General features: G+C 40.1%; 2 protein-coding genes, 1 long non-coding RNA gene and 1 pseudogene across 3 annotated transcripts; 2 read left to right on the top strand and 2 right to left on the bottom strand.

Annotated features, from left to right (window-relative positions):
• The window catches only part of LOC140463264 (actin-like), a 15,291-nt pseudogene extending 8,200 nt beyond the window's left edge, over positions 1 to 7,091 (top strand).
• A 36,140-nt stretch (positions 7,092 to 43,231) lies between these two features.
• Positions 43,232 to 70,891, bottom strand: LOC140463711 (uncharacterized). The gene is made up of 3 exons (XR_011954749.1): positions 70,655 to 70,891; positions 47,676 to 47,737; positions 43,232 to 44,092 (listed from the first exon to the last, which is right to left on the bottom strand). It is a non-coding gene; the product is annotated as an uncharacterized lncRNA (long non-coding RNA).
• A 64,459-nt stretch (positions 70,892 to 135,350) lies between these two features.
• On the bottom strand, positions 135,351 to 227,214 carry rab11fip2 (RAB11 family interacting protein 2 (class I)). Its single transcript, XM_072557332.1, has 5 exons — positions 226,680 to 227,214; positions 169,566 to 170,002; positions 163,886 to 164,378; positions 147,071 to 147,206; positions 135,351 to 136,006 (listed from the first exon to the last, which is right to left on the bottom strand). The coding sequence occupies exons 1-5, from the start codon at positions 227,027 to 227,029 to the stop codon at positions 135,782 to 135,784; spliced, it is 1,641 nt and encodes a 546-aa protein (XP_072413433.1). The 5' UTR covers positions 227,030 to 227,214; the 3' UTR covers positions 135,351 to 135,781.
• LOC140463424 (uncharacterized) lies at positions 227,215 to 278,223 on the top strand. The gene is made up of 9 exons (XM_072557333.1): positions 227,215 to 227,357; positions 244,084 to 244,219; positions 246,722 to 246,844; positions 254,589 to 254,750; positions 256,816 to 256,927; positions 267,824 to 267,874; positions 273,377 to 273,511; positions 274,892 to 275,049; positions 276,979 to 278,223. Exons 3-9 carry the CDS (start codon positions 246,772 to 246,774, stop codon positions 276,984 to 276,986), a joined length of 699 nt encoding a protein of 232 aa, XP_072413434.1. The 5' UTR covers positions 227,215 to 227,357; positions 244,084 to 244,219; positions 246,722 to 246,771; the 3' UTR covers positions 276,987 to 278,223.
• The last annotated feature ends 10,135 nt before the right edge of the window (positions 278,224 to 288,358 follow it).

The raw sequence follows: 288,358 nt of genomic DNA, 5'->3' as shown, positions 1-288,358 counted from the left end.
AATAAGTACATTTGTTTCATCCATGGTGATATTTTAAATTACTTGCCAGGCACAATGATTGCTATTCAGTATAAAAGTTATACCATAACCAAATTCAAGAACAATAAACGTACATCTCACTTCTTGGTAATAGTTTTGACTTATTAGAGAGAGAACTTTTTTGTACTAATCTAAAATAGAAAGTAATTTGTTCATGGCTAGTTGATAAATAGAATTCTCCAAATTTATTAGTTGCATATTACAACAAGTGTATTTCCACAAAAGCAATTCTTTTGGACCATGCATACTTCACGTGACGTTTAAACCCATTGGCAGTCAAGAAAACTCGGTTAAATTTGTAGATTTGCAGGTATATCAAAGTAGACCTGCTTTATGGAGAGAAAGTTTAATTTTATTGCAATTGCTGTAACATTCAATTCAACAGATTTTAGAATGTACTTTAAAATGTTATAAATAAAATATATTTTGGAAAAAATGTTAAATTCATCACTGATATTAAATGAGGGATATAGAGTCAAAAAAGGAAGCCAAAGTATTGTAGAATAAGCTAAAGGAAAGGTACAAGTAGACCAAGCATTGGTAGATGTGATTGAATGTAGACAAGTCCATAGAATCACATTCATTAAATAACAACAGGCAACATATATACATGTATAATGTTCAAATAGCTAAAGATGAAGTTGAAAGACTTCTCAGAGTCTTAGAACAAATACCCACTATTTCAATTAACAAAGTGAATACAATGCTACATTACTCAATCAAAACAACAGAATATAAATATATATTACTTGGAAAGGACACATATCTATTAGATACAAGAATTGAAAATGTCACACCAGCTTAATAGCAATGCCGTACAAAGGTTAGAGGGAAGCAGATGCAAAAATAACCTTCAAAAGGGAATTAATAAATACTTGAAGAGAGGAGATTTAAGCCTTTTGCTTTGGAGAAAGAGCAGGTGATTGAAACTAATTTGATGGTTTAGTAAGGTCAGGTCTACACTTGTTTGAGTAAATATTGAGATGCTTTAAAAATGGAACTATACATTAGGGATGGTAAGTGAGGATATCTTCAGGAACCCATCAGGCTCTAGTTTCTTGGGATCTGATGTCATTACAATGTGGCTCTTTATTATGCCGGCTCAATAACTATTCCTACAGTAAGAGTATAATTCACATTTTACTTCACAGATAGGCCTTTCAAAGAATGGCAATGCCTACTTCTATTGATATTCAATGACTTGACCAGATGAAAAGGTACATATTTGAAATTGGTTAGAGGTCAAAGAGAAATATTGTCTTGCTCTTGAAACCATTTCTATCCTGAGTACACAAATTTCATTTGGAAGTCCACCACAAACATCAATTCCTCAACAAGCACAAAGAACTAAAGTTGGATATTAATAGTTGTGGCAGACTGTTGGGTGTGGGGGGTGCCTGATGGGATTAAATTCTGATCCAGCAGCTACCCACTGTTGGGCTTCCCAGCTCCTGTGAAGTGAATTACTTACATGAAACCTTATTCCAGGGTGGATAATCCATCCCTCATGTGTAAGGAGAGAATATTGACCCTTGTGTATCTTAAAAAAAAACTTCTATGAATTTTCCATCACATTGGAAGGGAGAGATCAATGATTATTGAAGACATAGCAAAGCAATGTCATCTTTTTGAAGAAATTGATTCAACACTATCAAGCTAGAGATGAACATGCAGGGCAAAACAACCACCAATTAAAATGATGAGAGCACACCGAAGGACCCATCCTATCTGTGCAGGCTCCCTACAAGGGTAACTCTACTTGTCCTATTAACTTACTCTATTCTGGGGTAACTCTGAAATAGTTTTCTCTTCAGATGCTTTTCTTAAATCCCTTTTGAAAATCACAATTGAATTGTCCTCTGCTACTTTCTTGAGAAACACATTTTATCACCTCACTACTTGATGTGTTAAGAATGCTTTTTCTTTGGCTGTTTTTACATTTTTCATGTATTAGCTTAAATCGACGTCCTCGAGTTCTCAACCCTTTCATCAAAAAGAACAGTTTCTCACCATATTCTCTATCTAGCCACTCATGATTTTGGACACATTAGGAGAGGGTATCATCTACATTCTCAAACTTACATAGGCATCAATCTTCTGAAGCTACTGGGAATAATTCTGATCGTGATGTTTTCATCTTCATAATGCCGATGAAGCTCATTCAGTGGAAGTTATCAACTTTAGAAGTTGAAACATCTCGTGGATGATTTAGATAGTCATGTACAAAGTTACGGGTTAGGTGAAGCACCAATGAATTAGAGCAATGGGACGTGGTGAATGATGATCTGAAAACCTCATATTAGAGAGTGAGAGTTTTCCTTCCCCTACAGCACATAGTACATAACAACATAAGAACTAGGAGCAGAAGTAGGCCGTCCGGCCCTTTGAGCCTGCTCCACCACCCAATAAGATTATAGCCAATCTTTTCATGGACTCAGCTCCATTTACCTACATTTTCACCATATCCCTTAATTCCTCTATTTTTCAAAAAAGTATCTACCTTACCTTTAAAACGGTGCTGATGTACCGTTAACTACTTCACTGGGCAAGGAATTCCATAGATTAACAACCCTCTGTGTGAAGAAGTTCCTTCTCAGTTTAGTTCTAAACCTGCTTCCTCTAATCTTGAGGCCATGCCCTCTTGTCCTAGTTTCACTTGCTAGTGGGAACATCCTATCTATTTCTATTTTATCAATTCCCCTCAAAATTTTATGTTTCTGTAAGATCCTCCCTCATTCTTCTGAATTCAATGAATATAATCCCAAGCTACTCAGCCTCTCCTCATAAGCCAACCTTCTCAATTCTGGAATTAACCGAGTGAACCTCCTCTTCACCCCCTCCAGTGCCAGTACATCCTTTCTTAAATAAGGAGATCAAATCTGCACTCAATACTCCAGGTGTGACCTCACTAGCACCTTGTAAAGCTGTAACATTACCTCTCTGTTTTTAAACTCAATCCCTTTAGCAATGGAAGGACAAAATTCCATTTGCCTTCCTAATTACCTGTTGTACCTGCAGACCAAAATTCCAAAATTCATGCACAAGGTCACCCAGGCCCTTCTGCAAATCAGCATACTGCAACTTTTTACCATTCAAGTAATAATCTGTTTTGCTGTTACTCCTACCAAAATGTATGACTTCACATTTTTTAACATTGTATTCCATCTGCCAGACCTTTGCCTACTCACTCAATGTGTCTATGTTCCTCTGCAAAGTTTTACAGTCCTCTGCACACTTTGCTCTGCCACTCATTTTAGTGTCATTGGCAAATTTTGACGCAGTACATGTGGTCCCCAACTCCAAATCATCTATATAAATTCTAAATAATTGAGGCATACCACTAGTCCCTGATTACCAGCCAGAATAGCACTCATTTATCCCCATTCTTTGCTTCCTGTCAGTCAACCAATCTTCTATCCACATTAATACTCTACCCCAACACAATGCATCCTTATCTTATGCAGCAGCCTCATGTCCAGCACCTTGTCAAAAGACTTTTGGAAATCTAGGAACATCACATCCACTGGGTCCCCATTATCCACCTTGCTTGAAATGTCTTCATAGAATTCCAAAAGATTTATGAATCATGACCTGCCCTTCATGAACCCATGCTGCATCTGTAGAATGGGACAATTTATTTTGAGATGCCCTGTTATTTCTTCCCTGCTAATAGACTCAAGCATCTTCCCCACTACAGAGGTTAAGCTAACGGGTCTATAATTCCCCATTTTTTGTCTACTTCTCTTTTTAAACAGTGGCGTCACATTTGCTATTTTCCAATCTGCTGTGACTGCCCCAGAGTCCAGTGAATTTTGGAAAATTACCATAAGTTCACCTGCTCTTTCTCCCACCATCTCTTTTAGTACAATGGGATACATTCCAATAGGACCCATAGACATGGCAATGCAGACCCAGATCTGAAGGGTGCTTGATCCAATGGAGAAAACCCCTGAGCACCAGAAATTGCTGCACATCTGAGACAACTAATCTCGACAAAATGACTATATGATAATGCCTGCAGCACACTGACAGGTCTCGATAGTGAATAATGGTGGTTCCTGACTCATCATAGTGTTTTTGAGAAACTACCAAGCAACATGGGTCACTGTGGATGTGCTGCACTTAGATTTCCAGAAGGCACTTAACCCATTAAAGATTACTGCACCAAATAATTGGCTCATAGTGGGTGAATAACATATTGACATAGATAGAAGGTTGACTCACTAACAGAAAACAACAAGTGTAAATGTGTCATTTTCAGGTTGGTGAGATGCAATGAGTGGAGTGCCACAAGGATTAGTGCTGGAAACTCCATCATTTACAATCTATATCAATGACTGGAGAATGTGTGGATGCTAAATTTGCTGATGATACTAAGATAACAAGTAAGTTGTGAAGAGGTTATAAGCAGTCTGCAAAGGGGATATAGGTGAAGTGAGTGGGTAATAACTGGCAGATGGAGTCTCGTCTGGAAAAAAAATTGCCCACTTTTGCATGAAGACTAGAACAGAAGCATGTTTTTTTTTAAGTGGAAAGTGATTGCAGAAATCCGAGACAGATCTGAGAAATCCGGGTATCCTGTTAGATAAATTACAAAACTTCGGTATGCTGGTATAGCAAATGATTAGGAATGCAAATGGAATTATGGCTCTTCTTACGAGGGGAATGGAATATGAAAGTAAAGATTTTTTTTAAAAAGCACAAATTACTGGATAAAATCAGCAGGTCTGGGTGTATCCATGGAGACAGAAACGGAATTAATGTTTCAAGTTCGGTATGACTTTTCTTCAGAGCCATAGAAATAAGAATGGCTTGCTAATGTTATAGGACATTGGTGAGATTAAACCTTGAGTGCTGTATACAGCTCTGATCTCCTTATTTCAGCAAACACATAATTGCATTAGAAGGAGTTCAGAGAGTCATGGGATGAGGGGTTATTTTATGAGAAAGGTTGAACAGTTTAGGCCAATATCCATCTGAGTTTAAAAAAATGAGAGGTAATCTTATTGAAAGGCATAAAATCCTAAATGGATATTAAAAGAATGTTTCCCAGTTCCTGTGAGAGATTAAAACTAGGATACCCATTGTAAGAACAAGAGGCCTCTCTATTAAGACAGAAATTAGGAAATTTTGTTTCTTTTGGGAAGTTGTGAGTCTGTGGAATTTTCTTCCCGAGAGAGTAGTAAAGGCGACTTCATTGAATTCTTTTAATTCAGAGGGAGATAGATTTTTGACTAACAAGGGGTTCAAAAATTATCAGTGATAGACAGGGAGTTGGAGTTGAGGCCACAGTGAGGTCAGCCATGATCTGGTTGAATGATGGAATAGATTCAAAGGGCAAAATGACTTACTCCTGTTCCTAATTCATACGTTTATGTGTTTGAGTTCAATAGCATGCACTGACTCATCTTATTCACTGCTTGATGCATGTGCAGTCCATATTACAGCACCAATGTTCCTAAATGATTGTGTCAATTTCCTTGTATTAATAAAAACAATAAAATATTTAATTCTGCTATGACTTGTATTTCACTTCACTTTTTCAAATTTTCTTTTTGTCCTGAAAATGCTTGAACATGGCAGAGAGTCCAAGGACAACTACAATCCTCTAGTTTCCCATCCAAGAAGCAGTTCTTAGCTTGGATGCCAGAGGGCTGTTTGAACACTGAGATGTTAAAACTAATTGAAATGGCCCAACTGAGAATAGTCAACTCAGCACAGATCAAGAACTGGATGTGAGACATTTCTCACTTGTATGATCTGATTTTATATTGACCAGGGGAAGCATGGTGGCTCAGTGGTTAGGACTGTTACCTCAGTGCCAGGGACCTGGGTTCCACTCCACCCTTGGGCGAGTGCCTGTGTGGAGTTTGCGCATTCTCCCCATGTCTGCCAGGGTTTCCTCCAGGTGCTCCAGTTTCCTCCCACAGTCCGAAGATGTGCAGGTTGGGTGCATTGGCCATGCTAAATTGCTTGATATGTCCAGGGATGTGCAGACTAGATGGATTAGCCATGCAGGGATAGCATAGGGATGTAGGTCTGGGTGGGATGCTTTCAAAGGGTTGGTGTGGACTTGATGGGTGCTGAAAGATACCCTACCCTTGTGCCATTTCCCTGGTTTCATCCCACCCCTGGGTCAAAGGTCATAGGGTAAACCTAACACACACGCTGGTTGTCTATTGGGAAGGTTAAAGCTAATTAGTGGGATTGATCAGTTTGCCCTCAAGTTGCTGTCGGTGGTGGGAGGTGGGTCTAACTGCTTGGAGAGAGCTTTCTATTGGCAGACTGGGTCAATGGGGGAGGTAAAGGACTGTAGACCCTGCCTGGGTGCTGCAGTCATCATAGACCACTCTACAGAGCAATTCAGCAGAACAGTGGCTATCCTTATCCTTAAAATAGATTGGCAGAGTATTATTTTACTGCTGCTATATTGGAAAGGTTGATACACAAAAGGACCAGTCATTAAAACACCAGTCATTAAAAGCGAGCATGCAAATACAGAACATGGCTAGGAAGGCTCATGGCATGGTGGCCTTCCTTGCAAGAGAGTTGGAGTGCAAGTGCAAAGACGTCTTATTTCAGGGCCTTTGTGAGACCATATCTGGAGTACTGTGTGCAGTTTTGGTCTCTTAACCTACAAAAAGATATCCTTGCCACGGAGGGATTGCAGGGAATTTTCACCAGAGCGATTCCTGGGATGACAGCTTTGTCATATGAGAAAAGATCGGGTCAACCAGACCAGAGATTCACTGGAGTTTGGAAAAGTGAGAAGGAGTCTCTATGAAACATTGAACTCTGATAAGGCTGGACAGACTGGAAGCAGGAATGATGCTTTTCCTGGTCAGAGGGTCCAGATAAAAAGAGGGAACAGTTCCAGAACTGTTGTGCTGTTTCAGACTGAGATGAGAAGTTTCTTCACTCAGAAAGTGGTGAAGCCATCAAATTGTCTGCCACAGAAAGCCGTGAAGACCCAGTCACCAAATATTTTTGAGAAATTTCTAGACGATAAAGGTACCAATGGATATGCGAAAGGAGTGGGAATAGGGGATTAATCATGATCATGTTGAAGGACAGCATGAGTTCAATGGGCCAAATGGCCTACTCTTGCTATTTTCTGTGGATGATGTGGGTTATGGTGGGAGTTGTGTCATAGAGGGCAAGTAGGGTGATGGTGTCAGGGGTTGGCGTGAGTAAGTGGGGAAGAAAATGGGAGCATGGCTTTGAGACTGGCAGAGCATGAGTCTTGGTGGGAGATGGGTGCAGTAACAGAGACAGGGAGAGTGTGAGGCGTGACAGAGAAGATGGTGATCTTCTTTCTCTCTTGCTGTGCCTTCCTCCCTGTGCTCAGACCATATTGACCCAGGTGATAACATGGCATCAGGTTGGCATAGTCTGGTGTTGTTGCCTCCTCTGCTGGTCCTGGGGGAGAGGTGGCACCTTTGCACTACCCCCTCCACCAGGACCTTCAGGTCCCTGCCCAGCAAGATGCAAAATTTACCTTTGGTTGGGGAAAATCTTTGAATTATTAGAATTTTGGTTGCAACTTTGATCCCTCTGCTATATGAAGAGTGTTGTGAAACTTGAAATCAGAAAAGATTTACAAAAATGTTGCTGGGGTTGGAAGGTTTGAGCTATCGGGAGAGGCTGACTGGGCTGGGGCTGTTTTCCCATGCAGTGTCAGAGGCTGAGACCTTATAGAGGTTTATAAAATCATGAGGGGCATGGATAGGATAAATAGAGGTCTTTTTCCCAGGGTGAAGGAGTCCACACCTAGAGGGCATAGGTTTAAGGTGAGAGGGGAAAGATACAAAAGAGACCTAAGGGTAATGTTTTCACGCAGACGGTGGTGTGTGTATGGAATGAGCTGTCAGAGGAAGTAGTGGAGGCTGGTACAATTACAACATTTAAAAGGCATCTGGATGGGTATATGAATGGGAAGGCTTTAGAAGGATATGGGTCAATGCTGGCAAATATGATGAGATTTGTTTAAGATATCTGGTCGACATGGACAAATTGGATCAAAAGGTTTATTTCCATGGTGTATATCTCTATGACTCTATGACTGATGGTGTTTATCTGGAATGAGAAGGGGCCTTTAAAGATGATGCCAGTACCAAGGATCTCAATAGGTCCTGGATTTTCCCAACAGTGCTGAATAGTGCTAGGAATGGTGCGTGGGAAGACAGGGATACAATGGAATGAGTGAGACTCCTTGGGGGCAGGGTAGTTAGTTAATGAGGTGAAATTAAGAATAAAAAACTGTGGATGCTGGGAATCTGAAACAAAAAGAGAAACTCAGCATCTGTGAAGAGAGAAAAAAATCAATTAATGTTTCGAGTCTTGCATCCCTTCGCTAGAAGTAAGAATAGCCAACAAAGCATGATATTTATACTGAGAATGGGGTGTAGGGTGTGGATATGATGAGATAAGTTTCTTTAGATAAGCCAAAAAAAAACCTCACAAGGCCTCAAACTGAGAAACCCTCCAGAAAAATCAAAGCAAATTGGCATTTAGCCAAAAAAAGTAAGCGTCATCCCTATGTTTTGATATTACCATCAGAGTATATCACATTTCATTGATTCATGTATTCTGGCCTGTACAGTAGAGATCAGGTTGTGGACTGGTTTAAATAAATCTCTCAAATAGCCCTACTGTCACAACTCTTAGGGAATGATTTAACCTTCTCTTGATTTGAATTGAATACAGGTTGTGTATATTCAACAAGCCAATGGCCGTAATTTGTAGCAGATAACATTTTCAGGAAAGGCGAAGAATCTGTATCCATTGTGGAAAAAGAAATGCAACTAGGAATTGGATAAAAAAGGAAAAGACAGAAACTCTGTTAGTTTAAAAAAAAAAGCATTTTATAAACATCTAAAGACAGTGTGATATTTCGGATGCAGACTATTCATCTTTATTCTTAGACATGAACCTTTTCTCCTTCAGATGTTAAGTAGCTGCTTTTCTTGCGTTATCAGACAGTTTAATATATGGCACTATGTAGCTCTTCATGACTGTGGGATTATTCTGTAAGTGGTTTGCTTCATTCACCAGTTTAAAAGACAGTCAGCTGAAAGAAACAGTTAGTACCTTCACATAAAATTAAATAGGCTGAGTGACCTAACCCACTGCTCTTCACTTATGGCTCCACCAAGCTGTTTGCACAAGCCTGACTCTTGAGTTAATTTTTCTGTGGGCTCAAATCATCTAAGAGGTGGAGTTTCTCCCTTTTTGTTAACCCCACTTCCCATTAGGTTTGTAGCGGCCAACGTCACAATGTTTACATGACCATAACTAATTCAGTGCAGTCGACTGATTAGAATGAGCCCAAATTAGTTGCTGCCATGTAAATGGGGTAAAAAGTGGTTTTAAATTGGAATCAGGAGGTAGGAGTTGTTCCTGCAGACTTCACATCAGAGCAGGTTAATTTACGCTGTTTAGTTAGTGTGTATTAATTCAGAACAGCTGTAGATTTAAAGCAAATCTAAATTTATGGTTGCAGTGTAAACACAGCTTCAGATTACAGATAATGTTATCCACAGAATAATGCAAATAGTACCATGCATCCCACAAACTACTTGAGCTGCAGGAAATTATGTCATTAGCATAGATGTTTTCATTTTATGATGATTATATTGTATTGTCAGGGTCTTGATCTTGATGAAACACAGATGATCAGAGGCATTTTAGTATACAGTCCAAGCTGAAGAAATAATGGAAAAACAAAATACTGCGGACGCTTGGAATCTGAAATAAAAACAGAAAATGCTGGGGAGACTCACCAGACAGCAATGTGGAGAGAGAAACAGAATTTGCATTTGAACTCCCATATGACTCCTCTTCAGAACGTGTAAGTCAGAAGAAGATTTCTGGAGCAGAGTCAAATTGAAACATTAACTCTGTTTCTCCACAGCTTCTGCCACTGAATGAGTTTCTCTGGCATTTTATACTTCCAAGGACCAAATGTCTGAATATTACAGTAGTAATGAGGCTGTTGGCGTGCACTGTTGCCAAGGAGTAAATCGAACAGCAACTTCTATTATTTGCATATGTGTAGTTAAAACAGTGACATCAGAGGGTTGCTACCACATTGTTCAATTTTTCCACAGGCTCTCACTGGGAATCTCAGAATTCAGGAATATACTACAATATAAATATCCTTGATATTTATTAAACATGCATGTCCATTCACAGGTAAGTAAGTTTTTAACAACATGATAAGTTTTAATTATGAACAAACAACATCTCTGCCACTGACATTTTACTTCATTTATTTTAAAACTCTCATTGCTTCTGATTTTAGTGGGCCCTGAGTTCAGGAATTTTCTTCTAAACCTCTGTGATTGGCTATTTCTTTTGCCTTACTTAACACATTCTTGAAATCTACATCTTTGACTAAGTTTTAAATGAAGGATTTACCCTAAAATATCTTAGTGTCATATTTTGTTTGACAATAGTTCTGTGAAATGCTTTGGAACATTAAAGATACTTTATATAAATACATCTTGTTACTGTTGAAAATTGTAAAATCAAAATACTTTTGCCACTTCATTTGGTCTGTTTCTTTTCTCCTGTAATCTGAGCTTTCTTTTCTGTATTTTGTATTTTATAAATGATTTTAAATTGAATTAAATTTTATAATTTAAACTTCTTGGTTTAGACGCTGCAAATGTAATGTCAGCTCTCAGAATCAGGTGAAAGATTAAAAAATTAATGAGACAGGAACTGAGCCCACTCTAAACAGAGGAAGGCCAAGACCATCATCCAACAGTCAGGCTTCTTGGAGTCACTTGGGAAACCATCTTGAAGGTCGGAGGAGTCACTAATGGTACTTGGATGTTGCTGCCTGTTGCATGTGAGCATCTGACTCCCTCTGTGGATAGGGTGGAGCTGCCATGGAGAGCCTGGTCTAGCACCCTCACTGTCTGATGGATACGTACGAAGACTCACAGACAGTGATCCTGGAGAAAACACAATCCCAGAGAATGATCCCTGCGAAAATAAAATCCTAGAGAGTGATGTCAGAGAGAACACAATCCTGGGGAGAGCACAATCCCAGGCAGTGATCCAGGTGGGAACACAATCATAGACAGTGATCCTAGAGAGAACACCATGTCAGAGAGTGATTCCAGACAGAACATGATCCCAGACAATGATCTGAGAGAATACATGTGATGTGCTCCATTTTGGTAAGGCAAAGGGCAGGACTTACACAGTTAATGGTAGGGCCCTGGGGAGTGTTGCCAAACAAGGAGACCTATGGGTGCAAGTGCATAGTTCTTTGCAATTGAAGTTGCAGGTAGACAAAGTGGCAAAGTGTTTGCCTTCAATGGTCAGAACATTGAGTATAGGAGTATGGGACTGGAGGAGTTGAACTATCGGGAGTGGCTGGACAGTTGGGGGCTTTCCTCCCTGGAGTGTCAGAGGCTGAAGGGTGACCTATAGAGGTTTATAAAATCATGAAGGGGAAAGGATAGTGTAAATAAACATGGTCTTTCCCCTAGGGTGTGGGGAGTCCAAAATTGGAGAGTATAGATTTGAGGTGAGAGGAGAAAGATTTAAAAGAGGAGCAACATTTTCACTCTGAGGGTGGTGATTATATGGAATGAGTTCAATTGTATGAAAGTGGGTTCAAATCAGCATTTAAAAGGCATTAGATGGATATGTGTAAAGGAAGGGTTTATGAGGATATGGGCCAAATGCTGACAAATGGGACTGGGTCAAATTGAGATGTCTGGTCAGCATGGATGATTTGGACCCTGAAGGGTCTGTTTCTATGCTGTCTGTCTCTATGACTCTATGACATGCACCACATTCCTCCACCGATTGGGACTGAACACCAATGAAAGGCAACAGGGGGATGCAGAAACTTGACACAACTCCCTCTCAAGGATAGGCCAGTGCTGGTACACACCCAACTGGAGGAGGAACCACATAGATTCATACAGCATGGAAACAGATCCTTTGGTACAACCAGTCCACACCAACCATGTTCCCAAACTAAACTGGCCCCACTTGCCTGTGTTTGACCCATATCCCTTAAAAACATTATTATTCATGAACATATCTACATGTCTTTTAAATGTTGTAACTGTATCTGCATTCACCACGTTCTTTGGCAGTTCATTCCACACATGAACCATTCTCTGTGTAAAACCATTGCCCCTCATGCCCTTTATAATCTTTCTCCTCTTATCTAAAAATTATGCCCTCTCGTTTTGAACTCCCCCACCCTACGGAAATCAAGCCTTTTCATTCGCCTTATCTATGCCCTTCATGATTTTATAAACCTCAATAAGGTCACCCCTTGATCTCCTACTCTCCAGGGAAAACAGTCCCAGCCTCTCCTTATAACTCAGACCTCCATTCCCAGCAATGTCTTGGTAAATCTTTTCTGAACCCACTCCAGTTTAACTTAATATCCTTCCTACAACAGGGTGACCAGAACTAGAGATAATACGCCAGAAAAGGCCTCACCAACTTCCTACACAACCTCAACGTGACATCCCAGCTCCTATACTTAAAGCCTGATCAATGAAGGCAAGCATGCTAAATGCCTTCTGAATAGGAGGGAAAGAATGGAAAATCTTACAAGGCACAAGGATGGCACCAGTGACACCTTATTATAAATATGCTGTTGCAATTGTAAATGTGTTCACTTTTCATCATCAGCTGCATGAATGACTGTTGTTAAAGCTACAACTACAAGAATTAAGATAGATAGGCCAGCAATCTTTAGCACCACACGAGATTCTAATCCTGTCAGGACAACAGGAATCCTGTCCATTATGCTTCGACTAATATGAAACGTTGTGCTGATTGAATAAGCATCAGATGTTGCGAAAGCTTCCATCCATTTCCAACCTTAACTTTTATTAAACAGCATGAACTACTTTGAAAGATCAAATTGTTAAGCTGCATTTGCAATTGGAATTATTCAGGGGAGACTGGCTTCAGCTGCATTAAAAGTTTACAGTCAGTGGAAGGTGATGCCATGCACCACAGTTCCATTGAACAGCACTCACAAAGCATCCTTACTGCACTGTGTTGGTCACCACTGCTGTGCTGTAGGATGCTGAAGGTGCTGATCCATCTGAGGAATGTCCTCATGTTCTTACTCAGTAAAATGCTGCACCTCTCATGAATCATCATCATCCAACATAGAGCCTTGGTGTGTCCTCCAGATGTGTGGAGCAGAAATTCCAAAGATTATTGTTGTCCTTGGTCTGTTGGGTACAAGGAGAACCTCTCAGATAGGATGGAAACCTGATGTGAGGGACCATCCTATATCCCTTATAGGCCCCAGTGGAAGAAGGTGGACAATTGCAGGTTGCATTATGACATAGCATTCTGACCATCTCCTCTGGACAGACCATGATGCTACTGCCCCTCTCTCATCCACATGGAGAAAGTCAGGGCGGCAGATGCTAGAGATCGGATTGATGCTGGAAAAGTACAGCCGGTCAGGCAGCATCTGAGGATCAGGAGAATCAATGTTTCAGGCAGAAGCCCTTCATCAGGAATGAGGCTTGTGGGCTGGGGGGGAGTGGGGGGGGCGGGGGGGGGGTGAGGCTGGGTGGAAGGTAGCTGAGAATGCAATAGGTAGCTGAAGGTGGGGGTGATAGGTCAGAGAGGAGAGTGGTATAGATAGATGGGGAGGAAGATGGACAGGTAGGACAGGTCAAGAGGGCAGTGCTGAGTTGGAAGGTTGGATCTGGGATAAGGTGAGGGGCCCATCATCCCCTGGCTGAACACTTTAACTCCCCCTCCCACTCCTCCATCACCAGAACCTTATCACACACCTCCTGGAGGAAGAATGCCTCATCTTCTACCTTGGGATTCTCCAACCACATGGGATCAATGTGGATTTCACCAGTTTCCTCATTTCCTCTCCCCCATCTTATCCACCTATTGCACTCTCAGCTACCTTCTCCCTAGTCCCACCCCATCCCATTTATCTCTCAGCCCTCTTGGCCCACAAATCTCATTCCTGATGAAGAGCTTATGCCCAAAAGATCGATTCTTCTGCCCCTCAGATACTGCATGACTGGCTGACCTTTTCCAGCCCCACACTCTCGACTCTCATCCACCTGACATCCCATGGAAGATTTGTGACTGTGGTCCTCATGCATCTCGCCAAATAATTAGTGCACCTAGGGCTCCACAGGAAAACGTCGATGGACATCCACTGGTGGTTGATGCTACTCCTAAGCTTCCAGATGCATGCTTTCCTCATCCATTCATTAAACATCTCTTAGTGCAACAGCCACAGAGAGGACCATAGCTCCTGTGCCTAGATCCAGTTGGGGAGGTTCCAATCAGCATTTGTGAGCAAACAAAGCAGCTCCTCTGTAATGTTATTATTCAGCAGTCACTGCATACACAATGGTCTTTGACTCACATGCTGCAAACATTGGGAATTGGAAGCCTCCTACAAGGAGGCAGTGGGACACCTCTAAATTGCACATTGTATACTGTTGTCCTGATTAAATATTTGTTGCTTAGGCTTTTGGTGCACATACTGCAGGAGACAGTACACCTGTCAGCAATAATGAAAACCTCTGTACCCACTCCAAACCTCACATTTTTCAAGAAAGGCAACATTACATAGAGGATAACGGAGTAAACAATTCATAGCCTAAGGTGTGATGTGAGTAGCTCCTATACCTTGTGCAGACTGTAGAACTTTGGAAGGTGGCAGTAACTTTAACAAGTAATGTGGATCTTTATAGCCTCTGTGGCATTATGTTTCCCTACAGCCAATAATAGGATTAATTTGTAATGCTGAATTATATGGTCAAGGTTACTTGTAGTCAGGATTTTTAGTCAAAACAACAGGTCAATGCATGAGGTCCATATACAGCGTTATGTAATGACAGAAGTTTTTCACCTGTATTGTGTAAGTGTATATTCAATTCCATTGCCCCTTAATGGGCCTGTCATCGCACAAAAGTCGAGCTTCCTTCCTCAGAGAAAATCAAAACAATTAATCTCTCCACTCTGGATAGGATGGTAGCCATACTCTATTTCAATTCCTCACTTGTGGTTTAGATGAGGATAGAAAGCAACATGGGACATACTTCACGGATTCTCCTGCTCCTCAGATGCTGCCTGACCTGCTGTGCTTTTCCAGCGGTACACTTTTCGACATGCTTCACAGAGTGAGTCACAGGCTCAGCCTCTCAGTCGAGGGGTGCCCCACCCTGAAACCCTAATGTTCCTTTCTGCCTCTCCCAACTTTGATCTTCCTCATGATCCCACCCAATCTGCTATTTAACTGATTCACCTCTCCACTTTAGCAACAATGTCCAGGCTACAGATTAATTACACCAAACGTAATTATGCACAGACCCCAGCAAGCCAGGATGGTGGTGAACTGTCCCTTCCACAGTACCTCATGCTCTCCATGACTCTAAACCTGATATATTCAGTTGCCTCCTTTACAATCATTCTTCACTCTGCTTGCAATCTCAACAGATAAGATTAGAGTGGTGCTGGAAAAGCACAGCAGGTCAGGCAGCATCCAAGGAGCAGGTAAACCGACATTTCGGGCAGGGTGATCATACCTGACCTGCTGTGTTTTTCCAGCACCACTCTAATCTTGACTCTGATCTCCAGCATCTGCAGTCCTCACTTTCACCTTGCAATCTCAACAACTGGTTTTTTCCAGGGTTCCTACTATTACAGTGAGCTCCGATAAACCCTTTCACCTTCAGTGGATAGGCTTTATGCCTGAACCAGGGCCACACCCCTGACCAATTTGAAAAGAGAGGATATGTCTAATTTTTCTCGACTGTGTGGGAGAATAGGAAATTGCATATAAATGACACAAGAGATGGAAATGCATGTAGATTGAGCTCTTGCTACTTCCGAGGGAGATTCTCATCTCGCCTTTCAAACCTTAGGTGGAAAATTGGAATTATTTCTCAATGTCAAGAATATAAATTTTCTGATCTTGTCATGTTTTTGTAACTAACTTCTCATTGTCCATGCCATTTTAGAGGCTGGGAAAATTCGATCCTGTGTGTCTCCTTTTTAAGAGTGTTCCTATATTTAACTACAGACAACTGTGGTTCCGAGGAATGCAAGCAGGTAGAGGCAGCAAGGAGGTCTGGATTCTTAAGATAAGTGTCTTTACAGCATTGCTTTGAGCCAGAAGGAGCAGCAGTGTTTACAGTGATGACTCAGTGGTTAGCACTGCTGCCTCACAGTGCCAGAGACCCAAATTCTAATCCATCCTTGGGTGACTGTGTAGAGTTTGCACATTCTCCCTGTGTCTGTGTGGGTTTCCTCCAGGTGCTCAAGTTTCCTCCCACAGTCCAAAGATGTGCAGGTTAGGTGAATTGGCCATGCTAAATTGCCCATAATGTCCAGGAATATGTAGGTTAGGTGTATTAGTCAGGGGTAAATATAGGGTAGGGGAATCATTCTGAGTGGGCTACTCTTTGGAGGGTCGGTGTGGACTGTTGGGCTGAAGGGCCTGTTTCCACACTGTAGGGATTCTCTAAAAAAAGCCCAACTGGCTTACATTTTAAACTCTGTCGTAACTTCCCCCACACTACCCCACCACAGATTGGATTCCCCCCCAATCACCATCTCCATTCATATACTCCCTTTCCTTCAGTTCACAAGATCTCTCCCACCAGGAACCTCCATCAACACTACCACGAGAAACCCAACAGCAATCTTTCACTGCAAGCACAGGATTTCCAACCAGGAGGCAATTGGCCTATCAGTCAAATTGGAAAACATGGAGAAATAATGTGGACGTTTTCAACATCTGCAGAACATTGCAGAATCCTGTACATCTGAAATTCATGTCCATAACCAACCCCATCCCATTCCAATACATACAAACGCATCAAACCCATCGTTGAGACAAGATTTGGGGCATGCATGTTGTAGGAAGTATTTTTAAATCTGATTGAATGATGAGCAAGATTGTTCCCAGATCCACCATAGGGGATGACATGCTGTTTTGATTCATTTCTTAAATTTCAAAATGTACTTTATTCATAAAAATCTTTATGTACATACACAGTCACTAAAGCAGTTTGATTCAAAAACAGTGCAGTTTTAGCATATTGAGAATAAACAAACATTGGAGTTTGACTCTTCCAACAGTTCCAAAAAGCCCAAGGTGTATCTTACTTATGCAAGATACTATTTACATACATTTGAGGCACTGGAAGGGCTAACAGCACCATTGCGCTTTGGCCAAAATGCCTTAGATGGTAGTCTTTCCCCACCGTGCCTTGGCAGCAGCTGCCCCAAGATTTAGTGCATCCCTCAGCATGTAGTCCTGGACCTTGGAGTGTGCCAGTTTGCAACATTCGATTGAGGTCAATGCCATGCTGTTTTGACTTACCAGTTACTATAAATCACAGTGGGCTAGCCTCCTGCAAGTTATACATGTGAGGAACGATGAGTACCATCCATATGCTGCCGACAGCAAAACATGGCCGTTAATGTAAGTGGGGCTACTAGATGTACAGGGACAGCCAGACTGGAAGTCGATGAAACTAAGCAGACAAGATGCCATATTATTGTGAGATTTTCTCTTATGAATAATATAACCAATCACATTCAATGTTTACATTATTATTGAGTAAAAAGCAAACTGTTAAATCTTAAAATAAAAAAAGACATGTGTTACTAAATAAGGCTGCATTATGAAAAAGTTGAAATAGATTAATGCACTACTGGCTTTTACACACTTATTCAGGCTTAATTGAAAGCTGGAATTGTCAAATTTTATTGTATTGCTTTCACCAAGATAGATATTTGGATGTGTATGCTGCTTTCTGAAAGTTGAGAATAATGTGCAGGTTAATGGTTGATTCCAGCACTGAGCGAGTGCCGATAAATTGTACTTGGAATGAGAAATTAAATCAAGGCCTCCGTCCCTGTTGTAGTCAATCTCGTGGATGCCAGTGATACTACTTGAAGGGGAGTTTGTCTGTGATTTGTTAGAGCTGAATCCTCAACAACATTTATCTTACTGCTGTGCTTTGTTCACAATGCTGACTGTTTGTCTACACAGAACTAATTGCATTGCAGAGTAGTGAGTGGAAAGAAAGGTGTTAAGATTTCTAAACAAAAGCTTTAACTTAGCTACCTTAAACACTTAACATTTAACTGCCTCTACTTAGTCATTTTTATTTGTAGCTTTTAACTTTGCTTTCTTCATTTTGATGATTATTTCAGGGGGTAAAGAGAAAACTTTAAAGTGACAGCATAATAAGGATCAAGTTAGAGATTTGTGATTTTTAACAAGTCCAGCTTTGATCAGTTAAGCTCAAATCTTAGGCCTCCCTCCACACTCCTAGTCTGTGATTTGTTGAGGCTGTATCCTCAGCAATAAGTAGCAACATTTCCACTCCTTATCTCTTCACTTTCTTCTCCAGATCTCTCTCCCTTTAATCCTTGGAGTCTGCTGCTGGTTAACAAGGAAATCCTGTGTCAATTATCACCAACAACTTCCCACTGAGAAGCTGCAGGGAATCAAAGTTATAAGAGCCTTTTCACACCAGAAAGTAGAACTGGTCCTAATTAAATGGCCCTCATATCCTGCCTAGTGGTGGTCAAAAGATGGATAGTGAGTGAAAAAAGAAAATAACTTGTCAAAATTGTTTTATTTTAGTGTCACTGCAATTTTCCAGTGTTGTGAAATGTGATTCAGAATTCGTGCAGGCAAAATAAAGGTGAAAATGTCACACTTCAAAAACAGTTTAAGGTTAGATTAACACTTTACATACAAGCAGTAGGTATATTAACATACTATGAAAATCATTCCCTTTCTATTTTTCAAAATAACTGTGATAAATCATTTCTTTAACAAATACTGTAAAATGTAAACTAAAAGAACAATGTTTCTTAGAAATCAAATTTGGACATGATGATGTCTAAGCTAGGGTGAACCAACTTCCTAATTTTTATTTTCCTTTTTCTCTCTAATCATTCCTCTATATCTTTCTCCTGTTGCCATTTATCTTACACTTTCTTACTTTCTTCATTCACTCTCTAAATAAATATAAGCAATGTATTTATCAATTTTATTGCAATGTCTGTCTTTGTTTCTTTCCATCTTTCTGTTTTCTTTTTTTAACATTGTTCTTTCTCTCTTCCCCTCCTACCTTTCATTCATTTCTTCCATGTAATTTTCAATGTCCTTTGGTCAGTCTTTTTGTTTTCTCTGTTTATCTCCTGCCTTCCCAATTTCTGGCTTTCATTTTGTCATGCTTTTTCCTTCTGCTCTTACCATCATTTATTTTTCATTCTATATTGTTTGAATTTAGATCGTTTTTGTTGTTCCTGTTTAGTTTTTTTGCTGTGACTTTTATTTTCGGCTTATTGTTGCTTTTTAAATCTGTGCCTGTGATTACTTTTCTCTTTCACCAGCACAGCAGTCTCTGTACTCTACCCTCAAATTGGTTGGCTTTCAATCAGGTCACCAACACAGGTAGACAGATCATTGTCGCTACAGCAGCTTCACAAGAACAGCAAGGCCTGTTGCTCCAGCTGCTGCTGTTATATTGTTTCATATGACATAGAATTTTAGATTCTTACAGCACACGAGGAGATCATTTGGCCCATCATGACTGTGCCAGTTCTTTCAAAGGACTGTTCAATTAGTCCAACTCCCTTGCTGTTTCTCCACAGACTCTCATGACATCCAATTTGTGCTCAAGGACCTGGGTACAGCAATTACATAAATGACCAAGTAATGTTTCATAATATAATAACATGAATGCTAAAGTATCAGTGGCTGAGGACCACATAATTCTTTGTGACACTGAGGGGTATTTTCAAAACTATGTTTAATGTGTATCTTATTTAATATTGTTAGTCAGCAGTCTAAGTGTAGAATTAAAACTAAAGGGAATGTAACTTCCACAATTAAAGATGCTATTTCGATCTGTAAGACATGGAATATTTGAATCAACAAATGAAATTAGTGGTTATCCTTCTGATGCTTCCATATTATTGATTTGAGTAAAGTTAAATCAAAACACACTCACAAGGAGGCGATTGTTTATTGCACTGAGCTGCATCAAACCATGCTTGATTACCCCCCACCATCGAGCCACCACCCCACATGGCCTGATTTGCCTCCAATTCTGATTCAATTTGATCATCATGTGTGACTTACCTCACTCACCTACCACCTGCCACCTCACCCACCCAACTCACTACTGCACATGCCTCAACCACCTACCCACTTTATCATCCATCCATTCACTCATTCATCCACTCACCAATTTACCCATTCACTAACATTCACAATGGACATATGACACAGCAGCTATTGCCAAAAAAAAATTGATGTTGTGTCCTGTCTTTTGCTCAATTGTAGAGTCCTGTTATAGAATTCTTCAAGTAATTTGATTTCATTTATTACTGTCATGTTTACCGAGTTAGAGTGAAAAGTGTTGTGTTACATGCTTTACAGTCAGATCATGCTATACAAGTGCATCAGGATAACAGAACTATGCAGGATACAGTATTATAGCTGCCGAGAATGTGCAGAGAAAGATCAACATTTCTTACATTCGTGGAATAGCTGAATTCAAAAGACTTGGCTAGAATTGAGGAGCAAAGTTGAGGTGAGGATTTATTATAGTGAAAAGGAAATCTGATAATGATGAGTGCTGTTTGGAAGATCTGGCCCAGTGACCTATTTGCTGATTACAGCTTGCTCCTCTTCATTGTCTGGCTGCACTGGAGAGAAAATGCAAGATATAGCCTTCATCCAATTAACCTTCCACAAAGCTTCAGCATTGTTTATGATAAAAACTTGTAATATATTAATATCAATTGGTCACTTTTTGATTCTAATGCAGAGGAAAATAGATTTTAGTGGTCTTCTGCAGAAGTTCTGTGTTACGTTAAGATTTTATATAGAGAGAGGCCTTCTTTTCTTTTGTTAAAAGAACATTGGCAGCCTCTAATAAATATGATCATGACTGACCATTACTGACCACCACATTGCAAACATAAAACCTACTCTATCTATCTATCAATTGAGCTACATTTATTTTGAGATCTGATTTGCCCAGTATTACCATCAGCTGAAACATCCAACATTAGATCCTTGTGTTCATACAGTAAAAAAAGTGAGCTGGGCTCCTGAGCTGCCCAATGGAAGGCCACTGCTAAAATGAAGGGAATGGTTTGATGAAAGGGACTTGGTGATTTTAATTCCACTCCCATCCCATTTCAGCCAAGAAAAAAACCCAGGTTAAAATCAGTCTTAATGTCCCTGAACATTAAGCAGAATGCATTACAAATGGTTATTGTGAGAAATAAGTGTGTACTTGAGTGATGTTGGTAGGTGCCAGGTATCTATGATCATGTAAATAAGACAGGAGGAGATAGTTCCAGCCTTCCACCTCATTCCCTTTGTTAATTGTGTTTGGGGAAAAACTCTTTATCAGTATGCTCCCTTTTCTGGCATTTGGAAGAATCAAAAGTGAATTTTTGAAACATATATAACTGTAAGCAGTCTTCTCAGCAGATGCTGAGAAGCTATTTCATCTGGTTGGACATTCTATAACTAAAATCCATGATCTCAGGATAAATAAACAGCCATTTGAGAGTGAGATGAGAAGTGTCTTCACCATGAGGGTTGTGAATTGTTGGAGTTGTCTGTCCTGGAGGGGTGTAAATGTACCATGATTGACCATGTTCAAGATGGATATCCCTAGGCTTTTGAAAAGAATGGGAATCAAAGAAAATGGAGACTAGAAACAAAACAAGTTGGAAATACTCGGCTGTGCTGAGGGAAAACCAGAGTTAGTATTTCAGATCAATAACCCTTCATGTGAATATAAACTCTGTTCCTCTGGTCCACAACTGCTTCCTGATCTAATGAGCATTTTACGTATTCCCTGTGTTTAGTTCAGGTTTCCAGCAATTGCAATAATTTGCTTTTGAAGATGCGGAATAATACAGGAAAGTAGTGTTGAGGTTGGAGATCTGTTATTGGGGCTGTCTTGAAGAGCCCACACCTGCTCTTATTTCTTATGTTCTAATGTTCCACTAACTACCACCGAGAAGTCTTAATCTGTCAGTGCTGACATGCAGTTGCAGGTTTGGGCCAACAGTTGCCATTATTTTCCTTTAATGTTCTTCTGGGGTTTTCTGGGTGAGAGGGGAGTCTCCGGTGAGAGTGGCCATAAACCATGTTAGTGCCCACAACAGAAAATCCAAGTGATCACAGAGATAGAAAGAAGCAACAATCATGCATTGTTCCTGTCTATTCCTGGGAGAGTAATACATGTAAATTTACTTTGTTTGCTGCACACTCACTCACCTGGGACACAGATTCCCTGTGCAAAAAAGAGAAATGTTGTTCTCTACCTACTCACTTGCAACTCTTAATTGGAAGAATTGAAATACATCTTTCCATTCTAAAAATAAGATAATTTTTTTCCAGTGACAGTGAGTTGACAAAATAATTAACAGAACATAGAACATAGAAAGGTACAGCACAGAACAGGGCCTTTGGCTCACAATGTTGTGCTGAGGATTAATCCTAATCGAAAATGAAATAACCTAACCTATGCACCCCTCAATTCACTGCTGTTCATGAGCATGTCCAGCAGTCGCTTTCATGTCCCTAATGACTCTGCTTCCAAAACCACCACTGGCAATGCTTTCCATACACTCACAACTCTCTACGTAAAGAACCTACATCTGACATCTCTATACCTTCCTCCTAACACGTTAAAACTATTACCACTCGTGACAATCGATCCTGCCCTGGGCAAAAAGGTCTCTGGCTATTGACTCTACCCATGCCTCTCATTACTTTGTACACCTCAATCAGGTCACCTCTCTTCCTCCTTCCATCCAGAGAGAAAAGTTCGAGCTTAGTCAACCTCTCTTCATAAGACAAGCCCTCCAGTCCAGGCAGCAATCTGGTAAACCTTCTTTGCACCCTCTCCATAGCCTCCACATCTTTCCTATAATAGGGCGACCAGAACTGGATACAATATTCCAGGGTTTTGAAGAGCTGCAGCAAAACCTCGCGGCTCTTAAACTCGATCCCCCTGTTAATGAAAACCAAAACACCATAGGCTTTCTTAACAACCCTATCCACAACTTTGAGGGATCTATGCACATGAACACCAAGATCCCTCTGTTCCTCCACACTGCCAAGAATCTGTCTTTAATCCTATATTCAGCATTCAAGTTTGACATTCCAAAATGCATCACTTTGCATTAATCCAGATTGAACTCATCCGCCATTTCTCAGCCCAATTCTGCATCCTGTCCATGTCACACTGTAGCCTGCAACAGCCCTCGATGCTATCGATGGCACCTGCGACCTTTGTGTCATCAGCAAATTTACTAACCCACCCCTCAATCTCCTCATCCAAGTCAGTTATAAAAACTACAAAGAGCAGAGGCCTAAGAAGAGAGCCTTGCGGGACACCACTCACCACTGACCTCCAGGCAGAATACTTTCCATGTACAACCACACTCTGCCATCTGCCAGCCAACCAATTCTGAATTCAGATAGCCAAATCTCCCTGTATCCCATACCTGCTGACTTTAGGAATAAGCCTACCATGGGGTACCTTATCAAATGTCTTGCTGAAGTCCATATACACCACTGCCTGACCTTTGTCAACCTGTCTCGTCAACTCCTCAAAGAGCTCAATAAGATTAGTGAGGCGTGACCTGCCCCTCACAAAGTCATGCTGACTGCTTTTGGTTACACTATGCTTTTCCAAATATTCATAAATCCTATCCCTCAGAATTCACTCCAAAACCTTGCTGACTACAGACATAAGACTGACTGGTCTGTAATTGCCAGGGATTTCCCTATTACCCTTCTTGAAAAGAGGAACAACATTCGCCTCCCTCCAATCCTCCGGTATGACTCCCGTGGAGAGTAAGGAAGCAAAGATCTTCAACAGCAGCTTAGCCAACCTTCTTTCTCACTTCCCAGAGCAACCTAGGATAAATCTGGTCTGGCTCTGGGGACTTATCAGTCTTAATGTTTGCCAAAATTTCCAGCACATCAAATTTCTCAATCTCAATCTATTCAAGCCTGTTTGCCAGCTTCTCAAAGTCTCTTTCCTTAGTGAAAACTGAAGCAAAAACTCATTTAGGGCTTCCCCTATCTGCTCAGACTCTACGCACAAGTTCCCAATGCTATCACTAATTATTCTCTTAGTCTTCAAGTATGAGTAAAATGCCTTTGGGTTCTTCCTAATCCTTCCCACCAAGCCTTTCTCGTGCCACTCCCCCTAGGTCTCTTCAGTCCATTTCTGAACTCCTTTCTCGTAAGCCTGTATTCCTCTAAAGCTGTGCTAGATCCTTGCATCCTCCACCTTACGTAAGCTGCCTTCTTCCTTTTGATAGGAAGCTCCTCTGTTCTCATCATCCAAGGCTCCTTAATCTTACCTCTTCTTGCCTGTCTCAGAGGAACAAATTTATGCATCTCTTGCAAAAACTACTCCTTAAGCAGTCTCCACATGTCAGTTGTGCCCTTTCTGTGGACCAATTGCTCCCAACCTGTACTTGCCAACTCCAGTCTGATAGCGTCATTATTTCCTTTTCCCCAATTAAATATCTTTCCATAGTAACTGCTTTGTTCCCCCTCCATGGCTATGATAAATGTGAGGCAAATGTGCTGACTGTCACCAAAGTGTTCTCCCACCATGAGATCTAACACCTGTCCTGCTCATTGCCGAGCACCAAATCCAAAATGGCCTCTTCCCTTGTCGGCCTGTCTACATACTGAGTAAGGAAACCTTCCTGAACACACCTGAGAAAAATGTTGGGAAAGTTGAAGTCACCCATAACAACAACCCTGCTACATCTGCATTTTTCCAATATCTGCCAGCCTATGAGTTATTCAATCTCTCTACTGCTTTAGGGGGTCTGTAGAAAACCCCCAATGAGATGGCTCCTCCCACTACACCCCCTCCCCTTCCCCCCCACCCCCCTGGCTTCTTTTTAAATTTTTAACCCCAGGAACGTCTAGCAACCATTCCTGCCCCTGTGAAACCCACGTCTCCGTTATGGCCACAACATCATAGTCCCAAGTACTGATACATGCTCTAAGTTCATCACTCTTTTTCTGACACTCCTTGCCTTAAAGCAGACACACTTTAACCAATCCCTTTGTTTCATCGCATAAAAAACCTCCCTGATAGATTCACTACATCCTGTCATTGCCCCATCTACAGTTCACTCGCTCTCAGAAATGTAGCTCTGATTCCTATCCCCTTCCAAACTAGTTTAAACCCTCCCAAACTACATGAGCAAATCTCCCACCCAGCACATGTGTACCCTTTCAGTTCAGGTGCCATCTTAACAGTAGGGCCTTGAACAAAGAGATCTAGGGCTGCAGGTACGTAGTTCCATGAAAGTGGCATCATAAATAGACAAGGTGGTGAAGAAGGCATTTGGTAAACCTGTCTTCTTTGGTCAGATCAATGAGTATAGAAGTTGGGACGTCATGTTGTAGCTGTACAGGACATTGGTGAGGCCACGTTTGGAGTACTGTGTACAGTTCTGGTTACCATGCTCTAGGAAGGAAATGATTAACTTCAAAAGAGTGCAGAAAAAAATTACAAGGATATTACTGGGACTATAGGGTTTGAGGTATAAAGAGAGGCTGGATAGGCTTTTTTTTCCTCCCTGGAGCTTAGGGGGTTGAGGGATGGCCTTACAGAGGTTTACAAAATCATGACAAGCATAGAGTGAATAGCAAGGGTCTTTTCCTTACAGTGCTGGAGTTCCAAACTAGTGGGCATAGGTTTAAGGTGAGAGAAGATAAATTTGAAAGGAACATGAGGGGTAACTTTTTCACACAGAGGGTGGCGCATGTATGGAATGAACTGCAAGAGAAAGTAATCGAGGTGATTACAATCACAGCATCTAAAAGACATTTGGACAGGTACATGAATAGGAAGGATTGAGAGAGGAATGGGCCAAATGCAGGTAAATGGAACTAGTTCACTTTAGGAAACCTGATTGGCATGGACTGTTTCTATGCAGTATGAATCTAAAACTCAGTCAACCTGGAGGCAACTTCATGACATGTTTTCTTCAAAGTCTTCAATATTTTATTCTTGGAAGGATAAACATTTTAGTCTTTTATCAAACTAATTATTATCTCTAACAAACTATACAGCCTGATTCTAAATGTCTACATTTATATTTTCCAGCTATTCGACGTTCAAGGATAAATGCCAATGAGAACATCCACTCAGCCTGCCCAGGCATCCTTCCAGAGTAAGTTATAATCCCATAGATCTCATAAATGATGTTAGAGGATTTAAACTCCATTACCCAACCTGGGTAACCAACCCAACTAGTCTTCATATTTTGAATTTGATAATCTAGGAGCAATTTTTAATCCAGTGGTGTCATTGATCAATAAATCTCAAACAAGAGGACACTTAATAGCAGCTACATAAATTAATGTGAACAGGCGGCTCAATGTAATGCCTGGCCCTGAGGTTTCTTGATATGTGATCTACAATGACAAAAGTCTTGGGGACTTAACACAAGATTAACCTGGAATGGAGCTATGTTGGCCATTGAAGAAAACTGAGAAAGCTCAAATTGCCTTTATTTTTACTCAATGCAATCTCATGGGACTGTGACTAGGTTGAAGTTGGAACCCACTGGAGTTGTCAGGTATCAAAGTTACTCAAAACTTCAGACCAGATGTGCTTTATATCTTTCAATCAATACCAATAGTTGTCTGTTTTTTTGCCAGATGCATTAACAGAAACAATTTCATTCTTCAGTGAAGAATCAATATCTGACACTGGACAGTTTTAAACATTCTTACAGTGTGATCGTTTTGTAAAAAATTAGAACAATTTAAGAAGTTATTGTGCTTTTACATAGGTATATATATTGCAGCAATCCTGGGAACATCCACATTCCCAATTAATACCCAGTTAATGAATTAAACCTCACCATACATAGGATTGTCAGGAAAAATTAAATCATTGACAGCTGCCAGGAAATACAATACTGAGAATATGTACTTAATGCTCAGAATAACACTTAGCGAGATAACATTCAGACACAATATATTAGAAAATGCCAGAAATATTACCAAGACTCTTGTGTTTGTGAAATTGAGTTTGATCTTCAAATACCAATGCAAAAGTAGATGTTGAAATCTTCCATTACTGCTGCCAGGATTTCCCATCTAGCTTTTTACCTTGCATAAGTATTGGTTATGGGGCAGGGTCCATATGGTTTCAATAATCTATGGACACTGATATTTCTTATTGACTGAAATTCCTAGAAAATGATGGACAGTATCTAATGAATTCCATTTTTTGATTAAACCAACCTGGCTGTATTTAACTGTGTCAGACAGTACGGTTTCCAGTCCAGTGTCTATCATTACTGTGTGCAATCATAAACCAAAAGTCAATTTCGCCTGTATGGTGCTGTATTTTATTTCATGGATTTGAAATGAAATTATATTATTACTGCAGTTATAATTGAGCAATCGTATTCACTTCATTAAACATGGTCAGCGAAAATACAAGTAGCATCCATTACAGTGTTAAAACATTAACCTAAAGAACCATATTACTTGGATTCTTTGGTTATTGTCAATGAAACACCGGCCTTCCTAGTTTTATATGTTAAGGAATTTGCTGTATTTTACAGAAGGTTTAGGTATTAAATCTTGAGAAGAGAACTGGCCACAATATTCAGAATCACAAACTGAAAGCTTTAGCTATAGAGAAAGTTCCAAAATCTATCAATGTTTGTGAAAAGTTGAAAACAAATGAATCCTGCCTCTTGACAGCTCATTTTTAAGTAAAAGACTGAATGAAAAAAGTGAGCAGCCGTAATAGAACATCCACCCTGACAGTGGTAGTCAAAGATGAAACTCGATTGCATAAATTGTAATGGAGTTGAATGTACTTTTTATGGAATTTTTCAACAAGTCCATGAGTAATATTCAATGTGACTTTTAAATATTTGTCCAATATGTGACAGATAGTATAAGCACACATTGAAAACACTTTTTCCTGTTTTATTTCCTAGCTATATCATTCACTTTTCCAACTCTGACCTTCAGTGTTCTTGCTCAGCTCCAGACTTAGTGGTAGAGTCTTCAACTATCACAACTAAATGCTTTAGAATGCTCCTGATTAGACCACCCCTCCAGCATTTCTTTCCATCTTTAGTTGTCTCCTCAAATCTAAAGTCTGATCATGCTTTTGACTCAATTCCAGAAACTCTATTCAGTATCTGTATACTCTCTTTTCGTTGTGGGGTGTTTTGCTTTTTTAAAAAGTTGGTCTAAAAGCACAGCTTTATTTGATGAAAATATTTAGTTACCAATAGAAATGGCAAAACTAAGTGGTGGAAATTTTTTTTAACCGCTTCTGATGCGTGCCAGAGAGTTATGTGAAATACTATCATTTCATTGCTCTTTTTCTCTGCTGCTCTTGGCTTTTTCACTATTTTCGTTATTCTGCTTTAATTTAAGTTACTATGCTCTTTTGTTAGACATTTTTTAGTTATACTCATATTATTGAATTGAGATCATTAAACTTTGAAATGTAAATACTTGGCCATTCTGGCTGACTAAGAATGGACAAGGCAGGAACACAGGAAGAAAGGAAAAACAAATCTGAGAAAAAGTGGAAAGAAGTCTGGAGAAGGTGGTGCATAAAAGGTTGGATAAGTGAGAAAAAGAGCAAGGCAGGAATGAAAGAAGCGACGGATGAAATTAAACACCAGAACAGGATAGAGGAGAACCCAAGATGGAGCAAAGAGAGAGAAAAAAATGAAAAGCTGTAACGAAACAATAGGGATAAGAAGTGAAGTGAAGAGCCAAGACAGGTCGGAGGAATATCCGAAGAAAGCAAAGCCAAATGCAGAGGTGAAATGGAGAGGTAGAACAAGGAACAGCAGGGTTGTGAGATAAGGTGGAGAGGCAGGAGATTATGTGGGGAATTAGGATAAGGCAGAGTTAAGCTCAGAGATGAAAAAGGAAGCCAGGGCAGGGATTATCATGTCAGATCCTTTTCCATTTTAATGCATGATCAGTTTAGGAAGAGTACAAGTGTTGATAAAGATGATTCTGCCTCAGCATAAAAATCAGACCAATACATGAGAATTTTTATTATAAATAAGCATATAAAAAATGTATTCATTTGGTACTGTGACAAAATCTTATTATTGGCTTTGATACAAAATTGGGTAAAAGTACTTTTTTTCATATTGCATTGCATCTGAATTGCCTTGGTAACAGACTCTTTACAAGCTCCAGGGTACGAAACATTCAAGGCCATATTATATTTAGTCAAAGCCCACTGGGGAACCAGTGCTGTCCTGACTGCTCCTCAGTGAGTGAAGTTTAGAACTTGTTCCCCTCCCCGACTGGTCATGAGAAATATTAAATTTAATCAGTTTGATGAGCCAGCTAATTATATAGATTTAAAACTGTTTGGTTTAGTATTAGATACAATTTAGCCAGTTTCATCCGTAAGTAATAATCAGTTAACTGCAAATTAAACATACTCAAATGTGCAAAAAGTATTCACAAGAAATAATGTTTGAACTTTTCAAAAGGCAGACATTACTTTCATCCTAACATTCGTAACTCAATATGAAGTAAATACCAGTAGCAGAGATCGAGCTCTGCACAGAACACATCAAACAGCAAATGCAATCAAAATAGTTCCTATGGTTTTTTTCAGTATTGCACCCCACCCTTTTCCCTCCAACACCTTCCCCCCCACCCCCGATATTTGACAGATTGTGGGTCATCACATTTCATTTCAACGTTACTAGGGATTGCGGCTTTTCAATTTCAATGATCTACAATTTAAACTTCCTGAAAAACCAGTCTGACATGGACTTCTCAATGACTGCTCCTATTCTGGTAATTCTTTTCCATGAATTACACAATCCTGGAATCTAAGAAACTGCACTCCAACTTTTCACAAACAGGGAGTTTCACAGAGCCAGTATTGCTCTTTGTTTCCTGAGATCTAACCTGATTCGGTTGCACCAAGAAATTATTACATGTGGGCTTTCAACCCTCACTCTTTGCTGCATTTGTGACACGTGGCCTCTTCTGAGTCACTAGAACTCCAAAGACTTTCTGCAGCCCTGACTCGCAATACTTAGCTGCCCAGAGCCAACGACTTCTACCTGAGTTCTAACAGCACAGAATATCCAGATGTTCTTGACTTCTCACAAGACATACCCAATGTAGTTTACCTGCCTTTTTAACACTCCAACTTATCTTCTGCATGGACCTTGGTTCTCTCTCACACATACATACATTACCTCTAGTCTCTCTGCCTGTCACTTTTGAACTCCTTTTCAGTGACATCCAAACTGTCCTGAATGACCTATTGAAACCTTTGCAATAGACCCCACCCCTATTGCTATAGAGAATTAAGTGTAGTTAATGGGTTTGAACAGTCAAATGTGGCATCCTTAGATCTGTCTATACCTCTGAATGCTTCAATATTTACTGAATGCTGATTCCTGCAGCACAAATTGATACAATAATAATGGACTTCATCACTAACTATACAATAGGAATTTGGCATAACCCCAGTGCTAAACACAGAATTGAGTGGCTGCATGGCGTAGCACAGAACCCATATTCTTACAAGAACAGTATCACTTTAAAATAGTCTATACCAACCTAAATTCTGGATTAGTGGTGCTGGAAGAGCACAGCAGGTCAGGCAGTATCCAAGTAGCTTCGAAATCGACGTTTCGGGCAAAAGCCCTTCATCAGGAATAAAGGCAGTGAGCCTGATGCGTGGAGAGATAAGCTAGAGGAGGGTGGGGGTGGGGAGAAAGTAGCATAGAGTACAATGGGTGAGTGGGGGAGGGGATGAAGGTGATAGGTCAGGGAGGACAGGGTGGAGTGGATAGGTGGAAAAGAAGATAGGCAGGTAGGACAAGTCCAGACAAGTCATGGGGACAGTTACTCAGCTGGAAGTTTAGAACTAGGGTGAGATGGGGGAAGGGGAAATGAGGAAACTGTTGAAGTCCACATTGATGCCCTGGGGTTGAAGTGTTCCGAGGCGGAAGATGAGGCGTTCTTCCTCCAGGCATCTGGTGGTGAGGGAGCGGCGGTGAAGGAGACCCAGGACCTCCATGTCCTCGGCAGAGTGGGAGGGGGAGTTGAAATGTTGGGCCACGGGGCGGTTTGGTTGATTGGTGCAGATGTCCCGGAAATGTTCCCTAAAGCGCTCTGCTAGGAGGTGCCCAGTCTCCCCAATGTAGAGGAGACCGCATCGGGAGCAACGGATACAATAAATGATATTAGTGGATGTGCAAGTAAAACTTTGATGGATGTGGAAGGCTCCTTTAGGGCCTTGGATAGAGGTGAGGGAGGAGGTGTGGGCGCAGGTTTTACAGTTCCTGCGGTGGCAGGGGAAAGTGCCAGGATTGGAGGGTGGGTTGTTTGGGGGCGTGGACCTGACCAGGTAGTCGCAGAGCGAACGGTCTTTGCGGAAGGCGGAAAGGGGTGGGGAGGGAAATATATCCCTGGTAGTGGGGTCTGTTTGGAGGTGGCGGAAATGTTGCCGGATGATTTGGTTTATGCGAAGGTTTGTAGGGTGGAAGGTGAGCACCAGGGGCGTTCTGTCCTTGTTACGGTTGGAGGGGTGGGGTCTGAGGGCGGAGGTGCGGGATGTTGACGAGATGCACTGGAGGGCATCTTGAACCACTTGGGAAGGGAAATTGCGGTCTCTAAGGAAGGAGGCCATCTGGTGTGTTCTGTGGTGGAACTGGTCCTCCTGGGAGCAGATCCGGCGGAGGCGGAGGAATTGGGAATACGGGATGGCATTTTTGCAAGAGGTAGGGTGGGAAGAGGTGTAATCCAGGTAGCTGTGGGAATCAGTGGGTTTGTAAAAAATGTCAGTGTCAAGTCGGTCGTCATTAATGGAGATGGAGAGGTCCAGGAAGGGGAGGGAGGTGTCAGAGATGGTCCAGGTAAATTTAAGGTCAGGGTGGAATGTGTTGGTGAAGTTGATGAATTGCTCAACCTCCTCGTAGGAACACAAGGTGACACCAATGCAGTCATCAATGTAGCGGAGGAAGAGGTGGGGAGTGTGCCGGTGTAATTATGGAAGATCAACTGCTCAACATAGCCAACAAAGAGACAGGCATAGCTGGGGCCCATACATGTGCCCATGGCTACCCCTTTGGTCTGGAGGAAGTGGGAGGATTCAAAGGAGAAATTGTTAAGGGTGAGGACCAATTCGGCCAAACGAATGAGAGTGTCGGTGGAAGGGTACTGTTGGGGACGTCTGGAGAGGAAAAAATGGAGGACTTGGAGGCCCTGGTCATGGTGGATGGAGGTGTAGAGGGATTGGATATCCATGGTGAAGATGAGGCGTTGGGGGCCAGGGAAACGGAAGTCTTGGAGGAGGTGGAGGGCGTGGGTGGTGACTCGAACGTATGTGGGGAGTTCCTGGACTAGGGGGGATAGGACAGTGTCAAGGTAGGTAGAGATGAGTTCAGTGGGGCAGGAGCATGCTGAGACAATGGGGCGGCCAGGGTGGTCAGACTTGTGGATCTTGGGAAGGAGGTAGAACCGGGCAGTACGGGGTTCCCGGACTATGAGGTTGGAAGCTGTGGGTGGGAGATCTCCAGAGGTGATGAGGTTCTGTATGGTCTGGGAGATGATGGTTTGGTGATGGGGGGTGGGGTCATGGTCGAGGGGACAGTAGGAAGAGGTGTCCTCGAGTTGACATTTGGCTTCAGCGGTGTAGAGGTCAGTGCGCCAGACTACCACTGCGCCCCCTTAATCCGCTGGCTTGATGGTGAGGTTGGGATTGGAGCAGAGGGATTGGAGGGCTGCGCGTTGTGAGGGTGAGAGGTTGGAGTGGGAGAGGGAGGTAGACAGGTTGAGGCAGTTAATGTCCCGGCGGCAGTTGGAAATGAAGAGGTCGAGGGCAGGTAATAGGCCAGCGCGGGGTGTCCAGGTGGATGCCGTGTGTTGGAGGTGGGCGAAGGGGTCCTCGGAAGGTGGGCGGGAGTCCTGATTGTGAAAGTAAGCTCGGAGGCGGAGGCGACGGAAGAATACCCTTCCACCGACACTCTCATTCGTTTGGCCGAACTGGTCCTCACCCTTAACAATTTCTCCTTTGAATCCTCCCACTTCCCCCAGACCAAAGGGGTAGCCATGGGCACACGTATGGGCCCCAGCTATGCCTGTCTCTTTGTTGGCTACGTAGAGCAGTTGGTCTTCCGTAATTACACCGGCACCACTCCCCACCTCTTCCTCCGCTACATTGATGACTGCATTGGCGTCACCTCGTGCTCCCGCGAGGAGGTTGAGCAATTCATCAACTTCACCAACACATTCCACCCTGACTTTAAATTTACCTAGACCATCTCTGATACCTAGCTCCCCTTCCTGGACCTCTCCATCTCCATTAATGACGACCGACTTGACACTGACATTTTTTACAAACCCACCGACTCCCACAGCTACCTGGATTACACCTCTTCCCACCCTACCTCTTGCAAAAATGCCATCCCGTATTCCCAATTCCTCCGCCTCCGCCGGATCTGCTCCCAGGAGGACCAGTTCCACCACAGAACACACCAGATGGTCTCCTTCTTTAGAGACGGCAATTTCCCTTCCCACGTGGTTAAAGATGCCCTCCAATGCATCTCGTCAACATCCCGCACCTCCGCCCTCAGACCCCACCCCTCCAACTGTAACAAGGACAGAACGCCCCTGGTGCTCACCTTCCACCCTACAAACCTTCGCATAAACCAAATCATCCGCCGACATTTCCGAACAGACCCCACCATCAGGGATATATTTCCCTCCCCACCCCTTTCCACCTTCCGCAAGGACCGTTCCCTCCGCGACTACCTGGTCAGGTCCATGCCCCCAAACAACCCACCCTCCCATCCTGGCACTTTCCCCTGCCACCGCAGGAACTGTAAAACCTGCGCCCACACCTCCTCCCTCACCTCTATCCAAGGCCCTAAAGGAGCCTTCCACATCCATCAAAGTTTTACTTGCACATCCACTAATATCATTTATTGTATCCGTTGCTCCCGATGCGGTCTCCGCTACATTGGGGAGACTGGGCGCCTTCTAGCAGAGCGCTTTAGGGAACATCTCCAAGACACCCGCACCAATCAACCAAACCGCCCCGTGGCCCAACATTTCAACTCCCCCTCCCACTCTGCCGAGGACATGGAGGTCCTGGGTCTCCTTCACCGCCGCTCCATCACCACCAGATGCCTGGAGGAAGAACGCCTCATCTTCCGCCTCGGAACACTTCAACCCCAGGGCATCAATGTGGACTTCAACAGTTTCCTCATTTCCCCTTCCCCCACCTCACCCTGTTTCTAAACTTCCAGCTGAGTAACTGTCCCCATGACTTGTCTGGACTTGTCCTACCTGCCTATCTTCTTTTCCACCTATCCACTCCACCCTGTCCTCCCTGACCTATCACCTTCATCCCCTCCCCCACTCACCCATTGTACTCTATGCTACTTTCTCCCCACCCCCACCCTCCTCTAGCTTATCTCTCCACGCATCAGGCTCACTGCCTTTATTCCTGATGAAGGGCTTTTGCCCGAAACGTCGATTTCGAAGCTACTTGGATACTGCCTGAACTGCTGTGCTCTTCTAGCACCACTAATCCAGAATCTGGTTTCCAGCATCTGCAGTCATTGTTTTTACCTCACCTATACCAACCTAAAGTTAGTCGCTTAAATGGGAGGGCCATTATAGCTGTAGCAGATACCAGAAGTCATTGTACAAGAGTACCTGATCTACATCAAGAGAGAAATGTATACAAAATAGTGGAGAACAGCTCCCAGACTTTATGGTCCAACATCGGAAGCATCAGAAGGAGGTAAACCTTTCCCTTGGTTGTCACTTGGGATCAATTGACTTCCTTCAATTCTAGTTCAATGGCATCTGAGATGACTGACAAGTTCTGTGTGTTATTCTGCAGGATCTGTTGCTTATGGTGTAGGTAAAGCTTGATGGGTCATGCAGGTGGGTTGTTTGCAAGCCTTGACTTCACCTTTGTAGTTTTGGTGACTTCCTGAATGAACCTTCAGCATTTTGACCTGTCACAAACCAAAGTCTCCCATAAGTCAACAGGAATGTTTGATCTGATCCAATCCTAATCCTAAGGTATTTCTGTTGATCTCCTTGAAGTCTCCTGCCATGACTGAGTTCTGAGTAGAATAGTTGCTAGGTAGCTGGAGGAGCAAATGTTCTGTATGTATAAGGGCTCTGGAACCTCTTCAGTTCAGACTTAGAAAGGAAAGAGAGAGGCTACTCTGTACAGTGTCACTTTGGAGACTGGATGGAGTGCCACTTGTGGTTTAATGCCCACACACACATGGTCTTCCATACCTTTATGAATGAATCATTAGCCTGAGGTACTGTTTTCTCTCCATATTCACATCATCCATCTACTAACCTTCTCCAATTAGTGTTGTCATTCCTCACATTTATAATTTCACCTCACCTATGTCCATATAACACTACTGCAAGCTCACACCCACATCTCAAGGCTTCAGCACGCTGCCAACTATTCAACCATGACAACCACATCATTCCAAATCATTGTATTAGCCTTACTGATACACTTCCCTCTCTCTTGAATGACCATGTGGCTCAGGTAGTGATATTGCTAATTATTTATAGGGTAGCCTAGAAGAGGGACATGCATGAGGTCAATCACCAGGCATGAGCTGCCTGTGGCCAGGGTAGGGTGAATAGGATTGTGTGGTTGTCAGTTCCCTGAATGGCTAGGGCATGTATGAATGCTATTGCACATGGCAGAGATGAGGACTTTGATGGTACATAACAGAAAAAAAATCCTGAGAGATAACTGGAATATTGTGCATTGCCAGACCTGCCAGAAATACCTGCTGTCACAGCCAAGCAACATGGAGGTGTCTAGCAGCAACATGGCATTTCACAGTTCTTGTCATCCACCCTTACCAACATAAAAATGGAAGCCAACTCCATGAGTGCTCTTGCGTACCTGACCACGGTGCAGCATCTGATATCTCAGTTTCCATTGCAGCACAGCCTGAACACACAGAATATCTCAATGTGGTGGTGGAAGCTCAGGCTGAACACATAAGATCCATACTTGATACTATGCAAGTTGAAATTGCTGTCATAATGGCTGTAGATTACAGTATCCAAAGGGACTTATAGCATTTCGCAGAGTCCATACTGATGATTGGGATGCTGGCCCAGAGAGTGTCTTCATGCAGTATGAACCTGCTGTCCTCTATCATTTGATCGCATTTATCTCTCACCACCATTCTTGTTATTAGCTCTCAGTCAGCCATCTCATGATGTGAAGGTAGAGTCTAAAATCAAGTCTTAAATGTGCACAGAGCTGCCTCAAAGCATCTTGCAAGGTCATCTGCAGCCTCTCCCAGTGACAGTGAGCAGCCTTCCACCAGATCTGCTGTCCTAACTAGGGTAATTCTGCACTGAAGCACAAGGCCTGATAAAGACATCAGTAAGACAGGCCCTTAAGGAATGCACAAAGATAATTAGTTGAGTATTAATTTTTTTTGGATAAATTGGTCATTAGAATGGTTGTTTCTGGTATTTTGTATTTTTGTTGCAGTCTTAAGACATTCTCTAATACACCATTTGGAAAGTGTAGGAATGTTGGAGAACTGTGAAATAAATCTGTATAACAAATGTAATCATTATTCAGGAATTTGTTTTTTTATATATAGAGACAGAGGGATTTCGGATTTAATTCTGTGAAGGTAAAAAAGAGATCAGGAAGAAATTTGGAACAGTCACCTCAATACATAATAATGCTATTCATTTAAATGACCAGCAAGATATCTGTGGTATTAATTGATGAAATGTTTATACTGTTGAGCTTAAGACAGACAGAGAGCAAAAGAAAACAGAAACTGCTTTACTTTTGACTTCAGCTGATGAAGGCCTTTTGCCCAAAATGTGGATTTTCCTGCTCCTCAGATGCTGCCTGACCTGCTGTGCTTTTCCAGCACCTTAATCTTGACAGAAGAATCAAGAGTCAGGATTAGGAGATCATTCACCCCAGCAGAATGGTTCTAGTTTTGAAGTTTCCAAGCTGACAGTTTGTATCAACATTTTCAAGTTGTCAGGACTGAAAAGAGATTTAGGCCATCAATACTGGAAAGAATTTGTAAAACTATTGCTGCAATCCAAGAAGGGGAACTGGAAAGAGTTAACTAAGTAAGAAATTTAAGAGTTGAGATATGATATTTCTCTGGGATTGAATAACTGCAAATGATATTGTTGGGTACACGATTGTAACTGTGTTTTCTGTTTCTGTAAATATATTTGTAAATGTCTTATACACATAAAATGTCATTTAGTTTTATTTTTTGTAATAGATTTGTGTTCTTCTGTTAACAATTTCTGGTAGCCTTGAATGAACATGTTCAGTGACTAACTGCTTAAATTAAACAGAGGGTCTATTAAGGAAGGCTTCACTCAGGGGTCTGACTTGTCCAGTATTAATATCAGCTGGAATCATTACAATTGTGCACACAGCAATCAGAATCCAATGAGGGAATTGAGGTCAGACAAGCCAAAAGGTGAATGTGCATGATGCCTCCTCATTTCCACCCTCCTCTTCTTGCCCTCTTCCTACTCTTTCTTTTCTTCCTGGAGATGCTCATCATTTGTCTGGTGGCAAGGGTGTATCCTTATGGTGATCAAAGTATTGAGGTTTCCCAAATGAGTGAGTAGACAGCACAGAGGAAATGCTGGGTTAATAATGAGGGAAGATGTTGATTGCACTAATGGGAGCAGTACAGCATGACCCATGGGGGGAGATGATGGAAGTAACAGGGATAGAGTAGGTGAAGGGCAGCAGAGATGAGATTGTGCTACTTATGCTTGTAAGTGGAGAAGGTCATTGACTATTGTGCGAGATTACTGTGCATTCCTCTGCAATGCGGAGGCTGCACTGACCCTGGTAGTGACTTCAGCCTAGGCTGGTAAGGTCAGATGGTGTGGCCTCCTCTCTCAATCCTGGAGGAAGAGGACATTCCTCCTCTGCACTGCCCCATACACCAGGACTTCAAAAGGTGCCTGATCGCAAAGTGGGGCACAATTTTCCTTTGTCTGATATGTCTGGGGAAAAGGTGACAAACTGTGCAATGCAGCTTCAAAATGCCAGTGTTCATCCAGATGACCAATGTTGTTTTAAAGATGGCAGTGCAGAATATCTGGTGAATGGAGAGCTTTTCTGGCTGTTGAGCAATGGCAGAATCAGGCCGCCATTGGATAAAAGGAGACTCAAGAGGTCCGATAGGTACATCATGAGGTGAGTTTGGGATGATTTAGTGGGACTCAATGGAAATGGACATTTAGCTAAAATATCACAACTTTTAGTCCCAGGAGTTAATGAAATAATAGCAACAATTTGCAAGTTACTGATGATTCTGTAACAGATACTGGTGTTAGTTTTGAGGGGTAATTTTTTTTTTGCTACTCAATGCTTTATCATTTGTGCAATTTAAGAGACTTGTATTTTTGCTGACCCATGTCATGACCTGTCATTCCTTATGCTGCTAACTCCCTCACTGAAATGGAATTCAGCATAGTTTGCATTACGCAGTGCAAATTCCATTGTAGCACCAAAACAGTATTCATTGTATTGTAACTGCAGGTGCTACTGAGTCTAATTCTACATAACTAAGTGAGTTTGTGGATGACTCAAAGATTGGCCACATGGTCGACAGTGAGGAAAAAGGTCTTCAATTACAGGAAGATATAGTCATACAGTCACAGAGTCACAGAGGTGTACAGCATCTTCGCTCCAACCAGTCCATGCCGACTTGATATCCCAACCCAATCTAGTCCCACCTGCCAGCACTCTGCCCATATCCCTCCAAAAACTTCAAACCCTTCCTTTTAAATGTTGTAATTGTACCAGCCTCCACCACTTCTTCTGGCAGCTCATTCCATACACATACCACGCTCTGCGTGAAAAAGTTGCCCCTTAGGTCTCTTTTATATCTTTCCCCTGTCACCCTAAACCTATGCCTCTAGTTCTGGACTCCCTCACCCCAGGGAAAAGGCTTTGCCTAATAATCCTATCCATGCCCGTCATAGTTTTGTAACCCTCTATAAGGTCACCCCTCAGCCTCCAACACTCCAGGGAAAACAGCCCCAGCCTGTTCAGCCTCTCCCTATAGCTCAAATCCTCCAATCCTGGCAACATCCTTATAAATCTTTTCTGAACCCTTTCAAGTTTCACAACTTCTTTCCGATATGAATTGGTCAGATGGCATGATCAATGACAGATGGAATTTAGCTCTGAAACGTGAGAGGTGAAGGGCTTTGAAAGACGTAACAAGACAAAGGAGTACTCAATGAGTGGCAGGACATTGGGAAACTCAAAGCAACAGAGGGATCTTCTAGGGTGCCATCCACAGATCTTTGAAGGCAGCAGGACAAGTTATTACAGGGTTAAGAAGACACATGGCCAATTGCCTTTATCAGTTGTGGCAAAGATTATAAGAGAAAGGAGATTATGTTAGAGTTGTATAAAAGCTACAGCTGGAATGCAGTGTGCACGGCTGCTGCAGCACTATAGGAAGGATGTGGTCGTGCTGGAAGGGATGCAAAGGAGATTCACCAGAATATTGTCTGGGGTGGAGCAGTTTAGTTATGAAGAGAGGCTGGATAAGCTCAGGTTATTTTCTTTGGAGCAGAGAAGACTGAAGGGGGACCTGATGGAAGTGTATAAGATTATGAGAGGCATGGACAGCATAGAAAGTCATTGTTCCTTTTAGTTGAAAGGTCAATAACAAGAGGGCATAATTTTAAGATGAACGGCAGGAGATTTAGAGGGCATTTGAGGAAACAAATTTTAACCCAGAAGGGTGGTGGGAATCTGGATTGCACTGCTGGGAGGTGAGTAGGGGAAGGAAACCTCATAGCCTTTAAAAACAAACGTGTGGATGGGGACTTGAAATGTCATAACATTCAAAGGTATGGGCCTAGTACTGGAAAATGGGAACAGATTCAGTGGGCTGAAGAGTCTGTTCTGTGCTGTAGAACTGCATGACACGAACCTTGGCGATGTTTAAAAAAAATCTATAAATGTTTATAATTAAAATGTCTGACCTCGAAAGTAAGCTTTCCACATTTTCCATTAAGTTGCCAGTTATTGTCTCTTCATTCATTTCAGTCTAGACATTTTGAACCAATGTGTTCAACATGTTGTGACACACCTCTGGGGCAGGTGGGACTTGAACTTGGACCTTTTGACCCAGAGGTTGGGACACTACCATGGCATCACAAGAACCCTTCCTTATTCATTATAGGGAAATGGATTATACAGAAAAGTGAATTATTTTTGTTAGTTTCTCAATGATTCTCAACTTATTACTGAGTTGAATGATCAATTATAAGGAACTTGGGGTGCAAGGTGAGATGCTTGTGGTGGTGCAGAATAACAGATTCCTTAATATTTCTTAACATATTCCATTGAATCTACATTTGGGAAAGTTTATTTCAACTGCAGAAATGTGAGACTAGTGTATTTGCAACTGTGTATTCAGTTTATTGGAAAATGCTGCAGACCCTTTAGCATGTTAAAAGTAATGTTTTAAATGAAGAATAATGCTTAAAGGTATTATCCCACTTACAAACATTTTAAAAACATTACAAATTATTTATGTTTTGTCCTAGTTAATGAAACAACTGATCTATTTTATAGTTGAGCAATCAACAGTGCATAACTGTACCATTATAATAAATTGCGAAACACTTAGACAAATGAAACATAGGAATAATCGCCAAACCTCTTCCGACAGAAGCAAAGCCTCATCATGCCTCAAACAGGAAAAACATTTTTTTCAAGACGCACAGACAATAATGATTTAAAGACTGCCTTCGGGAAATGTATTCTCAAAAGAGTTATTTTGTCTTTGTGGCCAGACAGACAATACATAAAACTATCCAAAAACTGTAATTAGTTTTCAGGGGGAAGCTGCCAGGAATTGGTAGTGCCACTACTGATATTTGGAATCTGATCAAGTCAAGGCTATTTGGACACTATTGTTTTCGAAATATCAATGTCTCCAACCTATAGATTCATATCAGACATTTGAAATACTTTCTGTTGTTGCAATGTGACCAGAGAAAACAATTCAACAATGAAGAGACTACTGTTCATTACCTTACCCACTTTTATTTATTCACTTATGGAATATAGGCACTGCTGGCACACATTTATTGACCATCCCTAGTTGCCCCTTGAGGGGGTGGGCGGGAGCTGCCTTTTTCAACTTTTGCAGTCCATGTGCTGTCAGTAGACCCTCCCCAATGTCATTTGGGAGGGACTCCAGGATTTTGACCCAACTATATGATTGGAACAGTGATACTTTCTTAAGTCAGGATGGTGAGTGACTTGGAGTGATTTTGCATGTGATGGTGTTCTCATGTATCTAGTGGCCTTGTCTTCCTAGATCAGAGTGGTCATGTGTTTTGAAAGTGCTGCCTAAGAAGCCTTGGTGAATTTCTGCAGTGCATCTTGTAGGAAGAATACACTGCTGCTACTGAGCGTTCAATGGTGGAGAGAGTGAATGTTTGTGGATGTGGTGTCAATGAAAGGGGCCGCTTTGGCCTGAATCATGTCAAGCTTTTAGAATTTTGTTTCAGCTGCCGTCATCCAGATTTGGGTAATTCATCACACTCCTAACTTATTCTTGTAAATGGTGGACAGACTTTGGGTCATCAAGAGATGAGTTAGCTGTTGCAGGATTCCTAGCCTCTGACCTGCTCTTATAGCCACAGCGTTTACATGGCCAGTTCAGTTCAGCTTCTAGCAAATAGTAACTCCCAAGATGAGTTAAGCTTTTCATTCAAAGCTCAAAAACCATTCAGGTTCTTTACACAGAGAGTGGTGGGTGCATGAAATGCATTGCCAGCAATGGTAGTAGAGTGAGATATGTTAGGGACATTTAAGTGACTCTTGGATAGGCACATGGAAGATAGTACAATGAAGGATATGTAGGTTAGTCTGATCTTAGAGAGTAGGATAAAAGGCCAGCACATCGAAGGCCAAAGGGCTTGTACTGTACTGTACTGTTCTATGTTCAAAGGCGTTGCTGGAACTGGAGGGTTTGAGTTACAGGGAGAGGCTGAACAGGCTGGAGTTTTTGTCCCCTGGAGCATTGGAAGCTGAGAAGTAAGCGTACTGAAGTTTATAAATGGATATGGTGAATAGCCAAGGTCTTTTTTCCTGGGGTGGTGTAGTCCAAACCAGAGGGCATAGGTTTTACCTGAGATGGAAAAGATTTAAAAATGTCCTGACAGGTAACTTTTTCATGCAGAGGGTGGAATGAGCTGCTAGAGGAAGTGGGGGAGGCTGGTACAATTACAACATTTAAAAGTCATCTGGATTGGTGTATGAACAGGAAGGGTTTAGAGGGATATGGGTCACTTGTTGGCAAATGGAACTAGGTCAGATTGGGATGTCTGGTCAGCATAGATGAGTTGGATGGAAGGGTTTGTTTCCATGCTGTATGACTCTATGATTCTATAACTCTATGATAGTGGAGAATTCAGTGATGGTAACACCACTGAATGTTAAGAGGAAGTGGTTATTTTGTCTCTTGTTGGAGATGGTCAGGCATTTGTGTGGCAACTTGACAGTTGGGAATCTAATATTCTAATTCACTGACTATTTATGAGGATGTATAAAGAACTATCCAGAAAAGTTCCTTTGTTATTTATGCCCTTTCAATAAAACATGAATTTATATTGTACCATCAATATAAATGATTTTGTTTCCCAGCAAAATAGAACATCTCAGAGTTCTTCACAAAACATGATTAGCTTGCTTTTTTTTGCCCTGGCATGAAAAGACTAAAATTCTAATATTTCTAACATGTGAGTTCACAAAGTCGGGGCAGGCTAGATCATTCAGCCCCTTTAACCTGCTCCACCATTTGACAAGGTCAGAGGTTGATCTAATTGCGGCCTCAACTCCACTTTCTTGCCTACCCCTACACAGTATACACAAGGCGCGGCTACGACATGAACTTGCCAAAAAATTACTAGGTAATGAAACATTGAGCGCGTCTGGGGAAATCTCTCTTGTTAGACATTATGAAATTCTTGACAAAATCCTTACAAAAATGCTTACAGTTCCACCATAAACAATGACTAAAAATAATTTATTTCTATATTTGTGGAAAGAGGATAAAAAGGAAAGTACTGAAAAGATAGAAATTACTGGACTTTTCACTCACTTTTCATCTTTACACCATTTCTTCTAGCTTCCTGCAATCCTTCCCTTCCTCATTTCCCATGTCATTTGAATAGATATCACCAATTACAGTGATGGTCCTTGGATCAGTTCCAATATGCTGGCAGAAAGCATTGTGACAGATTACAGAGAAGAATAAATAAATGTGCAGAAGGGGTCATTTCATTATCAGAACTAACATAGAGAACTACAGTCACTTCACTGATTTGTTGAAGCATTTGTTGTCATTGTTAACAGCAGAGACTGCAGAATATAATGGTTTACGCAACTTTCCCTGGTAAGAAAGCACAGACTGATAATCCAAATCTCATGAAGTGCACGCTCTTATAATTCTGTTGCTAATAATGTGATTGAATAGAAGTCATTTGGAAACAAATAATGAGAGGCTGCATTGCCCTTTTGCGTAATTAATGTTTTGTCCTCATCCTTTGTTTTACCACATGCCAATTATCCCCATTCATTGTCACAGGGACGCTCTCTCTTTCTGATTGAATTATGATGGTGCAAATAGTATTACAAACTCCTTTTGGTGGACCATCTTTTCTAAGATACAATTAAATCTGTTGAATGTGGTCCATATTTATCTTGTTGCATTTCCACTCTTCCATTCACTCTTCATCATCATCTTTTTAGCATCTTTGACATATAGTCAAGGCACATGATGTCCTGGCCTTAGCATGTTGTGAGTTCTTGTTGTATCAGCACACCAGTAGCTGGGAGTGTGAAAGGGCTGCTTTATCTCTTGCAACTCTCAGCTGGGACCGAACCTTAATTGGATTGAAGAGAAAACACTAAGAATGCACAATGAATGCAATGAAACAGTCAAATAAATATTATGTGGATAACAAACTAAGGAGCGCCATTGAGCTATAATATTATTCCCTTCTGGAATAATACATTTTACTGATAGTTACACAAAGCAAAACATATCTTTTACTGGTGAAGGAAAAAGAGATCACAGCAGGACTACTGGTGATTAAACAGGTCAAATTCTACTTCTAATATATGAAAGTTTTAACTTGTGGTTTGGAGTTTGTAGTCTGGTTGAATTCAGCTCATTGATAAATGAACATCAAATCAATTTTCATCTAGTAGGGTTTTAAGGATTTCATTACATGCTCTAAAATGCTATCTACTAATTCTGTGAAAACTGCTAAACCTAGGCATTGCTCATAATCAATAAAGTCATGAACGATTTACAGTTACCCCAATAATTATTTTATGCAAAGGGATATAATATTAAGTATTACTTCCTGCATTATTCATTAGTTTTGCAATATATTTTGCTGGTATTAAACCTGCATCAGTGAATACTAACCAAATATTACTTTTACTGTAGTCTGATCTAGGTATTTTGGACTAGTCAATCCTTCAATAATTAGATAATGCAGAAAACAATTTTATTGGATCAATTATTATAGTTGCCCTGGCAAGTTGAGTTAAAATGATCACCTCTGCAACTGCAATTCTTCTTCCATTGTATTTGGATTAAAACACTCTGTTTTGGCACCTGCCATGTAATTGTTCATAGTTCAGAGAATACGCAGTGCATCTCATGAACATTGTTGTATTGTGGTTATGTTACTGGGCAAATTCTCTGAACAGATCGCACTTTGGATTTTTGGGAATTTAAATTCAGTTTTGAAGAAAATATGTAATTTAAAGCTGATGTCAGTAAAAGTTACCCTGAATCTACTGTAAAAAGGTCCAGTGGATTATTTTGCAAATGAATCCTGTTGTCAATAGCTAATTTGATGTCTATGTGACTGCAGTCCCACAGTAGTATCGTTAACTTGTAACAATGCTTTGAAATGGTTTAGCAAGCCAGTTAATTATACAATACTGCTATATTCAATGGTTCATGAAAAAAAAAGCATCACCACATTTTTACATAAACAAAGGTTGGGCGATAAATGCCAGTCTTGCCAACAATGCCCAATCTGAAGAAGAAGATACAAAAAGAAAAATTTGAAACAGAAGTGAAAAACGAGGTGACACTATCGAAAACCCATTGTTGAGTCTTTCATTTTTCAAAGGCAAAGAATTAAGTTAAAGCTACCCCAACAGTTTGTCACACTTTTTAAGTCAATCAATTTGCTTTTCACCTTCACAATGAACTTTAAACAGCATCAAATATAATTCTTTAATATTATGCAAACCATTTTCCTTTCTCAGCGCTTATCACTGGTCAGTGTTGAGTAGTCTCCAGAAAGTACCAATGGCTTCAGGCAGATGAACACTAAGAGGATGGTAATGGCAGCCTTGATGAGTAAATGCCATCAAAAGACAAATGACTAAGCCTTGACTTAGCCGGCAGCATCTATAATCTTCGACCATGACACAGCTGCAGCCTATAACAAGTCAACGAAAGAGCAAAGACCTATAATGACTGTTCATTGTTGGGGATTTTTTTATTAACCTTAAACTTGCTGAAATCCTTGAAATCAATTTAAGAACAGTTGGAATCCATGACTACTAGTTGAAAGATTAAACCTGAAAAGGACCCAGTTGTTAAGAGGAATGTGTCAGATTAACTCAGCACTGAAAGAGTTAAAGTTTACAATAGCAATATGCTCCCAGTTCTGCAGGTATTTTGTACAGAAAGCAGTTAAATGCATCATAAATTTTCTTTATAATTTGTTTAATACAAAATAATTATGTTTATTTGAGCATTCCCTTAATTTTTGGTTTGCTACGTTGAAAGCGTCTGCATATATTGATAGTATGTTAAAAATATATAGGATGAACTAAAATGCGAAGGCACTGATGGATTCCAACATTTGCTGTAATTACCAAAAAAGGCTTTAATAATAACAACATTTTGGTTTGACTTCCTGAGCATCTTAAATGTGAAAAAGGATTAAAATGTATTTGTATATTTTACCTGCTTTTAAATCCTTCAGATTTATTTGAAAATGAATTTGAGGTCAATTTAGAGTTTTGGAGTGATAATGTGTGCAGATGCAGAAAACATAAAAAATAGTAATGGCTGGGCTTTGTGGGCATTAGTATCTGAAATATGACAGACGAAAGGTTTTCTGCCAGGATTATTTACATATTGCCCTTATATCCTTAAGACTTATTTTAAAATTCTGCACCTTGTCCATCTTCACATTTTCCGAGGAAAAATAGAAGGAAAACCAATTTACTAACGGCAAGTCATCAACTGTTTGCTCGTTTATCTCTTACAGACCACCCCTCAGTCCAATGTTGACAGTACATGATATTCCATTAATCTGCCTAATGAAAATTTAACCAGTATTATAAACAAATAATTGACTATTATCCTCTCAAAGAAGCATGAACATCCCAAATAAATTACTTCTGCTTATTTCATCATTCAAAAGTGGTCACTGATTGATGTCAAAATATGTGCTTGCCGTTCTTTCACTGGAAGTGTGTCTCAGCTAAGCCAGTGATTGATTTAATGAGAGTCTTTGGGGTGAGTAAATGTTCCAAATTGCTCAATCATTAGCTTTTGCTTGTCTGTTTAAAGATATGATGAGTCTGCATTGCCGACAAGTTTTGTTGTGTAATTTTACATCCAGTTTCATTTAATTCATCGCTCTGAAGTCAGATGGGCTAAATTCCTTTCATTACAGAGGTCTTATTTTTCTTTCAACCTAAGTGATGTGAAATGCCTCTTCATTTAGTATAATTAACATTAAAATGAGTGAGCTGTAATGGAGTATCATTCAAATTATTTAGTAAATACCATAATCTTTCTCACTGACACCAAGGTTACACTGGCGCACTACAAGGAAAATTAGACACAATATACCAACCATTTGAAAAATATTTTCTCTTTTGTCTTTTTCAATATTTCAGAGGTTCAATAATCATTTTGAGTACATCATATTGGCCTGTTTATATGTGTTAATGTCAAACTACAAAACACCTTAAGCACTGTTACAATTCAAGTAGTAGTGCTGGATGTCCTTTGTAGATTTTTTAAAAATGTTTTTAAACCAAAGAACCTACTGCATTCTCTATATTATCAATTAGGTTTAGAGAAATAATTACAGTCATAGATCAGCCACACAATATTCATAATTCGAATTAAATTGCTTTTGTTTTATAAATTATTTTTGTACAATCCAATTTCTTATTCATGAAACTACTTAGAGCTGTTTACCACATCAGAATTAGGTCAAGTGACGGGAAAGGGTTTTCATATTCTTCCCTGCATTGTTAAAAAAAACTATAAAGCCCCTTACAATGACTCTGCTTACACATTATGAAGACATAGGTACATGCCAATTAAATAATTGCATATTTCCTGCATTCTTCATTACTTTAATAGCCCCTGATAGAGGCAGCATATATTAACGAAAAATAAATATATATTACCTGTTGGTGAATTTCCACAATGTGAAGCAGGCTGGAATTATTCATATTGAGGCAGCAAATAACTAAAGTATAAAACAAATGCCTTATCAGTGTTTTCTGTTACTTAGAAAATAAGCTATGCCTGAACATTGCTTCATTCAGATCATAAGTATAAAGCCAGCCTTATGTACATTCTGTACCATTTCTAAATCTTAAGTACTCATTGGTTTTACACATATTAAATTCTTGAAGATTGTATGTTTATGGTAGTGATGAATAATAGTTAAATTGAATGCTTTGTTATTTTAAATTTATGTACAGGATAAAATTGTGTAATACAAATAATTATTGGTGTTACTGTCAGGTGCTGTAGAACTCCTAACTTCTGTGATCACAGATGTAACACACGTGGCAGCCTTTAGAAGACATTGACAAAGCATATTTATAGACATTAGTAGTCGGTCTCCATGGTTGCAATGCAATCCGAATCTTGGTAACCATGCAAAAGCAGAAAGATGTCTTGTCCACTATATATTACAAAGAATAACAGTTGCATTCAAATGAGTAACACAGTGTGAGGTTGAAAATGGCATTCAGAAGCTAAATGCATTGCACTCTAACAGTTTATATCACTGGCTGAACTCCTTCATCAGGTTACAGCCTTATAAAACAGTCTAATCAAATAGTTATTTGATGTGTATCATAAAATGTTATGCTATGCAACCAAACCTAACATAGCAGCTGAGTTATAGCACTGAAACAAACAGAATACAATGCTATTAACAAAGAACCTATTGTTCACTTTGAGTTTACATGAAAGGACCTTCGTGTCTCATAGTGTACAAGTTTGCGAAAGAAAGGCAAATTGGCTATTACATATTTTCCACTTGACATCTCCTGTTTACACTTTACCCTATTCTTTGTTCCATGTAAATCTATCTAAAAATCATTAGCATTTTATCGAGCTCACTGAAGTTTTGCAGCTACTAATCATGTTCAGTCAAGCCAAAGGGGGAATGGAAATATTAACAGCAAAATTATAACTCAAAGTATTAATCAGGGCATTCGTAAGCTTTGTGTTTAGAATTTCATTTCCCTTTAGATTTTATGTTCCTATTCAAGTGATCTGCATCTGAAGGAAATGGTTTAAACGTAGATGTCTCCCTTTAATATGTTTTCAGAGAGCACAAAGAAATACTCACGTTCAGTCAGAAATCAGAACTGCTGTTTAAATGTAGCATTGCCGCATACAATACCCATTACACAAATAGAACAGATGGTAAGAGACTGTAGCTTGGCTATGTTTTTATCAGATTAAAATACTGAAGGATTATTTATATTGTTCAATTACTTAACATAAATATACATTCACTATGAAGCATCACAAATTCAGAACTGCATGTTTTTCTGAGAACTATACAATAAGCAAACTGAGGAGAATACTTGAACCTTATTTTGAATTTGCAAGTGGATAGAATATACATCATTCTTAAATTTCATTCCAGTTATTTTGCTCCTTTTGTTAAATTAAACAAGTGTAGATATTGGTCAAATTAAAAGCTGTACAATATAAAATATACTCAATCTTCAAACTGAAATGCAGACATGTTACGTCAAATGTATTAAATTAGTTGACAATTCAATCCCCTCACAGTTTATTCTTTTTTTTAAAACCAATTGTACCTTAATTTAAATGCTTATAAATCAGAAGAGGAAGTATTTTAAAGATTGATTTAGGTTTTAAAAAAGTAAGATAATTAACTGACAGCAAAGGATTATTGTGATTAAATAATTCTTGTGTCTCTGATTTATGAAGAGAAATATTCATGTCCTGTGTTTTGGCTGGACCACTGACAAACACAGTGCTAACATGGGCTATAGTGTTCCCCGTAACCTAATCTTGAAGCAATCTTGAAGCAATTAACTCCTTCAAATCTTTAACTAACAGAGCCCACCATGCAAGAGGTCCCATGGGACTACCACTCTAATAGACCTCAGCAAGCACTCTCCATCTTCTGCTGTGATATCCCACATTCAAGAGCTTACTGTAGTGGTCAGAGTGCAATGGTTCATCTGAAACAACACAGATGAATCATCCCAGGATCATAAGCTCTTCATTAACTCCTGATTCCTCTGCTAATTAACAGCAAGCAAAGCAAAAATGCCTGGCAGGCCTGATGGACCCATGGCTCTGTGGTTAATATGATGCAAATGACATAGGATGAAAGTCCTCAGCTGGAGCCTCCGCTGCTGCCAAATAATCTATTTGTGGTGAGGACATAATGCTTTCTCTAAAGCAATTTACCAGTAAACACCAAAAGCAAAAATGTGAATTAGGTTTAAAAATTATTATTGTTCACAATGTTTCTACGTGTGATTTCTTTTTGTTTAAAAAGCATGCACATTAACGAGATATGATTTATAGAGAGTAATCCACTGGGGGAGTGAATAATTTCAACCCACCCTAATCAGTGGGTACAAGTGAGCTGCACAATTACATTGTTCCAATAACTTTTTGCAATCATTCCCCCACATTAATCCAAACTTTATTTTAAGGTGATGAAGTTGTCTGCATGACTCAGGCACAAATGTTGTTAATGCAGATAAATAAATGCCTTTCGGCTCTGATGTCATGTGGGCCCTGATGACATTTTACCTGCCAATTTGTCAATAAATTCTCTCCCACTCCCACCCTCCACCACCCATCAGTGAAACCCAGAGCAGTGTTTTTCCCACAAGTTTAGGACTCTGCCATTAGACCCAAATAGGGGTCAGAAGACTGTACCACATAGGACCAGCCACTCAGCTGTGGTTATTCCTGAAGTGGCCAGAGGGTGGACTCACCATCCAATTAAAGATGGCAGGAGTACTCTGGAGACTGGCAATATCACCCCCAGTACTAAAGAAGCAGAAGGTGGCCTTATAGAAATGGCATGGTAGCTCAGTGGTAGCAATGTTGCCTCAGAAAACCAGGGACCCAGATTCAATTCCACAGGGGACTGTCTGGGTGGAGTTTGCACATTCTCCCTGTGTCTACATGGGTTTCCTCCGGATGCTCTGGTTTCCTCCTACAGTCCAAAGATGTGCAGGTTGGGTGAATTGATCATGCTTAATTGCTTTCTCCTCTGTCTTGGCAGAAAGCACTGAATCTCTTTCAGGAGCGAAGAAAACCTAGATTCCTTTTTTTGATTTACATCTTTCTGGAAGTTTCGCGTAATGGAATAAAAATCATCTGCAGATTACACAGGTGAGAAATCAACAATACCAGACATGGGAATATACAACTGAACAGAAGTTCAGGCAGCTTTTGGGCACAGCAGAACAGAAAATTAAATGGATTTGAAAAGGACTGAAAGGCTCCCTCTCTCCTCATTTTCTTCTTAAAGTCTTAAAACATAGTGCCAATAATAAAACAATTCAGAGAAAAATTCTTTCACAGAGAACCCAAAAATTATACAAATTCTGTACTGCACTGAAGATATGAAACACCAACCAAACAGATGGGATCTCAGGTTCAACCATAATAACTCATGAATATTTTTAGTTGACCATTCTTGATCTTCTGTTTTATGCTCCACTCTCCTATTCTTATGGGGTGGGGAGAGGTAGGGGCTGGGCAGGGGCACAGTGTATGTGTGAGTGTGATGTTCATTTTATTTTTTTCTGGAGATTAGTGGGTGATAATATTTATTTTTTCACCCAAGAAAACCTTATAATTGGATCCTTAATTTTGATTTGTACTACTGCGTTTCTATTGAATTGTGATATAATTTCTTACTAACACAGAATTAAAAATATTTGGCGCAAATAACTAAGGGGGTGAAAAAGAGGAGAGCCAATTTGCTCCTGCTAACGTGATTGTAACAGGGTAGAATGTAGGACTTTCTAGAGTGTAAGGTTCACTTCTGTTTCTTTCCTTCTCTGTCACTGCTCTGCCTCATCATTTACATTCTGTGACTTAAGTCAAGATTGGAACACAGGATGCCAGAGCAAGAGTATGCCATTTGGCTTGTTAAGCCCACTCCACTATTCAATAAAATTATCATTGATCTGATTGTGATGGAGAGTTTCTCACGTGAATTCTCTCACATAATTCTCCGCTCCTCACCTTATTATGTATGCACCACCTCCCTATAGTGCAATGTTCATGCTACCTTGTGCACTCAGCAATGGTGAAATGCTCACCAGTGCCAGGACTTTCTGCCGTTTAAGTCCCAGGCTCTATATTTAATCCCAGGTGCACATTATGTCAAACAGTGCCAGCCTGGTCTGAAGTAGCCACCTGGACTAGTGCATGCCGATGGTCTGGAAGAATGTGCATGTTAATGACCTTCTGCACTCCATGAGGGTAAAGGGCCCCCATTATCTGTTTGCTCCCTCTCACTCACTAATTCTTTCAATGCACCTACTTCCCCACCTGGTTTAAGGTCTACCATTCTCAACACTGCATGCAGCATGCCGGACCAATGGCTTTTACCCACCCTATCGCCCCAAACTACTAACCCTTGCTGCCATCGACACTTCCTACTCTCACACTTGGTACTCCTCACCAACTTTTCCAACTGATGGAGGACCAGCTCCCTGACTGACATTAGCTACTTGGCCATTCATTGCTGTCAAACCTGTTAAGCTGAAAAATGTGTTGCTGGAAAAGCGCAGCAGGTCAGGCAGCATCAAAGGAGAATCGACGTTTCGGGCATAAGCCCTTCTTCAGGAATGAGGAGGGTGTGCCAAGCAGGCTAAGATAAAGGTAGGGAGGAGGGACTTGGGGGAGGGGCGTTGGGAATGCGATAGGTGGAAGGAGGTTAAGGTGAGGGTGATGGTCTTTCCCTCCCCACCCCTATCAGCGTTCCGGAAAGACCACTCCCTCCGCAATTCCCTCATCAGATCCACACCCCCTACCAACCCAACCTTCACTCCCAGCACCTTCCCCGGCAACCGCAAGAAATGCAAAACTTGCTCCCACACCTCCCCCCTCACTCAGCACCACCTTCTTGACCTGCAATCTTCTTCGTGACCTCTCCGCCCCCACTCCCCTCTCCGGCCTATCACCCTCACCTTAACCTCCTTCCACCTATCGCATTCCCAACGCCCCTCCCCCAAGTCCCTCCTCCCTACCTTTTATCTTAGCCTGCTTGGCACACCCTCCTCATTCCTGAAGAAGGGCCTATGCCCGAAACATCGATTCTCCTGCTCCTTTGATGCTGCCTGACCTGCTGCACTTTTCCAGCAACACATTTTTAAGTTCTGATACTCCAGCATCTGCAGTCCTCACTTAAACCTGTTAAGCTGTCTGGCTATCTGTCTGTAACAAAGGACAAGGCAGAGATGCTTCAAGCACGCAAGTAGGCTCAGAATGCGTGATTGTGCACTAAGAAACCAAGCTAATAGCACTGTAATGCACCCTGTTTGATGCAGGAGTGCCAGTCCCTGTGTGCTAAGCAGACTGACAGCAGCACTGCAAGGTAAGGTGGCGGTGAACTTTAAAATTAGGTATTGCATTGCCAAACTGACTCCCAAATGTGCCATGGCAAGGTTGGTGCTTCACTGATGCCAATCCCTATGGACAGAGGGCAAAGGAGGCCATTCCCCATGGAGTGTGAGTTGTGGTGTCGGGGAATTATGGCCACATGGTAACCTGGATGGAGTAAGCAATGAATTGGAATGGTAAAAACAATGACTGCAGATGCTGGAATCCAGATTCTGGATTAGTGGTGCTGGAAGAGCACAGCAGTTCAGGCAGTATCCAAGGAGCAGCAAAAGCCCATCATCTTCCAGCACCACTAATCCAGAATGAATTGGAATAGCCAGATACCCACTTGAACTGCATGTTCAGAATCATCGTTATCTACTTTCTCGCCACCGCCTGGAAAAATAATAAATTGGATATAAACAAGGGGAAATAGAGGAATAGTGAGATGTAAACAGCCCTCTCAGCAACCACGAACAAGATTCTTGACTCACTCTTCAAACCTTGAATGTAAATTTGGACATTTCTTTCCTTTGGCATTGGCAACTTCATAGTTCCATCCTCGTGTTTTCCAAATGACTTTCCATTGTTTATGTTGCTCAGGATATGGGAAGATTCCACACTTAGTTCTAGTTTCCCTAACGAGAGCTGACATCCTCCCAGTCCTTCTCAAGTCCCCTCTGGATCTTATAGCTTCCAATTAGTTCACCTTGCATTATTCTAAACTCCAATGGGCGAAGGCCCGCCCTATTCTTAAGAACATCTCAAGAATCAATCAATTGAATCTTTTCTGAATTACCTAATAAATTATGTATTGTTTCAAATAAGGAGACCACAACTGTGCACAGTATTCCAGATGTGTCCTTACCAAGGTTCTATACAATTGCATTCAAACTTCCCTACTTTTATCTTTCATTCCTATGCAATAATCACCAGTATCGCAATTGCCTTCCTGCTTTCTGCACCTACATACAAGAATGCAGTTGATCTTTGATGTGAATTGCCACTGTCAGTTAGGTTCTTAAGATAATAGGGACTATCATCGTACCTTGATTTCCTCAACTGCACAACGTAGGCATTCAGAAAAACCTCTGTCAGAACTTTCTCTATCGCAGACAAGCGTGAAGCACCTTGATAGTTTTCACAGAATGGTTTCATTCACTTCTTGAAGATAGTGGTAATGTCACATTCTTGAAATTGGGATGGGGTGGGGAGGAGGGGTAAGGAGTTATGTTTCTTCCAAATCTGCAGGAAATGAATAGTGTCTTGATGTGAGCAAAAGTCCTTCAGCTTTGAAAGGTCAACTGGAAAACCATTGGGACTGCTCATTGGTTTGATGACTCTTTGCAGCTCTCCCATCGATGGTGATTAACCCATGTATTCTACCATAGAATACTGGGAGACAGCCTGGAGACTGTGAGCTGCCATTGTGAGTTCATGATTGAGAGCTGTTTGATGGATGAGATTCTCATCTTTTGGGAAAAAAGCACCAACCTGTGAGTGAAAAGAATTTTGACAAGTTGACTACACTTAGAATCCCTACACGCCCTTTGGTCCAACAAGTCCACACAACCCTCTGAAGAGTAATCCATGCAGATTCATTCCCTTACTCTACTACCCTATATTTACCCCTGACTAATGCACTTAACCTACACATCCCTGAACACTATAGGCAATTTAGCATGGTCAATTCGCCTAATCTGCACATCTTTGGATTGTGGGAGGAAACCGGTGCAGATAGAAGAGTGTAGATTATCTTGAGGGCTTCCAAAAATTCCATGATGTCAGCATATAGTTACGTATCTCAGGCTTACTCTTCATAACTCATGTCTTATACGCTCCAGATTTGTCTTTGAACATTGGCTTTAAGCTGTTGAAATGCTCCCTTCTTGATTTTCCAACCTGGGTTATTCTGCCAGGTCATTAAAGATACTCATTGTAATTGTAGGAGGCCACATATATCAGCATAACTTTTATTGAACCAGTCCTGGTGATAATAATGCTCAAATCCAGTGGTCAGGAGTCAGGAGTCTAGTGCAGTTAGCTTTACTGGATCCTATGATTCAGAAATGGAGTTCAGAATGGACCCGAAACATTAACCCTGATTTCTCTCCACTGATGCTGTCGGACCTGCTGAGTTACTCAGGCAATTTCTGTCTTTGTTTCTGTAATGAGAGAACGAGGCTGTTGAAGAACCTTCTTGATACTGGGGTTAATGGATTCTGGAAGATCACCATATGTGTGGAGGTAAGTGCAAAGGAGACTAGTTTGTGTGACTATTGTTAAATTTTTATTTTATCTGTTGATATATTAAAAAGCAGTGTATCTGGTGCATGCTGAGGTCACACTGCATCTGTTACATGTCATTAACAATACAGAATAATCTCGGAATGCTGAATGTCACTGTGTTCCATCTGAAACTATCCAGTATAGCCCTGCAAAACAATTAAACTTCAATGACCCAAAGTCTGTGTTTGATGAGCAGCAATTAAACTTTGTATTTTAAAGGGACATAGATCCACATTATCAGGCTGTGCTTGCACTGATGCATTTAGCACTTTAATGCACCTGACTTTAGGCAAACATTGCTTCTTCCAAATATATGTTGAGGAAGGCGACAGGAGATCCACCAATATGACATATCATCTGCTTTTTTTGTAAGTCCTTTCACTTTTTTGGTGTCTCTAGCTGGTCACACAGGATATCTGCCCTTAAGGTACTTTTCTTGAACCTGCTATTTTCCCTCCTTGCCTTAGTCAAGAAAGGCTTGCCCTGCTGTCTCTTAAGACACAAACACACTGTAAAGAAACATTTCTTAGATGTAATAATCAAAAAGAATGGATTTGCAAGTAACATTTTAAGGAAATCTTCCTGAGTGGGGAACTGCAGGTACAAACCCATGTCATCCATAGTCAAAGCCAATAAAGAGAGACACATGTCAAAAAGGAAAGAGGTGAGAAGCGAGAGAGAAGCATGTATGTAAGAGAGGCTGAAAGAAACAGTTTCTTCATTTAATACTATTTCAGTTCTACAAAATGTTGAAATTGAAGCCTCATAGTTACCTCCATTGGAAAAGGTCATGAGGTCAGTGCCAATAAATAGTGCTGAAACAAAATTCTAATACTAAACACCTGTGGAACAAAAAAAGAGGATGAAACCAGGGAGAAAGACATGCAAGTAATTTTCTTCCTTGTTCTAACTTGATTTTAAAAGAATAAAAATTAAACCTAGAATACAAATAAGGTGTTTCTGTCTTATCTGACAGAAGCTGAGCAGGAGCAGGCAAAAAAACCTGAAACCAATGAGGGGTTGGATTTACTGGGTCCTCACCCACCCACCCATCCTAGGCAAGCAGAATTGGGGAATGTAAATATAGGGATACAAATACGGCACAGTTCCTCCGTCCCCCAGCGTTTGGTGTACTACCCTCCATCCATAAAGGAGATAAAAACATAAAAAGCAAAGGTCAGAGAAAGAAATACAAATAAAATTTAAGAACACGAGCAGCAAATAAAAGGATACAAAGGAGAAGAGACAGGATGAGAAGAAACAAAAATAAGATGTTGATGGGAGTAAGGAATACACCATATTTCCAATGTAACACATCCAAAGCCATGTCCTTACAAACAGAAAATACTCAACAGGCAAGGCAACATCTGTGGAAAGAAAATCAGATTAATCAGTCCAGATCTATGACCTTTCAACAGAACTGAAAAGTTAGTAATGTTGTACTATAGGGGATGGCATTGTGTTAACATGACAGCATCAGTACACCAGAACCTCCGGTCAATGCTCTGTGGATATCAGATTGAATCCTGACATGGCATATGATGAAATTTGAATTCAATAAAATCTGGAAGTAAAACCTAGCCTCATGATAGTCAAATAACTAATGTTAACTCTTGAGAAAATCCATATGTTTCATTTAGGGGAGGGCATCTACCATCTTTGACTGGTCTGCCATACATGTGACTCAAGACTGGCAGAAATATGACTTTTAACTATGCTCTGAAATGGCGGAGAAAGCTAAGCAGTTCAAGGGCAACAAGGAATGGGCAATACATGTTGACCCTGCTAATATCTAGTGTAATAAAAGATCTCTGGCATGTGAAAGGGGGTTGGAATGGGAATAAGAATAGAAGGGAAGGTGTAAATGGATTAAGTATCAAAGGTTTATATGGTAAAATACAGTGATCTGAAGTTGTCAAACTCAATGTTCAGTCCACGTGGCTGTAGATTGTGAAATGCCCAGCTGAAACATGCAGGGCTGTTCTTGCAGCTTAAATGGAACAGTGCAGCAGGCCAATGACATTAAGATCACAGTGGAAGCAAGGTGAAGAATTACAATGACATGGTACTGAGAGATCTGGCTCACAGAAGAGTCTCAGCCTGCACTAGATGTCCCAGTGTGGTGGAGGCCAAAATGTGTACACTGAATTCTGTATACTAAATTGAAATAAATATAAATGAACTGTAGTTTGGTGTACTCTAGTCTAAATTATGCTATAATCTACTGAGCATCTATCAAACTTGTTAGGCCTTCCAGCTGGTTTCATGGTAAATGCATGGCACTGAATTCTATAGATTAAGGAGGCCTTGGGTTCTTTCCTTGTTCTGCATGCAGTTCAATCTCAGCAGGAGTGGAAATGAATTTCCAAAAAATGTATCAATGTTGCTCACTAGAATGAGAAAATTCAGTTAGAGCTCCCACTTCTGATTACGCCTTATGCAAAATGTCTGTACTTGATGTCACAAAATCAGATTTCAGCCCTTTCCTGCCCCTCACATCCCCACCGTCAAACGTTCAAATAATTTGCTGCAAGTCATGTTCTGAATAAACAAACGGGGAAGCTATTGAATGGCAGCTTGCATTTATAGAGCTGCACAAGAATATAAATCACTACCTTTGGGAAACATAGGGCAAAAATAAGGGGAAGAACCCCAAACTTGCTAATGTGCGTGTTCAAACTGAAATCAGTAAGAAGCAATCTAGAAATCTAGGGCCGACGACAAATGCAAACCAATCTGAGTACAATGGCAGCAAGTTAAAGAGACAGTGCTGTTTACAAAGAAAAGATGATCCTCTTTATAATGCAGACAATCTAAAATTAAAACAAAATCCATCTGGTTTATGGATGTGATATGCATACTAATGACATTCTGTAAGTCAGCTCATTATATGTTTGCACACTTAAAATTAAACAAAAACAGGTGCTTGAAAATAGAAAATTACAAAGGATATATTCTTGGGCCTTGTCTGAACTTTACTTTGAGTTATTTACTTTGTACTGTTAATGTTATTAGTACAAAGGTAGCAGAAGTTCAGAAAGTTTCTTTAGCTTGTAGTTCTTCTACTACACCCACTTCCTTTAATTTATTTCTTCATAGTTACTATTCTAGTGCATTTCTTTATGACTCAAAAACTCACTTGTTTCACTCACTGCTAATTATCCTGTTTGTAATTAACAGCTTGTTTCCTTAATTAAATGGTAAATTTGATTTAATTTCATGAACTTCTGTTCGAGATAGTGATCCCTAAACTAACTTGCCACTTTATGATAAATGCATTTAACAAAATGGGAAGCAGTTGTTACTCTGAAATTATGATGAAGGTTTTCAATTTCTTTTAGTAGCAATTTGTTAATTTAACTGAATCTGTGTGTCTCTGGCTGCTCTAAAAATGCTAGTTTGCTGTAAACAAAGGCCAAATTTATGTAATATTTTAGTGTCACTTTGAAATACTTTCCTTTTTGCTCTAATGCCACAGATAAAAAGAGGACCCTACATTTATATAGCCTGGAGGTTGCACCAAAGCATTTTAAAATTGAATGAGGTACACTTTCAAAATAATTATTGTTTTAATGCAGAGGGAATGATCAAATAAGGCAAAGGGAAGGTATAGTCATCTATTCCTGATGAAGGGCTTTTGCCCGAAACGGATTTTCCTGCTCCTCGGATGCTGTGCTTTTCCAGCACCACTCTAGTCTAAACTCTGGTTTCTAGCATCTCCAGTCCTCACTTTTGCATAGTCATCTAGTCTAACCAGTTCATAGGGCTATTCTCTCAGAGAGATGACTGGTGCTGGTGTAATCTAAGGGTCAGCAGACCTTAGGCAAGGGGAATGAGTCCTTCATGGTAATCTGAGCAGGTGTGGTAATTGAATCCACACTACTGACATCATTCTGCAACACAAGACAGCTGTCCAGCCAACTGAGCTAACCAATCCATATAGACTTATAGTCATACAGCATTGAAACAGATCCTTCGGTCCAACCAGTCCATGTCGAACATAATCCCAAAGTACCTCCAAACAAGTGAGTAAATGAACAGATCATTTGTTTTGGTATTGTTATTTGAGGATAAATGTTGGCCAAGGAATGAGAGGAACTCTTTACTCCTCTTTGAGTAAAAGATTTTTTAAAAATGAGATCTTTGATGTCCATCTGAAAAGGGAAGTGGACTTGGGCTTGACATTCCATTCAAAAAATATGGCACACCCAACAGTTTGCTCCGTTTCCAATCCTTCTATACATCTCCACACCACATTTGTTAAGAATGTTTGGAGGTGAATTTGAAGTGTCAGAGGACATACACAAATATTCATGCACATGCACTCAGTCTATCAAGGACCATTTGCTCTACCTGTAGCAGAGACTGAAATCATACATTGGCTCATTGGCTGAGAAGTCCAGAATTGAAACAAGTCATTTTTGATCTAAAGACAGTGCCTAAGAGGAAGACAATGGGTCGGTGTTCAGTAATTAGATAATACAGGACTATGACAGGCTATTTATATGATTGTATATTCAGATAATCCTTATAGATTCAATAAATGACATTGCTCAAAACAAAACAGCATATTTTTCTAGTGCGATTTGAACGTTAGACAAAACTTCAGAGTGTTTTATGGCGATTTGGAAGCCCAACAAGTTTGTGACAGAACTATTATAGTGTATTTCAATATGGCCATTATATTTCTTGATGATATGACCATTTTTGCTGTAGGTGACATAATCATTACATTCTTGGCAGTATAACTAACTTAGCGCTTTGTGACATGATTATTGCAGTTTTTTGAAAACATGGTTTTGTAACATGGTTGCTATTGTTCTATGGAACTATTGTTTTGTTCATAAAGTTTTGTATGGTCATGGAATCACTGAAACGTACAGCGCAGAAGGAAACCATCTGGTCCATCATGCATGTGCCACCTCTTGGAAAAAAAGTGATCCATTAGTTCAACACCCATTCTCTCATTCACCTTTCCTAGAGTCATGTAAAATTAATCCCTTTGTGTATTTATTCAATTCCCTTTTGACTGTTATCATCCTTCCAACTCATAACAACCTCACTCAATGTAAAAGGTCCTCATTTTGCCAGTAGTTCTTTTGCAAAATTATTTTAAATGTACTTGCTTCTTACCAACACTGACACTGGAAAGAGTTTTTCTTTATTTACTCAAACAAGTAAATATTTCACTAACCTACTCTACTCTAATCCGATCTCTCCACATTACTGAAGTCGTGCATTACAGAGTACCATACTAGTAAATCTCCACCACACTTAAGGCCTTGACATCTTCCCTTATGTGTGGTGCACAGAACTGGGCACAATATTCCAACTGGGACACATAAGTGACTTATAATCATTCAGCATAACTTCCTTACTTTTGTTCTCTACACCTCTGTTTATAAAGCCATCTCACGTCTAAATAGCTGACCCCTTATCCTGCTGCTATGACCCTATTTCTAGACTCTCCAGCAAGGGGAAGCAGCCTCTTCACAGCTACTCTCTCACGGTTACTGAAGAATTTTATGCATTTCAATGAGATCACATCTCTCATTCTTCTGAACTTCAGAGGATTTAGGCCCACTCTACTTGATCTCTCCTTGTAGGCAACCTTCTCATCCCAAGAGGGTTGTGTTATGTTTTATGGTAAACTAGGGATTTTGAATCACTGGAAGTATTTGACTATGGGTCTTGTCAGCATTCAACATGTTGGAATGCCCATTATAACTCCAGGAAGGCTCTCGTAGAGGCAGTTTATTTGGCAGTTGATAAATGGGAAATATATATGGATCATCAGTTTTTTTTTCCAGATATTTCATGAGGCTTCAAAGCATCTGAGAGACTACATTAGGACAAAATAATCACTGTTTTTCCAGTTTCTGCTATTTATTAAGAATTTGTAATTATTCTGCATACTGCTCACAAATACTGACCAGAGAGCATAACTATTGAATGATCTGTCACATTGGGTCAATGAACTGTTCATTTGCGTCTTTCTGTTTTCCACAAATGTAGCGTCAGCAAGAAAATTGGGCTCCGAATGAAGCATGCAGTCAAAGAAGATATGAAATCTCTCCACATTAATTGTGACGGGTGAGGAACGCTACAAGTCATTTGATTGAACAGTGCCATGACTGATATCATGAGTATGCAAAGCTTGGGAGGCCAGCCAAACTTCTGTAGTACAGTATTCAGGAGTGGCTCCTCCTGCTCATGGTATCGAATTCTGTTGAGATCAATGGATACAGAGTCCTATTTGCTACTCTCTGCACTTCTTTCATGATTAGGAATATTAATCGATATCGTAATCAGATTATCACCTTTGCAGACAGATATTATTGTAATTTCAATGGTCGTCTTTTACACTGCTTTGAGATTACCTTTACATAACACAAGATGCTTTCATAAAGTAGGCTTTCTTTACACACTCTTCATTTTGCTCCTAGACTTCAGGCAAAACATGAAACAAAAATTCCACAGTAGTTCGGTGGTTAGCACAGCTGCCTCACCAGCACCAGTGTCGTGGGTTCTATTCCATCTCTGGATGAATATCTGTGTGGCGTTTGCACGTTCACCCCGTGTCTGTGTGGGTTTCCTTCGCAAGCTGTGGTATCCTCCCACAATCCAAAGAAGTGCAGTTTGGTGGATTGGCCTTGCTAAATTTCCCAAAGGTGTCCAGGGATGTGCAGTCTGGGTGGAAATGCAGAGTTATAGCGATAAGTTGGGGGGGGGGGGGTGGGGGGAGGTTGCTCTGGGTGGTATAGTCTTTGAAAGGTCAGTGTGGACTCAATGGGCTGAATGGCTTGCTTCTACACTATAGGTATTCTACTCATATTGCACGCTTAATATAATAAAATGTCCCAAAAACATTCACAGGAGCATTAATAAAAAGTCTTGTAAGGAAATAGTAAGGCCTTAGACCAAAATTCTACTCAATGCAGTCGTACTTAAAGAGGTCAAAAATAATCAAACGACACCTTCAAATGAATCTGTTGGACTATAACCTAGTGTTGTTTGATTTTTGACCTTGTCCACCTCATTCCAACTCCAGCACCTCTACATTACATTTAAAGAGTGTTTTAAAGAAGGATAGTGAGGGGTTAGAGGTTGCGTGGGGTTAGGAAGAGGCTTAGGGAGGATATTCCAGAGCTTGGGACCGTGATAACTGCTGGTGGTGGAAGATTTTTTAAAACTAATTCATGGAATATGGATTTTGCTGGCTAGGTCAGCATTTATTGCCCATCTCAAATTGTCCAGAGGTCAGTTAAGAGTCAATCACATTGGGTCTGGAGTCACATAAAGGCCAGGCTCAGTAAAGATTGCAGTTTCCTTCCTGAAAGAACATTAGCAAACCAGATGTCTTTTTGCCTCTGATAATCTACACAGTTGCATTGTTACCATTAAACTCTTAATTACAGATTTTTATTGAATTCAGATTTCACCACCAACCAGTCCTCAGAACATTACCTGGGTCTCTGGATTAATAGTTCAAGAGTGTGGTGCTGGAAAAGCACAGCAGGTCTAGCAGCATCCGAGGAGCAGGAGAATCAACGTTTTGGGCAAAAGCTCTTCATCATGAATGAGAGAGGCTCCCAGCCTCATTCCTGATGAAGGGCTTTTGCCCAAAATGCCAATTTTCCTGCTCCTCGGATGCTACCTGACCTGCTGTGCTTTTCCAGCACCACACTCTCGACCCTAACCTCCAGCATCTGCAGTACTAACTTTCACCTCTCTGGATTAATAGTCTAGTGATAATACCATAAGGCCATCGCCTCCTTTATTATCTGGCATATTCACAGGGCCAAAATTGGAGAAGTTTGGAGATTTTGCAGCATTATGTGCTGCTGAAATTTATGCAAATAAAGAGGAATGGAGTTGAAAACAAGGAAAAGACTTTCTAAATTGCCATGATGTTTCACTGAGAACTAAGATGATCAGCAAGCATGGGGGTGAACATGATTTGGTGAAAAGTCACAGTAAGCAAATGTCTTGATGACATTCAAGCGTATGATGGGTAAAAAGGGCCAGTTAATCAGCAGTACATTGAAATAGTCTAGTCTAAAAGATACAAAAATCAAAGATAGTGTTTCAGCCGCAGAGGAGCAGAGTGAAGTCAGGTGTACTCTTGTTTAACCCATATTAGGGAATTGAAAAGGACTGACTCAGTGGAAGAATTTCACTTCTGAGACTATCCTTAAATCAGGAAACAATCAATATACGTTGATGTCATTAAAAGAATAAATAGAGACAACTACTTTTATGAAATCTGCAGAAAGATACAAAAATATCATAACTTTTCTTAAGCAGCAGCAGCAGTTATTCAACATAGAAGAATCCAAGCTATCAAAGGAGCTATCTATGTGCCAATTTGGATCAGAAACTATAAACATCAAAAGAAAACACTGAACAGTGTGACAATAACTTGAATTTGTTGATGACATTATTGTGGAGACGTGTCAATGGTGATTCCACAGTGATGCAAATATAAAAGTGGATGCCAAATATAAAGGTGATATAAGGAAGGCTGATCAGAAAGGTAGTTTTTCTGGAGGGTCTGGGAGAAAGAGGGGAAGTGATGGGAATGCCAGAGTTGGGGTTTTGACTGCAAATACTGGGCACAGGGTATGGACAGGAGTCATTGATCTTTGTTGGTTCAGAACAGATTGTTGGACTGGAAGAAGTTGAGGTGAGGGATATGACCATGAAAAGTTTTCAAATACCAGAATGGCAATTTTTAATTATAACAGAAGGAAACCAATCGCCTTGGAGCAACATAATCCCTGAGGGCTTTCTTTTAAACATCCTTCTTTCCCGCTCATTAAATAATCTAAAGTAGATTGTTTCCCAAGTGGGTTGTTGCTTTGCTCCAATGAACTAGATGGTTTACTGTTTCAATTGCTGGTCACGCCATTTCCCACCTATGTATGTTTAACACAAACCAACAACTTGCAATGACTGATGCAAACACCAAATTGTTGGAGAGGGAGGGATGACTCCCCTATCAGTGAAAATGCAGTCATGCATTCCAGGGAATGGAGTTCTGGAGACACTTTCTGCATTGAATAATTATTGTTCACAAAGAAAAGCAGAAATGGCTGGAAAATCTCAGCAGGTCTGGCAACATTTGTGGAGAGAGATCAGAGTTAATGTTTTGAGTCCAATGGCCCCTCTTCAGAACTAATGGTAGCTAGAGAAAAGTTGTTTTTTATACAGAAGATAGGGTGGGGGAGGGGGTAAAGAGTTAGGTGGAGTTACAGCTCAAAGAGAGAGGATAGTTGGACAGACAAAGGAGTCAGCACAGGAGAGTGCATGGCTGTTAATGGGAACTGTTAGCAACTAACAATGGGTAGCCAACCATACAATAACAAGGCCTGATGTGTGTGGGGGTTGGGTAACAACATGGCAGAAGATGTCTAAAGCCCTAAAATAGTTGAACCTGATATTGAGTCCAGAAGGCTGTAGAGTGCCCAAACAGAAAATGAGGTGCTGTTCTTCCAGATTGCAATGAGCTTCACTGGAACACTGCAGCTAGCCTGAGATAGATGTTCGCCAGGAAACAGGGTGGTGATTGAAATGGCAGGCAACTGGAAGCTCAGGGTAATTTTCACAGATGGAACATAGGTGTTCTGCGAAGCAGTCTCCTCTATACTGAGGGAAACAAAGCAGAACCCTAACTTGAATTTGTTGATGACGTTATTGTGGAAACATGTCAATGGAGATTCCACAGTGATGCAAATATAAAAGTGGATGCCAAATATAAAGGTGATATAAGGAAGGCTGATCAGAAAGGTAGTTTTTCTGGAGGGTCTGGGAGAAAGAGGGGAAGTGATGGGAATACCAGAGTTGGGGTTTTGACTGCAAATACTGGGCACAGGGAATGGACAGGAGTCATTGATCTTTGTTGGTTCAGAACAGATTGTTGGACTGGAAGAAGTTGAGGTGAGGGATATGACCATGAAAAGTTTTCAAATACCAGAATGGCATTCTGTCCACAAGAAAAGACCCTGAGCTTCCAGTTGCCTGCCATTTCAATCACCACCCTGTTTCCTGGCCAACATCTGACTCAGGCTGGCTACAGTGTTGCAGTGAAGCTCAGTGCAAGCTGGAAGAACAGCACCTCATTTTCTGCTTGGGCACTCTACAGTCTTCTGGACTCAATATCAGGTTCAATTATTTTAGGCCTTTAGGCACCTTCTCCCATTATTTAACAAACCCCCAGACACCAGGTCTTCTGCCTCATTATTGCATGATCTGCTATCCATTGTTAGTTGCTAACAGTCCCCATTAGCAGCCATTGATTCTCCTAGGCTCACTCCCTTGTCTCTCCAATTGTTCACTTTCTTTGGGCTCCATCTTCATCTACTGTTTACTCCATCCACGCACCCCGCCCCCCTCCCCCAATCTTCTGCATAAAAAAACATTTTTTTCCTAGCTCCCATCAGTTCTGAAGAAAGGCCATTGGACTCAAAACGTTAACTCTGATTTCTCTCCACAGATGCTGCCAGACCTGCTGAGATTTTCCAGCAATTTTTGCTTTTGGGTCTGATCTTCAGCATTCACAGTCCTTTCGGTTTGAATAATTAGGTTAGACTAGATTAGATTCCCTACAGTGTGGAAGTAAGCCATTCGGCCCAACCAGTCCACACTGACCCTCCAAAGAGTAACCCACCCAGACCCGTTCCCGCTGACTAATGCACATAACACTATGGGCAATTTAGCATGGCCAAGTCACCTGACTTGCACATCTTTGGACTGTGGGAGGAAACCGGAGCACCCGGAAGAAACCCACGCAGACACAGGGAGAATGTGCAAACTCCACACAGTCAGTTGCCCAAGGCTGGAATCGAACCTGTGACTCAGCCTCTGACATCACTTCTTTTTTACTTGCCATCGGCGTAGTTTACAATGACCAGCTTGTTCAAGTTTGTGGCTTTTTACCCTGCTGTAACAGGTAATTGGAAAAGGAAATGATTCCACACAACAGGGTCGCTCTCTCACAAAGTCCATTCATCACAAACTGGACAACAGTGCTGAAGTTCCCGATGAACATCTGGTCTCTCCTACCCTGGTACTTAGTGACTTTAACCACATCACCTTCCAATAAGCAAATCAAACAGGAGGACGAGGCAGTCGTAGTTTTATAGAATCCCATAAAGTTACCAGCAAATTAAATGAAAGCACTACCAAATAAATATGATTTCTCACATAGTCAAAAAGTGCCGTGCTGGAAAAGGACAGCAGGTCAGGCAGCATCTGAGGAGCAAGAGAGTTGACATTTTGGGCATAAGGCCTTCATCAGGAATGAGGCTTGTGGACCAAGGGGCTGAGAGATAAATGGGAAGGGGGCGTTGGTAGGGGGTGTGGTTGGTGGGGAGGCAGCTGGGAATGCAATAGGTAGATGAAGATGGGGGTGTGATGGTAATAGGTTAGAGAGGAGGGTGGAGCAGATAGGTGGGAAAGAAGGTAGATAGGTAGGACCTTTCAAGAGGGCGGTGCCAAGTTGTAAAGTTGGGACTGGGATAAACTGGGGGGAGGGGAAATAAGGAAACTGGTGAAATCCACATTGCTCCCATGTGGTTGGAGGGTCGCAAGGCAGAAGATGAGGCGTTCTTCCTCCAGGTGTAGTGTGGGCAGGGTTTGGGGATGGAGGAGGCCCAGGACCTGTATGTCTATGGTGGAGTGGGGGGAGGAGTTAAAGTGTTCAGCCACAGGACAGTGGGGTTGGTTGGTGCAGGTAACCCAGAGATGTTCTCGGAAATGATCTGCAAGTTGGCATCCTCTCTCCCCAATGCAGAGGAGACCACATCAGGTGCAACGGATACAGTAGATGACGTGTGTGGAAATACAGGTAAATTTCTGTCAGATTAATCCTTTGGGGCCTTTAACAGAGGTGAGGGGGGAGGCACGGGCAGAGGTTGTGCACTTCTTGCATTGGCAGGGGAAGGTGTTGGGAGGGGAGGATAGGCTATTGGGGGAGGTTATGTACCTGACAAGGGAGGTGAGAGGGAATGGTCTCTCCAAAATACAAATGGGGTGGGGAGGGAAATATATCTCTAGTGGTGGAGTCCGTTTGTAGGTGGCGGACACGGTGGAGGATGATGCGATTAGTGAGATGGGAGCTGAGGACCAGGGCCTCTGTCCTTTATGCAGTTGGAGGGGTGGGGTTCAAGGGCAGAGGTGCGGGAAGTGGGTGAGATGCACTGGAGGGCATCGTCAACCATGTGGGAGGGGAAATTGTAGTCTTTGAAGAAGGAGGAGGCTATCTGAGATGTCCTGTGGTGAAATTGGTCCTCCTGGGAGCAGATGCAGCAGAGGTGGAGGAATTGGGAATAAGGGATAGCATTTTTACAGGAGGCATGTGGGAGGAGATGTAGTCCAGGAAGCTGTGGAGTTGGTGGGTTTGTAGTGGATGTCCATGTTGAGCCCCCCACCAACCCACCCTCCCCTCCCAGCACCTTCCCCTGCCACTGCAATAAGTACCAAATCTACACTCACACCTTCCCCCCCACCTCTGTCCAAGGCCCCAAAGGATCCTTCCACATCTGACAGAGATTTACCTGCACTTCCATACACGTCATCTACTGTATCCAATGCATCCAATGTGGTCTGCTCTACATCAGGGAGACAGGACGCCAAAGTGCAGGTTGTTTCAGAGAATATCTCTGGGATTCCCGCACCAACCAACCCCAATGCCCCATGGCTGAACACTAACTCCCCTTCCCACTCCACCAAGGACATGCAGGTCCTGGGCCTTGGCCATTGCCAAACCTGAACCATACGACACCCGAAGGAAGAACACCTCATCTTCTGCCTTGGGATCCTCCAACCACATGTGGATTTCATCTGTTTCTCCAGTTCCACCTCCCCCCCCCCCCCCCAAGCTTATCCCAGTCCCAACCTTCCAACTTCACACCACCCTCTTGAACTGTCCTACCTGTCTGTCTTCCTTCCCACCTATCTACTTTATCTTCCTCTCCAACCTTTCACGTTCACCCCCACCTTCATCTACCTTTTGCCATCCCCCCAGCCTCAGATCCCCCCTCCCCTTTATCTCTCAGCCACCCCCCAACAAGCCTCATTCCTGATGGAGGCTTGTTCCCAAAACATCGATTTTCCTGCTCCTCGGATGCTGCCTGACCTGCTGTACTTTTCTAGCACCACACTTTTTGACTCTGATCTCCAGCATCTGCAGTGCCTACTTTCACCTGATTTCTCACATAGCCTGAATACAGATTTGTTCCTGTGTGTCACGTTTTAGCTACAGTATGAGTTACATATGGTGTGCAGGGATTATTAGAACTAACTGATGTCAGTCTACATTTGTTTTTGATCATCTGCACAGTGTCCCATTTCTTGTCGTCAGTATCTGGGTTTTCATAGAAAATCACCATTGTAACATGTGATTAAGTTAAAAATCACAACATCAGGTTATAGTCGAATAGGTTTATTTGGAAGCACTAGCTTTCGATGCGCTGTTTCGTAACATTTGATGTTAGATTACTCTTGTCTCAAGCTAATTGGACAGTTTGACGTTAAGATTAGGAGCTATGACAACAGTTTCAGGGCGGTACCACAGTGGTCACGTTCAAAAGGGCCTGCATTTTCTGCAGAACTTGTACTTCGAAAGCGAAGGCTGTTTTTAAAATTGCTCCGAGCGGGCCACAAAAACAAAACTGATAAGCGGTGATTCACAATCGAAATGAAGAAGACTTTGTCTGGAGGACCTCCTTTAGACTAATGAAAAGCCGGGTTAATTAAATTAATTCTGAAATATGGACAGCATGTGAAGAAATAGGGGCAGGAGACCAGGAAAAAGTAGACATTGATGGAATATTATAAAGCTATAAATAATAGTAAGGACGCATTAAATTTCCAATCAGATCTTCAAAATACAAGGCAAGCTACAGATTTAAAACGTACACGCGACTTTGTAGTTTTAACTTTCAATTCCATTCTTTCTAGATACAAATCAGCTCAGAGTCATACTAATTATTATTTGGGGAACGTATACATTTTATTGAAATCTCATACGTTGGAGTCGAAAATGAAACCGTCCAATTTGTGACATTTCCATCTGAATGAAATGTGCATTTATTAAAACTAATCCAAGAACGGGGAGAAAGTGAGGACTGCAGATGCTGGAGATCAGAGCTGAAAAATGTGTTGCTGGAAAAGCGCAAGAACGGGTTGATTTCCCGCGAAGTTCACATCGTACGCGAAAAGATGACCCCCTGCTTCTCCCTCTCAGTCACATCTGCTTGGCTCGGTTTGCAGTTTCTGGACTTAGTCAGTAACCGCTAATCAAAGCGGTTTGAATTAATGAATAAAGTCAAGCATGCAGCAAATCAGTCTTTACATCACGTTCATTCCCCAAGAAAAATAGGTGCAATTTTAAGAAGGATGATTAACAGCAGCAATAATTGAATGGATGGTTATTATCAGCGAATTCTGTGTAATTATAGGCTATCTATTCTGACCCCCTCCGCACTGTTCACGAACAAAGCGTAACCATCATTGTTCTTTCAGTTAATGCATAACTCAAATACAACTCCCTGTAAATGAAGTGAAAGTTTGACCTGCCATTTCAGAATGGATGTTTATTGTACAATAATCCAGTAGTCCCAGTCCTGACTGGCCCAGCAACTTCACATTGATACTTGATCGACGCTCGTTCTCCGTATTCTCCTGCCTTCCCTTACTATATAATAGGCCACAGTAACTTCTGGGCATCCAACAAGGAAATAAATGGGCGGCCCTAAGTATGGCTCCGACTTTAGCCCAGCTGGTGTTTCAAAATCGTTGCCATTAAGTTTACCGGTTGCTGTGGTGTGGTCACCAGGTTAGACTTTGCCTTGGTTCAATGAGTGCTTTTCAGGATGAATAAAATCCGAATCAGCATGTACATCTCACAGGCACTTTGACTAAACATGCAAATAGTTGGACCATTCTAAAAGATTCTCCATATTGAAATCGAACCTGTGACCCGTTTTAGTACAGTGTACTCAATCGCTGATCAGGGATGTTGTTTTCAACCCGATGGGGGTGTGGGACTGGGAATGCTGAATTAACACTTCATTTATAACGGCACCTACACAGTCGGGCTATCAACAACTTTGTAAAAAAAAAAGGTGATCGTTAAAGCCCTCCCTCTTAGGTTTGTTCCGGAGAAACCGTGTCTGGATTAAAGCTGGTGTTCGCATTGCGGTCTTAAATCTCATCTCATTAATAGAAATATAATTACCGTGCTCCAGGAAACCAGGTTAGATGGAGTTCTAACACCGCGATAACGACACCCAGAATTCAGTGAAGTCTTCCAGCCAGCTGCCGACTGCAGATAAAGCGACAGGCAGTCATTCCGCCAAAACATTGAGTTTAGAGTTAAAAAAAATACTTCTGTGCATTAAACTTTTTTTCCCCCTCTGCTCTAGAACGACCAACCGTGAATTGTAATTCACCGGAACGCGTGAAGCCGGACGATCGAGACTTTTGCTTTCACAGGGTCTATAAGCAAGTTAATATCTGAACCAAATTCAATTTTCGCAGGCTCACTACTTACTGCCGAGTGTGATGCTTGACTTTTATTAAATTGAAGAGCACATCTTAAGGTTTTAAATGAAAGTATAATCGTGTCAAACAACAGCAGAATCACATCGCTGAATACAGAGATTAATTGCATTTTTATTACTCCGAATGGATGTTGTTCACATACAAATATTTCCAAGAATCAACCTGAAATTCGTAGGGTTAGCTCTCCATATGTGGCGTTCCCCCTTCCGAGTGGTTTAGACAAGTCTGGAACAACATCCTAATTAAGTTCACCAGTAAACTGGCTCGTGAACGAGTTATAGTACAAGTGAGACCCAAGTTAGACAAATGGGATTTTATCATCTACAGTAGATATACAACATACTTCGTAAGTTAATGAGATCATTAAGCAGAATTAGTGACACGTTTAACTACACATTTTCCAAATTGGAAACACTGCCTCAAACGTTAATTTCCTTGGCTTTAAAGATCTTGATTGCAATACGTATTAATGTTTTAATCCATTTAGAAATATAGGTTTCAAAGTTTACAGTATTAAGTCTTAACTTTCAGGCTTTTCACGGTCATTCCTTACAACTCAGAACTGTAGCTTTAATGTAACAATTAAGTTGAAAAGATAGTTAACAAAATGGTGTCGTAATGGAAGTGTGCCGATGTTTAATGTGGTGTGCAATTTTAATATCCAACTCTATTTTATGTATTGAACATGTGGGTTTAATTCTCATTGTTAGCCCACAGACGTTGTTTTAACATAAAAATAGTTAGGGGCGCGATAAATAGATTCTAGTGAAAAATGACACGGACTTTATGACAGGTAATTAGAAAGAGCTGTATCTTTAATAGAACTTGAGTCCAAACAAGCCGAAACTAGAAACTTCTTTCCATGACCCTTCTGAGTGTGTTTTTTTTGTTCCCCCGCTGAGAGAGGTGCGCCTACCCTTCTGAGGGTGAAGCTGTTCGAGGTTTTGGATGGTAGGCAGTTTGGGAAGGGAAATATAAGGGAGTGTGTGTTTCTTCAGAATAGAATCATTGATTTGTACAAAGATTGCTCTCAAGTGTTCTCTCTCTCACCATCCCCTACCCCCAACCCCCACTCAGCTAAAAAACAAACCCTGAAGTTGGATGTTCGTCTACATTAAACAGCATTTCTGTGGTAGAATCGTGCAGGACAGGGGTCTTGGGCAACCTGATAGCTGGTCTAGAATCACAGCCTGTGTACCAAATTGATAGCAATGAAAGTAATACCAAAGATACACAAAAGTACATTTGTTTGCAGATTAATGCAGCTTGAATGTCTTTTCAGTCCTCCTTTCCGGATGAGTTAACGGGTGCACGCTTCTATCAGCCATGATCGGAGTCTTACTCTAATTATTTGGAAACTTTGCTCCACAGTTGTAAGGCCTGTTGTACAGGAGACGGGTTTAAACGCTTCCACTGGATCTGAATTAGGACAAAGGCCTGCAAATAATAGTTCACTTTTCTCAAAGAATTCCCCCAGGTCGCCTTGAACTTGTCACGTTTGGAATGACGCTCTTCAAAGTGCTCGTTTTCCCCGCCGCATCCAACCAAGGCTCTACCATAGGGTAGATGAACAGGCTGTTAATCTCATCCCTTTTTTTAATACTAAAACAGTTTTACCCGATTCTCTACACAAGACGAGCTCTGAGAAACGTGTCGACTTTTAAACCTAAAACATCATAAATCACTTGCAGCTAGTCACCCCAGTTGACTATACTCAAACAAATCTAGCTTCGGGAAGCTACACAACTACACTTAGTGTGGTTTGCAAAGGCAAGGTGCTTGGCACACAGCGATACAGCCCTGAGGGTCCATTGGGTTTGGAATGGCGCATGTTACACTTTAGATAATTACAAACCTGAAGTTCAATGTGAGCGGGGTGAACTGTTTGGGAAAGGTGAAACTTTTTTTTTCTAGGCTTTTGCCCTGTTCAGACCCAGGAAAGATCGTTTTACTCTGTCTCCTGTAGAACGGATCAGAGTTTCCAAACAGTGTCACCATTGCATTTAAATGTACCACAACAATATGTTTTCAAAATAGGTGGGAGTGTTGAACTTGGGTGGACAGTTTAAACTCCCGCAACACCAGGTTATAGGCCAACAGGTTTGTTTGGAAGTACACTCGGAAAGCTAGTATTTCCAAATTAACCTGGTGTTGTGTGACTTTTAACTTTGTCCGCTTTTAAAATAAGCAGCGCGCCTCAGGATCACTGGGTGGAGCCAAGACCTGTCTATCATTTACTGCTTCATCAGAGATTGACATGATGAGAAACCACCTTTCCCAGGTCGTTCGCGTTCCATTCTGGGATATCGAACAGCTTATTATTACAAATAAAAAACCTTCTTTATGGTCTAAAATATTCGTGGATAATAAGATATTGGCGCCAGCCGGGCTCACTTTTATCCTTCACCCTCCAATCTAAGCAAAGCTCGTGCACTTGTGCCTTAAATTAAGATCCATGTTCGAAAAAGACATTGGATTTTGAAAAAAAATGATAGTCCCGTGACTTTGACTGTTTGATTGACAGGTAAAGGGTTACAAGTTCAATTTAGTCTCTGGGAGTCGGTGAAATAAGCAAACTTTTTTTTGCTTGAGGATCAGATGAACTGGGAGCTGCTCCTTCACGCATCACAACGGGACGCCGCAGGACCGTAATTGTCGCTTAATTAGAAGTATCACTGTGGTAATCATTCTCTTCATCTGTGAAAGGGTGTCTCTTCCTCCCCCAAATAAAGTTAAGAGACTCTTTCAGGCAGGTTCACCTGCCTGCTGATCAGTCTCGTCATGAGGTCAGAATAGTTGCTGTTCTGAGGTATTTAGGTAATGGCTGAAAAGTTGAGCTTATCAACATAATTAAAGAGAAACACGGGCACAAATTGTGTGCGACTCGAAGTGGGGAAGAAAAAGGAATTCATTCATCTGAGAAAGGATTTACCTGGCTCACTGAGCTTTATTAATAGCAGGAACAAAGGATCTCCTGTCTCTACCACAAACAATCACCTTGTCCTGGTTCAGCGAGTTGGGTGAGAGGAGGACTGCTTTAAATTCAGTTGCTTGGGTACATGCAATCTAGTCTTGGGCTCCTACCGCTGATCATATCAGTCCAGTCGTCATTTAGAGGCGTGAAAGAGAATACAGAATTATCCGGATCCACCGGCTGATCTGTCATTGTTTATTTAATGTTGCCTGATGGACCACACAATGAAACTTCACTAGCGAGAAATTGGGCCCATTGATAGCGGCAGCCTCACCTGGAGGGACACTTCCGCATTAAAAAAAAACCAATTTTTTTCTTCATTTGTCTAAAAGTAACACGGGGCAAATAATTATATTTAATTTTGCTTGGCTTTCCCCCTGTAAAATGGATCCTTGCTATTTCGCTTGTGAGTTCAAAGCATATATAGGATCACTTAAGTGAGGAATCGAAGATTTCCTAAGCTCGGTTCCAGCGAACAAGTTCATCTCAAAGTGTCGACTTGATGAGTTAGAAATTGTTTTTATTTAAAAAAACACACATCCTTTAGTGTCGAACAGGTGGAAATAAAATTTAAAAACATCAGATTCAATACCAAAGTCCTCCGAGAAGTCAGTTCCGGGTCAGTCACCTGAATCAAGAGATTTAATAAATCCGGTGTGTGTGGGGAGCTCTGGTTTATTCAGGTTCAAGTATTGAGGACAATGAATAGCTGACTAGTTGTAATTAAAATGCCCCTTTGTTCTCAGATGTTAACTTGCAATTGGGTACTGTTAACACAATTTTTCTTTGCAAACTGCTCCCCAAAGACTTAAATTTTGTTCGAAAGATTAAGACGCTTATCTGATCTCCGGCGTTCACGCTGTTGATGGTTTCAGCTGCTCCTACAAACCCACTTCATATTTGTGCACGACCTGTTTTTGTTGTAAAACGTACAACAAAAACCGTCGTATCTAATCCCCCGCGCGGACCTCTGGCTAACAAGGGAATATTCATATCATTATCTGAAGGGAATTAATTTGTCCTTGAAGGACAGTGCATCTATTAGTTTAGAAAAGGACAGGTTTTTTGCGGGCTGTAGTTTTCGAAGGTGATGTCATGAGGAATTGGTGTGTGTACACGTACCAATTTAGAAACCTACAATTACCCGCTGAATAAGATATCAACGTCAAGTTTCCAGTAATAATATGTCTGTGGAATGGAGATGGCGTTATTAATTACCTCGTTTGGAAGAAACGATGCAACTTGAAGACAGAGCTAGCCGCTTTCATGATCATTCCTCCAATTAGTGAGGATAACTAATGCCCCAGCTCGTCCAGCTGCATAACCTTGTACTCTAACAAATCCCCAATCACTCCCCTGGGAAGTACATTGGTCTGATTTTAAATTAAGTGGATATCAGGCAGGAATACTTTTTTTTAAAAAAGGTATAATGTCCGCCCAGCACATGAATATTGACTGATTAACAATGAGTAGAAATCACTACCTGCATTTTTCATTACTTGTCTTTGATCTTGCGTCCTCTTTAAAGGGGGAAAAACAAGTTTTGTTTGGACCTTCAATTCAGTGAGGAAGAGAAAAGTCATTCTTGAACTTTTCATTTTACAATAAAAGCAAATCTCAGAGCAACATGTTTAAACATCCATTAAGTTTTCCATTCTGTTAATAGAGTATTCATTTATGGCCAATACTGGATTTTTTTCCCCCCAAATAAAAATGCTCTTAATGCAAGCAGATTTTTACTAAAACAGAGATTGAGGGATTACTTATCTCAAACTAATTAGACTTAAAACCGCGGAAATCATCTCCCTTGCATAGGCCTATGGAGCTTGCTCTAAGTACGTTTGCTGCTTTGTGTCGACGAGAAATTATGATGAAGCGATGAATACCCTATTGAGTGTAGATTAGAGGATTGTAACTAATTGGTCAATTGGCTAATTGTTCTTTGTTAATTAGCTGGTACAGAGAAACAGATGGATCCAGTGAATGACCGCCAGGATTTCCTGTAAAATCAGTGCTTGCTGAGTCTGACAGGACCAACAGAATCGAGAAAAAATTGATTAATCCTCGCCCAAACTGTACCCTGCAATGTTGAGATGAAGTTTATATTCCGATCACATTGTCGATCTCCAGCTTGAGTTGTTCCTATCTCGTATAGCCAGGTCGCGCTGAGCGGGGTTTCTCGCCATTGAATTAGAGTAGGACATTGGAGATGAATGCTATTCGGCCCATCGAGTCTGTAATGCCTTCTCCAAAAAGAAGTTCAGTTTGTGTTTCGTCTGTAGCCCCTATCCTAAAATCACTGTATGTTCTTCCATTATCTATTCAGTTCTCCTTTTTCAAAGCTACAAAGATATCAGTCGCCATCACGGTATTGAACTCCAAATCCTAACCACTCAATGCGGGAAGGAATGCAATTTCGCCTCCACCCACAGCAATTAAACCCCAGAGTGGCTCAGACATTAAAACCTGCTGTCTAAAAGCTGCGGGGATCGAAAATATAGTTGCTGTCTGTTGACATGACAATTTGAACCCTAGTTGTGAGATATTTCTGGAGCTGGGGGAACCATTCCCCAGAATTGTCTGGGGATCGAGGACTTATCTCCATGACAACGCAGTCTTTGGACGTTAAAGGGAAGATTTTAAAAGAAAACAGCGAAACATTTATTGAAAGCTTTGTTATAAAATCTTGGTGATGGAAGGGGGAGACTGGCAGTCATGAATCATCCAATTCCATAATCAACTGCTTCTTTTGGCACAAAAACAGAAACTCAACAGAGATCTGTGGAGGGAGAGAGAGAGAAAGTAGCGTTAACTTTTGGGATCCAATGACCTTTCATGTAAAATTCTGAAGAAGAGTCACTGGATTGGAAATGTTAACCTGTTGAGTTGTCCCAACAATTTCCATTTTTGTTTTAGTTTGTTTTGTTTTGGCAGGTGTGTTCTTTCAGCCTTCTGTTTGTCTACCTTGTACCTTCATTCCAACAGGCAGCCAAGTTCTTCAGGCGCTGTCTGGCTGTCAGTGATTCACAAAACCCAACCTCTGACCATGATCCCGCTTCCTTCGCGATGCTGAAGACCTTTCACCTCTCCCTTCAGGGAGCCGGCCAAACGGTGGGGCTAACTTTGCAAGTCCCCTCTAATCGAAGGCCATTCAGTTGATCTGTTCAACCTGTCCGCGTTCCCAGACCTGTCGATGTAAATGAAAGTTAGAGTTCAGCCTGACGCCTTTTTATAGTGGTACGTGAAGTGGAAAGATAAACGTAACTGGCCGTGTGCTTATGTCCCATCTTTAGCATTGTTGTTAAGCTTTTACAACATTGATAAAAACTTAAGTCACAGCCTAACTTGCAGGGGCCCAACTGAATTCAGAAGCAATTGAGATCTATAGAGAAGACAGTTTCAAGAGGTCCCTTGGGGGGGGTATTAACACGGTTAAAAACAATGACTGCAGATGCTGGAAACCAGATTCTGGATTAGTGGTGCTGGAAGAGCACAGCAGTTCAGGCAGCATCCAAGTAGCTTCGAAATCGACGTTTCGGGCAAAAGCCCTTCATCAGGAATAAAGGCAGTGAGCCTGAAGCGTGGAGAGATAAGCTAGAGGAGGGTGGGGGTGGGGGTGGGGGTGGGGAGAAAGTAGCATAGAGTACAATGGGTGAGTGGGGGAGGGGATGAAGGTGATAGGTCAGGGAGGAGAGGGTGGAGTGGATAGGTGGAAAAGAAGATAGGCAGGTTGGACAAGTCCGGACAAGTCATGGTACAGTGCTGAGCTGGAAGTTTAGAACTGGGGGGGGGGAGGGGAAATGAGGAAACTGCTGAAGTCCACATTGATGCCCTGGGGTTGAAGTGTTCCGAGGCAGAAGATGAGGCGTTCTTCCTCCAGGCGTCTGGTGGTGAGGGAGCGGCGGTGAAGGAGGCCCAGGACCTCCATGTCCTCGGCAGAGTGGGAGGGGGAGTTGAAATGTTGGGCCACGGTGCGGTGTGGTTGATTGGTGCGGGTGTCCTGGAGATGTTCCCTAAAGCGCTCTGCTAGGAGGCGCCCAGTCTCCTCAATGTAGAGGAGACCACATCAGGAGCAACAGATACAATAAATAATATTAGTGGATGTGCAAGTAAAACTTTGATGGATGTGGAAGGCTCCTTTAGGGCCTTGGATAGAGGTGAGGGAGGAGGTGTGGGCACAGGTTTTACAGTTCCTGCAGTGGCAGGGGGAAGTGCCAGGATGGGAGGGTGGGTTGTAGGGGGTCGTGGACCTGATCAGGTAGTCACGGAGGGAACGGTCTTTGCGGAAGGCGGAAAGGGGTGGGGAGGGAAATATATCCCTGATGGTGGGGTCTGTTTGGAGATGGCGGAAATGTTGGTGGATGATTTGGTTTATGCGAAGGTTGGTAGGGTGGAAGGTGAGCACCAGGGGCGTTCTGTCCTTGTTACGGTTGGAGGGGTGGGGTCTGAGGGTGGAGGTGCGGGGTGTAGACGAGATGCATTGGAGGGCATCTTTAACCACGTGGGAAGGGAAATTGCGGTCTCTAAAGAAGGAGGCCATCTGGTGTGTTCTGTGGTGGAATTGGTCTTCCTGGGAACAGATACGGTGGAGGCGGAGGAATTGGGAATACGGGATGGCATTTTTGCAGGAGGCAGGGTGGGAAGAGGTGTAATCCAGGTAGCTGTGGGAGTCGGTGGGTTTGTAAAAAATGTCAGTGTCAAGTCGGTCGTCATTAATGGAGATGGAGAGGTCCAGGAAGGGGAGGGAGGTGTCAGAGATGGTCCAAATGAATTTAAGGTCGGGGTGGAATGTGTTGGTGAAATTGATGAATTACTCAACCTCCTCGAGGGAGCATGAGGTGGCGCCAATGCAGTCATCAATGTAGTGGAGGAAGAGGTGGGGAGTGGTGCCGGTGTAATTATGGAAGATCAACTGCTCTACATAGCCAACAAAGAGACAGGCATAGCTGGGGCCCATACGTGTGCCCATGGCTACCCCTTTGGTCTGGAGGAAGTGGGAGGATTCAAAGGAGAAATTGTTAAGGGTGAGGACCAGTTATTAACACATGACCTATCACCTTCATCCCCACCCCATTCAGCTATGGTACTCTATGCTACTTTCTCCCCACTCCCACCCCCAACCCCCTCTCATTTATCTCTCCACCCTGGAGGCTACCTGCCTCTATTCCTGATGAAGGGCTTTTGCCCGAAATGTCGATTTTCCTGCTCCTCGGATGCTGCCTGACCTGCTGTGCTTTTCCAGCACCACTCTAATCTAAACACATGCAATGTACTAACTCTGCACAGTGCTGTCACTACTGATTAAAAAGGATCCTGGATTTGTTAGGCCTGATGTGAAGTTTGAAATTCATTTCAATGTTGAAAGGTTAAAGTGAGTGAAAATGATATGATCTCAGTTGTTTCACTATTTATGGTAGGCACAGTCTAAACTCACCATGAAACTTTTTGGACAACGTTCATGTTATAACGTAATTGCAATGAATGCCAAGCCAGCTTCTTAAACCACAATATTAATCATTTAAAAATTATGTACTACTATTCGTTGGCTCTGTTCAGTCAGATCACCTGCGTGCATACTAATTAGGAACAGAAGTAGGCCATTCAGCCCTTCAGGGCTATCCATTCAACATGATCCTGCCTTCTCTGTTTGTGTTCTGATACAGAGTAGTAAGCTGGTCAAATAACACTTGACAATTTTTGATCCTCCTACTTGCAGTAATGTAACAATATGTCAAAGTCAAATGTTTTTAGATCTGCAACTACTCTTAATTATGTTAATTTGATAGACTACCTCCAGAATAAAAACAAGAAATTGCTGGAGAAGTTCAGCAGGTCTGGCAGCATCTGAGGACAGAGATCAGAGTTAATATTTCAGATCCTGTGACCCTTCCTCAGAACTCCTTTCAGCTTGTATAAACTATCTCTGGAACCAGTCTGCACAACCACATTTTAAATAACTTGTCCATTGAACCTTTTAAGCATGTTATAATCTCAACTTTTTTTAATATCAGAAAACACCATCCCACATTATCTTCTTTCTTTTATGTAAAAGTATTTGTTGGAGAGCAAAGCTTGGAAGCATAAAAAACAGAGCCCTCTTTAGTCAGTGGGTTCAATAGGAAGTTCAGTCAGTAATATAACTAAAGCCTCAGGGATTTTCCACATCATATGTTTAAAGTGATAAATATAAGCTAATTATAAATACAAAATTCCCATTCTTCTGCAGTATCCGTAGTATGTATGTATCTCAGATAATGTCAATAGATTTCAAAGTTTATTCTTGAATTTTAATACTGTGCTAGAATTTTAATTAATCACACAGTTGGCAGCCACTTTTAATACAACTTCATGTCCATCTATTCCAATTGAACCACTTTGGTGTTGTTTGCTTTCTGCTCTCCAGTCTAATCAATGTAAGGAATAACATTTTGGTTTGATTGCATCTAAAGTAAGACACAGGAGCAGAAGTAATTCAATCAGCCCTTTAAGTTTGCCCCATTGTTCAATAAGATCATGGTTGATCTGCTTCAGATCTCAGCTTTTCTTTGTCCTCAACATCCCACTATATTTCAAAAATCTATCCACTCCTGTTTAAATACTTGCAGCAATCTCACCTTCATAACTCCCTGAGGTGGAGAATTCCAGACATCTATTAGAGTCATAGAGATGTACAGCACGGAAACAGACCCTTCGGTCCAACTTGTCAATGCCGACTAGATATCCCAACCCAATCTAGTCCCACCTGCCAGCACCAGCCTACATCCTTCTAAACCATTCCTATTCATATACCCATCCAGATGTCTTTTAAATGTTCCAATTGTACTAGCCTCCACCACTTCCTCTGGCAGCTCATTCTATGCATGTACCACCTTCTGCGTGAAAAAGTTGCCCCTTAGGTCTCTTTTATATCTTTCCCCTCTCACCTTAAACCTATGCCCTCTAGTTCTGGACTCCCCCACCCCAGGGAATAGACCTTGTCTATTTATCCCATCCATGCCCCTCATAATTTTATAAACCTCTATAAGGTCATCCCTCAGCCTCTGACACTCCAGGGAAATTAGTCCCAGCCTATTCAACCTCTCCTGAAAGCTCAAATCCTACAACCCTGGCAACATCCTTTCCTGAATCCTTTCAAGTTTCACAACATCTCTCCAATAGGAAGGAGACCAGAATTGAACTCAATATTCCAAAAGTGGCCTAACCAATGTCCTGTACATCTGCAATATGACCTCCCAACTACTGTGCTCAATACTCTGACCAATATAGGGAAGCATATCAAATGCCTTTTTCACTATCCTATCTACCTGTGACTCTACTTTCAAGGAACTATGAACCTACACTCCAAGGTCTCTTTGTTCATCAACACTCCCTAGGACCCTACCATTTAAGTGTTTAAGTCATGCTAAGAATTGCTTTCCCAAAATGTAGCACCTCACATTTATCTAAATTAAACTCTATCTGCCACCTCTCAGCCCATTGGCCCATCTGATCAAGATCGCATTGTAATCCAAAGTAACCTTCTTTGCTGTCAACTACACCTCCAATTTTGGTGTCATCTACTAACTTACTAACTGTATCTCTTATACTCCCATCCAAATCATTTATAGTGGACCCAGCACCGATCCTTATGGCACTCCATTGGTCACAGGCCTCCCATCTGAAAAATAACCCTCCACCAGCACCCACTGCCTTCTACTTTTGAGCCAGTTCTGTATCCAAATGGCTAGTTCTCCCTGTATTCCATGAGATCTAACCTTGCTCACCAGTCTCCCATGGAGAATCTTGTTAAATGCCTAACTGAAGTCCATATAGATCACATCTACTGCTCTGCCCTCATCAATCCTCTCTGTTACTTCTTCAAAAAACTAAATCAAGTTTGTGAGACATGACTTCCCACACACAAAGCCATGTTGACTATCCCTAATCAGTCCTTGCCTTTCCAAATACATGTACATCCTGTCCCTCAGGATTCCCTCCAACAACTTGCCCATTACCAACATCAGGCTCACTGGCCTATAGTTCCCTGGCTTGTCCTTAGCACCTTTCTTAAACAGTGGCACCACATTAGCCAACCTCCAGTCTTCCGGCACCTCACCTGTGACTATTGATGATACAAATATCTCAGCAAGAGGTATAGAAATCACTTCCCTCGCTTCCCACTGAGTTCTAGGCTTATACCTGATCAGGTTCTGGGGATTTATACACTTTTATGCATTTCAAGACATCCAGCACTTCCTCCTCTGTAATATGGGCATTTTTCAAGATGTCACCATCTATTTATATTACTCTCCAGAATAAAAAAATTTCCATGGCATCTCAGTTTTCAAAGTCAGAAGTCACATGACACCAGGTTATAATCCAACAGGGTTATTTGAAATCACAAGCTTTCGGAACATTGCTCCTTCATCTGGGTGAAGGAGCAGCACTCCAATAATGTCATGAGACTTCTGACTTTGTCCACTGTAGCCCAACACTGGCACTTCCGCAACATGCCAGTCTTAAATTAACAGTCCCTTCTTCTGTAAGTGTGCCCCGAGATTGAGAATTCACCATTTGTGAAAGCATCACCTCAATGTCTTTTCTGTCATGTCTTTTTACAGTCTTGTATGTTTTAATAAGATAACTCCTAATTCTTCTAAACTCTAATGGGTAAAGGCCTAACTTGTTACCTGTTCTTGATAAATCAACCCTTTCATCCCAGGAATCAGCCCAGTGAATATCTTCTGAACCTCCTCCAATGCCAGTGTACATTTTCTTAAATACAGGGACGAAGGCTGTGCACCATATTCCAGGTATGGCTTCACCAACTCTCTGTACAGTTGTAAGAAGACTTCCTTGTTTCTATTGTTCCAACCCCAGAGCAATAATGCCCAAAAGTTATTTACCTTCTTAATTACATGCTGCACTTGCATACTATCATTTTGTGTTTTCTGCATAAGAAAACCCACATCCCTTTGTGCTGCACATTTTTGGAGTGTCTCTCCATGTAAATAATATTTTACCTTACAATTATTCCTACCAAGTGCATGACTTCTCACTTTCCCACATTAAACTTCATCTGCCAAGATTTTGCCCACTCAGCAAATCCCTTTGCAGATTCTTTCCATCCTCAACTGAATTTTATATCATCAGCAAAATTTAGATAATTACACTCTGCTCCCTCTTCCATGTCATTAATGGAGGAGTGGTTAAAAAAAATTGAGGCCTTAGGACTGCACTTTGTGACATTCCTCTATCTTTGAACCTGAAAAACCCATTTATCTTGACTCCTTGTTTTCTGTGTGTTAACCAATCATCAATCCATATTAATACACTACCCCCCAAATCATGTGCTCCTATATTGTACAATAAATTTTAATGTAGCACCTTATTGAATGCTTTATCAAAATTCAAATATACATCATCTACCAGTTTCCCTTTATCAGTTTTGCTCATTATATTTTTAAAAGATCTCTGCCAATTTGTCAAACACAATTTCTCTTTCATAAAACAGTATTGACTTTGTGGTAGGAGACAGAGGATGGTGGTAGAAAGCAGCATGTATGACTGGAGGCCAGTGTTCATTGACACGCCACAGGGATCAATGCTGGGTCCTTTATTGTTTGGGATATATGATACATATAAACAATATAGAAGAAAACATGGGGGGGGATGATAAGTAAGTTTGCAGATGACATGAAGCTAGGCTGGCTGATTGACAGTGAGAAAGAAGGTTAGATTGGGCAGATGATAAGTGTGTCATAGAGTCGTAGAGTCATACAGCACAGAAACAGATCCTTCGGTCCAAACAGTCCATATCAACCATAATCCCAAACTAAACTAGTCCCATTTGCCTGCGCTTGGCCCCTATCTTTCCAAACATTTCCTAATGCTGTACCTATTTAAATGTCTTTTAAATGTTATAACTGTACCCACATTGACCACTTCCTTGGAAGTTCATTCCAAACACAAACCCATTCTGTTTAAAAAGAAGCCTCTCATGTCTTTTTAAAATCTTTCTCCTCTCATCTTAAAAATATTCCCCCTAGTTTTGAAATCCCCCACCCTATGGAAATGTTACCTGCCATTTACTTTATCTATACCCTTTATTATTTTAGAAACATCTGTAAGGTCACCCCTCAACCTCCCAAGCTCCAGTGAAAAAGGTCCTAGCCAATTCAGCCTCTCCTTCAAACCCAAACCTCCATTCCCAGCAACTTCCTGGTAAATCTCTTCTGCAGCCTCTCCAGCTTAATAATATCCTTCCTATAACTGCGTAACCAGAACTGAACACAGTACTCCAGAAGAGGCCTCACCAAAGTCTTGTTCAGCCTCAACATAATGTAATGCACTTTGGATAAAGTAACAAGACAAGGGAGTACTTAATGAATGGCAGGACAATAGGAAGCTCAGAGGAACAGAGAGAGTGCTTGCCTTCAAATTGCTAAAGGTGGTAGGACAGCTGATTATGGTAGTTAATAAGGAATATGGATTACTTGCCTTTTCAGTCAAGGTATACATTATAAGAGCAGGGTAGTTATGTTGGAACTGTGCAAAAGTTTGCTGAGGTTACTCTGGAGTAGTGTGTGCAGTTCTGGTCACTGCACAACAGGAAGAATGTGATTTCACAGAGGGGGTGCAAGACGATTTCATAAGATCATAAGATATGTAAACAGAGGTAAGCCATTCAGTCTATTGAGTGGCTGTGCCATTCATCCGTGGCTCATATGCTTCTCAAACTCATTCTCCTGCCTTTGCCTGTAACCCTTGATCCCCTTAGCAATTAAGAATCTACCCAATAAACTCAATGACTTCGCTTCCACAGCCTTCTCTGACAATAAGTTCCACAGATTCACCACCCTCTGGCTAAAGGAATTCCTCCTCATCTCAGTTCTATAGGGTCATCTCTTCACTCTGAGGTTGTGCCATTGGGTTCTAGGCTCGCTTACAAGTGGAAGTATCTTCTCTACATTCATTCTATCCAGATCTCTCAGTATTCTGTAAGTTTTTTAATCAGATCCCCACTCATCCTTCTGAACTCTATTGAGTACAGACCCAGAGTCCTCAACTGCTCTTCATATGACAAGTCCTTCATCCCTGGGATCATTCTTCTCCTCTGGACCCTCTAATGCCAACACATTCTTCCTTAGATATAGGGCCTGAAACTGCTCACAATATTCCAAATGCAGCCTCACCAGTACATCTCTGTTCTTGGATTCTGGCCCCTCTTGAAATGAATGCTAATATTACATTTGCCCTACAAACCGCTAACTGAAACTGCATGTTAAGTTTAAGAGAATCCTGAAGTAGGACTCCTAAATCCCCTTGTTTTATAAAATAGGCTATGCTTCTTCTTCCTACCAAAGTGCATAATCTCACTCTTTCCCACTATGATATTGACTGGGATGGAGGAATTTAGCTATAAAAAACATCGGATAAGTTCTAATGTTTCCTTTGGAGCAGAGGAAGCTGAAACAGGATCTGACTGTGGTATATAAGATTATGAAGGGCATGGGCAAGGTGGATAGAAAGTAGTTGTTCCCTTTGGTTGAAGGTTCAGTAACAGTGAGGCATAATATTAAAGTGAAGGGCAGGACATTTAGAGGGGATTTGAGGATTTTTTTCATGCTAAAGGTGGTGGGAATCTGGATTGCACTGCTTGTCATAACATTCAAGGTTATGGGCGATGCGCTGGAAAGCGGGACTGGTATAGACTGAGTAGTTTTGTGTCATCGCAGACTTGATGGGCCAAAGGGTCTCTTCTGTACTGTGTGATTCTGACTCTGCTTGTTTGCAATAGGCATTTCTGCATGTCCTGATTTTTCTTCCTTAATCGTGGAACTCTCTCACATTTTTCCCCATTGACAGATGTTAGGCTTATTGTCCTGTTTTCTGACTCCCTCCCTTTTTGAACAGTATCATATTAGTTTTCCAATCCGTTGGAACCATCCCAGTATCCAGTGAAGTCTGGAATATTTCAAACATTTCCTGTGCCATGTCTGCAGCCGATTTCTTTAGAAGTCCTTGGATGCAGACCATCAGGTCCTGGTGACTTGCCCATTTCGGCACATTAGTTTGTTCCTCATAATAGAAACTGTCACAAGATGTTTCCTCCCATTAGTACGTTGCTTATCTTTGGGATGTTTATAGTGTCCTCCACTGTGCAGGCATAAGGAAAATATTAGTTTTAATTTTTTGCCATTTCCCTGTTCCCTGTTATTAAATCCCCAGTTGCATCTTCCAAGCGTCCCTTGCTTACTTAAGCTACTTGTTCTGTTAGTATCCTCACAGAAGTCCTTGCTGAGTGTTTTTATATTTAGAACGTAGAACAGTACAGCAAAATGCAGATCCTTCACCCCTTGATGTTGTGCCAATCTTTTATCCTACTCTAAAATCAGATTAACTCTTCACTGTACTGTCTTAAATGTCCCTTAAATGTACCTAATGTACCTGACTCTACTACCACTGCTGACAGTGCATTCCACACACCCATCACTCTCTGTGTCCACCACAGACGTGAGACTGACTGGTCTGTAATTCCCTAGATTATCTCTAGTCCCTTTCTTGAACAGGGAATAATATTTGCCACCCTCCAAACTCTAGTGGACAGTGAGGACGTAAAGATCATTGCTAAAGGCGCAACAATCTTTTCCCTCACTTCCTGTAGTAACCTAGGGTATATCTCATCTAGCACAGGGGATTTATCCTCTTGCCAATTACTTTCATAATTAATTTTGACCTCTTTATTTAATTTCTCGTCATCCACTGCTGGTTCTGAAAAAAAATCTCCTATCTTCTGGTGTACCACTGGTTTTCACCACTTTTTATGTCTTAGCTTATGATTGGATACCCATCTTGACCACTTCTGTTAACCAGGGGTGGTTCATCTTCTCATTGTCTTTCTGTGGTACTTTATCTCTTCATCACTTTGTACTGTTTGGCAGATTTAATTAATTTCAACATGTCCTCCAGTATCTCTGGTTCATTGAGTTCTGCCAACAGTTGGTTCCATTCTTACCCAATAGCAACTAAAAAATCTCTGATCATGGTTTGTTCTCCCATAGCTACATGGTAACTTTACCAGGGGTAAGCAACGAGGTTCAGGCCTCTGGCACGGAGCCTGTCCCCGTTGCTCAGAAGGGAAGGGTGGTGAAAGGTAGAGCGATAGTTATTGGGGACTCAATAGTGAGGGGCACAGATAGGCGGTTTTGCGGGGACAACAGAGACTCACGATTGGTATGTTGCCTCCCAGGTGCAAGGGTACGTGATGTCTCTGATCATGTTTTCCGGGTCCTTAAGGGGGAGGGGTAGCAGCCCCAGATCGTGCACGTTGGCACCAATGACATAAGTAGGAAGAGGGGTGAGGATGTTAGACAGGCTTTCAGGGAGCTAGGTTGGAAGCTCAGAGCTAGAACGAACAGAGTTGTTGTCTCTGGTTTGTTACCCGTGCCACGTGATAGAGAGTTGAGGAATAGGGAGAGAGAGGAGTTAAATGCGTGGCTACAGGGGTGGTGCAGGAGGGAGGGATTCCGGTATTTGGATAACTGGGGTTCTTTCTGGGGAAGGTGGGACCTCTATAAACAGGATGGTCTACACCTGAACCTGAGGGGCACCAGTATCCTTGGGGGGAGGTTTGCTAGTACTCTTTGGGAGGATTTAAACTAACTCTGCAGGAGCATGGGAACCTGGAGTGTAGCTTTAGGGTACAGGACCTTGAGTGTAGGGAGGTTAGGAACATGGCATCGATCTCGAAGGAGGGTGCCTGTAAACAGGAAGGTGGCTTGAAGTGTGTAAACTTCAATGCCAGAAGTATAAGAAATAAGGTAGGTGAACTTGCAGCATGGGTTAGTACCTGGGACTTCGATGTTGTGGCCATTACAGAGACGTGGGTAGAACAGGGACAGGAATGGCTGTTGCAGGTTCCAGGGTTTAAATGCTTTAGTAGGGTCAGAGATGGGGGTAAAAGAGGGGGAGGTGTGGCATTGCTTGTCAAGGATAGTATTATAGCAGTAGAAAGGGTGATGGAGGAAGACTTGCCATCTGAGGTAGTTTGGGTGGAGGTTAGAAATAGGAAAGGTGAGGTCACCCTGTTAGGAGTTTTCTACAGGCCTCCTAATAGTCCGAGAGAAGTAGAGGAAAGTATTGCGAGGATGATTCAGGAGAAGAGTGAAAGTAGCAGGGTGGTTGTTATGGGGGACTTTAACTTCCCAGATATTGACTGGGAAAGCTATAGCTCGAGTTCGTTAGATGGGTCGGTGTTTGTCCAATGTGTGCAGGAGGGTTTCCTGACACAATATGTAGATAGGCCAACAAGAGGTGAGGCTATATTGGATTTGGTTCTAGGTAATGAACCAGGCCAGGTGTTAGACTTGGAGGTAGGTGAGCACTTCGGGGGCAGTGACCACAACTCGGTGGCTTTTACTCTAGTGATGGAGAGGGATAAGTGTGCACTGCAGGGCAACAGTTATAGCTGGGGGCAGGGAAATTATGATGCGGTGAGGCATGACTTAGGATGCGTGGATTGAAAAAATAGGCTTCAAGGGAAGAACACAAATGATATGTGGAGATTGTTCAAGGAACAGCTAATGGGTGTCCTTGATAAGTATGTACCAGTCAGGCAGGGAGTAAAGGGTCTTGTGAGGGAGCCGTGGTTTAACAAGGAATTGGAATCCCTTGTGAAAGGGAAGAGGGCGGCCTATGTAAAGATGAGGCGTGAAGGTTCAGTTGGGGCGATTGAGAGTTATAAGGTAGCCAGGAAGGATCTAAAGAGAGAGCTAAGAGCAGTGAGAAGGGGACATGAAAAGTCCTTAGTTGGTAGGATTAGGGAAAACCCAAAGGCTTTCTATAGGTGTGTCAGTAAGAAAAGGATGACTAGGGTAGGTATCGGTCCAGTCAAGGATAGTAGTGGGAAGTTGTGTGTGGAGGCGGAGGAGATCGGTGAGACACTAAATCAATACTTTTCGTCAGTATTCACTCAGGAACAGGACATTGTTGCCAATGTGAATACTGAGTCACAATTAATTAGAATGGACGGCTTTGAGGTATGTAGGGAAGAGGTGTTGGAAATTCTGGAAAGGATGAAAATAGATAAGTCCCCTGGGCCTGATGGCATTTATCCTAGGATCCTCTGGGAAGCTAGGGAGGAGATAGCGGAGCCATTGGCCTTGATTTTTATGTCGTTGTTGTCTACGGGAATAGTGCCAGAAAACTGGAGGATAGCGAATGTGGTCCCCTTGTTCAAGAAGGGGAGCAGGGATAGCCCGAGTAACTATAGGCCAGTGAGTCTCACTTCTGTTGTGGGCAAAGTCTTAGAGAGAGTTGTAAGGAATAGGATTTATGAACATCTGGATAGGAATAATGTGATCAAGGATAGTCAGCATGGTTTTGTGAAGGGCAGGTCGTGCCTCACAAACCTTATTGAATTCTTTGAGAAGGTGACCAAGGAAGTGGACGAGGGTAAAGCAGTAGATGTGGTGTATATGGATTTTAGCAAGGCGTTCGATAAGGTACCCCATGGCAGGCTAATGCAAAAACTATGGAGGTATGGCATTGAGGGTGCATTAGAGGTTTGGATTAGGAATTGGCTGGCTGGAAGGAGACAGAGGGTAGTAGTTGATGGTATAGGTTCATCTTGGAGCGCAGTTACTAGCGGTGTTCCACAAGGATCTGTTTTGGGATCATTGCTGTTTGTCATTTTTATAAATGACCTGGAGGAGGGGCTTGAAGGCTGGGTGAGCAAGTTTGTGGATGACACGAAAGTCGGTGGAGTTGTGGACAGCGAAGAAGGATGTGGCAGGTTACAGCGGGATATAGATAAGTTGCAGAGCTGGGCAGTAAGGTGGCAAATGGAATTCAATGTAGCTAAGTGTGAAGTCATTCACTTTGGTAGGAGTAACAAGAAGATGGATTACTGGGCTAATGGTAGACTACTTGGTAGTGTGGATGAGCAGAGGGATCTTGGTGTCCATGTACACAGATCTTTGAAAGTTGCCACCCAGGTAAATAATGCTGTGAAGAAGGCATATGTTGTACTGGGCTTTATTGGTAGAGGAATTGAGTTCCGGAGTCCTGAGGTCATGTTGCAGTTGTATAAGACTCTGGTGCGGCCTCATCTGGAGTATTGTGTGCAGTTTTGGTTGCCATATTATAGGAAGGATGTGGAGGCATTGGAACGGGTGCAGAGGAGGTTTACCAGGATGTTGCCTGGTATGGTAGGAAGATCGTATGAGGAAAGGCTGAGGGCACTTGGGGCTTTTCTCATTGGAGAAAAGAAGGTTTAGGGGAGATTTGATAGAGGTGTACAAGATGATTAGGGGTTTAGATAGGGTTAACAGTGAGAACCTTTTTCCGCTAATGAAGTCAGCTGTTACTAGGGGACACAGCTTTAAAGTAAGGGGTGGTAGGTATAGGACAGATGTTAGGGGTAGATTTTTTACTCAGCGGGTTGTGAGTTCATGGAATGCCCTGCCAGTAGCAGTGGTGGACTCTCCCTCTTTATGGTCATTTAAGCGGGCATTGGACAAGCATATGGAGGTTATTGGGCTAGTGTAGGTTAGGTAGGCTTTGGTCGGCGCAACATCGAGGGCCGAAGGGCCTGTACTGCACTGTATTTTTCTATGTTCTATGTTCTATGTTTACTGGTAACTTGAGGTTGCATTTCTGACTCATCCTATTTTCTTATCTAGAAGATGCCACTCATTGATTTTTCTTTTAACAATCAAAATGTCAAGCTGTGTCTAATGTATAAATCAGGATTTTCTGAAGTTCTTCATAAGGGATATCAACATCACTCTGTTTGTATCCTGCTAGAAACTCTGCACCTTAGTCCCCCATTCTGTTCAACATGCTTGTTGCTTGCTTTAGCAGAATATAGTAATGCACAAAATGGACATCATGCCAAATTTAATTTTGGGTGTGGGTGATTCATTGGTTCCATATACACGTCATCCAAACTGCTATCAAATTGCAAACAACTATGTACTGTATTTACAGAAGAATAATACTTACACATTCCAGGCCAGCAGCCAGAATACAGTGATGAGAACCATTTTTGGTGGGATGAATTTAAAATTAAAGAATGCGTAATGAACTTCAATCAGACTATTGTAAGCCCTCTTGAGTATTGGCTCAAGGCTTGTGAAATTGCAGGTCAAAATGAGAGATGGTTTTGTTTGGTTGTCTGGAAGCAAAGGGCTTAGGAATCATGTTGAGTATTTTAGACAGATGTGTTTAAAGCAAACACTACCTGTTTCAATGTTACAAAAGGCTGGCCTTAAATGCGCAGTGATGAATCCTCTCTTTATTTCAATATGCAACAATGACAATAGTTCATTATTTTACCCACCAGTCAGGTGGTTGTTTTATTTTTGTTAGAATTTTAAATAGGGCCAATTAAAACTGAATCATGGGTCACTTGACTGTACGGAGGTGGGGAAGGGTTCTCATAAGTGCTAATTAGTTAATTAGATAGTAAACCCTTAATTAGACAATTCTCACCTTCCACAACTCATTTGACATTTCTTTTTAATATTTTTGTTGATTTTCAATACATTACAAAAAAGAGAATTAATTAGTCCGTTATACAATATAAGATCTTTACCTATCCTTAAGTTGCATTTTTAATTGACTATGACACCCTGTTTTGTGACTAAAGTTTGGTAGTTTTCCTTCTATTCACTCATAATTATAAAACAGTAGGCACTTGGAAAGTTGAGAAAGTATGATGGAAAATGTGTAGCACGTTATGTAATTCTACTGACGTGGTCCCATCATAACACGTCTAATATATTAATATTATACAACTAGCAGCAGACCTTTCGTTTCTCCACCATTCAATAAGTTCATGATTGATCTGTATATGTTTTGAATTTCATGTTTTCACATTCCTTCATCTACCCCCAATAATCCTTGATTTCCCTGCCTAACAAGAATCTATCTACTTTGATCTTAAAAATATTCAATTACTCTACCTCCACCATCTTCTGATGCAGAGAGTTCCAAAATTGTACAACATTCAGAGAGAAGAAAAATCTTCTCATCGCTACCCTTAAAGGTAATAACTAATTTTAAATCAGTGCTCTCTAGTTCTGGACTGACTCCAAAGAAGAAACATTATTTCCACATCTAACCTGTTAAGGACATTCAGGATCTTGTATGAAAGCAAGCCCAGGCTGTCCAAAGTATCGTCCTATGACAACTTGCTCATCCCAGATGTCAGTCTAGTAAACTCCTCTGAACCACTTTTAATGCATTTACATCCTTGCTTAAATAAGGAGGCCAGAACTGCAGACATCATTCAAGATGTAGATTCGTCATTCCCTGAATAACAGAAGCGTAACATTCTTGCTTTTATGTGAAATTCCTCTCAAATTTAAGGATAACTTTCTCATGCCCTTCTTGATTACATACTGTACCTGGAAATTAACATCCTCTGACTCTTGCATCAGAACATCTTAAGCCATCTACACCTCAGAATTATGCAGTCTTTCTTCACTTAAATAATTCTCTGCTTGTTTATTCGTTTTGCTGAAGTGGACAATTTCATATTTTCTCACATCATACCATATTTGCCATATTCTTACTCAACCTATCCATACTTGTCTGCACCTTCCTTGCACTTTCACACTATGTACTTTGTTATTTATTTTGGCATCATCTGTAAACTTAGGTATCAGACTTCGACCACTTAGGTCTTTAGTATAAATTGTAAAAACTTGAGGCCCCAGCACAAATCCCAGCAGGACTTCACCCATTACATTCTGCCAATCTGACAAAGAACCATTGTTCCATATTGTTTTCAGCTGGCCAGCCAATCCTCTATTCACACTAACGTTTTACTCCCTACACCATGAGTTATTTGTTTAGTATTCTTCATAATGAAGATTGAAGCAAAATATGTATAAAACAAAGAACTGTGGATACTAGAGATCCGAAAAAAAAACAGAAATCGCTGGAGAAACTCAACAGCTCCAGTAGCACCTGTAGGAAGAAAGCAGAGTTAATGTTTTGAGTCCAGTTACTCTTCTTCAGAACTGTTAGTAGCTAGGAAAAAGTGGTATTTACACTGAAGTCAAAGTGAGGAGGAATGGATGGGATGGGAAGAGGTAAGCAGATGAGCAGAAGGTAATGGAGCCTTGACAGACAGACAGAAAAAAAGAAAGATAATCTCCTTTTTCCTTAACCCTTTCATATCTCTCTCTGGCTTCAGTCCCCATCTGTTCACAACTCTCTACACTCCTTCCACCTTGAAACATTAACTCTGCTTTCTTCCCACAGATCTGCTGAGTTTCTACAGCAATTTCTATTTTTATTGAAGCAAAATATTTGTTAATTTCATCTGCATTTCCAATTATTCACTGTTAGCTCCCCATTCTCACGCTCCAGAGGACTAACACTCACTTTAATTTTCCTTTTTAAATAGCTGCAGAAATTCCTGCTGTTTTTATTTTCCTAGCTAGCTTCCTCTCATAGTCTATTCCTCCTGATTAACTTTTCAGTCATTCTCTGTCATTCTTTATAGTCTGATCAGGCACTCATTTTTGAACAGTTATATGCTTCCTCCTAACACTTGATGTTTTCCCTAATGTCTCTACGTAACCATGAATGGTAAGTCTTATCTTTATAATTTTTTAATAGTAGAAATCTACTTATTTGAGTATTCTGAAATATCTGCTTAAATATCTGCCAATGTCTTTCTACTGATCTTTCCTTTAGCTTAGAATGCCAGTTCACTTCGGTCAGCTCAGCTTTCTTGCCCACATAGTTGTCCTTACTTAGGTTTTAAACATTAAAATCCTCTCCTTTTCAAACTGGATGTAAATTCAATCATATTCAATCATATTGTAGTCTCTGCTATCTAGGGATATTTTTCCTCTGAGGTCATTAATTAATCCTGTCACATTACACAATATCAAATCCAATATAACCTGCTACCTAGTCATTTCCAAGTGTGCTTCTCTAACAAGCTACCTCAAAAAATTTCTGTGAACTGTACATATTCTTCATCCAGACTACTACTGCTAATTCCAGTCCATTTGTAATTTAAAATTACCCATGATTATTGCCAACCCTTTATCATAAGCAATTAATAATTCTTTGTGTACTTTGTCTAGCCTTGTGATGACTGTTAGAGGACCTGTAGGCCAATTCCAAAGGACCAATTGTCTCCTACAATTCCTCATTTCCACTCAAACTGATTCTACATATTGATTGACTGATTCAAGGTCATCCCTAACCATTGCACAAACGCTGTCCTTAATTAAGAATGCTACCCCTCCAACTGTACCTAACTTGTGAATGTTCTATACCGCTTAATATTCAGAATACAATCCTTATCATCCTGAAGCCATCTCTCTGTAATGGAATTATTTGTATTATTTTCTTCAAGGTATGATATTGACTCATTTACTTTGTTAGAATTGCTAGGTACATTCAGAAACAAAGCCTTCAATAGTATCTTTCTTATTACTGTTATAATATTTGGTTTTGATTGTTGGTGTCTTCCTAAATGTTTTTTTCTCTCTCCCTTTCTGCCATCCTCTGATCCTCATTTCTCATGTTTTCCCTTTCTTAACCTTGTTTCCATTTTTTTGGTATACCACATATTCTAAATTTAATACTTTGCTCCACTAATTAGTTTAAAAGCCTCTCTATTTCCTTGTTTTACAGTTATCAAAAACACTGACTCCAGGATGGTTCAGATGTAAATGGTCCCTATGATACAGTGGTGAAAATGGGTACTGCAGATGCTGGGGAAGACGAGAGTGGGGCTGGACAAGCCCAGCAGGTCAGGCAGCATCCAAGGAGCAGGAAATCAACGTCAACTTTCCTGCTGTTCGGATGCTACCAGACCAGCTGGGCTTTTCCAGCACCACTCTAATCTTGACCCTATGGTACAGTCCCAACTCTCCCCAGTATTGGTGTCAGTGCCCCACAAATTGAAATCCACTTCTCCCACTCCAGTCTTTGAGATACATATTCATCTCTCTAACTTTATGAAGCAAGTGCCAAATTGCTGGTTACTGAGAATTGTCCTGTCAAAAGCTTGCTGTTCAGATAAATATTTGTTTATTATGAAATTCCAACAATAAAATTAAAAGAAAGATAGAAGAAAGTATAGTTAGTAAGTTTGCAGATGACACCAAAGTTGGAGGTGTAGTGGACAGCGAAGAAGGTTACCTCGGATTACAACGGGATCTTGACCAGATGGGCCAATGAGCTGAGGAGTGGCAGAAGGAGTTTAATTTAGATAAATGTGAGTTGCTGCATTTTGGGAAAGCAAATCTTAGCAGGATTTATACACTTAATGGTAAGGTCCTAGGGAGTGCTGCTGAACAAAGAGACCTTGGGGTGCAGGTTCATAGCTCCTTGAAAGTAGAGTCGCAGGTAGATAGGATAGTGAAGAAGGCATTTGGTAGGCTTTCCTTTATTGGTCAGAGTATTGAGTACAAGAGTTGGGAGGTCATGTTGTAGCTGTACAGTACATTGGTTAGGCCACTGTTGGAATATTGCATGCAATTCTGGTCTCCTTCCTATCGGAAAGATGTTGTGAAACTTGAAAGGGTTCAGAAAAGATTTACAAGGACGTTGCCAGGCTTGGAGGATTTGAGCTTTCGGGAGAGGCTGAACAGGCTAGAGCTATTTTCCCCAGAGCGTCAGAGGTTGAGGGGTGACTTTATGGAGGTTTATAAAATCATGAGGGGCATGGATAGGATAAATAGACAAGGTCTTTTCCCTGGGGTGGGGGAGTCCAGAGCTAGAGGGCATAGGTTTAGGGTGAGAGGGGAAAGACATAAAAGAGATTTAAGGGGCAACTTTTTCACACAGAGGCTGGTTTGTGTGGAATGGGCTGCCAGAGGAAGTGGTGGAGGCTGGTACAATTGCAACATTTAAAAGACATCTGGATGGGTATATGAATAGGAAGGGTTTGGAGGGATATGGGCTGGGTGCTGACAGGTGGGACTCGATTGCGTTGGGATATCTGGTTGGCATCGACAAGTTGGACCGAAGGGTCTGTTTCATGCTGTACATCTCTATGACTCTATAAATAAAAAGTAAAAGAAAATATGTGTCAATGTAAATTTTAGGTTCAGAATTGTACAGTGATTATAGACATCTGAAACTGCACACTCACAAGTTTGATATCCTCCAAATTGGTCCAATGTGCTTTGCCTTGTAACCTACCCCAAGATAAAAATCACACAACACCAGGTTATAGTCCAACAGGTTTAATTGGAAGCACTAGTTTTTGGAGCGACGCTCCTTCATCAGGTGATAGTCACTATCACCTGATGAAGGAACGTCGCTTTGAAAGCTAGTGTGCTTCCAATTAAACCTGTTGGACTATAACCTGGTGTTGTGTGATTTTTAACTTTGTACACCCCAGTCCAACACCAGCATCTCTAATCCATACCCCAAGATAGTCATTTTGCTCCATGATCTTGAAATTACATGGGATTATTTCAAGGAATGTTTATGTCTTTATTTGAAATTCCTCTCTGCTACTTTAGTGGAGAGGTTTAGCAAGTGAAAGTAAATTAGTTAACAGGTCAAGTGAAGTAGAAGGAAAAGGAGTTTTATGCAAGTGTTACACAATAGGTTGTACAGAAAATCCTGTGCATTCCATAGGCAAACAGGTCAGACAGCTATTCTGTGCCAGCATCCACTCTCCACAAGAGCAAATAATTTTAATCACATTTACCAATACTCTCCTGATATCCTTTTGATATTCAACCTCTTTTATCTTATCCATCTATTCAATTTAATCTTCTCTGTTGACATAAATTCAGCCTCAGTTACTAACCCTGCCCATTGTTCCAAATCTTGTATCTATACCATTTTTTCTTGACCTATAAAATCAACAGAACCAATCTGATTCTGTTGACCTCTCCTTTTACCCTTAGGAACATAGGCCTTGCTGGACCAAAAATAATCAAGGCACTGCTAGCTTTCCATCTGCTTTCCTAAGCATCATATGGTACCACAATACTGGTCACATTGCATTCAGTCTCTGTCAAATAGTCTTCAACAGTCCTTGGGATACAGTAAAGAATCTTCCAATAGTGGAAACCTCAAAAAAACAATTGGTCCAAGATCACCTGTTCTTTTCAAGCACGATATCCTTGTCATGGATATAAAAATATCTAAATTACTCTTTTTATTTATTCAGGGGACAAGGATTTTGCAGGCAGGACCAACGTTTAATGCTATTACTTGCCCTTGAGAAGTGGTAATGACTTGCCTCCTTTCAGTACTGCAGTCTGTTTGGTGTAAGCATATCCAAATTGCTGTAAGGATTTTGACTCAGTGACAGTGAATGAACAGAAATATAGTTCCGAGCCAAGGTGGTGAGTGATTATGCTGCAAAGTAGTTTTTGAGATGCAATACATAAATATTGTCCCTTAATCTGCACCATTTATAACAAAATCAGCTTCTACTTTGCAAATCTTTACTTACATTTGCATGTTAGTGAATCTGTGAAACATCCATCGAAAATGTCAATATCCTTCTTATACTGTTTACAGACCAATGCTGCTCTTAATACTTTTGCTGATATTCTAAGCAGCCTTATCATTACCTCTTGGTACTTATGTCCTATACCACTTAACACCTGGAACCTTGTTACATTTCTTTTGAAGCAATCTCATCAATCTGAGAAAACAACAGCAAAAAAACCCAAATGCTCAATAGGCCAGGCAGACGAATGAAAAGAGAAAGGGTTTATGTTTCAGGTAGATGATAGTAATTGGTATTGTGTTGAACGTTCTCTACTCTTCCACAGAGTAGTGTCTGAAATTGTTGTGTAGCATCATTTTAAAGGTATATTTATTTCCAAAATTTAGGTTCAGTAAGAAGTAAGCATAGTCAATCATAAATATTTTTTTAAAAACATAAACCACTATGGAGGTAGCTGTGGTAGATACTAAAAATTGGGGTGTCACTTCTCAACAGTCTAGAATACTGCATAATTAATGCTTGTAGAGTACAAAAGTGTTACATTTTATATTTATGCCACAGTTCTTCCACTATCAGCAACACCTACATCTTCAATCGCTTTTTCTCTCATTATTGTATTTCCTCATTTTTAAAACAATCTCCAGTCTTTGACTTTTTTTTTAAAAAGTTGCTCTTTCTGTAATGATTAATAATGTTGCAGGTGATTTATTCCTTGACCATTTAGAAAAAAGCTGGTTAAAAAAAAACTGCTCCAGCACGAAATAGAGGTGAAAGTTGCTCTGCATAGTGGTTTCTTCCTGTATGAGATAAAGTTGTTTGTATTTGGCAGTCACATCAGACATGGGGCTGACTTAATCTCAGCAGTAACAATAAGCCAGACGTTATCACATCAGATATTTGTTATACTCCTTTGACTGTGTTCAGTCCTACTGAGATCAATGGGAGCCAGTGTCAGACAGGGATTATAAAGAACACTTGATACATTATTGCCTATTTTGAACCATTTGCCCACCAACATCTATGTTAACAATAGTGAGGGCCAGGGATCACATTAAAAAATCCTTGCATAATACTGTGAGTTACTGGAATGTGCATTGTGGTGCCAAGTGAACTTCATCTTCAGTAGGAACATTGAATATGCCGTCTATCAGATTGAAGTTCAGGTTATGAACAAAAAGATTATTTCTTTAACATAATTTGGGTGAGTAATGTATTAAATGCAGAAGTACATAATTATAGTTGTTTACATACTCTACCATTCACAATATTTAAAACCAATAAAGATGCACCTTCTTGAGCTCTCTTTCAACACATGTTGAGCTTTGAAAACAGCTGTTCACTTCCTGTGTGGTGAAACACAATCTTAAGAGTTGCTGACTTAATATAGTCTCTTTTCTGGCTTCAAACAGACTTATTTTCTGAGTATATACCACAAAAGTGTCATTCCAAATCCTTTCAAGCTGTATTGTTTCCAAGCCAAATGGAAAAACTATTTTACAGAGTTGTTATGCAGCCCCATACCTGGAGTACTGTACTGCATAGATGAGATCTGTCCATTACATTTTGCAAAAAGTAATTTAGATCAGGTCACTAAAACAATTGTAAAGATTAGCTAGAAATTAACCAGAAAAAGATTTCAATTCGCAAGACTGTGTTTCTCAAGTACCTTTTCCCTACTATTGAAATAGGATTGAGCACCATTCAGAATGTTAAACTCTCCAATGTTACATGTTACACAAATTAGATTCACTGTGAAGCTCCAAATATATCCCTTCCAAACCCAGCAGAACCAGAGTGTGAGGGTTATGGGCTCAGAGCAAACAAATATTGAAGTTCATTAGCTATTCAGAAGTTTTAAGAACTAGTGTGAATGATTCAGAGCAAAAAGAAAGACTTATACTAGAAACACAGGCTTATAAATTAATCATGGCAGTACAATGAAGAAATTAACTTGCTTTAAATTCCAGATTTGCTTTGAACACTTACTTTAACTGTAGACAAGAAACTGGACTTTTATGTGATCCTTTGGAGTCTGGTACAACGTCATGTTTGTTACTTAAGTTTATTTAAAAAGAATATCAGTTTATTTAGGGAAGGACAGCCATAACAAAATCTTAGATCTTGGTGTGAAAAATGTTTAACATTTATTTGTATTTTTACAAGTTCTATGCAAGATGCAACCATATTATTGCTTTGGTCATTAGGCATACAGGTTTGGTGCATGATAGAAGTCTCCATTTACTTCTAATTTACAATGTGATTTCCTAGAACTAAGTAAAAGCTGGGTCAGGTTCCTGGGGACAGATAGGATAGTGGAGTTTGAGCCACAATCACATCAGCCATGATATAATGCAGAACAGATTTAAAGTGTTGAATGGTCTATACCTCATTGTAATTCTTATGTCTGAATGCACCACTGAAAGGTGGCTGTATATCTTTTGTGGTGAGATCAGCTCATAGTATACCATTTTCATTTTAAAACTTTTAATCACTGAAGTCAAAAGGGTATTAATTATTTTAATGTCTCCCCCAGACCCACACTGTTACATTTAACTAAATATCGTATTTGCTGAAAATTCTGGACAGATAAGCACTGTACTTAATCCTCTGGAGACCACAGTAGCATTTTTGAATCACAGTCAACAATATTCCATAGCAATGTCATCCTATTCCGGTGTGACTAAGGTTTTCATATACAGTAATGGTTTCCGTAACATAGGCTGGGCTTCAGACTTCACTTACTATGATTTATTAAGTTTTATACAACAAACTCTATCCCCTGACATAAACCAAAACACATGTCCTTTCAGATCCATGTTAATCAAAGTATAGAAACAAGAGCATTATGCACAAAACATTGTCTTCCTTTACAAATAATAGTGGCTCTTTAATGTGCAAAACAATATACACAATATACATAGAATTTTGTATAATTTTCAAAATGCAGTCCTTCTATGTTAAACAATACTTCAATATCCAGAAATAGAAACTGCTGGAAAAGCTCAGCAGGTCTGGCAGCATCTGTGGAGAAAAATCAGAGTTAACGTTTTGGGTTGAGTGAGCCTTCCTCAGAAGGATAGACCCGAAGTTCTGATTTCTCTCAGAGATGTCGAGCTTTTCCAGCAATTTCTATTTCTGTCTCTGATTTACAGCATCCACAGTTCTTTCAGTTTTTATTTAATACTTCAGTGTTTTTCTTTGCTGACCTGTTGAAATGTCTGTTTCCCTTTTCTAGTTACTCCCCTTCAAGGTGTTATGAGGCTATGAACACAGAGATGTCTTGTCTTGTGTTAGAAGAGAATTGAAACATTATCAGCCTGTCAGTTGTTACAAGTTGTAGGTTAAGGCTTTCTTCTCAAACTAAATAGGCAAAGGCACTTTGCCACCTGTCTTGTCAGACATTCTCTTGTTGGATGAAATGTTAGATCTCTTCGCCTCTTCTAGTGGATGTTAACGATTTCTTGGTGCTGTAAGACAAAAAAGCAACTCCCATTGTTTCTCATCAACTAGAACCAAATCAGTTGATAATTCAGCTTACTAAGTTTGCTTTCCAACATTTCAAAGAAATTAACTGTATGTGAAGGGTTTCCTTTCATTTTTCAGGATATTCAGTGGCCAGATGTAATATTTTCTCCACTGTTGACAGTCAATGCAGCAACTTCTCCCAAATTAGGTATATTTAAAGTAAATCTGGTGACAACAAAAACTTTTTCTAATCTGTCCCTCAAATGCCTTAACATCAACCTCACAAAGTTACCATCTACACGTAGTGACCCATTGTTATGCAAGTTTTGAGAAGATTTGTAGCTCAGATTGAGGTTTTGGATGTAGGTTTGCTCGCTGAGCTGCAAGGTTCATTTCCAGACATTTCGTTACCCTACTAGGTAATATCTTCAGTGGGCCTCAGGGGAAGCAATGCTGAAAATTCCTGCTTTCTATTTATATATTTGGGTTGGTGCTGTCATTTGCTGTGCTGATGTTATTTCCTGTGGTGAAGTCACTTCCTGTGCTTTTTCTCAGGGGTGGTAGATGGGGTCTCTGTGTTTGTTAATAGAGTTCCGGTTGGAATGCCATGCTTCTAGGAATTCTTGTGCATGTCTTTGTTTGGTTTGTCCTAGGATGGATGTGTTGTCCCAGTCGAAGTGGTGTCCTTCCTTATCTGTATGTAAGGATACTAGTGAGAGAGGGTCATGTTGTTTTGTGGCTAGTTGGTGTTCATGTATCCTGGTGGCTAGTTTTCTGCCTGTTTGTCCTATAGTGTCTGTTACGGTCCTTGCATGGTATTTTGTAAATGACATTAGTTTTGCTTGTTGTCTGTATAGGGTCTTTCAAGTTCATTTGCTGCTGTTTTAGTGTGTTGGTGGGTTTGTGGGCTACCATGATGCCATGGGGTCTGAGTGGTCTTGCAGTCATTTCTAAGATGTCTTTGATGTAGGGGAGAGTGGCTAAGGTTTCTGGATGTGTTTTATCTGTTTGTTTGGGTTAGTTGCTGAGAAATTGGCAGACTGTGTTCATTGGATACCCATTCTTTTTGAATACACGGGAAAGGTGATTTTCCTCTGCTCTGCGTAGTTCCTCTGTGTGTTGGCTCATTGAAATAATGTTTGAATGCAGCTTCATTTGTGAGTGTTGGGATGATTGCTTCTGTAGTTCAATATTTGGTCCGTATGTGTTGTTTTCCTATAGATGCTGGTTTAAAGTTCCCCATTGGCTGTTCGCTCTACTGTGACATCTATGAATGGCAGTATGTTGTTGTTTTCCTCCTCTTTAGTGAATTTTATGCCAGTAAGGGTATTATTGATGGTCTTGAAGTTTTCCTCTAATTTTAGTTAGTCCAATGTTAGTCAGCCAGCCATTCGTAGAAAATGCAACTATATGGGGCACGTTATGCCAAGATATGTTTGAAGATATGGGAAGTTTCCTGACTTTTGGAGTGAAAGTTCAGTCTTGGTACTGAGGACTATGGTTTGCTGTACTTGAGGAGTATAAGGTGAGGAATTCCCACCAGTTGCTGAGGGCTAGCACAAGTTTACCAAGGCCTTAGAAAAATGTCAGTGTCCCTATGGCAACATAATCTATTTAATATGGGTGTGACAAGGTTGACCCATTAAGGCATGTCATTTCCTGTTCCTTAAATTTACTTGGTAGTTGAGCCAAGTAATGATATGTTGGCCGAGGGATTTCACAGTTTATTTCAGAATCTACTTGATTTTTGCTTTTGCACCTATTTATACTTTCTTAAATCTACATTCATATTGTTTGTTTTATTTGTATTTTGTCTTCTTTTTGTTACCTGTGGTTATTAGCTGAAACAGCAATTGTTAAGTTTTGCTTAAAAAGGTTCTATGATGGAGAGGCTGACATGCTTGTTCAGTTTACTATGGAAGAAGGAGAAACAGAGTAGAAGAGAGTTGTCGAACAATCCGGACTAAATGTCAAGAGGCGTTGATATCCATTTGACCTGAGGACCAAAAAGTGTGGCAAGAAACAAAAACCACACAGCATGATGCAAGATCACAGGATGAGAATGCAGACTTTAGTTCAGTGGTAGTGCTCTTGTCTCACTGACAGGTTAAATTCAGTCAAGAGATTGGAGGTCACAATAAAGATTGCAAGTGCGGTGGAGTATTACGGGGAGGCTGCACTATCAAATCTACTGTTTTTCAAAAGAGACATTAACCTGAGGCAGATTGTCTTTTCTGGTGGACATAAAAGACTATACACCACAGCTGAAGTGTCCTTCGAGTATCCTAGCAGACTTTACCCCTCAGCAAGCGCCACCAAGACATATTCCTGTTAGTGAAACCTTTCCAAATGCAAATTGGCTGCCATGTTTTTCTATATTCCAATAATAATTACACTTTAAAAGTGTAAGGGATGATCTTATAGAGATTTATAAAATCACAAGGGGCATGGATAAGATGAATAGCAAACATGATTCGGAGATGCCGGTGTTGGACTGGGGTGTACAAAATTAAAAATCACACAACACCAGGTTATAGTCCAACAGGTTTAATTGGAAGCACACTAGCTTTCGGAGCGACGCTCCTTCATCAGGTGATAGTGGAGGGCTCGATCGTAACACAGAGTTTATCGCAAAAATTTGCAGTGTGATGTAACTGAAATTATACATTGAAAAATTGATTGTCTGTTAAGCCTTTCATCTGTTAGAATACAGTGATAGTTTCACTTCTTTCATGTGTAAATCACAAAACCTTTTTTTAAAAGTTGCATTCTCGGGTTAGCTGTTAACAATGGTGATAGCTAGACAATATGTTGAAGGTGTTAGCCCCCTGTGTTCTCTGTCTATGACCTGATGTTTAGATTGCTTCTAATCTAAAAAGTGAGATAACAGAGTTTTACATAAATTCATGTAGTTTTTGAGCTCAGAGTTCTACATGAATGTATAGCAAATGAATAGCAAAGGTCTTTTCCACATGGTGGGTGAGTTCAAAACTAGGGGGCATATTATTAGGATGAGAGGAGAAACATTTAAAAAGGAGCTGAGGAGCAACCTTTTTCACACAGAGGGTGGTTCACATGTGGAATAAACTGCCAAAGGAAATGGTAGATGCAGTTACAACATTTAAAAGACTTCTGATAGGTACATGAATAGGAAAGGTTTAGAGGGATATGGGCCAAATGTGGGCAAATAGGACTAATTTAGTTTGGGAAACTTGGTCAGCATGTTTGTTGTTTCCTTGGTTTATGACATCCTGAATTCATGAACAGTGCTATGTAAATGCAGAATGTTTCACTAAGCTTTTATCCTGCCATCTGTTAATCATGTTTTAATATGAACTGCTCATGTTTTAATATGAATTGTTGTTAAGGTACATAGTAAATAGCATTAGGCAAAATGGGAGCCCACTTAATCAACTGTTCTTGAGATCTGTTCAAAAATAAGCCTGCTAACAATTTCCAACACCTCCTCTACTCTTAGTTTCCTCAGAAGAAGTATAACAAAGAACTGTTTACTGCTCCTTCACTTTTTCTATATAAGACTTCTAAAACTAAACCTCTATTAGGTACCTTCAATGTTCTCGCCTTGATACATATTTGTCCTATTGTAACAGTACAGTTTTTAGGTATATATTCCTTATTCCAAGCATATTCCACTTTGCATCATGCATTGTGCACCACATACTACAATGTTATGTAAAGACTATTTATTGTGGTCTAATATAACTTTGCAAGCTTGTATTTATGTAATGTTTTTCATGGCATTAGAATATTTGCAAGTGCTCGACAATGCAACAAAATTAAGCAATATTTTGCATGTAAATGGGTTTTACAAGCATCAATGACTAGATAATAATTTGATTATTTTTTACAATGGTATTGGTTGAGGTATGAATCAGATAGATTACACCTTCTCTTTCTTTCATTTCTGTCAAAGCGCTGATGAGGGCCATATTTAATGTCACATCAGAAGTATAACAGCCCTGAAATCCTCATCGAGATGGTGTGTTCAAGTCTCTGCAATGGGACTTGAACTCAAAACTTTGGGACTCAGGGTGCTATAACTGGGACAAGGATTACAAGAAGTACAACTTGAAATTAAATACCCCTAACGTAGTAAAACATCAGAAGATACTTAAAAAAAAGTCAAATAAAAGTTGACAGTAAGCCAAGGATGATGATATTAGAGCAGGTGACCATAGATTTAGTCCCAAGGTCTGCAATCTGCAGCTGTGCAGTTGCACACATCTCCTCAGCAAACTGATTCATTGGTGGTTCCCAACTATTTTGTCCCCAATCAGATTGTATTAACATGAAAAAGGCCTAAAATAATAAATCAGAGGAATTAAATGAACTTATATCATGGGGATAAACACTAGCAGTTTAAAGTCATTTTAAAACATGATTTGAAAAAAAAATGTGCCCGAACATTCAAGAGTTTGATGAAACCATAGTTATTTTGATTTGATGAACAGATGTGACTACTTTGGTTTCGAAACTATCTGAGACAAAAAATTATTTTGAATGTGCTATTAGAAACATTTCTTCATGTATCGTGAGAGTTAATAGCTAAAAACCTTGGCATAATTTTGCACATTTTAAATTAGCTTATTTTAAAGATGATTTTACTGATAAAAATAACCTTTAAAAAATTAACAATTCAGTTAGATTTATTTTGTCTTTTTTTCTATTATATTATAATCTGTTCTATTGTATTTGCAAATTATAGATTCTACCAGATACAGACACCCGCACCAATCAACCAAACCGCCCCGTGGCCCAACATTTCAACTCCCCCTCCCACTCTGCCGAGGACATGGAGGTCCTGGGCCTCCTTCACCGCTGCTCCCTCACCACCAGACGCCTGGAGGAAGAACGCCTCATCTTCTGCCTCGGAACACTTCAACCCCAGGGCATCAATGTGGACTTCAACAGCTTCCTCATTTCCCCTTCCTCCACCTCATCCTAGTTTCAAACTTCCAGCTCAGTTACTGTCTCCTTGACTTGTCCGACCTGCCTATCTTCTTTTCCACCTATCCACTCCACCCTCTCCTCCTTGACCTATCACCTTCATCTCCTCCCCCACTCACCCATTGTACTCTATGCTACTCTCTCCCCACCCCCATCCTCCTCTAGCTTATCTCTCCATGCTTCAGGCTCACTGCCTTTATTCCTGATGAAGGGCTTTTGCCCGAAACGTTGATTTCGCTGCACGTTGGATGCTGCCTGAACTGCTGTGCTCTTCCAGCACCACTAATCCAGTATTTGGTTTTCAGCATCTGTAGTCATTGTTTTTACCACACTGGATAATTTGCCAAGTATTAGATTCAGAAATACTGAATTATGTCTTTGGCTCTCAGTTGTTTTAATGTTAAGCTAAATAATTTTTAAAAAGCCTCTTCAGGTTAAAGCAAAGATTGCTGACAAAGGGTCACTAGTCTCAATGATAACTCAGTCTTTCTCTCCACAGATACTGCCAAACCTAAGTCTCTCCAGCACTTTCAGTTTTTGAGTGGCTGAGGACACTTGAAAAGCGGCAAAATGAAGATGTGGATCGAGAGACAGGGTGATTCAAGGTTGAATTTTTTTAATGCAAAAATATACTTTATTCTTAAAAAATCTTTGTCTATATTCACAGGTATTAAAGCAATTCTGTACAGTCTTTGCATTTCAAAACCCATCACACATTGGAATTTGACATCCGCTGCAGTTGCAAAAACCAAAGGCATTTCTTACTCATGCAGGACAGTATTTATGTTCATTGAGAGGGTCTGATAGTCAAACAGACACTCATTATACTTTGGCATAAAGACCTTAGACAGTTGTCTTTTCCCACTGTGCCTTGGCAGGAGCTCCCCCAAGCTTGAGTGCATCCCTCACACGTACTCCTCGACCTTGGAAAGTGCCAGTTTGCAACAATCAGTTGAGTTCAACTTTTTGCATTGGAAGACCAACAACTGTCGCACAGATCAAACAGCATGTTTCATCGAGTTGATGGTCCTTCAGGCGCAGTTGTCATTAATCTTGGTGTACATCGTGAGGATTGCCTGGAGATCATAGAGTCCTGCATTGTGGAGATGTTCAGGACAAACCTCAAAAGAAAACCACGACACCTCTCTTCCCACCTTCTTGTAAAGATTTAAGTTTTGAAGCTTGGAGTCTAGGCAGCTCAAGACATGCTGCCAATGATAGAGCAGGCAAAATCTGGGACATGCACGAGGCCACCTTTTACACAGGCTTAGTGCCTAATATCTTTGTAAACTACAGAAATGTCAACTTAGCAAAACATAATAGTTGCACTGTAGTTCATATATATTTTGGCAAATAAAAAATTGAAACCCAATATACAAATGATCTCCTAGACAAGTACCACATTTTTTTGAGAAAGAACGTCATTTTCACTGGCATCTTCCAACCTTGATAATCTGGATTCAGTCTTGAGAATTACAAGCCTCTGACAATCAAGAGGCAAAACTTCTTTCAGCAAAGACAATTAATCTGCAATTGATCTCAAGATGTACTGAACTACAGTAATTAAAATGTAAAAAAACACACAAGTGGATTGTTGGCCTTTAGTGCAAGGGGGATGTTGCTTAAAAGTAGAAAAATCCTGTAATAACTGTATGAGGCATTCTTGAGACCAGGTCTGAATTACTGAGTACAGTTTTGGTCTCCTTATTAAAGGAGAGATATACTTGCATTGGAAGCCATTCAGAAAAGGCTCACTAATCTGATTCTGGAATCAAACGGGTTGTGAATTACTTTCAATGCATTTACATTCTTTCTTAAATAAACAAACCAAAATTACAACACCTCAGTTGATGAATCAGTATGCCTCCATGTTGAACAACACTTGGAGGAAATACTGAGGGTGGCAATGGCACAGAATGTACTTCAGATGGGGCAGGCACGGGTGGACCTCAATGTTCACCACCATGATTGGCTCAGTTGACTAAGCTGTCAGAAAAGGAGAAAAGGAAATAAATATAATAACTTACACAAGAGAAAAAGTGCTAGGGGAAACTAATGGGACTAAAGACCAATAGGTCCCTGGACCTAATGGAATGCATCCTAGAATATTAAAAACAGTAGCTACACAGATTCTGGACGCACTGGTAGTAACCGTTCGGGGATTCTTAGATTCTGGAAAAGTCCCAAAAGATTGAAAAGTTGCCAATGTTACACTTTATTTTTAAAAAGGGAAGGAGACAGACCAGTTAGCTTAATGTCTGAGATTGGGAAAATGTTCATCTATTACAAAGGATATATTAGCAAAAGATTCATATAGGCCTAACATGATCAAATAGAGTCAGCATAACTTTGTGAATGAGAAATCAGACCTGATATATTTAATGGAGTTACTTCAGGAGATAACAAGTAGGATAGATAAAGGGGAAACAGTAATATATTTAGATTTTCAAAGGCACTTGATAAGGTACTACAAATTAGGCTACTTAGTAAGATAAGAACTCATGGTGTTGGAGGTAGTATGTTAGCATGGATAGAGAATTGGTTAACTAACAGAAAACCGAGTTGGGATAAGGGTTGCATTTTTAAGATGAGGCTGGGAAAATAGTGGTTGCCACAGGGATCAGTGCTGGGGCCACAATAATTTACAATATACTTTTCCAATATATAATAATGACTTAGGTTTATATACTATAGCCATGTCTATAGATGACACAAAAATAAGTGGGAATGCAAATGGTGAGGATGAGACAAAGAGCCTGAAAAGTGAGTGGGCATTAAGTGAGTGGGCAAAAACCTTGGCAAATGGAATTTAGTGTGGGAATATATGACGTTTGGTAGGAAAAACAGAGGAGCTGTTTTAAATGGAGAAAGCTACAGAATAGAGGGATTTGGGACTCCTCCTACATGAATCAGAAGAGGCTAGCATCCAAATTTAGTGGGTAATAGGGAGGCAAATGGAGTCAAAGGGAATGGACTATAAAAGTAAGCAAGTTTTGCTGAAATTATACAAGGCAGTAGTCAGACCACAGCTGGAATACTGTGAACAGTTTTAGGTTCCTCACCTAGAAATATATCCTGGGATTAGAAACAGTCCTGAAAAGGTTCACTATGTTGATCCTGGGTAAGGAGGAACTGTCGTATGAGGAGACATTGAAAAGGTTGGGCTTGAACTCATTGGAATATAGGAGAATGAGGGGCATCTTTATTGAAAAATACAAGATTCTTACTGGAGCTGACAGGATAGATGTGGAGAGGTGGTTTACTGTCATGGAAGGGTCTAGCACCAAAGGGCATAAACTCAGAATACAGTTCACACATTTAAGACACCAGATGAAGGGGAATTTCCTTCCTCAGAGAGTTGTAAATGTGGAATTCTCTACCACAGAGGACAATTGAGCTGAGTCATTCAGTATATTCAAGGTTGAGATAGACAGATTTTTGATCAGTTGTGGGCAACGACAAGAAAGTGAAGTTGAAGATGATTAGATCAGCCGTGATCTTAATAAATGATAGGGCAGCTTTGATGGGTTGAATGGCCTTTTTGTGCTCCTATATCTTATAGTTGTAACTCTGGAAGCAATCATGTAGATAATTTGGAGAAGTTAAGGCTGTTTTCCTCAGAGGTGAGAACAGTATGAGGAGATCTGATGAATGTATTACAAATCATGAGGGTTCTGGACAGTGTAGGCAAGGAGAAACTATCCCATTCATTGAAAAGAACTAGACCAATGGGGAACAGGTTTAAAATAATTGGCAAAAGTAACAAAACCAACAGGAGGAAAAGCTTTATCATAAAGCAGGTAGTCAGTGTCTAGAATGGGCTGCCTGAAAATATGGCACAGGCAACTTAAATCGATGAATTTCAAGGTGAGTTGGATTTTTATTTTTAAAATGAACAATGTGGAGTGTTATGGAAAGAGTGTTTGGGCAATGGGACGAAGTGAAGTCCACATTTGAAGAGCTACTGCAGACATGATGGGCTAAAAGGCCTCCTTTTGTTCTGTGATTTATTTAATATTCTTTGCTTGTAATGTATACGTTTAGATAGTGAAATAAATGATTGGAGATAGAAGTGCAAAAAGATGAATGAATGACTTTTTAAAATTAAAAATTGGATTACAACAATAGAAAAGTTTGGCATTCCACAAATTAGCTGAATGCATTTAACAATAATTATGAAGTTAGGGCTAAAAAAAACACCCGCACAATCTTCAAAGTGCAATTTTTGAAGGGTTCAGAATTGATTTTTGATTCCGCTTGTACTGAAAGTTGACAGACTCAAAATGTTAACATTGTTTCTCTCACCAAAGATTCTGCATTTTAAGCATTTTTTCTAATTACTTCAGATTCTCTGCATCCACTGTATTATGCTTTTACATTTCCAATGAACTTTGTTTTTTCACAAAATGTAGGCATTTTAATAACGGGAAATCAAATAATTTGATAATGACATTATGCTGTGAAAATTAAAATTGGTATTGTGTAACTTGACGGAAAGTCAAGCTGTCTCAATTCAGCAATAACAACTTCTTGTCTCCATTTCTAGGCAGTTGCAGATGGAAGCTTGAGACAGTTTTTAGTATATAACACAATAAGGATGATTCTACAAATTTCTTTCTGGCTTTGCAAGACTCTACATCAGAAATGCATTCTGCCAAAACTGCCACTAACTGCATTTGTATTACTGAAAGTTCAGACTTCATTGAATATGCTCAAACACCAGGACTTTTATTCAGAACTTGTCTGAAAACTTGAAAAATTAGGCAATCCATCCTTTTGTCTCAAGAATGGGTAATTAAAAATGATACAGCTGCATTTAATCAGATTTTCTTCTGAGACTTTGGTACATTTCCTTTACCTACTTAGTTGTGATTTAATCATTGAATTATATATGAAATTTGAGCCAAATCAGTTGCATATGTAATGCATATGTTACCTATCAAATGCAATACCCTAGGTGTGTTAGATGCAGGAACAAGATGAACAAGAGACTAGAAGTATGCAAGTTCTTTCTGCTTATTCTTGATACATCTTACAGTTGTTACGACTCTATTAGCAGGTTAATATGTTCTGCAATTTACTTTTCCAAATATCAAAAGAACATTATTGTAGTTATTGATTCATATTCTGAATGACCCTTAAAATATGATAAGTTTTGATCACAACTGTCATATGATTCGAAGAAGATACTAACATCTCAGTGGGTATAAGTTAATACAATACATCACAACTTCAGGCATCATATCACTTCATAACTAGCTAAAGCAAAGCTTGAATAAACTTCAAAACAACATGATTAAGCTTGCATTTCTTTTTGTTGTCCCTGTTCATGCTGAGGTGGTGAATGTAGTCACAATTTTGTTGATATAAATGCAATCTTTTTGCTACTGTCAGATTGTACTTGGAACCTGTATGAGGTGCAGCCAACATCAACTAAATTATTTTGTAGGTTCCAAATTTAATTTTGCTGTGTCAGCTTAGAGATTTGTTTACATATGTGCATAGTCCTACACATTTTGCCAGATACATGTAGAATGTTTGGGTGCATAATGTATATATTTTTCACTGTATAAAATAATGCACAGTAAGGTTATAAATTGCCCAGGGGCATATCATACAAACCACTATTATTCTGGACTGAAGTTATACCATATGTGGGGATCTCTCATTGCTCAGCATCATCTTAAGAGTCAGGTGATGGCCTGACTTCAACTTGACTGCTACTTTTTAAAATATAATTACAGATAAGGAAAGGCCTCTTAGTCTATCTATCCAGAGAGATCCCAACACCAACACCACCTACTCATTCCACCCCCACCAAACATCCCCAGTGTAATATCCAATGATACAAACATGTTTTGCTTCTATCACTCTATCTGCAATTTTATTCCATACCCAATATCCACAGCTGAAACCACTTCATATCAAAGTGAGCAATGTAACACCCAGAAAGTGTTGTAAAATACAGTAGCCATAAAGAAAAGCAGCAGGGTAAAATATGAATTTGTAAAGTGACTGAAATATTGGGACAATGAGAGATCAGGCTAGTTGTGTTGTAGAACAGAGTGATAAGTAAGTGCACTGAGGACCGACAATGCAACAGTTTCACTGTTTCTATACTTTTTGATGAACATGAATCTGCACTGGAATAAGGAAAATAGACAGAAGACTGCAGAGTAAATGGTCTTGGTGTCTTGTGTTCAATCTTGGGCACTACATTTTAGGAAGGCTGTCAAGGTTTTGGAAGGGATGTGGAGGAACATTATTAGAATGGGATCAGAGATTAAGGTCTTTAGTTATGTGGAGAAAGCTGTTTTCTTGTTGCAGAGAAGGTCAAGAGGAATCCTGTCTGATAAATCATGCAATGTGTAGTTTTAACCTGCTTCCAGTGGCAGAAAGCTTGACCACCAAAGGATACCGGTTTAAAGATGATGGACAAAACAAAAATCAGGAGGGGATAGGAGGAATAAAAGCAAATTTCAGTTAGATGTGATCCAGAATGCATTTTTGGATAGGATGGTGGAAGCAGTTTCAATAGGAATGTTCAAAAAGTGAACTGATTAAAAGGATGTGGAGGAGCCAGTATTGGACTGGGGAGGACAAAGTTAAAAATCACACAACACCAGGTTATGGTGTTATGAAGTTGAAGACTTGTACTGTACCTTTAAGAGAGAGTGAAAGCTGAAAGCTGGCAAGCACCTGTCATGTGATTGACTAGCAGTCACAGAGTGTGTTGGAAAATTGAAAGATGTAACATTTGGCTGTAATCTAGATATCTCAGTTGTTTTCACAGCAGTTTGAATTTAACTAATCAGTTTGAATTATGCCCTAACATACTATAATCTAATAAAATTTGAATGTTTATTGTTTTGACAACATTGAACCAATGAGATGATCCTATGTTTGGGGTATAAAGTAAAAAGCAGGCATTTTGGACAGTTAGCCAGAATGAGCACCAACTGCCATTGAAAGACTGCTATTCGCCACACTCTCTGTCAAAGGTACCTTTTTCATATGAAACATGTTTGCAGCAGAAGACAGAAGATGACCCAGGGAGATCGACAAACAGAGGAAGATCGACACCGGAGATGACAGCTGCTGTCTAGTTTTGAAAATTATGTTGCCGTAAACTTAATAGGGGCTTTATTGCATCAGTGTATTGTTATAGAGTGGGAGGTAGATAACAAATCTTAAGAGAAAGGAGGCTTAGAGTTGTAAATAGATATTGTTTAATGTCAATTTTAGTATTAAAAATAAAATTGATATTTTTGTTAAATAGTGGAATTTGGGTAGTTCTCTGTCACTCATACTTTTACACATTATGAGGTGAGCATTTCTGGGTGTTTGGTTTAATTAGCAGAGGGTTTTACTACTGTGTCGTAACCATTTGGGGGCTCATCTGGAATTTGAACAGATTTATACAAATTCAGTCTGAGGTTTGGGCAGATTTGATCAGATTTGGCATACAAAAGATCCCAGCAGATTTAAGCATTTGCTGATTAGTGTCCTAGATTTTTAAATAAAATGTAGGTGAGACAATTTGTTTAATTTTGGCTACTTGTGGTTGGTTAAATTAAAATGAGAGAAATGGCTCTTAACATTGCTAAAGAGCTTCTGGGGTTTGAAGATGATTCCCAAATTTGCCAAGAAAGTTTAGCAGGACAGAAAAATACCACACTTTTAGAATTAGCAAAGAGGTTTGAATTGGACTTAACCAAGAACAAAAGAAAAGCTGAAATTGTAAGGGGTTACTCAAACACTTAAGTGTGTCAGAGAAAAAGACAAGTGCAGGACAGTTATAGAAACTTAAATTACAATTGTGGAAAATGGAGTCATAAAATAAACAAAGGGAAAGAGAAAGAGCGAGAGAAAAAAAAGAGAAGGTTCTTTCCTGAGTAAAGAGAGGGGGAAGAAAGAAAGATATATATATACGTGTCTGAGAGAGAGAGAGAGAGAGTGAGTGAGTGAGTGAGTGAGTGAGTGTGTGGGAGAGAGAGAATTGTAGAGAGAGTTTGAACTTCAGAAGTTGCGATTTAGTCAGCAAAATCAAGTTAACAGGATGGAGATGAAGAGAGAAGGTAGTGATATATACAAATATGATTAAAAATTGTCACATTTGGATGAGAAAGATGTCAAAGCCTTTGTTATTTCATTAGAAAAATTGGCTAGGCAATTGGAGTGGTCAGAGGACTTGTGGGTAATGCTAGTTCAGACTAAACTGGTCGGCTGAGCTAGTGAGGTATTTGCAGTGCTGTCAGATGAGGGGTCAGGGGACTATGAAGAGGTCAAATAGGCTATTTTGAGTGGTGCCAATCCATAAACAGAAGCATATAGACAGCGATTCAAAGAAGGAACCAGATCAGACTGACATTGAGATTGGAAGAATTAAATGGTAATTTTCATAGATGGGTGCACCCTTAAAAATAGATGAGACCTATGAGGCTCTAAGAGAGATTATTCTGCTGGAAGAGTTTAAAAAACCCACTTCCAGTGATGGTAAAAATTCATGTGGATGAACAGAAAGTTCAATAAGTGAGAAGAGCAGCAGAGATGGCAGATGAATTTACATTGGTGCACAAGGCAATTCTGGCCTGAAGTTGGTCTTATGCACCAACACGTCCTCATCTGCTAATTCTGCTGCCCTTCTCACTTCCTGAGCTTTCGGTTCCTCCATGTGAAATCTTATCATCTCTAGAAGTGAGTTTTTAAACTCCTCCAGCAGAGCAATCTTTCTTAGAGCCCCACATCTATCTTTAAAGCATGTGCCCATGTATGGAAATGACTATGTTTAATTCTTTTGAACTCAACATAAATCTGACCTGGTTACGTCTTTATGTTTCTGAACCACTGTCTATATGTTTCTGGAACCAATTCATAAGCACTTAAAATAACCTGTTTGGTCTCTTCAAAATCTCTTGATCCCTCCTCTGACAGCATGGCAAATACCTCACTAGCTCTGCCTACCAGTTTAGTCTGAAATAGCATTACCCAGAAGTCCTCTGACCACTCCATTTGCTTAGCCAATTTTTCAAATGAATTAAAGAAGGCTTTAAATCTTTCTCATCAAAATGTGGCAGAGTTTTGACATACTTGTCTATACCACTGCCTTCTCTTTTAATCTCCATCCTGTTAACTTGACTTTGCTGACTAAGTCACAACTTCTCAAGTTCAAATTCTCTCTCTCTTTCTCTCTCCCTTTCTTCTCACTCTCTTTTTCTCTCCCTTTCTTCTCTCTCTCTCTCTCTCTCTCTCTCTTTTCTTTCCTTCTTTCAACTTTCTTGGCAAATTGGATAATCATCTTCAAATCCCAGAACCTCTTCAACAATTTTAAGAGCCATTTCTCTCACTTTTAATTTAACCAACCACAACTCACTGAAATTAAATGGATTGTCTTAACTATGTTTTATTTAAAGACCTAGGACACTAACCTGTTTAAATCTACTGGGTTTTTTGTACCCCAAATCTATTCACATCTGTCCAAATCTCAGATTTGATCTGTCCAAACCTGTTCAAATTCCTGACAAGCCCCCAAACTATTACAATACGGGGTAAATCCCCTCTGATAATTTAAACCAGCCACACTTTAAAGATTCACCTTGTGCTGTAATCTATTAAAATTTGAGAGGCAAAGAACTATCCCAGAGGTCACTATTTAAAGTAAATATTAACAAGTTTACTCTTTAAGTCCAACAGAGAATATTACAACCAAGAACTATTTACAACTCCTTTCTCTTAAACCTATCTTTTATCTTGTTAAAAATCACACAACACCAGGTTATAGTCCAATAGGTTTAATTGGAAGCATTAGCTTTAAGAGCGCCGCTCCTTCTCCAAATCATATCTTTTACCTCCCACTCTACAACACTAGTCTGATAAAAAAATCCAATTAAGATTTACAAAAAAAAAATCATGTTTCAAAACCAGTCAGCTTTGTTGATTCTCCTTTGTAGATATTTCTCTATTGGTTTTCTCTCGGTCGGTTTTGATGTTCTGCTGCACAAACTTATAGACAGGTACCTTTCAGACAGCTGTTCTGCTGTCAGTCTGTACTTGTTGGTGGCTTGGCAGTTCTCCCCATAACTGTTCAAAATATCTGGTTTTATACCCCAAAACATCTGATTGTTTCATCAGTCTTAATATTATCAAAATACTAAATTCAAATTTGATTCGATTTTGGTATCTTGGGGCATAATTTAAACTGATTGGCCAAATTTGGATTTGTTTTTGTTTCAGGGCAAACCATCTCCTGCTATTTGTTTTAACCAAGTGTTACATTGTTACCTTGTTCAGGACTCTCTGTGCTCTGTCAGTCCTTCCTAGTTTTTCAACTCTCTTAAAGGTATAGTACACCTCTAGACATAACAGGAGTGATTGACAAAGTCAAGATTAGAGTGGTGCTGAAAAAGCACAGCATCCGAGAAGCAGGAAAATTGATGTTTGGGCAAAAGCCCTTCATCTTCATCTTCACTTTTGCCCTGATTGACAGAGTGTCAGTTCCAGGAATACAGTTTTTTCTTGGGAACGATTTCTCAGGATCCAAGATGAGGGTGACCCCTATTGTTATGGAGAAGTCCAAGGAAGACCAAGGAACTGAGGAGTTAAAAGAAAAATACCCTGGAATTTTCTCAGACTGTGTCATGACAAGATCCCACTATCGTAAGTCACAGCACAAAGCAAAAACTAAAGAGAAAGATGAAGGACTTGATGTTCATGTACTGGACACCCTGTTTGACGAAATGGTGCAGTGAAAAGCCTGAACACACACACACACACACACACACAAGTGTTTAGTCTTGAAAGGCTAATGGACATTCAACAGAAACATGAGACAATAAAATATATACTTAAGAAAGGAGTCCGAGAATATTCTCAAAGATAGAATTCTAAGGTGGAAATGGAGACCACGGCATGTAAGCGCAAAGAAAAAATGGACAGAAGTGCATCAGATTGTGTTGCTGGTAGCCTATACACGGCAAGTGTTACAAGTAGCACACAAACTACCAGTAGGAGGTCAGCGGGGTGTACAGATAACTCAGGCTAAGGTACAAAAAGTATTTCTATTGGCCTGGAATGCACAAGGATGTGGTTAACTTTTGCCATACTTGTCATACATGCCAAATGGTAGGTAAGACACAGGCAGTAATAAAACCAGCAACCTCATTGCCAAATCTCACATTTGAAGAACCTCTCACACAGGTTATGATTGATTGTGTAGGTCCCTTCCCGAAAACTAAAAGTGGGAACTAGTAATTGCTAACCATAATGGATGTGTCTACCAGATTTCCAAAGGCAATTTCATTACGGGGTAATAAGGGAAAAAATGTGGTAGAGGAGTTAGTAGCTTTCTTCACTTGGTATGGGCTACCGAGAGAGATTCAGTCAGACCAAGGGTCTAATTTTGCTGCTAGGCTGTTTTAAGGAAGTAATGGATAGCTTAGGATACAGCACTTTAAATCAAGTGCATATCATCTTGAATCCCAGGGAGCTTTGTAAAGGTGGCTTTATCAGACCTTGAAGACCATGTTAGGAACAGTCTATCAGGATTACCAAAATGATTGGGATGAAGGTATCCCATTTGTATTGATTGCTATTAGAGATGCCCCAAATGTATCTACTCAGTTTACTGCCTTTGAGTTATATGGACATGAAGTGAGAGGCCCTTTGAAATCAATTAAAGAGAAATTGAAAGGACCAAAGTCAGAGATCCCTCACTTGGATTATGTATTGGAAGTGAGGGAGTGATTACATTTGGTTGGCGAGTTAGCTAAACAGCACTTGAAGAGGGCACAGTATAGAATGAAGCAGGTGGCAGATAAAAATTCTGAAATTCTGACATTGTCCTGTGGGAATGATGTATTAGTATTGTTACCAGTGGTAGAGGATCCCTTTAAAGCTGGGTTTAGTGGTTGCAAACAAATTGAGTTTACCTAACTCAACTTTATCTATCTGGTAAAGACGCCAGATAGGAAAAAACTGTATTGTGTCTGTCATGTGAATATGTTGAAACCTTGTTATAATGGAGAGGGGGAACTGGAGAAACAGTTGTTACTTACTGTCCCCACAGAATGAGGAATGAAAGCCAGATGGAGTGGATGTGCTGCAAAATATGTTAAACAATGTGGAAGTCCTTGAGGAGTGGGATAGGTGAGTAAACTACCTGTTGCAGGAGCAAAGAATGCAGTTTTAAGGTTGTCACAGCAATATGAGGACATGTGCAAGAATAAGATGAGGAGGACTAATGCTATTGTGCATGAGGTAAAAGTAGGGAATACTGTCCCAATAAAACAACACCCCTATAGGCTTAATCCTTTCAAAGCCACACAGGTCCAGTCAGAAGTGGATGTGATGCTCAATGAAGATATCATCTAACTGAGTCAGAGTAAGTGGAGTTCGCTGATTGCCTTAGTTCCCAAACCTGATGGGACTCAATGATTTTGGATTATCGGAAGGTGAACACCGTAAGAAAATCGGACCCACATCCAGTACCAAGATTGGAGGACTGTATTGAGAAAATTGGACAGGCCAGTTACATCACAAAGTTGGACTTACTGCATGGTTATTGGCAGGTACCCTTATCAGAGAAAGTGAAATAAATTTCTACATTTGTAATCCCAAATGGGCTATATCAATTTGAAGTAATGCCCTTTGGAATGAAGAATGCACCAGCTACATTCCAACGATTCATGAACAGAGTTGTGGCTGAGTTAACAAACAGACTATCTGGATGATCTACTGATCTTTAGTGACTCCTGGAAGGATCACATGGCAGAGCTCTTTGAACAATTAAGAGAAGCAAAACTGGTAATAAACTTAAATAAAACAGAATCGCAAAGGCAGAGGTGACATTCTTGGGGCATAACATTGGTCATGGAAAGTTGATCCCAAGGAACACAAAGATGAAGGCCATCAAGGAATTTCCATGAAGAAAGAGGTGCTTTGATTTTTGAGACCACACGGATTCAACCAGAACTTTGTTCTAAACTTCAGCAGCATGGTGACACAGTTAACAGATTTGCTGCAGTAGAACACAAAATGTTGATGGACAGAACAATACCAGGAGGCATTTGACAATTTAAAAGCAGTATTAAACACTGCACCAGTTTTAGCTACATCAAACCTTTTGAAACCCTTCAAAGTTGCAATCGATGCTAGCAACATAGGAGTTGGAGCTGTACTGCTACAGGATAATAGTGATGGAATTGAACTGTCAGTTGGTTATTTTTCAAAGAAACTCAACACCGTCCAGAGAAAATACTCTATGATCAAAAAAGAATTATTGTGTTTGGTACTGGCCTTACATTTTAATGTTTATGTGATGAACAATGTGTCGGAGATGGTTGTGTACACCGATCACAATCCTCTTACATTCTTAGAATGATTTAAAGACCAGAATATGAGACTATTTCATTGATGTCTTATGTTACAGATTTTAATTTACAAATCATACATGTTGTGGGTCATTAGAATGTGATAGCTGATGTGTTGTTAAGGATTTAATGGAAAAAATATTGATAAGATTGAACAGCTACCAATGTTATATGTGTGCAGATGTTACTATGAACTTAGATTAATGTCCTATGTATTTCATGGCAATAAGGTTAAGAATTAGAAAAAAAAAGCTAAAATTTCATTATGATGGTTCATTTTTTCTTAAGGGGAGGCTGTTATGAAGTTGAAGGTGTATACTCTACCTTTAAGCAACAGTAAAAGCTGAAAGCTGGCAAGTACTTGACTGACTAGCAAGTCACAGAGTGTGCTGGAAAATTGAAAGATATAACATTTGACTGTAACCTAGATACCTCAGTTGTTTTCACTGCAGTTTGAATTTAACCAATCAGTTTAAGTTATGCCCCAAGATACTAAAACCCAATTGAGTTTGAATTTTACTGTTTTGACAACATTGAATCAATGAGACGATCCGATGTTTGGGGTATAGAAAAAAAGAGGTATTTGGACAGTTAGCCAGAATGAGCACCAACTGCAATTGAAAGACTGCTATTCACCACACTCTCTGTCAAAGGTACCTGTTTCATATGAAACATCTTTGCAGTAGAAGGCCAAGACGACCCAGGGACATTTACAAATAGAGGAAGATCGACACTGAAGATGACAGCTGCTGTCTGGATTTGTAAAATAAGTTGCTATAAATTTAATAGGGGCTTTTTAGGATCAGTGTATTGTTATAGAGTGGAAGGTAGGTAACAAATCTTTACGAGAAAGAAGGCTTAGAGTTGTAAATACTTGTTGTTTAATGTTCACATTTAGCGTTAAAGAATAAAATTGATATTTTTGTTAAATAATGGAATTTGGGTGGTCCTCTGTCACTCATACTTTAACAGATTGTGTGGTGAGGTGAGCTTTTCTGTGTGTTTGCTTTAATTAGCAGAGGGTTTTACTGCTGTGTCCTAACAACAGTCCAACAGGTTTATTTGGAAGCACTAGCTTTCTGAGCGCTGCTCCTTCATCAGGTAGTTTTCAGAACCACCTGACGAAGGAGCAGCCCTTGGAAAGCTAGTGCTTCCAAATAAACCTGCTGGACTATCACCTGGTGTTTTGTGATTTTTAACTTAGATTAAAAAGAATAATTACATGGCAAAGCCAACATTAAGGGCATTTAAATGAGTATTGGACATACATATGAATAATAATGGAATGGTGTAGGTGAGGTAGGCATCAGATTAATTTCACAGGTTGGCGCAGGAGGACCAAAGGGCCTGTATTGTGTGGTAACATTCTATGTTCTAAGGGGTAAATGGGGGATTGACTGAGTATATTGTAGTCTAGATTAGAGTGGTGTTGGAAAAGCACAGCAGGTCAGGCAGCATCCAAGGAGCAGGAAAATCGACGTTTCAGGCAAAAGCCCTTCATCAGGAATAGAGGCAGGGTGCCTGCAGAGTGGAGAGATAAATGAGAGGGGGTGGGGGTGGGGAGAAAGTAGAATAGAGTACAATAGGTGAGGGGGAGTGAGGATGGAGGTGTACAATAGGTGAGTGGGGGTGGGGATGGAAGTGGTACATTACAGTCAATATAGGCACGATATTCTGTCGTGGTGACTGTAATATTGGATTAATATTGACAAAGTGCATTCGTCTTCAACAAACTAAAGAAGTTTTAAAAGTAAAGGCGGCAGTTATTATAGCAATTAAATCCAACGTCTAGTCCAATCAAACCACTATATTAGTTATTGTACCTATGTTTTTTGGGGGGTAGTTCTTTCAACAAAGCTATTTCTCAGTCGAAAGCATCCCAGCCTTTTCATTTTTCAACAGTGGCTATCTTCCTCCTCGCCCCCTCCCCGCCCCATTACATCAAAATATCGAGTTCAACCTGTTGTGTCCAGCAGACAAAGGATGAACAATTAGCAGCACGCTTCTAGTGAAAAGGGATCACTTTGTTTTTCTGACCTGAGTGGGTTTATGTTGAAATAGGCCAGAGCGCGCATCTGTTGCAACCAAACACTTGTCTCTGTTTAAGCAGAATGGAAACAGCCATTACTCACCTCACCGCCTCAGGCAAATCCCAACAAAACAGCGCCAGTTAACTGCACTGATTGTTCAACCTTTGTCATGCAAACTTCAGAGACTTTTTTTTGAAGAGAAACAACATTTTCCCCCTTCATGGTATTGAAGAGCCTATTAAACAAGACTGGGCTATTGCTGCCTGTGGAAAACCACAATCATTTACAACAAAAATACAGCGGGTGCTGGGAATCGGAAATAAAAGCCGAAGTTGCTGAGAATACTCAGGAGAATCGACCAGCAACTGTGCAGAGAGATACAATACACAGTTTCAGGTCAGGGACCTTCTATCAGAACCAATAATTTCATGTAGACCAACATTACCTCAGGAAATATTTCATTTCCAGGATCTGTAACCATCCCTTCTGCTGCACTACGTTAAAATAATATATACTGCATTGAAACAAACAAAAACAGAAAGTGCTGAAGAAACGCATCAGGTTCTGTGGAGAGAGAAAACATGAACATTCAGTGACCCTACTTCAGGACAGGTTGTCCGTGGTCGGGACTGGGAGAAACTTATTGCGAAACAGGCTCCATGGAGCTGGAAAATTAACTGTTTTTTCCAGCTAAGGAGACAATTGGCGGGACTGATCACTTCAGCAAACATTTGGTGAGCCAAGGCTTCTCGCCTCTCTTGTGTCAGTGTCATCTGCCTCTTTGTGTCTTTTCAGACGCGTGTCAGGTAAGACGAGAGACAATGGGGAGACAGGGACAGCGAGCACTTGTGCCTCACGCGTGCCACGTCTGACATCTGATTTCTTTCAGCATTTTCAACTTCCAGTGCAATCAAGATTAGTTTACTTTTTATTTTAAAAGAAAGGTTTTGTGGAGGGGTGAGGGGGGGGGGGGGGGGGGAATCATCGCCACCTTGAGGAAGTAACAGCTGGCTGCTGCTAGGGGCTCCTCAATATCTGCTTCAACTCGCTTTTCCACACGGAACACCTTTAGTCCATCTGCCAAATTTCTCCTTCGAAACGTTTCAAATGATCGCCACCAGCAAGCGGCAACAGTCGACGGATATCGATCCGCTTTTATTAACCGCGGATTAGCCCAATATCATTTCACCGCAGTTTGGCCGCGTCTGTCTAAGTGACACGCGTTTGCCACCCGACATGTAAACAAGCGCATGTTTAAAGAAATTTCAGGTGCTACTGTGTGAGCACCCGCTTTGTTAGCACTGGGGTTAAATTACCTTACTTCTCTTTCAATGACACCACTTTGATGCTGATGTTACAAAGTACATGTAGTTTTTTTTTAGAAAAAAAACTGAACTCCATGAAGCCATATGTTCTGCCAGTAGGCAAATGGATAAAGGATGCAAGAATATGCACAAGCGGGGGATTATCACTAATTTATTAAACATTTTTCTATTCATAAATGACTATTTAACACTGAGCCAGCCAGCTCTGTGTCCAGAAGCCGTCCGGATCCAGATTCAGTGGCGCCTATCGCAGGTGAGAGATACTTCAATAGCCACAAGTTTTATATTAAAAAAAATCAATACCAAAAATATTATACCTGGAGGAAGAGACGTGACCAAACGAAATGCAATTAAAAAGCAAACCGCAAGAGGTTTAAGTGTAAGGTGCCCTACAATATTGGTAATTTTGTATTATAGATATCGCTGACCTGCTTAAGATATTCGTCTCAACAAAGTCTTCAAATCGGTATCTGAAATTCAGCATTACGCCACCGCTACCAAGGGGGAAAAAAAAGATTTAATAATAAAGATGCAGGTTTGTAATCAATGTGTATTACAATATTTGACTAAGCGAATCAATCAGTCCTCAGAGGCTTAATGAACCACTTAAACTTGCACCTAGCACCAAGTGCCGTTTATCAAAGGTTTCCTAAGCAGCCAATTCCAAGCTGGATGTACAAATACACACAATACCTTCCCCTCTTCTCGGGAGGCCAGTCAACATGACTAACTGCTCACTACTGATAAGATCCTTAAAAAGGTCGAAAATTAAAAGTTAATTTTTATCGGTATCCCGGTAATTTATGAACACGTCAACTGATAGCCAAATCCGAGTCTTTATTTTTGATTTAATACGCACTTGAAAACTTCGGAGCGGCAACTGATGATCGAATGGAAACTTCCTTGAGGTACCTTTAGGAACGAATACTATGTTAGAATTGAGCTGCCTTTGGCACATCTCAATGGTTTAGTCTCTTAAAACCACTTGTGGTTTACAACTTTTTAAGAGAGTACCATGAGCTTTTATATTGATAGCTTAGAGCAGTTTTATGACTAGCGATGCATCGGGCTGATAAGAATTTCTTCCGCATTTCAAAATAATGAAGTATTAAATAATACTGCGGTTGCAGAATAGATTTATATTCGTCTACACGACGTCTACATGCAGTTGGATAAAGTTTATTTTGGATATTAAGCAACAGCAGCTTAAGTCAGGTACAATCTGATAGATACTCCTTGAAATCTACATCAATTATCCAAATATCTCCGTAGGTGGCTTGATATTTTATTTGATAATACAAAGTAAAATGACCTTAAAGTGTTTCACGATATAAAGGCACTATATAAATGCAAGTTTTTACAGTGAAGTGTGAAGCCAACGTGAGCTTTCACACTGTGAACGTACTTAAAAACCAGAGTTTAGATCAGAGTGGTGCTGGAAAAGCACAGCAGGTCAGGCAGCATCCGAGGAGCAGGAAAATCGACATTTCGGGCAAAAGCCCTTCATCAGCCTTTCCTGATGAATGGCTTTTGCCCGAAACGTCGATTTTCCTGCTCCTCAGTTGCTGCCTGACCTGCTGTGCTTTTCCAGCACCACTCTGATCTAAACTCTGGTTTCCAGCATCTGCAGTCCTCACTTTTGCCTACTTAAAAATCAATGTAGCTATTTCCAGCAAACAGCAAATTTAATGGAATGAGCTTTGAAAGGAGGATACCCAACTTGCAAGTTCTGAAGTACAAGATTGGCAAGATGTATGTTGACGTAGACAACTGAGCCACAGATGGTGTGGTATCAGATGGTATGAACTTTATGATATCAACAAAAGTTCAAGTCTGTAAGTACAATATATGATAGATTGTATTTGGATGTAACAATTCATCTGCAAAAACCCAAGTATTTTTCCTGTATGTATGACAATGCATTACCCACAAAATAATTGTCTATTCAATTGGTCCACCTCATACAGTCATAGAGTTATAGAACACGGAAACAGTCCTTCGGCCCAACTCGTCCATTCCAACCAGATATCCCAAATTAATAGAGTCCCATTTGCCAGCATTTGGCCCATATCCCTCTAACCCTTCCTATTCATGTACCCAGCCAAATGCCTTTTAACTGTAATGATAGCAACCTCCACCACTTCCTTATTGCAATAGAATACCACCACCAAACACATCTTCCCCTCATTCCCTGGCTGCATTTCACAGGGTCACACCCTCAGAGACACCCTAGTCCATTCCACAGCCACCAACATCACCTTCCCACGTAAACCAAAAGGTGTAACAGCTGCCCCTTCACCTTCTCCCTGCTTACCATCCAAGGACCTAAACAGTCTTTCCTGGAAAAACAGCATTTCACCTGTACCTTCTCCAATCTTGTGTATTGCATTTGCTGCACCCCAAATGGCCTACTCTACATTGGAGAAACCAAACTCCAATTTGGTGACTGATTTGAGAAACACCTCCAGTCAGAGTGCAGGCATTACCCCAAACTTCCTGTAGCTGGCCATTTTAATACAACTGTCTGTCTTTGTCATGCTACAACATTCCATTGAATCACAACATAAACTGGAGGGACAACATCTCATCTTCAGACTAGGTATTTGAGGGGTAGCACAGTGGCGACTGTTGCTGCCTCTCAGCACCAGGGACCCACGTTCAATTCTAGACTTGGGTGACTGTGTGGAGTTTGCACATTCTCCCCATGTCTGTGTGGGTTCACTCCAGTTTCCTCCCATGATCCAAAGACGTGCAGGTTAGGTGGATTGGCCAAGCTAAATTGCCCACAGTATTCAGGGATGTGCAGGATTGGTTGGTTAGCCCTAAGAAATGCAGGGTTACAGGAATAGGGTAACGGGATGGGTCTAGAGGGATGCTGTTCGGAGGGTTGGTGTGGACTTGAGTGGCTGAATTGCCTGCTTCCACGCTGTAGGAATTCTATGATTTACAACCTTCTGGACTTCAATATTGAATTCAACACCTTTAAATAGTGAACTCACTCCCAATCCTTTTCTTTCTTCTAGGTTTACTTATTACATTCTCTGTTAACACATCCTTGCTCCCCTCTCCCACCCCAGTGGAACTGTCTGTTCTTTCAAGTCTGGCAGTTAGACATACCATTTTTCTGCTATTTCCATATCCCATCACTTAATCAAAACATCAACATCCTTTCTACCCCAGCACTCCACACACCAACCGCTACCCCCCCCCCCCACACCCCAAACCCCAAACCATTGCATAAATGCTGCTCTCTCCCCATCTCATGTCAGCTCTGAAGAAGTTATCTAGACTCGAAATGTTAGCTTGCTTTCTCTCCAACACTTTGTTTTCAGTAGATTCCAGCAACTGCAGTAATTTATTCATGCTTCCTTAGTGAAGATTGTTTATTTTCCTCTACGCCATACAGCATACGTTTTTTTTAAAGTAGTAAAAGCAAAATATTGCAGATGCTGAAAATCTGAAATAAAACTAGGAAGTACAAGAAAGCAGATCTGGCAGCATCTTAACAGAGAAACACAGTTAATGATGACTCTTCAGAACTCTCGAGTTCATACTCAGAACGTTCACTGTTTCTCTGTTCACAGATAGTGCTAGACCTACTGAGTTTCTCCAACAGTTGCTGTTTTGATAAATGTTTAATGTTTACAAAGCAGCCTAGGAGCTAGACAAATGCAAATGGAAATCTGGCAGACATTTTTAAAAGAAATTGGTTCCTTTCATTAACCAGTTCCCACTTTTAATACCAAGCTAACTTGGTATTAAAAAGGAAGTTAATTTGGATTTTCAGAGTGTCTAACAAATAAATAATAAGGATACACTGCTAAACTGCCTGGCTGAGTCAGTTACTTTCTCAAAGTATTCCCATGAATGAAACATAACATTCACTTAATTGCTTAGTGCTAGACAAAGTATTAATAACAAATAATTTATCTAGTTCTGAACAAAAAGATTTATTCACCTTTATCAGGTGAAAGCTTGAAACATTGATAGCAAAAACTAAATCAGTCTCTATTTCAAGAATTTAAATTAGAATAAAAAAATTGTCAGTGCAAGTAGACTGGAATGGTAGAAATTGGTGACCAACATTTCACCTAATTCTAACCCTACTCCAAGCTAATATACATTCCAATCAGTTATTGCTTGCTAACAAATTTGGATTTCATAATTCCACCTCTAGAAAAATGGCAAAATTGTGACATTGAAAATACCGCTATTACCACAATTTGACCAGGAAAGATGTTAAAGGGAAAATCAATGGATCAGTTGGGAAAAGGATTTTGATAACGATTTTGTTTCTTCAAAGAAGTTGACAGTGTGGCGATATCTACGTAGGGTTTGGAAAAGAAATATGCCCAATGGTGGAATGAGAAATCAACAATGGGCAGTGCAATAAGGAAAAGTTCAGCATTAAAGCACGAGGAGGTTGATAATGATCAAAAGGCTGAAAAATACCATTAAAGTAAGATGAAGCAAGTCCTTGCAGGAATATCAAGAAAAGACAGAACCATTTAAATGTTATTAACCCTCCCTCTGCATAACTTGATCCAATAGCTTGCTTTGTTATGAACTAATTTGTATTCATCTCTATGGAATAGATTCCCAAGACGCATTTACTGGATCTGGAATTATTCTTGTGAAGAATTGACATTATTGCTGTTTCGTCCCACTATCTTTCAAGCCACTTACTCCTGGAGGCAAAATCATACCTGTGTGAAAATTGCACTAGTTCTGTGCTTTTCACTTTGTTTCCACTTAAACTCATCTGTATATCACAATGCAAAATCTGCTTTAAACTAGTGCAATCAGATGGCATATATTGTAAATTTAAATGTTTAAGTGCCCAGTAGTAACTTAATTGTAATTTGGTGCAGTTTGAGTGATACACCTGTATTGGAGTGGTAGCTGCACATTAAAAATGCTGTTCAGTCATGTCAGATAATTAGATCAAGTTGGTATGAATACATGGATCTTATTCTTGGACTTCTTGATTCTGAAAAAATGTTAGTTACACAAAGCTTGTGTTTGCAGCAAACCTCAAGTGGCCCGGTCAGTTCTCATTTGTCTTTTCAAGATCCTGATGTCCGAAAGAAGAAAGACATGCCTCATCATATGTACCTACTGTAGCTAGCTGGAGCGTTCAATGCAAGAGATGTTCTGATTTATGCATTTGGCTGATAGCGACATAAAATTCTTAACAGAAAAACAAAAACATAGCTAAAAAGAGAATTTGCCAAAAAAAACTCAGCAGGGTTGGCTGCATTGATGGAGAGAAAGCAGAATGAATGTTTTAGCAACTTCTTCAGAACTGGAAGAAAATTCTTTACAGTACAAGACTTTTGTGTCTGAAGTGGATCACAACAGAGATACAAGGTTAACTTGCCCTATTTGAGTTGAGATGTGGACGGATAGAGACACAGTCTGAACTCTGTGTGGGATTCTATAAAAAGGTAGCAATTTCTTAGAAAAGCCTACATCTTTTTTCATGTGCTGCATCTGAAGTCTTTCCCCTAGGAGATGGATATGTAATGTGCTTCTTTCAACAATCTAGTGCTGGCAAGCAGGTCTCTTGTAGGAATCCTTTGTCAATGATCAGTTTATTAAGTCCCAACGCAGCTACAATCAATGCACATATTATCAACGGGCTGCAAGTTATCTGCCAGTCCAGATTGTGTTGACTTCCTTCTTGCCAAAGAGTCATCATCTTCATTCTTTTTGCTTGCCTGCTTGACATGATTGATTCTGCCCAGCAGCTCAGCAAGGAGTGTTCATGTTCAAACTCTTCCTGAAGTAGATGGGACCATGGTGACTCAGCAGTTTACCAGTCAGATGCTGCCTGACTCAAGGTGGGTGGTGGCTGACCAATGAGACACACTCTGTTGTATTATTGAAGACAGCCTGTCACACGTGTTCTCAATCCCAGTTGAGTTGGGAATATCACTGTTACCATGCTATGTTAGTACTCTGCAATGAAACTGGAGTATCCTCTGCAGGACACAAGCTGCATAAAGATATATGGAAAGCCCAGGATGCCCAAATAATCAGGGTCCCCCTTCTTGACCATCCTTGTTGAGTCCAAAGGAACACAAAGCATGATGTTTGGAATCAGGTTGGTTGCAGAAGTTGGTGGACAGGCAAAAAAGTCTAGGCATCAGTCCACCTTTGAGTTCCTTGGTTTGTCAAGGTATGTGTTATTAGGCTTCAACTCTCCTGCGGTATCCACAGATAGTGGAGCTTTTCATCCAAAGTTGACAGTCTGGTTTACAAGTGCCATATTGTATCGATATGCTCAAGGCATATAACCTCTAATCTTAAAATGGAGGGTCTCAATTTTGTATATCACAGGTGAGGAAGTTTAGATGTTTAGATTCCCTACAGTGTGGAAACAGGTCTTTCAGCCTAACATGTCCACACCGACCCCCCGAAGAGTAACCCACCCAGACCCATTTCCCTCTGGCTAATATTAGCAATTTAGTATGACCAATTCACCTAGTCTGCACGTTTTTGGACTGAGAGAGGAAACCCACACAGACACGGGGAGAACGTGCAAACTCCACACAGACAGTTACCAGAGGCTGAAATCGAACCTGGGCCTGGCACTGTGAGGCTGCAGTGCTAACTACTGAGCCACCATGCCAGCCCAGGAAACACAGCTGAACACCTGCTAGGAGAGAGAGAGTCTGTGTACTCACTGAGGGGGTCTTAAACATTCAGTCTCTTTCAGCAAATAATGAGAAGCATATTAGCACACAAAAACAAAAGCATGCTCTCTTCATCCACACACTATGTGCACCACATCAATATGTTTGACACACTATGTTCCATATAGCATAAAACACCATTGGGAAAATTAGAGATTTCTAATTTTTGTGCCCTTCAAAAAAAAACATTAAAAATGGAATATTTAGAGATATGATGATATGGACATTGTATGTTTTATGGATAAATGATTAAGGTCTGCTATATTCATGGTTCTATACAAACTACGGTTTGATTTATTGAAAAGGTACTATCAAAGTAATTGTCATGCAGGTTTTAATATGTCCAGCAAGCCAACTTTAAAGAGTAGCATTGAATAATGCTATATTCTATTCATTTACGACATAAGTTTACACAGTTCAAGTTATTACAAAAAGCAAAAATACAAGATATTTTCATTACATATTTAAATAATGCAAGCGATAATAGAACTAGTAGTCCCCAAAGTTTCATGCGGCTGATACCTGCACATCTTGTATATATTTAAATCATACAGAATTACATGAAAATACAGAGCACAGGAATAGGTCATTTGACCCAAATAGACACTGCTGCTATTTTATGCTCCACATTCTTTTTCATTCAAATATCATTGTAATCCTCTATTCCCTCCTGCCCTTAAGTGCTTTCCATACTATTTCCTCACCTATTCCCTTTGGTAAATCTTACCACATTCTCAACATTCTCTGGGTAAAGAACCTACTTCCTTTTTGATTTCTCGATTTGATTTACTGATTGTCTCTAGCGTTGCGGTTTCCCACAAATGGAAACGGTCTATATCCACTCTATCAAAATCCACTGTTAGGTCATCTCTCAGCCTTCTCATTTCATAAAGAGAGATGACACCTGTTCATCCCTCCCTGATAAGTAATGAGGCCAGAAATGTGAAATCAAAAAGTCAACTTAATTTCCTTCTGGTTTTGTTGAATTAAGCCATTTGTCAACTAGTTGGATCCTTTAAAATTAGCAAGCTGCCACATGAAAACAGTTTTGATAATAACTAATAAGCACAGGATTTTCCTGATATCATTCTTGAAAATTTTGAAATTCTCTTCAGTCCAAATACTGTACATCAGGTGTTTTTTTTTGTTGCATTTTATGATCAGCAACTAGAATTGCTGAAAATGATGTTTACGACTATACAGGGAAACTTCAATAGGGTCCGGATCTGCAAGGTTTGATTATCACTCACTTACACTTAAATACCTTGTACACAGTGTACACCTTTCCTGGTGATCATAATTAGCATTTGGCACTTTGCTGGTTGCATTTCAGGTTCTGTTCTCAGTCTGAGAATAAGCCTTATGTATTGGTGCCACATTGGCTCAGCACTACTGCTTGACAAGCGTCAGGGATGTGGGCTCGATTCCAGCCTTAGGTGGTTATGCAAACTCCACACAGACACTCTCCACTTATCTGCATGCATTTCTTTCCAGAGTCCAAAGATGTGCAGATTAGGTGGATTGGCCATGCTAAATTGCTCCGTAATGTTCAGGGATGTGGAGCCTGGATGATTAACCATGGTAAATGCACAGTAATGGGGATAAGGCAGAGGGCAAGGTATGGGATATTCTTTGGAGGCTCGATAGGTCAAGTGACCTCCTTTCGGATTGTAGGGATTCTATTTGATATCAGGCTTGATCATGAACTGAACTGATGACATGTTTTCCAAAACAATTGTGATTCCCTCATAATAAGTTAGAAGTCAAGTGCGAATATAAATTTTCAGACAATTACACTTAATATTAACTTTTAAAGAAGGACAAATTATTTTTATTCCTGACAACTCACTCTACCTTGAGCACTAGACAAAGGCAGCATCAGTTTAAGCATAAGCAAAATGCTGTGGTTATGGCAAATCTGAAATAAAAACAAAATTCAGGAAATATTCATAAGATTCAGGCAGCATCTGTGGAGAGAGAAACACAATTAACATTTCAGATGAATGACTTTTCATTTCATTTTGATGTGCTGATACAATCAGTAGGTGCCAATTTTGATTACATAGCAGTGTAAAAGGAAGTCAAATCAAAACACTGGCAAACTTTGTATCTCATATGTATCAGTTATACTTCATCTTAACAATATTAAAGTATCAAATGATGGGTTTAACATGTATGAATGGATAAATCAACCAACAATCGGTAGTCAAAATTTATTCAATTTCCTGGTAAAATAGGGACGACATTCCACAATATATTTAATATGCTTTATTATAGATTATACGTGCAGTATATGGTTCTTAGCAATATTTCAAGCATGGCTACAAATGCAGAATGCATTTAGAAGTTTAATACGTGTAATGAAAGATGTGCTTTGTCACAACGTAATTACAGTGCAAACATAATTATACTGAACTTACTCATTAAGTCATTAGCAGATTAATACCACTGGTACTTTCCTTTCAATCCAATGTCATTTCTAAACATGCAATCAATTTACTGAAAGCTATTTAAATTCCATTCTTTCATAATAAAATACATACCCAAAGCTACATACAGCCATTTTCTTAGCTTATTTATAATATCAGACAAATACCCATTTAATACAGAACATAAATAGATGCTGTCTGCATGCTTCAATTTTCATTTGTAAATGATCATTTTTTTTAATTTGCCACACACACATGTTGAACTACACTGAATGACCAGCAACATTTTCACTTTTGAAATGTCATTATTTTACATAGTATATACCACATGAAATCTTACACACTCATTTTAAAAAGTCACATCTCTTTTGCAGATCATGCCCAGGTGCATTTAAAACAAACATCAGTCCTCCATAAAGCTTTGCTTCACATGTATGAATGAGTATTACATCAGTTTTGTAAAATATTCAAATATTACAGAAATCAGGTTCTGTATTTGTTGAAAATACTTTTAGTGTAGCACCTCAGGTTATTTAAATATAACCACTGATGAAGTTAGAGGACTACAAAGAGAGGGCTGGAGAGTGGGATTAACTGGGTAACTTTCAGGAGCTGGCACAGACATGATGGGATGAATGCTTCCTTCTGTGCTGTAAAATTCCCTGATTCTATGGTTACCCATATCACTTAAGTCCCATTTTGTGTTGCAATACTCTTCCAGGATGATGGTGCATTTATTAGATTGATTTCTAAAAATCTAATAAATTAAAAGGAAGCATCAAACTACTTTCAGCTACTTATAATTGTACATGATCAAAACATTTAAAAATCTCAGATGCAGGAGGATGATAAATAATTCACTGAAAAACTATGCATAAGCATTGCAAATGTATCTGTGTGCCATAATATGTAACTGAGTGCACTCAATAGAAATTCCATGGAACACAACAGGTCATAAGAAAAGTAGATAATTGCAGGGATATACAAACCAAGTGAAACAAGTAGCTGTATATTACTGGGAAAGTTCAAATTTTAATTAGTCTTTTTTAATCCACAGAAGAACCAAAGGAAAAGCACTGGCACCCACTGTTTTCATTGGTGCACTTCTCATACTGACTGCAAATAGAGTTGATATATCCTTTATGCAGTGTGGACCAAAACACTTATCTTTTATCAGTTTGTCCAATGTGGCAAATATGATTGCATGTAAATGTTGAGTTCTTAACTCAATCAGTAACTTCAATTAGAGTAATTAACTCAAGTAGATAAGTTATGGATTTCAATGTTCCCAATCTGCACTCTAGCTTCTATTTCAGATAAAATGTGGAAATGAGTTTAATGCTTACTTTAAAAATCTTCCACTGCAGTTACCCAATAAAGACAAATGGTTTTAAGATGTAGAGTACCTAAGTGATAGTGTTTAGACAATGTGAAGAATATATGCAATATAGAGGATATCTTACCAAAACCTCTGAGTCACATAAAATTTCAATAAATATCCTTTACAAATGATGTGCAGATTCTGCAGTAAACCGATTAGTAGTTTATGCAGCCGTCAGGGCTTCTTGAAATATGCTTACGGATATTCACTGTAAAAAAATTACAAATTCATAACAATCTCGTCTCAATGATAGTACAATTATTGGTATTATTCTAGGAATAACACATTAATTACATCAACTCCTTAAAGGGTGGGATCCTTGGAGCTGAACTCAAACATTATTCTTCTTAAAAATGCATCCTAAATCAGCATGGATAACTGTCTGAACTGCTTAATTACGGCTATGGAACATTACTTCAAAAGTTCACTACACTTTATTTTTGCAGTCAATACAAAATAATGTCCGTGTGTGCATGTTAAGAATTTGATTGTATTTATATCTAAACAGTTTAAAGTTATACAGTCAGTACCTTCAAGAGTGAAAAATAAATAATAAATTTACAAAAACTGGCATTTTTCTGTGAAACATTAAAAGAAAACCAAAAGCACAAAATTAAATAACTTCAACCTTTTGCTGCAAATTTAATTTCAGATATGCAAAAGCAATACTGGCATACAGCATTTAAATAGACTCTTTGGGTACTTAAACCATTTAAATATTTTACATGGTACGTGTCAAGTCTTCAAGACAAGCAGCTTCACCCAGCAACTAGTTCTCCTCAGTTGAGGTCTGTTTTGTTGTATTGCAGCCAGTTAATTAACTTTGAATGGCTAAGGTAGGTTTCACCATCAGCTTAAGAACTTTGATGTCAATACAGTTTACAATAAGTGATTCTTGACAAACACAAGAATCAGCTATCTGCAGTATGCAATGGACACTACGTACTCTAAGATACTCAGAAGGCTAAGTGACAGTAGATTCCAACCACAGATTGTGTCCATTAAAATGTAGCATTACATAATGTATTTTGAATAACTGTCAAAAGGGACAATCGATTGAGTGTAAATATGTTTGGATTATGTCTCAATGAACACTGATCAACTGTCACTTAAAGGATAGTCAGTAATGTAGTTATGATTCTATTTAAAATGCACAAGAAACCTTAGATACAGTTTGGCATAAAATGCACAACTTTTATTCTGAACAACTACCAAAAAAAGTCTTACAAAAATGTATATAACTTAATATAAAATTTAATAGAACTATTATTCTTCAGATCAGTTGTTTTTTAAATTGACAGAACTTGACATTTTTATTTTAAAACTATATGAAGAATTCACTGCTGAAACTAGTTCTCCCAATGAAATCTCAGTACATTTCAAAAATACAAAATATGTCAGGTGTGAGTTATACTGCACTCATCCCAATCCAGTACGAGACAGGTGTGATTTAGGCAGAGAGTAAGGTATGGTCACACATTCTCAGTTTCCAATGTTTAAGTTATGGTGCTGCATTTTAAACAACATTAACCCAACTTCTCTTAAATGCAAAAATGCCAGTAAAACTGCTGCCTCAGATGCCACAACTAACATTTTAACAAAAGTATGTATTCCAATCAATCTGTTCAATTTAAAAAAGTTGTCCATTCTATTTCTACCTAAAATTTCCAGCTCCTTCTTCAAGAAATACAGATAAAATGAAAATAGGAAACTTTTTTTTTTAAAGTGTATTGCAATTTTAGTTAAATCAAATATTTTGTGGTAATACAGTTGTAGATAGCTCCCAAGAAAAAATAAAAAATCCAGTGTTGGTTTGGAAGTACTGGAAGATTGAAACACAATAGGCAATCAAGTAATAGGTAAATAGTAAACAATCTGTTTTGGCATCACAGAACATTAGTTGAATACATTTGAACACAATGTCTCTGAAGTGTATGAATGCCTGCTGCAATACCATAGAAAAAACACCACTAAATTTATTGTGTGAACATCTCCCCATTAAATATGTCAGACCCTTCCCCAAAGTACACAAATACAACAGATAATCAAGTTATAGGCAAGTAAAAGGTGATCGGTTTTGGCATCACTGAGTATACTGATATTTTGTTCCAATATATTCAAGTGTATTAATGGCTTCAAGCATATAATAGAAACTGCAACACCAAATTCACTGTGAAACTCCCCAAATAAATGTTGGACCCTTCCCAAAAAGTATGCAATAGTACTGGAGCTATTTAGATGAAACATTACTGCAAAGCTATATTTACTTTCGAGTTGCTTTTTCATTCTATTGTTGCTACATTCTATCCGAAAAGATAATATAAAAATAAATACAGTATGCAAGGTAAATAGGTGAGTGTCACTCAGGAGAGATTCCCCCAGGTCAACCTACCAGTGAGGTCACTATGTATTTGCTAATCTGTACAAGGTAGGAATTATAATTTTGTTAAAAACAAACTGAAAAAAGCTCATTCTTAAATGTTAGCCAAATTGAGAGAGAGAGAGAGAGAGAGAGAGAGAGAGAGATGGATGGAGGGGTAGAGAGAGAGGGATTTAAGATATATAGTTTCTACTTTGCCTGGCAACAATTACTTAATAGCCACTATGAAGAGAGTAATACCATTCTGTAAACTTCTTTACCGATTCATGGTCTATAAAGATCTTCAAGTTGCCATCGCTTTTTGTCACAGGCATTAAACATATTTTGTCAATTCCAAAATGTTAATTAGGTCAATTGTTTTTTGAAAGCTTCCCAGCTTTTCTAGATGGTTCGTATGGCACTCTAAGAATGCTGGGAGTTTCTTCCATTACTCGCACTAGAAGGTTATCAATGTAGTCCTCAAGCTCCCGGATTTGACCATCTTTTCTCTTAACAAGTTCTTTTTGCTTCACAAGTTCATAGATCAGCTCATCATATGACAAATTACGATATCCAGTGGCAAGCAGACGGAGATCCTGGAATCAGAAACTGAAATTAGGTTGCTTAAATTCAAATCCTCCATGTATTAGACTAATTTAAACAAACAATTGAATACAGTGTGCCACCTATAGCTTAAACAGAATTACTGTCTCACATTGTACCATAGCAGCATCATTGCTTATCATTGATATCATAATATCTAATGAATATTTCTGCAAGGACTGGCACTGGTTAAGTAAAACTGGGGTGATGAAATTGTAGCTATTTCAAAACAGGTGAACACCAACTTGAATGTGTCAGGAAACATGCAAGCGGAGAGATGGACTTTGAATTTAAGACTTACCTGAAGAACTTTTGTCCTCTTGCATTCTTTTATTTTATTTGCAGAGTTCATAATTACATATTCATTAAATCTGGAGGTCATATAGATCAACAACTGCTGAAAACAATTTTGTGCTTGGAACATTGAAAATATCCAATCCAGCCCAGTGAACCTCAATTGCTATATTGGAAATAAGGATTCACACTTGGAAGCTTGCTTTTATGCAATAATTAGGCTGTTAGAGAACTGGACAAGGGAAGCGATGTAGGACAACTGAAAAAAAAAGACTTGTTTGTGTAATCATAATAAATTATATTCCTAACATACATTTTGGAAACAAAGTTCAATGTTGTCATGCTATTCAACATCCCCAAATGTGGGGCATATTCCTGCAGATGAAAGTGACCTTAAAAGAAAAACAATGGGGGAAACATTTGTATTTTCATTCATAGGTCTCCCTAGAATGACTATGAAGGAAAAATAAATTCAGAACTACCAGGAGAGAACACAAGCAGCTTAAACGTAATGAGAATTCCTTGCATCCAGTGTGCCAAGCAAGGAAGTCACATGAAGCACATAGAAGGATATACTCAGATTAGCATTTAAATTGCAATACAGACAATGCTTGAGGTATTGAACCAAAGCTTGCACTAGTACCAAAAGGTTTGCCAGTTTCTTGGCCAGGAAATCAATGCCATTATATCTGAAAATCAGCACGTTAATGCTTTTGAATGTACAAAGTATGAAAAATAACCTAATGACTTAAAACAATTCACCAAAGGATCCTCAACACTGTTCACATCCATGACCTCTACCACCTAAAAGGACAAGGAGAGCAAAGGCTTTGGAACACCATTACCTGCAAGTCAAATACCATCCATCACTGTTACTAGGTCAAAAACCTGGAACTCCCACCCGAATCGCACTGTGGGTATATCTACACCACAGACTGTCCTCAAGCAACCTTCTCGAGAGCAATTAGGAATGGGCAATAAGTGCTGGCCTAGACAATGGGACGCCACACACTATGGGTGAATAAGAAAAATCCTGACTCTTATGCAAAATAATTCACTTTGCAAAATTACATTTTAATACAGATGGTTACAACTGTTGTTAATTTTATTTTAAACTAGAAGTATCAGTCTTCTTGATATTAGGTCCTAATTTCTTGGTAGGATGATTGAGTTCTTCAGCTTGTAATCAATATTACATCAATCATTCAAAACTAAAATTTGTTTTGAGCAGCCTATTAACTGCAATTGTACAAAGACAACTATTGGCAACTATTTTATGACTGCCGATGTTTTGTGTTTTCAGTATTTACTTTTCTGATGATATTATGTTTTCATATGCAAGCGAAAGAAATTAATTCACTGCTTCAAAGATGAAGGTTTCATTAGTGGGGAGTAGATTATTTTAAATTTTTGTATGGCACTATACCATCAAATACACCTAGGTTAGGAAGTCATGAGTCAGATACTGGGGAAGCTTGCTCTGTGTCAAGGTTTTTTAGTCATCATTTCAGAAGGATGCCTTCTGAAATTCCTTTAACATGCAGCCAGATGAATGCTGTTGATTAAAATCCTTAAAGACACTTAAGAAAACTTCCATATGACTTTTATTAATTACTAGTATTTCATTTCTTGAATTAGAATAATTGTAACACAATTTGGAGGACATTGCTCTATACTATTTGAGCGTTGGTTTGGGCAACATTAGTTAAACTAGTTTAAACAAGTTACATAGGGCAAACTATGTTTTTACTGAATAATCACAGATCGCCTTACCTTGCTACACAAAAGAAAATATCAACAAGGTGATAAACTGATTTTTATTTAAATAACAAAGTGTGCTGAGCTCAACTGGAGGAATTTAATTTACTTTACCAGTACTTAAACAGATTTTCCTTTTTCAAGGAAGATTTGATTTTCAACCACTGACCACCATAACTTAGGTTCTCTTGCAACATGTAAATCAATTTAAAACTGCATTTAAAAGTCAAGGTACCTACTTCTATCATCAGTTATTCTTTTAACTCGGTCACTAAATGCATTGGATTGGCAGCAAAATAATCTGCAGGGACCTCCAAATAACTCAGTGACCCCATGACAGAACTGATTATCATCTAGGTTGCCTTCTGTGCCATGACCCAATCTCTCCTCCTCAAACTTTACCGTCTCTTTTGGCTACCTGCTCAGTATTTCCCTAGGTTGATCGATATCAGTTTTGTTTTGCTAGTCAGGTGTCACAGTACATTTTATTATGTCAAAAGGTGCTACGTAAAAGCAATTTGCTGTAGGCTGTTATATTGTGCTCCCAAGAAAATTTCTATTGGCTCAAGGAGTTACCTTTGCAATGTATAACTTGGATAATCATTTTCATAGCCCCTAGTCTTGACCTTGCAGTGCATTTACTGAAATTGATAACGTTTATATTTTTCCACCCTCACATGATTGTGACATACCTCCAAGAGGTGACTAACTGAAATTATAACCTTCACTCAACATGGAAAGATATCTGACTACCGTTCACTTTTTGCCCTCAAGACCTTTATTGCATTAGCAGCAGGTATTTAAGCCGCTGTCAGTGTTTCTATCAGCGGTTCCACCAGAAATAGTTAGTACTTGACATTTCATTTCTCAATTTCTATGCAAGAAAATGCTGTTCAAGTTTGTGCGTGGACTCCGACAGAAATTTCTCTGCCTAATGCAGGATGTTACAGAGATTGGAGAATTTGAATACAAGTATTAGAGTTTTACAGTTGAGGAATAGCTGTAGCTGAAGCCAAGCTAGGTCAGAGGAATTTCTGATGAGCTGATATTTACATGGAATGTAAAGCAGAAGGCAAGCCAAGATTGTACTGCAACAGTGAAGTCTGGAAGTAACAAGAGCATAGTGGTTGGCTCCATTATAGGCAGAGGTCCTAATATTCCTGATTGTATGAAAGCAATGATGTATGTAGGGCTCAATGTCAATTTTTGACATAAAATTGAAGAACAGATACAGGCACCTGATTTCCTTGCATTTGTATGACAGTTCCTCAAGTTTCTATCAAAACCTTTTGGTCATTAATATTATTTCCCAGTTGTCATGCAAAATTATAGCTCACATAAATTTATGCCAGATCTAGGTGCATTAAAACCTAAAAGTTGCATCTCTGATATTTTACGTTCATCTTTATTTATTTATTTATCACTCTAGACCTACAAAATATTTTCCGTACATCTTAATTGAAATAAATGATCAGCAATTTATATAGTTAAGCAGCAGAGAAGACTGGCAAAATTACAGAACGGATAGTAGGTAGCGTTAACGAATATTACATGGGTTTGGATCAAGGCACTGAGGTAGTGAATAGTTGGACTTGGAGTCAGGAAGTCGTCAGGGAAGGAGATGGAATTGATGATTATTTAACAGCATTTCTAGTATGAACAGAAGGCTTTGGTCTTCACATTTTAAATGAAGAAAACCTCTATTCATCCAATATTGTATATCAGACAAGCTGTGTGACCAATACAGATATAGCAGAAGGTTTGAAAGAGGGGATAGTGGGGAACATGTGGATGTAATCAATGCAAATGGTGGAATCTGCTATTAATCACATAATAGTGGAAATTAGTGCAAATGGTCAGGAGAGCAACAAACTTATGCTATGCTCCTTCTTAACTGCTTCAAGCCTAAATATTCATGTTTCAAGCCACCAAACCATCTCACATGCAAATGTTTAAGAAAATGCAATTATAAACATTTTTAAATGCAAATCATTTATTTCAATTAAAATATACAGAAAATATTTTGTAGGTCTAGAGTGATAATTAAAAATAAATATGGAAATAAAATATCAGCGATGCAACTTTAAGTCTTAGTGCACCTAGATCTGGCATAAATTTATGTGAGCTATAATTTTGCATGACAACTGGGAAATAATATTAATGAGCAAAAGATTTTTGATAGGAACTTGAGGAACTGTCATACAAATGCAAGGAAATCAGGTGCCTGTATCTGTTCTTCAATTTTATGTCAAAAATTGACATTGAGCCCTACATACATCATTGCTTTCATACAATCAGGAATATTAGGACCTCTGCCTATAATGGAGCCAACCACTATGCTCTTGTTACTTCCAGACTTCACTGTTGCAGTACAATCTTGGCTTGTCTTCTGCTTTACATTCCATGTAAATATCAGCTCATCAGAAATTCCTCTGATCTAGCTTGGCTTCAGCTACAGGTATTCCTCAACTGTAAAACTCTAATACTTGTATTCAAAACAACGCATTCATGGTGTATTTCAGAATTTAAAATATGGGGCTTTACCTTTAAGCCCACAATACAATTTTTTGTGGAGACTGGGGTTCAGATAGGGATGCAGGTAATTAACAACCAATTACATGGTAGGAGGAGTTGACAGGAGATGTTTGCTGCGTGGCAGAGTGAAGAGTAGGTTGGTGGACTATGCTATAGACACGCTCAAAGATCCCCAAGGCTTGCTGCAGCAGCTGCAGGCAAACCTCACCGACTTTGAATCCCAACACATTTACAAGCTTCCTTCTTTTCCTGCCAATGCAGGCTGCTGCTCCTTTCAGGCTGGAAGGCTTTTGATTGGCTCCAAATTGAAAGCTTGCCTGCCATCCTTAATTGGATGGAAGGGCCACCCTCTGATCTCTGGTTGGCTGCCCTGAGGAAAACTTCAATGAGTGGTTGTTTATCACAGTGCAGGTTTCTGACCCACATTTCAGCTGGATGGTGGATTCAAAAGCTCACAGGGAAATATCTTGCACTTGGGCGTCCTAAGAGTCAGACTTATAGATCAACATACAAAATTTGCTTGGCCACATTGCAGGCAAGAATACTTAAGAATAACTATGTCAAAAATACACAAGTTAATACCAAAGCAGTTTGAAGAGTCAGATAAGGAAGAAAGATCTGGCAAGCCATAATCTTCTTACTGGTGTTCCAACCAGAAATTTGGCTCTGAAAATATCAATATAGTTAGTTTCACATTTGCTGTTCTACTCCCCTCATTTACTTTTCAATGTTTAATTAGGTGTTAAGGAGTTCACACTGCTTCTAAACGGACTATCATTCCTATTTAAACACTGCTTTTGGAGACAGGTACTGGCAGTAGAATGGAATTGGCAACCAATCTAATTATTACGTACATACCCAGCATAAAGCCTCTTCAGTACGCAATGATGGAGAACAGGTGACAAATTATCCTGAAACTTTTGTATGGAGACCACATAAATTATGCACCAATTGAAACCAACACAGATTCTTAATGAAAGAGCAAATAAAGTGAATTCAACTTGGCACTCTTCGGCATACAGTCTTCAAGAACTGTATCTCCTTGTCTTTAAAATAACACTTTCACTAAAAATAAATATTAAGAGACACTACACAAAAGACATCTTAACTAAACAGAGAAATCTATTTTACAATTAAAGGAATAATTTGAAGAATAATTGGTATACCATAGGCCCTCAATGAACTTGAAATAAGACACACATCTTCAAGTCATAATTCACAAATGCTAGAGTAATTATTTATGTAGAAATTGCAGTTATTGGATAACATTCAAACTGTATTAGTAATTAGGTAATGTTAACCTATTTGGTGGATAGCCTCTTTGAAATCACAAGAATATATGGGAGATTAAGCTGGCAAATCCTTTGATAGACTTTTTAAACATAATTTCCAAAAGCTTCCTTAACAGCTATGCTCATTTTTTTTCCCTAAACTCTAGCTCTCAACATCATTTAAAATGTAATATTTGGCCCCATTTTTTTTTCCTCAGGTTCTGTGAAAAATGGGTCTGGGTGGGTTACTCTTTGGAGGATTGGTGTGGATTTGTTGGGCCGATTCTTTGTTTCCACACTGTAGGGATACTATTCTATATCACTTCCAGGAACATGTTGCTCTTGACCGTCTCCATCTGGGAAACATTGATGCAGACAGGGGCATGCCCTCTTCTCTACTTCCTGATGTCAATGATCAGCTCCTTCATTTTGCTAACACGGATGGAGAGATTGTTGTCTTTGCACCATGTCGCTAAGCACTCTCTCTTTCACGTATTCTGTTGCCTTGTTGTTTGAGATCTGCCCTACAACAGTTTTGTCAGCAAATTTTTAAATGGAGTTGGAGAAGAATTTGGCCACACAGTGATGAGTATTTAAGGAGTATAGTAGGGGCTGAGTACACACTCTTGTGGCACCAGTGTTGAGGAATACAGTGGAGGTAGTGTTGACGCCCAATGTTACCGATTGCTGTCTATGGGTCAGGAAGTTAAGGATCCAGTTACAGAGTAGGGAGCAGAGACCTAGGTCTTGGAATTTCGAGATGAGTTGAAGGTGGAACTGTAGCCAATAAGTAGATAATCCTTGTCATCCCGACGTTCTAGGGATGAGTGTAAGGCCAGGAAGATGGCATCTTTGTGAACCAGTTGTGCTGGTTGGCGAATTGCAAAGGATCAAGGCAATTTGGCAGGCTGGAGTTGATGTGAGCCACAAATAATCTCTTGAAGCACTTCATAGTTATGGAGGTCAGAGTCACCAGGCAGTAGTATTGAGGCATACTGTGATTTTTCTTTAGCACTGGGATGATGGTAGTCTTCTTGAAGCAGGTGGGAACTTCAGATTGTACAAAGGAGAGGTTAAAGGTGTCTGCAAATACTCCCATCAGCTGCTCTGCACAGGGTCAGAGAGCACAGCCAGGGACTCCATCCGGGCCGGTCGCTTTCTGTGGGTTCACTCTTAAGGCCAAGTGAATGTATTCAGCAGTTATCGTGGGTACAGTTTATCCGAGGCTGACAGGTTAGATGACATCAATTAATTGACCTTCTTTTCAAAGCGAATATAGAATACTTTGAGCTCATTGGGTAGGGATGTACTATTGCCCTGTTTGACTTTGCTTTGTAGGCTGTTACGTCACGCAAGGCTTGCCACAAACAATGGGTAACGTGTGGTTGGTCTGGGTATCCTGCTCAGTTTGGTATTGCCACTTGGTGTCTCTGATGGCCTTATGAAGTTCGTACCTGGAATTTCTGCATAGATCAGGGTTGCCCGACTTGTATGCCTTAGACCTAGACTTCATGAGGGAATGGGTCCCCAGTTCATCCATGGTTTCTAGTTGGGGAACATGTGGATCAACTTCTTCAGCACACTGTCTTCTACACAGTGAAGTCTAATGAAGTCTACGATGGAAGAACATCCCACCCAAATCCATTCCTTACCCTATCCCAGTAACCCCGCATTTACCATGGATAATCCATAAAGCCTGCACATCTCTGGAGACAACGGGGTAATTGAACATGGCCAATCCACCTAAGCTGCATGTATTTGGGCTGTGCATGGAAACTGGAGCAGTCAGCAGAAACCCACATAGACACGAGAAGAATGTGCAAACTCCACACAGTCAATCATCCAAGGCTGGAAACCAAACAGAGTTCCTGGCCCTGTGAGGCAGCAGTTCAAACCACTGAGCCACTGTGTTATCCTTCTAATTGGAGATTCCAATCAGGGGTCTCTTTGAAATGAGTAACTGTACTTCCATTTTTCCAGTTCTTTTGTAGTGCAAAACTGTCAGAGGAAGACAAACCATGCCCAGTTTTCACAGCAGGAGAAAGTGAAGACTGCAGATGCTAGAGATTTTCACAGCAGTTGGGTTACCATATTCTGAAATGTAATGGTCCTGACAGCTGCTGTCAAATGGGGTCAAAGTGGCTAAGTACATTAGGTAAGTTAGGATACTGGGAGGGTAGTGTGCCAGGTGGGTATATCAGTAGGTGCTAAGGGAGTAGGATGCTAGCTGGCAAGAGTACCAGCTTGGCAGGTTTTAGAGGTAGAATGTCAGAATAGAGAGGAATGAGGTGCCAGTTGGATAGGATGCCAGGTGGAAGGAAGATCAGGCCAGGCTGGATGCTAGTTTGGTTTGGACTGCAGAGAGTTGGGGTGGGTCCAGTGGGAATGTTGGTTTGGATCAGATGCAGCGGGATAGGGGCTTTAGTGTTTGTGAGACGATTCTGCTGGGGGATAATTTGGGGCATGAAAGTGATCTGGGGGAGATACCATTGGTGGCGTGAGGTATAATTCAATAGTTACTCAGGAGTAGACCATGTACTTTAACAATCAGAGTTTTCCTGAGTAACCATTTTACTTAATTTTATTGGAACTCTGAAGTCTGATTTAAATGGAGGCTTTGAGGGTTCCAAACAAAGAGTAATTCCCCAAGAGAAAATTCAATTTCCCAGGTAATTCTTTCAATGTGCTCTTATTGGGATTGTGGCAGAGTCCTCATGCGAAAATTCCATCAAATTACATACTGGTCATTGGCAACATATATGGTTATTAACCATACATAGAGAAAAATTCAGCAAAGCTTCAATACATTTTTGATAAAGTAATGTGTGAAATGCACAATAAAAAAGGGAGACCATTCTGCTGACACTTGATTCAAGTGAATCAAAGTTGTCAAGATGAAAGTCTGTGGAGAAAACTCACTGGCTGATGTGTCAACATGTTACTTTGATAAAAATTTTGTTACTATTAAATTCTGATTAAAGTATAACTAGGCTGCCAAGAAATATTATGCCTGGACCAAGGCTTCCATATAAAACAGAAGCAAATGGGAATGATACACTGGAATCCCACGTCTGGTTACAAATTACACTTTAATCAGCTATGGATTAATCCAGGCTGTGTTATAAGATTTCTAAAAAAAACTGAACACACTAAATAAAGCCTTTCATGTTTGACAGGATATGCATAAAGAAATTTGCAAACTCCTTGCATGCCAAGTATCGGTTAAATTTCCCAAACATTAAGGATCACAAAAACTTAATATATACAACTCAACTATACATCATTTACAGATATTTTATGAATAATAAAACTTAAATCCACAAATAAAGTATCTATTCAATTTTTACCATGATGTGATTTTAGAATAACATTTGTGCACTTTACGTTAGTCTTCACCACACAAATGCACAACCTGCTGAATAATACATTTTAAAATTTGGTAAACTAAAATCAGAGGTAGATCTTAGACAGGGATTACTTATTCAAATTTGGAACAGAAACTTACTCACCACCCTTTCTCACATCATTGCTATAGAGGGCTTCATGTGATTCAGCACCATTTCTCTAAATCTCGCCACATTGGTGAAACAGCCACCTTTTTAACAGTATTGTGGTCAATTATCTAAACCGTTCCCTCCATAATAAGCAGCCAGTCATTTAACTTTTCTCTATTTGTGAGCCAGCTTTGGGCATGTTTTCAGATGAAATGGTGGTGTGATGTCAGAGGTGGATAAACAAAAGTCAAGTGTTAAATAATCAGTTCTGTAGGAGAGTGGTGTAGAACAGAAGGTTACAAAAAAAAAGGGACAAAGACATTTAGGGGTTGAAGCAGACAACTGTGAACTTTAAGTTGGATGTATAGGGTTCAAGAGCTAATTTAAATCAAAGGCATAGCAGAGATTTAGATGAGCTTAAGTTTATTGAGTGTGAAGCGTGGGATGCCAGCCAAAGAGAATTTCAAATAGTTGAGTACAGAGATGACAAGGCTAGGTATAGGTTACAATGGCATATGGAATGACGCAAGGCTCAAATGATGGCTTCAGACATCCAAGTATTTAACTGGAATACATTGTGGCTAACTCAAAACCAGACACTGGAGGTGAGTGCAGCCACACTTTAGGCATCTTGTTGAGGACAAAGTGGAGGGAGTCAACTCAAATGCTCAGTGATACCATATAGTAAAAATCAAGTGTAATTACTAACATGCTACTAACAGAATATTGAGTACAGGAGTTAGGAGGTCATGTTGCGGCTGTACAGGACATTGGTTAGGCCACTTTTGGAATATTGTGCGCAATTCTGGATTCCTTCCTATCGGAACGATGTTGTGAAACTTGAAAGGGATCAGAAAAGATTTACAAGGATGTTGCCAGGGTTGGAGGATTTAAGCTATAGGGAGAGGCTGAATAAGCTGGGGCTGTTTCCCCTGGAGTGTCAGAGGCTGAGGGGTGACCTCATAGAGGTTTATAAAATCATGAGGGGCATGGAGAGGGTAAATAGAAAGTCTTTTACCTGGGGTGGGGGAATCCAGAACTAGAGAGCATAGGTTTAGGGTGAGAAGGGAAAGATATAAGAAACCCAAGAAGCAACTTTTTCCAAGCAGAGGATGGTGCATGTGTGGAATGGGCTGACACAGGCAGTGGTGAGGGCTAATACAATTGCAACATTTAAAAGGCATTTGAATCGGTACATGAATAGGAAGGGTGTGGAGGGATATGGGCCGGATGCTGGCAGGTGGGACTAGATTGGGTTGGGATTCTGGTTGGCATGGATGAGTTGGACCAAAGGATCTGTTTCCATGCTGAACATCTATGACTCTTTAAAAGTGGATGTAGAAATTGGAAAGACGCAAGATAAATAAAAAAGCAGTAATTGTAGTGGCTCCAACATATCAAATCCATGAAGGGAGAAGTAGTACTAGGCAATATACTACAAAAATCATTGATTAAATAACTCTTCACAATAAATTTAATCCAAAAATGAAACTATAAAGTTGAACATTTTACCAAAGGACTAAAATTTAAAAATATCATTAGAGCAGTCATGGCAATAACAGGAACACAATGAAAATCAATTTCAGCTTAAATGAGTCAAAAAGTGGAAGATTCATCTCAAAACAAACAGCACTTTATTGGGCTTGGTACATGATACATGTTTGGATGTCATTATATAAAAGTGTTAAAAATTTATTACACTTACTCTGTTTTTCTCCCCATAGCGTTCAAAGTGATGTTGCTTGAATGCATTACTTGAATGTTGACTATTTTCTTGACATTTATGTCTGTCAGTGGATACTAGTGTTTTTGTATCTTCAGGATTTGTGGGTTTGGTTAAACTGGAATAAGAAAAAGAAAAATTCTAACTTGAAGTTCAGGGTAACTATACAATCATTCATTTAAATGAAAATCCATTATCGATCCACTATAACGATGTGTCATGTGTAAAACTTTGATGCACTCCCATGCTAATCCTCTTTTTTAATTTCCGGATGTACATTCTTTAGAAGCTTCTCCACAACTTAAGAATTACAGGCCAATCCAGGTGTGACTGTAATGTTCTTTGCAAATCAACACACATGGCAAGTAACTGCTAGCCTCCTCCAACTGCTGCACAATGCTAGATTAGTTTATCCAGAAAGGTAGCCACAGTCGAGGCACTTGATCAATTTAAAACTATTTTTTTCCTTTAACTTGACTCTACATAAAAGAGTCAAAACAATAATTCAGCACGGTTCACTTTTCTATTTTCTTTCTCCCAGTTTCCTTATTTGCCACTTAAAATATCAAAATTTCAAATTTGAATTCATCTATATTTAGGAACTTGTGTAAACCAAAATTTTAAAAATTCATCACACGAATTAATACTCCCATAATCTTATCTGCCTTATATCCTCAGGTACTTCTAAAATCTTTCCATAACAGGTCAGATCTGCCCTCTTTCAGCATTTGCTGCACACATTTAGTGCGTTACAGTGCCAGAGTGCACTTCCAAAATGACTGTCACCACTTCACAGCATTTAAAATATAATGGATCAGATCTATAATTTATTAAGAAATTTCGATTTGAACTCACTAATTTCATGGTCTTCAGAGTACAGGAAATTAACTTGTTGTTCAAAATTCAATCACAACAGCACAGCCAAGAGAGCTGAACTCCCATTTCAGCTTGAACAATGGTTCTATTGCAATAATCCTCAATACTGTCCCTTTGCTCCCTCCCCTACTTAACATTTCATACTTCTTCTCTTGATTATTTATTCCAGTGATGAAAAATCATTTTGCCACTAAAAGAAGTGATATATATTTTTATACTCCAAACTTGTTTGCAAAATAAACCAAAGATTTGGAATTTGTAATACCAATATCAATGCCTAATCTCCAAGCGGAACAGAGGTTAATAAAACTAGTTTAAATTTCAGAGTTTTGATTGTTATCTTTTGGATTAACAGACATTTGTGACTAAGATAATATCCTTTATTTGTATTACCTACATCTTAAAAAATGCTCCAGTCCAAGCTAGGATATAAAGTCGTATTATTTTCTGTAAATACCAAACAATTGCATCTTTTGGAAAGTAGGGCATCACCTCATATATAAAAATAAGTCAAATGTTACTTGCAGCTCAATTTTCTTAAATTGGTACAGTTTAGAAAGTTACAACCATGTCGCTCAAGTCACGACCTGGACGTTTTACCTTATTAACACTGCTGGGGTTCCCAGCATAACCAAACTGAATCAGAATCTAAAATAGCCTTTAGCAGCAGTGGGAGGCTTCAGGTCAGGGAGACAAGAAAAGGTCACATTACAACAAAGGTCACAACTACAAGGTGGTGGTGCCTGGTGAATCAAACCTGCTAAGCCTTAACTGGTCTGCGATAGTGATGTGAGGCGTTCTGCCCTACTTGCTATAGGATTGATTTGAATGAGGCATTCTTTCATCAGGTATTGTCTGAACTCTAAAGACAGGAACCCTCCCTCATGGCCTGCTTTTCATTCTCACACTGATGTGTCAAGGACGTGATGGACTTGTTCATTCATGGCTCCTTTTTTGATCTCACTCAGAAAAATGAGTGAGGTGAACTGGATCGAATTAGCTGTGGTGAAAACTGAGAACAGTTCGATTTATATAAGTGTGGCAGTAATTTGTCGTGCCCTTTCTTCATCTGATGTCGTTCTCATGTCAGACAAGCTGGAGGATATGGTGGTCAATGGTTAAAAGGTTAAAGAGGCAGGCCCTAATTACCACACGTGACAAATGGAAGCCAAATTAATTGTAGAAATATTCAATTTGAAGACAATGTTACATAAATTTATATACAGTCTTATAATGAGAATCCAAACCTAACTACCAATTCAAGTCGAATGAATTTGATATGGCACACTATGACAGAGATGAAACATAAAATAGTGTTGTCAAAACTGAGATATCACAGTACTAATTTTGAAGTCATAAAATTAAAGTGATCCTGTATGGAACAGAATATTGTCAGGTTCACATTTGAAAATAATTTTAACTTGGTAAGGTGAGATTTAGTCAAAGCCAAACAAATGGTACAAATTTTAAAGTATGAAGTTACATACTGTTGATTGTAATTAAGCTAAATGACTTATGATCCAAATACAAATTTTTGGAGAAACTCCATCAAAACTGATAGCAGGTAGGAAATGGAGGCACTATAAGATGGAGGTGGGGGGGGGGGGGGTTGTGGAGGAAAGAGTTGAGGTGGAGAGAGCATGCGCACTGTGGGTGAAGGGAAGAAGAAGAGGAAGAATGCATGGGTGTACAGGAGAAGGAAAGTGAGAGAGCACGCGCGCGCAGGGTCGGGGGGCACAGGAGCGAGGCGGGAGGGCAGGGTCGGAGCATGGAGGCACAGAAAAAAAAGGGGATGAGCGCGTGTTGGTGCATAGGTGGGTACACAGGAGAGACAAGGGTGGGCAGAGGAAGGGGGAGAGGAGGGGGCGGGCGGGGCGGGGAGAGGAGGGGGCGGGCGGGGAGAGGAGGGGGCGGGCGGGGCGGGGAGAGGAGGGGGAGGGGCGAGGGGGCGGGAAGGGGAGGGGCGAGGGGGCGGGAAGGGGAGGGGCGAGGGGGCGGGAAGGGGAGGGGCGAGGGGGCGGGAAGGGGAGGGGCGAGGGGGCGGGAAGGGGAGGGGCGAGGGGGCGGGAAGGGGAGGGGCGAGGGGGCGGGAAGGGGAGGGGCGAGGGGGCGGGAAGGGGAGGGGCGAGGGGGCGGGAAGGGGGAGGGGCGAGGGGGCGGGAAGGGGAGGGGCGAGGGGGCGGGAAGGGGAGGGGCGAGGGGGCGGGGGCGGGGTGAGGGGCGAACGGGGAGGGAAGGGGAGAGGGGGAGGGAAGGGGAGAGGGGGAGGGAAGGGGAGAGGGGGAGGGAAGGGGAGAGGGGGAGGGAAGGGGAGGGCGGGAGGGAAGGGGCGGGGGGGGCGGGAGGGAAGGGGCGGGGGGGCGCGGGAGGGAAGGGGAGGGGGGGGCGGGAGGGAAGGGGAGAGGGGGAGGGAAGGGGAAAGGGGAAAGGGGAAAGGGGGAAGGAAGGGGAAAAGGAGAGGGAAGAGGAGAGGGGGAGGGAAGGGGAGAGGGGGAGGGAGAGGGAGAGGGGAAAGGGGGAGGGAAGGGGAAAGGGGGAGGGAAGGGGAAAGGGGGAGGGAAGGGGAAAGGGGGAGGGGAGGGGAAAGGGGGAGGGAGAGGGAGAGGGGAAAGGGGGAGGGAAGGGGAAAGGGGGAGGGAAGGGGAAAGGGGGAGGGAAGGGGAAAGGGGGAGGGGAGGGGAAAGGGGGAGAGGAGGGGAAAGGGGGAGGGAAGGGGAGAGGGGGAGGGAAGGGGAGGGGGGGGAGGGAAGGGGAGGGGGGGAGGGAAGGGGAGGGGGGGAGGGAAGGGGAGGGGGGGAGGGAAGGGGAGAGGGGGAGGGAAGGGGAGAGGGGGAGGGAAGGGGAGAGGGGGGAGGGAGAGGGGGAGGGGGAGGGGGAGGGAAGGGGAGAGGGGGAGGGAAGGGGAGAGGGGGAGGGAAGGGGGGGCGGTGAGGGAAGGGGGGGCGGGCGGTGAGGGAAGGGGGGGGCGGGCGGGGAGGGAAAGGGGGGGCGGGCGGGGAGGGAAAGGGGGGGCGGGCGGGGAGGGAAAGGGGGGGCGGGCGGGGAGGGAAGGGGGGGCGGGCGGGCGGGGAGGGAAGGGGGGGCGGGCGGGCGGGGAGGGAAGGGGGGGCGGGCGGGCGGGGAGGGAAGGGGGGGCGGGCGGGCGGGGAGGGAAGGGGGGGCGGGCGGGCGGGGAGGGAAGGGGGGGCGGGGGGGCGGGCGGGCGGGGAGGGAAGGGGGGGCGGGCGGGCGGGGAGGGAAGGGGGGGCGGGCGGGCGGGGGGGGCGGGCGGGGAGGGAAGGGCGGGCGGGGAGGGAAGGGGGGGCGGGCGGGCGGGCGGGCGGGGAGGGAAGGGGGGGCGGGGAGGGAAGGGGGGGCGGGCGGGCGGGGAGGGAAGGGGGGGCGGGCGGGCGGGGAGGGAAGGGGGGGCGGGGAGGGAAGGGGGGGCGGGGGGGCGGGCGGGCGGGGAGGGAAGGGCGGGCGGGGAGGGAAGGGGGGGCGGGCGGGCGGGGAGGGAAGGGGGGGCGGGCGGGCGGGAAGGGGGGGCGGGCGGGCGGGGAGGGAAGGGGGGGCGGGCGGGCGGGGAGGGAAGGGGGGGCGGGCGGGCGGGGAGGGAAGGGGGGGCGGGCGGGCGGGGAGGGAAGGGGGGGCGGGCGGGCGGGGAGGGAAGGGGGGGCGGGCGGGCGGGGAGGGAAGGGGGGGCGGGCGGGCGGGGAGGGAAGGGGGGGGCGGGGGGGGAGGGGAGAGAGGGGGCGGGCGGGAGGGGAGGGAGGGGAGGGGAGGGAGGGGAGGGGAGGCCGGGGAGGGGAGGCCCGGGAGGGGAGGCCGGGGAGGGAGGGGCGGGCGGGGCGGGCAGGGTAGAGAGGGGGGAGGGAAGGGGAGAGTGGGGGGGGGAGGGGAGAGTGGGGAGGGAAGGGGAGAGTGGGGGGGGGAGGGAAGGGGAGAGTGGGGGGGGGGAGGGAAGGGGAGAGTGGGGGGGAGAGGGGGCGGAGTGGGGGGTGTGGGTGGAGTGGGGGGTGGGTGGGGGAGTGGGTGGAGTGGGAAGGGGAGAGTCGGGGGGGGGAGGGAATGGGAGAGTGGGGGGAAGGGAAGGGAAGGGAAGGAGAGAGTTGTGGGGTGGGTGGTGGGGGAGGGAAGGGGAGGGAGGGAAGGTGATAGTGGGGTGGGCTGGATGGGGGGAGGGGGGGAGTGGAGGAAGAAGTGGAGAGTGGGTGGAAGAGGAGAGTGGGTGGAAGGGGAGAGTGAGGCAGGAGTGTCTCAGTGTGCAGGCGAGTGTGGACACGAGAGAGAGAGAGAGAGAGAGAGAGAGAGAGAGAGAGAGAGAGAGAGAGAGAGAAAGCGCAAGAGGGAAAAGCGTCAGATAAAAGGAGGGTCAAGAGACAAAAAGGGGCTTGTTGGTAATAAGCCAGGACAGAGGAAAAGCTGAGTAAGTGAAAGTGAGAGCTAAGAGTAGAACTCAAATGGGTAGGATGTGCTGAAAGCAATCCACTCCAAGACAGGACATGGCTGTCGTGTTGGGGTGGGCAAGAAAAAAAATTACAAGGACATATCAGGCTGTAAAAGTTACTGAGCCATAAATGCTGCAAGGTCCTTCACATCTCACTGTTAATAGGTCTGAGACAGATATGTTGGTGTGGTACCATGGTGGTGATTTGAAGAGACAGGCAGCTGGAAGCTTGGGGCCGTTGTTTAAGGACAAAGCACAGGTGTTCAGCAAAATGGTCACCCCAGTATAGAGAGACCACATTGTGAGCAATGAATACATTTGGCCAGATTCATCTGGAAGGCATGTCTGAGCCTTGAATGCTGAGGGGAGACAAACAGGAAGGTAATACATTTTCCAGGATTGCATAGGAGGGTGCTGTGGTGTGGTGTTGGGAGGACAAATGATGAAGGTGTCCCAGAGGGAAAGATCCCTGTGCAGTGCTGACCAGGGAGGGGAAGGGAATGTGTCTGGTTGCAGTATCCCATTAAAAGTACAACCACAATAACAGGAAATCCTTAGTTGAGGAAAAAGATGAACATTTCTGGGGCTCAACTACAGAAGGTGGCATCATTAGAACAGATGCAACTCAAACACAGAAATTGGGAGAATGGGATGGATTCCTTACAGTAAGCATGGTATGAGGATGTATACTTCAGGTAACTGTGGGAGTTGGGTTTGTAATGCTAGCAGTAGCTAGCCTACTCCCAGAAATGGAAACAAAGATACTGAGGAAGGGAATGGAGAAAGCAAAGATGGATCAGGTGAGGGCAGGGTGGAAAAAGAAAGTGAAATTCATAACTTTTTCCAGTTCGAAGTAACGATGTAATCTATGTACTGGAGAAAGAGTGGTGGCCTGAATAGGATTGGAACAAGAAATGTTCCAGGTACTCCACAAGGAGACCAGCATAAATGAGATGAGGTTGCTGACAGTTGTGAACAATGGCCTGGGAGGCTGAGCACCAGTTTTCAGACTTGTCCACCTATCTACCCCCAACCATGGCACCACCAACAAGCAACAGGCTAGTGCTATTAGTTCTGATGACTAGAAATGGCAACACTTCCCTCCCCATGATGCTGCCAGACCTGCTGAGTTTCTCCAGCAAATTCTGGTTTTGTTTCAGATCTCCAGCATCTTCAGGTCTGTTTTGTTTTAGGTCAAATGACCGACTTGTACATTTGTTCAGCTTCTAAGAACATAAAACACACATAGCTCTAGAAATTCAACAGCAGAGTACAGCCGTATCGTTTTGCAAGTACAAGTACTACAAACAATTATATTTTTCAGTTTTCATTGTTTCTCGTGGCTACTTCACATTTCGAAGACAAAACCTATGGAAAGCTTGTATTTTGAAGAGATGCCTTGCCCTGGCAAAAGAACTGTAAAACTCAGAACAGGGAGGGAAGTTAGGTTCAATGGCTTAGGAATAAGCCAGTGAGTGAGAACTGTAGGACGTTTGAGGTACTCATTTAAATAATAAGCAAAAAGGATGGCCAGAAACTGAAACCAATATCTTTATTGCTCATGCTACCCTATAAACCAACAAGTTTCTGCATACTTAAGATATGAAGTAATACACAATACATGAAAACAATGTTGAAGTAGACGGTCAGTTATTATCTCAGTGAATGATGGAGGGCTTGAAGGACCAAATTGCCTGGTCCTTTTTATATTCTGACATATTGTACTTATCCACCAAACCTATTGAGGTCTTGCCTTTTCCACACAGACGATCATAGGTGTGTTCAATAAACCTTTATATTTCTGAATTCCTAAAGAGCTCATTAATCTGCTTATTATCCCTAAGGATCCATAAAAAGGAGTTGGTAATAACTTGTCCAGTTAAACTGTCGTTCTTCCTGCTCGACTGTCCAGTAACTCTTAAGAGCTCATTAATTACCTGTCCTATTTCTCTATGGAGATAGTTAATTACCTGTCTGGTATCTCAATGGAACTTGTTAATGATATGTCCAGTATCTCTACAGAGCCTTTGATAACACATTCATATTATATTGAGCTTTCTTTTACCACTTGTCAAAAGCTGTAAATTGAGAAATTTTCACATAATTTGGACTTTTTTTTGGTAATTTTGTCTCAGACATTTCACATTAACAAAGGTTAATAGATTGTCAGAAGAAAAGTCATCACACTACCATGTTTTGTAGTTGAATAATATTCCACATAATCTAAAGTAATATATTTCTCTTGCCACATATCTCATCATAACTTTGTAATTAGCAGTGACAAAAACTGTGCTGGTTTGTTGATGCAGCAAGCGCTAGTATAAAATCAGATTTACCTGGTTAAATTAAGTTTCTATGATATTTGTGCAAGACAAAAGCCAACATAGTGGTAATTTAGCAAAACTATACAAAATAAAATAGCCAAGATATTAAACCTGGTATATACTTGAAGGTTTCAGATGTATTGTATAAACCTGATAAGCAACTTGTACATTCTGTAAATGTTTAACATTATACTTTCAATAAGCACCTTCTGGCTACTATTTAAAAGGATGATTTTAGAAATAGCTATCACAGCCTTTGAATATTAAACTGTTTGCTCAACATTTAAGAACAGCTAATAATGCACAAAGAACAGCAATACTGAGTAATTCATTAATTTATAATACTTACTCCTAGTTTTCAACTACTGCGATCCACTTACTCACAAGGTCAGCTCAAGTCCCATCTTTGTTTTTTCCATTAACTCAACTGGTTTGATTCTGTGCCCTTTCGCAGTACATAAGCAAGTTACAATGGAGTAGTATCCATGTTGTTTGTTATCCATGGAAGATAGAGGCATATCTCTCCTCCAGATAGTGAGGATTTGGTGTACAACATAAAATTAAATCATTCAAGTGTAAACCCAACAAATCACTCTCATGCAGCATATTAAGAAAAGGAAGGAGGAGGGTTTGCAGCAGGTTGTGAGGGAACCAAGAGGGAAAAACATTTGACCTATCCATACCAATCTGTCAGCTGCACATGCATCTGTCCATTACAGCATAAATAACAATGACCACTGCACAGTCCTTGTGCAGATGAAGTCTCACCTTCACATTGAGAAGAACTTCCATTGTGTTGTGTGACACCATCACCATGCTAAATTAGGATAGATCGAGCAACTCAACACTGCACATCCATGAGGCACTGGAGGCCATCTACAGAACAGAATTACAGTCCAGCACAATTTGCAACCTCAAGGCCCGGCATATCCCTCACTCAAACATTACCATGGCTCAACACTGGTTCAATGGAGATTGCAGGAAGGCATGCCAGGAGCAGCACTAAGCATACCTAAAAATGAGGTGTCAATCTAATGAAGTTACCAAACAGGATTACTCACATGCTAAACAACATAAGCAATAAGTGATAAACAGAACTAAGCAATTTCACATCTAATGGATCAGATCTAAGCTCCTGCCATATCCAGTCAGGAATGGTGGTGGCCAATTAAACAACCTCACTGCAGGAGAAAGCCCAGAAATCCAAAAATGTGCAGGTTAAGTGAATTGGCCATGCTAGATTTCCCCATAGTGTGAGGTGCATTAGTCAGGGGTAAATATGGGGAATGGGTCTGGTGGGTCACTGTTCAGAGGGTCAGTGTGGACTTGTTGGGCTGAAAGGCCTGTTTCCATTCTGTAGGGAATCTAAACCTAATCAAATATCCCCATCCTCAATGCTAAAGTATTTGCAGCAATATTCAACCAGAAGTACCAAGTGGGATGATCCATTTCGGCCTCCTCCAGTAGTCCCAGCATTATATAAATAAGAGTCTTCAACCAACTTGATTCACTCCACATGATATCAAGCAATGGTTGGAGGTACTGGATACTGCAAAGGTTATGGGCCCCCCTGGCAACATTCTGGCAATAGCACTGAAGACTTGTACTCCAGAACTTGCCACTCCCCCAGCCAAGCTCTTCCAGTCAGTTATAACACTGGCATCTACAAGACAATGTGGAAAATTGCCCAGGTATGTCTGGAATATAAAAAACACATCAAATGCAAACCAGCCAATTACTACCCAGTCAGTCAGTCTACTCTCAATCATCAGTAAAGTGATAAATACTGCAATCAAACAGCATCTGCTCAGCAATGGCCTGAGTGACACAGTTTAGAGTTCTACAAGGGCCACTCAGTTCCTGACTTCGTTACATCCTGGATTTAAACATAGACAAAAAGAGAGCTGTATTCTACTGCTGAGGTGAGAATGACAACCCTAGTCATCAAGGCTGCATTTGATAATGTGTGTCATCATGGAGCCCCAGCAAAACTGGAATCAATGGGAATCAGGGGTCAAACTTTTCGCCGGTTGAAGTTAATACCAGGCATATAGGAAGCTAGTTGTGGTTATTGAGGTCGGTCATTTCAGATCCAGGATATCTCTGCAGGCATTCCTCAGGGTAGTGTCCTAGGATCAACTATCTTCAACTGCTTCATTAACAATCTTCCATCATAAAGACAGAAGTGGGGATGTTTGACAATGTCAACACCATTTGTGCTTTCTTGAATACTAAAACAGTACATGCTCAAATGCAACATGATCTGGACAATACCCAGGCTTAGGCTGTCAACTGTCAAGTAACTTGTGCACCATACAAATGGCAAACTATGACCATCACCATTAAGCAGCAATCTAAACCCCCACTCTGACATTCAATGGTCATACCATCACTGAATCCCACATTGTCAATACCTTGGGCTTACCATTGACCAGAAACGCAACTGCACCTGACACATAAACACTGTGGCTACAAGAATATATCAACGGTTTGGAATACTGCAGCAAGTAACTCATGTTCTGACAATCCAAAGCCTGTCCATCATCTATAAAGGAATACTGCCTACTTACCTGGATGGTATAGCTCCAACGGCACTCAAGAAGCTTGATACCATCTAGAACAAAGCAACACTTGACTAGCACCATATCCAAAAACATCCACTCCCTGCACCACTGACAATCAGTAGCAGCAGTGTGTCCTATCTACAAGGTGCACTGCAGAAATTCCCCAAAGGTCCTCAGATAGAACCTTCCAACATGACAAACACTTCGATCCAGAAGGACAAGAACAGCTGATACATGGGAATACTATCATCTTCAAGTTCCCCTCGAAGCTACTGACCATCCTGACTTGGAAATATATCATTCCTTAACTGTTGCTGGGTCAAAAAGCTGGAATTCCCTCCTGAACGGCATTACGGGTCAAACCTCAGCAGGTAGACTGGAGCAGTTCATTAGGCAGATCACCATCACCTTCTCAAGGGCAACTAGGGGCAGGCAATAAATGTTGGCCAGCCAGCGACACCCACATCCCATGAATGAATTTAAAAAATGCCTTCCACATTGCCCATGGAACTTGGATATTAGTTTTTTTGTGATTCACGGACAACGGCTGAGCTCAGCGGAACTGGAAGCTTGGACTATATTTGTTTCAATGCAACAGGTAAAATGGATGAAATTAGAGCCTTGGTTAATACATAGAATTATGTTGTTGTTGATATCACAGATGTGATCGAAAGAGGGACAGATTGGCAGCTTAATGTTCCGGGATATCAGTTGTTTAGATGAGACACAGGAGAAGCAAAACTGATGGGGGAGTTGCATTAGGGAGCATCTCACAGCTGTGTTGAGGCAGAACATCCCGAGAGATCTAATGGATCTTATGGGTGGGGCTCAGGAATTAGAAAGGTGCAATTACAATGCTGGGATTGTAGTACAGACCTCCCTGCTGCCAGCAGGACAGAAAGGGAGAGATATGTAGCTAGATTCTGGAAAGATGTGAAAATAATAGGGTTGTTGTGGTGGCTGATTTTAATTTCACCATATTGACTGGGACTCACTTCGTGCCATAGATTTGGATGGGGAGCAAATTGTTAGGTGGGTCCAGGAGGGAATTTTGAAACAGTGTGTAGATAGTCCAATGATGGAGGGGCCATATGGGATCTGGTATTGGGAAATGAGCTCAGCCAGGTGGTCAAAGTTTCACTGGGGGAGCATTTTGGGAATACTGACCATGATTCCATAAGTTTAAAGAGGCTCATGGATAAAGACAAGAGTGGACCTCGGATGAAAGTGTTAAGTTTGGGAAGGCCAACTACAACCAAATTAGGCAAAAATTGGAGAATGTGCATTGGGGAGTGGCTATTTGAGGGTAAATCCACATCTGACATGCGAGTGTCTTTTAAGGACCAGATTATTAGAGTGCATAACGGGCATGTTCCTGTGAAAGTGAAGGACACGAATGACAGGAATAGGGAACTAGATTAGATTAAACTAGATCAGATTAGATTCCCTACATTATGGAAGCAGGCCCTTCGGCCAACCAGTTCACACTGGCCCCTCTGAAGAGTAACCCACCCAGACCCATTTCCCTCTGACTAATGCGCCTAGCACCATGGACAATTTAGCATGGCCAATTCACCTGCCCTGCACTTCTTTGGACTGTGGGAGGAAACTGAGCACCCGGAGGAAACCCACGCAGACACAGGGAGAATGTGCAAACTCCACACAGACAGTCGCCTGAGGCTGGAATTGAACTTGGGACCCTGGTGCTGCGAGGCAGCAGTGACCACTGTGGAAATATTAGCTTAATCAAAAAATAAAAGGAAGCATACCCAAGGGCTAAGCAACTAAAAACAAAAAATCTTTGAAGAATATAGAGAAAGTAGGAAGGAGCTCAAATGGGTCCTTCGGAGGGATAAAAGGGGCTATGAAAATGTCCTTGGCCAGTAGAGTTAAGAAGAATTCCAACACATTTTTTTTACATATTATGGAGCAAGAGGTTAGCTAGGAAAAGAGTAGTTCTACTCAAGGATAAAGCAGGGAGGTTAAGTATGGAGTCAGAGAAATAGGTTAGATCCTTAATAAGTACTTTACATCAGTATTCACCAAAGAGAGGGATGTTGATGTTAGGGAAAGGTATGTGAATGCTCTCAGACAGGAGAGGGGAATGAAGGAGGAAGTGTTAGGTGTATTGAAATACACTAAGACAAGTCCCCAAGGCCAGATGGGTTCTATCCCAGGATACTGTAGAAGGCAAGGGAGGAAATAACTGGGGACATAACAGATATCTTTGCCTCCTCTTTGGCCTCAGGCGAGGTTCCAGATGACTGAAGAATGAACAATGTTGTTCCTTTGTTTAAGAAGGGAAACAGAGATAATCCAAGTTATTACAGGCTGGTGAGCCTGACATCTGTGGTAGGGAAACTGCTGGAGAAAATATTGAGAGACAGGATTTATTTACATTTGAAAGCAAATGGACTTGTTAGTGATAGGAAGCATGGGCCTATGCAGGGAAGATCATGTCTCACCAACTTGATTACATATTTTTTTGAGGTGGTGACAAAAATGATTGATACGACAAGGGCAGTGGATGTTGTTTGATAAGGTATCCAATGGCAGGCTGGTACAGAAGGTAAAGTCTAATGGGATCTGGTGTGAGCTGACTAGATGGATACAAAATTGACTTGGTCATAGAAGACAGTGGGTAGTGGTGGAAGGGTGCTTTTTGGAATAGAGAACAACAACCAGTGGCGTTCCACAGGGATCAGTGCTGGGACCTTTGTTATTTGAATATGATCTGGAGGAAAATGTAGGTAGCCTGATTAGTAAGCATGTGGATAACATCAAAACTGGCAGAATTGGAGGTATTAAGGACTGTCATAGGATATTGTTTTCACTGGAAAAATGGAGGCGGAGGAGCAACCTGCTAGTAGTCTACAAGATTATGAGAGAGACATAGATAAGGTGGATAGTCAGGAGGTTTTGTTTCCCCGGGGTGGGAAGGTGGGGCACAGGTTCAAGGAGAGAGGGGGAAAGTTTAGGGGAAAATCTCTTACAAAGAGGTTGGTGGGTGCCTGGAATGCACTGGCAGTGGAGGTGATGGAAGCAGGCACGTCAGCAACATTTAAGGGATGAATGAGAGGCAAACAGAGGAACAGAAACTAAGCATGGGCAATAAGTAGTGGGTCTAAATAAGGATTAGGAAATCGGCACAGGCTTGGTGGGCCAAAAGGGCCTGTTCCTGTTTGTACCCTATCCCTGTAACCCTGTCCTTCCCATGGTTAGTCCACCCAATCTGCACATCCTTGGACACTATGGGCAATTTAGCATGGCCAATCCAATTAGCCTGCACATGTTTGGACTGTGGGAGGTAACTGGAGAAACCGGAGGAAATCCACGTGCAGACACTGGGAGAATGTCTGTGTGGAGTTTGCACAGTAACCAGAGGGTGGTTTTGAATTCGGGTCTCTGGTGTTGTGAAACAACAGTGCTAACAACAACAACTATATTGTAAAACTGAAACAGAAGGAAGGTTTAGTGAAATATCACAGCTGCGAATGCAGTCTATCGTGATGTTTCTCAAACTTAGCTCAAGACGTAGTCCTAATGGAATGGTTTTCATACCTCACTGAAGATTTGCCATCTATCAGATATCAATATTTTGTAGGGTCAACTAGTCACTTAATGACGGTTTAGAAAAAAAAGTTTTTCCTCTCCCATAAGTACAGCCTAGACTTTGGCAACATGTTTCAGCTAAATACATTCTGCATTCAGAGACACTGTGAATCCAAATCAATTAACATTGTGTACTTATACATATTTGCAGAAAATCAATCATTTGGACAGTTTAAGAACATGGAATACAGAGGCTTCAGAACTACAAACTGTTTGGAGGCATGAGAAAATAAAAAAAAACAGTAGTTTAGAATTTCTTCACAACAGAAAATCATCAGAAAGCAGCCTTATTAAAGCTTTGGATATTAAATAATAGTACACCTTGTGCTGGAGATTTGGCATAATGCTATAGCTGAACATCTCTTAGTATGTAATATACTGCCAAGATTTGGCGTAGCATTTGTAAACCAGTTGAAGCTAACAAGTAATCCAAACAGAACAATGTACATCAAGATCCTGTCAAACTCATTGTCCCACTTACTGTTGATCAGTTAAAATCTGCCTTCTATCCACCCTCTAAACGTTCTGGCTGCTATAAAATAAATATATGGCAACCTAAATCAATAACAGCCTTAAAAATCCAACAAAGGTGAAATTATACAGCTGGTAGTTCAAGCTGATTTGTATGTATTCTAAATGATTTTCTCTTGTTCATCAGGTGCAATACATCAGATAATTTTTAAGACGACTGGGTTTATAGGGTTCTTGTGGTATAGTGGTAGCACCCCTATCTCAAAGCGAGGAGACCTGACTGCAATTCCCAACTGTTGTAATATCATTAAACAGGGTGATTTAAAATCTGAAACCCAGTCTTTTCTTACTGGGAAATCTATTAAAGCTGATGGAACAGAGGCAAGTGGTGGCATGGTGGCTAGTAGTTACCACTGCTGCCTCACAGCACCAGGGACCTGCGTTCAATTCCACACTCGGGCAATTGTCTGTGTGGAGTTTGCACATTCTCCCTGTGTTTGCGTGGGTTTCCTCCAGGTGCTTAGAAGTTTATAAAATAGTGAGGGGTATAGATAGAGTTAATGGTTGCCTCTTCCCTAGGATGAAGGATTTCAAGACTAGGAGGCATATTTTTAGGGGGAGAGGAAAGCGATTTAAAAAAGACACGAGTCAAATTTTGTACACTGAGGGTGTTTCCCATGTGGAATGAACCTCCTACAAAAGGTAGTGGATGTGGATTTAAAAGACATTTGGATAGCTACAGGAATAGGAATGGTTTGGAGGGACGTGGGCCAGGAGCAGGTAGGTCGGACTAGTTCAATTTGGGATTATGTCTGGCATGGACTGGTTGGACTGAAGAGTCTGTTTCCATGCTGTATGACTCTATAACTATGTATACAGGTTAGGTGGATTGGCCAGGCTAAATTGCCAGTAGTATGAGGGATGTGTGGGCGAGGTGGATTTGCTCTGGGAAATGCAGCGTTACAGGGACAGGGTGGGGTGGGATGCTCTTCGGAGGGTCGGTGTGGATTCAATGGGCCAAATGGCCTGCTTCCACACTGTAGGGATTCTGTGAAGTTGCTGACCTGGTTAGAAGCGGAAATAAAGCTCATAGTTTTCATCAAATTGGAAGGAAGTTCCCAGTGATATTCTACACCTAAGAAATCTCTTTTTACATTTTCTTCTATTGTCAGAGTTTGCTTGATGTATTTATTCATTACTTCAAATTTGCCTGTCAAGTTGGTTTACATCTCAAACACCGCAGGTAAATTGCCTCAGTACTTGTACAATATTCCATACAGTGAAGTATTTTAGAATCTTCCAACTACTCATTGTGACAGTCTTTCCTCTGCAAACTTCCAATAATTTCAATTGTACATGTTTATAGAGAATGTTGGAAATTAAAATCATTTTAAAAAATGCAATATGGCTTTTGAGCCCAGTGTACTGGGAGATAAAACAATAAAGATTACATTTCATACATTAATTTTTAAAATATTGTTAGACCAGAATTAGATATCTATAAGCATGTTGAAACACTGCAATAACGTGTCAATTTGACTATATGCACACACCACCACCAGAATCTAGCAGACTCTAGAATCCACTTCCATGATCTTCTCGGATAATCCTATTCTACCTATATAAGTCTTTTGCCCATCAAGTATAAACATTGTTACAGATATCTTTTCTTACTTGACTTCCTAATTTTGAACCTGTACGCCTGATGTAACAATGCCTGTTCTTCTTCGTACTTTACACCATCAAAATTCTATTGAAATTGAATTTAAGTGTCACTTAATTGCTTTGAAATTTGGAGACACCTTGAATTGTGGTTGATGGCTAAGCGCTTTGCACTTGTTTCTCAAATTAGACTTTAAATGCCATTGAAATTAGCCAAAAAGCTTCCAGGAATACCCTGAGATATAGTTTTGCAATAAATCTACAATGTGCAAGTAATATGGACTATGATCCAAAATTTGGCTTAAATGTACTAATATTAACTCTGCAATTTGTAGTTCATAGCTATTTATTAAAAATTGTGAATATTTATTAATCCAATTTTTAGGAGCCAATTTCCCCACAACAATTAAGGTTGTGTATATGACCTTCTAATTAGATGATGGGTACATGTCACAATAGGTAGAGAAGATACCAACATTATGGTCATTCATAAATCTACAAAAAAAAATTAATGCAAATTTAAACTTATAACCAATTTGGAAAAGTCTACATAATTCAAAGCTAACAATCTATCTTCAAAAAAAAAAGGAACGCAAAGCCTTTCAGCTGGACCTATGACCATTCAGTTCAAAATTATGCAAACATAATATACCCTGATATAATCGGTATTAAAAGAAGTATATAAAAGTATATAAATAAAAACATGTAACAGTCATACTTTATAACATTATTGAAATGGTAGTTACATTTAATGATACAATGCATGTTCAAATATAAGAAGCTAAATGGTCCTTATTAATGAGTTTTACTGTAATGTACTGAAACTGCACATCCAAGGACAATTTAAAACAAAAAAACTCACCTGGACATATCAATTGTGTTGTATTTTGTGGCAAATGGATTTTTGGAGTCAAATTCACAACTGCTGTGAAAGTTTCCTGAAAATGGGTTTAGTGGATTTGCATCACTAGTACCATCTGACTTCACGTTGCTAGCCTTTTCAGACTTTTTGACATCTTTCTTGCCAGTCACACGTGCAAAGAGACTAATTTTATCCTTCTCTTTGTCTCTCTTGGTTTCTCGTTTAATTTCTGGATGTTTGTAATTTGTAGTGGTTTCGAAACTTGTGTCTGTGACCTTCCAGGAGCTGCTGCTGTTGTCAAAAGGATTTCTGCTTCTTGGAAGTGTGGCAGCTTTTTGTGGTATATACAAGTCTTGCTTTGAAAATGGATCAGCTGGTCGCTTTGCTGGATCAGTTCCATTCTTTGTGACAGAAATTAGGTCAAATTGGTTCACCTTGGAGGTATCCATGCTTTGTGATCTTCGGTGAGGTGATTTGGCCAGGGAGTCATGATCTGCAAGGATTTTAAATTGGGAGAAAAGAAAAAGCTTTAATTTAAATTTGGTTTAAATCAGCAAAACACAAACAATTAAAGTAGCTTGAAAACATCTTCCAAAAGCGGAATTTTCAAACATATATACTAAATTTCCTAAGAATTTTATAAAATATAAAATTAATACAATAATTTTTAATAGTTCCAAATTTCACCTTTTCAACAAATACTTGTATTAAAATAAGGGAACTGGTATTTATGTAGTACTTCTATGACCGGGGAGTTTTCAAATGTTCACTTCAAGTAATTAACTACTTTAGACGTACCTATAAAAACGTTCTAACAAGACGAGCCATTGTATATGCAGAGAAGGCTGTTCCTGATGACTGATTCCAGAACTAGAGGTCAGAGGTCACAGTCTAAGAATGGGGGAAGGGCTGAGATGTAGAGAAATTTCTTCACTCAGAGCACAGTGAGTCTGAGAAGCAGTTAAGGCAAAAACATTTAATATTTTCAAGAAGGAATTAGTTTGTAGGGTTTAAAGGGATTAAGGATATGGGAGAAAATATGACAACAGGTTAAACTGTTTGATGATCGGCTATGAGCACATTGGACGAGGCTCAAAAAAAGGGCCAAGTGGCCTACTCCTGCTCCTATTTTCTATCTTTGAAGTGGCAATATAGGAAAATCTCACAAACAGCAATGTGGCAATTACTGGATAATCTGTTTCTGTAATGCTTTCTTAAAAAATTTATTTTGTCGGAGGTTGGCATTGCTGGCTGGCCAGCATTTATTGCCCATCCGTAGCTATCCTTGAGAAGGTAGTGATAAGCTGCCTTCTCTACATCACTCAAACGGATGAGGATCATGTCCCATCCAAAGCAGCTCCGACTACATAATATCCCCTCAGTTCTGCTCTGATGTTTCTGCCTTAATTTTTGCACTTAAGCAATGGAGTGGGACTTAAATCCAGGCCTTGTGAATCAGAGATAATGTGCTACCAAAATGAACCACTGCTGGCATTATGAACTATCTTTTAAAAAGTACTGAACCAGTCTTACTTATTTGAGGAGTGTCAGATCAGAACATTAGCTTTCAAAAGTTTCAAATATGGAGCTAATAATATTATAGTTTGTTTGGCATACTTAATACATCAATTCCCTAATTCATTATGAAATGTAATGGTAAACCCAAAACATATGGCAGCACTGCATTGCTTTTTTTTTAAACACTGTATTCAGGTGAACAGGAAAAAATAAGTCCCAGTGTTTGAATGTTCTACTGTAGGTTTTCTGTGGAAGACACTGAAAATGATGGGAAAACACAAGATGTAAATCTGTATAACTGCAAACCACATGACACGAGCTTACTTTAAATCTTTTTCCCCTTTCCAGAAGTCAAACTAAACGAGCTCAACCATGGAATATTACAGCAAAAAGGTGGCCATTAAATTTGTGCTGGCTCCTTCATAATGCAGTCTAGTGAATTCACTTGTTCATTTGTCTCTATTCCAAATTTTGTTTCTCTTCAAGGATTTATCCAATTCTTTTTTTGAAGCCTACTACTGAATCTGCAACAACCAACCTAGTAAGGAGTACATTTTCAGCCTAACTTCTCATTGGCAAAAGAACCAAAAGCAATATGACAACAATGACCTTGCACAATCATGTTTAAAGTAGTTATCAATCATTCAGCCGATGGAAGCAGGTTCTCCACCTATCAAATACATCTATGATATTAAACACTATAATATCTCCTTTTAAGTTATTTTTGTTCTGTGGTGATAATCCTTATGTCAGCACATTCAGGATTTAAGGTGCAAGATGTCAGTGTAAGGTGTAAGCTTGTCAGTTGCTGAAACATTGCTGCATGCTTTTGATATCTCTAGACTTGATGATTCAAAAATACTTGTAGCTAACCTCTCATCTTTCACTCTCTATAAACTTGTGTCTCATCAAAACTTTGCTGCATATGTTATTCTTTGCACCAAGACCTTTTAACAAAATACGCATGAGCTCTGACCCAGTTAAGTTTGGTTCTGGGGAAGGGTGCAAGAGAAGAGATGGTCAGGGCTTTTGGGGTGGGGTCAGTCAGAGTGGCAGGGAGTTGGGTCAAGATTTTGTTAAGTTTTGCTGGTGTCTGGAGTCTTGGGATAATGGGGTCACAGTAGTGGTGGACTTCCGTTTAACAGCTACCTAGGAGCTGGTGTAACTTTTACATTTGTTTAACTTTTCCTGGGTGATTATTAAGCCAAAACAGTAGGTATCCTTAGAAATCTCTGACTACCTTTGTTGTGAACTATTTTGGAGGCTATTAGACACCATATAATGGAAGTTTCAACCTCCAGGGCAATTCCGTTGACTCAGCCAAGTGGAAACTTTCACATAGACTAGAGCTGTACGATGGGATTATGTTGCTGCCCTATTTACCTTCCCAGAACTGGGAAAAGTTGTTGAAAACCTCAAAAAACTTTTATTTGCTGGATGAAATTGCAATTTTCTTTCCTTACTTGCTAGGAAATTAGCCAGACTAAGAGGAAGAATGCTAAATTTCACTTAACAGCAAACATTCTAGTTATTGGAGATACTCAAAGGACTGGTTACAGCACAGAAACATACTAGTGCTTCTCCTTTAAAAGTCATCCAAATTTAATTCCCATATAATCCATACCATTTAATAGGATATACCCTGGTTCAAGCAACTATCAAATTGCTTTCTGAAAATCACTCTTGGAATCTACTTCAAGAGTTTGTGGCTGATTACTCATATTCTAACTACCATCTGAAGGAAACAATAAACCCTTCATTACAACATTGCTGACCAATAGGAACATCTATCACTATTCATCCCATCATAATCCTACATAGAAGGAGGAAAAAAAGCCTATGTCTGTTTTATAAATCCCTTTTATTCTCCCTTTAATCAATTTTCCCCAGTAATACTGCAATACATTTACACTGTAACTTGGCTATTTCTTTAAATACTACCTACCATCATCCTTGGGGAGATCGCTTCAAGGAATACTTCAGACAAGAAGCTTCAAAGTATTCAAGATTTATAATGCTGGATTTAATTATTACATAACATCCTAGGCTAGACTATGCTACAGAAGGCTCAGAAAAGTGAAGAGGTTCATGTTGGCCTTTTTTCCTGATGAAAATGAAACCCACCCTTCCAACCTCTAGACCCATTTGACAGCATTTGCACTTATGTCACCCAGTTCTAGTTTCTGAATTTGACTATTTGTATACTGTCAGGCCACTAGTTCAAAATTATGTTTTAAATGTGTTGCAATTTCCTCCAGATGTACAAAGCTGCAGTCTCAGAACAGAACTAACTCCATCACCACAATCTCAGCATACATGTGCATTCTTGAGAGGACAAAGTTAGCAATCCTGCTCAATCAGGCAGGCCATCCGTTTACACCTCCATTATTTTACCTACCTTCACTACTTTAGATTCATACAGCACAGAAATTGACCCTTCGGTCCAAAAGGTCCATGCCAAACGTAATCCCAAACTAAACTAGCCCCACCTGCCTGCTCCTGGCTCACATCCCTCCAAACTTTCCTCATCATGTACTTACCTAAATGTCTTTTAAATGTTGTAATTGTACCACATCCACCACTTCCTCAGGAAGTTCATTCCACATATGAACCACCCTGTGTAAAATATTTGCCCATCGTCTTTTTTTTAAATCTCTCTCCTCTCACCTTAAAATTTTGTCCCCTAGTATTGAAATCCCTTATTAAAATAACTACCATTAACCTTATGTATAGCCCTCAGTTTATAAACCTCTCGCACAATGAAAAAAGTCCCAGCCTTTCTTTATACCTCTCGCCTTTTATCCTGGTAAATCTCTTGAATCCTCTCCAACTTAATAATATCCTCCCTGTAAGTGGGGTACCAGAATTTTGAACAAATATTCTTATGATCCTATCATCAAAAGGCAAATTTAATGCCATGATTGCCCAGTGAACTTTGGCAAATTCAAATGCTCATCCACATATTCTATCACAAATCAAATCCTCCTATCACACCAATCCTTGATGACCTCTAGTGGCTCTCTGTCCCAAATTAATACACATGGATGTAAGTTTGCTCACTGAGCTGGTTCATTTTCAGACGTTTCGTCACCATACTAGGTAACATCTTCAGTGAGCCTCCGGCTTCGAAGGCTCACTGAAGATGTTACCTAGTATGGTGACGAAACATCTAGAAATGAACCATCTAGCTTAGCGAGCAAACCTACATCCAGAACCTCAACCTGAGCTACAAATCTTCTCAAAACTTGTTAACACGCTTATGTCAGATTTTTAATCCTACTATGATCCCAGACTCCTCTCTCCACAAGAATCTCAGGGAGTCCCTCTCCCACTGCAACTCCCAGGTCATTTCCTCTGCCCTGAAGCTCTTCAACCATGTCGTGACTCTATGCTACTTTCTCCCCACCCCCACCCTCCTCTAGCTTATCTCTCCATGCTTCAGGCTCACTGCCTTTATTCCTGATGAAGGGCTTTTGCCCAAAACGTCGATTTCGAAGCTACTTGGATGCTGCCTGAACTGCTGTGCTCTTCCAGCACCACTAATCCAGAATAAACATATGGCTCTCAAGCCTGCGTCACTGAGATCACCACTATCATATCTTTTATAAGATTTCATAAAATGTACTACTATTACCAGCCTTCCTAATCTTTCATTTCTTGGGTCATTGTGCTTCTTTTCTCTGATCACACTGGTTCTAATCTTACAGTCCAGTTTTTAACCTTATTCAGCAGGAACTGATATTGTTTTGGTACTCCAAAATGCAACTAAAGCATTCAAAACAGATAGTAGATTCAATGTACTTGCTTCATCATTTAGTTTCATGAAGTACAATGACCAGAAAAGAGACAGGAGTTTACAGACAAAATAATTTCAATTTTTCACTTAAAAACCATAAATAAACTGTTTACCACACGTACACCAGCTCATGGTGTTCCTGTGTTACCATTGTGTTATTCCATTTACTTTGCTTTTGTAGTTTTTTTTGACTTGATACTAACGTTTCCTCAGCAGAATACAGAATAGACTGAAAAGTTCATAAATGCCAAATCTGAAAAAAGGCTTTTTTATGAAACAAGCTCATTTTAGCCTTTTTAAATCAAAGTGAATCAAAATGTGTACTTTAAGCAAAATCAGTATAATTCTGTCTTTGAATGGACTCACCCTTTTCTTCACTGGAGTGAACAGAATCCATGGGAGGTTTGTAGACTACATGCCCTATGGTATTGGATTTGATTTTTCCCAGTGATGGACGGGGACCAGGTAAATCTGACATTGACTGTGCAGATGATAACCTTTGTGGTCCCAACAGAAAGGCTCTTTTTGGCTTTGATTTCAGCTGTAAATCTGTCTCCAAGGCTTCTTGATCAGGGTTAGCAGATGTACTTGGAATTATTGCAGATGAATGATCACAAAAAGTGGCATCATTTTTTCTTCCCTTCATTTTGTCTTTCAGTTTGGCAAAAGGGGACCTCGTTTTATCCTTCATGGAAAGGTCGAACATACTTGCAGTCATATTGTTTCGCATGAACTGGATGGAGACCTGAATTGCACCTCTTTCTTTTGACTTCTTTCCTGGTTTAGATTCCAACTTGAACCACCTAAACACAATGTGGCACTTGTTATTTATTATGCATTAGGAACTGATGCAAATATTCAGGCAAAGTTTAACTCAACACAGTAGTCTAAAATAAAAGCATTTCTAGTTTTTAAATAATTTTTGAAAAGGAGAAACATAACCTTTTCTTTGTTTTCCTTACAATGCCTATGGGTACATATACAAGTAGTACCAAATCAGTTAGCATTGATAAAGGTAGGTTTAGCCCACAATTGTTAAAGAATGTTGTTGCGACTGTACAGCACATTAAATAAGAGGTTCTACTTTCAAATAAAGGTGTCGGAGTTTTAGATTGAATACTTATGTAGAAAGATATTTCAGTAAATGAGAACATGCAAAATATTTAGGTATCAATATAAAGTTGGGACAGCTTGTGATGTACACAGGTCCTTGTATAATAGATTATGCATAAGAAACGTTTTACTAAAAACCTGGTTGGGTGAAGGATTTACATCTTGCGTTTTTAATGCAGTTTTAACATATAACCTTGTCTTTTTTGTTATCAATTATATGTCTGCAGCTCAAACATTAACTACGACATTATAGGCTTGTGCACTTATGTTTATTTGTACCATGTCTGCAAAATTGAAGTTCATTTAGAAGGGAAGTTGACAAGGTCTCATCTCTATGGATTAATAACATGAACTTTTAATTAAGAGAGAGGCACACAACTGAAAACGTCTAAAAATTAAAAACATTTGTTGGATCTACATACCTTACTCAACTCATTATAGTACCCATAATATCTGACATGTCAGTTATGTTTTGACTTTTCTAAAAAAAAGGGCTTCTGTTAACTTAACATACATGTATACCCAATATCAACTTGCTTCAACTTTTTACAATAATATTCCTTGACTCTACAGCACAAGTACAAATGTGAACAAGTAAAACACCAAGACTCTCATTTAACTCTATGCACAGCTGTTGGCCATTATGGTTTCCATTTTTAACAGACAAGCTCAAAATGATGCGTCACAAGCCAAATTCTTGTAAACTAATTACACAGTTATTGTCACTTTTCATATGAAATGACCAAAGCTAAATAGACAATGGCTAGCAATATAAAAAGGTATACAAACTTTTATTTTCAAATGTAGTAATTGTTTCAGGTAAATTATGAAATAAGGCTACTGGTGAGCTGCAAGGAAAATTCAGCTTTTCTCAATTAAAACATTTTCCTATCACTGTTAGCAGTACTTCTTAACTTAGCAAGGGAATGAATAGGACATTTTTATCAGGTTTCATAGATTTTCTTCTCCATGAAGGCTAGCGAGTTTTCTTGTGCTATCACGTCAAACTTGCCTCATGACCTGTCGACTGTTGCCCTATGTCATCCTTCTTGTCTGATGTTAGCTGGATTCTACTGTTCACTGCAGCCAGAAGCCTAGGATTTGATTTGATTTCTTTATTGTCACAGGTACAAAAGGAGAGTGAAACAAAACTTGGACAGAGTAGCGCAAAAAGGTTACACTGCACAGGACGTATACTAGACAACACCAACATTAACGAGATCAGCATTATCTCAGAATAAGCCACCATCTCTGGTGCTCTCTTTAAAAGGCTGTTGTCCATCGAGAAAAGAGGTGACTTGCAGACAGAGACCTGGAGGTACTAGTGTAAGGGGATGGAGAGGGGCATTGTAATTCCCAGTTTCAGCACTGAAGGGCACAACACCAGGTCCTGTCAGCTTGGCTTTAGGTTACCACAGGATCAATGTGATCTCTGTTGTCTCCAGGAATGCCCAATGTAGGAAGGCAGTCAGTCAATATCCAATGCTGCTGTCAGATTCTCTCTCCAGCACCTCACAGTTGCGCTCTCTCTGCTATTGCACACACCTTCCACCAAGGCCCATGCTTGACCATTTTCACTGCTGCATACAATGTTGTCCCAGACTTGCTCTCACCCACTCAATGTCCCATTAATGCTGCATGGACTCTGTCTCCTACTAAGTCACTAGGGACACCTCACAACCCTTCCCACCTACACTGGCATTAACAGCTATACCACTTAGTTCCACTGTACTCAATCCCTCCCCTTTCTCTCAGTGCAGCAGGAAACAGAATTGGGCAGGAAGAGCCACGGTAGATGCTGGAATGCAGACATTCAACTTCTCAACCACGAGAACAGGGTCCTTACTCTGTCTGCCTCACGGCTGCCTGAATGGGCCCAAGCCTCTAGTCTGACATCCGATGCTGTCCTAGAATAACAGAGTTTCCTGACTGAAGGGGGTCTTCCTTCACATGACTTCCCTTCAATTTGGAGATGGCCATTTGTTTGAAGCACATGCAGTGTAGGTGACTTGCCAGCTGCTGGTGCAGGGATAACAACAATATAACATGGTGATGTGTAGTAATATTTATCCCCTTGACTCTGACTACCAACGATCACGACAAGCTGCATGACTGTTTCTGCAATCTAAAGGCAAGGCAGGGCAAGACAGACTAAAGCGGAGATGCCATAAGCATCCAAGTAGATGCTGGATAAGTGAGCACTGGGAGAGCAAGCAAGCAGTTCTGATATGCAGCTTGATCCAATCCTTGAGCCAGGTGCCTGCCCCAGTGAACAAAGTATCCTTGCACCAGCATTGCAGTGCACTCAAAAGTGCAGTATTATAGTGCAGACAAGAACTATAAGTGTAATGGGGATGTTCCATGTTAGTATGAAGAGGTTGGTACGTGTCAGATGCCTAGGTTTATGACTATGGGGAGCATGTGGCTGAGGCCCTAAACTGTGCCCTGGGAAGTCGCTGCTGGGTATTCGAGATGGAGGTCTGGAGAACCAAGCAGTTAGCTGGAATTACTCGGCACCAATGACATTCATGTTAGGAATGTCAGGCTTCTAGTTTGTATGTGACAGGTGGTGCACAGGAGCTGCATTTTAATGAGGCAAGATTCTGTGTTAATGAAAGTGATAACAAGCAATAATAACCCTGAATAAATATCTCAGTGCTCCCTAGGAAATATTTTATGTCGCATCCAGAACCCTTTCAATATTGTGGGAGGAAGGCCTCATCCAACTTTGTATGTGTTTCTCTCAGATTTCTTGCCATAGCCCACCTTGTTTAGGACCCCATAAAGATTCCAACCATAGTGTCTTTCTTGGATTGTAAGATGCCCAAAGCCACTCCACAGACAATAAAAGCCTATTTTGTAAAGTAAGGAAAGACACGAGTCTATTTGCACTCAAGGTCTCACACAACCAGCTATAAAATTTAGAAAAATCATCACTTGCCTTCAATTTCTGAACTAAAATATCAAAATAATTAGATTACTTACAGTGTGGAAACAGGCCCTTCGGCCCAACAAGTCAACACTGACCCTCCAAAGAGCAACCCACCTAGACCCATTCCCCTACACCGAATACTATGGGCAATTTAGCATGGCCAATCACATTTTTGGACTGTGGGAGGAAACCCGCACAGACAGGGAGAATGTGCAAACTCCACATAGACAGTTGCCTGAGGCGGGAATTGAACTTGGGTCTCTGGCGCTGTAAGGCAGCAGTGCTGACCACTGTGCCGCACAATGTTGGATGAGAGTTAATATTAGCCATATCATTGGAATTGCTCTTTTTCAAATAGGGCCATGTGACAGCAACAAGTTTAACGTTCCAATCTAAAAAAAAATGAAGACATAGAATTATAGAATCCTTACAGCATGGAGGCTGACCATTCGGCCCATCGAGTCCACACCAACCCTCTGAAGAGCATCCCATCCAGACCTACCCCCTACTTATCCCTGTAACCCTGCATTTCCCATGGCAAACACCCTTATCCTACAGATGGGCAACTTAGCATGGCAAATCCACCTAACCTGCACATTTTCGGACATAGGGAGGAAACCAGAGCACCCGGAGGAAACCCTTGCAGACGCTGGGAGAACGTGTAAACTCCACACACAGTTGTCGAGGCTAGAATCAAACCTGGATCCCTGGTACTAAGTGGCAGCAGTGCCAGCCACCGAGCTACCATGCAGCCCCTTCATCTTAGTCAGTTGTATACTGGAGTGTCAACTTAGGGTGTCAGGTCACTTGAGTGGAGCTTGCACCTATTACCTTTTAAGAGACAAAAGTTCTAACCAATGAATCGAGGCTGCACTCTGAAAATGGTAGTAACTCAAAAGGCAATCAAGGAAGTGATCTTGCACTTCAACAAATCACAATTAAAAGAAATAAAGTTGTAGAGCAGGATTACTTGTTACATTGCTTTCCAGAATTCTAGGCTTTCTGTTATGTATAATGATTTAACGGATGGTGACAGTGTTTCCAACATTTGATTGAATCATGTGGAACAAGTGTGGTGTTTTTGTCCTTGACACACACTTTAAAAATGACCATTATAAATCAGTAGATGAGCATACACATATTTGTATTATAACATTTCTTAGATCTGTAATAACACTGATTAATTTCTGAATTATAAACTGAAAGTCATAACAAATGGCACACATAACCAAACAATGAGATTTTACCAAAGTTATAGTAATGCAGCTGCATTTCATTCAGCACTTGACAAGTTACAGTAACTTTCTACCTGATTATTACAATACTATGAAGGTTAAATGTATGTGCACTATTAGTTTAAATCTACTTCAGTAATTGACCTGACTCCTAAAAATGTTCAAAACTTACAAAGATGCATAATTTAAGCCTAATTGCACAAAGTTGACCTCCGGCATACTCTGGATGAAAATTCCATTCCTCCTTTATTTTTGAATATGATGGAAAATGCTACTATAATCCTCTGTGTGCCATTAAAAACAAATTTTTTACCAAACATGGAAACGCTTTGCAATTACAGCTGGCATAAAAATTCCATTTTCTTCAAACAAATAGCTGCCTATATTAGACAGACATGCAGCTTTGGAACAATCAGAAGTTGTATTTTCCAATATGCCACTGTAGATAAAGATTTCTTCTCAGTATGGAAAGTGATAGCTACCGTAAAGTGAAATTACATACTGTCATCTCCTTCCAAAATCTCCTCTATATAGACAGTTGAATGTCATCCCTCCTTTAAGTTACTGTAAGAAGAAATCTGAACCTTGTTCATGAGAGCTTTTTCAAACTCAAATTCCCACAGGAGGCATGAGCATTTAAAAAAAAGTAATGTAAAAATTCCTTCTATCTCCTAGCTTTGACCTATTTAAGAAAGCAAAACCTTCAAAAGAAAATAAAAAGTCTTGAATCAGTAAAGTTTAACTCGAATTTATAAATTCACTAAATGCTGGAATATTCAGAAGTGGCTTACAAAGTTCTATTTTTCCAAAACAAAAGGTCTCAGCATACCCAAGAGATCACAACGTATATTCATTAAACAAACCCTAAAACAATGAAAGTATTCCAAAGAGGAGATAGCTTAACAAAAAGGCTAAGCAGCGTGGGTTTAAGGTTAGAGTTCTAAAGAAGGGTCACTGGACTCAAAATGTTAACTCTACTTTCTCTCCACAGACCTGCTGAGTTTTTCTAGCAATTTATACATACATAGAATCCCTACAGCGTGGAAGTGGCCATTCGGCCCACTGGATTACAATTGACCCTCTGACCCATCCCCTACCCTATAACCCCATATTTCCCATGGCTAGACCACCTGTCTTGCGCATCCCTGGACATTTGACCAATGTGCCTAACCTGCATGTCTTTGGACTGTGGAGGAAACCAGACCACATGGAGGAAACTCATGCAGACACTGGAAGGAGGTCTGTGTAGAGTTTGCAGAGTCCCCCATGGGTGGAATTGAACCTAAATCCATGATGGTGATACAGCAGTGCTAACCATTGAGCCACAGTGCCACCTTTGTTTTTATTTCAGATTTCCAGCACCTGCAGTTTTTTCTTCTATGACCTTTCATATCCAAAAGGCTATAATCTTCAACAAGTTGTTTCCATTACAAAAATAAACACAAAATGGTAATGAAAAACAGTACAACCAGATTCAGAGGTCAAGTAGGTGTCAGATGCAGCTCAATGTTCAATATGTAAAACAGCTAACATTGAACCAAGAAACTAAAAGCTTTTAAGTCAGCATGTTGATTGGAAAAATATTTCTGGAGCTAGCTTGAATGAACTGTTGAAACCATTCCCTCAGGTTTCCCACACAAAACAACTTAGTTGCATTATCAGAGATTTCAAAAGCACAAATCATGAATAACCATAATTGTAATTCAGATCCTATCTGGAGTTTTATGTACACATTCTTCACCAAAACACATTCTTCAAGGAGGTGTACAGGCACATGATTCTCAATGTCTGCATTGAAGTTATGGGAAAGATTATTGACAAATGTGCTGCTGTCAAGATTGTTCACTATAAAAAGACAAAAATATTAGTACAGCAAATTTAATGAGTACAAAATTAGAATTAAGCAGAATTTATGGGAATGGAAACGGTGACAGAATTGTTGAATGAGTTATCAAGTTATGAATATCAAATAATACAATTGGGTGGTAATAAAAAGGATGGATTTCTGAAGAGATTAAAAAACACTTGAGGAGAAGCAACTAACAGGAGGTGGCTGTTGCATGAATATCTTCACCCTCAATGATGGGGGAGCGCAGCACATCAATGCAAAAACAAGGCAGAAACATTTGCAACCAGATGTTTCTAATCCTGGCCTTGGTCTAAAGATGGATAAAAGAGCTGAACTAAGAGAGACTGCTCCAGACATCAAAACAGGACTTGACTAAAGTATGTTGCAGATGCTCCATTTCAGCCTTGAGGTCCCCAGCATGTCTCATGCCAGTTTTGGCCAAATGATTCACTTCACATCATAACCAAGAAATGGCTGAAGGCACTGGATACTGTGAAGGCTACAGGCCTCAACAACACTCCGACAATAGTACTGAAAGTGTATGCTCCAGCACAGCTAACAGCTACAAAGCTGGCATCTATTCAGCTGTCTGGAAAATTGCCCAGTTATGCCCTGGCCACAAAAAACCAACTCAGCCAATTCCTACCCCATCAGGCTACTCCCTATCATCAAAATGATGGAAGAGTTCGACCAGTGGCACTTGCTCAGCAACGACCTGCTCAATGTCAGTTTTGGTTCTGCCAGAGTCAGTCTAATCCTGGCCTTGGTCTAAAGATGGATAAAAGAGCTGAACTAAGAGAGACTGCTCCAGACATCAAAACAGGACTTGACTAAAGTATTGGAAACAATTATTATGGACACTGGGTGTCATGTGAATGGCGTAACTTGAACAGCTCAGTTTCTTACATACTATGAATTGCTTAAGATATAGTGGCTGTGTTAGAGACAATATGCAACACTCAAATTATGACCTTGCCAGTTCATGAAACTTACATCATATTGGCTTTCTGTGGTTACAAGTGGACTGGTTTTCTTTGAAAAAAATAAGTTGAAAACTTATGTCAATTTAAGTATCTTGGTGTCCTTAAGTGTTATGGCTTTAATAGTTATGACATTGAGGATATTGATGAATTCTACTCACTCTCCTTCTGACAGAGATCAAATTCCCTCAGATATCAACACAAATACAGACAATATCATCACTAAATGACTAAAGGAATTACTGAGCTTGAAAAAGTAGCCCAAAAAAACATGAAGGAAAAACAAAGTTGAGCCCTGGTGCTCAGATGTGTCACTGATATCAAGCTGAGACCGTGATCCTACTTCTAAACTTCCAGCTTGGGGAAATCTTCTCCCATCAGCTATCTTTCAAGCCTTGTAAGGATTTCATATACTGCATGAGACCACAAGAACTCAAGAGAAGGAATAGGCAATTCAGCTCCCGGACCTGAACTGCCAGTTGATACAATCGTGACTGATCTCATTTCGGCATCAAGTCCACTTTCCTGCCCGTCCTCCATAACCCTTCAACCTGTTATTAATTTAAAATATCTGTCTATCGCTTCTTAAATTTACTGAGTGTCGCAGCATCCACTGCACTCTGGGGTAGAGAATTACACAAATTCTCAACCCTTTGAAAGAAGTAATTTCTTCCCATCTGGGTTTTAAGTCTGCTTCCCCTTACCTAAAATAATGACCTCATTTTAGAGATCACATTCTTCCAAGCTATAAAGAATAGGAGTTTAACTTCCTAAATCTGTCCTCAAAAATAATCTCCTTTGGTACAATAAACCTTTGCTACACTTGCTCAGAAGGGATGTACAGGGAACCAGGTTCAATTCCAGCATTGGGTGACTGTCTGTGTGGGTTTCCTCCGGGTGCTCCGGTTTCCTCCCACAATCCAAAGGCATGCAGGTTAGGTGAATTGACCACGCTAAATTGCCCACAATGTTCAGGGATGTATAGCTTAGGCTTATTAGTCAGGGATAAATATAGAGTAATGGGTTTGGGTGGGACACTCTTCGGAAGGTTGGTGTGTGGATTTATTGCGCCGAATGGCCTGTTTCCAGGGATGGCCTGCAGGGATTCCAAGAGCTAAGATATTCTAAGGCACAAACTGTACATAGTATTTCAGGTGTGGGCTCACCAAAGATCCTACGGGCAAGGGGTGGGTGGAGATTAGCTGGGAAGGTGATATGCAGGTAGGGGGTGATAGTGATAGGTCAGAGGGGAGGATGGAGTGGAGCAGATAGGTGGGAAGGATGATGGACAGGTAGGACAGTTCGGAGTGGGGGGGGGGGGGGGGGGAAAAGAGAAGAAATCTGGGATGAAGTGGGGTGGGGAGAGGGGAGATAAGGAAATTGGTGAAGTCAATGTTGATGCCGTGTGCTTGAAGGGCCCCAAAGCAGAAGATGAGGCATTCTTCCTCCAGTCATCAGGAGGCTTGTATTGGAAGGGGAGGTGGCGCACATCTTGCATATTCTTGGTGGAGTGGGAGGGGGGAGTTGAAGTGGTCGGCCACAGGGCTGTGGGGTTGTTTGGTGAGTGCGTGTCCCAGAGATGCTTCCTGAAACGTTCTGCGAGTTGGCCTCCTGTCTCCCCAGTGTAGAGGGATGGAGGCAAGAGAAAAGAAACACAAGCTTATCAACAAGGCTTGCTATATTCTGCAAATGATATTAGATTTTAAAGTCTCCAATTCTCAGCAATGCGTTTCTATTGACAACACTTAAGACTGTGGTCACATTTTGATATAAAACTCAACTCTATGTATCTCAATTCTATAAAATGCTGCAGCCAGCTGCAAATGTGCTCAGTTTTCGTAGTCTCCAGAAGTAAAATGGTAACTTTTTCAGAATACTAAATTCAAATGCTGACATGAAATGGCGAGGGAGTAAGGAAATTATCTGTAAATGTTTCACAGTAACATGATTGAAAAAAAAGTGAATTAATTAAATAAGTACATGGTGCAGTCAGGAAGATTAAGCCCACAGTGTTTTCTTTGGTTTCTATGAATAGGAGACGTTTGAAATTAAAATAGCTAAGAAACAAAATTACAGCCTTAAATTTTTCAGTTGACAGAAGATTTTGATTTTATACAATGGCTTTTAATTATGGGTCAACATTATTCACTGGAATTTGTTTTTAACATACAACAATTTTCATCTCAAGTAGGATTTCATCTCATCACACTGTAAATTGATCTTAAATGGGTTCAGCTGTAATAACTGTACTAGACTGTGTTGGCAACATATGAAATGCAATGTCATAGTTGAACCAGAAATGAGATCGAGTAATGTGCAAACAATAAACCACAACTTGTTATTACTCATGAGCTGGGTATTACTTAACAATTCATTAATACAGAAAATTAGGATTGTATACTGGAAAGATTTGCCTTGGATAAAGTAGACATTACATCACACAATGAAACGATCAAATCAAACAATTTAGTTGTTTCTCGGCATTTTTGTGAATTTTGTTTTGTAATATATTAAACAGAATGAAAATGCAAAATGCTGGAAATATGCAGATCAGAAAGCATTTGAAAAGGAAGAAGCAAAGTCATATTTCAATTTATTTAAGATATTTCTCCACAACTAGAAAATCTTAGCCATTTAACAGATTTTAAGTAGAGAGGCAGATAAGGGAAAAATAGAAGGGAAAGAAGAGGAAAGAACAAAAAGGAATGTCAGCAATGGGGAAAAGGCAGAATGGATGATGGTACTCAGCAAACAGAAAACTAAAGTAGGTCTACAAGAGAGCTGAATAGTAGAATACTGTTTATTTCTGAAAAATGTGTAGCAATAATTAATAATCTGAAATTGTTTGACTCGATATCAAGAACAGAACACTAGTTGTTGGCCCTTGAGCTTCATTAGAACATTGTATGAAGTTGAAAACAGAGACAGGTTACAGCGATGGCAGGATGAAGAGGTAAAACAAAAAGCAACTGGGAACTAGCAGTCATGCTTACAGTCTGATTGAATGATCACTTTTCTGAACATTTCCAATTTGTGTTTATTCTCCCATTGCAGGGGAGTTTGCAAACTAAGCACTAAATAACAATATGAAAGATCAAAAGTATGATAAAGTTTCAATTTACCTGGAAAGAATGTTTTGAAGGCCTGAACTTTGGGAAGGAAGAGGGCGAAATTAAAGATGTTGATCTCCTGCACTGTTATGTGATGGTGGGATGAGAATTGTGTTGGGAGAGTGAACTAAGCCATTTTGAAACACAGTCTCTTCACAATAATGAAAGTGAAATGAAAAGTAGGCAAGGATGTGTTGAGGTTGTTCATGATCCATTTCACAGAGATTAGTAGAGTAGAAAATGAAGTCCATCATCATTCTGGAAGATTGGAGACAGGGCAAGAGCATACATTTGGGAAATATGACGAGCAGTGCAGGATCCCATCAACCAAAGTGGAAGGAAAAGAACCCTTAGTTGAGGAAAGAGAGAAAAAAAATTAGAAGCAGTGGCACGGAAGATGGCATCATTAGGATAAAAGAAAAGAATTGAGAAGATTAGTCCTCACTAGAAACAGAAAAAGGAGAAAGTGAAGAGGTGGAGATAACCCATTAGAATGTGAGGGAGATGTGGAAATGTGGCAAAGTCAAGAACATTTTCTTGTGAGGGCCAGCAGGGAGCAGGACTGTTGTTACGCAGTAGAAAATGTACAAGGAAGGCTATAATGAAAATGTTCTACGCAAATTCCAACAAAATAGGTACATCCAGGATCCACGTGGGTTCACAAAAAGACTTTTAGTCAAAGCATGCATAACCGAATGCACTGTAACAATATGCACACTGTAGACTATGGAAATATAATTGTCTTGCGATCAGTGACAGCTGAACAACAATGGCCAGCTTAGTATTTTTTTTTAAAAACAGTGAAACTGAACTGTTAAACAGTTGGGGTATCCACCCTGAGCATAATAAGTTTTATTTTTAAAATCTGTAGTAAATTTCGGTACCTGCAAGTTGTGGTATGAGAGATTGATAACTCAGCAGTGTACAATCACATTAAATTATTATTCTGACATTCGATCCAGAATGTCTAATAGAAAAATTAATGTACTTTGGCAGTACCAGTTTGTTTTAAAGTTTAGAATTTGGATCACAACATAGTTGCATATTATACCTTTTTGGTTATTTGGGAAGTTCAAATGGGAACTCAATTCAACTGTCGATTGAGGAAGCCAGTAATGTGAGAAATATTTTTGGATTAAAAATGCAGTTAATGCTTTTAAATTAAAGTAGTCCAAGTAATGGCTACATGCAATTTCCTCATTAAATTAATAACTTGGTTAATTTTCAAGATCAACAGCATCGCTCAAAAAGTTGTCCTACTTCCGCGCAAGATACGTATTAAAAAATTGGTTTTCATTTTAAGGTTGCCAAAAGATAAACCACAACTAATTTCTGAACAAAATCAGACAGCAGTCTAGTACTGTGGGAAAGAATGTATTTGATAAGGCAGAGTATTCTTTCCCCTTTGAAGGTTCAGCTTAATTTAAGAAAATAAGTTAAAATAATTTGGTAAACTTGAATTATATTTAAAATAGGAACACTTCATTTTCATAACATTCACGGTACATAGAGTAGCATTATTGTTGAGAAATTTTAATGGATTTTATTTGTGATCATTCATCTTTAATTCAGTTTAAAGCACATATTAAAACTTCTAATCTGTTCAGCTATGTGACTTTTCAAGTACTACCTGTTTGAGGAATTGATTTTCTTTCCTACACTTAAGCAATAATTTAGTCACTTGTGAAATGAACATTCTGTGATGTAGATCATTAGATTTTTATCGGTGTAATGGATGAGATGAGAATCTGGAGGTTAGTCCTTCTTACAAATGCACTACGTTAGATTCATTGCCAAAAGCATAACAAGTAGATATGCAAACAGAGTCATAGTGCTCTCTGCACTAAGTGTAGGGGTTGGCATCTTTAGGGGAAACTAAGCCCCAGCTGACCCCACGACGAAGACAGCCCACTGGATCAAGCTCAAAATTAGCCACTTCAGTGCAACCTGGAGGGACTCTTGGCCCGATCAGAAACCTCAACATGGAAGTTTGGCATACCAGAAATGGCTTATCTATCAGAGGCTGGCAGCTAACTGTAAAGCATTATCAAAGGCCTGGGCTTTGCAGGCATGAAGAGTTATGCCAGCAAGAAGGCAAGTATTTTTTTGGGGGGTTGAAGAATCACGAGTGGAGGCTATATAGTGGGACAGAGGGCAAGGCAGAGACTGGCATCAGCAGCAACCTACCCATGCCTCAACTGTCCCTAGATCAGGGCATATGGAAGTCTCTTGACCAGTTGGGAAGGCCACTCATGGACTTTCCAGCCTTGAACTGGATTATTGTGGGTGAAGGGGCACTCAGCACTGCCCACCAGCTTGCTTATTTGCCCTTCCTCTCCACTCTTTCAAGACAGGAGAAAAATCTTCCTAGTGTTGGATCAGTGACACTAGTAATCATCTAAGGAATAAAATGAACAACCAAACCTTATTTCTGCTTCAAACTAAGCAAATTCAGCCACACGATGCAGCTAACAATGAAGGATATTCACTTAAAGTGTTGCAACCTCAGCAAAAATAATTATTGCACAATGATTTGCAACACATCTCTGACAAAGTAGGGAAGCTGTTGCAAATGAAAAATAGGATTAATGTTAAAAAAATTGTCAGGTCAAAGGGAAGAATATTCATTAAATTGAAACTTATGACAATAGCACAAGCCTAACTAAAATTTATATTAAGGTGTTAGAGGCAAAAATGTGAAGGTCCTACCAGATGTGTGCCTTTCAAGTAGCAAATGTCAACTCTGATTAAAGTATTTTCAAGTCAAACTACTGGAGCTCAAAACCTCAACTCGAGGTGGAATCAGAGACAGACTCTGAGTGATAAGGGTTTCTAAAAGAGTGTTTCCAAGGTAGTTGAGACTTAAGGAATTGTTGGGGAGTGGTAGAGTAAGAAATGGTCAACTACACGTTAAGGAACACGGAGGGACAGACTTGAGCAGGAACATTCAGAGCAAATCAAACAATTAAATAACTATTTGTTGAACTAATATTAAATATTAAGGAAAGAAGAATGAAGAGATATTGAAATATTTCAGCCACACAAGATTAATATGTATTCAAGGGATATGGTTTTTGTTGGCTAAACCAGCATTCATTGCCCATCCTCAACTACCCCAGAAAGGTGATGATGAACTGCATTGTCCAATTGGACTAATTAGTTGGCCGTACTGTATCATGAGAGAGGCAGTTCCAAGATTTTAACCCAGTGAAGCAGCAGTAAGAGTTCCAAATCAAGACAGTGTGGGGCTTAGAGGGGAACACTCAGGTGATGGGGTCCCATGCTTCTGCTGCTCTTGCCTTCCAGTGAATGATAGAGGTTACAGATGGAACCTTGGTTGTATCTTGTAGATGTTGTATCCATACATTAGTAGTGGAGGAAACAAGGTGCTTAGTGGGGATGCATATCGCTAGTGCCCATACTGGGTTTAAGAGCCACAGTCATACAGCATGGAAATAAACTCTGTTGTCCAACTCGTCCATGCTGATCAAGTTCCCAAACTAGTCCCATTTGCCTACATTGGCCCACATCCCTCCAAACCTTTCCTACTCATATCCCTGCCCATATGCCTTTCAAATGTTGTAACTATACTTTCATCTATCACATCTTCTGGCAGTTTAGTTTACATATGAACCGCCGTGTGTGTAAAAAAGTTACCCCTCAGGTCCCTGTTAAATTTTTCTCCTCTGACCTTAAATAGGTCCCCCAGTTTTGAACTTCCCACCCCAGAAAAATGACCTTGGGCTAATCACTCTATCCATACCTTCATGATTTAATAAACCTCTAGAAGATCACCCCTCAAATCGCCTACATTCCAGTGCAAGAAGTCCCAGCCTACCTTTACAACTCAAGTCCCAGCAACATCCTGGTAAATCTTTTCTGAACCTTCTCCAATATCATCTTTCCCAGAGCAGGGCAACCATAATTGTACAGTGTCCTCTAGAAGAGCCCTCACCATGCCCTGTTTAACCATAACATGGCATCCCAACTCCGAAGGTGGAGTAATGAAGGCAATGAAGGCAAGCATGCTAAATGCTTAACCACTCTGCCCCCAGGTGATGCGAACTTCAAAAGCAGTATATACCTGAACACCAAGACACCTCTGTTCAACAGCACTACCCAGGGCATACGATTAATTATGTACGTCCTGCCCTTTGTCTTACAAAATACAGTACCTCACATTAATCCAAATTAAACTTCATCTTTAACTCCCTAGCCCATTGATCAAGATCCCTTTGTAATCTTAGATAACATCTTCACTGTCGACTATATCACTAATTATGGTGTCATCTACAAATTTACTAATCATGCCTCCTAAAATTTGCATCCAAACTGGGAGGTTAATGATGGGGGGGGGGTTCCATGTATCAATATTTAAAACTTAAAATGTACTCGAGTAGAGAGATTGGGAAGGCAGGCATGCAAGTGAGAAAAGATGGGCATGAGAAAGAGAACTAGCAAGAAATCGAGAGAATGTGAGCGCCAAAGTGAGAGAGATTGAGTCTGATGGATAGCCAGTGAAAGCACCACACTGCAAAGGGAGGGCAGAGTCAAAGCCACATAATATCATTGTTTTGTTCAATGCTGTAAGAGGAATAAACAAAAGCAAGATTTCCCAGTTATGTTCACTGAACCTCTTGCAATACATCCATTCAATTAGAATTCTATCAGTGGAAACACACGTGATAAGGAGCGTAAAGGCAAGTTAAACTGAGGAATTTAGTGATAAATGGAATGCTGCTAGACTATAACCTACCTAGCAGAGTCTATGATTACAGCAGTGTGCTGATACAACCCAAGAATAAAGACAAAACACATTTTATCAGTATCAGGTAATCAGAAACCAGGCAAAATGTATTTACAGAATCTACCTCTGCCGGATATAGAGCAATTATTCACATTAAACAATGCATGTTAAAATGAGTAAAACAAACTTCAAGACAGCAAGTCATTCTATAAAAATACTCTTGTTTAAACAAAGAACTCATGGTTGCTAATTTAGAAACACTGATTATAAAACACAATCTGGATCTTAGTTAAAAATCACAGAACACAAGGTTCACAGTCCAACAGGTTTATTTGGAAGAATAGCTTTCTTTAGATTAGATTACTTACAGTGTGGAAACAGGCCCTTCGGCCCAACAAAGTCAACACCGACCCTCTGAAGAGCAACCCATCCAGACCCATTCCCCTACATTTATTCATTCACCTAACACTACGGGCAATTTAGCATGGCCAATTCACCTAATCTGCACATCTTTGGACTGTGGGAGGAAACCGGAGTACCCGGAGGAAACCAACGCAGACACAGGGAGAATGTGCAAACTCCATACAGACAGTGGCCTGAGGCAGGAATTGAACCCGGGTCCCTGGCACTGTGTGCCACCGTGCCGCTCTTTTGAAGCGCTGCTAGTGCTTCCAAATAAACTTGTTGGACTATAACCTGGTGTTGTGTGATTTTTAACTTTGTACACCCTCAGTCCAACACCGGCATCTCCAAATCATCAATCTGAATCTTCACTTACAAATGTATTGTAACATTACTTAATGTCTTAAACTTTCCAGCAATGGTCCATATTAAAATCAACTTGATATTTGGTCCCCTTCTACATTTTGTAATTTTGATACTATATCTGCAATGTGAATATTAGATGACAAAACAGTGAGATTCTCAAATTATGCAACATTTAATTTTCTACACAGAATCATGACAAATCCCAATTATCTCGATGCCTGGAAATGCTTGCTTAGGAAAAAAAAATACACTGAGGATTTGAAACAAAAAACTTTTAAACATATCAGAAGCCAATGACTATTACCATTGCTGTTTTTATGAGCAGTCAGAGCTCCTTCATCTACACAAAGAAGTAAATAAAGTCATTTTGAGGAGAATAGATTCATTTAGAAATGCATTATGTCAGACTGGGTAAATCTATATAAAAATAAGTTTTGAGTGGACACAGACTGCTATCAAATCAGATGACAACAGCAGAACACAACTTCTCAGTATTTGGGCTAGACTTGCCCTTGTGAGCTTAGGTTTTTAAAATATTCAACATAATAAGTTATTAATTTGAGAGTCAATACATATAGAAGAATATATTTCAAGTGACTTGAAATATTAACTAAGTTAGGTTACCCAAGAAACCCAAAGAAACAGAGTGCAATCATTTTAGAACTATAAGCTTAATGGATCATCTTATGAAAGTTAAATTGAAAATCATTATAGATGAGGTTTATTGCCAGGCGTCAGGAAAATGGAGCATGATTATAACCAGATCATGCCATAATCTTACTGAATGGTGCAGAGGGTTCAAAAAGGGCCAAAAAGCTAACTCCTGCTCCTAAAGAAATAATAGCACATTAAAAGCAGAAATTGGTGAAATGTCAGGATTTAGATCTGGAGTTGAAATAAAAGAGTATTTTTTTGAAAAATCCCTGCAAGTAAACTAGAATGTTTACATATGTCTCACCAAGTATGAAAGAAAAAAATCACTGCTGTCCATTACCAAAATTAAATAGACAAGCTGCTGAAATGTGACATATGGCAGCAAAAATGAGAGATTGATCTAGAGCCTAAATTGGAGGAAATAGTGAGCATCAGGTTAGAGAAAGATCTTCCCAAAATAGAATCAGGATCCCTAATGGGGTTGAGTTGAAATTTGAGAGTCTGAAACTCAGAGGCAACATGGCTGCCATGGAACTCCCACCAAGTTATAACAATAAAAGTCCTGTTCTCATAGGCCCCCAGTCTTCATTCTCTCAGGTCTCATTGAGGGGCCATAACAATTTTCAAGCTATGATATGGGGATCACAGTGGAAAACGTTACGGAAAGGGACTGAACCAGAAGATGGACAATCATATGTGGCAAGTGAAGAAAGTACAACAAGACTGTGCCCTGTTGCCAAAATTATTTAATCTGTACAAGGAACAAACATTCAATGAGTCAGATGTATTTCAATTGCAGGAAAGAAAATAAATGTTTAAAATGCTGATGACAGCGCTACTTGCAGAATCAGGAAAGACTCTGTAAAATATTTTAGATTGAGTGAAATGTAGAAGTTTATAGTTTGGATTGAATATGAACACCAAAAAGTCAAAGGCAATGGTAGTCAGAAGGAAGGCATCGGAAAAGTTAGAGTGAAAATTGAAATGGATGGTGTTACAATGGAAATGGGAGGTAAATGTGTTTAATTAGGACAACTGATGAAACAAAACGGTAATTGTAATGCCAAAGTCAGATGGAAAATACAGTCAACCAGAAGTAATTTTGTGAAGATATAGAACATGTTAACAAGAAAATTAAAGCTTGAAAGAAAGAAGGAGAAGAAAAATCATAGGAGGTTGCATCTTGTCCACTTCAGAAACATGTACATAAATAAAGTCAGGGGAAGAAAATAGAGACCTTTGAAATGTGGATGTTAAAAATGTATAAATGTCCATACACCGATCATCAAGAAAACTTTGCATGTTTAAAATTCTAAGAGCAAAAATAATCCTAAAGGTGACATATAGAAAAGAAAATGTCAATATTATGGCCAGACCTGAAAAGCTACAGTATACTTTCTAAAGTAATATGGAAAGCAGTAGTAAGGGGGATTGGCCTATGCCCAGTTGGTTGAACGATGTAACAAAAAAAAAAGTGACTGCAGACAAGCTGCACCAGGTGAGTAAGGATGGTGCAACAAACATGACATACAGTAACAGTCTTTTGTTTAGAGTAGCTACAAGCAGGACAGGCCAACAGCACAGCAAATTACTAAAACAGAGCTGCTAGTGGCAGTGTAGAAAATGAAGTATCTGACATGTGAGAGAACAGGCCAAGCAATTGCACATCTGGTTATTCAATCAGAAATACAAAACTTTGAAATTGATAGTTCAAGAGTTGCAATGGAAGTACGAACTAAAACGTGAAAGAACATAAATGAAAGACAATTAGAGAGAGGGGAAGGAGAACTGAATTGGGAAAGGTAAGTCAGAAAGGAAAATAAGTTTTATAAACAAATACATTTTCAAAATCTTCAACAATTAAAACCTGAGATCTCACACATTAATAACTAAGTTTTGTGCTCAAAAGGAGTTTAAATAGAAATAATTAATATTTACAGTTAAAAAAGGGTGTTTGGACAGGAACAGACAAAACACAACCTTCTGTGAGAAGGTTAGCTAATATCTATTGCGCAAATCATACTTGGTCAGACAGGCCGAAGAGCAGTAGATGGAAGTTAATTTAGATAAATGGGAGGTGCTACATTTTGGAAAGGCAAATCAGTGCAGGATTTATACATTTAATCCTAAGGTCCTGGGGAGTGTTGCTGAACAAAGACCTTTGAGTGCAGGTTCATGCTTCCTTGAAAGTGGACTCACAGTAGACAGGATAGCAAAAGTGGTGTTTACCTTTATTGGTCAGTGCATCGCGTACAGGAGTTTGGAGGTCATGATGTGGTGGGGACATTGGTTGAGTCGCTTTTGGAATGCTGCATTCAGTTCTTGTCTCCCTGCTATAGGAAGGATGTTGTGAAACTTGAAAGGGTTTTGAAAGGGTTCTGAAAGGGTTCAGAAAAGATTTGAAAAGGATGTTGCCAGGTTTGGAAGGCTTGAGCTATAGGGAAAGGCTGAATAGGCTGGGATTTCTTTTCCCTGGAGCATCAGAGATGGAGGGATGACCTTATAGAAGTTTATAAAATCATGAGGGGCATGGATATGGTGAATAGCCAAGCTATTTTCTCCAGGGTAGGGAAGTCCAAAACCATATGGCATAGTTTTAAGGTGAGAGGGGAAAGCTTTAAAAGGGACAACTTCTGCACACAGAGGATGGTGCATGTATGGAATTAATTGCCAGAGGGAGTGATGGAGACTGGTACAATTAAACATTTAAAAGGCATTTGTATGGACATTTGAATAGGAAAGGTTGGAGAGAGATATAGGCCAAATACCGACAAATGGATATTTAGGATATCTGGTCAGCATGGGCAAGTTGGACTGAAGGATTTGTTTCCATGCTGTATATCTGTATGATTGTATGACACTAGATACAGCAACTTCACACAGTTCAATGCATTCCAACTGTGCCACAGTTTAACTGAACTTTAATTGTTCAGTTCCCCTCCCTTGACATTGCAGGAGCAATGTGTGTATGAACAGGGAGGCAAGTAAATGTGCATGAGTGGTGGTGGTGATGCATAGTAACGCAGTTAACCTTCACTTTTAATTTGACAGAAAATTATGGGCCAATTTAGTGATACTGTAGATAAACTGGTTTCATAATACTACTTTACTACATTAAAACTTTGTGGAAAATAAATTATGTCTGAGCCATTTTTAAATAAATGCACATGTTCTGTATGCTATTTATTCACAGACCGAAATAACGATTTTTAAATGTTTAGATAAAGATACTGCACAGAGCAAGTTTAATGTATCGCAAGGAACAAACATGTGCCTTTATTATAGGTACAGATTGGAGGTAGGAACAGTCAATTGCTCTCAACTTTTCTATGTGTAGTGGAGTTAAAAATTAGCTACTGATACAATAAATATTCCTACAGGTTATTGGATGTTGCATTCCAGTTTTATTCTGAAATGTAAGAAATTATTCTATCCAAAGTGAATGCGCCTCGATGTTTGATTAGCAATTGACACATCAATAAATTTCATATAGGAGCAAAGCAGACATTTTTAAAAAAGATTAATTTCTTAATTACTCAATAATTCACACTGGAGTGCAGCATCAATGAGATCCATCACTAAACTATAGAATATAGATGTGTGCCAGAAAATTCTTCCAAAGTGTGAAGTAGTGTTAGCAAACTAGTCATCATAGGTTAAATCAGATTTAGGGAAATAAGATGAAACGAAAATCAGCTATGTGCCCTGTACTGCCCTTTCACTTCTTGGATATTTCTTTTGCAGAGCCTAGTGGATTTTCTCAATGCATCTTACCAAATTTGCTGCTTAACTAGCAAACATCCATGGTGTTTGTCACTGATTTTGCCCCATCTTACCACACGCTGTTCCCAGAACAGCTTTCACTGAGTGGATGTTCACTGAAAGATTGGCACACCTTGCACTCTTGCCATCTTTGATGCAGTCAGACAAGCATTGGGAATCAAGTGTTACCCCTCACTGGCATCGTGGCACAGATCCACAAAGTCACACCACCCACAGCATTTGGCCAAGCTCCTTGCACACACAATCTTAATCACATTGCAGTTTAACCAATGTGCCATACACTTCATTTGTCCACAGCTAGATCCTATACCAAACAGTATCATTCAATCCTCAAAAACCACTCCAGATCTGCAGTTTGTTGCTGTCCAGTAGAGGAATCATAGAATCCCTACAGCGAGGAAGCAGGCCATTTAGCCCATTGAGTCCACACCAATCCTACCCAGACCCACACCTCCACCCTATCCCTGTAACCCTACATTTCCAACAGCTAATCCACCTAACCTGTACATCCCTGGACACTATGGGCAATTTAGTATGGCCAATTCACCTAACCTGCACATCTTTGGACTGTGGGAGAAAACTGGATTACTGGGAGGAAACCCATGCAGACACTGAGAATGTCAGTGTGGATTTTGCACGGTCACCAGAGACTGAAATCGAACCTGGATCCCTGGCACTGTGAGGCAGCAGTGCTCACCTTTGAGCCATCATGCTGCCCCATCACATCATATATATGAAAGTTGTGCTACATACATACATACATACAGTTGTGCAAACATTAGCAATCACCCTGTCTCAGACTGGTCCAAACAGCCAATTAGATGATCAAAACACAAACAGCATTCATCCAGCGCTCTGTTTCAGTCAGGATATTGTGTCATGGTCAACATGCCATAGTTTCAGGGGTTTCCCTTGTTCCCCAGTAATCAGTTTTGTAAGGCACCTGGATTCTCAAAAGACAGCAGGTTCATAAAAGTGTTCCAAGATGCAAGAGTCATGGCAACTGTCAGGGTTGTGGGCGTATATCTCCAGTAAGTGGCAATAGTGATCAGAGATCACCTGAACATTGATCAAATGGAATCCTTTCTTGCTGGGGAATTCTGCAGTGCTGTCACATGGCCTTCTCAGTGCCGTCACATGGCCTTCTCAGTGCCATGTTTGTACAGACTACAGGACCCTGCACTTGGAGGAGGTCACAGTCTGTATTGTCCAGATTGCAGCACTGACTTTGGTGAGCACTAAATAGCCTGGGTTACCTTGCATAAATGGCACTGGTCACTGCTCTGATGCCTTTGTCAATGCACAAACAGATCCTACACAGGTCATGCATCACTTCCTGGAATGAGCCAGGTGCAGAGAGAATGGCAGTGATCTGCACAGTCCCTTGGAAATGTATGCCTCCCACTCCTGCAGCCTTCATGGCCTCTTCAGCATCTGGCTAATTTCTGGCACACAGCATCCTGGGACCTACAGAGCCTGCACTAACACTGCACCTTGCTCATCCCCTGGAAATACTGTCGAGGTAAGAAAACTCTGGGTCTCCACAGCACCCCACACATTCAGAGGGATCTTGTAGCAGTGTCCTCTCCCTGAGGTGGGTGCTCCTCAGCCTCCATGGGGACCCTCTGTTGCTCCTGGGCTTACTGTTGGCCATGGTCTTCCTGCATCCATCTTGGTCATCTTAGGTAGACAGCTACAGCAGCCAAATTATCACCAGCAGCAGGTTCAGGACTCAGGGAAAATGACCTAAAATGGGAACAGAGTGAGTAACAGTTTCTTAGATCGCAAAACAGTTATCAGTGGCAAACCTTGCAGATGGGCATTGCGTACACTTCACCATCCAATAAGACACACTGCATTCTGATAACTGCATGATCCATCCACATACAGGTCCAGCAAAGGCAGTGCCATGCCAACTAAGTAACCACAACTTGTCACTTTTAAGGGAGAGAGTTTGCAGCTTTCCAACACCCTTCGTATCCCCAATCTACATCAAATGCTCTACTTCTTAGTGATTCAGCACAGACCATTGTTACGCTTATTGTGCGGACGATGAAACAATGCTGTGTGGCTCATACAAAATCCTTGGAGTTGCACAAATAATAATTCGCCTTAAGTCAGGACTGGCCTTTTGTAAAGTAATTGCTGCTAACTTCAACATGGAGATACCCAATTTAAATTTTCAAGCATCAATGGGGCTTTAAAAATCACCTTTGACCAGCAGCTGACCCTTTAAGCACCCTCATGCTGCATCCATAACAACTGGAAGATTAAATGAATTTAATTTAAATGTAGCTGGGTTTTGCAAATGACTGTGTCATGTATTTGTTCCTACAATGTCAAATGGTCCAACAAATGCTTTCGCCCATCAAACTGACACTGAATCCACCTCGGACACTGTCAAAACCATTTTCTAGCATTTTGCATCTAGAGAATGGCAAGTACAGGCAGGGAATGCAGCTCGCAATGGACATTGTCAGCACTGGGCTCTATGTTGTCACCAAGTACCACCTACCCAAAGGCTCCACATCACCTTTTTCCTCAAAATTCTTCCAACATCCATTTCCAGACATCAGCACAATGTAAAGACACAGCATATTGAATTTCACCTACAACTGTCATAGAACATAATGCCTACAGTGCAGAAGCAGGCCGTTGAGCCCATCAAGTCCACACCAACCCTCCAAAAGAGCATCCCATCAAGACCTACACCTCTATCCTATCGCTATACCTCTGCATTTCTAATGGCTAGTCCACCATGGCCAAACCACTTAACCTGCACTTCCTTGGACTGTGGGAGGAAACCAGAACACCCAGAGGAAACCCGGGAAGACAAAGGGAGAATATGCAAACTCATACACAGTCACCAGAGGGTGGAATTGAACCTAGGTCCCTGGATGCAGAGGCAGCAGCACTAACCACTGAGCCACCATGTGCCCGTGTCGTCCTTACCCACTGAACAGTGGCATTATTCCTTCATGATGCTCCTTTACGGTTCCCATCTCAGAGGCCATGTTTCTGAGAACTGACACTAACCCCTCCCTGCCATCGTCATCAGTGCCTTCTAACGCAGCTCTACATATCTAACATTCATTTTGAGATTCTCAAACTTCACAAATGTCGCTGCTTTCCCTTCCCAATCTTGATTGACTCCCCACCCCCTGCTGCCTCCTATGCATTCAGAGTAGTCCTGAAAAATCAGTGATGGGATCTCCAGGACTGCATTCACCCTAAACCTCTGACCAACTTTGACAAGCAGTCCCTACATGTCTCAAAAAAACTGTAGTGGCTGCCTTCATAGCTTCCCAACTGTCTCCACTAGCCCTACAACACCTACTGCACTGGGACACATTCCCTGACCTTGAGCATTTCAAGCAGACAACTGACCATAGTGAAGCCCTGACTGTACCCCTGTACTAGGACCCTGACGGACAGCAACTCCCTCATGACTGGACTGAGCACCAGTCCCCACCAGTTTTTGACATAGCCATTTGGTTGAATCCACATGTAGTGTGTGCATGATACATATGAAACCAGCACATGCTGTGGAAATCTCACCGATGTCTCAGTATGCTGTTCATCAAGATACGTATCTTTCCTCCATCCCAAACAGATTCCTACCGATATACATGGCCTGTAACCAGTGTCTGTACTAAACAGACTTTAAATATAGCACTAGTGGTAACCTTTAGCTCTGGCCAATGCAGTAACAGGCAATGACATGGCAAGGCAAGGCAATGCAAAAGGAATAACAGGCATGAACGCTGCAATCATGCAGCCAAACACTTATATTGTAGCACTTGCTTTCTATCAGGCGCAATTAATGGATTAGCAAATGCTGGATGCCAAGTCTGTGGATGAGGAGTGCATGTGACTGGTATTTGTGAATTGTGTCTCAAGTTGCAGTTTGGTCAAAATTAGGATGGACGTCAAGTGTTGAACTGAATTTGCCAGCATCCACTCTGGTTTCTAGGTTGAATTTTTCTAATGTTTGGCTTGTTTGCGAATTTGGCAAATTAGGAAGCTAAATATTAATGAGGCAATTTAGGCCATCAAGGCTTTTAACAAGCCATAATCCCCTTAATTGACAACTCACCACTGCCTAGCAAGAAATTCACCTATGGTGTTTGTAAACAAAAGCATAAAAGATGGTGCAAGAGGACTCTTTGGGGCCATAACACATCTGAACAAAGATCTACAAGATGGCATGACCCTGTTGGACCTCTTGTCCGATTTTGCCACAAATCTCACCATAGCCCATATTGCTGAAATCCCTCTCAGATTCTGCCATTGGAGTTTAATCACTTTACAAACACTAGTAATTAAACAGTTTATGCCAACAGTTTTGTGGGATTGATTTAAGCAATAAAAATTTGAATTCAAATATTTCAAATATTTAGATATTATTGCACCCCGACAAAGTCAAACTCCTGTAAAACAGAAAGAGTTTTGAAGGCTAGACTGTTTGGGGCATACAAATTGGTGTGTCACAAGACCACTCACAAGCAATTAGACATCCCATTATTCTTATGGTTTTATCACTGTTGAACTATGGTCTTAAAACTAAACCATATGCACTCTACTCATTTTAAATACTACATATACACTAATTAGCCAGTAAATTTGTACAATAAGAAATCCAAGAAAAACAAGACAATAATTAATTCAATACAGTAGGATGTCGAAGCATTGAACTTTTTTTAGAAATAGATGAAAAATTGGCCCCATATTCTACAGATGTAATCACAGACTTATCCTTTGACCCCATTCATGAAATAAACATATTTAGGCTACAGCAACTCAGTTATGATTTACTTTTTTTAAAACAACTATTTTGATACTGAAGTCCGACATAATGAAATCTGTATTTTAAAAATTAGGATTTAACAAAATTTTTAAAAAATTTGTACTACCACACCACATTTTTACAACATTCCAAAACTTTTCACTTTTAAATGATTTGAGTCAAATGGGTCTATTTCATCTTGGGAAGGGAAGAGAGGAAAACCTTTGAAATAAAAGCAAAGTGCTGAATAAATTCAAGTTCTGGCAGCATCAGCAGACAGTAAACCAGACTTAAAGTTTTGAGTCAAATAAAACTTGCTCAAAATTGAAGAAAGGCCAAAATACATCAGGTTTTATGCCACTTAAAGGCAGGATGAGAGGAAGAACAAAAGAATACATGGAATGATCCTGTTCGAGACTGTCCCTTCTGCTCTCCCCAACCTGCTCCACTGCTTTTAATGGTACAAACCCCACCACATTTGGATCTAGTTGTAGACCAGATGATTGGGACTTTTTTTAAAAGCAAAAAATCAGTAGCGCATGACTAAAAGACTAAGAGAGAGTGAGAAAATGGATTGTAAAAATAAATTGGCAAGAAATATAAAAACAAACAGCACGAGCCCCGATGGCTATAGTAAAGAGTAGCTGAAGTATGTTAAAGCTTGAAGGATTTAACTGGGGAATTAATAATGGGGAGAAGGGAATCGGTAGATAATTTAAATTGGATCACTTCACATTATGGAGGACATTATGGTGGTACATCCTAAAATAACTCATAAGCAAGATGCAATTTGAGAGAAGATCTTGTAACAGTCTCTTTCATGAGGGACAAATTATTTGACAAACTAATGGGACTAAAGGAAGAAACAATAGTCAGCATTTGATGGACCGCATCCAAAGGTTTTAGAAAGAAGTGGTTGAAGAAATAAAGGAAGCTTTGATGAAGTATTCCAGAAGGATTGATTGGATTCCAGGAGGGTTCAAGCAGTTTGGAAAGCTGCTAAAATGATGGCCCCATTCAAAGGCACAAGGCAGGGAGACAAATGGGAAACTATAGGCCAGTTAGCTTAACATCACTGGGAAATGCTGCAGTCCCTTATTAAGGAAGAAATATCAGGACATTTAGAAAAGCAGAATGAAAATCAGTCCAAAAAGGTTTTGTGAAAGGAAAATAGCATTTGACAAATTTGCTCGAGTCTGCTCAGGATATAACAAGCAGAGTTGATAAAGGGTAACCAGCAGATATGGTGTCATTGGATTACCAGAAAGTGGATAAGTGCCAGGCATTGCACTTGGGTAGGAAAAACAAGGCAATGGAATACATCAAAAATCCTGGGAAGCACAGAGGATCACAGGGACTTGGGTGTGCATGTCCACTAAGATAGTGGGGCAGGTAGATAAAGTGATTAAGGCACAAGAGATACTTGCCTTTATTAAACGAGGCTTAGAGTTTAAGACGGCGAAGTGACAGGCTGGAACTGTATAAAATACTGGTTAGGCCACAGGTAAAGTGCTGCATGTGGTTCCGGAATCCACATTAAAAGGAGGAATGTAGTTGTACAGGACAGGTGCAGAGGAGATTTATCAAAATATTACCTGAGTGGAAGAGTTTTAGTTTATAAGGAGAGATTGGATAGATCGCAGTTGTTTTCCTAGGAGCAGAGATGTCTGAGTGAGGGCGGGTAAGAGACATGATTGAGATGTATAAAATTGTGAGGGCCACAGACAGGATAAATAGGAAGATAGATTTCCCCTGGTGGAGGGAACAACATCCAGCTGCTTACATTTAAAGGTAACAGGGAATGAGGGGAAGTTTTTTTTTCTTATGCAGAGTGTGCAGGAATTTGGAACTCACTGCTTGTAAGGGTGATAAAGGCAGAAACCTTCATAACCTCAACCCTCTGTACTCGAATGTGCACTTGCAATGTTAAGGCAAAAAAAGGCTATGTGTCATATCCTGGAAAATGAGATTAGAATAGTTAGATGGCTATTTTTGATTGTCAAAGACTCCATGTGCAGCAAGGTCTTTTTCTTACCTTTTTCCTCCCCCTATGATTCAAAGTATTTAAAGAGAAGGTGGACTTCTTAAATATCAGGAAGTTGAGGGTTGTGTGAACCTGAAACAAAAGAAGAGGTCTGGGGAAAATCAGTCATAATTGTATTGTATGGCAAGGCAAAGAGGGTCCAAATGGGCAAATTCTGCTCATTTTCTTAAATTTTTGTTATGCGCTGTACCTGCTGCTCTGAAGGAGTCACATTCAACAGTTTCTCTATTCAGCAGCTGAGTTAACGTTGCCTGACCTGTTGAATTTCATCAGCACCTTGTTTCTTGCTTTCATTTTACAGAAAGGTCTTTGGTTGCATTACCACCACAGAACACTCTTGCTAAATTTTCAATTTCTTCTTAGGAGATAACATTTAACAAAGATCATGAAGTTCAACATGCAATTAGATGCAAAGTAGAGCGGCAAGTAGTAAATAGGGCTGATACAGATAGCTTTGCTGTGGTGTATTAATAATGTACCAAGGTGGTTCATTTTTGTATTAAATTTCAACATTTCTAAATAACATACTAGCCAAAAAGAGAATCTCAGTTTAGAAATTTGAACGTTTTCTTTTCTCATCTTTTCAGTAGGTACAGTTTTTGTTATAAATCTATTCACCAACACAAAAAAGTTTGTTACAATGTTCAAGTAATCAATCAATCATTTTTCATTTAAGTGAGGGTGGGCTATCTACCAAAGCACTATTAAATAACCGTTTTTGTTTTCATTCACACACCAGTTTGTAATCAATTTCAGAAACTCTGGCTGATACTCGTTCCCCTCTCCACCGCCCCAGCCAGAGCAACGAAGCCAAGATCAGCAAAGGCATAACAAACTCTGGGTCAAAACTGAAACCTCCTGGCTTCACATGATTTTCTGCTGCTTGATCTGATGATTTACTTGCTCAGCCATTAACCCTCAATTTTTGGACATATAAAATAACACGTGGTATTACCCAAGCGATCATACATCTGTTAGACTTCCTGGTTACTGAACTTTATTTCTTAAATCAGAATGCTGTAGGCTCTATTGAATGGAGCTTCTTTGGGACAAGGGAAGCAAAAGTATAGGAGAGAAGGAAGGTAAAAGAGTCCAAAAAAAAATTACGAACTATTGTGTTGTATCAAATCAGAAAATAGTTATGAGATGTAGACAGAAGTTGGCTGCTCGATTCCTACAAGTGACCCAGAAAGAAGACGTATTTTAAAGTTCATCCTATTTAACAAAAAAAAACTACCAAATGCACCAAATGATCATTTTAATCCTAAGTCATAGGGTCGAAGGACAAATGAGTTGTGTAATTTTCTGGCAATTCAATTTCCCCTCAACTGGCAAATCTGGTCGTGTCTTATATAGGGGTTAACAAGGTATTTATTAATTTATTGAAAAAAACTTGGTCACAACTGTTTTATTCTATGTAAAACAAAGATCAAACTACCATCTTCTCCCTCAGAAGTAGCTCCAATACGGAGGCTATCACCCCAAGTGAGGTTGGTGTAAACAAAAAGGCCCTTCACATCATATTCTTCCAGAGTACCAACTCTTCAGCTCCAGATATTTCAAGCAGTTTCTAAAAGTATTGTACGATACAGTATTCTTATTTGCAGGTTATTTTTCATCAATAAATAAATATACCTCAATTAGCTTAGCTTATGTGCGGTTTCTTTCTAAATCTGAGATGAGGGTTTGCAGTGGGCATGTCCCATAGTTCTCAACTTTAAGCAGGGCTATAACACATACTAGGTGGAGAATACTGGTTTTTACACATATTAGACACTACCATTCGAAACTTTAAATAATGTAAGGTGAGGAACGTGTTAGAGGAGAAAAGTATGCATTTGGTATGCTTTCTGTTACTAGTCAGAGTATTGAGTGTAGGCGTTGGGAGGTCATGTTGCAGCTGTACAGGACATTGGTTAGGCCACTTTTGGAACATTGCGTATAATTCTGGTCTCCTTCTAATTGGAAGGATGCTGTGAAACTTGAAAGGGTTTAGAAAAGATTTACAAAGGATGTTGCCAGGGTTTCAGGATTTGAGCTATAGAGAAAGTCAGAATAGATTGGGGCTATTTTCTCTGGAGTATAGGAAGCTAAGGGGTGGCCTTATAGAGTTTTATAAAATCATGAGGAGCAAGGATTGAATAAGCAGACAAGGTCTTTTTCCCTGGTGTGGATGACTCCAGAACGAGAGGACATAGGTTTACAGTGACAGGGGAAAGATATAAAAGAGATCGAAGGGGTAGCTTTTTCACGCAGAGGGAGCTGTGTGTATGGAGTGAGCTGCCAAAGTAAGTGGTGGAGGCTGGTACAATTACAGCATTTAAAAGGCATCTGGATGGGTATATGAATATGAAAAGTTTAGAGGGATATGGGCCAAGTGCTGGCAAATGAGACTAGATTATGTTGGGGATATCTGGTCGGTGTGGAAGAGTTGAACTGCAAGGTTTGTTTCTGTGCTGCATATCTCTATTACTTGATTTTGAAATATTGGGGAATTGAGGGCTATTCAGACCTGACACAGAGCTGATGTTTGGAACTAATCGATCATAATCATTTTGAATGGCAGGGCAAAGAGAGTCTGAATGGCTTACTCCATAAGAATAGGAGTGGAAACAAGGCCATTCAGCCCATCGAGTCCACTCCGCCATTTAATCATGGCCGATAGGCGTTTCAATTCCACTTACCAACATTCTCCCCATAGCCCTAAATTCTTGATCTCGCAAAGAATTAATCAATCTCTGCCTTGAAGACACCCAACGTCCTGGCCTCCACTGCGCTCCGTGGCAATGAATTCCACAGGCCCTCCACTCTCTTGCTGAAGAAAGGTCTCCTCATTTACTTTCTCAATTGACCCCCTCTAATTTTAAGGCTGTGCCCACGGGTTCTAGTCTCCCCACCTACCCAGCGTCAATCCTTTCTAGGACATGCATTATCTGTAAATTTCTATTAGATCTCCCCTCAAACTTCTAAACTATAATGAATACAATCCCAGGATCCTCAGTTGTTCATTGTATGTTAGGCCTACCATTCCAGGGATCATCCGTGTGAATCTCTGCTGGACATGCTCCAGTACCAGTATGCCCTTCCTGAGGCATGGGACGCAAAATTGGACACAGTATTCTAAATGGGGCCCAACTAGAGCTTTATAAAGTCTCAGAAGCATGTCGCTGCATTTATATTCCAACCTTCTTGAGATAAATGAGGACATTACATGTGCTTTCTTAATCATGGATTCAACCTGCAAGTTAACCTTTAAGAGAATCCTGAATGAGCACTCCCAGATCCCCTTGTACTTTGGCTTTAGAAATTTTCTCACCATTTAAAAAAATAGTCCATGCCTGTATTCTTTTCTCCAAAGTGCAAGACTTTGCACTTGCTCACATTGAATTTCATCAGCCATTTCCTGGACCACTCTCCTAAACTGTCTAAATCTTTTTGCAGTCTCCCCATCTCCTCAGTGCTACCTGCCTGTCCACTTAACTTCGTAATATTAGCAAACTTTACTAAAATGCCCCCAGTCCCTTCATCCAGATCATTAATATATAAAGATGAACAGCTGCAGCCCCAACACTGAACCCTCCCACCTTATCACCATCTGCCATTTCAAAAAAGAACCTTTTATTCCAACTCTCTGCCTTCTGTCAGACAGCCAATCCCCAATGCATGCCAGTAGCTCACCCTGAACACCATGGGCCCTCACTTACTCAGCAGCTTCCTGTGAGCCACCTTATCAAAGGCCTTTTGGAGGTCTAGATAGATAACATCCACTGGGTTTCCCTGGTCAAACCTAATTGTTACCTCTTCAAAAGAATTCTAACAGGTTTGTCAGGCATGACCTCCCCTTACTGAGTCCACGCAGACTTGCTCTAATCTAACCCTACACTTCCAAGAATTTAGAAACTTCATCCTTAACGATGGATTCAAGCATTTTACCTACAACAGAGTTTAGGCTAATCCACCATTTGCCTTGATCCTTTTTTGAACAAGGGGTTACAACAGCGATTTTCCAATCATCTGGGACTTTCCCTGACTCTGGTGATTTTTGAATGTTCAGTCAGCACCTCTGCTATTTCCTCAGCCACTTCCCTCCGAACTCTATGATGTAGCCCATCGGGGCCAGGAGATTTATCAATGGTTAGACTTTTTAAGCCTTTCTAGCACTTTCTCTTTTGTATTGGCTACCATACTCAACTCTGCCGCCTGATACCCCTTAATTGTTGCGCTATTACTCATGTCTTAGTAAGTTCTTCAGCTATTCCCTTATCTTCCATCACGAGCCTTCCAGCATCAATTTGGAGCAGCCTAATTTCTACTTTTGCCTCTAGTTTGTTTCTTATGTATTGAAAAAAAACTTTTACTATCATTTCTAATATTACTGGCTAGCTTTCCTTCAGATTTGATCCTCTCCTTCCCTATTTCTCTCTTTGTTATCCTTTGTTTGCTTGTGTACTGTTCTCAATCTTCTGACTTCTCAGTGCTCTTGGCCACTTTCTAGGCTCTGTTTTTTCTTTGATACATTTCCTGACTTCCTTTGTCAGCCATGACTGTCCAACTCCTCCCTGGATAATCTTTCTTTATTTTGGGATGAACCTCTGTACTGTGTCCTCAATTACACCCATAAACTCTTGCCAGTGTTGCTCTACTGTCTTCCCTACTAAGCTCTGCTTCCCGTCAATTTGCGTCAGTTCCTTTCTCATACCCCTGTATTTACCTTTATTTAACTGTTAACACCATTACATCCAATTTTACCTTCTCTCTTTCAAACTACAGACTGAACTCTACCATATTATGATCACTGCCTCCCAAGTGTTCCTTCCTTTAAAGATTTTTATAAAGTCTGGCTCATTACATAGCACTAAGTCCAGAATAGGCTGCTCCCTTGTGGGCTCCATCACAAGCTGTTCCAAAAAGCCATCCTCTAAGCATTCCATGAATTCCCTTTCTTTGGATCCACCGGCAACATTATTCACCCAGTTCACCTGCATATTGATGTCCCCAATGATCACCGTGACCGTGCCTCTCCGACATGCCCTATCTACTTCATAGATCTTGGAACACCTGGTCCTTACCACTGCTGGGAGGTCTGTACATAACTCCCATTGAGTTTTTTTGCCTTTGTGGTTCCTCAACTCCACCCACACAGATGCCAATCATCTGACCCTGTCATTCAGTGCCATAGATTTAATCTCATTCTTAACTAACAAGGCAACTCCACCCCCTCTGCCCGTCTCCCTGTCTTTTCTTTTAAAATATTTTTTGTGTACTTGCAGCTCTCAAGAGTGCTCGCATTTAAATTTGTTTCTCTTTTCAGAAGCTCAGTTAAAAACAGTCCATCTATTTAATATTATTTGACTTAAAGTAACATTAAATGTTGCAAAAAGGCAATGTATAATTTGCATTTAAATTAACATTCATATTTGTCACTTCCAGTTCATATTGTTTTACTGTAAATAGTACACTAAGCATTACTAACTTGAAGCATTTCAGTTCAAATTATATATGTCTTTTTGATATCAATATCTATAATGTGGCTTGAGAACTTAATGCTAATAAATTTTTAAAAGTTTTATTATTGTACTTGTTTAAGTTACCAGCACTTCAAAAATAATTATTAAAAATAGCAATAGATCGAGATTACCTGCTATAATATCCAAGTAGAGCAGACCAGCCTTATTTTGTTTATTTTATTGGGAGCCAGTTTGAGGTGAGAAATAAAAGTAAGATCATTCAATAAAAAGCTAGGCAGCATGATAATTTTTTAAAAAATCTTCCTAATTGGAAGCAAAGTCTATGAAAACATATTGCAGTTTGTATTAGATTCTAGTGATAAAACACTTTGCCAAATAAAGTTCAAATAAGAAGGGGTCACTTTTCAAAAGCAAGAAGATTTGAAAGCCAGTGACTTTTACATAAGCTTTAAAAGTTATGGTTTTACAGTTAGTTTTAAAAATTGCCAATTTAATTCACTATATTGAAAAGAAATAGAACTCCGCCTTGAATGTGACTCACAATAGCTACATAAAAGTTAGCCATGGAAAATCAACAGAATGCTAACCATTAGAAGTATGGTTCTGTGCAACTATTTTTCCAAATAGGAAAGGAAGGAACGCAAGAAAAAAATTGGTTTAAAATTCAAAAACTTAAACCAGAACTGGTGATTCTATAAAAAGTGATATGACAAATACCATACCATTATTGGCACCACTTTTGTCAATGTTACTGTGATAATATTTCACAAATGAATCACTATAAAACCTAGGATAGACACTTAAACCAACAACATAAAAACAGCTTGCTTGTATTTGTGCACAACTTTTGCATCAAAATTTATTGATCACAAGCAAAGAAATAGAAAATACAAGACTGTGGAGAACACTCAATCCATTGCATCAATGATGACTGATGAAGATCTATTCATCTAACTCTTGGATTATAGCCTCAGGACTTCAAATACAAACTCAGGTACTTTTTAAATCCAGGCTTCATTCAAGTTTCTGCCTCTACCAGCCTCAGATCCAGACCATCACCACCCATTGTAGGAAAGGAAAGATTTCCTTCAACTCCCCTCCGATCCTGTCAATTATCTCACAAATATCTTCCAGTTACAAATGAGTTTATGTCATTTTTGCTTTGATTTTACTCTCAGTCCTCACACCATCATCTTTTAATTGATTTGGGCAAGTTTGAAATTTCACGTTCTTGCAAATGTCCTGATGAGTGCATGAGAAATGGCTTTGACAAAACATTTCCCTTCTCCTGAATATTTAAGTTCTGTACCAGTAGGTGACTGTTCTTATTGGAATTCAAACTAAACATTTTGCCTGAGATATGCAAAACCCTATAAACCAGTGGAGTAATTTCCCATTAGTTATACTTAAGCCAAATAAAAAAAAAGAGAATAAAACAGCAGCATACTTATAACAGCATCAAGACCAAATTAGATTCATTAGGTTCCACTAATAGCAGTTACCAGTGGCAGAACCATTTGGTTGTTCACCAAAGGCAGAATATTGACTGTACTCAGCAGTCAGGTACGTGCAAAACTCAGAATTAGTGTCTCAGAATTAACATTGGGCAGCATTTGCTGAACAAGCCTAAATGTATGAAGTATAGTACAAAATTTAAAATTGCAGTGCTCATAACAAGCATTAGACTTCCTAGAAGTTAAATACATTCATATGCAGGATTCTGTCCCCATTAAACAAAAAGATCATGTGCAGGTATTAGGATTTTGTCAGAAGTTAAACCAAAAGCATGGGGAACAATAGCTCCCTAACATATTCTCTATGATTAGGCCTCAGTCAATTGGTTGGTTAAGCAGCAAACACCCTTTTCTCATGCAAGATAAATCATGGCTTCATTTATAATAGGTATTCTTGCATCCTGAGTGCAAGACCAAATGACATGTCGCTTCCCCACCCAGAAGTATTTAAGTTCTGTACAATCAAAACTAATCATTTGAACTTTTTCCCTCCAACTGTAAATTATACCACTACGGGAACTGGATTAACTGAAAGCTACCAGTGATGTCACTCAGCGCAGAAATCACAAATGCAGAAAGCTCTGAAATATGTGGGAAAACACAGCCCACTGAAAGATTGAAAACCCCAGCCCCCCACAAGACTTACACATGCAAAAATGCAACTTACGGAGCAGATTTCCAAAGAACATTTGACAGGATAATGTAACAAATTAGAGATTACACCAGTGGAAGATCAACATAAAATATCTGTTTAGTGTCACCAATAGATTGAAATGTAAAAATCAGCTACCATGAACCACAAAATCTAAAAGACCACTGTTTCCGACATTACTAATTTTGCAATTTTTCAAATAACAGTTTTAACAGAAAATTGTTCAAAATCTATTTTTGAACTCAAGATTAATGAGATGATTCTAAACAAAATGAATTATAATTTTAAAAGGCTTGTATCCTTTCTCGAGGTGTTCAGCCATAATTCCACAAATGGTAGCTTCACACTATTGGCTCCCCAACCAAGCACATATACCAAATGTCTAAATGTGTGGTTCCTATCGTACTCAGCAGGATTACTATTGCACCAACAAGTTATAATAGTGTAAAACTAGTTTCACAATGTCTAAACTCAGCTCATGTTTCAAGGATATGAAAAAGAGAGCATTCCTCAAAAAATTTTTAAAAGAAATAACCAACAAGGTAATGAAACATAAGTCAAGTCATTGACATTTCAGATTCAAGACCATTCCTCAGATTAGCCAAGCACTCTACTCACATTGAACACTTGTTCCAATTAATACCCATCAGCAAAATGATAGGCAATGGATATAATATATAGAATAAATGTGTTTGCTAAGTGTACTAAAATGAAGGGCTTTTGCCCGAAACGTCGATTTTACTGCTCCCCGGATGCTGCCTGAACTGCTGTGCTTTTCCAGCACCATTCTAATCTAGACTCTGGTTTACAGCATTTGCAGTCATTGTTTTTACCTACTAAGTTGCAAGACTGTTCATACAATACTTCATTCTACTCATGTATTGTAGCAGGCAAAAAGTTTTCATTAGTGCCATCTCAGAGGGTTACATACTTTTCAACGATATAGACTGCAATGCACCTGTAGAAGGCATATGATGCATAATAACAATACATTTGCAGCCAGTTACATTACTGTATCGACTTATTCATTTTGCAGCCTTAGTCATTTTTCTAAATTGAAGCTCATTAGGTTTATTGACTATTTTAGCATTCTAACTTCTGTTGCAAGTGATTTCTACCCATTATGAAATGAATGCAATCACATAGTAAAATTAACATAACCTTTGAATGAGGTATCTGGCAACTCTCCAAGTAAAGAGGGGCCCCATAATCTCAGCCTACTGTATTCCCTGTTTTTAATTACTGATGTAGTTCAAGATGTTTGAGAGCAGTTATAACTTTAAAGAAGGGTACAGTTACAGAACAGCCAATGCTTTGGAAACCCTTGGGCGTCGATCCCAAAACGTAATAGTAGATCCTTTTATAATTGAATGTTCAAAAATACCATCCACATTTGTGGCTCCTTAAGAAAATTGTATAAAATATTTCCTATTTTTTGTAACCCCTATTGCTGAATGTAATATACTATATTTGAAACAGTTGCATTGTGCTTTATTAAGATAGCTATTTTTAAGCCACTACGTTTATATAAATGTTGCAGCAGATTCATATTAGATTTGCTGAAATTAAGTTGCCCTTATCTGTGACCACTCAAAACAGTACCATTTTTCATAGAATGCTAGTGTTATGATTCAAAGAGGTCATTTGGCCCACCATGATTGCAATAACTCTTCAAATGAGCATCATAACCTTCTGCCAATCTCTTTTTCTGATACCCTTGAACACCATTTCTATCAAAATAATAATCCAATGCCTTTTCTCGATTGCCACGATTAAACCAGGCAGTTCATTCCATTCCCTAATTATTTGCTATGTGAAAATATTGTGTGTCCCTCACCTCATATTTGCTTCTTTTGCACATCACTTTAAATCTGTGCCCTCATTCGAGCCTTGTATGTGCAGGGACAATGTTTCCCTACCTACTCTATCTTATCTCCTCAAGAAATTCAATGCCTCTACCAGATCGCCTCTTAGCCATCCCAACTACTTAAGTTTTTCCTCAAAACTTAAGTTTCTCATTCTAGAACCATTGCTGTAAATTGCTTCTGTATTCTCTTCAATATGTTCACAACCTTCCTATGACGTGATACGGAAAACAGTACACTTTATCCCAGCTGAGGTCTAATCAGTCTACAAGCTTAACATCATCTTACTCTTGTTTTCTATGCCCCTATTAATAAATCCAAAGATACTATACGCTTAATTAATTCCTTTCCCAACCAATCCTGGCAGCGTCAGTGATTTGTGCACATGTATACTTGGGCTCCTCTGCTTCTGCACCCCCTTTAGAATTACAACTCTATCTTATATTGCCTTTCAGTGTTTTTCCTACCAAGTGAACCACCCTATACTTTCCCACATAGGTGGCAATTGCAACTCAATCCGCCCACTCCAACTTCTCCAGGTTCTTTTGGAGTTTTAGTTCACAATTCTTCTGAGTCATCTATAAACGTTGAAATTGTCCTGCACACTAAAGGTCTACATCAGTAATAGTGTCAGGAAAAGTAAGGCTCCCAAAACCAATCCATAGGGAACTCTACTACAAACCTTCCTCCAGCTAGGAAAATATTCATTGAGCACTACTGTTTCCTACACTAAGCCATTTTTGAAAATCCACATTGTTACTGTCCCTTTTATGTCACAGCCTATAACATTCCTCTCAAGTCTGTTGTCTGTGTTGTCACACTTTCTAGAAGTCCATGTACATCACAAGAATCTGATTATATTACCCACAGCAATCCCATTACCTCTTCAAAAAACTCCAGCAAGTTAGATAAACATGATTTCTCCTTGAGAAATCCATGTTGACTCTTCTCACATCAACACTTTTCTTTTCAAACAACTACTAGTTTGAACTGAAAAATTATTTCTTGATGCTTCCCCATCACCTAAGTTAAACTGTCTCGCTTTTAAAAGAAATTGTGGTTTTGTCAATTCACACTCAGAGATGATTATTTGTTATTGTTGCTCCTCCTGGTCAACAGAGAAACCTTAAACAAATGTTCTGTTTAAATAGATCGGACCCTCTCTGGCCCAAGATTCAGCTCTTAGCATGACTCGTCAGGTTGAAAGTCACCGCTGCCGCTCAACATAGGCTTCAGATCATCATCAGCCACCCATCAGGATAGTTAACAGATGATGATTTAACTTTGCCCAAGCCTCCTGACCTCTTCATTCAATGAGCCTGAGGTGACAAATTGAATATTGGAAAAGTCTGGAGTGTCGGAGGCTGAGGGGTGACCTTCTAAAGGTTTGTAAAATCATGAGGGGCATGGATAGGGTAAATAGGGAAATTCCAGAACTGGAGGGAATAGGTTGAGGGTGAGAGGGGAAAGATTTAAGAGGGACTTAAGGGGCAACGTTTTCATGCAGAGGGTGGTGCGTGTATGGAATGAGCTGCCAGAAGAGTTGGTAGAGCTGGTATAAATACAGCATTTAAAAGGATGGGTATATGAATAGGAAGGATTTGGAGAGATATGGGCTGGATGCTGGCAGGAGAGACTAGATTAGTTTGGGATATCTACATGGACAAGTTGGACCGAAGGCTCTGTTTCCGTGCTGTACATCTCTATGACTCTATAATTCCAGATTTAGGAGGGTGTGCCAATAAACCTGCAAATTAAATCTATGTTAAGGTTAAGGGAGATGAGCAAAAGCTTAACTAGGAACAAACAAAATAGCTTGAGTATCATAGTTCACAACGTCACCACTTCCAAACATTGAAAAAAATTGGAATGGAATCAGGAAGGAGCAACTAGGTGAGACTAAATGGAAAGGCAAAAAAAACTTGCAAAAAAATACTCATTGGCAATAGATAAGCAAAGAGCAACTCCAAGTCACACCTGCAATAGCTTTTAAAATATGGCAATTTTGAATGGATAAAAGGGTTTGTCATATGGTATAAATGTATTTATAAAAAACACTCTTACAATATCTTCACAAATATCAATGAGGAATTCCTCCCTATAGCCTTGTAATCCTTAAGAACTATATATGTTTTCATTAAAATATAAATGGAAGCTTGGACTGCTGTGTTACAGAAATAATCACTTCTTTTATTTACAACTTAAAGCAAAACTCAAGTTGTGCGGTGTTCATTCGCTGGTTTTACAAGAGTATGTGACTTGGGAAACTGGATTTGATATTTTTGGGCCTTGGGCCTTTGGCTTGAAAAATTAAAGCTGTCCAGTAACAGCTTTCTGATTGGTTTTAAGTGGCAGTTTTGTCGCAGAACTCTATAGCCAGATCTTTCGTTCCCTTTTGAGAGTAAATAAAAACACTCCGATTCGGTCCGAAGACACACAATGCCAGGTTATAGTCTAACAGGCTTATCTGAAATCACAAGGTGACTTCAGCTGATGAAGGACAGTGCTTGAAAAGCTAGTGACTCCAAATAAATCCGTTGGTCTATAACCTGGTGTCGTGTGACTTCTGACTTTGTGCACACCAGTCCAACACCTCCACATCAAAAGACTGCAAAGAGAAAAACTTCTAAATTAAACAAAGACCTACTACTGATTTGAGGATCACAATTTTCAACAATAACTTGATAAGACACCTCAAGGAAAAAAAACTAAGAAAGGCACCTAATTTGGACTCTTGAGCCAAAGACTTTGTTACATTTTGGAGATGTTCTCCACTCAGGATATTCTTGTAAAACCTTCTCTCGCAGCTGTCTCGTTTGCCCCATTTGAGATTGAATATATGTGTGCTTTATTAGGGGTATAATTTGTTATAATAACAACATATAATCCATTTTCCACATGTAAAAAAGTTTTATTATAATGAAGTGTTTTGCTTTGTTGTTTGTTAATAAAACTCAGGAGCTTCTTTAATCATAGATATTGGTGACATTTCGGCAAATTAACCATCTTTGTGTTGACTTGTGGAACAGTGGGGCTTGATTTGCAGTGCACTCTTTCCTTCAGGGTCCTGACACCCGGTCCAATAGTAATTTTCAGGCCATATCCTTTGTTAGTAGCAACTGCACCCTTGGTACAAGCATAACCCTGTGCGGTATGCAGCTGCAAGCATGGACAGATTTCCAAATAGTTCTGTGTAGCAATATGAAAATGTCTAAATAACAAGCTATCAAAAATGCAACCTCCAAAAAATGAATTAATTTCATTTTACTACTTCACATAAAAGGAGCTGGAGGACGAAGAAGAGAGAGATATCTAAAAAGGAGGGAAGTTGTATGTATGGAGCCATCTATTGAATAAACATTGAACTTTCACATATTTTATTTATTCCTTTCAAAAATATGAAGTGGGTTTATTTTTAACTTTAACATTAAACTTGGAATACCAGATAGGGGCACTGTTATATGCCAAGCAGCGTGTTCATTTTGAGACAGCTTGGGAAAAAAAAACTTTAGGTGGGGTTTAAGATGGACAGATTCATCCAGTACTGTCAACTTTCTAACCCTAAAGTTGAACCTTAATCCTAACATGAATCTTCATTGAAAGTTCATAACAGAAAAAAATTGAAAATAAAAATTGTTTATTTCAAGTATCATGCAGAACCTAAGAATATTTTTTGAGATGGAACAAATAGCACTTTAGAAATTATTTACCATTAATACAAGTGGTAAGATGCCCTTTCTTTTTACAAGATTTGGAAACTACAAATTATATGAAATAGAGTGTGACTATATGACTTCCAGGGAATCCATTCTCAATTTCTGGCAAACACCCATTGAGTGTAATCTTATCTACTCTCACACAAGCAACATTTTGCACCAGATAAGTAGTTTAGCTCCACTCTCTTGCTGTGACTACATTAGGTATCACATCAACTGAATCAATATGTATTATTAGTTGCCCTATCAGCACTGATAATTCATGCTAGAGTTGTAAAAAAGTTACTAAACTCTTCAAAACCCACTCTGCTGTATTTCTCAATCTAAGTCAAATTAAAACAAAATAAGAGATCCAATCTGCACAAATTTATAAATACAAATTTTTGTATGTTGGTAGAGCAGTAATATGCTCTGATTTCCACTGACAATATCCTAAATTGAGGGGAGATTGCATCCAGGTGTAGGAGTAAATGACACAAAAACAGAAAATGCTGGAAAAATGCAAGTCTTTTTCTAGCTATCAGTTCTGAAAAAGATGATTCCGTGATGTAAATCTCTATGACTATTACTCTACAAGTTTGTAAGACATGATTTCCCACGCGCAAAGCCATGTTGACTATCACTAATAAGTCCTTGCCTTTCCTTCAGGATTCCCTCCAACAACTTGCCCACCACCAATGTCAGGCTCATTGGTCTATAGTTCCCTGGCTTGTCCTAACCACTTTTCTTAAACAGTGGCACCATGTTATGTGTCTCAAGACAACCAGCACCTCCTCCTCTGTAATATGGAGATTTTTCAAGATGTCACCATCTATTTCCCTACAGTCTATATCTTCCATGTCCTTTTCCACAGTAAATACTGATGCAAAATACTTGTTTAGTATCTCCCCCATCTCCTGCGGCTTCACACAGGAGATGCGCCTGGATGATCTTTGAAGGGGCCCTATTCTCTCCCTATTTACCCTTTTGTCCTTAATGTACTTGTAAAAGTCCTTTGGATTCTCCTTAATGCTATTTGCCAAAGCTATCTCATTTTGCCATCTATACACCTACTGCCTTTATACTTTGAGGATTCACTTGATGTATCCTGTCTATACCTGTCATATGCTTCCTTCTTTTTCTTAACCAAACCCTCAATTTGTTTAGTCACCCAGCATTCCCTATACTTACCAGCCTTTTCTTTCACCCTAACAGGAATATACTTTCTCTGGATTCGTGTTATCTCATTTCTGATGGCTTCCCATTTTCCATCTGTCCCTTTACCTGCGAACATCTACCCCCAAATCAGCTTTTGAAAGTTCTTGCCTAATACCATCAAAACTGGCCTTCCTCCAATTTAGAACTTCAACTTTTAGATCTGGTCTATCTTTTTCCATCACTATTCTAAAACTAATAGAATTATGGTTGGTAGCCCCAAAGCCCCACTGACACCTCAGTCACATGCCCTGCCTTACTTCAAGAGTAGGGAAAGTTTTGCACCTTCGCTAGTAGGTACATCCACATACTGAATCAGAAAATTTTCTTGTACACACTTAAATTCCTATCCATCTAAACCCTTAACACTATGGCAGTCCCAGTCTACGTTTGGAAAGTGAAATCCCCTACCATAACCACCCTATTATTCTTACAGATGACTGACCATCTCTCCAAGTTACTGGTTATGTATATATTTACATTAAATATTATGACTTTTCAAAAAGTTATAAAACATTAGGATAGCAAACATAAAAAAGGAGAATATTTTCTGATTCTAACATTGCCCTAATTGCCCAAAACTTCCTTTTACTGTGCTTTAGTAAAAGTACCTTAATTCCTTACCTCAAAAGATTTTTCTTACTCAATTTGAACTTGTTTCTCAGTTTCTTTCTGCTTGCTAAAGGTTAGATCAACATGAATACAGTCACTCCTGCTGGCTGAATGATATTGTTGCGACTTGGTTCATTGCAGAAGTTCCAAGGTGACTGATTACAAATCTGAAGGAGAGCAACTGGAGCTGAAACTTTGCTTTATATCCACAGATGCTGCCAGATTGGTTGAGCTTTTCCAGCAATTTTAGTTTTTGTTCCCAATTCCCAGCATCCGCAGTGCTTCAAGTTTTTTTTGTTCAGTGGCCACCAGTCTATCTTGTCAGGAAAGTGCTCTGAATGTTCACACATCGCAATAGTGTTCTCCCTTCAGAGCAAATATCCTCTTATCTGCCTCTTCAATCATTTATAGACTCAAATGTGTGACATCCCTCTATCGCAATGCTTGCTGAATGAGGGCTTCGCTAGCAAGGTCTGTATGCGTTTTCATTCCTTAACTGACACTGAATTGAGTGGTCTATTTGAGAGGGCAGTTAAAAGTCAACTATATTGCGGTGTCTCATCATATATAGGTAAGGATGATATATTCTCTTCCCTGAAGGACATGAGGGAACCAGATTTATAACAACTGATGATCGCAATCATGGTCATATTATAGACCAGACCACATCCCCTGTAAATATATGAAGGAGATAGCCTAGACCCAAACTTTTATCTTATTTAGAGACAAATGTTGGGTGCTGTGTTCCAGGTGTAATTCAATTGGTCACATTACTTGGCTTTAAGCAGGATACACCTCACTCTTACTAAAGTTAAAACACAAATAAAAGAAAGAGTTGTTATTCCAATTCTTCTATTGGAAAACTTAACAGAACAATACACTATTTAATTACTAAACAGCAACTGTTTCAAGATAGTAACATCCCATAAACAGTGAAATAGATTGTCTCACATGCAATGCTTCTCCAGATCAGCAAAAAAAGAGAAAATTCTGGCAGAGAGAGAGAGAACTCAAGCATTTTGCTGTGGCAGGGAGAGATGGACAGCAGCTTCAAGATCCCAACTACTGAAAGCTAAACTAAAACCCTAGTTCCGTGGGAGCCTGACTCCATCTATTCATCTTGCTTCCATTGTTCCAATTTAAAAGAAACCCCAAGACCTCAAGCTGTTTATTTTAATGACTTAGAAATGACTGCTCATCTGCTCTATTGCAACTTCTCTTCACAAAAAAAATGACAAAATAAACCTCAAAGCCATAATATTGTCACAACTTACATTCATTCAAACCATCTATTTTACGAGTTACTTAAAATACCGGACTCCTTATCCTTGTACAATTTTTGACAGTGATACTTGGAATCACATCAAAATCATTTATTAATTATTCTCACTGGATTACTGGAACACAATGTGGCATTTCCGTTGATTCAGAAATATATTAAAAAGGTGCCATCCCCTTCAAGATATCTTACAGCAATTCCATCCTTATAGTGGTCCCCTTCAACTTTGAGAGGTAGCAATCACAGTCTTCCAATTTATCTGATACTGCAGAACTCCCAAAATGCCCTGTGAAGATAGCTGGAAATGATTTGTCTCCTTAAATTAAAAAGGAAAAACGAATATAGCACCCATTTGTTCTGAAAGAAAGTCGTTACTGACAAATTGAACAACCATGAAACCAAGAGGATGTGTGCACAAATCTTGCACAATCTAAAAGTTTAAATGTGAACACACTCAGGAATTTTCTAGATTGAATTTTCAGTCTTTTATATAAACGCTCAAACTCCATGACAGATACAGTCAGAGGTCGACAGCACAGAAAAAGTTCACTCGGTCAAAAACAAACATCTAACTAGTCTCATCCCATTTTCCAGCATTTGGCTTATAGCCTTGTATGCCTTGGCATCACATCTACATGTTTCTTAAAATGCTGAGGGATTCTGCCTCTACCATTCTTCCAGGCATTGAGTTCCAGGTCATTGATCCCTTTAACAAGGGGAAAGTTTCCTTCCAGCCTTCCCTTTCCACACCCCTCAATTATATACATTTCAGTCATGTCCATCTGATAGAGTTTTTCAAATATTGACTACACCTCGTAGGCTTCCAACGAGTTGTTTTGTTTTTAAAAAGAAAAGCTAATTCCATCCACAAAATTGTTTTGGAATCTCCAACTGCTCTTCAGTATTCAGATGTGTTACATACAGTTCTGAAAATACCTTTTTCTAATTTTACTCACTCCTGTAAAGGATAAATTCAAAGCCATACCATGCTACTTCTTGGTTCGAGAAGTGACCTGAGTCCACATCTCTACTTTGTTCTTCCACTGCTCACTGGACTCCAATTCTGAAAACACTGATTAACTATCATAAATTTGTGATTTTGCAGGTTAATTGGGGGCAACACTGTGGCTCAGTGGTTAGCACTGCTGCCTCTCAGTGCCAGGGTTCCAGGTTCAATTCCAGCCTTGGGCGACTGTGCAAATTCCACACACAGACATTCTCCCAGTGTCTGCGTGGGTTTCCTTTGGGTGCTCCGGTTTCCTCCCACATTCCAGAGATGTGCAGGTCAGATGAATTGGCCATGCTAAGGTGCATTAGTCCGAGGGAAATGGGTCTGGGTGGGTTACTCTTTGGAGGGTCAGTATGAACTTGTTGGGCTGAAGTTTAGATTAGGAATGATGAAGGGCTTTTGCTCGAAACGTTGATTTTCCCGCTCCTTGATGCTGGCTGACCTACTGTGCTTTTCCAGTACCACTCTAATCTTCAGCACCTGCAGTCCTCACTTTTGCCTTGTTGAGCCGAAAGGCCTATTTCCACATGTAGGGAATTTAATCTAATTCAGCCATTTACTATAAAAAGCCAAGGTGGCAGCTTTGCTTTTGTCAAAAACAAATATTACCTTCTGATTTCTTTACCTTTCCACCTGAAGAGATTGAGGTTAACCCTCTCATATCATGTTTAAAATAGACCAATGCCCATATTTTGAATTTTCAGCAAAAGGTTTTATTACAAATATGTAGTCAAGCAGAAGCACCAGTTTCCATCTTTTCTCTTCTGAAAGTTCTCCCTATTCAGAAGCCAGCCCTTACTGGGGAAGAAACCAGTTTCTTTTTAATAGAACAAAGCCTGACCATCAAATAAACCAATCACCCAATAATCAAATTACAAACATAGCCCACTAGGGACAGTATGACTGTAACAAAAAAATCAAAGAGATGAGAAAACAACCAAGGGAACTAAATAGCCAGAATGTTGGAGGGGGAGATAACCCAGCCCTTATAGCATTCACCTCTCTCTAAAAGCTTCAAGGGTAGACACTATGTTCCCTCTAGAAGGACACCCAGGCATGGACATAACCATGGAAAAACAGGCAGGCATTTGGGAATTACAACTCTATTCATAGCCCACTGTCTGGACCGTTGTTAATGGTGACCATAGCAGGCTCATGATGAGGCCCAAAAGAAAGCTATGGAATACAAAGTCCAATTTATGCAACCTGCACTCAATTCTGGAGCTGTTCTGCTGGACCCTTAAAAGGGGACTTGCATTTTGAATTCTGACAAATTCCTTCTCAAAATTAATCATTAATTTACTCAACGCTTTCCAGATTTATGGCTTCAGTTCCCAATTCTTTGCTCCTTTTTCCTAGTGGCAAGTAGCTCTTCCATTCATCGAAACATAGATATAAGCATATCAAACAGCAACAGAAGTAGTTTTCAGCCATTCAAACTTGTTCTGCAATATAGTAAGAGCACAGTTGATCTGTTTACATTTCAAATTCCACATTTCCATCAGTACATTGGATTCCCTTACCAAGCCAGGATTTATCTCTGAATATTCTTAAGGCAATTACCCCACTTTCATTGCTTTTTAAGGCAGTGTTCCAATGTGGCACAACCCTCAGAAAAGAAATCGCAATGCATGCTCAAACGGCAACTTGCTGATCCTGCATACTAACATCTTGAGCACCATACACTGGAGCTTTCTGGATTTCATAATTTTGCCCTCCTTCTCAGTTTAAGTAATTTAAAAAAATTCTTTCCAAATGAATAACTTCACACTATACTTTATTCACCAGACTTGTGCCCAATCTGCATATGTCTGCAAACTCATGTGTTCTTTACATTTTACTTTCCTACATATCTTCATGTCATCCATTATTTAGCGTACATGTCTTTGCTCCTGTCATTTAAGTCATAATGTAGTGTTAAAAGGGGAGGCCTAAATGCAGATCCCAGAGGGACTTCAATCATCAAATCCGATGAAAGACCCATTTATACCTAACGATTTCTACCAGCCAGCCAACTTTCCATCCCACTAATATGTCACTTCCTCCACCAGAAGCTTTCATTTGCTGACATGACCTCTGATTTGGCACCTTACCAAATGCCTCCTGGAAATCAAAGTGCATCTATATTCTCTGTCCACAGCACATGCTATTCTTTCAAAGAGGTCCAATAAATTGGTGAAACACTATTTCCTTTTTACAAAACCAGAGTCACAGTCTTTACAGAATGGAAGAAGTTCCTTTGCTCCATTGTGTTCATGCTAGTTATTGAAGTTCTATCAAATCAAATCTCTTTCTAGCACCTGGCCCACAGCCTTTTATGCTGTGGTATTTCATGACTTCATCCCAATTATCTTGAAATTTCTGAAGTGCCCAACTATAATTTATTTAAAAGATACATTTAACACTTTCCCCATGATTGATGTCAAGCTAACTGGTTCAGTTGCTCATTTTTTGCGTCCCTCCCTTCTTGGGTTTGCTACTTTCAAATCTAAATAGAACTACAATGAATCTTGGGACAATCTTTGGAAAATTAACATCTGTGTATCTACTCTCTCATTAGCCACCTCTTTAAAGTGCCCAGAGCATGAAGGGCATTTGGACCCAAAGACCTGTAAGCTCACATCACCATTAGTTTGTTTAGTATTCCTTCCCTAGTGATTGTAATTTCATTAAATTCTTGACCATTCTGTATTTTACATTCTGACCAAATACCTTTGCAGAGTTTTTTGATTTTTCCTCAAGTTTTTGTTTTCTCTTAATCTTTTTAAGTTAACCAAATGATTTGATTTTGGGGGGGGGGGGGGGGGGGGGGGGGGGGGAGGGGGGGTGGTGGCAGTGGTCTTTCCTTTATAAAACTTTTTTTAATAGTAGGAATATACTCAGTATTCTGAAATAGCCCCGTAAATTTCTGCCATTGTGTTGTTATTCACCTATTCCCTAGTCTGGTATGCCAATTTGCTTCGACTAGCTGAGCTTTCATTCCCAAATAGTTGCTCTTATTTAGGTTTCAAATATTAAACTTGGACAATTATCTTCCTTTCATAGTAGATGTAAAATTCAACCATTTTGTGATCACTAATATCTTCGATTGCCTTTGCTCAGAGGTCACTCATTAATCCTGTTATAATACGCAATAAATTCTTAAAGTAGCGCATTCTGAAGCCAACCTTAACAACATTATGAATTCTGCATCCAGATACACAGGCACTCTCTTCAATATGATTTTCCAGTTTCTATGTAGGTTAAAGTCATCCATGATTACTACGGACTCTTTATTACACCAATATAGAAATATACTGTCCCACAATTTTGGGCCCTGTAAACCACTTCCACTCGAAGTCTTTTTCTGACTATTTCACTCCTCCATCTTAGCAGCCTGATCTCTTGAAGCAAGGTAATCTCCAGCTAAAAAAAAAAAAGTTCTAATCAATCTGTTCAGAGATGTTATTACACACCTCTGGAATAGGTGGGACTTGAACCAAGGTCTTATGGCTCAGAGGTATAGAAACCACCACTGTGCCACAAGATCATCTCCAACTATTGCACCAGTGCCATCCTTGATTAAGTGTGTTACCTTTCAACTTTTACATAGCTTCCTATTCCCCTTGAAAATCATATATCCCTCAATCTTTAGGACCTAAAGCTTGTTAGCCTGTAGCCATATCTCTATAATCAATTAGTTCATATTTAAGATGCACTATTATTTTGTTATGACAGCTATACACATTCAAAACAGCCTTCAGATTTGTATTTTAAATAATCTAATCTTGACTATTGATGCATCCTCAGACTATTGACTCCTCTATAGGCAGTCCTTGACTTGTGAATGGGTTCTGTTCTGGAGTCTGTTTGCAAGTCAATTTGTACGCAAGTTAGAACACAATGTAGGACAATGTAACACAGCTCTAACTACAGCAAATGTTTATATGTCAGGATTTTAAAATTGAAACCATATGTGGGATTGTGCTCGTAAGTATGAGTATTTCTAAGTCAGACCTTTCCATCATTATTTTGAAACTCTCTCTATTTCTGTAGTTATGTGGTTTGTAAGAGGCATGATTCCAATGTGCTTCAGGTATAGACCATCCTAAATGATACAGCCTTAGTTTTCCCTAGTACTTGTGCAATGTGCCATAAACCAGAATCCAATCTCCCACATCACCATGTCAACCACGTATTCATCTCTGTAGTTTTATGCATCGCACACAGCTCAGGTAATAATCCAGCAATTATAATCTTTGAGGTTCTGCTTTGTAATGTTGCATCTAGATCCTCATTCTCTATGCAGAGCCTCTCTCCTAACTCTACTTAGGTCGACAAAAAAAAAAAACACTGGGTCCATACCTTCCTGTAGATGTCCCAAACTCAGGCACCATTCAGGTGAAAGAGTCACTTGGACTCTTGTTCTTTTTCCTGCAGAGTGGCATCAATCCCCTACAATGAATATATAGTTTTTGTTGCACCTCCTGCTTGAATAGCTTCCTGGCCCACAGGTTAGTTTGCTCACTCATGTTGCAGCCCCACTCATTTTAAAAAAGCAGAAACATCCTCAAATCTGAAATTGCAGACATTGATACTCTTGCCCTCTGGGTGCCCTTACGGGTTTTGCTTGCAGTCACACTCTCCTGTTCCTGATCACTGGCCAAATCAGAAGCCTCTTTTCTAAATGGTAGGATTACCTCTAGATACAAAGCATCCTAGTAATTTTCGCCTTCTGCCATGTGTCAGAGTATGCAGCTCAGCCTCCAGCTCAATACTCTAAGCTGAAGTTGTTCAAACCACAAACACTTGAAGTATTTGTCCTTGTTAACATGGTATCAAGAAGTTCCAACATACATCACTTGTCTTGCCATCTTTTGTTAAATTTTAATTATTGAAGATTATTATTATTTACTTAATTATACTCCTTCAAATAAATTTTATTACTACCAATTTGTTCATAGTTAGAATATCTACAATAATGACTCCGCTTTTACTGCTTGCACTGTTACCTAAGGTGATAATCAAGTGTTCATCATTTTCATGCTGTTCCTTAATGTCAGATATTGAGTCAGTACTGCCTCCCACAACTTCATTGCTTCTATATTGACAGACTGTTTGTGTGACATCCAGTTTTTTTAAAAAAGCAAAGGAGGATAATATTAGACTCAATTCTTTTTCAGTCTTTCATTTATTTGCAGAGTTCAATGTTACAAGCGTACATCGCCCAAATCAACCACACCAGCTTCAGCAAATTACACCCACACACAATTAAACAATATACTGTTAACACAGATCCTTTCCCTCACCTTTGGGGTTTTGCACTGCAACACCGGTGATTGATTTGCTGGTGGGAAAAAAGAAGCTGTTTGGATATTTAAAAAAAAGATTCCTTTGGGAAGTTGTGGTAATACCCCTACCTCAAAGCTAGGAGGCCTGGGTTCAAGTGCCACCTACTCCAGAGATGTGTAACAACATTTCTGAACAGGTTGAATAGAAAATCTCTTAACAGATCTCCTTCCCTCTCTCCATGGTGAAATGAGTAATACAAGCAACCACAACATCAAAACAAATCTTTTATATTTTGTACAAAGCATCACACTGTTTCCTCTACAATTCTTTCTTACAAAGATTTCCTTTTGGTAAAACAGATAGATGATGGTTTGAATCCACCCACTTAACCGACAGATATCTTTCTCTCTGGCATTTGTTTCAAGCCAACAAGGTCAATACACAACCTTTTCTCACCTTCACAAAGATCATTCATTATGTACCTAATTTTTCTAATCAACCCGTTCAGAGATGTTATTACACGCCTCTGCAGCAGGTGGGACCTGAACCCAGGCCTCCTGATCCAGGGTAGGGACTCTATCTCTGCACCACAAGGTGGGCCAAAGAACATTCATTGTATACAACATCCAACAAGCTTACCACCTTCAGTGGGCTTTGCACAGAACCATACTTAAACATTTAGCAAATGGAATCCCAGATCTATCACCTCCACAAAAATGAATGTTTCTGCTGTTGAAATACTTTTAAGAATTCTGTTTATGTTTTAGCTGTCCCAAGCTGAAAGGGCAAAACCACTATTGAGAATCAGAATAAGGTGAATGCTGGAAATTTGACATTAAAAACAAAATACTGTTAACAACTAAACAGGTTAGACAGAGTGCGTAGAGACAGGAACAGATTTAACATTTCAAATCTAAGAACTTAGAGCTAATATGTTGTCATCAGGGTGTGAAGGGGACAACAACAAAGGGAAAGTCTGTGATGGAGTGAAATAATATGTCAGGAGAGATTTAATGACAATGTTAGTCTATTAGGGCATGCAGAGAGGCAAGAAAACAAACATAAAAGTGTGCCTAGAGCAGGTGAGCTAACAGAAAAGAACTGTAGCAAGCAAAGGAAAAAGAAATAAGATGGGGATTTAGATTCTTATACTGTAATTATTCAATTCAATGTTGAGTCCAGAACACTGCAAAGTAATCAAAGGTTTAGGCGTTGTCCTGAAACTTACACAGAGGGTCAGGGAACAGGGCTATAAGCAGAACACAGAAATATCAGCAGGAGAGTAATGTAGATAATAAAAATGACAAGCTACCAGAAGCTCAGGGTCAAGCTTGCATACAGAACATAGGTGTTCCGTACTGTAGCGATCCTCATTGTAATTCTTAACTCCAACACAAACTAACATCTGGGCTTAATTGACTAAAATCAAGGTTTGCAATTGCTTTGTCTCTGCTTTAGAAAGATGTTGATTTTAAGGATCGGAAACAATTAACCAGGATGAAAAGTAGTATTCTTTAAATGCAAATGAAAGCCATTCATATTGCCTGAATCAATATATTTAAAATCTCTACGAGTCACGGCTCTAATTTTAAGTTTTACATTAACTCAATTTCTCTCAAATCCTAGAGTAGCACACTTGAAATCAATGTGCATCATAAAGATGCATGCAAGCTCTCTTTTACTGATACCAATAAAAGATCGAGTGGCCCACTGTACCAGAGAAAAGGATCTAACTGAAAAACACCCCATCCTGGACACATCATTCAAGCTCGTAACATCAACTTAGTCTCCACTGTTTTCTCTCTACATCTATTGCCTTTTTGTCTGGTTCAAGTAACACTTCTCTGAAAACTGTCATCTGACAGAATTATAATTTTTTTGATTGACTTACATTCTCATGAATGTGAGTCCAAAACATCTATTATATTTTGTAAAAATTACTCTTCCACTGTGCAAGAAGCCACTCTGACATCTATATTATCCAACTGCTCTTCAGAAGGCCAAAGTTTCGTTTTAGCCTCAAGGGTCCCATAAAGAGCGTGACAAGGCTACCTGCCCCTTATGTGGTACCTCAGATTAAATTGCTAATTCTCTCCAATTTGCCAGGTTTATAGGCAGTTACCAAAACTTCGCTGTGGCACCTATTCCCAGTAGATGTTATTCAAAACTAGCATGTTCTAAGATATGTATGTTTTTATTTTAAATATTTTTCTCTTCCTAGGTGTATCTTCTCCCTTCCTAAGTGTAAATTCTTTATATCCAGGTATTTGAATACAAGTAATATCCACTCTAAGTGGATGAAGAGAAATGAATAGCAAAGGACACTTATTATCTCCTGCGAATAACTTAAGTTTTTGGGAAGTTTTCATTGTTTTGCTTATTCCAAGCTGTAGGTTTTTTAAATATAAGTATTCTCAATATTTTAAGGGTGGAACTTTTGATCAATTATTTAATTCTTTAAGAAGATTATGATGGGCTATCAATAAACCACTGATTCTTGCATTTCAGTGCGATATGATTGTGTTAGATGAAAGAAGTACCAAGTATTTATCCAGTCATGGTAAAGAAATGCCAGTATGGTGTCTCATTCTGAGGGAAAACTGCTAGTGCTGACATTCCTTTTGATTTGCCCCTATCCTTTTGTAGCAGTCAATGAGCTGGAAGAATCTGTTGAAATGACCTTGAAAACTTTGAGGTGTATGCTGTAGATGGCACACACTAAAGTGGCGCTGGTGGAAGATTTTACATTCAATGACATGTAATTGTAGAGTGCCTTTTAATGTAGAAAAATCATCCCAAGGTTTCTCTCTGGGAAGACCAAGATATCGAATTGACGAAGTAAATGTTGGGAAAGATGTAAAATACTTGGTTGGATTTTAAGGAGGGGTGATAGAGCAGATTCAGGGAGAGAATTCCAAAGCCAAGGATATAGGTATGTGAAGGTGCATTTGTGAGTGGTGATGCAAAGGAATGAACTCAAAACAAGTCAGAGTTGGTAGAACAAAGAGTGCTCTGAAGCTTATGCCTGAAAAGTCGATTCTCCTGCTCCACGGATGCTTCCTGACCTGTGTGTTTCCAGCACCACATTCTTGACTTTGATACTCCAGCATCCGCAGTCCTCACTTTCTCCACAGATGTGAATCTAGCATATAGTCATATGGCATATAATCAATGTTTGCAGTTGTTGCTGAGGGAACAATTTGCCTAAAATGAGGATGTGCGGTCACTGTTTTAGGCAGGTTTCAATATTGTACTCATTGAAATCTGGTATGTAAGTTGTTTCTGAACTAATAATGAAAACCATGGTTTTCAAACATTCCACAGAATTATTTTTTTCTTTTAGAACACAACCTATTCTGAATAGAAGTTCCAGTGAATGAAAGTTCTGACAACTGTTCAACTATTACTGAAGAAACTGGATTCAGTTGACTTCAGAGGTCGTTTGCACAGTTGGGTTGATCTGCTAGTTTTGAATAACATGTCCTGGGAATAGGTGCTGCAGCGAAGTTTCGGTAGCTGCCTATTAACCTGGCAAATTGGAGAGAATTAGCAATTTAATCTGAGGTACCACATAAGGGGCAGGTAGCCTTGTCACGCTCTTTATGGGACCCTTGAGGCTAAAACGAAACTTTGGCCTTCTGAAGAGCAGTTGGATAATATAGATGTCAGAGTGGCTTCTTGCACAGTGGAAGAGTAATTTTTACAAAATATAATAGATGTTTTGGACTCACATTCATGAGAATGTAAGTCAATCAAAAAAATTATAATTCTGTCAGATGACAGTTTTCAGAGAAGTGTTACTTGAACCAGACAAAAAGGCAATAGATGTAGAGAGAAAACAGTGGAGACTAAGTTGATGTTACGAGCTTGAATGATGTGTCCAGGATGGGGTGTTTTTCAGTTAGATCCTTTTCTCTGGTACAGTGGGCCACTCGATCTTTTATTGGTATCAGTAAAAGAGAGCTTGCATGCATCTTTATGATGCACATTGATTTCAAGTGTGCTACTCTAGGATTTGAGAGAAATTGAGTTAATGTAAAACTTAAAATTAGAGCCGTGACTCGTAGAGATTTTAAATATATTGATTCAGGCAATATGAATGGCTTTCATTTGCATTTAAAGAATACTACTTTTCATCCTGGTTAATTGTTTCCGATCCTTAAAATCAACATCTTTCTAAAGCAGAGACAAAGCAATTGCAAACCTTGATTTTAGTCAATTAAGCCCAGATGTTAGTTTGTGTTGGAGTTAAGAATTACAATGAGGATCGCTACAGTACGGAACACCTATGTTCTGTATGCAAGCTTGACCCTGAGCTTCTGGTAGCTTGTCATTTTTATTATCTACATTACTCTCATGCTGATATTTCTGTCTTCTGCTTATAGCCTCTGTGTAAGTTTCAGGCATTTCTTAGAAAAGATTTTTAGTTAACCATATCTCTTTTTGCATTAATCATAGTGAAAGAACACGAGTGTTATGGGAATTATTTCAGTAGTAATTTATTGGCATGTAAGGACTAAGATTTTCTAGTCCTTGCATCTGTCTCATGTTCTTACAGTATTTTGAAAGAGGGCTCACAGTAGGGATGTTCGTTGATGATTACATCATGTTCAGCGTCATTTGCAACTCCTCAGATGCTGAAGCAATGCATGGCCAAATGTCACAAAACTGGACAATACCCAGGCTTGGTTGACAATCAGCAAGAAATATTTGTGCTGCACAAATGTCAGACAAAGACCACCACCAATAAGAGACAATTTAACTAACACCCAATCGCCATATAAATATAGTTGTTATAAGAGCAAGTCAGAGGTTATGAATACTGGAACGAGTAACTAACCTAGTGACTTCCCAAATCCGGTGCACTACCTGCAAGGCATAAGTTAATATTTGGTGGAGTACTTCCCACTTGCCTGGATGAGTGCAGCTCCAATAATAAGCAAAAAGCTTGACCCATCCAGGAAAAAGCAGTCCACTCGGTAGGTACATCAACAAGCATCCACTCCCTCCACTATCAATGATCAGGAGCAGCAGTGTGTAATAGAAGATGCACTGCAGAAATTCACTAAAGACTCTCCCCATGTCTGCGTGAGTTTCTTCCGGGTGCTCTGGTTTCCTCCCACAGTCCAAAGATGTGCAGGTCAGGTGAACTGGCCATGCTAAATTGCCCATAGTGATAGGTGCATCAATGGGGAGTAGGGGAATGTCGGTGTGGACTTGTTGGGCCAAAGGTCCTGTTTCCACACTGTAGGTAATCTAATCTAATCTAATCTAATCTAATCTAATCTAATCTAATCTAAACCCCAAAGGCAGTAGCTTCCAAACGCATGATCAATTCCAACTAGAAGGACAAGGGCAGCAGGTACATAATGAACGCCACTGCCTACAAGATGTCCTCCAAGCCACTCACAATCTTACTTGGAAATATATCACTGTTACTTCAATGTCATTGGGTCAAAATCCTGGATTTCCCTTTCTAAGGCCATTGCAGGACTACCAATGCCCATGTTCCATGAGTTAATACAAAAAGAGTCAAAAAGCATCAGGAAACGAGGGAAGGGAGAAGTGGAAAGGAACTTGAATGCCTCTAGTCCTTACTGAAGTAAGCTTCAACATCGTTCCCTCAAATGCATTCTTTCCCACGCAGTCAGCCTTCTCCCTGTTCACATCCAATTTGCATCTTTAATAAAAATACTTTCCAGACGGTTTTCTTCCATTAGGAGTTATTTCCAGTCTTTGTGCACCTGTTTTAAACACTTATTGGAACAAAACACATGGACAACAGCATGAAATTTGGTAGTATTGAAACACAGAATTTACTCTTTAGTTTAAAACTAGTGAATGTGCCCATTTATGCAGGAAGCAAAACTTCTACAACTGAAACAAATCAGTTTATAAATCTGAAGCCTCAAATGAAGAAATTTAGCTGTCTGTTTTTAAATGGTAATAACATAGCAAGTAACTGAAATAAGCATGCCATCTTGCTAAATAGTTTCCATGTTCTTCCCTGCCAACAAAAAACCACATCTGTTCTAATTACAGGTGTTGCCTGAGAGTTTCAGAAATTAAAGCAACTGAGAGGCTTTTCAGAAATTTAAAAGTCAAGAATTCTTCAATTCTTTCCAAAGTCTTTTGATAAAAGACAGAAACTCTTGAAATCTAAATTCAACCTGTGTGTGGAGCAAATAAAAGTCACGTTCCAAGGAATCAAATTCCCTCTGGTTTCATATGAAGTCAGGACTCCGGATTTGAGCTGTCTTTACTTCATTCATTTTTCATTGCGTTGTCACATAATTATAGTGCAAACACACCCAAATACAAATTAATTTTGATTTTTGTTGGCATATTTCACTTGTGCTTTGGAATGAAAATATATTAACTAATTAGAGGCATTAAAAAGACAAGCTTTTCTGATACTGAAGATATAAATATAGGGCACCGCAACCTTGATATAAACAAAATAATGTATATTTCACCAAAAAGGACAACACCTTTGTATGTTATGGTCAAAAACATTCACACTATTACCACTGATTGATTGCACAATAGGAGAGCAATTTTTTAAAATAAAAATGAACAGCTGGTGCTTGAAACAACCCCAATTGGGGAAAAGTTCCCCAAGTTCTAGAAAGTATATTGACAACATCACAATTATTTTCAACTGCTGCCAGTATTTTGTTTAGGAAGAAGATGGGGCAAGGTTGAGTAGGTTCAATTCAGATCATTTACCCTTCATACCCGAGTCAAATACACATTATGGGCAAACTACGGATGCATACTCAGTTCTTGTAAATGCAACATCATGAAGATTCAACGTGAACAACTGAAGCCCAACTTGTCTTTTCACTTATTGGTAGATTTATACAACCTGGGACATTATAAAAAAGAGAAACACTTACTCCTTTTGCCTCCTCGATTTGTTTTCAAAAAGTTCATTGAGGCAGATGGCTACCTGACCCAGGAATTTATCCAGCCCGACAAGGGAACGGTGCATGACGATCAGGTGGAGGATGTATTTCTCTGGAGTCCCCTGCAGCAGCAGCCCAGGGAACTCGAAGGACACCTCCTCTTTCCATACCGGGCACAAGGTTTTCTCCGCCACCGAGGTCGAATATTTCTCTTTGCCCAGCTGGATGATGGTGTACGTGTCGTTGGTACCGGTTTTGCTTTTGGGGTTGAGATCCCGAGCTTGCATGACAGTCACCTGGACGTGGGTAGGGAACCATGTCTGCGACTGCTCCGCCAGCATCGTCTACCTATTTCTTTTTCTTCTTCCTCCTCTGTTCAAATTATTTCACTGAAAGCGCACTCAGCCGGGGAATAATTAAACTCAAGGGCGTCCTGACCGCGCCACCTTCACATTCCCTCACATAAAAGGCCGGAATGTGAGGAGAAAGCCCGAGCCTCCCTCACCTTCCATCCTCGCCGCCTCCTGATTGCGGGCGGGCGGGGGGGAAGGGTCAGAGGTGAGAGTTGAAACTCTCCCGTTTCCCAGAGCAACGCACTTGGCTTCGGTAACCCCGCAGATTTGTCCCGGTTGCCACGACAAGGCCTCGATCTCCAAACTGTTCTTCGAGGTAAGGAGAGTAATCGCAGTTGTGTAAAAAAATAAATAAATAAGTAAACGTGATGTTCAGAGATATCTGTGTAACTGGAAATAGGACGCGCATTAAATTTTATCAAGTAAACCTCAACGAGACAAGAAGGATTGACAGTCTCATTTGCACCGGTGTGTTTTGCTTTCTTTTTGAGTGCTGACACAACGCGAAGGGAGGATTTATTATATTGTTTTTAAATATGCGAATGGTCCTTAACTAGGCGTGCCAGACCCCGCAATCGTGCAGCTCCAGCCCAGCTCTCAGGATAACCAAATTTGGTGGATTCCTTTTGTTTTCTGCAGGATACATTTCCATTGGCAACAAAATACAGCAAGTAAGATAAACCTTAAGCAGATAACAACAAATTTGTAATTTTTTTAAAAAATTGGCAATCCAGACTTGAGAATCCTAGATGCTCCCAGCTTAAGATAGAAAAATACTTTTGAGTAAGATAATATAAGAATACTAAGTTTTCTTTAACAGTTCCTAGTTTCCATATAGATATTGATTATGATGTGGTGATGCCGGTGTTGGACAAAGTCAGAAGTCACACAACATCAGGTTATAGACCTCCAGGTTTATTTAAAGTCACAAGCTTTCAGAGTGCTGCTCCTTTATCAGATAAACAATAGGTAGAACATAACTCTTGTGATGAAGTTTCATGATATATTCATAGTTGTTTTATATTTTAACATTGATTTTTGTTTTTCCATTATGTTTTTAGTACATTTCGACCCAAGACTCCCCTTGGACCACTTTGGAAGTTTTTTTTTCAGTGCTATAAGGAACTGATGTAAATCCACTCTGAGTTCCCCCACCCCCAAAACCCAGAATCCAGCTCCGAGGTTCCCAAAGTGTCATTTGTAAGCTCTCTTTCCTTCAAGGCAGTAATGATGATTGTGTAGATGAGATTTGCCTTGCTGGGAAAACCCTGATCCCACTGGATCAAAACAGTTAAAAAGCAACAGACAGTATTTGCAAAGTACTCTTTAACCTCAGAGTGTCCAATGGAGCAAGGATGCTTATGTGCTAACTAATCACAGACAAGGCAGGTGTAATTCAGTGACTGTTTGACAAGCCCAGAATGAGAAAAAATAGAAGTAAGCTAGGGTTGAGTTTAAAAAGTGACTGGGGACTTCAAGCCTTGCTGTCTCTTTGCTCTTGACTCCCTGGAAGAGAGAAGAGCTTATTGCTGTGTGTGGGGGAACTAGGGCTGATTAATGTTTGTGAGTGTAGTGGGGAGAAGAGGTAATTACTGTGTATTAGGGGAGTGGGCTGATTTGTGTATTTTTGGGGAGGGGAAGAGGGAAGGGGAGAGCTGCTGATTTTTGTATAAGTAGTGTAAACAGAAGATTCAGAGAGTCTTCTGTCATCATAGAATATAGAGAACTTGTTGATAGCAACATGAATGCATCACGTGATAACAATTTTACAAAGTACATTAAAAATGCAGATTTTTGTATTTATTCAAAGTATTGTACATTTCTGTAATCTCCAAATCTTATTCATGTACAAAGTATTATTGTGCTATTTTTGATTTTGCAGATATGTGACATCGTATTAACTTTCAAAAGTTAAAATGTGGTCACATTGAAATTTATAATTTGGGAACCACTGATTTAGCATATTCAAAAACAGAAATTGCGGGAAAAGGTCAGCAAGTCTGACAGCATTTGTGGAGAGAAATCAGAGTTATCGTTTCAGGCTGTGACCCCTTCTCCCCACGGGGTTGACCCGAAATGTTAACTTTGATTTGAAAGCAAACCTTAGCAGGACTTATACACTTAATGGTAAAGTCCTAGGGAGTGTTGCTGAACAAAGAGACATTGGAGTGCAGGTTCATAGCTCCTTGAAAGTGGAATTGCAGGTAGATAGGATAGTGAGGAAGGCATTTGGTATGCTTTCCTTTATTGGTCAAAGTATTGAGTACAGGAGTTGGGAGGTCATGTTGTGGCTGTACAGGACATTGGTTAGGCCAGTGTTGGAATATTGCATGCAATTCTGGTCTCCTTCCTATCGGAAAGATGTTGTGAAATGTGAAAGGGTTCAGAAAAGATTTATAAGAATGTTGCCAAGGTTGGAGGATTTGAGCTACAGGGACAGGTTGAATAGGCTAGGACTGTTTTCCCTGTAGTATCAGAGGCTGAGAGGTAACCTTATAGAGGTTTATAAAATCATGAGAGGTATGGATAGGATAAATAGGCAAAGTCTTTTCTCTGGGGTGGGGGATTCCAGAACTAGAGGGCATATATTTAAGGTGAGAGGGGAAAGATATAGAAGAAAGCTACGGGGCAACTTCTTCACTCAGAGGGTGGTACGTGTATAGAATAAGCTGCCAGAAGAAGTGGTGGAGGCTGGTACAATTGCAGCATTTAAGAGGCATTTGGATGGGTATATGAATAGGAAGGGTTTGGAGGGATATGGGCCAAGTGCTGGCAGGTGGGACTAGATTATGTTGGGATATCTGGTCGGCATGGATGAGTTGGACCAAAGGCTCTGTTTCTATGACTCTAAATGCTGTCAAACTTGCTGAGCTTTTCCAGCAATTTGTTTTTGTTTCTGATTTACAGTATCTGAATTTTTTTCAGTTTTTGAATGGAATTTATTGTCATGTGTACTGGAGCACAGTGAAAAGCTTTGCCTTCACATATGGTTTGTGAATAATCATGGGATATGTGATGTGGCTTTTATTGTTTTCAGCTGGAGTGATTTGCTGATCCCTTTACTGGCTCATGTTAAGAGTTCAAAGGAAAAAGGTTCCCTCATATGTTTAATCTTCTCCTTCATGCTGTACCCCACCTCTTCCCACCCAGCATGCCCACAACAATAGATGGCAAAAATCTGTAACTTCTTACCTGGTGAGTCAAAGAGGCCCAATTTTAACCGAGGAAGTGGGTGGGCTTTCATTGGGTTAAAAGTTTACCCATAGGCTTCCATGGTATTGTTTATGTATAAAGTTCAGCTAATTCCTATTAGCTCAATATATTTGGGTATTTACATAAACATACCTGTACTGCAGCGATGCTCAATTTCCTGGCATCTAGTTATGCTGTGTTCTTTGCTTCTTCCTCCAAATGGTATGTAAAGCATGTGGCTCTGCCTGCTCCTTATTCATATTTGTTTTTCACTCATGATATGTAGTGATGTTGGCCAGGCAAGCATTTATTGCCCAATATGAATTGAAAATGGTGGTGAGCTATCTTTTTTGAACCACTGTAATCTATTTGATACACCCTCAATTACACCAAGGAGAGGATCCAATTTCAAATGTGATGAGTACTGTGCTAAGGGAATTGGCAGGGGTTGGTGGGACATGTGAGCATAGGTTCCTGTTTTTGGTAATCTCTGTTTGCATTGCAGGCCTGTTTATAATGATATTTCTTAAATGTTTCTTACATTTTAATCAATGAATAAAATCCTTAGAATTCTTAATTGCTAAGCCGTTTATATGAATATTTTTAGTATATGACCTGCAATGAGAAGAAATTAAGATAATTGACATTGGTATGGATTTTTTTGCGAGGTCTGGATGACTTGGGAAAACCCTTTTTAAAAATGGTGAATAGACCCTGATTCTGGGGCTCCCAAACCATATCCAAAAATGCCAATTTTCACTAGAGCTTTGACAGATGGCTGATTAGGGGCAAAAGTCCAAAACTTGGACTGCTGCCCTGTCCAGCTCCATTGTATGGATGGGCATGCCTAACCTTGCCATAAGTTTCATGGAGTTGGGCCAGCTTTTTAAAGACTAATGATTCAGGACACCAAGTTGTCATGAACCATAGTCTGCAAGAGGGAGCATCCAGAAGCATATATAGGCCCTCAGCCAAGGTTGCATAATGAAATTTGTTGAGACCCTAAACATCCATTAGAGCACTGAAACAGTTGAGCCCAGGTCAAACATTGCTTGATTGATGGGCTGGGTTCTCTGATCTATACTTTCAATTTAACAATGTTGATCTGAAAGAAAATAATAGATTTCAAGTGCTTGCAGATCCCATTAATGAAAGAAATGAATGACATTTTTAAAAGTCTTTTGCACATTCTCATAAAAGGCTTCTTTGTTCTTTGCAGTGTGTAACTATGGATATGCATAGATTGGTATGATGGACATGTGGGCGAGGGCAGGTTGGGTGGGTTATATACCTTGGCATGGGAAACAGGATCAGTCATAGTGCTGAGTGGAGGGGAATGAGGTGGTGTGGATGGGACATTAGGAATTTGTGGGGCAAGGGCCGGACAAACTCCCACAATCCTCCAACCTCTTTCCTGGGCCAACTGACATGACTGCAGCCTACAACCACTGTTGCTAACCTCCGACTAAACATAGCACTTACTCAGCCACACTCTTTTAAACTGATGTAGAAAGCTGAGGATTTCCCCAACTCCTGCTATTTGTCTTGAGGATGAAAATTCAGGCTTATATAATAGTTTCCTCCTCCTGCCCATTCTTTCAACTTTGCACTGAACAACAAATCCAGCCAGGTTACAAATTCCTCTTTGGAGTATTACGCTGCAGTCCCTACAAGGTGTTTTGTATACTTCAATAAGTCCCAATATGCCTTTTATTCTGAAATGCACAATATAGATGTAAGTCAAGACTTTTTTTTTCTTTGAACTGTTGTTAAACACTGACAATAAACAAACACATTGAAATGTATGATCTCTCCCACCCTGTTTGTTTTTGGGACATCATCTGAGAGCCAAAGTAAAGTCACTCAACCACAACATACAATCATCAGTGATAAGTGTTCCTGGAAGTCCAAGTAATTTCTGATTTGTAGTCAAGCAGTCCATGCTTGAATGATGGTACCACCCTGTCCTGTTACAAAATAACAAACTCCCAGACACTAACTGAATAGAAAAATGCAGTGAAATCAAACACGTTTAAAGAACATCAGAAAGGATTCAATCAAATTTATATGGTACTAAGAAATCCTAGATAATATGTAGACCTAGGTTGAAATAGCTGAAAAAAAGGTAAATAATAGCAAAGAGAGACAGGCAAAAGTCTGCAAAGAACCTGGACGTGAGGAACATGATTCAGCTTGAATATAAACAGCACATAAAGATTACTAAAATAGAAATCTGGAAAGTAAATAATAAATTAGAAAGGAAAATTGAAGTGGTTTATCAAGGGGAATAAGAAGTTTTTCAGTTATGCTCACAGAAGGCAGAGGATTAGAGAACACTTTGGGCCTCTAAAGGATAAGACTAGCAGATTAGTTGTAGAGGATCAGGGCATGGATGCATTTTTAAATGTGTTCTTCAGTTTGGTTTTCGCAAGAGAGGATTCCTGATCCTATAAGTAAGATGACTGAGAGAGCTGGGAGTGTTTAGTGAAGATAGATATTGGTTGAGGAATTGTTATTAAGAGACTGGAGGCCTGACTGCATACATCTGGGAATTCTTGAGCAAGCACAAGGAGAAATAGCAGATGCTTTGGTAGAATTCTTTTTTAGCTGCACAAGAGCAGGTAAAGCACCTAAGAAGATGGTGATGTGGTTCTTTTTGTTGGGATTTACACAATAATATTCTTTTTGCTGAAAGCTAGTGTGGATTTAGGAGGCATCGCTAAGTTAAGAGTGATGGAAATGTAGTTAATGTAATACCATAATCTAGATGACCAATAAGTATTCAATAGATTTATCAGGAAATGAGTTACAAATACCACAATTTAAGGCTTTAAAGGAAACGCAATGGACAAAAGTTTACGAAACAATTTGAAGAAAGGGATAAAATACTAATTACTTGGGTGAACGGAAATAACCTTTTTAGGCAATTGCTCGGAGATGTGCTAACTTGGGGACAGCCAACATAGATGGATATGCATGGAAAGCCATATCTTGATGGTACTTGCAAGGCTCAGGCCAGGCTAATGACATGAAAACGTGAAGAAAAACTGGAGTCTAAGATCTGAATAGATTCATCTATAGTCAGAAAATCAGAAGATTTTCTTGATGTTGCTAGTGATAAGATACTTAGGAATGTAGAACAATTGTTATTAAAATTTTATTTCTGCACAGTGACCAGTGCAAAAAGTGTATCTTCACCCTCCAATTAAGGTAGCAAATGTGGGATTAATCTGGAAATTAAATGCATATATAAAGCCTATAGAGTTTGGTATTTCTCACTAAAGTCTGTCTTAGAAAAATTGAACTGTCACCAGCTGAGAGCTGGCCCTGTCATGTTTTACTGACATCACAAGGAAGTTTCAGGCATTATTATGATCCATATAGATATTTTTTGTGGGGTGGGAATAGTGAATTTGAAAACATTGCCATAAGAGAACTGAAAACAGAATTCAAAATTTGAAGTGAGACTTTCAGAAATATTGAATTAGACATAAAGTAGAATGGAGAAAGTGAGGACTGCAGATGCTGGAGATCAGAGCTGAAAATGTGTTGCTGGAAAAGCGCAGCAGGTCAGGCAGCATCCAAGGAGCAGGAGAATCACCGTTTCAGGCATGAGCCCTTCTTCAGGAATGAGGAAAGTGTGCCAAGCAGGCTAAGATAAAAGGTAGGGAGGAGGAACTTGGGGGACGGGCGTTGGAAATGCGATAGGTGGAAGGACGTTAAGGTGAGGGTGATAGGCCGGAGTGGGGGTGGGGGTGGAGAGGTCAGGAAGAAGATTGCAGGTTAGGAAGGTGGTGCTGAGTTCGAGGGTTGGGACTGAGACAAGGTCAGGGGAGGGGAAATGAGGAAATTGGAGAAGTCTGAGTTCATCCCTTGTGGTTGGAGGGTTCCTAGGCGGAAGATGAGGCACTCTTCCTCCAGCCGTCGTGTTGCTATGGTCTGGCGATGGAGGAGTCCAAGGACTTGCATGTCCTTGGTGGAGTGGGAGGGGGAGTTGAAGTGTTGAGCCACGGGTGGTTGGGTTGGTTGGTGTGGGTGTCCCAGAGGTGTTCTCTGAAATGTTTAGCAAGTAGGCGGCTTGTCTCCCCAATATAGAGGAGGCCACATCGGGTGCAGCGGATGCAGTAAATGATGTATGTGGAGGTGCAGGTGAATTTGTGGTGGATATAGAAGGATCCCTTGGGGCCTTGGAGGGAAGTAAGGGGGGGATGTGTGGGCGCAAGTTTTGCATTTCTTGTGGTTGCAGGGGAAGGTGGCAGGAGTGGAGGTTGGGTTGGTGAGGGGTGTGGACCTGATGAGGGAGTCACGGAGGGAGTGGTCTTTTCGGAACGCTGATAGGGGAGGGGAGGGAAATATATCCCTGGTGGTGGGGTCCGTTTGGAGATGGCAAAAATGACGACGGATGATACAATGTATCTGGAGGTTGGTGGGGTGGTAGGTGAGGACCAGTGGGGTTCTGTCCTGGTGGTGATTGGAGAGGCGGGGCTCCAGGGCGGAGGAGCAGGAAGTGGAGGATCAGGTGAACGTTTTGCAATAGCAATCTAATTTGGAAAGTATTGGCTCCATTGCAATTTGTCAAAATCAGACAAATCAAAATGGAGAAAATATACAACATCTTTCAAAACTGAAATGGGGGAATTGTGAATTTTGGACAACTGAATTACTAGGTACTCAAATGAGGTGAGATGGCAATTTTGAGGTCCTTTTAGTGACTATGAAAAATCCCAAGTAATGTATTGTTTTAAGTGAATAAAGCATTGAATAAAATAAATGGTATGATATTTTGAAATTTCCATCATTTGGAGATGCAAGAAACATAAAACCTTTTTTTGATGATTCTTTTGCACACTTCTGCAAGTTCTCCAGTGCAAGAGGGTTTATAATTTGCTACAATCTTATTATGATTTAAAGTCTCTACCTGCTTCAAGAAGACCATCTTTCCTAGTGCCAAAGAACTCCCGCAGCATGCCTCAATGACTACTGCCTGGTGACTCTGACCTCCATAATTTATTAAGTATTCAAGAGGTCAGTCATGGCACACATCAACTCTAGCCTCCTAGCCTGCCTTGATTTTTTACAATTCGCCTACCATTGCAACTGGTCCACGGCAGATGACATCATCCCGAGAGCATCTGGATAACAGGCCAAAGGGCCTATTTCCAGACTGTAGGGAATCTAAAAAAATAACAAGGATCCCTATATTAGGCTCCTACTTACCGACTAAAGCTCTGCCTTCACCACCATAATTCCAACCAAAGTAATCTCCAAGCTCTGAGACCTACATCTCTGCTCCACTCTCTGCAACTGGAGCCTCGGCTTTCTGACTTTCACACCGCAATCAATGAGAATAGGCAACAATACCTTCTCCACAATAATCCTTAACACCAGTGCCCTGCAAGGCTGTGTACGCAGCCCCTTGCTATGCTTCCTATGTACTCATAACTGTATGGCCAAGTTCTCACCAAACTCCATCTACAGCCTTACTGATGGCACCACCTTTGTTGGCCAGATGTCAAACAATGACGAGACAGAATACAGGAAAGGGAGAGTGCTTGGTGGCATGGTGTAAAGATAACAATCTCTTTCTCAATATCAGAAAAATGAAAGAGTTGGTCATTAACTTCAGGAAGCAAGGTGGCGGGCATGCCCCATCTACATCAATTGCGCTGAGGTGGCGATGGTAGAGAGCATCAAGTTTCTATGATTGATCAATAATAATCTGTCCTGGTCCACCCATGTTAACGCTATGGTCAGGAAAGCACAACAACACCTCCACTTCCTTGACAACCACCTGATGAAGAAGCAGCACTTCGAAAGCTAGTGATTCCACATAAATCTGTTGGACTATAACCTGGTCATAGAGTCATAGAGATGTGCAGCATGGAAACAGACCCTTCGGTCCAACTCGTCCATGCCGACCAGATATCCCAACCCAATCTAGTCCCACCTGCCAGCAGCTGGCCCATATCCTTCCAAATCGTTCCTATTCATATATCCATCCAGATGCCTTTTAAATGTTGCAATTGTACTAGCTTCCACTACTTCCTCTGACAGCTCATTCCATACATGTACCACCCTCTGAGTGAAAAAGTTGCCCCTTAGGTCTCTTTTATATCTTTTCCCCCTCAGCCTAAACCTATGCTCTCTAGTTATGGACTCCCCCCACCCCAGGGAAAAGACTTTATCTATTTATTCTATCCATGCCCCTCAAGATTTTATATACCTCTATAAGGTCATCCCTCAGCCTCCGACGCTCCACTGAAAACAGCCCCTGCCTATTCAACCTCTCCCTATAGCTCAAATCCTCCATCCCTGGCAACATCCTTGTAAATCTTTTCTGAACCCTTTCACGTTTCACAACATCTTTCCGATAGGAAGGAGACCAGAATTGCATGCAATATTCCAACACTGGCTTAACCAATGTCCTGTACAGCTACAACATGACCTCCCAACTCCTGTACTCAATACTCTGACCAATAAAGGAAAGCATACCAAACTCCTTCACTATCGACCTGTGAGCTTTCAAGAAGCTATGAACCTGCACTCCAAGGTCTCTTTGTTCAGCAAACACTCCCTAGGACGTTACCATTAAGTGTATAAGTCCTGCTAAGATTTGCTTTCCCAAAATGCAGCACCTCGCATTTATCTAAATTAAACTCCATCTGCCACTTCTCAGCCTATTGGCCCATCTGATCAAGATCCCATTGTAATCTGAGGTAATCTTCTTTGCTGTCCACTACACCACCAATTTTGGTGTCATCAGCAAACATACTAACTATACCTCTTATGCTCACATCCAAATCATTTATATAAATGATGATAAGTTGCAGACCCAGCACCAATCCTTGTGGCACTCCACTGTTCACAGGCCTCCAATCTGAAAAACAACCCTGCACCCCACCACCCAGTTCTATATCCAAATGGCAAGTTCTCCCTGTATTCAATAAGATCTAACCTTGCTCACCAGTGTCCCATGGGGAACCTTGTCAAACGCCTTACTGAAGTCCACATAGATCACATCTACCACTCTGCCCTCATCAATCCTCTTTGTTACATCTTCAAAAAACTCAATCAAGTTTGTGAGACATGATTTCCTACACACAGAAAGCCATGTTGACCATCCCTAATCTGTCCTTGCCTTTCCACATACATGTACATCCTGTCCCTCAGGATTCCCTCCAACATCATGCTCACTAGTCTATAGTTCCCTGGCTTGTCCTTACCACTCTCCTTAAACAGTGGCACCACGTTAGATAACCTCCAGTCTTCCAGCACCTCACCTGTGACTATTAATGATCTAAATATCTCAGTAAGAGGCCCAGCAATCACTTCCCTCGCTTCCCACAGAGTTCGAGGTTACCCCTGATGAGGTCCTGGGGATTTATACACTTTTATGCATTTTAAGCCATCCAACACTTCCTCCTCTGTAATATGGACATTTTTCAAGATGTCACCATCTATTTCCCTACATTCTATATCTTCCATGTCCTTTTTCCACAGTAAGTACTGATGCAAAATACTCGTTTATTATCTGCCCCATTTTCTGCGGTTCCACACAAAGGCCGCCTTGCTGACCTTTGAGGGGCCCTATTCTCTCCCTGGTTACCCTTTTGTCCTTAATGAATTTGTAAAAACCCTTTAGATTCTCCTTAATTCTATTTGCCAAAGCTATCTCCTGTCCCTTTTTTGCCCTCCTGATTTCTCTCTTAAGTATACTCCTACTTTCTTTATACTCTTCTAAGGATTCACTTGATCTATCCTGTCTATACCTGACATATGCTTCTTTTTCTTAACAAAGTCCTCAATTTCCTTAGTCATCCAGTATTCCCCAAACCCACAAGCCTTTCCTTTCACCCTAAGAGGAATATAATTTCTCTGAACTCTCGTTATCTCATTTCTGAAGGCTTCCCATTTTTCAGTTGTCCCTTTACTTACAATCATCTGCGCCCAATCAGCTTTTGCAAGTTCTTGCCTAGTACAGTCAAAATTGGCCTTTCTCCAATTTAGAACTTCAACTTTTAGATCTGGTCTATCTTTTTCCATCACTATTTTAGAACTAATAGAATTATGGTGGCTGGCTCCAAAGTGTTCCCCCACTGACACCTCAGTCATCTGCCCTGCCTTATTTCTCAAGAGTAGGTCAAATTTTGCACCTTCTCTTGTAGGTACATCCACATACTGAATCAGAAAATTTTCTTGTACACACTTAACCGATTCCTCTCCATCTAAACCCTGAACACTATGGCAGTCCCAGTCTATGTTTGGAAAGTTGAAATCCTGTGCCATAACCACCCTATTATTCTTACAAATAACTGAGATCTCCTGACAAATTTGTTTCTCAATTTCCCTCTGACTATTAGGGGGTCTACAATACAATCCCAATAAGGTGATCATTCCTTTCTTATTCCTCAGTTCAACCCAAATAATTTCCCTGGATGTATTTCCGGGAATATCCTCCCTCAGCTGAAATGCTATCCGTTAGCAAAAACGCCACTCCACCTCCTCTCTTTGTTGCATGATTTTTATCTTTGTCTACTTCCTCAGGAGGCTAAGGAAATTCTATGAGGACTCATACAAATGTTTACAGATACACCATAGAAAGTGTTCTGTCTGGATGCAGCAAGGCTTGGTATGCCAACTACTCTGCCTAGGACCATAAGAAACGACAGAGTCATGAACACAGCCCAATCCATCATGCAAGCCAACCTTCCATCCACTAACTCCGTCAATACTTCTTGCTGCCTTGGGAAGACAGCCAACATAATCACAGACCCCTCCCACCCCAGTTATAACCTTTTCCAACTGCAGTTATAACCTTTTCCAACTGAACACACGTACCAACAGATTCAAGGACAGCTTCTCCCCGCTGTTATTAGACCTCTGAAGGGACCTCTTAGATTTTTAAATTTAAATGTTGCTCTGGCAACTGAGCCAACTGACCAAGGCACCATGGTGCAGAAGGCCATTCAAGAGGGGGGAGCTAATAGACAGGTAGTGGTTATAGGGGATTCTATAATTAGGGGGACAGATAGTATCCTTTGCAAGCCGGATCGGGAGTCTCGCATGGTGTGTTGCCTGCCCGGTGCCAGGGTGCGAGACATCTCTGACCGGCTTGAAAGGATATTGGAGCGGGAGGGGGAGGATCCAGTTGTTGTGGTCCACGTTGGTACCAACAACATAGGCAAGACTAGGGTGGAGGACCTGTTTGGGCATTACGAAGCACTAGGCAGGAAATTGAAGCACAGGTCCTCAAGGGTCATAATCTCCGGATTACTGCCCGAGCCACGTGCCAATTGGCATAGGGACAAGAAAATTAGGCAAGTAAACACGTGGCTAAGGGATTGGTGTGGGAAAGAGGGATTCCACTTCATGGGGCACTGGCATCAGTTTTGGAACAGGGGGGATCTGTACCGTTGGGACGGTCTCCACCTGAACCGATCAGGTACCAATGTTCTGGCGAAGAGGATAAATAGGGTGGTCAGTAGGACTTTAAACTTCTGAGTTGGGGGGAAGGGAAAGTGAAAGCAACAGGGAGTATGGAGGTAAATGGAAAGATAAGCAGCAGGATAGCATGTTTCCAGGCGGATTTAAAATTGAGGCAGACTGAGAATGCAGAAAAAAGCAAGGATAACTTAGGACATATGACTTACAACATCTCTAATAAGGAAGTTAGCATTAAGGCACTTTACCTGAATGCTCGTAGCATTCATAACAAAGCCGATGAATTAATGGCACAGATAATAGTGAATGATTATGATGTAGTAGGCATCACAGAGACTTGGTTACAGGGGGGTCAGGACTGGCAGTTAAACCTCCATGGTTTTTCGACTTATCGAAAAGACAGAGAGGTGGGCAGAGGGGGTGGAGTTGCCTTGTTAGTTAAGAACAAAATTAAATCTATGGTATTGAATGACATAGCGTCGGATGATGTGGAGTCTGTGTGGGTGGAATTGAGGAACCACAAAGGCAAAAAAACCATAATTGGAGTTGTGTACAGACCTCCTAACAGTGGTCAGGACCAGGGACGCAACATGTACCGGGAAATAGAGAAGGCATGTCAGAAAGGCAAGGTTACATTGATCATGGGTGACTTCAATATGCAGGTGGACTGGGTAAATAATGTTGCTAGTGGATCTAAAGAAAGGGAATTCATGGAATGCTTACAGGATGGCTTTTTGGAACAGCTAGTCATGGAGCCCACAAGAGAGCAGGCTATTCTGGACCTAGTGCTTTGCAATGAACCAGACTCTATAAAAGATCTTAAAGTAAGGGAACCCTTAGGAAGTAGCGACCATAATATGGTAGAGTTCAGTCTGGAGTTTGAAAGGGAGAAGGCGAAATCTGATGTAATGGTGTTACAGTTGAATAAAGGTAATTATGAGGGCATGAGAGAGGAACTGACTAAAATAGACTGGAAGCAGAGGCTAACCGGGAAGACACTAGAGCAAAAATGGCAGGAGTTTGTCGGTATAATTGAGGACACTGTACAGAGGTTCATTCCCAAGAAAAGAAAGATTAACCGGGGAGGGATTAGACAACCTTGGCTGACAAAGGAAGTCAGGAAATGTATTAAAGAAAAAGAGAGATCCTATAAAGTGGCTAAGAACAGTGGGAAATCAGAAGATTGGGAAGGATACAAAAGCAAACAGAGGATAACAAAGAGTGTAATAAGAAATGAGAGGATCAAATATGAAGGTAGGCTAGCCAGTAATATTAGAAATAATAGTAAAAGTTTCTTTCAGTACATAAGAAACAAACGACAGGCAAAAGTAGACATTGGGCCACTTCAAACTGATGCAGGGAGCCTAGTGATGGGAGATAAGGAAATAGCAGGAGAACTTAACAAGTACTTTGCGTCAGTTTTCACAGTGGAAGACAGGAGTAATATCCCAAAAATTAAAGGGTGTCACGGGGCTGAGTTGAGTATGGTTGCCATTACGAAAGAGATAGTGCTAGAAAAGTTAAAAAGTCTTAAAATTGATAAATCTCCTGGCCCCGATGGGATACACCCTAGAGTTCTGAGAGAGGTTGCTGAGGAAATAGCAGAGGCATTGGTTGAGATCTTTCAAGAGTCACTGGAGTCAGGAAAGGTCCCGGACGATTGGAAGATGGCTGTAGTAACCCCCTTGTTCAAGAAAGGATCAAGGCAAAAGATGGAAAATTATAGGCCAATCAGCTTAACCTCGGTTGTTGGTAAAATTCTAGAATCCATCATTAAGGATGAGGTTTCTAAATTCTTGGAAGAGCAGAGTCTGATTAGAACAAGTCAACATGGATTTAGTAAAGGGAGGTCATGCCTGACAAACCTGTTGGAATTTTTTGAAGAGGTAACAAGTAGGTTAGACCAGGGGAACCCAGTGGATGTGGTCTATCTGGACTTTCAAAAGGCCTTTGATAAGGTGCCACACGGGAGACTGCTGAGCAAGGTGAGGGCCCATGGTGTTCGAGGTGAGCTGCTGGGATGGATTGAGGATTGGCTATCTAACAGAAGGCAGAGAGTTGGGATAAAAGGTTCTTTTTCAGAATGGCAGCCGGTGACGAGCGGTGTCCCGCAGGGTTCGGTGCTGGGGCCACAGCTGTTCGCATTATATATTAATGATTTGGATGAGGGAACCGGGGGCATTCTAGCGAAGTTTGCCGATGATACAAAGTTAGGTAGACAGGCAGGTAGTACTGAGGAAGTGGGGAGGCTACAGAAGGATCTAGACAGGTTGGGAGAGTGGTCCAGGAAATGGCTGATGGAATTTAACGTGAGCAAGTGCGAGGTCTTGCACTTTGGCAAAAAGAATATAGGAATGGACTACTTTCTAAATGGTGAGAAACTTAATAAAGCCAAAGCACAAAGGGATCTGGGAGTGCTAGTCGAGGATTCTCTAAAGGTAAACATGCAGGTTGAGTCTGTGATTAAGAAAGCGAATGCAATGTTGTCTCTTATCTCAAGAGGGTTGGAATATAAAAGCAGAGATGTACTACTAAGACTTTATAAAGCTCTGGTTAGGCCCCATTTGGAGTACTGTGTCCAGTTTTGGTCCCCACACCTCAGGAAGGACATACTGGCACTGGAACGTGTCCAGCGGAGATTCACACGGATGATCCCTGGAATGACAGGCCTAGCATATGAGGAACGGCTGAGGATACTGGGGTTGTATTCGTTGGAGTTTAGAAGATTAAGGGGAGATCTAATAGAGACGTACAAAATAATACATGGCTTTGAAAAGGTGGATGCTAGAAAATTGTTTCTGTTAGGCGAGGAGACTAGGACCCGTGGACACAGCCTTAGAATTAGAGGGGGTCATTTCAGAACGGAAATGCGGAGACATTTCTTCAGCCAGAGAGTGGTGGGCCTGTGGAATTCATTGCCACGGAGTGCAGTGGAAGCCGGGACGCTAAATGTCTTCAAGGCCGAGATTGATAGGTTCTTGTTGTCTAGAGGAATTAAGGGCTACGGGGAGAACGCTGGCAAGTGGAGCTGAAATGCGCATCAGCCATGATTGAATGGCGGAGTGGACTCGATGGGCCGAATGGCCTTACTTCCACTCCTATGTCTTATGGTCTTATGGTCTTATGGCTCTTTGTGCACCATCTCTGCAGCCGTAACATTGTATTCTTCACTCTGTCCTATATCCTAATGCATTTTGTATGGTATGATCTGTCTGTACTGCACGCAAAAAAAAACTTTTCACTGTACATGTGACAACAAATCAAGTCAATTTTGGACGATGGAGGTAAATGTTGCACTTCTTTGGTTTAGGAAGCTAAAAAGATCACAGTAGTCAAAATATTTTAGCAGCAGAAACACATCCTTTTGCTGGGTCAGTGGTATAGTGTTTTTATTCATGACAGTATTGGAAAAAATTCTAGAGGGATTAAGCAGTAATACTCATTGCACCCTATATTACAAATAAGTCACTGTGTGAATGAATAAAGACGTGAGGATTAATATTGCAGTTTCAAATCAGATGCTGGAGGAAGGAGAAACCTTAAAATTGAAATGAGTGGATAACAGCAGTCCACTGTCTGATTATGTTACAAAGAAAGGTGCAAATGAAAAGAAACACTACAACAAACTGTAAATTGGGTATTTGGATCTGAAGTATTTAAATACAAAACTTGAATATAAAATGTATTATTCTGCACTATATTGTACTTTTTGTTTATTTTCATTATCATTGTACATGTTGCTGTTTTTTAAAAAAGGGAAATTTGTTATCACCTAGTTAGGTCTGGCAGAGATGCCTAAGAATTGGATGTGTACTTGACTGGGTATTTACAAATGAGTAATCAGTAGTGTTGGAGTTTAGGCTGTGGGAGCTGAAGTAAAACCTTGACTCAAACATGACATGTTAACCTCTGATGTTTAACAAGTATGACTGCTGAATCAAACTAATGCTAAGAATGTTGTTATATCTAGCACTGGATCAAATTGTGTTCTAATTAGGTAACTACATATATTAAATTGGTTTTCAGTAGCATTTTATGATCAATATATGTAGGTTGACTTGCATATATCTAAGTCATCAACCCTTCTGTCAATAAAGTGTTCATTCAAATAGATATTTTGTAGCTTTAATCAGGTTTGTTGTTTGACCAACAGCAGAACCCTCAACATTTTATCAATTTTATTTCACCACACATATAATACTGGAAATTAAGAACACTACGTTTTGTATCTGATTTTATATCATACCCCTTCTTGTGTGCTATGAGGATGCGCTCAAAAATTTGAGTTCATGTGTATTATCAGAATTATTGTTATTGATTTAAAGGAAAAGATATTCTATTATGCATTAATATTTGGCAAATGAGTCAAAAGTTGGTACCTTCTTAGTGCTTACATTTATTTCATGCAGGATAAAGTGTGATCTGAAATCAGATGAAAAAGCAAGTATTCTCAACTTTCAATTCTTTTGCTGTGAAAACAATTCCTTGGATTTTGGAGACTGTGCTGTAGATTAACATAAGGCCTGCTAAAGCTGCAGAACATTGGTAAGAAGGTGTACAGAACCCTTTATATGCAAAGTTTGATAAAGAAAGAACCTGTTTGGGTCTCTCTACTGTGATACTGAATCTACAAGGATTCTGTGACATGATGACATTTTTCAATGTTAGTGATCCCTTGGTTAAATACTTGACTTGAAGTTTGAAACATAAATTCACCAAGTAAGAATAAAGTGTAGCTATCTGTCATATTAAACAGTCTGTGAATCAATAAAAATGAAACAAAACAGCTTACTGTACATGATTCTACTCTATGCTTCCATTCAGGTATATGATCAAGGGATCATTCAAAATTCAATGTAAGAAACACCAGAAAAATTTGCTACTTTGATCAAAGGTTTCTAAAATATCAAAATCTTGCACGGAAACACTTCAAAATGCAAAAAACCAAACAATGGTTAAGACTTTATGAATTTATTTCCACTTGCGCAGATGTGACAGGCGGCCACAATGTTACGTGCAAATTTTGTTACTTTTACAGTGGGCAAAACTTGGTTGTTCTTAGAACTGGTAACATGATTGTTAAATTTGCAGTGGGGGAAGCACTCAGTCCCTAGGATAGCATCAATTATAGAAAGACATTAACAAATTCTCAGAATGAGCTGTCTTTTTTTCTGCAGTAATAAAAAGCACTTGAAGGCTACAGAAAGCCAATTTATTTCCCTTCTGTGTTGTAGTAAGCTGTGCCTTTGTAACCAGTAGGTCTGAGACTTAATACATGTGAACGAGTTGGCCTGTGCCTCCTGCAAGCAAGTGTAATACCTGGAGCAGTAAGATTGAAGAGCAGCAGGCCATGATGAGGCAAAAGGGTCATCTGAACAAAGCCAAGGACAGGATAATTGAACTGCCTTTCCAGTCTTTCCCTCTACCCATAACACTCAAGTTTATTTTTGTCTGTCTATATGGTTGTGAATAGGGCTAGTTTTATAATGAAATTATTATAATCTTAACAAGTAGAGGTATATGTTGATGGTTCATAGTTGTTTACCTGCTGCTAGAATGTATTTATTTGTAATAACAAGAATTGCTATTTATTAAGTACAGCGACCTGATCTGTCCTTTCTGTCAACCTGGATCTAAAAAAACAGGTGAATTGGGAAATTTTGAGGATTTCGCTCAAAAATGTAACTTTTGTGCTGACTTTGGAAATAATGGGGCTTGATTTTTGGCATGCTACTCCTGTGAGGTGTAACATGGGAAAACAGTCAATAAGGTATAAGTGATCTTGCATTTATAAATACAGATGTGGAATACATAGCAAGGAAGTTATTGTGAACTTTTCTTAAACACTGATTCTGCCTCAAGTGGCACATTGTGTTCAGGTCTGGGCATCACATTTTATGAAGGATGAGAAGGCAATGGAGTGAGTGGAGATAAATGATTGTCAAAGTTTCAGTCACAAGTGATTTCAGTAACAGGCATAGATTGAAGCTGGATCTGCTCTATTTAAAGAAGACTCGCCAGAGATGAGATTCGATGGAAGTGCTCAAAATGATGAGGAGCGTCTTATTGGACCATAATGCAAGTGCTCCTACATTAGAGGGAGCTAAGGTAGAAAATTGGAAATTTTTGTAGCCTTTGATATTATCTGATTTAATGTTGAAACAACAGTTTTAAGTAGAAGCGCCTTAAAATACATAACCCCTTGGTGAGTTTTGAGAAGATTTGTAGCTCAGGTTGAGGTTCTGGATCTTGGTTTGCTCACTGAGCTGGAAGGGTCATTTCCATACGTTTCATCACCCTACTATGTAACATCTTCAGTGGGCCTCCAAGTGAAACACTGTTGATACTTCCTGCTTTCTATTTATATGTTTGGGTTGGTGATGTCATTTCCTGTTCTTTTTCTGAGGGGGTGGTAGATGTGGTGTAACTAAATGTGTTTGTTGATAGAGTTCCGGTTGGAATGCCATGCTTCTAGGAATTCTCGTGCATGTCTCTGTTTTGCTTATCCTGGGATGGATGTGTAGTCCTAGACAAAGTGGTATCCTTCCTCACCTGTATGTAAGGATACTAGTGAGAGAGGGTCATGTCGTTTTCTGGCTAGTTGATGTTCATGTATCCTGGTGGCTAGGTTTCTGCCTGTTTGTCCAATGTAGTGTTTGTTACAGTTCTTGCACAGTATTTTGTAAGTGACATTAGTTTTGCTTGTTGTCTGTATAGAGTCTTTTAAGTTCATTAGCTGCTGTTTTAGTGTGTTTTAGTGAGCTGGTAGCCCACAGTCCCAGTCGACTGGGACAACACATCCATTCGCCCCCTGAGAAAATGAACAGGAAATGACATCACCACAGGAAATGACATCGCTAATCCAAAGAAACCCAAACATATAAATAGAAAGCAGGAAATATCAATAGTGCTTCACCCAGAGGCCCACGGAAGATGTTACCTAGTATGGTGATGAAACATCTGGAAATGAACCTTCCAGCTCAGCGAGCAAACCAACATCCAATACATAACACCTAGCATAATCATATATCTTATCTTTTATTTCAGTTGTACAATTGCAATTTTCACGAAACTAAGTGACTGCTTCTTTGTTGACTATGGCATTCAAGACAAGATCTCGAAAACTTGCACCATTGGATTCTAATGTTATACTTGGGGCAATCTCGCCAGGTGAGGAAAATTTTTAAGGGTATCACATATACAGTCTTCAAAATAAAGACCGGTTAGATTTGTGGCATTTATTCAATTCTTCCTTTTCATAATCATCCTTTTGGTTCAATAGTGAGATATGAAAGGACCAGTATTCCTAGTTTTCAAAAATTCTAATTTGAATATCTGATCGTGTGACTTTAAGACGTGTACTTTGTCCTTTTTTTTGGAGAGAGGTTTTAAGGTAAAGGTGCAGAGCAGTTTGCCAGCGCCACTAGAGTATAAAAACTTGTGAAGCCTCCGGGTTTTTTATTTAAAGTAGGAACAATAGAAGCAGCCTGAATTGATGTGGTCAAGTTGCCACAACCAGGATTTTTAGTCTTCGCTTTCAGTAGTTGCTGTTGGGGTCTTGAAGTCGAAGCTTTGTTTTCCGCCTCTCAATTACAGCCAAAAGTGTGTGGTAGGGGATGGGGTGGGGGGGGGGGGGGGAATCTCTTCCTGCTGGAGTTGCATGTGAGCCAATCAGTTTTCTGCATTTGCCTTTTGCCTAGTGTGTTTATGGGATGTTACTATATTGGAACAGTTAACTAGTTGTTGTATCTGTTATTCTATTAAGTTTTCCAATAGAACTAAGCTATTCCAATTCCTTCTTTCTTTTGTTGTATTTTAACTATAGTGGATGAATAAAGTTTTGCTTTAAATCTGGCAGTTTGACCAACTGAATTGTATCTGGAACACAACACCTACATTTACCTTTTAGAATAAGAGAAAAGTTAGGTTCTAGGTTATCTTGTATATTTTGAGAAGGTTTGGTCTAGTCCATAACAATTATTATATATTTAGAAACAAATTTAGGATTTGAGTCGCACTGTAAGGATACCAATTTGCTTGTGTAGTCCTATGTTTGTTTTTTTTTTAAACAAGGCAACATTTTGGTACAGTTCAAAATAGAGTAAGTTCACTCTCCATACTTACAGTCTAGCTAACCTGCAGACAGGATAGAAGGAAGTGAGCTTGACTGCAACAAGGAATTGGTTTTCTTGATGCAATAGTTAAAAACTATTTCCATCATTGCTTCAGGGATACTTGAATCCACATTAATTTTGCAATGGAAAGATAATACATGCAGCTCCTTTTAATTGTACTTTGTAGCCAATTTATATCCTTAAAGCTTTTTTTGTTGCAAATTTTAGTTTTAAACATATACTACTAACTAGCTAAAGCCATACATTTTAAAAACTAAGTTACTTTCAATAGGTGGATAGTCCAGTAATCCATTGCCAAGCCATGATATACTATATTCTGTGCATACTATATACAGTAAACACAGTATATACTGATATCGTATATTCTTGCACCCTGGATGTTACTTATGTAAATATTTCAAAAAATGACATTGTCAACTCACTGTATATGTAGGAGAAAGAAAGGGAACCTTGGTTGACGAGGGAGGTTGAATGTCTTGTAAGGAGGAAGAAGGAGGCTTACATAAGGTCGAGGAAACAAGGTTCAGACAGAGCGTTGGAGGGACACAGGATAGCCAGGAGGGAGCTGAAGAAAGTGATTAGGAGAGCTAAGAGACGGCATGAAAAATCTTTGGCGGGTAGGATCAAGGATAACCCCAAGGCCTTTGATGCGTATGTGAGAAACATGAGAATGATGAGAACGAGGGTAGGTCCGATCAAGGACAGTAGTGGGAGACTGTGTATTGAGTCGGAAGAGATAGGAGAAGTCTTGAATGAGTACTTTTCTTCAGTATTTACAAATGAGAGGGACCGTATTGTTGAAGAGGAGAGTATGAAATGGACTGGTAAGCTAGAGGAGATACTTGTTAGGAAGGAAGATGTGTTGGGCATTTTGAAAAACTTGAGGATAGACAAGTCCCCCGGGCCTGAGGGGACATATCCTAGGATTATGTGGGAAGCAAGAGAGGAAATTGCAGAACCATTGGCAATGATCTTTTCGTCTTCACTGTCAATGGGGGTGGTGCCAGGGGACTGGAGAGTGGCGACTGTTGTGCCCCTGTTCAAAAAAGGGAATAGGGATAACCCCGGGAATTACAGGCCAGTTAGTCTTACTTCTGTGGTAGGCAAAGTAATGGAAAGGGTACTGAGGGATAGGATTTACGAGTATCTGGAAAGACACTGCTTGATTAGGGACAGCCAGCACGGATTTGTGAAGGGTAGGTCTTGCCTTACAAGTCTTATTGAATTCTTCGAGGAGGTGACCAAGCATGTGGATGAGGGTAGAGCAGTGGATGTAGTGTACATGGATTTTAGTAAGGCATTTGATAAGGTTCCCCATAGTAGGCTTATGCAGAAAGTCAGGAGGCATGGGATAGTGGGAAGTTTGGCCAGTTGGATAGAGAACTGGCTAACCGGTCGAAGTCAGAGAGTGGTGGTAGATGGTAAATATTCAGGCTGGAGTCCAGTTACAAGTGGAGTTCCGCAGGGATCAGTTCTGGGTCCTCTGCTGTTTGTAATTTTTATTAGTGACTTGGAAGAGGAAGTCGAAGGGTGGGTCAGTAAATTTGCAGACGATACGAAGATTGGTGGAGTTGTGGATAGCGAGGAGGGCTGTTGTCAGCTGCAAAGGGACTTAGATATGATGCAGAGCTGGGCGGAGGAGTGGCAGATGGAGTTCAACCCTGTCAAGTGTGAGGTTGTCCATTTTGGAAGGACTAATAAGAATGCGGAATACAGGGTTAACGGTAAGGTTCTTAGTAAGGTGGAGGAGCAGAGGGATCTTGGGGTCTATGTTCATAGATCTTTGAAAGTTGCCACTCAGGTGGATAGAGCTTATAAGAAGGCCTATGGTGTATTAGCGTTCATTAGCAGAGGGATTGAATTCAAGAGTCGTGAAGTGATGTTGCAGCTGTATAGGACCTTGGTAAGGCCACATTTGGAGTACTGTGTGCGGTTTTGGTCACCTCATTTTAGGAAAGATGTGGAAGCTTTGGAGAGGGTGCAGAGGAGATTTTCCAGGATGTTGCCTGGAATGGAGAATAGGTTGTACGAGGATAGGTTGAGAGTGCTAGGCCTTTCTTATTGGAACGGCGAAGGATGAGGGGTAACTTGATAGAGGTTTATAAGATGATCAGGGGAATAGATAGAGTAGACAGAGACTTTTTCCCCGGGTACAACAGTGTGTTACAAGGGGACATAAATTTAAGGTGAAGGGTGGAAGGTATAGGGGGGATGTCAGGCATAGGTTCTTTACCCAGAGAGCGGTGGGGGCATGGAATGCGCTGCCTGTGGGAGTGGCAGAGTCAGAATCATTGGTGGCCTTTCAGTGGCAATTGGATAGGTACATGGATAGGTGCTTAAGCTAGGACAATTGTTTGGCACAACATCATGGGCCAAAGGGCCTGTTCTGAGCTGTATTGTTCGATGTTCTATTTTCTACTTTATTCTGCCCAATTATCTATGAGCCCTCTTACTCTTTATCATGAATTAATATCTAATAAGGTCAGAATTGTATGGGGTAAGAAGTGCTTTGCAAATATGTTTGTGGTTATTGTGTCTTTTCCAGCCCCAGGACAGCGGGGTGGGGGTGTGAGAGGGGAGAGAGAGAGTCAAAGGTCAGCAACACTTGAAAAGCTAAGTGTCCTTTAGCTGTTGGTGACATTCATGGCTTCTTCCAAAACAAGCCTCCATTTTTTGTTTTGAAACTCCAATCGAATACTGCAATATACAGTAATTCCAGCTAGAACATAATGCTCACACTCATGATATTGGATTGGTCAGCACAGAATAACGTAACCTATAACATTAGTTTGACATAACATCATTCTTTGGGGTTACTATTGACCAGAAACTGAACTGGGCGAGTCATACAAATACTATGGCTATCAGAACAGATCAGAAGCTAGGAATTTTGCAGCAAGTAACACACTTCCTGACTCCTCAAATCCTGTCACAATCTACAAGGCACATATCAGGAACATGATGGAATAATGCCCATTGTCTGGATGACTACAACTCCAACTCAAGAAGCTTGACAGCAATCAGGACAAAGCAGCCCACTTAATTGGCACCATATCCACAACATTCACTCCCTCCATTACAAATGGAGGTGCCAGTAGCAGTAGTATGTGCATCTACAAGATGCACTGAATAAAATGACCAAAGATCTTTCGACAGCACCTTCCAAACCCATATACACTTCTATCTATAAGGAGTAGGGCAGCAGTTACATAGGAATCCACCATCTGCAAGTTTCCCTCCAAACTGCTCATCATTCTGAGTTGGAAATATATTGCCATTTCTTTAGTATTGCTGGATCAAAATCCTGGAACTCCCTCCCTAATGGTATTGTGAATGTATATGCACCAAATAGAGTCATAGAGATGTACAGCATGGAAACAGATCCTTTGGTCCAACCCGTCCATGCCGACCAGATATCCCAACCCAATCTCGTCCCACCTGCCAGCACCCGGCCCAAATCCCTCCAAACCCTTCCTATTCATATACCCATCCAAATGCCTCTTAAATGTTGCAATTGTACCAGCCTCCACCACTTCTTCTGGCAGCTCATTCTATACACGTATCACCCTCTGCATGAAAAAGTTGCCCCTTAGGTCTCTTTTATATCCTTCCACTCTCACCATAAAACTATTCCCTCTAGTTCTGGACTCCCCGACCCCAGGGAAAAGACTTTGCCTATTTATCCTATCCATGCCCCTCATAATTTTGTAAACCTCTATAACGTCACCCCTCAGCCTCCGATGCTCCAGGAAAAACAGCTCCAGCCTGTTCAGCCTTTCCCTATAGCTCAAATCCTCCAACCCTGGCAACATCCTTGTAAATCTTTTCTGAACCCAGTTCAAGAATCCAGTTCACCATCACCTTCTCAAAGACAACCAGGGACAGGCCATAAATGCTGGCCCAGCCAGTGTTGCCCACATCATGTGAGTGGAATTTAAACTCTTGTTCTCCATTCCAAACAATTTTTTTATGTGGGATAAAATCATGCAGTACAATACTAATTCATAAAAGCTTAGTATAGTCATGTAAAATTCTTCTTTACCACCTTATTGCAGATGTTATGTGCTAGACCAACAACTTTTATTTTTTTTTTACATTTTTACATTTGAATATGAGGATATGTGCCACAAGTGACAAGATTTGCTAGGTTGGCGTGTCTTGTCCTGGTTGGCCATTTAACTCTTGATGAGGAGATAGTGAGGTCTGCAGATGCTGGAGATCAGAGTTGAGAGTGTGTTGCTGGAAAAGCACAGTAGGTCAGGCAGCATCTGAGGAGCAGGAAAATCGATGTTTCAGCCCGAAATGTTGATTTTCCTGCTCCTCAGATGCTGCCTGATCTGCTTCAACTCCCTTTCAGGAAGAGAGTTCTAAAGGCCCACGCCTTTAGAATTTTTTTTTCACCTAATCTCTGTTTTAAATGAGTGATGCCTGATTTTTTTAAATCAATGATATTTAGTTCTAGATTCCCCTATAAGATGAAATATATTTTCACATCTATCCTGTTGCCCCTCAGGATTTTATGTTTCAATCCTCTTACACTTCTAAACTTCAGCAGATGCACACCCAGTCTGTTCAATCTCTCCTGATAAGATAACCAGTCTATTCCACCTATTAGTATAGTAAACCTTCTCTGAATTGTCATTAACACATTTAAAATCTTCCTTAAATAAGGTGACCAAAACTATGCACGCTACTCCAGAATGCAGTCTCAGTATTATTCTATATAACTGAAGCATAGCCACCTATTTCGCTGTTTAATTCCCTCATGATAAATAATAGCATTCTTTTAGTTTTCCTAATTACTTGCTCTATCTGCGTGTTAACAATTTGTAATTCAGGCATGAATATAGGGATCTGAGTGTATTCATGCTTGAATCACAATGTACTTCAGAACTCTTCAATTTCTCATCATTTGGAAAATATGCTTTTTTATTCTTCCAGCCAATACTGACAATTTTACCTATTCAGATATTATACTCCATTTGCAAATCCTGCACCCACTTACTTAACCTATTCATATCTTTTTGTAATTTCCTTCTGTTGTCTTCACAACTTACTTTCCTACCTATGTGTCATTACCAAATTTGGCAACTGTATTTTTTTGGAGAAAGTGTGCAACCTTTAAGTCCACTACACATCTTGAAGGAGTTCAGCTTTCTAAAGACGTACGTATATTAAGCTGTAAATGAAAGGAAATATGACTCATTAAATTAAAGTCAGAAAGTACTGGAGAAACTTAGCTAGTTTAGCAGCATCTGTGGAGAGTAAAACAGAGTTAAGTTTCAAATCCGTGACCCTTGTTTCAGATTTACAGCATCTGCAGTCTTTGGTTTTAATTTTGTTTGAAAATATGGTCTTTGGGATCATTCATGCATTCTGCTACCCCTGATATCCATCAGTTGTGGAAGGCCTCAAGCATGCTGGCTTGTGTGTGCTGCCTTTTATAGGACACAGGCTAAGGCCTCCTGTTAATTCCAACATGTACCTTTTTGGAGATCTGAATTTTGTTCTATATAATTGTTCTAAAATGCTACAGTTGGGACATCCATCTTCTTAACCCACTAATTTAATCAAGTGCATTTCCTAGCATTGAACATGTAGCATCTTATTTTGTATTGATTTTCTTTCCATCTTGTTCATTCCATTCACTGATTTGACCTCTTTTGTGGTTTCATAATGAGCCATTCAGATATCATTAAAGATACTTTAGCACGATTTGCAATTTTCTGTGATGATATACACCCTTCCCACAAACGTGATCAAAAACAGATCAAATGGTTACTGATTTCAATATTATTTAAGGGATCCTGCTATGAAAAAAGTAACTGCTGCACTTGTATTTAGTTACTATACTTCAAATTAATTTGATTATTGTTGAAAAGACAGTCTCATTGCTGAAGCTTTTTCAAATAATTTGTTACATCTAAAATACTTCAAGAACTTTCTGAAGGATGTGTAATGCTGTATATGATACTGTTTCTTCTCAGAAGATTCTGGATTAGTGGTGCTGGAAGAGCACAGCAGTTCAGGCAGCATCCAAGGAGCTTCGAAATCGACGTTTCGGGCAAAAGCCCTTCATCAGGATTAAAGGCAGTGAGCCTGAAGCGTGGAGAGATAAGCTAGAGGGGGGTGGGGAGAAAGTAGCATAGAGTACAATGGATGAGTGGGGGAGGGGATGAAGGTGATAGGTCAGGGAGGAGAGGGTGGAGTGGATAGGTGGAAAAGGAGATAGGCAGGTAGGACAAGTCCGGACAAGTCATGGGGACAGTTACTGAGCTGGAAGTTTGGAAGCAAATCTGGCTGTGGTAGCGAGTTTGTTTCACGACATGGTTGAAGAGCTTCAGGGCAGAGGAAATGACCTGGGAGTTGCAGTGGGAGAGGGACTCCCTGAGATTCTTGTAGAGAGAGGAGGAAAACTTCTTCAAGGCAGGCATCCTTGCAAGAGGATTCGCAGTAGGGTTAAAATCAACGAGGTAAAAACAATGACTGCAGGTGCTTATCTCTCCACGCTTCAGACTCACTGCCTTTATTCCTGATGAAGGGCTTTTGCCCGAAACGTCGATTTCGAAGCTCCTTGGATGCTGCCTGAACTGCTGTGCTCTTCCAACACCACTAATCCAGAATCTGGTTTCCAGCATCTGCAGTCATTGTTTTTACCTCTTCTCAGAAGAGGCAATCCAATCCAAATGATCCTTCCATATTGAATAAATCCACCTTGTCTGAATTTTATGGAGAGTGCTGTTTCATTAAGACACTCCTTTTTCTCAATATTTGAGCAGCTAATCGGTATCTTATGCGTCTGATTGAGGACAAAAAGGAACTATCTTTTAAAAAGCCAACAGAGGAAAGAATGAACTTGGTGTTTCAGGTATTAGATGACCTCTTGCCACACATGGGCGTATTTACCAAAGTATTGAAACTCATCAGAGATGAACTCTATGGTAAGAAGAACGTTATCAGTTTTCTTTTTTTACAGCAATGTAAATAATATTCAGTGCAAGCTGTCAATCAATATTGATCTATTTTCCACTTTAATAATGTGAAAATGTTGAGGATTATTTTGGTGAAAAGTTGAAAATAGGCACAAAATTGATGTTGCCAAAAAGACATGCCTGTTTGAAACTTTGGTTTTAGCAAGCATTTTGGTAGTAGTTAATGATTCCAAGAATTTGACATTTCCTGAAGGTACTAAGTCAAAGACCTGCAGATTTAGCACTCATGCAAGACTTTTTTTTTAATGAAACATCAGTATATGTGGATTCCATATACCCACTTCAACTGAAGATTTAGAGTGTGATGACTGATGCACAGCAACAGGTTTCAAATAGACACAAGGATCAAATGAGGGTGCACATGTTCTCAGACTGGAGGTTCTGGTGGAAGAAATCCAAGGCAGGCTGGGTGTCCTGTATTCACAAAGGAAAAGAGTTCACCTTGTCTTTCTGTTCCCCTGTCACACTCTTCTGCACCAGCTCTGGACAGCCTCCAGTTCAATTTCTCCTAGAAACCATTAGGCAAGTGTCAAGATGCTGATAGCTCGGTTTTTCCTTTCTCTGGATGATTCCAAGAGATCAAGCAGCACAGCACTTACTCATTTTAGCTGACGTCTTAAGAAATTTTCCAGGAAAGTGTTGTGAAATAAACACTAGAATGCAAGAGAAATTCTGGTCTGGCAGCATCTGTGAGAGAGAAACAGAATCCGCCATGTCTGCAGAAGTGAAAGGTTATGAAAATGTTTTTTTTGTACTTGGCACTGGTGGAGATCCAGTGCAAAAGACAAAAGGATTGTTAATAGTAGAGAAACAGAATAAGTGATCTAAAATGAGTGTAAATTCAGTTGTGAAAGGGACAGAATGTATCCTCTTTTAATAAGAGCACAGTAAACTGGACAAAATAAGGCATAGCTGTGAGGCGGAGGAAGTGTAAGAGAATGTAAAAACTGATGGAAAATAGACATAATGTAGTCAATTTCTGAAGTTAAAGAATTCAGTATTGAGACCTTATAAAGTACCCAAGTTGAAAATTACATATTGTTCCTCAACGCCCAGGACACACATGTTTGTAAGAGAGCAAGATGATTTATTGAAATGGCAAGCAACTGGATGTCAGGGTATTTCCTATGGACAGAGTGAAGTCGTTCCACAAAGTGGTCAAGACTGCATTTTGTCTTGCCAAAGTAATGAAGAGTGAGCAGTGAATGCAGAAGGTTAGATTGAAAGAAGTAAAGGTAATCATCTTAGTCAGACCAAAGGATTGCTCTCTCATTAGATAGCTGACTGGTGGTGGTTTAATCTGAGAACCACCACAATTCAGGTGAAGGAAAAGACTGTAAAGTAGGAGAAAAGGTAAGGGCAGAAGTGCAGGAGATGGATCAGGCAAGACTGGAGGCCCTGACAGTCACAGTGCGGGGAAAGTAGTGTATCCTCAGCTAATGATAAAGGAGGTCATGTTGGAGGCATCATTAGAACAGACGAGACTGTGAAACCGGGAGAGTGGAATGGAATTCTTACAGGAAGCATAGTTTCAGCAGGTGTAGTTGAGGTAACTGGTTGGTTGGTTGTAATGGACATTGGTGGACGGTCTGGCCTCAGAAATGGAACAGTGCAGGGGAGGAAGGGAAGAATCAGGTGAGCCAGATGACAGTGAGAGAAAGATGGAAATTGGAAGCCAAACTGGAAAGTTTTCCAACTCTGGATGCTGGAAATGTCTAGAAATAGTCATCATACTCATTCTATGTTTAATAGCAACTATCTTTCTTGTGCTCTATAACATTTTATTATTTTATAAAATCCACTAAATATATCGATACATATTAAATTTGATTTTTAATCTTGTCCATGGAAGTGCCATTTGGGAAGAATCATCGCCAATATATTTCATACTACACCTTGATGAGCTTATATTCTTAATATTACATATTCAGTTGAATCACTGAAAAATGTCAGATTAAATTTGCTCAGTAACAGCTTTTTAAATATATACTGTCTTTAATCTGCTGTCTTGTAGATGGAATATATAGTACTGAAATTACTGGGAGTTCAGCACGAGAATCTGAAATGGCTGATACAATCACACGAGTGCCTTACTTCAGCTTGTTTCATAAATTACAGGAAAAAAGGTTAGTGATATTAGAATTATGAACCCTTTTCATGCATAGATGACCTGGAAAATAATTTCATTAACAAAGATGATAACGATTTAGCTGTGATGCTCAAGGACTATTTCAAGTGACAATAAAGTACAAAAGCACTAAAAATAGCTGTTAACTGTTATTAGAAAAATGAGACTATTAGTCATAAAACGTTAGTTTTTATTTTTCTTGACGGAGGAGAAAAGTTCCTTTGTTACTCTTGACCAATGTGGCTGGAATGTACTCTGGTTTACATATTGTGAAACATTCTTAAAAACAGATTTTAAATCTGTTTTCAGTGTATTTTCAACAGATGATTTAAGTGAGATAGTTCAACTAGGGTTCTCTTTATGATAGCAACATAGTGTTTTCAGCATGACATAGTTGCCAAGTTCAATATTTTTATGAGATTTGGACTTCCTAGATGAACATAATTCGCTCTGCAACATGTATTATTTGGTGATTTGTGGTATGTCAATTCATTTCTGAACAAATCTTAAATTCCCTTTACTTTTCATACATGTTTACCTTTTTTTTAGTTAAACTCATTGCCCAGCTCTCTAACATGTTGAAGATTGGATGTCCACTTTATTTATGATCATGCCAATTAATGGACATGATCTGTTTCCAGACACCACATTAGAATAATTGTGCCAGTGATTGTGCCACTGTGGAAGAGTGCTTCACTTCATTGTCTTATCTGGTTGATTTGTAAATTGAAGATGCGAAAGGACTGTATGTTGATTTGTCAGAACTCAAAATACATTGGGACAGTAGACAGATTTTCTCCAATTGGAAATTCTGTCCTGCTTGTGTTTCTACTATCACTGGTTCTTTCTCTCCCACGCTTGCTGCTCCTGAGGAATGTGAATCTATGATTGGAGGAGGAACGACAAGGACAGGAAGTAGGAAATTTGTGATTGAAGGAGGTATTCTAATTGGTTCTGGGAAAGAGGGGGATTTCAAAATTTGAGCTGGCCCATGGAAGCCCTCATTCAGTCCACTTGAGCAAGTTGATTGCACATTGAGGCTGACCTGAAATTGCAGCTGGCCAAAAAGAGATTTATCTCTTACTCTTGGTACATAAACATTTGTGAACGTGAAGATTTTGCATTGAATATGGAGGACTTGGCTATAATCAGCTTACATTCAACTCCTTCAGCATGAGTTGTGATCCACAGCATGTTTTAAGTCAGCAGCAAATCTGCTTTTCTCATGCTTGCTTTGGGATGTAACTTACAATCTTGAGTTTTTTTTAAAACAAAAATCATATTTAGTGAATAAAATTATTTTTAAAAATTCATATTTTGCTTTTTGGTATATTTAAGTTGTGCATGATCAAATATTTAAGGAGTCTGTTAAGATGAAGAAATACTTAGCCCACCGCAGAGTGTTAGTGTGTGGGTGGAGCAGCAGTTGTGGATACCACGTGTGCTGAGGGAGTGGGAGGCAGGTGATTGGGAAAAGGAATATGTGTGTCTGGAATTTTAAGAGATTTATTTATAACAAATAAAGAAAAATGTCTTATTTATGCATTCCAAGTTAAAAGTTTTAATTTATACCACGTACCATATTTGGCAATTGTGCCATACTTTTCTAAAGATGAAAATCCTATCAAAATTCAACTCAATTTCAGGAGATAACATTACTACACGATGGCAGCATTTAAAAGGAATTAGTGAAAATTAAATAGGACCTATAGAGAGACAAGAGGTAGACATGAAAAAGTAACCCTCCAATCTCTCGAAGAACCCTTGCAAAAAAGATTTTCATGTGATGTGTTTTGGTTATTCAGTACTTGAACTTTGTTTGGACTCACTAGTAATGCTGTTAAAAGTTTGATTGACTGATTAAATTTGAAAGAAAGGTCATTTTAGTTTTGTGGCCCTAGATGTTAATGCTTGCATGATTTGATTAAATGTTTGTGAATGTTTTTGTTGGTGTGTCAGTTCATCAGGTTGTTATTTCTAAGCAAGAGTGGAGCCATTGTTTTGGAGTGTGCAAATGGATTTCAATGAATCTCGGACCATGTTTCAGAGAAATATATTGTATACATTTCTATGATGTTAGAATGTTACTGGTGTTACTGAACAGGAAACAAAAAAGTTAGAAATGTTGATACTCTTCAACAAAAATGAACTGTTTCAAGGGAGTATCACTTGTGAGGCTTATTAGTGAATTGTTCTGTCTGGAGGGAGTGTTTCAAAAAACTGACTAGTTAATAGGATTGCCTCAGGGAGTGCCCACCCTATTTAATGCAACCTTTATTGATATAGGTCCTTTTTATTATAAGGAAACCTCCCAAAGGGCTTCACAGGATGAGCATAATCAGATAGTAAGAAGAAGTTGTGACTAAAGATTTGATCAAAGAAGAAAGTTGTAAGGAGGTTAAGCAAGGAGAGAGAGTTGGAGAACTGGAAAGATTTAATGATACAACTCAAGAGCATATACATTCTCTTTCAGAAAAACTCAATTAAAAACTCCAGGTGACAAAACATATAAGACATACAAAAAAATGTCATGTCTGGCACAATGATCTTATTGGCTGTTCTTCATTAATACATTTACTTGATTTGTTTTTTATTTCACCAGTGTCCTGTTGCTGCAAGCTGTTTCATTGCTATAATGCTGATACGTGTATAAATCTTTCTCCGAGCCTTAATGTTAGCATCAGCTATTGATATTAATTCACCAGCTCCTGTGTCTATCCTGCTGAGCTGGGGATGTTTGTTAATTTGAATACCCTGGGTGACTGTCTCAGTCACTAGGGTGCATCCAGTGTATTGCACTTATTTTCTGCCTGTCAAAGGAGGCTGGAAATGCTAGAAAACTGGGTCATGTCTGTCGTGACATGGGTGAAATATACTCCCTAAGAATGAAAGAGAAACTGGCCCCTCACTCCTTTTTTTTGGCCAACTGAAGAACATTTAGACTTTCTGTGTAAGTAATATAAGGTGTAAGCTCTCTGATTAACATGTTTTTTTCCTCCTTCCATTTGGGGGATAAGACAGATCTTATTTATTGGCTTCTTAATAATTTAACAGGAGCTTAGCTCCTGTAGGATGAAGTTGTCCCACAAGTTTTTCTGCATCTGTGAGTTGCTGTTTAGTGTTTTGTGGGCTAGATCTTTCAAGAACTAGTAAAACCTGCCAAATGAGGGCAGGAATGCTCAAATATCTGTTGAAACAGTTTTTGAGCTTGTGACCTTTTGATGTGGGGGGACCCAAACTGCTTGCAGGTTGGCCAAGTGCCCAAATGAATTTTAATGGGTTATTTACAAAGTAAAGGATCAAAAAGTGTTAAATAAAGTTAATCTCCAATTCAAACTTCTGACAGCAAGTCTTTTAAATTCTGACAGGTTTTAGAATCCGAATATTGAGCTATATTATCTTGTCACTTGAAATGTCTACATTTCTAAATGGCACAATTATATTTTCACAGTCATGGTTCTGATGATATACCTGATGAACACTATTTAAATCTCAGTTGTGAATCTTTTATTAATAACACATAATAAGATGAAATTGTTCATGTGAAAAATGTGGATCAACGTGTAAATTTCATGAAAATTCACGATTTTGTTTTCTTTAAATGTTATATTTTAATAAAGGATGTATCAACACTTTAAAAATGCCCTTTTTTTGCAACTGCATTGCACTAATTATGGAAAGGGTGGATTGAGTAACATGTTTGAACTTAAGCAAAGTGACCTGTACTGGGTGAAGTACCCAGTCTTTGCTCTGTTCTTCTAGCTATGCTTAATCTTGCTGGCCCAACTCAGCATCTGGTTAATAGAGATGTCCAAGATTATGTTGATGGGCAAATCAACAGTGGTTATCATTCAAGGTCAAGAGAAGATGGATGGATGGACTTTTGTTTCTGATGGGCTTGCTGGCATCTCTGTGATGTGAAAGCTACCTCACATTAATTAGCCGATGTTTAAATGTTATTCAAGTGCTGCAGCTAACAAAAGCTGCTTCATTATGGGAGAAACAAAGGAACAGGAGTAAGCCATTTAGCCTATCGAGCCAGTCCCAATATTCTAGATCATGGTTGATCATTTCCTGAATACCACTCTCTTGTACTACTATCTCTCTTTCCCTTAATGACACCAGTTCCACTATCAGTTTCTATCTGAAACCTGTTTATTGATTGAACTTTCACAGACCTTTGGAGTAGAGAATACCAAAGATTCACCAACCATTCAGTGAAGAAATTCTTTCGCATCTCATCTTAAATGCCTTTTCTGTATCTTGAGCTTTAACTCCCCTGATCCCAGCTAGGGGAAACATCCTATTCACATCCACCCTGTCACATCCTGTAATAATTTTCTGAATTTCAATAAGGTCATTTCTCATTGTTCTAAACTCTGACTAAAGAAAGTCTGTATTGTCTAATCTGTCCTTGTAAAACAATCCTGCCATCCGAGGGATTAATCTGGTGAACCGCTGTTGGACTCCCTCTGCGGCAAGTATATCCTTGCTTAGAAAAGGAAACCAAAAATGTGTACAATACTCTAGATGAGATCTCACCCAAGGTTCAGAACAACTGCAGCTAGTTTTTCACTCCAGTTTCCAAAAGATAAATGCCAGTATACTGTTTGTCTTTCTAATTACTTGCTGTACCTGCATACTATCTTTTAATTACTCATGGCTAAGGACACCAGTTCCTTTTGCACACTCATTTCCCAATCTGTCATTGCAGAAAAAAAACATAATATTTCTTACAAAGTTAATAACTGCAGATTTATTTACATTATATTCCATTTACTGTGATCTATCCATTCACTGGGGCTGTTCAAGTCCTCTTGAACCCTCCTTGAATCTTTTTCACAACTTGACATTGAACTATGTGGGTTTGCGTCAGCAGATTTGGAAATATTTCAATTAATCCCCAAAGGGCCAAGAGGATATACAAAGGAAAGGAACATTGTGGAAACATTAGTAAAGAGGTAATTCCTAAGCCAATGATGGATGTAAAATTATGAATGAAGGAGTTATTTAGGTGAGTCAGGAAATCTTAAAATCATTGGGTAATATATTCCCAATGCATGAGTGACATATGCAATGATGAGTCAGTTGGTAATATATGGCGAGATTGGCTAAAGGCGATTCTTGACATTGAGGAAAAATAGTCCAATTTTTCACCCAAAGTTTGAATGGCTAGACAAGACTCTTGCTAGTGAGTGGCAAAGGGTGTTTTTTTTTCATAAATTTACATTTTATTATTTCCTATTCTTGCCTCTTTACATCCAATTCACTATTTCTCCATGCAGCAGAGAGAAACTAGAAGACAACATTTCCTGACATGAATGTCACAGCACGTACCTGACAGCTCAAGTTGCTGCTTGTTTCTCTGGGCCAGCATCCTGTCTGAATTTCTCAACATCAATGACTGCTTGCACCTCCAGCCCATTGTTGGCATTGGACAAACACTATCCTCATTACATCATCGTTGCACATCTCCAACTCAATTATAATACAGTTCACCACTTTACTACTACATTTTGGAGCTTTCATTCTGATGGTGATCCAAGTTGCGTTATGCATGGGGACAGGCACTCATCTCATGCATTGGAGTAGGTACCCTCATTCAGAACTTACAGACTTACAGTACTTTGTCTTTCTTTGCCTTTCAGCACATTCACAGAATCAGTTGTGATAAGTCAAAAGGGTGGACAAGTTGCTATACAGCACAATGCTACGTAAATTGCACACTGACACCATGTGGCAGCAGTTTCTGTGCAAACACACTGCATGTTCTTCTATCAAATGGCCATGACCCAAACTTGTAATCATTCAGGAAGTCTGACTGGACAGGAACATTGTTTGACGTTGAGTAGCAAAATGAATCCATTACCCACCTCTGCATCTGCTTTTTTTAAGTGCCCATAAGTGTTATCACACAGAACTGAAATGGCTTTTTTACCTCATCAACAAATCACTGTGGTATTTTTTCCTTCTATTAACCATCACCTGTGTTACTAATTGAATATATTTTACATGCAAAGTCTGTTAAGGGCAATGCAAATCATCAAAGATGAGGGAAAATGGGAAGGGGCTAAATCAGAATGAGGTTTGAAGGGAAGATAGAGCACTGTACTCTCTATGATGCTCATTTCTTTCTAAAGGAATCTACAGTATTGCCAGATGCCATGTGCACCCTCTCCAAGGACACCCATGCTTTACGGTAGCTGTGAAAAAGGGTCAGAGAGTTGACAGGTATTATCCTCTCCACAGCTCACTTCCTCGACCTGTTTACAGCCAATTTGGCCAGGCCCAGGAGCAGACCCATGAGAAGATTTTCAGACTTGCCCACACCTTTCCACACTAGATGCCAAAGATCGGGGTGTGGGGCTGAAGTGCAACATAAAGCACAACAAATTACTTTTCAAGTAACTAAAAAGAGGGTGCAATCACTAACAACCAATTTATACATGATTCACAGACTGCACATGGTGTCACAAGCTAGATAGGACTTAATTGACAACCAGTTTCAGTTGATCAGAATTGTGTGAAATGACCATTCATTGATCGTAAATATTTTGTTAGTTGAAATGCAAGTGAGCCTTGATAGTCTCAGGTACTAATGCAGATTTTTTGTTTGTTTTTTCTTCACTTTTGCTATTGGTTAATGAAGAGTAGCATTCTCAAGTATTTGAAGGCTTTTCAACATATGATACTCATACATTGCAATATTGCAAAGTATCATGCTTGCCTGACCATTAGATAAAGAATTACACTCTTCAGACAGGGTTTATAAAATGGTATGGGACTGAGGACAGGTAACCTTAGGAGCTTGACAATGGCAATCGATCAGACAGATGATATAAGGTGAAAAAACCTTTATGAATATTGGATATTATTTGCATTGAAGTGTCCTCTTTCCCTTCCTGCATGTATTGTGAAATCCCAGAAAGTTGCTGTAGTGGCTAATACTTCCAGTGCTGGTGAGTGCACAATAGTATGAGAGCAGCGCCATAGACGTGTGGTGCATACGTAATGAGGAGAGCAGCAGCGAATTGTGTGAAATAACATACTAGAACTCATCAAATGAAACCCTCCATGATATTCCCTGAAATTGACTTTGACTTTGAGCCAATGTTTAGTAAGATTCTACTCAATAAAGTACCAAAGGAGACCATTTTATGCAACAGTTTGGGTTGGCTCCTTCTGATACTTTTTACGAAAGACCTTCAATCAGTAACTCGGTTATCTGCCAATTAAAACTGAATAAATGCAGTGGAACTATCAAAGACCTTGAACAATTCTTGTAAATTTCCCCTTTAATCTTCTTTCCTTAAAGAAAAATCATTCTAATTGCTCTCTCCTAAATTCCTATTAGCCAAATTGCTGAAAGGTAAAATTTGATGCTGTTAAATGAGAAGCAACACATTTTATAAAAATAGTTAGAACAGGCAGTAAGTACAGGCTTAATGGCACAACTTTGAAAGGGTGCAGAAGCAGGCATTTCAAGGTTTATGAATCCAGGTCTTTGAAGACAATTCTCCTATTTCTATTTGGCACTCTTTTTCAAAAGCTTTCAAATCCTTCCTAAAGTGCGATGTCTAAAATAGGGTACAAAATTCCAACTGAGGTCTAATTAGTCATTTATAAGTAATGGGCCTAACTTAATTGCTTTCTATGCTTCTGTTTATAGAATCAATGGTTCTTTCTATAACTTGTCCTTTTCAGACATGTGTAACACATTGGTATTGTCCCTATCTCTCAGCCACTCTCAACTGCCTCGAGTTTGTCCTTACATGCCTGAACAGGTTGAGTAAAGATAATTTATAGAGCCTTGTGGCAAAGTGTTAATGACCCTATCTCTGAGCCTGAAGTCCCATCTGCTCTGGAGTGTATCAAAACATGTCTGAATAGGTTGATATAACAAAACCTAACTTCTCCTGCCATCTTCAAAGACTTGTTTTCATAAACATCCAAATATCTCTGTCCCTGCACCCCTTTCAAAGTTGCACCATTAAGCTTATAAAACTTACGTTGGTCCTCACCATTTTTACAAAATGCATTACTTCTCTTTTCTGTGCATTAAATTTCCAGCAGTCTGCTTATTTCATCACTCTATGTTTTCATGATCTGCTGCTATCATATGCACAGGAGTAGGCCATTTAGCCACACAAACCTTTTGTGCCTTTCAATTAGATCATGGTTAACTTGTGACCCAAATCTTGCCTTTGCTAATGTCCCTTTAAAAACTTTGGTTGCAGAAAATCTCTCCCTCTCCGTTGGCAACATTTACAATTGAAACTAGATCAATTGTTATTTGCATAGATGTTTCAGGCTCTAAAGAGTTAAGTGTTGCAGAATTTGATGCTTGACAGACTTGGCTTTAATTTCTAGGCTGTGCACCCCCATCCCCATACACATTCCCATGCATACAGACAGAGACACACACACATGCGTGTGCGCACACACAATCTTTGTCCTGGAAGTTTGTGTATTACAGTTTACACTACATTTCTGAATTTTATTAATGTTGACTGGGAATATAAAATGTTTCTACTTAAACTTGCTTTCTAAAATATGCAATGCTCCACAATTACAATGCTCCCATGTTTAAGTAAAAATTAAAGGAACTGTTGGGAGGGACAAAATCTCCCCTGTCATTACCCCCATTGCAAGGTAGTTAGTGTTGGAATTAGCATTGATACAATGAAAAACAAATGTATGTTGATAGCAAGGTTATAGCTCTTTATTTCTTGTTCTCTGATGGCAACCCAAATTGGGGAGTAAACACTTAGTACTGTAGGGATGCAAGTAATATATCCCTGTTACTTATCTCCAATTCTATGGATATAAAGTATGTACCAGTATATTTTAAGAGATTAAAGTTCAACACAGAAGACATGGTTTGTTACACCTGAATATTTTGATATTTCCCTTGTTTCTCTCCGATGGCTTTTTGCTTCTGTGTAACTTCCCTTAACTGTGAAGGTATACTGATCAAGGCGAAGGTGCATTGTCTATAATTAGTCAATTATAATAGACCTGTCCTACCTGTCCGTCTTCCTTCCCACCTATTTGCTCCACCCTCCCCACCAACCTCTCACCATTACCCCCACCTCCATCTACCTATTACACACTCAGCTACCTTTCCCCCGGCCCCACCCCCCTCCCATTTATCTCTCCACTCCGAGGCTCCCAGCCTCATTCCTGATGAAGGGCTTTCACCCGAAATGTAGATTTTCCTGCTCCTCGATGCCTTCTGACCTGCTGTGCTTTTCCAGCACCACACTCAAAACTATAATTAATCAAGAGTCTGTTGTATCTCACTAGGCTAGAGAATGAGAATGAAAGAAGTGAACGTTTCTCGCATGTTCTCTCTCTCTCTCTCTCTATCTATATATCTCTATGTTCCCAACTCCAAGCTGTTTACTTACCTGAGAAACCAATCACACATTTGCTAGCAGGCAAAAAAGGTCTCTGTCATAGATGACTGCTCACTAGTGTTAGACCAACCAACTTCTTATTGCCAGCAAAAGATACGTTTGAACACTCCTTCAGTTCTAGATTGTCTGCAACTCAAACTTCAGTTACTGTTTGTTCAAGCAATTGTTTATGATTCTTGCAATGGGTGTCATTGTTGTTGCTTCAAAACTGCAGCCATTCTTTCAAATGCTTTTTAAAATAAAATCTTTCTCATTCAGTCCACAGTTGTTTAAAAAAAATTAAAAAGCACTGTTCTTACAAGTACTTGTAACAGGGCATTACAGATGACATCTCTACTTCTTGTTGAGAAGCACTCTACTTAATATGTAAATAAAAGTTTAGAAAAATACATGCCAACTACACCAGTTTGAATGTTATATAGGTTTGGAAGTACATTACAGCCTTTTGGCTTAATGGATTATGCTTCTTTGGATCTCCAATTACTTGAAGCTGAAATATTTGAATAGCTAGCGTATTTATCTATTTGCACTTTGTGGATAACCGACATCATTATGTGGTATTTTGACTAAGCAGAGCTTGTTCTTTTTATATTCCAAAGAAGTACAAAAGATTTTTGTTATGGGAGCCTGGGTGGTAACAATGATTTTAAATGATATCTGTTCACTGTTGAAATGGAATTTCCATTGTACGTTCTCACAACTGGTAGAAGAAAAACCTTTTTCTCTGATTGTTTGCTTGTAAAGAGCTTCAATTAACTTTGTGTACACAATCTTAACATAGTTCTAATAGGTCTGATCTGTTGTATGAAAAATGCCTAGAAGTGTAATAATTTGTATTAGGTTGGCAATCTGACTTGAAACTGTGTATGATAGTTGACTTTAAAATGGAGATACCACAGAATGAAATCTGGCTAAAAGGGTTGCTGCAGAGAGCGATTTATTCCACCTTCTTACCACCATGTGGATGTCCTGGCAGGAAGTAGAAATAGTAGATGGTGCCCATTTTACTGCACTGTCCTTGAAAATCAAATCATTCACTTAACATAAAAGGGAACTTGAGCTTCTACTGCCGAAGTGCCAAATTGCCCTGTTATCAGATATTTGTGCGATTTTGGGGTTTTAATTATAAATATTTTGAGCAAACTTCTATTTAAGCTAATACTATTGATCTGTTAATATTCTGACTTTTTACAGTTAATAATCTTTTAAACTTGATAAGAAAATTTTGACTTGGCTTTTGAAATCCATGGACATTAATATCCAATGATTCTTACAGATGGAGAAAAACAATTAATAACAATTACACACTTTAGCAGAGAGGACCAGCAATTGTATTGCCTAATTCGTCACATACTATGCATTTCAAGAATTAAATTGGACATGTACATACGCAAATGTTTAATGAGTTAATGATAAAATCATTTATTAAAATTAATGCAAGTCTTAATGCAAAATAATTTCTTCATTGTTTGCAGAAATGAAAAGACAGAGGAAGTTTGCATTGAATTGAATAATTTAAAAGAAATGCAAGTATAAATTTCTGTACTTAACTGTTTAATCAGTTTGGTAGGGAAGCTGGTCGAGTTTTCTGAAGGATACAGTCAGTTCCACTATAACATGTCTTTTGTTAATGCAAATCGGCTGTAACATCATTGGTGAACAGGGAATGCTGTTTCTAAAATGTAAACTTATAAAGTGTGTGTTGGCTATAACGTAATTAGGTTGCCAACACTTTGTGTCATTTGTATAATGCAATTTTTATGTAATGCAGGGTTGCACAAGAACACAACTGTCATGTTATAGAAGAAATGACTGTACTTCAATTTATGAGCGTGGTGTTTGATAGGCAAGACAAGTCTTGATCAAAATGTCTCTTCACTGTTAAATGATCCCTTGTTACCTTCTCGTAAGGTGACAATTTGAACACGTTTGGTTTCTTAAGTTTTGCTTTATCTTGCAAGCTGCTTTTCATGATGTATCCTCATTCAGCTGATGCAGCAGATCATTTTGAGTGTAAGTTTATACATGTCTTCCTAAATCAAAATCCAACATGATTTGATTTGAAACATTGCTCAGACTTAAACATAGTTGTGATCATGATTGGTTGATCAATTTTATGAAGAATAACAGTACAAAATAGAAATGTGATTGTCATTGCATTGTTTATACAACTGTATTCTAGTTATTTTAAATATTTTATTGCTTGGCAGCCAGTGGGAGTTAGGAATGTGTGGATTTTGCAATTTGGTGATAATTGCATATATTTGTTCTTAACTACTGGAAAGGTAGCAGATTAATAATAAATACTTCTCTATCTAATCTTTCTTTGACATTATTATTCTCATTACGTTGCAGAGCTCATTAAAGTTGAAAATCAGTACTCATTTAACTTCTTTATTGCTCTTTTGGCAGTAAGCTTTCAGAACAATTCAACTGGTTAACCTGTCAACTACATAAAAGTAGTTTTCTTTTTTTTGCCATGTTAACGAATGTGTTTATGTTCAGGTCGTTTATGTCATATATTGTCAAATTCTGTAAAAGCTTTAAAGTGAAATTCTTTAACTCAAATCATTATAGAGTTATTTCCTTTGTGATGATTCCACTTCAATAATGATCACATTTCACAATTCCCAGCATTATGATGTCAGGAAGATTAATTTCATTATATACTGTGTGTGCATTTCTAAGCGGGTTTGCTTCATTACATAATGAAGTATTTCCCTATGACGCGAATATGATGAATATGTTTCAATATGAAATGTGAGTTTGATAACCTGCAAAATTAAATGTTTCAAATTCCACAGTTATATAATTGTTGCCCTATTCCCTTTGTAACTAGTAGCTGTTAACACTGTTCCACTCCATTATTCTATGTGTATTTGATTTTAAACAAAACATTAGTGGATACTATATGAGAATGAGTAAAGTTATCGTAAAATAACTGTGCTTACTATTTTTTAATGTCATAGAGATATTTGTGCAGTCTCCCTAAATGAATATAAAATTTCTTATGAGCTACCAGAACCAAAGATGACCAGATACACTTGTAGTATGTCCTGACTGTGAAAATTACCTTCTTGACTTTTTGCACATTAAGAACACATGAGCAGTCAAAATAAATTGTTATCATACATTAAAGTGCTTTCCACGTGTAGAATTGTTATAATTAATATTTTAGAAGACTTTATGCTTGACATATGCCAAATGAGGAGCACAATTTTGGATTATATGTTACCACAGATGAAGAAGGCTGGATCAGCATACCTCTCCTGCTGTAATCAGCTATCCTGCCTGGGTCAAGATACACTGGTAACATTATAACCATGTAGATGAAATGTTAAACAGAGATCATACTTAACAGGATGGTTTCAGGGGTGGGATGTGGACTCTAGCTACGAGCCTAGGTTGAAAGGCTGTGGGATATTCTTCATGTTGCAAAGGAGATCAAAGGTAAGTTTGATGGAAGCATATAACATTATGACAGGTTTAGATGAGGTAGCAAGGAAAAACTTCCTATTAGTCGATGGCAGAAGGATTAGTAAATAAAGATTTTGGGCAAGAAATGCAAGGGAGGATGTGAGGAGAAGAAATTTTAGACAATGTGAGTGGTACTGATCTAGAACTTGCTGCCATAATAGTAGTAAAAGCAGAAGCAATATTTTCAAAAGTAAATCTGGTGGAGATGGAAAAAAGTGAATTTGGATTACAGTGACCAAGCAAGGAAGTAGTACTGATTGGGTTGCTCTGTGCAGATCAGAGTGGACTTGGTGAATTAATGGCCTCAACCTGTGCCACAAAAGACATGGGTGGAAATTTTCCACCTCCCCCAACAGTCAGATGGGATACTGTCTGCAGCTTAACCGCTTGATTTACCTGTCACCTTTTTAAGAGGGGCAATACAGGTAATGGACAGCATACCTGATTGAGTCTATTGCATCCCTTAATTGGCCACTTAATAGCCACTCAAATGTCTCATTCTGCCTGCCCAGTTTAAAACCACAATAGGGATATGCCCGGGCCAAATGTGTAGTGCATTTTACTGGGCAAGTTGATGTCATGCAAGGTGATGAGGGACCCATTTTAGGTCAAAGTATTATTTCCTTTAACCTGGCCTCTTGAACCAGCACCCCACCCTATCTCCACCCCTTGTATGGGGAACATCCTGTGACTCTGACCTGCCTAAGAGATTGACTGCTCATTCCAAGCCTTGGCCTGATATTGGAGGCTACCTTAATTTGCTGTGCTGGACCCTTTAACCGAAGACTCTGTCCCTTGACTTAGCTGAGAATGGCTGGCAATTTTGGCAAGCTTCCTGGCTTTGTGTTTGCACTGAACAGCATGGCATTACAACAGCACTGTGAGCCTAATAACCCTGTCAAAGGGGACAAAGTGCAAAAAGGCCAGACAGGGATGCTGTGACCATTCAAGTAGGCTCAGAGTGGTTGAGCATTCTAATAGCGAGCAAAGAGCCTAGAAATCAGCCTGGTTCAGTCCATAGGCTGTGTGCCTATCCCTGTATGCATAGTATCTTTGCTGCACGATTATGGTGATAGCTGCCAGTGCAGCTCAAGATGTAGCATAAAGTGCAGAAGGGTACGGTAAGTGGATCAGCGATGTGCCAATCGGGTTCCTGGAGGCTGCCACATGTCAGACGCCAATATTCATGGATGTGGACTGCATGTGACCAGTATCCATGGAGCATGCCTTGAGATGTTGGTGCCTACTGTCCAACATGGATGCTCTTTGGAGCAAGCTGCAGTTGCCAGGTTCCTTGTCTGACTTACATGTAAATAATTCTTGATGTCAAGCATACTTGGCACATTTGATAAGGTAGAAAGCTGAATATTAATTAGGTAAGTTGTGCTATTAATAACCTATAATACCCTTTAATTGGCAATTTGTTCCTACCCACTGAGGAAACTCTCCTCACCACTCAGCAGATACATAAAAATTACGGTGAGTTAAAATTGTTTAGGCCCCTATAGGAATTTCTGTCTGTCTCTTTGTTTCTGAAAGTCTTTTGCTTCATCTCTCTGTCACTGTCTCCATCTCTCTATCTCTGTCTGCCTGACTGTCCCTATCCCATTGACCAGCATATCAGAAGAAATACAGTATGCAGAATTAACAATTCTTGTTGTTGAAAATCAGTCTTTTTCTTCTGTAAAATATCCTGGCACTTTCCAAAGAAGTCTGAAGAACTTTCCTTAGAAAGTTTGAAGTTTAGAAGAGTGAAAGTCGCTCCTATTGAAACATCAAATTCTCGAGGGACTTGACAGGGTAGATGTGGAGAGGTTGTTACCACATGTGGGATAATCTAAGCTCAGAGTAAGGGGTTGCCATTTAAAACATTCAGAAAATTACAAACTCAGAAATTATTTGATCCCAGGCAGTTTGGACAAGACAAATTTAGTATATTTTTATAATCCGAAAAAAGAATCTGAAAAATTTGAAACACTTTCTTGGGAAAGCTGTGAGCTCCCACTGATGGCACTTTTGGTCTGCTACTCTAACTTGTTCAAGAGGAGAATCGTTGAGAGGAGGCCACCTACTTTCAAGGCTTGGTTTCACTGGATGGACGAGGAGAGGAGAGGGGAGCAGCTTGTGTCATGATAAGCATGTCCGTTTCTATAAGTCACCACTGCTTTGAATGTCTTTGGATTAACCCATTCCAGTCAAGCAAATGATAACCAACAGATGGTCAGGATATCAATACAGTAGAATGTAGAACAGTTGCTATATGTCCTTTCTACTAGGTCCAATACCTATATAATTCTTTCCTAGAGGCCAGCAAAGTCCAACCCAGAGTTGTTTGATTCTACTTGATTCTGCCCTTCAGGAAACCCAGCAGGTATGAAAAAAACCATAGAACTGTAGATGCTGGAAATCTGAAACTGAAACAGAAATTGCTGGAAAAGCTCAGCAGCACCTGATGAGAGAAATCTAGTTAACATTTTGGGTTCAGTGACTGTTCCTCAGAACCAAACAGACATATCTAGGTAAGGCTTGCTGGATCCACTTGTCTCTTATACTTGTGTCTTATGCCTAGCCTGAACAATTAGGCAGAGCTCCCCCGCCAACCTCCAACCATGCATTCCCAGCCCACAGCAACACTCCCATATGACATTACAATCCCCACTAAAGGCTTCCACCACACAGAGAAGAAACCTGCAGTCCATTTTCTCCTGAAAAACATTAATTGCCAACCTTTGCATCAATAAATAATGAGTCTGACATGGTATCGAGGTAAGGTCTGTTGGGGTATCAACCTGTAAAAGTATATGAAGGGTTTTAGAGTTTTATATTTGCAAATAATTGTTGATATGATATTTGAAACTAGTATCATGGAATATACTGCCAAGTAAGACACCTCCCTGCCCACCTTAACCAAGGTGCATTGTGTAGGGTTGGTCGGAAGACGGCAAATGTGTTGGTTCCCAAGAAGGGCAAGAAATGTACTTTATACAAATTGACTTGCTGTCTGCAGTTCTAAGGTCTTTGTTAGCTCATTTCAAATGACCTCAATGATTTCAGCATGCAAATGTATTATTGTGTCTCTCATATTTAGATTGTCAGAGTCTCCAGCAAGGCTAAGAGATGTTTTTCACTAAGTTCTGTGTTCTTCTTCAGCTTGAGATCATGCTGTCTTACCTGGCTGCTTGGTTTAGGTGCTCGTGCTGTATTATTTTTGAAACTTAGGATGAAAAGCTTGGAAAGTCATGTGAAGAAAAAAAATCATATAAATGTGCCAAACACTGTTTCTTCCTGCACTGAAGTGTGAGTCACCTATTTAAAGTTAGCATTCCAGTTTCCACACATTCCAGCTAATTACACCTGTTTTACATGGCATGTATGCCAATCAGTACTGCATTCAATTGGCAGACTTTCTAACCCAGGAAATTATTGGCATATAACCTCTCCAGGCACCAGCAGGCTCATTTTATTTTTCACTGGCATTATAGCATCACGATTCATCATGTGGAAATAGCAAATGTGATAATATGCACAAATAATGCTCAATACCTTTTCAGTTTGTTGCAGAAGAAGCAAGACCAAATTGATTTGCAACTCAAAGTAGCTGAACTGAACAAGAGCAATGAAATGCTGGAAGATCACATTACTTTCCTCAATGACAAGATGCATGAAAAAACTGAGGAGACCAAAAGGTAAATAGAGATGGACATTCATATTGCATTGTCATGTTCCTGACCGTATTAGAGCTCATATTATTGTTGCATGCTAATTTTATTTCCTGTTTTGTTGATTTTTTAACTTTGATGTTTTCTGTTATATGGAAGAGGCAACTAAATAGCTTCTTCCATGCGAGAAACCAATTGGCTAGACTGAAAGAGTTTCTGATTTTCTGATAATAATTGGTTTATTTCATGAATAATTCAAAAGTAGATACATTTGCAAAGAATGGATTTGAAATTATACACATGATAATGTCTTCAATGTTAATTATTATTCTCATGTTGATTTTTTTGATCATATTATGATGAAAATAAAATAACAGTAATTATTAAAGATATGTCAGTAATTTGACATTTTGTTAAAGTACAAAACTCCGAGTGGAAAAAAAAGAGTCATTAATACTTTTGATCCGACCAGCCATAATTTATTGCATGTCGCTAAATTATCATAATTCTTTTGCACTATAATTTATTTAGTCAACATGTAAAACCTTGTTATTTATACCTCATCCTTTCAGATTAAAAATGTATTTCTGTTTTAATGTGTGCTTACATTTTAGCAAATGTTCCATTTATTTCTGAATGTCTTTTTTGTGTTCAGACATTTTAAAAATGTAGTCACTAATTAATTGCCACATTAGAATACATAACCTAAGTGCTGGTAAGTGAGTGGGATATGCAAGCCAATTTGCAAGTTCATCCATCTTATTACAAATTACCACATGCATTTGAGTTGTACCTTTAATTCGGATAAAATTTAACTAATAAATAATACATTAACCATTTTAAATCAGTTATGCCATCAGTGAAATGGTAGATGAACACAGAACTGAGGAAAGGCAATTCTCTAACTCTTTGTATTTAAATTAATTTTGACATTAGCTGCAGAGTAAAATAGGTAGGAAACAGAGATGCATGTAAGAAAGGCAGACATTACCAAAGAAGGGACCAGTAGCAATAAAAAAAAGAGAATGAGAGAAATGCAGTGGAAGAAAATTAAGAAGTTTAAAGAGTAAGACACCAAGTGGACTATTGAAGCATAGTTAGATGAACTGGAATTTGAGGTGTGTGATTTGGGTGTGCTCATGTTTTTCTGGGATGTGATTTTTGGAACATATGAAATAGTTGTATTTTGAGAATAATCTTGTTTGGAATATAAGCAGTTTTATATAGTGAAAATAAATTCTTGAGAATACACACAAAATTCTAATGTATCCTGCACAGTAATTGTCTCTGAATGCTTAATTCCTAAGATTTTGGAAGATTAAAAAAAGTAGGTTGTTTGTTTTTTCATGTGCCCTCTATAACTCAGTAAGATCCTGGCTAAAATCCGACCTCATTGTTATTTGTTAGGCTCCATCAGGACTATCAAGGTCTACAGGAGGAAGTTGCAAAGCAAACCAGATACTATGAAGGGACGATCACAGACTTGAGAGCAATGCTACAGACTATAAAGGCTCAAGTGGTTTCATTAAACCAGTATAAGAAGATCTATGAAGACCTTCAAGATGGTAAACTATGCATCCTAATCACCAACCCCACCCTGAAAATATTTTTTAACAAAGTGAAATTGTTAACTATTGTTTTACATTAGAAACATGAAGTTTGAGGCAATAAATAAAGTTTATGTAAAGTGTTTGGTGCAACAAGACCAAATATACGAGCAGGGGAGAGTATAGGATTACTTTTTGCTGAGTTGGCATTGCTGGCTTCCAGGTGTTCACCTTTTGATCTGGCTTCAGGCAAGAATTTCTGAAGAAGCTTTTGATGACTTTTGACATAATCTGTGGCAGATCTCATTGTATATACCCATTCAAAGAGTGCTTTATTGGTAAAGTGTAAATTAAATTTGTTTTCAGCTTTGCTAATTTTTACAACAGAAATAAAAATACAAATTGTTTATCGTCCTGCAATACACACAAAAACTGCACATTCAACATTGTTACCTATTAAGACTTTCATACAGTCAACACTTTTTAAAGTACTGTCCATTGTCATCAGTCCTTGAAGTCTTGTTTAGTGTAAAGATAATTTCACCTAATTAATTTTCAGTAATTTTCCAGACACTTAACTAAATATGATACTATTTTGTTCAGCAACTATTGTGACTTCACATTCCTCTCATTTAAAAATGAAAGAAATACCTGTTTTCCTGTCATTAAATGAACTGATAAACTGCAAAAATTCACAGCTGTGAAATGAGTTGTGAGATATATCTTGTTCATAGCAAAATAGAGAAAACATTTCTGTAGTGATCCTTGAACATTTCCCAGACAGGTGAATGGAATAACTGTCAATGTTTGTTAATCTTGTGGTAGCATATGGATTCATTAGTATTCCAATATTTACATCGAATAATTTGATGATGAAACCTTGCAAGTGTTGGCAAATGAAAGCTCTTTTCTGGTAGGTGTGACAGCCCCTCAAAGTGTAAAGAAAATAATAAGTGGAGAAGTCCTTTTTTTCAGAATGGCACTAAAGTGGAAGACATAATGTTAGCTTGAAGGAAAGAAGTTGTTCCAGCATAGCTAATGATCTTTTAACAATTTATTAACTTCGCACTATTGTTCTGATATTTACAATTCATTGGAGAGAAATCAGTTAGGGGAAATAAAAAGTCCTTTTCCTTCTCCCATCCTTTCTGCTATCCCATTTAATTGGGTGTATTAAACCAGTGAGTGGAAAATTATAACATTGTGGCTGTTGGCAAAGGTGTGTAGAGAAAATGCTGTGTTGACATAAAGTAAGCATTTAGGAGGGAAATAGACAGGATTATTGAGAAGCTATGATATATGTTCAAAGTCAGAAGTCACATGTCACCTGATGAAGGAGTAGCACTCCAAAAGCTTGTGATTTCAAATCAACCCGTTGTACTATAATCTGGTGTCGGGGGATTTCTGAGTTTGTTCACCCCAATCCAGCACCAGCACATCCATATCATGATGTATGGTACAATGGGAAAGCAATGCTGCAGAGAGGAATTTCCAAAAGTGTAGTCATTGTAATATTCTCATGTTTTAAGTACTCTTCTATTTAAAGCCAAAACAAACACATGAAAGGAGAATAGCTGGTAACTTTAAGCATTTCATTGCATGACCCTTTGTGAGTAAGAATTCTGAAAGCATTTCAGCTGTTAAAATTATAACGATGTATACAAGTACTAGTAAGTATCATTTTAATTATACAAAAGTAAAATCATGCACGTGTTGGAAATGTCAAAGTAAACTGAAATTGTTGAAATACTAAACAGAGTAAGGCAACATCTGTGGAGATGGAAAAAGTTAGCATTTTATCCTGAGATACTGCCTAACCTGTTGAACATTGCCAGAAATTTCTGTTTTATCATTTTAATATTTTCCACATTTTGTAAGCTATTATATTTCAACCCATCTGTGCACAATAGTCAAATAAATTATTGTCTATGTTAATGTTCTCTTTAGGTACCTAGAAGAATAAAAGACATAAAAGTTGAAACTTTTTATTTAGCTTCCCTACAGTGTGGAAATAGGCCGTTCAACCCAACCAGTCCACACTGACCCATTTCCCTCTGACTAATTTGCCATGGCCAATTCACCTGACCTGCACATCTTTGGACTGTGGGAGGAAACCAGAACACCCAGAAGAAACCCATGCAGATACAGGGAGAATGTGCAAACTCCACAGAGACAGTCACCTGAGGCTGGAATCGAACCTGGGACCCTGGTGCTGTGCGGCAGCAGGGCTAACCACTGAGCCACTGTACCAGTCTCATCTGCCCTAAACTTTCACAAGGATATCTCAATTCTGTAGTAAATCAGAACCTCTTATTTTTGTTAATTTATTCTCAGCAAATGAGGTGCTGATAAGGGGAAGCGATGGCCTAGTGATATTATCACTAGTTTATTAATCCAGAGACCTAGGTAATGTCTGAGAGACCCAGATTCAAATCACATCATGGCAAATGGTGGAATTTGAATTTTTAAAAATCTGGGATTCAGAGTCTAACAATTGTGAAACTGTTACTGACTGTCGGAAAAACCCATCTGGTTCATTAATATTCTTTAGAGAAGGAAATCTGCTATGCTACCTGGTTTGGCCTACATGCAACTCTAGACCCATAGCGATGTAGTTGATTTCAACTGAGCAGTTGGAGATAGTAATGAATACTGGCCTCATCAGTGATGACCATGTCCCATAAATGAAAAAAAAGCCAAGCATTTATTATCTATCCCTAGTTGCCTTGTGAAATACAATAATTTCACCTATTGTAAATTCCTCCCCACACCATTTTCTCTGCAAACTAGCATCTTATTGAAACACTGGGAACGGTTCTATACAATTGCATGGCTAACATTTTGTAGCCTAAATATAAATGGTTTACTCTGTTGTGCCCACTGCCTATGTAATGCCACTTGAATAGTATGAAATCTGTCTTTTTGCTGATCTTACTAACACCAGGTCCGACAAGGAATAAAGTATTAATAACCTAGCAGCAGGAAGAATGCCTTCTTTTTCTTGTTACCTGCCAATTTATAACTGTTTTTGGAGAGGTGCAATTCACCTCAAATTCAGTGTTTAACAAAATGAATTACTGTCTCTTTATTTCATATCATTTTCACTCACATTCACTCTAAAATGAGCAAACGTCATATATTGATGTTTTAAGGAACTAGAGGACAATGGACTTTATTGACACAGTAATAATGTTGCAGCAAATGATATTAACATCAAAATTATTCAATATAATTAAAACTGCTTTACAGTACTGTAAGCATCAACAGGTACAGTGTTTGTACAATGCAAAACTGAAATCTGAAATCATGTCATTGGTTGTATCTGTTAAGATTTTAATTATAAAGTAGTATTTTCAGAATACTTGTGCTTAGATTCGTGAAATGTGCTCCGTACTTCTTAATTATTTTGGGATGTATCATCAGTATTCAGATATTTTATGTCCGAATGTACTTCTATGGACTGTAACATTATAACATCAACAGTTTTGCTATATTTCAGAAATAACTAATTTTTCATAATAATAATTTAAACTCATAAGTTTCAGTGATACTATCTAAATTTGTTATAATGGTAGAATGATGCATGAGTATTTTGTAAATTGCATTCAAAGGACCTATTTGCCTAAATTTTCCTAGCTCCTGAATGATAAGAGCAATAGTGAGAAAGACAGAAAAATTTGGCAGAAAATGAAATTTTCAACATTCAGAGAAAAATGTCCGATTTTCATCTCAAAGTTTGAATGGTGAGACAAGAATCCCTTTAGTGAGCAGCGTAAGGCCTATTTGCATGTATTAATATCTCATCTCGTTTATATGCAATTTGCTATTTTCCCACATAGTGGAGAGAAAAGAGATCGCAATAGTTCTTGACATGAAAGTCATGGATCTGACAACTCCAGCTTGCTTGCTCTTCAGGTCTCCAGCTGAGCTAGCAGTCCCCCACTCTCTGGACATACGCCATTGGCAGCAACTGCATGCATGCTCCACAGAGATTGACAGCAGCTTCACCAAGTTATCATAAGATATTTCTGACATGCTTAAAATACAGTTCTCCTGTCAAGGAAAGTGTGTTGTCAGTGTTCCTCACTTCTCACATCTTTCTTTTTGTGTCAAAACTTACAGGCTCACAGTGTTTCTGTCTTGCCTTCTATTGCAGTGTAGTTACAAAGTCAGGCAACCTGTCTTATTTGCTGGGAGTAATCAGTCAACAGGGCAGATTTGTGGCTGTGTAGTACAAAGCTAAGTCATGACAGTGTTACAACTGGCAATATGTACCAGCAATTTATGCACCAAGCACACTGACATATGTGACAGCTGAATGGCCATGTCTCAAACTCTAAGTAAGGTTAAGTCCTGAGGACTGTTGTCAGTCAGGGAACACGAGCAAATTAAGTCAAAGCATTGTCCAATATCAGTCTACTGGCTTGATTATAATCAGATTCATGGGTCTTTATCACTACAGTCTGGGTGGTCTTGAGGGTCTAGTATAACACTCTGGGATTGAAGGTGAGTCACTTGGGAGCTGCATACAAATTAGTCAGGGTCTGGTCGATCATCAGCCAGGACTGACTTTCCAAAGCAGTCAGGGTGCTGGGCTTAGTCAGTCCAAGGGATCTGTTCACTGAAAGTCAGAGAAGATTATTTGGGTCAGTCAATTGTAGGGATTGGAGGCAGTATGCTGGTTTGCAGATAGGAAAATAATTGTGAATGGGAGCAATTCAGCATGTAATGGTGGGATATGATAGTGGGCACTTAGGAAGCAGGGGAGGTATCGTCATTAACGGTCACCACCAGACAGGCTTTGATGCAGGCATCATATATAAAAACATTTGATATAACTGGGGGTCATGGGGAAAAAGTGGAAAGGTGAGTAGCTAATTAAACAGGTTGGGTAGGAACATGGGAAAGACTAATGAAATAGGATTGTAGGACAGAGTAGAAAGAAACACGAAGGTTTTGTAGATCATTGCTAATTGTGCCTATGATTCAGTTTGTGGAGCGCTACCCATGTTCTCTTTCATCCTCATCCAAATCGGAAGTGTGCAATCGACATGGAAAATGACTGTGACTGTATCCAGAATGGGCAGAGTAAGTGTTTTCTATTTATTCTGTAAGATCAGACATTTGTGTGATGTGAAGCCTTTCAAAGGGAGATAATGCAGTAATGTTAAACAGACGATCACAGCAAAATTTAAAGATACTTATTATCACACAATTTTGAATGTGAATCTCATGCATTGACCGATTATGTCTTGGCCATATCAAACAACATTACAAGTTTTGTCAGGTTAGCTGTAACGATTCACCCAAATTGCAGAATCACCTTTCAATGTCTCATAGCTTGCACAAGGTACAAGAGGTGCTCACTGCCTTGGACTGTAAGATCATAGGATCATAGAATTTTACAGCACAGAAGGAGGCCGTTTGATCCATCGTGTCTGTACATGGCTTCCAGCTGGTCCTATTCTCCAGCCCTATCTCCATAGGTCCTCTATATTAATTACTGTCAAGTATATATCCAGCTCTCTTTGAAACCTTGTATGGAATCCACCTCCACCACTCACCGAGGCCACACGTTCTAAATCCTAACAACTCTGGAGTTAAAAAGTTTCTCCTTATGTTACTCCTAACTCTCCTGCTGACAATTTTGAAATTGTGACCCACTAGTTACTGATGTAGGTAAATGGAAAAAAAATTCTTTACCCAGTCAAAATTGTTCATAATTTTAAACACTGCAATAAGATCATCTCTTAATCTTCTCTGCTCCAAGGAAAATCAGCCCGATTTCTCTAATCATCCCTTGTATCTAAAATCTCTCATCCCTGATATCATTCTAGGAAATGTCTTATGAACTCTATCCAGGGCTGCAATATCCTTCTTTAAATAAGGTGCCCAGAACTGAACACAATACAAAACGTCCATGTCATTATCGAAGAAAGGTAGCACTGGATACATGATAATATGTTTTTTTTCCAGGGGGGAGGAGGGGGGAGTGGGGAGAAGTTCTCATTCTTACTATTACCACATGTACAATCTCTAACTGTAAAGTATGCCAAAGAGCTTCAGCAGCATACGTCTGACTCTGGTCAACTGAGCAAAGTCTATGTAGAAGTATAAAAATTGCCCTCATTGAAGGGCCTCATCTTCCAAGGAATACCATGTAGATCAGAAAGGAGCAATGGCACTACACTTTGTTTGCAGATGGCAGTCAGACTGCCATTCCATGATGTCCAACAATTCTGATATAGAACACCTTCTTCCAGGAGGGCCATAAGATGTCTCCCCCACATCATTTTTCCATGCAGGGCATATCTGAGAGTCTGTTGCAGTGCTGCACAGTTGGAGGATGCTGCTTAACCTTTAGATTCTTGGTTTCAGACAGATGTAAGATTTACCATGGTTATATAATAACGAAGATCCTTGATAGGTGCAGCATTGTGTGGAGTAAGAATATGAGGATTTCTTCAGAAGTGGCAGCACGTTCAGCATCAGCTAGAGCAATGCAGGCAAGGCGTCTTTGTGAACCTCTCTCATTAGAGGGCCTGCATTCCCTATATAATCCCAATTCAAGTGGAGTTTAATAGTTTGATCTTTTAATGCTTTCCTGTTTTCTAATAAAAATTTAAGGTCGTGAATTGGTGAGAGCCTTTACAATATCTGATGCTCCTTCATTCAATCATGACAAAGTTTCATACGAGTGTGAAATCATCCTCTGAAGATTTCTGTCAATCCTCATTTCATGCGTTCTCCTCTTTGATGCCTTAGTAGTGAAGGACACAACTTGTTGCAGTGAGCAGGCATATATATTGTAACTATATTGCATAGCCCTGCCAGAGAGATACGAGCATTGAAACCTCATCTTTGGGAGGTTTGTGTCTGTTTCACTGGTGGAATTAAAGACAACATTTTATTTTCAGTCTGTATCATGCATGGAGGGTAGCCCTTGTCTGTCAGCAGGCATTCCTGTATAGCGCCAGGACCTAGGAAGGATGCAGAAACGTGTGAGCTCTCCAGTATATACGCAGCAGGTCACCAGTGTATTTTAAAACTAGAAGCCTTTTCTGTTGACAAACACTGTGCTGTCATGGATCTGCGATTTCAAAGCAAAGTGTGTGCAGTCTATAGCACCCTCCATGTGAAGGAAGCCAGGGATGGTGGAGAAAACCACGATGAGGTTGCTTGACTTCCTCATCACCGAAAAATTATATAAATAGGTGTAATCTGGAAAGGTTGACATCAGTGTCACCTCAGATGCATTTGCTGATGGCAGCTTTGGAAAACTCTTAGACTGATACAGACTGAAAATAAAATGTCCATAATTCCACCAGTGAAACAGACATAAACTTCCCAAAAATGAGATTTTGATGCTTGTACTCTGGCAGGGCCATGCAATATAGCTATAATATGTGGTCAAGAACTAGGAGATGCATACCTGAAAATGAGCCACTGGCAGAAAACTCAAGGGAACTGTAATCTTGATAGCAACTGGGATGAGTTGGCCATCCATTTCTCATGAGTTGAAGTCTTGCTCCAGCAGATGATTATGTCCTAAGTTTACACCCTGAACCCAGGGATTTGCAAATTACCATGCCCTTGTTTGCCATACATGCTCCTAATGTGTTTGGCAGAATGATTGGAACTTCTGAAAATCCCTCCTCCTCCAGGAGCACCCTGTCCCTTCCTTTGCTTAATGGGTTCCTGTCCTTCTGTCTTGATGTCTCCCTTTTCATTAAAATCATTCCCTCAGAAATCTAGTCAGGTGCATTCTCAGACTTGAACATCCCAGGGCTTCATGAGCCACCCACATGATAAGTTCTCTAACCATTATTGCTCAAACCCCAAGGACTGACCTGAGCCCAATGCCCCAAAACTTGACAGAACATTCCTCAGTGAGCCGGACACCCCCCCCAAACTCATGTCTCCACACCAAATTGACTGGCCCATAATCCCGGGACTAACTGCACTTAACCTCCAGGACTATCTGTTGCCAAATCCCTGGGCTGCAAGGACACCGATCTCCAGACTTGAGTAGGATCAAGCACCTGACTGACCGTGATCAAACCCCCTTTCCAGAATGAAATTGGTTGAGCTCCTTAACTGACTGTAGATCCCTTTTACCTGAGTAAGGACTGGTCCCTTGACTTTCAGACAAGCCCATTTGGTTGAAGCACATACACTGTGTTTGCCATGTAAGCTACTGGAACATGTGTAAATGTGACATTGATGTAGCCTTGTGTTGTACAGCAACATGTCCACCCACATTACTGCTCACTGTTCTGAACCGTAACTTGTTGCCAGCCTCTCCTATTCTAAAACGTAAAGCAAGTCATGGTGGTTTACACTTATAACTTAACGTTGAAGAGGCTATGCACTTAAAAGCAATGTAATCCCAGAGAGTCTGACAGCCTATAACTTCATACTGAAAATCCTAGGCCCTAAGAAAATGTAATGAAGAGGTGGGCTGCTTCCAAATAAGTGTAAAGTGAATGAGCACCAACAAAATAAAGTAAGAGACATGCTTAGATGTTGGATTAATGATATACACATGTGCCCCTGTACAAAGCAATCTGGCAAAAATATACAATTCATAGATGTTCCTGAGCTCCCAAGTGAAAATCTGAAGTAGTGTGAGAGTTGGTCCAAATGTGAGCATGATGACATGATGAGGCTTGTGGTTTGCTGATGTTGACTTGTGTGAACGAACAGTGGAAGGGGCTGATGTCCATAGAGAATGCAGGGAGGTTGCAATGAAGGCACAAAGAAGCAAGCAGCAAGGTGCTGCCTGACTTTCATGTTAGGAATTGGCACTATCTTGGGAAAGAAGATGAGAATTAGTAGCTGCATGGAAAAGTGACGAGTTGGGCCAAAAATGAGATACTGTTTGGAAAAAAGATAACCGCCACACATTCGCGAGGTTCTGAACTTGCTGTTTAAATCTTAAGGGGAAAATTGGAAATGTTTTCTTAATGCCAAGATTATTTTATTGATATATTTTCTTACATTTCCTGCCTTTGCCTATTCTGCTCAGGGAGCAGAAGAGTACATTTCAATTTTTAACCACCATTCCAACAGATAAAGTATTTGAAATGATACTTACTATTTCATAAAACGTTTTCCTTCCTTTTCCATCTTGTTGGTTATCTTCTATCTGTGCCCCCAGTTACTGACCCCTTTCAGTTGTTTTCCATTTAATTACCCCATGTAAGTTTTTCATGATTTCAAATATCTCTATCAGATCAACTCTTAATATAGAGATAGCTAAGAGGAATAAGCTCAGTTTCTTTAGTTTATTCATGTAAGTATGTCCCTCATCCATGGAACTACCTAAGTGCATATGTACCGTATTTTCTCGAAATCCTTGACATTCTTCCTAAAGAGTGCTGCCTGAAATTGATCACAGTTTTCCAGTTAGGACCAAACTAATATTTTGCAAAATTTTAGTGTAACTTTTTTGGCATTTGTACACGCTGAAAATTATACTTAGTTATATTGAAATGTATATTATATTACACTTATGTTTTCAGAATATGGAAAAGCAGCTCAGTAAATTGGCAATCTATGACTATTCACAGCAAAGCTACTTAGGTTAGTTCTCTGCCTCACAATCAGTGTGGAGTTACGGCATCAAAAATAAACTTAATTATTCACATAGTAGCATGAAGCACATTAGAAAGGACGTTACCACCCTAAGGAAAATGTGCACCATCATTCAGAGTGATGTGAAATAATACTTATTAGTTTGGGAGGTGCTCAGTTTCAGCATCTGATAATTGATAAATGCTTGAAACAGAGCCAAATACAAAGGTGCTTTTAGCTGAGTGCACAATCTTGTCTGCCACTTTCCCTACTCCATCTGGTTTTCAAGTTTGGAAACTGACTTCCAGTGCAGAATTGCTTCCTCATGTCCACTGGAGTCTTTCAAACTGATTTATAGACCTGCATTTTCCTTGTTCTCTTGCTGCAGTCAGTACTGTGCAGGTCATGCTGTTTTATAATTTTGTGTTGAACCTAATGCTTGCAGTAAGCTACTATATCCATTTCATGCAATGGTTACTGCTGAATGCCAACCTGTGGTACAACCTTGTTCTTTTAAATTCACCAGAGGAAGATTATATAGTGTATTTGAGCTTTTCACCTCATTTTATGTCACATTCTGTAGTGTAAAGGTCTAGAATAGGTACATCCATTCCAAGAGAGCTCATTTGTGAGTTATAGGAAGATGCTCTCGGACATTTACAAAGGAAGAGATGCTGCAAATAAATTTGGAAGGGGTTGATATGAACACCAACTTGAGGTTTCCCATAACAGGCTAAGCACTACACTGCACAAGTGAATGTCCTGTTGCATATTTGCTTCAGATAGGAAACAAACAGCACTTCAGAAGGACTGAAAGTCTTAGTTAAAAATCACACAACACCAGGTTATAGTCCAACAGGTCTAATTGGAAGCACTAGTTTTCAGAGTGCCGCTCCTTCATCAGGTGGTTGTGGAGGATGTAATTCTAAGACACAGAATTTATAGCAAAAGTTTACAGTGTGATGTAACTGAAATTATACATTGAAAAATATCTTGATTGTTTGTTGAGTCTTTAATCTGTTAGAATAACCATGATAGTTTCACTTCTTCCATATGTAAATCACAAAACTTTTTTTTAATAGTTACATTGTCAGGTTAACTGTAACAATTGGTGTCAGCCAGATAATATGTTGAAGGTGTTAGCCCCCTGTGTTCCCTGTCTGTGCCATAATGTTTAGACTGATTCTAATCTAAATAGTGAGTTAACAGAGTCTTACATGGAATCATGCAGTTTTTGAGCAAAGTAAAATGTAACTCTGCAAGTACAAATTCACCCCACAAATGTATATGTATATGTGTGCATGTGGGTTTTTGTGTGTGTGTCTGTCTGTCTGGGGTAGGGGGGTTGTGAGAGTCTGTGAGAGAGAGTGTATATGTGTGTGTGAGTGTAAAGTGGTCTAAGTCTGTGAGAGGATGCATGTGTGAGTGTAGGAATGTGTGTGTCTGTAGGGGTGTGTATGAGTGTCTGTGTGTGTGTCTGTGTGTATAGGAGTGCCTGTGTGTGTGCCTGTCTGTCTGTCTGTCTGTCTGTGTGTGTGTATAGTGCAATGGTGGTCATCTGTAGTGTGACATGAACCCAAGGTCCCGGTTGAGGCCCTCCCTATGGGTTTGGAACTTAGCTATCAGCCTCTGCATGGCCACTTTTCGCTGCTGCCCATCCCAAAGTCCGCCTCGGAGGATGGTCACATGAAGGTCCGAGGTCGAATGTCCTGGACGTCTGAAGGGTTCCCCAACTGGTAGGGAACACTCCTGTCTGTTGATGTTGTGTGGTGCCCATACATCCATTGCTATAACCTGGTGTTGTGTGATTTTTAACTTTGTACACCCTAGTCCAACACCAGCATCATGAAAGTCTTAGGATATTTAATTCTGGCATAGTCAGTGTGTGACTCAGTAATTTTCTGGTAACCTCTATTTTCTTAGGGATTCCAGCCCTTCTGGTTGTTGACATTAATGTCAGCTCATTCAGAGATTTCACTTCTGCCTACAGGGTTGGTGCAGGCTTGATGAGCTGAACAGACTGTATCTCCGCTGTAAGGATTCCATTTTATACACTTTCCATCTTCTGCCTGAGAATTGCACTATGAAGCACAGAAGGACGAGATGACCATTTGCTCTGTAACCTAACTTCCTTTTCCTCCTTCCAGTTGTATTACCAGTTACTCACTGTAATAGTGCTTTTCTTTGGCTTTAGTCATGATTGTGCAATTACTGTACTATATAATTTATCATTTTTAAAATTTATTTGTAGGATGTGGGTGTTGCTGTGGCCAACATTTATTGTCCACCACTAGTTGCCCTTGAGAAGGTGCTGGTGACTTGCCTTCTTGAACCCTTGCAGTCCACAAGCTATAGGTTGACCAATGTTTTGACCCAGCACCAGTAAAAGATTGGTGATATATTTCCAAGTCAGGTTGGTGAGTGGCATGAAAGAGAACTTGCAGATGATAGTGTTTCCATCTATTGTCCTTGTTTTTCTGGATGGAAGTGATTTAGAAGATGCTGCCTCAGGACCTTTGGTGAATTTCTGCAGCATATCTTGCAGATAGTACACACTTGGATGCTTATGGATGTGGTGCTAAACAAGTGGGCTGTTTGTCCTGGATGGTGTCGAGTTCTTATAAGTTATTGAGCTGTACCCATCGAGGAAAGTGGATATATCGATCACACTCCTGACTTATGCCTTATAGATGATGAATAGGCTTTGGGTAGTAGGAGGTAAGTTACTTGCCACAGTATTCCTAGCCTCTGGCCTGTTCTTGTTGTAGCCACCATGTTTATGCGGTGAGTCCAGTTGAGTTTCTGGTCAATAACAACCATTGTGATGTTGATAGTGGGGTATTCAGTGATGATAACATCATTGAATGTCAAGGCCTGGTGGGCAGATTGTTTCTTATTGGAAATGGTCGTTGACTGGTACTTGAGTGAGTAAAATCATAGAATCACTCCGGTGTGTAAGGCATGAATGTTACTTGCCATTTGTCAGCCCAAGCCTGGGTCCTGTTGGATTAGAACATAGAACACTACAGTGCAGTACAGGCTCCTTGGCCCTCGATGTTGCATCGACCTGTGGAACCAATCTGAAGTCCACCAAACTTACACTATTCAATTTTCATCCATATGTTTATTCAATGACCATTTAAATGCCCGTAAAGTTGGTGAGTTGTAGGCAATGCGTTCCTACTGTTGAAGGCAATGCGTTCCACACCTCTACTATTCTCTGAGTAAAGAAACTACATCTGACATCTGTCCTCTATCTATCACCCCTCAATTTAAAGCTATGGTCTCTCATGCTAGCCATCACCATCCAAGGAAAAATGCTCTCACTGTTCACCCTATCTAACCCTCTGGTTATCTTATATATCTCGATTAAATCATCTCTCAACCTTCTTCTCTCAAATGAAAACAGCCTCAAGTCTCTCAGCCTTTCCTCATAAGACCTTCCCTCCATACCAGACAATATCCTAGTAATCTCCTCTAAACCTTTTACAAAGCTTCCACATCCTTTTTATAACGTGGTGACCAGAACTGTACCCAATATTCCAAGTGCGGCCGCACCAGAGTTTTGTACAGCTGCAACATAACCTCGTGACTCCGAAACTCAATCTCTCTAGCAATAAAAGTTAGCACACCATATGCCTTCTTAACAACCCTATCAAGCTGGGGTGGCAATTTTCAGAAATCTATGTACATGGACACCGAGATCTCTCTGCTTTTCTACACTACCAAGATCTTACCATTAGCCCAGTAC

Source organism: Chiloscyllium punctatum, chromosome 38, assembly GCF_047496795.1.
Source record: "Chiloscyllium punctatum isolate Juve2018m chromosome 38, sChiPun1.3, whole genome shotgun sequence".
Classification (NCBI taxonomy): domain Eukaryota; kingdom Metazoa; phylum Chordata; class Chondrichthyes; order Orectolobiformes; family Hemiscylliidae; genus Chiloscyllium; species Chiloscyllium punctatum.
The sequence above is the reverse complement of the archived record's forward strand: the minus strand, read 5'-3'. Positions and strand labels throughout refer to the sequence as shown.

What these genes read in the sequence shown, in the direction of transcription:
- rab11fip2 (XM_072557332.1), bottom strand. Translation starts at nt 227,029, where the DNA reads ATGCTGGCGGAGCAGTCGCAGACATGGTTCCCTACCCACGTCCAGGTG. An exon ending in TCACTCCAGTGAAGAAAAGG is followed by an intron (nt 164,379 to 169,565) that starts GTGAGTCCATTC and finishes AAATCCTTGCAG; the next exon opens with ATCATGACTCCCTGGCCAAA. An exon ending in GCTATGGGGAGAAAAACAGA is followed by an intron (nt 136,007 to 147,070) that starts GTAAGTGTAATA and finishes TTCTGATTCCAG; the next exon opens with GATCTCCGTCTGCTTGCCAC.
- LOC140463424 (XM_072557333.1), top strand. Translation starts at nt 246,772, where the DNA reads ATGGCATTCAAGACAAGATCTCGAAAACTTGCACCATTGGATTCTAAT. An exon ending in ACTTGGGGCAATCTCGCCAG is followed by an intron (nt 246,845 to 254,588) that starts GTGAGGAAAATT and finishes ATATTTGAGCAG; the next exon opens with CTAATCGGTATCTTATGCGT. An exon ending in CATAAATTACAGGAAAAAAG is followed by an intron (nt 256,928 to 267,823) that starts GTTAGTGATATT and finishes CATTGTTTGCAG; the next exon opens with AAATGAAAAGACAGAGGAAG.